Here is a 243,793-nt window from a genome sequence, read left to right on the forward strand (position 1 = left end):
CTCCTTGCTGTTCCCAAGAGCCGTACACAAAGCCCCATGGGGCTGCTAGCTCTGTGCTCAAGGGGGAGGTGAGTGTGTGCCAAATGCTGAAATCTCGTCCCTATTATGGAGAAGGACTTTGCCCGGTGCTGAGGGAGGTTAGAGTGCAAAACACCTTCCAGTGCAGGCAAAATTGGCAGTTTCAGCCAATCAAAGCTGTTCCTCTCAGCTCATTTCATACTTCAGATCTCCTGCACAAAGACTGGAAAAAAGCTAAACCCCCTGAATTCTAGCATGTGTCCACTTGTGCACATGGGATTTCCAGGTGTGAGTCTTGAGCTGTTTTAAACACGGGCTGCTCACACTGCAAGGGTGCTGTGGTCAGGTACGCAAACCCAAAGGAGAGATGAGGACAAAGCCATGGACTGAGCTGTGTCCAGCAAAAGGGGCACAGCAGGCTCTGTTGGGGATGGGGCTTGCAGCAGGCTCAGGAAACAACAGGATGTTTTAATCTTTCCTTGCAAAATTTTGCACAAGAAATGGTGTTATGTTTGGCTGTATAGAGGGGTCCTGTCTTGAAGTGCTGTTTTTCTTCTTGCCTGAGGGGGAAGGCATGATATCAACCAGATTTGTTGAACACTAGCGGTTTTCTGTGTTGTTTGGATTGTAAACACTATGGGTCATCAGCCCTCTGCTTTTGCTGTGCCTTCACCCTGGTCCTGCACAAGCAGCCCCTTTCCCTGTTTGGCTGTGGATGCTGCCAGGACACAGCTAATAGATTTCTTAACTGACCTGGAGCTGCAATGACACCTCTGGCCCCAGAGTTGCTACTGCACTCCCAAGAATGCTGAAGCAGCTCCCGCTGCCACCCTCTTTCTGGGCTGCTCCATTCCAGTTCCTACCCTCCGTGCTTGTGGCAAGGCATGTTCCCAGTGCATCTCCCTCACAGGTGGCCAGTCCTCCTTCTTATGGCAGCATTACACAAACCCCCTGCTCACAAGGACACAAACTTCTTCCCAAGCACTGGGGCAGATAAAAACCACATGTGTTTTGGACTGTTTTTCCCCAGCTGTTTTCAGCTTGCCTGTTCCCTCCAGCTGAATGGGTTTTTGTTTATATGCTGCCCAGGTTTCCCATTTCCACCAGCCCCGGCACTGTCCCCTGCTGATGTCCCCAGTGTCACTACAGCTGGTCCCTGAGTGGCTGTACCACATCCCCATACCTTGGCCTCATGCCCATGGTGCTTGCCAGAAGTTAGGTGCAATCCAGCAGAGTGAGAGCCTCTTGGGAGGCGATAGGGTGCAGGACAAAATTCCAAAGGGAAACAGTCAGCCCCTCTGCCACCAGCATACAAGGAGAAGCCCAGCCTCTCTTGCTCATCTTGGTTCTTCTGCACTGCACAGCATCCCACTGTCTGGGACTGATCACTTAGCCTAGCTTATTAACAGGAAATAATGTTTAGTTTTCTCTCCCCTAGGGTTTCAAAAAATGTTTTCTAAACATTGTTGTATACCATAAGGTCTTTCCTCACTGCCAGTCGCTCCTCCGGGGCTTGGATGGGAGTCGAGAATTCACTGGCAGGCAGCACGGCAGGCAGCCACTTCTCTCCCTGCCTCTCGTCCACTGGCCCCTATTAGGAAAGAGGTGGCATGTATTTTCACATACCCATATGGCAGCTCTCTTGGAACTCTCATAAAGAGTAGGGCAGGAAGTGCATCCATAGGTACACTGGGTACCATGGGAGTGCACCCCTGAGCAGGATGTGTAGTCTTCATAGCTGGGACACTGCATCTCCAGTGTGTCCTCTCTTTTGCATAGAACCTTGCTGAAACTGTGGCATGCCCAGATTCTGCTCCCTGTCAGTTTGCTTGTCTGCAGAGCGTCCTTGTTAACCTGTGATAAAGAAGGTACCATTGCAACCCACTTCCCCCTGCTATTTTTTTTTGCAGAGGCCACCATTCCTTGTAGCTGCTGGCTGAGTTTCTTTGTAAGCATCCTATAGGCTGTTGATTCCTCCATATCCAGACAGCATGGAGGGCTATCACTAATGTGTGTCATTCATCAAAGCAAAATTACATGTGTCCCAAAAAAAGGACAGCATGCAGACAAATTACAGCATGCGACAAATTGCTTGCTTGCTGAGGGGAAAAAAATGAAGCGTGCTGTTTCCCTTTCCTCCCAGAGGTAGGTGTTTGATTCAGCGTATTAACACAGATAAGTGTATTTATAGCTGCGGGACAGGGGGCGGCCCAATGGCAGAGGACCCAGCAGGGTCGCACCATGCCAGGAGGTCCCAGCAGCATCCCCCACCCTGGGGCCCCTTTTGGTCTTTGGGACCACTAGAGCCCCTCTTGTGCAGTTAATTGTCTTTCATTAATCACAGTCTTCTCATCTACTTGTTTATGTTCTTCACTACTTCACAAATGTAATCTGACATCTGATTTACAGATTTCAGAAATTAACCTTCCTTCAGCATTTCTGTTTCAGTGTATCTTTATTTATTTACATTCCTGTCAAGTGCAGTTCGATAGAAACGATTTCTGCTTTTGGCAAGTAAGCAAGCCTATTGTTTTACATGTAAACATGCATTTTTGTCAGAGGGGTAAAACACAAATGGCTAATTGTGGGTCGAGCCACTCGGTTCTCGCATCAGTCCAGCAGTGCTTGGATTCAAGGACCCCCAGCCGGCTGCTCCTCGCGCTGTGCTGGGCCAGCCTTGTGCCAGGGCCGGGATGTCCCCGAGCATTGGTCCTCTGCCCGGGGACAGGTGAGACAGGTGGGATGGAGATGCTGCTGGTGTCCCCAGCTGTGCAGCCCCTCTGCAGCCCCAGTCCCTGCCAGGAGAAAGGAGCTAATGGCAGACATTCCCATTTGTGCGCTGCCCCACCTGGGCCACAAGGAAAGGGCTGGCCTCTGCTGCTGTCATTTGGTTTGCCACAAAGACCCGTGCTCCTTGATCAAGCAGATAGCAGCTGTCTCCAGAGAAAGGGATTTTGTGTTTCTGAAGTAACAGTTAACCTGGCAATGACATTATTTTCTTATTTGTGGAGAAAGGTGTGTGCATTATTACTGCAATGAAGCTCCTTGGCTCACTCCACATTCAAGGGCTATTGTCTTTGACAAAGCATCATGCAAAGAGCAAGAGCGGCTTCTCCTGCAGCGGCTGTGGCAGGCCTTGCAAGGGAAATGAAAACAAGCCACGAACATCCCTGTATCAGAATGAAGAAAAAGAAAACAAAGGGGGAAAGAAGTGAGGGCACACCGTGTCGAGGATTAAAGGTAATTTTGGAGTGGCCCCATCTGATTGCCTCTACCTCCCCTGGGGATCACGAGGCTGATGTGCAGCACAGTGATGTGGAGTCCATGTCAGTGCTATGGTGGCAGGGGCTGCAGGCAATCGCCAACCTGCCAGTAGGTCCTGCTGGTACCCGGGACAGATAATAGGGAACACATTTTTCCAGAAATAATATTGAAGGGTAAATGCAATAAAGTGTAGCGTAGGTTTACCAAAGGCGGTTGGTGTCAGGCTAATCTAATTTCCTTATTTAGCAAATGGTTTCTCTAAAGAACTGGAATTCATTCCATTCTGTACTACGCCCTGTGGGAAATTATTAGTGAAATGGGAGACGATGGAAGTCGGCACGGGAGCAGCAGGGTGGTAAGGACAGGGAGTAGAGACCACAGTGTTATGTGTGCCACCGATGCACTGCTGCAGGGGCAGCTGCTGGCCAAGTTTCTCAGGAGCTGCTTGTGAGACCAGACCACTTCTTCGTTTAACTATTTACCTTTGCATAAGGGGCCCTAGGGTTTAATGCTAGGCAGGACAGAGTAGGATGTGGTAGCTGGTCGCAACCTTGTGTGACAGCATCTGCCCTGCCTGGCACTGAAGGGCCAGCAAAGCAAACACACTGGTCCTGAGCAGCACCACTTGCTTTGATGTCAAGGTGGTGGAGCCTCGTGTGACTTCCTGAGGAAATTGCAGAGGGCTCTCTGCCACAAAGTAGCCCAGCCTCAGGGCAACCTTGTTGCCCTCTCTCACCCTTGGCTGCTCTCACCATTGGACCACGTTACAGCCTCAAGTAAGGCACAACCTGCAATAATCAACCCAGAATAACCTGGGCACCAGCTTCCTGACCTCACACCCTTCCTGAGAGCACCTCTTGCCTAGTCCTGCACGTGTGGCAGCCGGAGCCCAGCAGCCCTGTCTGCAACCTGTGCACATGCTGCATCCCTGCATGCCAGCAGGGCAGTGGCATCTGAAGGTGCTGCTGGCTGAGCCTGTGTGTCCTCCAAGGCTGGGATGCCATCTTGCTGTCCCATGGGCATAGACCCAGCCTGTGACCTCCCCTGACATCAGCTGTATGGCCACGCAGGAACAGACGGGTTTCTATTCTTGTTTGGTAGAGACTATGGCACATGCCCATCCTGTAAACAAAGCCAGCACTCTAGAAGCCACCGGATGTGAAGGATGTAATTTTGTTTCTTAATAGCCTCACTGAGGCTATTTTGGCCCACACAGTGGGATGACAGCAGGGCTGTACTCTCTACCCTGGCCAGCGGGCACCTTGCTCCCGGGGCACTGATGTCCAGAACTGTTCAGCATGGGGGGATTGCTGCCTGCTCAGTTACAGTTATCTCACCTGGAAGATCTCCAGCTGTGCATTATGGTCCTCAGGTAGCCTCACAAAGGGCAACCAGAGAGACTGCAAAGCACTGAAAAATATTTTGCCCTCCAGTAAAAGAGGCATCGTGGTTCTTGGATGTGCTTGCAGGGTCCTGGGTGCATCCAGCATTCCAAGTTTAGGGGCTGGTGATGCTTTGAGGAGGCAAGCATGGGAAGTTCAGAGGGCTTGGTCTTCACATGGGCCATCATTTTCATCTTGTGCCTACAGAGCACTCATTCAGTCAGCTCAGAACCATCACCCTGGCACATACAGCTGCCCATGTGCACACAGGCTCGTTCGAAACCCGAAGCCCTTCTCTGAATCAAATTGCCATCCTCCCACTCGCACGGATACGTTAGCACCAACTGTGTAACATCAGTTCGCATCCCTGTATAGCATATGAATAAGCCTTTCAAATTGTATATTCTGCCCTGCAGCATTTATCTCATATTTTGATCGTGATTTTTTCAGCTAAGATGCTCACTCCTCTCTATTCAGCCAGCTCAGTGCTTTGTGCACTTCTAATTTAGGGTTCATTTGTGACTTTCCAGCTCTGTGTTCATTTGGTAACAGTTTGTTCACTTGCTAATATGTTCTCAAACCATACGTTATAATGGATTTTTCCAATGGTTAAAGATAGCGACAAAAGGTTTTTTTCCCAACCCATAGCGTGTCGATTTAACAGTTTGTATTTCTGAAGGAGATCTTAATCACTGTTTTAATTCTCTTTTTGAAGAAAAAAAAGAACCTGCTATTTATCTTTAGAAGCAAAGACAAGGTTTGGGGTAATTGTGAGCGTTGGGTATAATAAGGCACTTTGATTAATTAAAACAAAACATCATGATGACCAGAAAAATTTGCCTTGATGGGATACTCCAAAATTAGCAGAGAATTGATGCCTGACACAGAGCAGCAGGTTGAAGCACACTGGTTAAAAATACTGCATTCTTTTCTGTAAATCACCTGCCACTGCCTTCAGGAAGTTTCTCATGGCCCGGGTTCACAGCATACCTTTAAGATGAAGAAATCACATCCCTGAGGCCCAGAAGGGAAAAGGGTGAGGAGGAGAGCTCTGCTGGTCACAGGGACATCGCAGAACTCCAGCAAGCGCTCAGCCCCTTCTGGCAGCGGGCAGATCCTCCCGGATTGCAACAAATGGCAAACCTCTCATCAGCTCTGAGTGAGAAAAATACCACATCCTTTCATGTTGCAGTAGGAGTAGTCATTAAAAGAAGCATATGGTTTTGAGCTGGTGTACAGCCTCATAGAGCTACCAGTGCTGTCTTTCTCCTTGGCCAGAGCGTACCCCACAGGCTGAGCTGCCTGATCGAAGAGCATCAAAACTCAGCAAAAAACATGTTTTTTAAAAAGCTCTGCTTCCATTGTGCACTTACAATAGCAGCGCTACCTTTTTATTTTCTCATAAGGAAAACTCAGACCGCCCTGCAATTAGCAGCGAAACCATGAATACTTTCTTCGTTAACCACAAATGGTTCTTTTCGCGAGGAGCGGGCTCACATATGTTCTAAATATGTTCAGTTTCATTAGGCGGAGACGCGCTGCAGATCTGCTGTTTTATTCAGGAAGGAAAACAAGCGCTGCATATGTGCAGCAGAAGTTTGCGGGAATGGGAAGGACTCGAGGCGCTCATGGAGCGCTGGCAACACTGGGACTTGCTGGGGATCCATGATGGCCCAGCTCATGTTTCCTCACCAGTGGTTACGGGTGCATGGGGTGCGGTGTCCCCAGAAAGCACTGGGGTATTGGGCTCAGCAGTGTGGGCAGCGAGGTGCCAACGCACAGCACTGTGCCACATGGGGCCCACAGAGGGGCTGCAGGAAATCTGTTATTCCTCCCTGATGGGCACAGAGGGGTTTGGTTTCCATGCCCAATTTGTTTGAACAGTTGCAAAGCAGCAAATAAATAAACTAGCAGTGGTTGATATGTATTGCAATGTATGCAATGAGACTATTCCTTTTCCTCCCCAAACACACAACCTGATATCAGTAGTGCCTTTAGCCGTGACTGGCCCGCTCCATGATCCCTGCACTGCACAGCAGTGTGATCCTCACCTCACCCATGGAGCCCAGCACCCGCAGCGCGGCTCAGGAAGCATGGAGTTAAATAAGTTTGTGTCTCTTTCCATCCGAACAATTGGAATCAGCAGTTTGCATTATTTTAAAAATGAATGCCTGGAATCAGCAATTTTCTGTTTCTTTTTTTTTTTTTTTCTTTCTTTCTTTTTTTTTTTTTTTTTTTTTTTTTTTAAGATCTTGAGGGTTTTTTTGTTTTGTTTTGTTTTGTTTTTTTTATTTAAAGTGGAAAACTACATTAAGTGCAAGGCACTCAACAAAGAAGCAGTCATAAAGCCTAAGTATTCTTAGAGTTATAAAATATGTCCGTTGTGGCAATTCTACTGCCAACAATGAAGTTTTAAGCATTAATATGCCTTCATTGCAGTTTTAATGCCTTAATATTGACTCTATAGCTCTTTTGGGTAATTTTGCTTTCTCTGGTACTTGAAAGGTGATGATGTCAGCGTTCTTCGCACTGATTCATATGCAGGTTGATGAAGCTGAGTTATTTATTGAGTTCCATTATATTTTCTATAAACATTAGTTCTCAATAAACAGAGACATTTAGCCGAGGGTTTATTTATTAAATAGGTACTGTACAGATGGTTTTGCCACACATGATGTGCTGCAGAGGATATTACTCAGGAATAATCAGCTGTGTTATAGCTTGGCTAAATTAATAAGATGATAATGATGAAATTGATGCTTTTGAGCTAGGCTTGGTAAATGGTTTTTGCATAAACAAACTGATAAATTTGAGAAGCAATTACTTGCTTGTCAAAGATAAAAACACAACAGGGCCCATTTATAGTTAGGTCCTATTTATTTTTAAAGATTGTACCAGATTTTATGTTTAATACGCTGCAATTAAAAAATAATACTTAAATGAAGAATAATAAAAAACTAACTTTCTGAGCTCTCCTTCAAATTTGAAGATGCAGCATTGCTTGATTAGACATCAAGTAAACTTTTTTCAAGGCTTTCACTACATCCAGAAAAAATGTAATTGTTTTATGAGAGATTCTGCCCGGAGTTGTGCGAGGCGGGCTCTGGCAGCGCTTCCTGTGGCAGTACTTGCTCTGAAATTAAGCTGGCTTTGGTGGGAAGAAGCGCAGTCTCCAGTCCCCTGTCTGATGTGGGTTTCACTGCAGTGATGGCACAGAGGAACAGAGGTGGATGCTCCCCACGCATGCCGACTTCGTGCTGCTCTGCAGTACAGTCACCTACACACCTGTATGTGTGCGGATATAAGTATATTGGCACACAAGGAAGGCCATCTTTTGACATGTCTCCTCCCAAGCCTAAGTGTGTTGTATAGTTTTATACTCCAGCCAGAGTATTTTGTTGATGTTTACTTAGAATAGGTTTAATCAAAAAGGCCTTGGCAGCACTGGAGAAACCCCCAGGAGCAGCTGACATCAGCCATGTCCTCAGGATAAGTGTGGCACCCCACGGGACATGGTCAGGGCTTTCCACTCTGGGGTTTGGGGACACAGGTCAGGGAGCACAGGAGCATGCATTTGGCTTCGTGATGTCCCTGCAAGGTGAGTGCTGTCACCCTTGATAGAGGACAGGAGAAGGTGAGCCAAAAAAGGATGCCAGCTGACCCAAGGCTCTGCGGCAGAGCCCAGTCCCAAGTGCCACCACCAATGATTTATTTAATATTACTCTGTAATAATGCCCTGTGAGCATTGGCTCTGGTGACTTGAATTCTTTCTGGCTCTGGAAATCAGGGTGATGGGCCCTAGGACCCATCCTTTTCACCACTGCTGTCTTCTACATCCTTGCAGGGATGTCCAAAGCGGACTAGAGCTGAAAAGAGTCATTGTGTGGCCAAAAGTAGGCAGCCACCTGCTACCTTACTCATATGTGCTCCCCAGCCCACAGAAAGGCTTACGGTTTCAGCTTCTGCTGAAGTGCCCACCTCCATGAGGGGCTGATGCCAGAAGCCTGGCCTGGAATCAGTGCAGCCATGACAGGAGGCTCTGCCCTTAGTAGCACATCCCTCATGGGTCCCAACAGGGGCTGCTGCAATTTGACATCCCTACTGCTTAACTGTGACCTTTGCAGCAAAGAATTTGCTCAGCACAGAGCTGGGAAGTCGCTGCTGTGCTGCAGTGCTGTACCTGCTGACCCCTGGTGTGGGCAGTGTGATGTTCAGAGCTGCTGTCACTGTATTCCTCCGGCTATTGCCACGCTTCTTGTACTGGGAAGGAAAGAAAGTGAGGGAAGGGAAACAAATTGCTCCAGAGCTTTCAAGATATGGTTACTTTTTAACTGTTCCTGAGAACTCCAGGTTAAAAATTGTGATTCTGAAGACTTAAGATGTTGAAACAAAATAGTTGATTTTAAATAGAATGTGGTTTCTGCCAGCCAGGATTTCTTTCTCATGAACAGTTTTACAGTACTGAATGATAATATTAATTAGCAAAACCTGAGGATTCTCTGAAAATATTGTCGAAGGATTTACTTGCTATAGGCAGGGGTAGAGCCGAACTTTGCTTTTGGTAGAGGAGTCGGCTCAGAGCTGCTGTTATGAAAGAAAAATAATCAGAATGAACCCAAATGTGGAGCGGTCGCTGTGCAAACCCCCTGCTCTCGGGGTGCTTTGCTTCAGCCCAGCCAGTCTTAAAGCTTCTTTAAAATCCAAGGCATCGCAGTGCTTTAAGGCAGAATTGTTCATTATTAATGAGGTCGTGCTAAAAATCCTATGGACGCACTGATGACGCTCAATGAGCCAATCCCAAATAACGCCACAGTAATGAATTCCAGAGGAATAAATAATGATTGAGCCATTAGCATAATGGGCAGCCGCAGCCCGGTACAGCCACTGCCACCTCTCTGATGGTGCCGTCCCTGCAGCCCCAGCAGTGCCCATTGTGCCGCTCTCCATGTGAGCACAATGCTGGGGTGGGTGTCTGTGCCCCTCTTGCTCTGCTATGCAATCAGAGTTTTTCTTCCATGGCTTGCACAGGAAAATTAATTAGAAATTGATATTGCCAGAAGTTCAGTTTAGCACGCGTTTGAGACGGAGGCTATTGCTGTGAACATATTTGCACTCTTCGTCATGGAACAATTATTTGCCCATTTAGAAAGTGTGAAATTTGTTTCTGTTTTAAGAGACACTCCTGAGTGTAAAAGCATCAGAGTGCTGTGGATTGCAGCACACTGAAAAACCTCCTAGGGGAGCACCTGGCTTGTGTCCCCACACACCGGCACATGCCAGTTGGGGGGGGTGGGGAGTTCTGTAAAACAGTGCTATCCATGTAATTCTTTATAATACTAAAGACACATATGAATATATTCATAATGCTATCAGGTGGTAAAGCATTGTAACAGGTTACGCAAAGAGGTGGTGGATGCCCCATTCTTGGAGACATTCAAGGTCAGGCTGAATGGGGCTCTGAGCACCCTGATGTAGTGTAGGTGTCCCTGTTCATTGCAGGGGAGTTGGACTAAAGACATTTAAAGGTCCCTTCCAACTTGAACGGCTCTGTGACGCTACGATTCCTGCACAGGAAATCAAGCAGTCGGGTAGAAGGGCTAAGGGCCGAAAGCAGGGCGGCTCTGCCAGCGTCCCCATCCCCATGGCAGCCCAGCAGACCGGCGTCAGGTGCTCCTGCCCTTCTCCTGTCTGCCGCTCGCAAACTCAGCCAGGGAATGTCATTAGAAGCAGCCATGCCATCTGCCTCCTCCTCCCCTCCCCTTTAAATAAGGAAACACCTTGTCAAACACATCCCTCTGAATATCCCTCCTGCGCACTCCGTGGGATCATGCACCATCTGGGCCCTGCACAGCACAGCGTGGCCCACCACAGTGCCCCGAAGCCCGTGTGGGACAGGCAGGGACGGGGCCTCGTGTCCCAGAGGGTAACTGCAATGTGTGGCAAGGCCTCAGACAAGGGAGGGCAAGGCAGCCAACATTGTGGTGTTGGGAATGGCAGAGCTAAGCAAAGGCAGTGAGTTAACAAGAGGAACAATCCTGGCAGCTCCGTGTTGTTGAACCCAGAGAATTATCCGCGCAGGACCTCAAACGCAGGCATTTGTTAACATGCAAATGGACTGAGTCAGCAATTAGTCAATGCTCAGCATAATTGAATAGAATATAGTAATTAAGTTGCCTTTTAATTATTCCCATTTTGTTTAAGGTAAATATTTACCACTACCATGTTGGGTTTTTTTCATTGTCTCCCGCACGGAAAGACGATACCTGCACAGAGGGCCTGCCACAAAGTTTCCCAAAACCTTGAACTCTGCACGTTGCCCCTGTGCAGTACAGTGACCGCTACCAAAACCTCCCCCCTGTGCTGGGGGGGCACTCCAAAACCATGACCGCCCCCTCCAGGGCCCGGCCACACAAGGTGGCATCAGGCTGTAGCCTGGCACTCACCCAGTATCTGCAGACCTGATCACCAGGTGCACGCTCTGCACAAGTGTGAGTGTGCACAAGTGTGCACGAGAGCACACACGTACGGCTGCCTACAGACCGTTGCAGACAAGTCTTTGTTCTGGGTGATTGCTGTGCAGACAACACACTCACCCGGCTGTGCCGAGACACTGCGCAAAGCGATGTGCTGATAAGTGAGATATCGCTGAGCGGAGCCTTAGGAGACAGGGGAACATTATTTTAAATTATCTCAAACATAAAAACAAAGTGGAGATTTGGCAACCTTGCAGCAAAAACCTCAAAACCAGTTATTCCTTTTAAATAAAAACAAAAATGAGAAACAGTAACTATTAGAAATCCCACCTGGTGCTTTCTCTGTGTTAATGATGCTTCTTAAATTGCATGTGGGTAAATGGTAATTTTGTCTCACACCATTAAAAACTAATGGAACCCTTGATGATAAGAAATGCCATAGCTAGCTTGTTGGAAAACGTTTAATTAATAAAGTAATAAAATTATTGTAAACTAGTGCAGTTTCACAGAGGATTCAATGGGATATAAAACAGATAAAACATCCCTGAGAGTTGGTACAAGAAATAAATGTTACTCTATAAAAAGCAGCGCTATAAAGTTAAGCTGCCCTGTGTTGTACAGAGATAAGATGAGATATTGAAATAATAAGGCAATTTGGATTATTCTTCCAGGGCAAGTGCTGGGATAACGCCATGAGTGGAGGAGCAGGTATATTCTTCCTGGACCAGAAGGGAAGTGCACGTTTCATCTGAGCTAGCACAGAGCTGGAGGAAGCTGCTTCACTGCTGCAACACTGTGAGCCGGTGTGAATGTATTGTTCTTCTTATTATTACCGCTGTTATTAATATTTGCCATTCAGCCAAGGCCAAGGCACACACAACTTGAGTTCTCCTCACCTCAGGAGCAGCCGGGCACTAGCAGCAAAGCCCTGCAGAAGGCTGCGGGACAGCGTGGCTGCAGGGAAGGGGACTGCAGCCCTCCTTTCTCCCATATGTCACAAGCATGTCATGAGATGATGACAAAATAATAACAAGTTGGTGGCTGCTTGAAACTTTTTTTTTTTTTAGCAGCTGTGTTTTTAGAATATTCTAATTAACCATCCGCTTGCCTTAATCACTTTAAGATTTCTGAAATAGCTGAGAGCTTGCTGCACCTTCTCTCGACAGCAGTCTTCCCCATGTGGGGACCATGGCTTTGTTTTTTGGAAGGGAGGACAGAATCAACAGGGCCAGGCTGGGATCATGCAGTCAGGTTTGTCATTGGCAAGAATTGCCGACACCATCGTGCAGTGATTTTAACTTGCAGCCACTGTAGTACCAGCAAGAAATGAGGTGACGCTGCCTTTCATCTGCACAATGACTGACTCACTTCGCCTGGACTCAGTTTTGCGAAATTTAAATGCAGTAAGTGCAGTATTTGTCGGATGAATAAAAGGGTGAGCAGTGAGTAAAGGGAAAAATATTTGTCAGCCTGCCAGGGAGAAGGAAGATTAAAAGCTGCCCGTGAATGAGGCATGTGGATGGCACAGCCATCTCACCACTCAGTGCAGTTGCCTGAATCAGGTAAAAGCGGAGGGCATTCTCTGCAGAACGCCCTCCTGTCTGTCAGCGTTAGTTGTTTTCTTAAACGACATGTTTTCTTCTGGCAGATGGGAACAAGCCTTGAAGAATCTTTTTTTTTGGAGGCAGACAAATTGGCTGCCTGGAAATGCTTGTGTGTTTAGGAACCTGGTGGCTCTTGGCGTGGGTTGGTGGTGCCCAGCTCACCTCACCCTGTGGCCTCTGCAGGCCATGCCTGGCCCCAGCCCGCCACGTGCTCTGAGTGTCGCCCATGTTGCCTTGTGCCCGCAGTACAAAACTTCTGTTCTGTTTCTTCGGCCAGGGGATTTTACCAAAATTGGGCTTTGGGCTTGGCGAGCTGGCAGCAGAAGGCAGCAGCTGGAAAGGTTTTTGAACATGGCAGCCGTGCCTGAAATTTGGCAGCAAGGGAATGAAACAGTCAGCTGAGTCCAAATACATTACCTGGAAGCCCCCAGCAGTACACATGGCACAGTGATGGTGGGCTCCAGCACAGGCATTGCTATCCGCTCTGTTGGGCTGGTGGCACTTGTGGCAGCTCCTCACCAGGCTGACTTCTCCCTCTTGGCAGTGCACATTACCTCCTTCCCTTGCCACAGAGTGGGAGCACACTGACAAATCTCTTCTTTGGGTAACCTTCAGCATACTCGGAGGTCTTGGTCGTAACAAGGGGAACCCAGCATTACACACAAATGGGCTCATGTCTACACACAAACGTACATGTGCCTTCAGACACCTGCAGTTTTCCTTCTCGCTCTCTATAAATATATACACACATATGTACATCCACAGATACACAGGCATGTGTGCGTATATGTGTGTGCAAAGAGGGGAGGGGAAAGACACTCAGAAAATGAAAGACAAATGTTCAACAATAATATTCCCAAGCCCTGAAATCCCTAATCATGAGTTTGATGCAATATTTGCCCTAATGGGAAATGATAACTGGCAATAGTCCAAAGCAAACCTCTTAGAAAGGAGCAATAAAAAAGGAAAATGCTAGCTTGGCAGTTAAAGAAAGAGGAGCCGAAGCGAGAACTGCTGTCGGAGATAATAAAGAATTAACCACAAACCCCTTTTCTATTAAGCACAAAAAAGGATATTAAAATAACATGCTCCCGCCCTGAATATCTAAGGGGTTGTGTCATACTTTGCTCTGCAGCTTCCCTGGGACTGGCAGAGCTGGGGGCTGCAGCCCGCCCCCGCCTCCCTGCACCCACTCCTGCCAGGGCAGCTGCTTCACACTCACACACACTTGCTTCTTGCCTTCAGGCTGCGGGCACAACCCTGATCTTTATCATGAGAGGGAATGGGGGCATGGCCTGAGGGGGTGTGAGAGGGGCAGTGAGCTGCAGGGAGCCATGCTGCTCCTCAAACCAGCAAATGTAAAGTTCCCACTGCCCTCGCAATTCCCTTGCAGTGCCCTCACAGCACCCTTGCTGCTCTAGCGAGCTCCTGCAGAGTCTGGGGATAACTTCAGGGACAAAACTACATCGTGTGCAGGATGTCTGTGGGAAACCATTGATAAATTTGGCCATGAAAGTAGATTTTGTGAATTATGTATAGCTAATGGATGTCATCTGTTTAACTAACATCTTTCTGTGTGTGTAGAGCACACCAACACAGCAATAACAGCTGTTTCTTTTTGCTCTAAGGGGCTGCCCACTGTTTGGTCCTGCTACCTCCCATTACACCTATTGCTTAATGAGACAACTGTGTGATGAGCTGCTACCAGTACCTTCAAAGCACTTCCTCATGGATTTAATCAGTCCCTATGATGACAACAAGGTAAATTCCGCATTACCTGGTGAAACACTGTCCTTTCCTTTTTTACCTGGCTTTCTTTTGTGGCTTCCACAAAGACCTTCAAGACTGGGCTGTATCATACTAGGGCTCCTTTTACCTTTCAGTTTCCTCATGGCCCTGCATGTTGCAGAGTACTCTGTACAATGCAGCACTGCTACGCTATCCATACAGTCTGCAGATACAAGGACATCTGTTAAGGAGTCTTAATGCTCTCTTTACCAGTTTTGGTGGCAAACATCAGTACATTTACCTTCAGGTGTTTTTTTTTTAATGTTTGTGTATATTTCATTTTAAGGATGGCATGCAAATTAAGACAGAAAGTGACACTCTCTGGCACTTTTATGTGGCAGGGAGTTTCCTGACCTGGTCTGCAGCCATGGGGGCATCTTGTAATGCTAACAAACCACAGCGCTACAGCCTGCTGGGTTTGGGCAAAGCCAGCAGAAGCTGCAGGAGTTGTGGCTGTCTCCCAGTGCCTGTGCACTTGGGGAATGCCCCAAGCCCAGCTTGAGTCAAGCCAAAAAGATGGAGACACCGTAAGGAATCACAAAGAATTTTGGTAAATGTTACATGACTTACATCTGCCAGTAACAGCTTATTTAAAAACACAGTGTGTGTATCGCTTTGATTTATCTACTTAGAGTGTAAAGATTTGGAAGGAAAAAGCAAGTCACCTGTAGGAGACATTTTTTAAATCAAAACTTCTTGCTCTTCAAGACTTCTAAAAGTCTTTGTGAAGGAAATAGTCACCAACTCTACTCGTAAACTACTGAGAGGATCTACTTACTTCCAGAGGAAAAAATCAAAGCTTCTTCCTGAACTACATCAGTATAGAAAAGCAGAGCTAAACTTTTAATTGCTTTTATCCAAGTTCCTAAATTTATAAACACTTAACCTGAATTCTACCACCTATTACGTAGTTTAAAAATGGAGCATTTGTATGCCTGGGTGCCAGTCTACATTAATTTCTCATCTGAACTTAAAAAATCAAATCAATAAAGGTGTGGGTGGGGATCTTTAAAAAAATAACTACTGTGAGCCAAGAGCTTTAGTACAAGATGTATCTGCCCAAAGTACAGGCAGGCTGGCGTTCAGATCAAGCACCTAAAGCTGGGGTGTCATAAGGCAGAAAAATACCGCCGGGAGCTGTTCTTAGCACAGAGCAGCGGCACATCCAGTGAAACTCCTCTCCAGTTAGATTCATTGCCAAATTACAAATTCCTATTTGATTTATCAATCACAATTTTGTATTGTTAATTCATATGTTCATTAGACAAATCTGTCCCTCCAAGGTAATCACTTAAGGTACTGCTGGCATGTGAACACGCACAAATGGATAATTCTTAATGACCTTCCAAGCTGACACATTTTTGGCACGGGTTTTCTGTATCCTAATTTCAAGCTGCTTTCTCTGTTGCTGTTGTAGGGCTCACTTCCCTCAGCAAGGAGGTCTTGTAATGAGAGGTCACTGCTAAGAGTGTTCCCATCAAATAGCAGCAGAACAAGGAGAAATTAACGCGATCTCCTTGGATAGAAGTGGAAACAGTCTTCTCTTTCAGCAGCCTTGCAGAGAGGAGAAAACATTTATATTGAGCAGCTTGACTAGTTCTGTGACTTCTTTTTCACTGTTGCTCCCGTAAATAATAGTGTGATAGGTATGGGCTGCTCAAGCTGTGCTGGCTGGAATGCGTGCTGCCCACCCACAAGGCCAGGCCAGCATCACTAATCCCGTATCATGGATTAACATGATACACAGCTCAACATACAACATGGAACAGCCATGTCACAAATGACAAATATCATGACACACGGGTCAAATAGAGTAGCTCAAACCCTTTGGTAGTGTAGGAGGCCCCATCACAGGCTATGGGCACCAAGTTCAGCACAGTAAGATGATGTCAACCACGGTTGCGGCTGCTCACCCAGCTGTGTGGAATGGCAAAAAAGAAGTCAAGACAAGACAAGTCTTGCAGGGCTGCTGGCCATCTCACAAAACTCTCCAGGGGCAGACCATGGGCTGGCCAGAGCTGGGAGGAGGAAATGGAGCAGAACAGGTACCTCCAACCACCCAGCCTTGGGTTTGGTAGGGTTGGGGGCTGGCTGAGCAAAGAGTAGGACACCAGAAAAGCACCCATCCCACATGAGTAGCAGCCCCTGGAGAAGAAGAGTTTGCATCCCTTCCTCAAAAGCACAGCTCCGGCTGAAAAACCCGAATGTATGGACGAAATGTAAATGCATTATGACAAGCTGTATGAGAAATCAAAACAAGGAACAAGGAGCGTATGTTTCTTTTAGAGAAATGTCCTTTATCTCGCAGGCAGAATGAAGTGTGTGGCATTCAAATGTTAAGATTTTTACACACTTTCATGAAATACTAAAGAGAAACCCAAAAAAAAAAAGGAGAAAAAAAAAAAAAAAAAGAAGAAGAAAATAACCCAAGTCCATGTCACTTCTCAGCTAGTTTGGTTATTGCTGCTCCTGAGTACTGTAACATATGCACTTTCCCTTTTGAAAATGTATCAAAGTTGTTATTTTGGGGGTGGGATAAACTCTTACCCATGCATATCTTATGTTTCAAAGCCAAGAATGCTTGAGAACCGGCTCTGGATCTGCACATCAGATGCATAAGTGATTAGTGACAAGTGACACAGAAACAGAGAATGTGCTGTGTTACAATGAATAATAAACACGCACAATTTATGCAGGCAGAGTGAGCGGGGAGATGGCATCCTGTGCCTTTTCCATATAAATAATGTGAATCTTGTCGAGCCAGGGTTGGGCACTGCCGGCTGAAGAATGAGGCTTGGGACGGGCGCAGAGGGGTGGTGGGTAGGTGGGGAGCTGGGTCTTCCAGTGGTTTTGTTATGGAGCAAGCTGACAGCAATTGCTCTTGTGTAAATGGGAGCAGAGACAGGGAAATACATTACTGTGGTCAAAAATTTTCACTCAGAACAGAACTACTGGATAATGAAAGAAGTTTCTCAAAAAACAGTGGTAACATTTTGCAGGTTTCTGGTGAGCTTCCCTGAAGCATCCATTGTAAAGGCACTGACAAGCAGAGGGATTGGTGGTGCCTCTCTGAAAAAGTCAACAGTGATGAATTTTTGCACGTGCAAACTCTGTTTCTGGACGAAGTTTCACAAGCACACATCTGGACACGTCCCTTCGTGGCACGCCAGCACCCTGGTGAGGCCGCAGTGCATCATCTCTGTGCAGGACAAGGCACGGAGCCAGGCTGTGCTGTCTTTGCTGCCCTCCGCCCGCCTTCTGCCCCTGGCTGCCCTATTGGGAAGGAGTTTGTTCTCCAGGGAAAGCGCAAAGCAACAATATTTCTTTCTTTTTTTTTTTTTTTTAATTAAAAAATTTCCCCGAAGCACCTGCTGCTTAACTCTGCACATTTTTTTTTTTTCCTGGCTATCCTGGCCTGCCAACTCCGAGCAAGCTTTTCTCTCTCATTTTTTACACTCTCTACACTTCCAGAAACGTATGCACTTGGATAAAAGTAGAACTGAGAGGGGAAAATGCATATTCTGTTAGAAAAAAAAAAAAAAAGAAAGAAAGAAAAGGAAAAAAAAAAAGTTAAAAAAAGTGTCTAAAAGATGGATGCGTAAAGAAATCATCCCCGCACTTCAACTCCGGGTCTGAGTTATATAAACTGAACTGTGGTAATTACCACGCTCCTCCAGATTAATAAACAATTACCATAGTAACTACACCATCGGATGAAACCTATGCTCATGAATTTTTAAAGCATAAATGGAAATACATGCCGGCCTAGAAAGTCTCCCATTTATTTAGCTCCTGGAGGATAAGGCAGCGGGTCCATTAAGGAGCCCGGGAAGCCGCCCAGGCAGCATGTATTATGTACAGGTCCCCTGCACTAAGGAGGAACCCACCAGCACGTCGCCCCAGCTGCCCGATGGGCTCTTCTTCTTTTTGGTAAACGTGAGATTTGGAGAAAGTCTTTAGGCTGATGGTGTGGGACCACACAGGGAAGGCGTCTCCATTCAATTCAATGCTGGCAGAGCGCGCCCACGGCCAGATCTCATGGAAAACAACCCCACGGCTTTCTCCGCCGTTCATATGAGCTCCTATCTTAACTCCACATTCAACAGTTCACCTCAAGGGCTTCAAGCTCATCCTGGAGCTCTGCTATGGCTGAGCCCAGCCTTGGTGTAACAGTTAAGAAGAGACATATCAAAACTCCAAATAACAATATTATGTATCAACTTGTTGATAATTCTGACAGGAAAGCTGGAAAGCTCCGCTAAGTTAAAAAATAATGATGTGCAGCATTTGCAGCAATATTCTAAAACATGAGGTGAGCCCTCTACGCTTTAAGTTTGCGCCACTTACTTCTGATAATGGTGATGAGCTGGAATAATACCCCCATTCACAAGAAAGTATTTCTTAAAACACTTTCAGAGTTAGGAAAGCCATTAAATCCTTGTGGATTGAAGGTAAAAAAATAAATTGTATGTATTTTAGACTTTGAATGATCTTCCTATAGCAATTTTAGGGGGGAAAAAAACCTAGGAAGAATTCTGCAATTTTAATCTCCTCAGTAGCTTCCCATTACTAAACAAGCAGAACGCCACGGTACAAATGTGGATGTTACATGTCATCTTGATCTGCTGCTTTTTTCTTTCATTAAAGCTTTAATGCAGCAATTATGGCTACGTTGCCCTATAAAAAAAGGAAAAGGCAGTTTACTTTAAAAAGTGAAATTGCATAGCCTACTATTTAATTATACACAAATGTAAATGGCCTATTTTTCCATAACTGGTTATTACAGCACTGTTTTACTTTCTGAGTTTTCACAATCTCTAAAACCTACAACGCTTCCTGCTATATAATTGTTTTGCTACATTATTGTTTTCATCTTATTTTTTCTTTTAATGCGAGTGCAGCGGGATAAATCTTGGTTTTAAGCCAGCCAGTACTTCATCTACTTAAGCTTTTATAGATGAAGATTGCTGTAATTATCAGAATACCCGCTTATTTCTGAAGTATTATCTTGGCAACCTGCTGGCATTTACAACCAATTAACAAGCTTTGCCCATTAGTTGCATAAGGGGTATCACAGAGTAAAGCCATTGTGTGCTAATTTTCTATTTTAGATAATCAGTTTGGCCATCCAAAATGGAAAGGGGAAGAAAAGAAAGGTTTGACACGCAGTGGCAGACATGTAAAAATGACTACATGCCTTCCCGAGACAAAGGTATCCAGCGCCTGCATGATTGCTTCACTGTCGTCACCACTGGGTTTTAAGTATTTATTCCCTTTGTCTCCTTTGGAAGATAAAATATAAAGTACAGCTTCAGCAAAGTAATCACGTCCTCTTTTTTATTTTTTTAAACAGACTGGCTTCTCCCCCTGTCCTCTCGGTCTTGTAATTTCACCAGATTGTGCAAGTGTTAAACACGACGTCCAAAAAAAAAAGGAAAGGGAGAGGGAGAGGGAGCGGAGTGAGTCTGGCTGGCGGCAGGCTGGGGTTGGGGTAGAGCCCCACGGCTCACCCTGCCCTGTGCCCTGGTGCTTCCAGCCAGGCTGCCGGCAGCAAGCAGGATGCAGCCCAGTGGTTTTGGGTTTGCAGCGGGGGGGGGGGGGGGTGTTTAAAATGGTCTGTGTGTTTGTTGGTTTGTTGGTTTGTTTTGTGTGTATTATGTTTATTTGTTGCCTCTGTTATGGGGGTGTGCTGGGGAAGCAGAGAAGAGCTACAGAAATAGCCAAAAAAGTTGTCCCATATTTCATTGTTGCCTTCTTTGGACAGGCGCCTCACCACTGCAGCTCTGGCATCCCCCAGCACTATTGGCAGCACTAACTCAGACCTAGACACCCGGCCCTGGCTGGGAAATGGGGTTCCCTCCTCTACCCCATGCCAGACGTGTCCCATCGCAGCCAGACCCTGCCCAGAGCGTGACATTGCGCTGCTCAGCCAGCAAGGTAAGTAATGAAGTGCAGCAATTGCTGGAGGCAGCAGGGCTCACCCATTTAATTGTACATAAACGAGATGCTAGCTGCAGCCCGTGCTTTGCAGTGAGGGTAGAAAATAATCAGTGTAAAGATGAGCGCAGCCCTTCAAGCGCGGTTTGATCACATTTACTCCATTGAACAGAACGGGTGGATGGCTCCTGTTGTAAAATGGTTTTATAAAACGTAGCGGACTGTACAATGACGTGTTTTATGTGCCTCCTGTGGTTTAGTTTCGTATTTTGCTTTAGCATAAGTTAAACAAAATAAAGACTATGATCACGCTAAGAGAGTGCAGCCAGTGAAGTGAAGACAGAAAGTCATAAAGAATGATCAGCTGTGCAATTAGTAAAGACTGAAAATATATGCTGAAGTCTATGAAGTTGTAAATGAATAAGAAAAATGTTGTGCTTGGCAACTGGATGTGCATATTTGCCTCAATTATTTCAAATTATTTGCTACAGGCATTAGAAAACTTTAGCTTTCAGCGAGATATGATGATAAACTCCCTCTTAGAAAAGGGATCTGGCCAGAGAAGCCAGCCTGTCTCGCTTATTTGGGCTGCTCAGAAAGGGGAGGTCAGAAGGCAGACGAGCTACATGTCAGCAGCCCGTGCCCCACCACGCTGCTTCCAAGTCCCCTGGCTCCTGTCACACCTAGCTCACAGCTGTCCCATTGGGGCACCACTGGGATGTCCCCATCTGGCAGCAGCTGGGCTCCTGCCCGCAGCACACTGTTGACATTGCTCCTCTGCACGGTGGCAAAAAGATTATTATTGAAATGCAAAATAAAAAGTGGATTTCTCCCAGTACTTCACTCCTGAAGGGCCCTTGAGAGATGAAGCTTACCTTGAGCTAAAGGAAAACATTTTTTGTGAAGGGCTCTTGTATGATAGAAGTGCTGCAAGGGTGTAGCCGGGAGTTAAAACCCACAGCTGAAGGGAGAGGACCCCACACGTGCTCCTTGCCACCATCCAGGGCACATCCTTCTGCAGGGCTGGAGCAGGCATCACCGGGCACAATCAGGACTGTCCCAAAACAACTGGCTTGGGAAAGTCAGCATGCGTCTGTTCTGCTTTTTTGTCAGTGAGAAGTTTTAAGTTCCTGTCCCAAAGTGATTCTGAGATTACTTGAAGGTGCATTTGATTTCCTTTTCCAAATAGAGATGGTTACAACCATAGAACAGGTATCAGATTGTTGGGCTGCTTCCCCACATTTTCATGTTGCTAAGAGGAAAAAAAAAAAAATAAAGAGAAACCCATTTATAGGGGATTTACTTTTAGTCTCATGCAGATCACCAGAGTGAAGGAGCAGTCCTCACCCAGCATTAACCAACCAAGCCATTCCCATCCAGGAGCCCTGCATCCCAACAGCCTCGGCAAGAGCATGGCAGTGACAACTGAAAAATGGAAACAGAGAAACTCGCACCGTGGAAGAGACAGCACAGACACCCCATTATATGTTCTGCCTCTGCAAGGGAGGAATCATGCTCCTCCAGGTCTCTAATCCCCATCGCTAACAGTATTAAATATTTATGTACCACCGCAACTTTGCATGACACTTCACAGAGATAAAAGTGCTATCTCTGTGCCGAAGATCTTAGAGATGACGTCAGACAAATGAAGAAAGCGAGGTTTACAGAAAGGAGACACGATGAAGATTAAGAAACCAAACTAAAGCTGGTGACCCAGAAGCATTTTTAAATTGCAAGAGAGGGTGGGACACGGGCTGAGGAAATATTGGGGTTAATTTTGCTTTCCAAGCTTTTTAACTTTTGAAAGTATTTCCAGCCTTATCAGTGATGGTGAGAGATTTCCCAGGTTTCCAAGAAGAAACCAAGTTACAGATAGAACGGAGAGATCGTGCAGAGAGAGAGGCAGCAGCACTCACAGCATCGCCTGAGACAACAATGGACAGAATATATGGGGCAGAGATAGTGTAATCTAAGGCAAGTAGCAATATACATATATCTGCAGTCATGCACATGAACACATGCACGTATATCCATACATACACTCCTAGCAATTCAGTTAGATTAATTTGCTTTGGATATTCCATTATTTTACTGTAGTCCTTGTGTAGTACTTAAAGAATCAGGTTAAGCATTCTGCATTAGATGCACAAACAATGCTGCTTTACCTCCGCATGGGTGTTGTGAGACTTTAATTAATGTTTGTAAAGTGCTTTCAGATCCCCAGAAGAAAGGCGCTATAGAAGTGTGAAGTCTGATTATTTCATGGCATACAAAAGTAGAGGTGAAAAGAAATATTCTCCTCCTTACACATAAAACTACTGATCTCAACTCCTGCATTTAAAAAAGAAGATGTTAAGAAAGAAAAGAATTCTGACCATGAACCTACTTCAGGCTTCCCCTTTGCCTTTTTCATCTGATTTCTGGTTGAGTGAAATAATAAAGTATTGTATTGCTGTAAACTCTTTGTAAGTAGATTTGACTAAGACAACAGAGTTCAGTGCCAGCAGCTACTCTGATCATTCTTTTAAATGGAAATTTACCGTCTGCTGCATCACATGGAAAAAATATAGAACTATTTTTCACAGCTTGTTCACTGAACAGATTATTGGAGGGAAGAAAAAATAAAAAGGCTTCATTTTCTACAGATCCCAAATCTTGGTGTAGAAAGTCTTGGCAATTTCCTTTTGAGAGGAGACAGATTTCACTTTCGCATTGATTTAACAATGATAAGAGTTTCCAAAATGAGGGCCTGATTCTGAAAATCTAAATGGTTGGCCACGCTTGGTTCAATAGCTTATCTATGAGAGCAAAATTACTCACATGCATCAGTCTGTGCAGGATCTGGTCCTAATATAGAACCAGTTCTTGATGTCATAAAATCTTTTTTAACAGCATCTTGTGTTACATTTAATTTATTTCACATGGCCTCATAAAATAAGATAAAAGCTTGTAAGTCTAAAAGTCATATAAAGAAGATGGGGAAAAAAAAGTCCTACCATGTATTCATGTTTATTAAGCATTATCTTCATGCAACTTACAGGCTTTTAACTCCAGAATTTCCAAATGTTTCCCCTGATCCTAATTGCAGTCAGCAAGGGCTGTTAGTGCATGAAACAGATTGCAGCGGATGAGCTTTTTGAGTGAGCAAGGCTTTCCCCAGGCTCTCACAGACTGGTGATCACGCTGCCCTTGCTGCACAGGACAGGACTGTGTGGATGTGCCACCCAGTACACAAGGGTAGGTGGCAGTTCAGCATCTGGCTAACTCTCTCCATCCACTAAGCTGCATGCTACTTTGGCTTCTGCAATAACACGTAGGATGCGATATATCAGAAGGGCTGCTTTTTAATGTTTTGTTTTAGCATGCCAAAGGAAACCTAAATGAGTAAAGAACAAATATCTAGACTGCAAGAGGAGCAACACGTATGTTTTGTTTCTGACCTCCAGGTGTAGCACAGAAAGCCTGGGAATCAGCTGCTTGCATCACTGCTTGCATCTCCCGGTGGCCTGCAGACACAGAATGGCTCCAAGCTGGAAGGTCGTGAGCAGAGGAGCATCTTTGAAGGCAAAGATGGCTTCACCCCTCTTCGTCGAGGCCAGAATGCTCCTTCTCCCAGGCTGGTGCTGGGAGCAACAGCAGTAAAGCTAGGAAAGAGAAAAGACACAGATAAACGGTAGGCGCAGGCCAGCATGTGCCAAAGCATGCACCTGAGAGCAGTGTGATTAACTGCAGGATGGTGCTTTACAAAGCCCTGTGAAAACAACCAGGGTTAAGCTTTGCAATTTAGGAAACACCTATTTTTACCCACGAGGCAATGCCCGTCATCACTGCTGAGAGATTTTAAAATGGACCACAATGGCCAAGCCCAGTTTGATTTTAGCAACTTTCATGAGTTGATATAAAAGTGTAAAATGTCAAAGCGGGTGGCTTCTTGCTGCCAGTGTGGGCCCTTCAGTGGTAATCATCACTGTAAGGAAACAGAGAGGTCTCACCTCATTGCAACTGCTGCTAGTGCAGTGCCATCAGCAGGCACTCTGGTGGCAGGTGGCAGAGCCTGCACATTCCCTCTAGCTACACCATGGCCAATGCAGTGATCAGACTGCACCCCCAGCCTCAGCCCTGGAAAAGAAAAGTTACTTCTGGTGGAGTGAAAGGATTCCTGAGGACAACTTTCAGAAAAGGCAAACTTGAACCACAATCTGACACAACAGCCAATAAACAGCTTTGAGATAATCGCACGTACCTCTGTGGTAGGCAGTGGTCTAACCCAGGCAGAGATGCTTTTAGAACATGGCTTTTCTCACCAGCCCTTGATATTTTTCTTGTGATCGAGGCAACATCTACAGTGAGAAACCTACGCCACAGCTGTCAGGGCTTCTCTCCAGCAGATAATTAAATTCCAAGTCGATTGCCATTGTGACAAGTGAGCTCAAGTTTGGTGGTACCATTCCCGCCAGCGGAACACAGACGAGAGTCATCAGCTGCACAGTCATTAATGGCTGTGCAGGAAGCAGAGGTGCTGTGGCACTTGCTGGCACTTCCCAGGAGGTGGTCAGCCTCCCAGAGACTGACAATAGCAGGAGCACATCTCGAGGTGTGACTGCATTTGGATCCGCATGCTTACGTGGGAGGCCTGACAAAAGTGGAGTGAGTCAAGGAGTTTAGAGGACTTTCAAGATCTCTTCCACACCAGAGAAAGGCAGGCTTTAGCTTGGGTTGGTGCGTGGTATGCTTGCTAAATGCAAGAAGACAAAGTTATCCGAGTTCACTGCTTTGGATCGCACTCCTAAGTTGCTCTTTTAGATAAAGAGTTTATTTTTTTTTTCCCTCCCCACTTTATTACAATATGCGCATCTCATGTTTTTGCAGATACATCTATTCTCCATAGAAGAGAGCCTTAAAACTGAGTTTATCCATTAAAAATCAGACTGCACATTAGCTTAGATGTATTTAGCTTCCTAATAACTGTTGTTTCATAGCTGGCCCACATCATATGTAAATCCACTGTATATTTCTAGGCTCGTTATTGAACTTTACAATTTTAAATTCAGCTGGAGGAAGACTGTGATTTATTCTCACAAGAGAGAAATGCTGTTTTGCTACCAGCATCTCAGAGACTCCTGCAGTTCATAAAAGGTGACCAGGTCTCGTGTTGAAGAACCACATGAGCCACATCTGTCCCTTTGCCTTGCCTGTTGCTTGCAGGTTTACAGCCAGCCACGCTCTGAGGTGGTCATGGAGATGGCCTCGGCTGAGACATGTACTCACCCCAACCCTCTGTGCCAGATGAAGGACAGCAGGAAAAGGGCTACATGGCGTCTCCTGGAAGTCTCCATTCTCACCTTAAGACCAAGCACTGGCCAACACTCTGAATCATGAAGTACAAATATCAGGTACAGGAGAAATCCAGTAGAAGTATTTTCTGTTGCTCACATCGTGACACAAGAAGTGTGGCCTTTGGTTGTGCCTGCATTGTGGTTAGCCAGCAGGCATGCTTCAAGATACCTCCTGGCCATGCTGAAATGGAGCAAGGCTTTGAGGCAGCTAAGTGGGACCAAACCCAGCTCCCCTAGTTGGTGGGACGCAGCACTGGCAGTACGGGGTGGCAGTTGGGTGGATAGGTCTGAGGCTTGGTGGCACCTAAAAGCTGGGTGTAGGCACTTAAGGCTGTGCCTGAATAGGTTGGCCCCTTTGTAGATCTCACCCTAGTCTCCTAAAGGCTGAGTTTATTCATCACCCTATGTGCTTTGCTTGCAGCATTGGCTTCTCCGCTTGTCAACACGCCGTTTTCTGAATTCTCAGTGCAAAGGAAGCCTTTCATGGTTTGGCATCCTCTTATATGTTTATGCTTCTCAAGATATATTCTCTAGCCAAGTCTTTAAGTTCTTACATTAGTCCCCAAGCCCAGACATCAATCTGTTGCTGATCAGGTCTTTTCACATCATGCTGCTTTTATCTGGAATGCTGTTTTTGATGCTTCCAGGGAAGCTCTGCCTGATGTTTTTAAGAATGTGGTTAATATATATATATTTTTTTCTTTCTGTTTAAAACGACACTTGAGTACCGCTATTTCTTTTAACCTTCTGCTTTTACTGTAAGACTTCAGCAAGAAATTTGCCTTATAAATGCTATTATACTGGGGAGGTCCTGATTTGCATCTTTGTCCTTGGGTAATGTAGAAGCAGCACAGGGGTCCACAAGCAGACAGAGACTGATTTCCCCCCCCCTCCCCCCTCCCCTTTTATAGTCTACAATAAAAAGTTTCTTTAAAGGGGAAGAAAAGGGAGGCACATGCTTAATATTGTAGAAAAGCCTTCTTGTGCTTGATACATTGGATAAACGGTTCAAGAACACTTCAGCCTCCTCCAACTATTTCCCGCACTTCTGCCAAGGTTAGGGAAACCTTGGGTTAGCTGCTGTCTGAATGCTGCAGGCTGGTATCAGTCTGAACAAGTTCAGCTGACTGCTTAGAAGATTTTCTTTATTCTTCCTCCTGTTGTCTCTCCACTTTGGCAAATAGAAATCACCTTCGTCTTTGGGGGAGGCCTCGGCCTGAAAGCGCCCAACAAAGAGCGGCTGGCGGCGGGTCAAGGTCCTTCCATTGAGTCGCCCAGTCCCCATCAGGTTGTGTTGGTGATCAGCCAGCTGTCAGGGAAACAAGGCTTTCCAGATCAGCGTGGTCTGGGACCAGGTGGGTTGTAAAACCTGACGGCATATTTCAATAAATGACTGGAAGATTAAAATAAAATTAAAACCACATCATTTAAAAAAAAAAATAATAATAATCCAAGAAAAATCAAATTCCTCCCTCATAAGGGAGCTCCCACTTTTCCACACCAGCAAAGAAGGAAACAGTGGTGGAAAGTGAAAGTGTCAGGCAAGCATGACTAACTACAAGTGGTGGATGTAGTCCTGCCTTCCTTGCTCCCTTTGAACAGCCTCTGTACCATGAACTAGCCCATTAATTTTCCTGTAGGTGAGCATTTTGTCTCTAACGTACTGGGCGATTAACCAGAGTCAAAACTAGAATCTCCAATTTAAATTTAAACTTTTAAAATTAAATAACCTTAAAAAGAGAGGTTCTTCCTCATGCAGAAATGGTTTGAGTTAGATCATTATGTTACTGCTGTGAAGGTAGAATCAGCTTTGATTGAGTTATAACCATTTCTATCACCATGGAGCTGCCCCAGCATTTGTGCAGACAACAATACTCCAAGCTCGCTCTGTACATTTTATAGTGAGAGCCACCTGGGTAAAGCTGACCTACTGGTTCACTGAAAATAAGACAGAATACATCCAATTCCTCCTCTAATGGTCATCTACTTTATAATAAGGATTGCACTAATCATCACTTTCTCTAACAGGACCACAGCCTGGGCCTAATTGTAAGAGCTACGCTCATTTAAAGACAGGACATGGAGAACACAGGGATGGGGAAAAGCGCAAAAGCTTCAGCAGATGAGGAAGAGTGATTTCTTCTTCTGTGTTTTCCCTTGCTGAAACTGCTCAAGATGTATTACCATGGCTACCCACCTGGAAAGGCAACACTTTTCCAGTTACTTTATGGCAGCAGAAGGGACCCCAGGAAAGGTTTCCTTCAGGTAAAGAGATGCCAGTGACTACTTCCACCACAAGCCCTCCTCCTCCTTCCATGGTGCCCATGCCCTCTGTGCTGGCCCTGGCCCCTCCAAAATCTTCTGCAGGCCTGGGGCTGCCCCACGGAACCAGCCACATGTACTCTGCTCTGCTGCTCTGCACGGCACAGACCACAGCCAGGTGGGGAGCAAAGGGCAGATGTGGCATGGTTAGTCAGCCCAGCTTCGAGCTGGTATCCCACAGCGGTAACCACATTTCTAACCTAACGCATAGATGAGAGATGCCTGAGAGATGGGCTACATGTCATGATTTTCGAGCTTATTTTGTGATATCTCATGTGGGATATGGCCCTGCCCAAGGTCCCCTGCGCTGGACAATAGAGACAGAAGGGGACTGGTTGCCAGCAGCTGCAGACACCCTGCTGCCCCATCACAGGGCCACCCTCCTGCAAACAGCAGCACCGTTTCCTGACCATACTGCCTGATACCTTTGCATTCCTAAATCCTTAAATCCCCCCCCTGCATTTCCCAAAACACAATGCTTCAGAAAAAGAGCAAGCCTGAGCCAGGGCTGCATGGTGGCCTGGGCACTGGCTTCATCACGTTCCTACCCATTAGGCAAGCTGACATCATTAAAGTACATACTCATTTAAGGATTACTCTAACGTTGCTCATTTCTAGGTCAATTATTGACTTAAATCATGTTAAACTTTAACATAAATATGCTACAATATCACCTGTACATATATTACGATAATTATATGGTTACAAAATTCTTTTAAAACAGCAATTTCCCCTTTGGAAACTAGGGAAACTGGCTACTGCTGGAAAATAAAGGCTCACAGACTGCTTTGAAATCTACACAAAGAAAGATGAAGATTCCCATTACCTTCCCATCAGCTTCTCAGCAATCGGTTTGGATTATTAAACACATCTACAAATTAATTCCCCCTCAGTTAAAACCATTGCTTCCTAAAAACCTTCTCTCTAACCCTTTCGGAGAGAAAAGGTGGGGGGGGGAGGTAGCACGAGAAGTGAAAGGCACCGGATCACAAACAACTTCTAAAGATAGAAGCAACGTGAGATAATGAAAAAAATATCGTCGTTAAAAACAAAGCACTTCTAACTTTTTCACGTTGTAGCAAACTTTTCAATTAGGATTTCTTCCCGGTTATTGAAATACGCTTCAAGTAATGATTTTCTGTAATTTGTCTTTTTTTTCCTTTGGAAACATACCGTGCTATTGTCAGCTTTAAAAAAAAAAAAAAAGAAAAAAAAAAAAAAGAAGCAATTTTCTGACTTTTGAGATTGAGCAGGTCATGGAAAAATTACTACTGTGGGAACCTGTAATTAAATGGAAAATGCAGCTGCACTTATGAAAAACTAAAATTAAATTTATTCTATTAATACTTGATTCCAGGGTGACATTTGACTCTTCAGACACAGGTCCAACTGAAACGGCGCCTTACCTGCAGCTTGCAAAGGCAGACATGGTAGGAGATGCACCAACATATTGCTAATTATTTGCTGTCCAATTAAGTTGCATTCAGTATAGAGGGATAGTCATTTACGCACATAGCCCTGCTTCTTTATCTGGTACTCGCACTTCATCTTTGGGTGTTTTGTTGGTTTTTTGTTTTCCTAAAGGAGTCAATTAAAATAAATCCATGCAAAATCAGTAATCCTATTGTAAATTTAAATAGAAAGAAAGGAACTTTTGAGCAAAACTATATAGGATGGTGCATCAGCTAAAGCTCTCCTCCCGGCTTTCAGCAGTCGTGATATGGAGACAAGATTCGATACAATATCAGGACACAAAACCAGGCTTCAGTTAAAGAAAAATTACCAGTTTTCAACCGAATGCTCGCAGTGTACGAGATACAGACTGTAAATTATATTAATAAAAATCTCCAGTAAGGTATTTCTGTGACCCACGATACCTTATAAAACACCCAAAATAGGCAAGGTGAACAAAAGGCGTACCGAGAAATTTGGGGGCAGACGAATTGACTAAGGATCTATTAGACACAATCTGACATCCGATGGTAAAAAATACTTGCCCAGAAACCTTAAAATATAAAGTTAGAAATAATGCAAGAAGAGCAGATCTGTTTAAAATAACTGTATTAATTTTATTTAGTAATTGTAATTAAAAAACACAAGTGCTTTTTTTAAAAGTCATTTGGCATTTAGGAACCTCTCAAAATTTCTAGGGTAATAGCAGGGAATATTGAGCGACCTCTCCTTATTACATGATATTTTAGAAATTACTAAATATGAATTTTCTCTACTATATAATAATCTGTAAAACTAAATTCCCTTTAAACCTCCACTAATTTGATCGTTTTGGGCGGTTCTTTATTTGAATACACAGGGAGGAAATTTTCCATCTCCTGTTCAGCAATCACTTTCACACACCCAATTGCCTGTGCTATTATTAAAAGCACAACTAAACCCATATTGTTTATTTGACATTTATATTATACATCTACATGTTATACACTGTAACACATAGGTTGCAATCTTTTCTTCGTATGCAAATTCAGCTCCACTATTTTGATTACACTTCCATATGATCTCTAATACAGATATTCATAACTCCTGTGAGAAGGAAAGCAGCACATCGGAGATCTGCGAAGGAGCAATCACACACAGCCTGGGAAAGATTTGTTCATCTTTCAGAAGCGACTTGTGAGCAATAGCATGGTGGCAGAGCAAGCCACAAAACCTGCACTGCATGCACCGCCTGACTGAAGGCACTCAGAAGGGACCCGAGGAGACAGCAGTATACCCATTTGATTGCACGTGCACCACTTGCTTGCTCTCGGCTGCCTGTTTGGTCAGTGGTTTTTGCTTTCTTTTTTCTCTTTCCTTCATGCCGTGGAGCTGGATTCCTATTTTCCAGCCACGTATATTCCACGGAGAAAAGGAAAACTGATCCATGAAGTTCCTATTTGCATAAAGCACAGAAACATCTGTCACGAGCTCCTTGTCAGAGGAGCGAGCATCAGGAGCGAGATACTGCGGCTGGTCACCTGCCCTTAATAACATTCAGTTCTTTTTCTGTCAATAGGAGCTCAAAGTGAGAGTGTTTGAAGGGGCAGAGAAGAGAGAATTTGACCAGAGAAGACGTTACTGTTTGAAACGAGCAATCAGTTACGTGATGCCGTCTCACTGATTAATGTGCCCAAGCGAGCTCTGCCCCACGATCAGAAATGCCCTGTTCTGTTCAATCTCAGCTCTTTGCAGGCGCTGTGCTTACAAAGGTGTATGATTATTAAATCAGAGTCCTGCAGATGCCTGCAATGCACAGCAGCTTTCTGCTGCTGTTGTTCAACTTTTTGCAGTAAATGATCCATGGTGGCAAAGCTGACAACAGAAAGCAATCGGTCTGCAGTGCTCATTGGAGTTCTGATTTCAGCCTCGGGAATCCAAGAAAAATATCAAGGAAGACTTATCTGTATCTCAGATCAGGAACATTTTCAGTCTGTTTCTGTATGTATATACAATGCATGTCTACAATCATAAATATCAGGTGGAACAGCCAATTTGTTCGTACAGAATGTATAAATGGAACAGGAAGACGGGGAAGTAAAATAGCAACTCTTTTAAAAACAGAGTAACTGTGTTAGGTCAAGTTATTTCCAGAACCACTGCAAATACTTTGGGTAACATACAAGATTTCTATTTCTAAGTCCTGTTCCTTTCCATTCTGGACTAACCCTTAAATTAACGAGCTTTGTTGATACAATTGTGCAGCGGGCTCCAGGCTGGCCTCCCCTCAGCTCAAAGTCAGAAATCAGCCTAACCTACAGCGTGCCGCACTAACAAAGTGCTCCGCTCAGCTCGTGTGTTTTGTGGTATTTAACAGCCAAACGGAGAGGAAAATATTTCCTTTGCATTTACTGCCTACTCGTGTCAGAAGTGGTATGAAGGTGGTCGATAGCTCTCTGTTTTCTACCAACAGATAGCAGGCTTCACGCACTAGGGCAGAAGAGATTAATATCGCGTTACTAACATCTCGCTCACCATCGTCATTGTAAAAGAAAAAGGCTTCAAACACCCCTTACGCAGAGCAGACAATGCATGCATGCTTTCTTTCCTGTCTTTATCTCCCTCGTACCTTCACCCACTCTTTGATACCTCGATTTGCCTGTGTCTGGGTGCTGGAAATACCACTTGAGAGCGCGGCTCAGCAGGGTCACGCATTCAGGCAGGGCTGCGGGATATTGTGAAACAACAGTTGTGAGAATAATACCAAAAAGCAGCAGCAGGAGCGATCTTTGCTCTCATACGCAGATTTGTATTAAAAGTTTCCCTGGCAGTGGTTCATCGGCAGGCAGTAATCTGCTAGGTTACTTCTTTGTAATTTTTCTGTTTCATAAATAATACAGGAGTTTACTAACAGGAAGTTTGTGGGAAGCAACAGTAAACAGTCTAGCAATCCATCTGTTATTGTGGAATCGAGAAAGCTGAATCAGGTTCTTTGCAAGTGGACTATTTTAGTTCGTGCTGGAGAAGACGTGTGGGAAATGGGCATTCGAGTCGTTGAGGCGAACTCTTGCAGCCCTCCTTGCCGCGTGGAAAGGGACAGCTGCGTGCAATCACAGCAAGAGGCTCGAGTTCATTAGTGGCCGCAGGGCAGCTCAGAATCACCCCGAGCAAAGATGAGGCCGCCGGTCAGACACAAAGCACGCAGGCGGCGGCCACGGGGAGTTGTGCCGCTTAAGACACGCAGCTCAGAAAGAGCGACAATTACACAGAAACCCGTTAGCACCTGTGTCAGCACCAGCGGGAAACCGAGGGGCTGAAGGGGCCTGTCGAAGGCAATAAGGGGAAACAAGGCACCGCCGGACGTTGTTCCGACAGGTGTTCGTGCCTTGCGCGCCCGCCGCGCCGCGTGCGAGCAGAGGACGCTGGCAGCACAGCGGGACGGGACGGCCGGTCTGCAGCGCGGCTGCCACGTGCGAGCCGGAGCCCGAGCTCAGCATCGCACCCGCTGCCGAGGGGCAATCGCTTCTTCGAGCGGGCTCGCAAACCGCGCTCGTTCACAATACAACCGAGCGTAGCGTTTGGTTTAGAAGAGACAACGAATACGCGGAACCCCGAACTCTGCCGGAAAGATGCCGGAGGTGAACGACAGGCGGAGAAGTGACGCCTCGGGGCAGCTCACGCCGCACACCCGCAGCCCGGGCCCTGCGGCCGCGAGACGCCCGCTCGGCACCGCCGTCCGCACGCCGTCCCACGCGCGCGGCTGCAGCGGACAGGGCTGCCACCTCCCGGCGCCCATCGTGCACGGCGACCGGACCGCGGCGGGGCGCCTCGCTCCAGCGGGAAGCTCCGCGGCTCAGGACGGCGGCGGCTGCGAGACGCGGGGTGCGCCCGAGGGATGCGAGCAAGGCGGCCCGCCGCGGTTCACCGAGCTCCCCCTCCGCGGCTCCTCGCCGCTCTCCCGAAGGGGTTTGCTGCCCCCTGCCGGGCCCCGCGCGCGCTGCGGGCGGCCGTTTCGGCTCCTCAGAGGGCAGGAGAGGTCCGCGTCCCAGCGCTGCCCCCATGTGGGGCAGCCCGTGGCGAGCAGCGCGATTTGCCACGGGAAAACGTGAGCTGCATGAAGGTTGGGCCCATACAACACAGAGCAGCTCCTCAGAGCAGAGTCCGAGCGGTAAGTGGTGTTTGCGTGGCTCCAGCGTCACCTCAGCTATCTTTCTTTTGCAAGACACCATCGCACCGTTGCCTCTGTAGCAGCTACAGGCAAATCTGTTGTTCCCTGAAGTAGTAAAAGAAATCACCTGATAACTGTGTGGTGTAATTAAAGGTTGAGCATTATCTATGCCAGTTGCACCTGGACAGTGACAGAGATGCAGAACAAAGATTGCCATGATTTTCTTTCAAACCAGTAGAAAAGCCTGCAAATGGTTCCTCTGAACATGGACCTGTAATGTCTGTGACTGCAGGACCTGCCCTTCTCACCTAAACCCACTGCAAGTGAATCAGTGCTGCACAGTGCTCCTGCAATGTGCTGTATGGGCACACGGTGGGACTGGATCACTTACAGAGTGTAGAAGTGGAAAGGTCGGTGTGCATTCTAATAGCACTGCAGTATTACCACCTGTGACTGCCTCCAGCTATAGCCTGGCTTTTTAGCACAGGTTTTACCCTGTGAGCATTAACCCCCCATCAGGAAGCACAGGTGTATGTGCTTTATCACTCTACAGGCTAGAAAAGACCCCATTCTTTCACTTTCAGGTTTCTTCTGCTTCCACGTGGTTCAAGAGCTGTTCCTCTGTACCAGGTCTGCTGCATGAAGCATCTCACGGTAAGAAGCAGTGTGGTTTTATTACAATGTTTTGCTCATTTGGTGATAGGGTTTGGAGATGTCATGTTTGTTTCTGCGTCGCAGCATGGTTGATGCTGATGCTCAGCAGTGCAGCAGCACAGCCAGGCACTGAGGGCAGCAAGGAGCTGTGGCAGCCTGGCTGTTCATTTAGGCATGCATAGCCTTTCTGCAGGTCTTGCTCATTTGAATGTGGCATAATCCTTTGTGCTGTTTCCTCTATTCCTGTAATTGATGTAAGACAAGGCAGGCCCAGGTGTCCTATCCAGTGTTCTCTGTTGTGAGAGACTTTCATAATGAGGGGTGTTGATGGTATATTTACTGAGTATTCACTGATTTGCATGTTTCTGTTATCCACTTCTGCTCAAGGTGCAAGGACTCTACAAGCACTTATCAGGCAAGTGTTTGATGTTAGGGGCATTTGTGCAGCAAGGGAATGGTAAATGATTGCTAATGGTGTGCTGGGAGCGTGGTCTTGGCAATTGACTAGTCTGGGCTCAGAGCTTTGCTCTCTGGAAAGTGTGATAAATGAACTTCTTGTTTGCAAGGCTGAGTCACTACAGTGCTTTGTGAGTTTGTTATAACATTAGCAGGTCAAATGCAGGGCTCCACTGAGCTTCATTGCTACAATCTGGTTGAGCCTTTGAAACTCAGAACAAGTGTCTCGATGAGACTCTGAGTTGTGATTCCCCATTGCATGTGAGGTACAGCTGCTACTCTGCATGGCTTGCTATCATTGGAGGGATCTGAGCTGTTACAACACCTGTGATTGCAGTCTGGATTTCTCTTGCTCTAGACCAGCACTGCCTGACCTCTTGGCTCCAGTGCAAACCCTTTGACTCTGCTGATCATTAAATGGAGAGATTCTGAGCCCTCAGATCATACTGAGCACACAGAGTTGTAACCACACAGAGGCCTGTGCTGTAGTAGTTGGTAGAGAACTCAGACTCTGGCCCTTTTTGGAAGCCTGCCTTAACAACCTTTGGGGTCCTTCCTTAAGCCTCACCTTCAGGTAGCACTCCTTGCTGGATGAATCAATCTGTATTGTATTATGTCACTTCCGCGCCTGTTTCTTTTGTGTTTGGTGGTGTACTCAAGCTGAAAACCACTAGCACCATCATGTTAGACAATCAATTGAAAGTCATATAGACAGAGACTTTAGAAATTGATCTCTAGCAGGAACCTTTGCCCAGGTTTATTGAGTCATGATGCTAATTTATTTCCTCTGTGCCAGGGGAAATCCTGTCTCTATAGTTACCTTTTCTCATCACTCCAGTTTTGTGTCCAGCTCAGCTACCTAATTCTTAGTGTTTTCTGTTCATGGCAACCAAAGATACTTTATCCACGGAGAAATACAGGCTTTGAAGCTAGTGAGGCTAATTTAAAACACACATAAAATTCAGTGCAGGTAGACAACTCAGTGAGCTGGAAAACACAAGTGCTGCTCATTGCTAGGAGTCATGACACAGTGCAGCAGGTAGCACAGCAAAGCCTCCCCATAAATACCAGGAAAAACAGATGCTGAGAGGGTGTGAGCTGAAGTTTTAGGGATTGAACAGTTCCCTTTTATCTTGCTTAACTGAACTCTAACCAACACCGGGTAACGCTGTGGCTGTAGAAAATCACAGCTCGTGGAGAAACGGCAGAGACTACCATGGTCTGCCATGCAGAATGCGCGACGCCGCCAGAGGGCGGGCGAGGCAGCGGCTGTGGGCTGCCTGCGGGGCTTTAATGACACCCCAGGTGATCCGTGCGGGCACAGCGGGGAGGATTCAGTCTCAGAACAAACGTTTAAGGATATGCAGAGAAAAAATTAAACGGATGAAAACGAACCATTTAGGTGTGCTACAGTTATACGTGTGTGGAAAGATGCCCGTAATGATGCGATAAAGCTCTGCCTAGGCTTCTGTAGTGTGTCTCCTGCAGAATCCAGTAGGAAGGCTGAGCATGTATTCCCATCAGTTGCACGTAGCTGGCAACACAGGTCAGCACAGACAGAAACCGTGTCCCTGGAGGCATTTAAGGCTAGGCTGAGCAGACAGAGCAGGATGCGCTTTAAGGTGTCCTTCAACCCAGCCCTATTCCTGTCCTATTCCTGCCCCACACTCAGTACTCACACAAACAAAAACAGCATCATGGGTTTCATCCCATTCCCCTTTTATAGGTGATCAGACCAAAGGCATGTTTGTGGGAAACATGTGCATAAAATAAAACCACCCCATTAGCTGGCAGTACTTAAGCAGTAATTCTAGTAGCTGACCCTTGAATTATCTTGTCTCAAGTTGCTTTATGCACAGCGATGCACACACACAGTCATATGTGCACACAAATGGGCCACTACTGACCCCCCAGAACCACACCGTCTCTCTAGAAGTTGTCCTGGACCTCATGGTCCATCCATTGGCCATTCATCAGCACAGACACATCTATATCTGGGAGCCCAGACCTGCTTCTCAAGCCACTTTACCCCAGCTGGTCCATAAAAAAAACTCAGGTTCATTATTCACAAATTAAAAAAATACCTTCCCTTTAAGTATTTACATGGAATTTAAGTATTTCTTTCTTTAACATAAACAATGCACAGAACAGTTGTTCCTGATTCAACACTGAAACATTCTTCATTCCAGGACTTGGCAATAGTATATAAACCTCAAGTCAATTGCTGTAAGTGAACTCCACGTTTTTCTTACAGTACTTTTAATTAAGCTCTCAAAGGTTTTAATTTTAAAAGACTTTAAGAAAACAATAAGACTCTCTTGGCTTTTTTTCATATTATAGATGGGAAGAGCTGTTTGCGTGGCCCAGTGGGAATATCTAAATGAAAGCATTAGAAAATGCATTTCCAAGTTCTTTTTCTTCCCTGCTCAGTTTCCAAATGAATGTCCTTTATTGCTACTCAGCCAGCTGCAAAGCCTGTCAACAGTGTAATGCATTTTCAGCATGGAAAGTGTCACCTATACAGGTTTAAATGTTGTGTGTGTAAAATAATAAAGCCCATTGATAATTGGAAGCAAACTAATCATGAGAAACTAGGCAGAGAAGAATTTGACAGTACAGCAAGCCCCCCCAGTGATATCACTGACCAACTGTTCCCAAGGCTCAGCCATAGTGCTGGTGGTGTATCAGTACCACCCGCAATCTGTTTAGCCCTGCGATTGGGCAGACAATTAGAAAGTGGTTACAGCAGATTTTTTTTTAATGCACAATGTATCTTCCTTCCCATGGAGATCCTGAGTAAAGGAGGTTGCCCTTTACTCCCTCCAGAGCCTTCAGAACCCAGGTAGAAGGCAGGAAGGAAGAGCATCCTACCCAACACAAGCACGCTGTTCTTCAGTGGGGAACTGCTCCAGTCAGGACAGTCACAAACATCCATTACTTTCTTTAGATGGTATGTTACCAAGGAGGTCATCATAATCTAATACCCCTTAGAATGAATTGACTTCATAAGATATATATTCTGCAAAAGGCCAAGTCAGGCTTAAGTCCATAAAATGCAGCAGGTTTAGCGTTATCCCTTTTGATCATTTGGACCATAGGATTTTGTCTGACACCAAAGTAAGGAAAATTAAACACAGATGGTGTTGTTGCAAATATTTCCTGTACTGCTCTTCTAAAGCTGCACTGACACTCTTAAGGAGAGGTAAGAAGTATGTATGTAAGGAAAGCACCAGTACTCTGCAGCCTGTAAGTGAGAGGATTCAGAGCACTGAGGCCTTTGTCAGCAGCATGATAATAGTAAATGGCAAACATAACAGTCAGTGATAATACCTTCCTTTCTCTATTAAACGATACTTGTACTTTTCTTTCTCTTCCTTTTCCCACCACCAGGAGTCCCACAAACACTAGACATAGTAAGAACCAACAAAAGACACATGTACGTAGTTGGTTGTTTTCCTAATCAGAACTAATCAAAAGTCTTCCCTTGCAAGACATCATAGAGCTGTTTGATAGATTTTTCCTCTATCAATAGCAAGCTGGCCCTATGTAGTGGAAGATTAGAAAGTACGCTGTCAACTCCAATTTGTGCCTGCATGAAAAGATAACACTTTAGGAATCCATAAAACTAGTAGGAATGTTTATATGATTTAAAAACATTCCAGAAAGGACTGCAGCTCTTAAACAAAGCAGCATGTCTCAAAATGGTTGAAGCCCAAATACTGAAACCGTAGGCAGCCAGCAGAGCAAGCTGCTTCTGAACACTTTTAGAAGAAGGTGCTCTTATTGTCAATAATAGGAACAAATGAATCTCATAAGTGACTACTGAATGAAATACAGCCATGGGTTTGCAGCACCAGACCCCATAGAGACATGGTGCCAGTTATCAGAGAAACTGGGGGCTGTGACTTTAGTTTATAAGGTTGCAGTAGCCCTTTGTGGGCATTTCAGGCCTTCATGATAAGGATTTAGTGGAAAATCATGGCCCCAGCAAAATGAATAGCAAAAACTCCTGAGTGACACAAAGCAACCCTACCTCTTTCATTTTAAAGAGTGACAGTACTCATATAAATGTGTACAGACACACTACTGACTTGCTTGTGTAGTACAGCCAAAATATCATCTGGATGATAAGTTCTTCTCCTTTCCTGGCAAAGCCCTTTTTGAGGAGCACAGCAGCTCCCAATTGGCCCATGGCAGCTCACAGCCAGTTTATCTGCTTTCTGAGTGATGCCACAGCCTCATGGGTCCCAGCTGCTGGACATAGTTCCTCAAACGGGGGGCTGAAGATGAGGCTCTGCTTTGGCAAGCAGCTCTCACACAGTGCCCCTTTCCTCCTAATGAAGGCAGTAGGAAGGTTTCTTTCCTAATAGTAAACCCACTGGAGCCTGAAAGTTAGCCCAGATATTTTCTTCATCTCAGATACTTAGCTATTTTACAAGGAAAATGTGAAACTTGGTCCACTAGTGAAAGAACATCTACGTTCGCTTCTCCCCGTGTTATTAGATTCACAAATTAGGGCCTTTAAAAATGTAACGATCTATTTTCTGTCTCTGCACAAGTGTTTTCTTCAAGAGACAGTGTTCCCATGCAGTTGAGTTCAACAAATACGTGTGTTGTTTGAATATCCCTCAGGTGTGCATTTACCTCCAAAGAAAAAGAGGATGAAAATAAGAGGAAGAGAATTAGCTTACTCCATAAGGATTCTTTACAATGAATTCCCTTCATTCCCCTCTCTCTGAATCAAGGAGTCAATACGTTTGTGCTAAGGAATGCAAGACACAGCAGCTCCTTCTCTTTCTGTCCCTGTACACCCTATTAAGCTGCATTTATTCTCTTATTTTCCTTAAAGTGCAGAAGGGGATCAGGCAGGGCCTCAGTACTTCCCACTGATCACTTGTGGGTACTTTGAAGTAGATTCAGAGAAGTCAAAATTTTGCGACCCCAGTGGGATGGACACACAGGCCATGGACGTACACTGAGCTCTGAAAAGATGGTAGAGATCTTACACACTATGACTTTACCACTCAAAGCAAAATAGTGTTGTTTTCATGGGAATTCCATAATGTTCTGCCAGCCTGAAGTCTGCGTGGCAGACCTTATGTGGTTGTATGTAGATTTTTGCAGGTAGTGAATTCTGTCCTTCTAAGAAGCATCTTTTATTTAAAAAAATAATAATAATAAAATAAAAAATGGGGAAAGGATAACACTTCAATCATTCCATGACAACAGCCCCAGTAACTGCTGCATCCAAGTCACAAGTCTCAGGGTAAGCCAGGCATGCAAGATAAAGGAATCAGCAGTCTAACTAAAGAGAACCAAAAAAGGAGCCTTCCAAAGTCACTCACTACAAAGGATAAAAAAAGGAACTTGCATAGATAGCAAAGTTCTTCAGAGCTGTCATGATCTCTTCTGTCTGTAACTCTGCTTTGGAAATGTGAGCCAGCACCACAGCATGTGGGCAGATGACTCCGGGCATCTTTCTTATGATATATCCCTGCAGAAGTTCAATAGTTTCCTTGGTCATCATTGCACTGAAACAAGGCACAACAGTGAACACTGAGCCATCTTCCAGATAACAAGGCCCTGACTGTACTCAAATTGCTCTTGTGGCACAGCAATCCAGGAACCAAGGCTACCAGGAACCAGTAAGACAGACTTATTACTTGCTGAGCAGGTCTTGTCTGGTTTTTTAGATGGAGGATGTAAATCAGATTAAACATGTTCCTGTGCTTGTTTAAGACAGTTATGGAACAGTGCTAGAAATGCTGCTTGGAATAGGTATAAGAATCTCTATCGTGGATATATTTCACACCAGATTATCAATATGGATATATTTCACACCAGATTTTTTTTAGTGGAGACAGCAAAATAAGATGGGTCCATAGGCCTGCAGGTTGCATCAGATCTCCCCCACATCTGGGAATCTCCAGGTGTGGGGCAACACAAGTACATATCAAACTTGTACATCGTGTGCAGTGTGAGTGAAATCAGTCAGGCCTGTGTAGGAGCTAATACTGGCTGCCTCTCAACTACTTAATAGTTCAGTACAAATAAACTTTAAAAGTGCTGTTTTCATTTAACTGTGGAACATAAGTAAGATGTCAGCTAATGTTACTAAAGGACAAAAATGTTATTTCCATGACTACAAAAATCTCGAGCACTTAGAAGACATAAACCACGTGTCTAAAGGCATGAGTTCTCACCAGTAAACTCTTAAGAAGTAGCAAGTATCAGCACTTTCTGAAAAATAACTGGTCGGTAGATACTTCATTTCTAACAGCACCTCATTATATCCACTGGGCAGAGCTGAAGTTCTAGGACAGCGATGATGATCTAATAATATCTGAGGGATATGTTCAGATGCGGGTTAGAGGCTCTACACTTGATCTTCCATATTTGTTTTCTGAGTGACATAATAGGGACAACACTAGCACTTTCACAGCTATAACTGTATGTGTCGGAATAATTAACCTATCCCAACTTTGTTCCAATTCAGAGATGTTTAGGATGTTTGTTTCAGCTTTCCTTTTTGAACCCCCCTAAAGAGCAAAATATTTTTCCTTTATATCTTGCTGCCAAGATCCAAATATGTAGTTTCTGTGTTTCCCTAGTAACAGCTAGTGATGTCATAAATTCACTAGGTGGTGCAGGGAGACACTATGCTCTGTGTAGCTGTGATGGTCTGGAAGAGAACAGCCAGCCTGTTCTCTGCCTGGCTGCCTGCACCACTTAATTGCCTGCCCAGCTCTGTAGAGATTATCTGGATCTCTTTGGAAAGATCCACAGAAGACCATAGGATTATCTGTTCTTACTTTTTGCATCTTAATCTTGAGGCTTTGAGTGGGATCAGCATGAAGAGGTTTTCTAACCAAGGTTTGTTTCTGAAATTATACTCTGAACTCTTTGTTGGTCCTGCTCTGTGTCGGTACCTTTGGCAGAGCTTGGTGGTTGATTCTTGATCATCCTGAGCTATTCTGTGTCATTATATGAACACTTTAGGGGAATGGGAGAAAAGAACAAGAGCAGTGCCCTGATTTCTCACTTGGAGAATGATATCCAGAAACATGTGCATGCACTACTCCACTGGAAGTTTCACTAAAGCATCACCTGCAAACTTTGTGACCAATGCAAGAGAGAAAAAAAGCCTTCTTATCATCGAGCACTAGGAAACAAAAGGAACAAACACTGCATTAGGTGCACAAGAAGTTCTGTGTTTGTGTGCTCTAGACAGTCAGTTACTTCCTACTGCATCCAGGGAATGGAACTAGGGTTCCATTCCTGAGATCAAGCTCACAGCTCCACTATGAAGAAACATGTCAGCATGTTATTCTTCCAGATTAAGTATAAAAACAAGCCCCCCCACACCCTCAAAAAAAACAAAACAAAAACAAAAACAAAAAACAAAACAAACAAACAAACAAAACAAAAATAAAAAAACCCACAACAACAGCAAAACAAGAATAGAAAAGCCACAGAAGTGATCAGGTATCCGGTGTTCAACACCACACTGGATGAGGCCAAAGGCAGCTTGATCTAGTGGGTGGCAACCCTGCCTAGAGCAGGGGGATTGGAACTGGTGATCATCAAGATCCCTTCCAACTCAAGCCATTTTATGATGATATGATCATCCAAATTTAGAGGCTTTAAAAGAGAACTATTTTATATTTTGTTCCATGAACTTGTCAAATTCCACTTAAATAACTTTAAAAAAAAAAAAAAAAAAAAAAAAAAAAAAATTGCTCTCCATTGTTTTGTTCAGGGATTTCCTATATTTCACTTTGCTAATCACTGGTGAGCTGAGTTCACAACACAGACCCTCCCATCCTTACAGATGGACAGAAAGCTCCCTGTTGAACCTAGCTCAGCCACACTGCAGGAGTCGCAGAAAAGAGAGCTGCAGATGAGCAGCTTCTTATGAGAGCTTCTCTCTCTCCATCTCAACATTCAGATCCAACCTTGACACCATTATCTCATGAGTTCCTGCCACAGGGGACATTGCAGGGAAGTCTGGAGAACTATACCTAACAAAAAACCTCTTCTTGCCTCTCTTAAGTTCAGTCTAAAGCTACTTGAAGAAGCTACCTGTGGTGGTGCTTCTTTACCCATTACTTCTTCCTTTCAACCCACCAAATAATGAACTTCCTTGGGATTCCATTTGTACCAAAAATTAATCAAGTAAAATTACCTTGAGGAATAAAACCCATGCAATTTCCTTTAGATATATATGATTTTGGCCTAGAGCTGAAGTCTTACAATAAATAACAGAAAAACAACAAGCTAACAAACAACCAAAAAAAAAACAACAAAATCCCTAGACAAATAAGAGAAATTCAGAGCACAGCAATGAACTCTGTAGAAAAGATGCCTAGGAAGAATATTACTGCTAAAAAAGCAATCATTTTCTCCACTGGTGCAGAGTGCTTCATTAGGGAAAGAAAGAAAGCCCTAGGCAGAAATTGGTATCAAGCTTATTTTATTAATTTCTGTTATTAGATCATAAAATCCTTTAAGTCATTAAGAGGCCAAAGTGGGTGGCTGAGACCAATTACTCAGGACAGTGTACTATGGGACAGGAAACCTCTGCTGAATATTAGCAGGAAACCTGGGGAGCTGCCTAGCTTTGGCTCATTTGTGGATGTGGGAGTGTTATTGGTGTTGGTGTTTTCAGCAGTAAAGGCTAATAGACACCCCTAACAAGAGAGTAGATGAAGTTCAGAGAGCATTTTGTTCACTTCATTAATAGACATCAAAGTACCTGGACCTTAGAACCAAGAGTCAAACAAGTATGTAATGATTTCTTTTAATAGAAAAGAAAGTGTGAGTTGTCTCTGCTAATAGAATATTAAGAGCAATAAATCATAAATTGTATTGCCACTTTTGATCTGAAAATAGGTAATTGCATATTTTAACATTAAGCATCTTTACAAGAGGTTAATGAAGTCAGGTTGTGTTTTCAAGATGCTGTTAACCTTTAACAGGCTGACACTGGTGACATTGGAATGCAAGATTAAGAGGTCATGCAATGTCAGATAGCTGACCAAGGCATATCAGTTGTAGCATAAGAAGTGTAAGCAATACATAAAAAAAACCAACACGTGTATATTTTATGTTTCAAAGATTATATTGGCACGTATAATGGTTTAGAGGGAAGGCAAGCTGTTCTTTTCTGTGATCTGTTGTAAGTTATTTCTGCTCCCACCAAGCACATGAGGTTTTAACTATTAGATTGTTAAAAGTTCAGAGATAGACTCAGAATACTCACATAATTTTTGTATCAACTGAATCTCTGTAGCTTTTCTTGTGCAAACTATTAGATTTCCAGTAATAATTCTAACTTTGCCTTGTGGTTCTTTAGAAGGACAAACCTATCGAAAAAAAATTACTCAACTGTGCAGTCCTTATCCTTATATAACAAGCAGCAGCTTCATGATGAAGCTGAAAAAGGGGAGTTGATCTTTTTTATTAGCTACAGTATTTGAGGAACATAGGTGCAGAACATAAACATGTTCCCCAATGGCCACAATACCTGCCAATAGTACTTTTGTCTTGGTGATCACTTCTTTCTTATTCTGAATGAAAGTGAGTATAAGAGGTCACAGAAATTGTATGAGGGTAAGCTGGGCTTCAGATTAAAGTCAGAGGTGAGATGTTTAAATCTGCTGTTCAGGCCTGTTAACTCTGTATTTGACCACTGCACTCAAAAGACAACAAGCAGTCCAGAGTGTTAGACTAGTCATGCCTCTATTTGGTGTACCTGAGAAAAACTGCTTTTTCTAGACTAGGGTGTGTTTTAGGACAATATTGCTTACCCAAATCAGTCTATCCTATTTCTTTCCTTCCATTCTTTATCTGAAAACTAGGGATATGCCACCTAAAAGCACAAATGAAGGAAGGAGGTAGGTTACTTCATTGCTATTAACCCAGCTAATCCTGTAATACAGGAGATAATAAAAACATGATGACGAGCATGACAGGGAATGGATTTATAATTGCAGACTTTGCTACACGCTGCTAGATATAAAATTTAAATCATGAACTAGACACTAGGCTTCAGCTCTTGAATATGTTACAGCTATCAAAAGAGGAGGTCTCTACAGCAAGATATCATCCCTTCAAGGGTACTTTTGCTCCTACCTGTGCATTATGCAAGTCTTAATAGCTGTAACAAGCAACTATTGAAGTCTCTGGCACTGGAGAGCAATGGTTTTGTTTGTAACCATCACACTGCTATCAGGAGTAATTTGATGGGCAAGGCTGCTTTCCTGCAGCAAATCATCATCTGCCAGAGAACCAGTACTATGCACACTAGACAACGTTTGCTTTTCAAATGTGAACCTTCTGTCTTTCTCCAAAGTGATGGATATATATCCTAGAGTTGCATATTTTTCAGGCTTACTTTTTTATGCTCTGTGCTTCCTGCAGTTCTTGACACAGCCATCAAGCAGCAAATAATTTATGGACAGAAGGTCCTGTTGCCACCTAGCTTTTGATAAGCCTCACCCTCACAGTTATTGGGCATCATCTCCATTCATCTGAAGAATATTTGGGGTTCTTTGTGTCTTTCACCTACACAATACCACATTGGAGAGAGATGAATGAACTGTTCTGCTTCACTTCTGCTCATCTCAATTAGAGACAGCCTATTGCTGTTACTGTGCAAGGGCAGCTTCTGTGACAGCTTATATTCTCACTTCATACACAAAACCTGGCAGCTTTATTTCGCGTTTGTCACACCCTATAAAGATCTAAGGAGCACAGCAACCATCTAGATCAAGGTATCTAACAGTAAAATCTCAATTTCAGCACTGAGATTTAATTGTTCTAAAAGAATGAATTTAACAGCTGCAAATGAATTGCTGCCTCGTTTGAGCGCTCTGAGTAAAATGGGTTCCACTCAGGACTTTCCAGATATCTCCAAATCAGTGAGCACCACACCTGAACAAAACCAACCACAATCAAAACAAACCACAATTAAACCTACAAAAGAAATTTAATGTAGCCAGCCACTATTAGGGCCAAAATGTGGACAACATCTATAACCATGTAGAGAGTTGTTATAAGCAGTGTGTTCTTAAATATGCTAAAGGGAGAAGGATTTCTACTTCTGGTTTTGGTAAGCGCAGTGTGGCATTATTGATGGTATCTGTTCCATGTTTTGTGAAAATCACAAAGGCTTAGTTAGCACTAATATAAAGTTTCTCTATAGCAAAGTTACGCACTGAGTCACAGATCTCTTGCAAACAAATTATTCTGCACATAGAAATGTTGTGCTCACCATTACTCATTAGCACTATCGTAAATGGAGACCCTGTCTCAGTTTTGACGTTGCAGATATTTCTGGATGATGAGGCAGCTTGTTTTCTACTTGACCAATAGCACCACAGGAAGAGAAGAGCTAACAGCAGAGACAAGTAGTATATAGGCGTATACCATATGGAAACACATTATTAGTTCTGTCAGTATAATCTAAGACTTCTGCTGCTCTCATGGTGGCAACCCAGAGAATCCTTCTGCAAGACTTCCAGGTTCTGCACATGCCTTCCATCAGCGCTTATTCTTGGTTCTGTGAGCTATTAAAAACCATGGGGTTAAACAGTACCAAATTAATGAACTTTGACAGAGAGATGCATGGGTGAGAGAGCAGATCATATAAGAGAGGCTCCTTGCTCATGTGAGAGGTGATCTTTGTAATACAAGGCCCTGTGTGGTGATTTTAACCAAGATATTACTGCTTCACTTCACCAAGAAAAGCTATTTGGTCAAACTTGTAATTAGCTGGTTCAGTGCCTTAATACTGTTATTACAGACTTGCTGTACTTAACATCAATATCTCTCTCAGTACTCATTAAGAAAAATAATCACTTTAGCCTCTAGACAGATTTACCAATAGAGAAAATAAGAAGAGGTGAGTAATGGTCCAGAAGAAGCACCTGACAAACCTTAATAGTAGGATGTCACTTAAGGACACAGTAATACACTCCTGCTGCATGGGGCTTTAACCACTAGTTGACAGGTATACGATAATTGTAAGGCTCCTTGCAAGGAGGAGCCAGCTCTCAGCTTTCTCATTTCTTGGCTAATGTAGGATCTAAGGCTGGGGTTCTGGCCCTTCTCTCATGCCTGCTGCTGTGAGTTGGAATTTCCTCCGCTCATGTAGAAGTGTTCAAGAAGAACAAGAAACATGAGTCTAATATTCATTTTTCATGAAGTCACTCCTTTTTATGGTAGTAAAATGACCCCAGAATTCTACCTCATCAGCTACTTCACCTTCTTCAAATAGTGACACTGGCGTGATTACCATAATGAAATTTAAAAGACAATGGCAGCAGTAACAACTCTATTCTGAACTTGCCACTTGTGATTAAAGAAAACATCTTGTAGCTGTTGACAGCTACGAATATCATGTAGATTTAACACTTCTCCCACCAGGACACCTCAGAGGGCCGTATATGCAACAAAAAGTGTTCCACAGACACTTCTGATAGTGGTAGGCTGAGCAGGCTGCCAGAACAAGCACCTAATACTTGCAATGTAACAACAGAACTTTTCAGAGCCCACAACGCTATGCATCAGAAAGTGTATGTGCTGACAGGTGTGGTTTAGACTCTAAGGCTGTTTTGAAGCAGATGTGGTTTTGTAGAAGCAGTAGTGCTAATAAGGTCTACTTTTCCATTTTATCTTAAATATTGGTAGGACTTTGCTCATGGTGACCAAATATTATTGTGGTAAAGTTCTAGTACTGACTAAATGGGACAAATAGATCATATAGTCATTGTAGAACCTTGTATAGCAAGTTGTTTTGTTTCTAGTTTTCTGGTTGTACTCTATAAAGACTTTATTTCAAATAAGGAATAAAACTTCTGAGTAACAATATATTTATGACATGAAGAAAACAAACAAAAAAAGTAAAAGATTGCAAAGCAATGGCTATGATCAGCTTGCCAGGAATGTGGCACAAATATAGCCTTAACTGTAGCATACAGAAAACATAAGAAATACCACATATACACCAGACCCCTTACTAGAGACACCAGTGTTTTTAACAGCATTCAAAGCCTTATGGAGGAAGACTTCATCCTCACCTTCCATGTATGAAAGGAATGAAAAAGGAAAAAAAGCAGCAGATAAATTTGGTGTTCCCTTTACTTAAAGCCTAGCTTATTTGTAGCTTTTGGCTTTCAGCCTTTCTTGCTAAGCTGATTGAATTGCTAAGGAAACAATGCATGAGGGGAGGTTTCCAGCCATTTCTGTTGAGGAACTGAAGCTTCCCAGGAGGGTGATGATAAGCTGAAATGATGGGTATGATAGAAAGCATCAGATATGGATAGGAAGAACCAACCAGCTTTGGCTAAACGTATCCAAAATACACAAAGCTGAAAACAGAGAGAATCTCACTAGCAACCTGGAATGATGCCCAAAAAATGACTTGTCAGGGGCAAGCAGCCATGTTAGGACTTTTAATAAGCATTTCCCAACAGCTGCACTATAGACATTCCTCCTGGCTGTGTTATTCACTTGGCTGCCCATATGCCTGATGGTAATGGCTGTCTCTTGGCCTTGTTACTGGGCATCATCAGGCTCTGGCTTCATTCTTAGTGGTTACTTGGATTTATAAGGCAGCAGCCTTCCAACTACATGAAATACATAGCCCACAGGCATGTATTTTCAACATGTGCTGCATTTTGTCCTCCACATTGTTCCTATTAACCTGACACAAAATGAGGAGACTGGGACCTCTGTCCTCTAATCTGTTACTACTTCTCAAGGCAGTACAGAAAAGATCTCATTGTTGCAAGCCTGGCCTCGAAGTTTGGAAATAATAAGGACCAAACTTTGTTATGTGTCTAACTAGGCCTTTCTGCTGATTATTCTTGCCTTAACTTTTCCTTGTACATTATCTTACTTTTTTTTTCTTCCAAACAGATAAATGTTGCAGAGTAAAACCCATCTTGAACAAAACCTCATTCACACTTTATATTACATCACATCAAGCTCATGAGACTTAACAGAAGTTATAGCACAGGTATAAGATGTAGATGAACTGTTCCTGGTTTACACCCATTTAAGTGACAGTTAAATCAGGGGAGCTAAATTCGGGACATCAAGATAAAAGATCTGAGTGTTTTTAACTGTCTGGTTAGGTTAATTTTTATCATGAGTCTGGTCATTCATTGTTACTTTTGATTTGCAGTTCAGCTGGAAGATTAGCACTCTGCTGCATGCCAGCAATAAGCATGCGGTTGCTCAGAAACTCTCAGCTATTTCTGCTGTGGGTTGTGTAGAAAGCGTCATATTCCATCACGCAGTATTTACTGTGTTTTTAGTGGCAAGTTGGACAACAGTTATCTCAGAGAAAATAGTAGTCAGATATTCAGCCTTAGCTGGGAAGCATTACTTTGTGTTGGGCATTAGGTGGGACTTAACCAACACAACTTTCTTGTTATATGTTCCAAAACACTCTGTGCTCAGTTTGTGATTCTCTGCCCCCATTTATGCGGTCTGCCTGCAGAAGGAAGCAATATATTAATGGGAAAGCCAGGGAATACAGTCTGTTCTAAAAAGAAGAAAAAAGCTTTAGAAGAAAATAAGAATTGCTATCTTATCTCCTCCAGTCTTTCCCTCCCAAAGGCACACATGGTGTTTCTCCACGGTAAGCTGCAGTTTTATTCCTGATAAGCACTATGCAGGAGCTCAGCATTACTTACGAGAGCAAGTCTTGGCAAAAGGGGAGGGAAAGAGGGAAAGAGGCTTCCTATAACTGTTAGTTTTTTAGCAACTTCAGAAGTGGTTGAAACAAAAACCAGCCTGGTTGTGTAGTTGTAAAACTGGAAGGCAGTTGTACAAAAGTTTGCTTGCATCGGGAGCTCAGAATCTTCTCTTCAAGGGCTGAAATCTTGTGAGTGTGGTTCATAAGCAACTCTTTTTCCAGCGTCTTTTGGCGCTCTGTTCTTCCTATTCAATCTGGGATTAATGCCAGCCTGTTTCTGAAGCTGTTTCAAACCTGCAGACCATTTGTCAAACCATTAAACCAGAGCAGTGCAGAGAAGCAGGGTAAATTTAGCCTGTGCTGAGTTCCGTGACTGGGTTGCTCTGAGATATCCAAAGCACTTCATTTGAAAATAATTCAGGTGCTTCTGTACTCCACTACAACACAGACACATGCCCCAGGGTTCTCAAAGTCCTAAGGACCAAAACCTCTTTAAGAAGGGAGGCTCATGCTCCTCAAGAGATTCTTTAAGTGGGAATCATGGAAATCTTTTGCATTCCCTTTAGCCTAAAACTTTTGTGGATTAATCTTTCCTATTAGTTGCAAGCATTGCAGAATGGCATGTGAAAGTCTCAACACATCGTGTGTCAGGGCACTGCGAAGGCCAGGAGCAGCAAGGGCACCTCTGGGGTTGGCAGGACTGGGACTCACAGCCAGGATTCGTACCACACCTTAGCCAGAGAGAAGACATCTCCCTGGTGATGGGACAGGGATGGGATGAGGCCTGTCTGAGTTGTACCCCTGTGGGTCAGTCACAGCTCCAGATGGTCAGGCAGATCCTGGGGAATGGAAACAGGCTGAGGATGTCAGCCTGTAGATGGTGGCCAGGCAGGGCAGAGTTGTGGCAGAGCTGGAGTCTGACATCCAGAAGCATTGCTGGTGCAGAGATTGAAGCAGGGCTCTGGACCATGAATAGGGAGGGAGTGAGGCCCCAGAGGAGACTGGGCAGGTCTTTTAGTGCTCCCGTGTCCCTGCTACCATGGAAGGAGCTGTATGTTCTTGGAACTGTTATAGAGGCAGGACAGTACAGCTTCCCAACACTAGACTGTGGATCTATATTTGAAAGTTTTAAAACACAATGATAAAAGAATTACAGGAAACAAAGAGGCATTTTAGTTTGGGATTTAAATTTTTATTATTATTATTTCATTTGGCAGACACAGGGCATACTCAGTCTAGACCTAAATATAGCCTATCTGTCTGCTTAGGGACTGTTTATTCTTTCTGTCTCCTGACACCGGTACACACAAAATCTATTTAACATTCAGCAGATGCAGCCCTCATACAAAACTGTACAATTTGCTTCTGAGAAATCAGCAGTAATTTTAAGAAGGTATCAGTGTGGTGGGGGTGGAAGATCAGCCAGCAGCACCATCACAGAGTCATCCAATTCCCAGCGAGGAACTTCTCCCATGGACACCTGAAACTAGTACTGGGAGTTAAGAAATAAGAGGGTCAAACTTGATTGAAGCATCACGAGGGTATAACTGATCAGCAGTTTTCCACCTGAATGACCTTCCCAATAAGAAGTCAGACTGTGCTCCTCTTCAACATCACTTTTTCTGTCAGCAGATTCAGACCCACGGCTTTCTGCCCTGCTACCTATAAAGCTTCTGTAGTTTTGTTTCTGCCTCAAGGAAAATGGCCCTTTTTTGGGTCTCTGCAAGTACAATAACCACATGGAAAAATTAACAGCAGTGAAAGTTTCAATGCAAAAGTATTATTTTCCATACATTGAGACTGTCACTGGCTAAATTAAGAGCCTTAATCTCAGCTCACGTATTCATCAGAAGAATTCCATTATATATTAAATAGTATGGTTTATATATCCTCACTTAACAACTGTTAATCTGACAGAGGTCTGACAGATCCTACATACCAGAACTGCACTGTTTCACAAAGAAGATTTTGCCTATTTGATGGCAGAACTTGTTACTAAATGCAGTGATTTAAATATATAATGTACGTAGCACAAAGAAATGTTTTTCAAAATTAGTATTTAAAAATATCCATTATTTCTGCAGTATCAAGTTTTTTCTTCCTTAGAAAGGGGGATCCCCACAGGCTAGTGGGTCTTTTAGTTGTCTGGGTTCCTGTGAACTGGTGGGCCCTTCTATGGTTGGGGTTCCTGGCTTGCCCAAATGCCTCAGTGTGGAGGGTCCCAATGTGTCAGCTTTACCCCAGTTGTGGGGTCCCTGCCCACGGGACATGGAGGTTGTGCTGGAGATACTGACCCTGGTGTGCCTGCATTCACTGCTGTAGAATGAGCCCAACTATGTTATCATCTTTACTTGGCAAAGTGGGAGGGCACCCAGCTGATTCTGTAGCAGGGACTAGTGTGTGTCAGGAAGGAGCTGTAGGTGAGATGCAGGAACAGAGGGAAAACAAGAGAACATGCGAGGACATTGGGAATGAGGAGGGACAGGGTCTTGTGGCATTTATAGAATCTCTGGGTCCTTTGGTCCTCCCCAAAGCATCACAGCTTTAAAGAAGTGATGAGTGAGTGTCCAGAGGTTTCAAGGTCCTGCTATATATCCACAGTAATAGAAGAAGAGAAGAAAGAACAGTATGAACATAGATGCAGGAGAGAGTACTAGGGACAGTTTGTTTCTTTAATGGAAAATTGTTTTTTTTTTAATACTTGGTACCAAAGGAGGGACAGCATTCCAAATTGCAACAGAAAAATCTACCAGGTTCATCTGAAGGCAGGGGTCAGGTCTCATAATCAACATCTTTCTGAGCAGGGAGCTGTCATTGGCACTTGAGGCACCCCTGAGGTGAAATCGCACTCACTCAGCAAAAAAAATTGATCTCAGCAAGGCTTTTCAAGGTGAAAAGCCAGTCCAGTCCAATGATTCCCAGTTTTAAAGGTTGTATTGAGAAGCTGGGACCAATCTGATAAGAGCCTACCTGCTACCATGGGACATAGGGCTGTTCCAGACAGCCTTCCTTGTTTATCCACAGGAGTCAAGAGACAAATGGAAGATGTTAACTGCTGTTAAGCTGTATTCCTTTAGAAAAAGACAGACATATAAACCTGAACCCTTCAGAAGTAGCAAAATCTCAGGCAAGTGAGAATTATACAATCTGCTTATCAAACTTGTTTGCTAAAAATCCCAAGACTGTGGGGTAAGCCCCACTGCCACTGAAGACTGGAAACCTATCACTGCTTTTAGCTAAGCCAGAATTTGTTCTTCACAGAAGAAGAAAAAAAATGAGAATTAAATGCTTCATTTAATGGTTGAGAAGATAAAAAACCATTTAATCTCAAGTTTGAAAACACAAATGTGAAACTAATTCTCGTGAAGCATCTAGATCAATAACTTTCTCTGTATAATCCCGTGCTTCCTGCAGGGACGTGTTCCCAAATGAGAGCACAAACAGAATAGGCAAACCAGGTGAATAGATACAAAATCAGACAAAGAAATATGAATATATTCTGTGGAAAAAGCAGGAAAACTCTTAAACGCTTAACCCATCAATACACTTATTGAGAAAAGAACAATAGCTACTTACTGGAGCACTTCTTCAATGTCTGAAAACATCTCTAAAGTTGTATAGGTCTATTTCTTCAAAGAAAATCTTAAACTGGGAGAAAATCAACTATAATTGTGTTTACAAATGAACACTGACAACTGAAAAAATAAATCTAGTGCTACTGAGAAAACAATAGCGCTGCATAATAGCAGCTGCTCAAACCTGCTCTCAGCCAAATCCATGAGCCCTTCTTCAAGAGCTTTGCCTACCCAAACTGTTCCTCAGCTGGCTGTGTTTTGCCTGCCAAAAAATTAAATTCCCAGGTATTTTTAGTTCAGCTCCACTTTCTCACATCTGCACTTGAATCTGGAGACGGTTTGGGAACTGTATGTGAACTTCTTTCTTCTGATGAGTTTGAGTTTCTGAGTTTGGGTTTAACTGGTAACAATAGTCTGGTAGGTCTGCTGTTTAAATGCTCAGACATCACCATATCACATGCCTTCTCATCCTCTTCCTCTTCTATTTGCTACACATATCCATGGCAACTGCAACTCCTGCTTAAAAGAAAACAGAGACATTAGGAAATGCCTAGAATCTCATGCCATAGTTTGGCATTGAATCATAGGATGTAAATCCAGCACCCTTCAGCTGTCTATAGAGCAACAGCATCACATTCCATGATCTTCCCCAGAGACCCCAGGCCACAAGATCATCACAGTTATGCAAAGTACAAAGCAACAGTCAAGCACAGCACTTGGTTTGAAAAGGCTATTTCCAACCTGAAGGATCATCACAATGTAGAAAAGATGTGACAGTAGAAGGAAGACAGAGTAGGAAATGAATTAGTTCATTATACAGGACTGAGATAGGAAATACCAAACAGCTTGCATTTCATATGGGCAGAAAGGTGAGGTCTGGAAAAGAAAAAAAACAGTGTTGAATCAGTCTCTTCCAGCAAAGCACAAAGCTAAATGTGGAACAAAGACGTACTATTCACCCACAAACTCTAAACCTACAGAGAAAGCATATGCTTGTCAGCATTTTGACTTATAATAAAATTAGTCACATATAGCAAAACAAAGAAAAAAGCCTTAAAAAGAGGGCCCTAAAATAGATGAGAAAAATGAAGGTCATGGAAGTACTTATTAAACTGTGCTGATCTTGGATGACAGGTACAGAGAATAAAGAAGTCAGAGGGCATGTATATTGAGAGCCTGATACTCCCTGGTATTTGTGTATATTTACAGACCCAGCTATCATTTGGGTGACTTGGAAGTGAGATTAGAAGAGCAGATGGCAAGAAAGATTCTTTTAGGTTTGATTTTTGAATAGCCATCAAAACACTCCCTGTGCTTAGAGTTATTTTTCTCTTGAAGTATTGCTCCAGATAATCTGATAATGATTTGTTTGTGAATGGAGGTCAGGCTTCTTCCATCCCTTCAAGTAAACAAAGGAATGAGAAATTGTGGTTCTAGAAAGAAATACAAGGAGGGGTGTTCTGAGAACTCCTAGTGGAGCACACATCTTGTTTGCAAAGGTTTGGTCACTGTATCCAAGACAGTTTTTAGAAAAGCTATGCCTTTTGTTAAGCTAGTTGATACAATGGGGAGAAACAGAAGTTTCCTACCTTAATAGTACTTCATAGTCACTGTGGTCTAGTTGAGCCCCCCAAAATGCCTTTAATACATCAGATATTTGACTGTTTCTTTTCCAAGGATTCAAAGAGCACTGAACTTCTTGCCTTCTAGAAGACAGGAAAAATATTAATAAGATACTGAATTACCTTCTGTTCCTTTACTCTTTCGTCACTGACACACGCTGAGTTAGCTTCACATTGCATCAAATGCTGTACTGATACCACATCAGGTACTATAACTGATCTTGCTTGTTAGTTTCCTTCTACTCTGATTTCATAAAACCATCCACAGGAAGCTTTATTTTTAAGGTATGTTTTGCTTGATGGTGGCTCTAAAAATGTTATTGATGGGGAGTTAAAAACTATTGTACAAAGGAGTTAAAACTTCGTTGTGTTACACTACCACTGCATGTTGCTATTTAGAGGGAACAATAAAGAAAGCCACCAGCAAGGCATACTGAATTCTTGAGGGAAGAACTCTACTATACTGCCTGGTCAAGACATCAGCATTCACACCCAGTAGCATGCACAGTGCCAAAACAACCCTTGCATCGTACCTTCCCATCTCATTTCAGAATAGTGAACTAAACACTTTCTTGGAATGCATACAAAAGAGCATCCAGTGACTAATTTCAAATAATGTGGTAGTAGGTTAGGACTTGTGCTTACACAGACCCTCGAAGCAAAGCCAGTGGCATATGTGAAAGTTGCCTTGGATTTTGGCAAGACTATCATGTCTCACCAAACAAATTTGAAACCATCAGCCTGACTGGGGCTTCCAGTGAGAACATTTATGGCTCTTGCAGTAACATCCCTGGGTCTGGGATCCTTTTGTGTTTGCAAAGGCATGAGAAGAACTTAAGAAACTTCTGGAAGCACTTGCAATCTCAGTGGCAAATAAGAGACAGGAGGTAAATAGAGACAAATGAGCAAGCAGAAAGAAATTGTAGAGTGCCAACAGAAAAAGAGCAATGCTTTGGAGAGAGGGTCAGAGTAGCTTTCAATGAACTAGTTATGGAATCCAAAGGAGGTCAGTCACATGGAGCGATCAACCCCAGGCTACAGCTTGTAATACTCACTCTGTTTTTCTCAGAGCTAGACCAGACACCTTCATTACATCCTGCAAGTATTAGCAAAACTACTTGTTAAATCATCTTGAGGTTTATTTGAACTACAGCCCTCTTCCCTGCTCTCCCACTGCATCTTTAGCAGCCGAACTCACAATGAAATGGAAGGTCAAGCCCAGAAGGGGACTTCTTCTTGGGAGATAAATTTTTCTTTACGTCTGCAGTGGGATGAGCAGAACTGAAGAGCTGACCTGATACAGTATTAGTAATCAAACAGTGAATTGGTTTCACAGAAAACTATGCAGTGTTGTAATGAGAGGGAGAGAGGAAGAAGTATAAGTGCATATCTGTGTGTTTCTCAATCTGTTGTTGGGCTGTGGGGGTAAGGAGAAAAAAGCTCTTCTTTCTGGATGAGATAAAATAATACACTAAAATTATACTTCTTGATCTTAAAGCATACATAGAAAGTACTTAAAGAAATGGCATATCACACATCTGCCTAGGGACAGCTGATCACCTTGATCACCACATTTTTGAACAAACAGATCAAAGATCAAGGATGCATGGGAGCAGATTTCTTTAAGAAAGGCAAAGTGGATAGTTTACAATTTTCATTTCTGATAAAAAATAACTTGAGGAGACATAAGGGAGTCATTACTTAGTTGTACAGGGTGTTTACACTTAAATTCACTACCAGGAAATAAATGTGTTCAGTTGGTTACAAACTCAAAAATTCATATCGTGATAGAATGGCCTCAATCAGCTTGGCCCCGGTGGCAGCTCTCTGAGCTGCATTTCACACTTTGCAAGGGAATTCTGCCATGCCAGTGCACACTTGCCAACAGGGCACACTTATCCTACTGAGCAAAAAGTCTTACAGTGGTGAACTGTCTTGCTCTGACACCAGCAGCTCAGAACATACACAGCCAGATGCCAGTTTCCTTGCAGTTAGGCATGTAAATACTTGATGAGCTAAGCAAATTGCTCAAAAGGCACCTCTTCTCAGGCTGGTAAAAAGAAAACAACATCTCCTAAAGTAAATTTTAGGAGTATATACATCATTGGTTCATCTGTACGACTCAGTGATACACTTTCAAATCACAGCTCAGCTTTATCTCCAGCCACACAGCTCTTCATTATGAGCCCAATAGTAATCAGACAACAGCAATTGTGACAAGGCATCAAGTATTTTGCTAAGCTCTGAGGGAAACGCAGATCATAAGCCGCTTGTGTTAACCTTCCAATTGTGATTAAAGATCTTGGCATGTATTTTTTACTTACAGTTCTCTTCACAAAAAAGAGAAACATGAGGTAAGGGAGGCCAGACTTAGAAACTTTCTGCTCATGAAATGTGTTACTATATAAGGCAAAAAGTATGTGGGATCAGTTCTTTGCTAAGATTATATGTCTAGCCTTTATTAGCTTGAAAACAGCTGATAGAAGAGTCAAAGTGGTAGAGTAGGAATCCAAACACAAAACAGGATGCACAGGGCCTTCCAGCTGCAGGCTACAAGAGTGTAGAGATAGGAAGGAAAGAAAATAAGGAGCGCTTGAAATATAGAAGAGGTACTGAAGAGTTTTTTCACAACACCGTATCAGCACAGGCTACTAGTAATGAGCAGTTCCCCAGCTGCAGTGCTGTAACAGCTAAGCCATTGTTTCCAATGTTTTCGTTATCAAGTGGGGGGGCAGAACTCAGAAGAATTCAGTGAGACTCAGCCATTGTAATCACAAATGGAGAAGAGAATGACTTCCTCCTTCCAATCACCCCCCCCATTCTTTCCTATCTTTTTCTGTTTACATTTACATTTAATGAAGTTGTGCATTTGCTCATTTTTATAGGTGACATTAAGGAATAACTGTGAAATAACATATCCTTTTAGATGCATCAGGGGCATTTCCCATCGATTCTCTGCATTTCATAGACAACTGACACTCTTGGGGAAGTGTGCTTTTTGCAGTGATGTCCATGTTGCACATTAGCAACATTCACCATGGGAGTAGGACTAGGAAAAGAGTGAGCCCTGTATGATGTGCAGACCACATGATTTGTGGGAGGCAAAGAGCAAGAAAAGTCAATAATCCTCCAGGGTTCATAGAGTTTCTGCTCCTATTGAGTGCTAAGAGATGATTTTGCCTCTTCACATAAATTTGTGGCAGGGTCCCTCTTGGAATTCCTTCAAGTGCTATTGCTGCACAAACTCAAGTTAGTCTGGCTTTTTGACAACCATATTTGCCCATCAGGTATCCTCTGTGCTGTATCTTACTGTTGTGAAGGCATTGCAGGGCTGTAACCTAACTCGTAGCAGGCTTAAGAAAAGAAAAGGAGAGCTTTGTCTGAGTGATGGAAATTTTCCTCTGTCACACTAAGTTCTGAAGAAGCAAGAACACAGAGCACGTGTGAATGAGCATTCATATGTGAACAATTAATTGTATAAGATGAGGCTACAGGTTTCTCCTTTTGTTTACCAATTATAAGAGAACTCTTTAAATGCCTGGTGGAAATAAATGTTCTTTTAGAAAGAAGCTACTTCCCATCTATATTTACATCAGGAGTTGAGGAAGGTGAGCAGTGAGAACTCCTCTGGGAAGTTCTGCTCCAAATATGTATTCTGCATATGTATATGCATGCTCCAGCATGTACATGAGTCCATTTCAAACCAAACAGGGACGGTATTTAGCATTCTTAGTTCATTTCTTAGCACGCACGAAGTCAAATGTTGCACTGTTCTTTCGTTTGGCATTGTAGGAGGGCAGTAGTCACAAGAATACTACTTGTTAGGAATTTTTAAGGAGTGTTTTCCTAACAAATGTTATCTTTTCCAAGGATAATTTCAGTGATTTAGAATTCCCCTGATACCTTTTGCATGTAGTGAGCCCAGCACAGCAGCAATTTTGATCTCCTGACAGTTATGTAACCTTTCCCACCCTGACAAGCACTTGGGACACAGGCACACAGCACCACACATCCACTTTATCAAATGACAGCTTAATTCCCCATAGAAAGGTGTGGAAAAAAAAGTCTCAGAGAAGACAAAACATGCAGATAATTTCATTCTTCTGAGAATACTGGGCTGGCATACTTAAAGCTCCCTTATTTCACAACATACAATTAAAATAGACTTCTTGGAGGGGAGGAGGTTTCTTACCTGCCCACTTTCCTTCACCACTTCTGCTGAGCGGTGGTTAGACTTTCACTGGGAAATTTTACCAACAGTATTTGCAGATCGCTTTGAGATATTGCTATGAAAAGACATGGCCTGTGAAGAACCAGCCTTATGCTCAAATTCCAACAGTCTTAAAACTCAAAACTCACCTCTGTCCTGAGCAGGGAGTCAAATGCAACATGTCTCCTCTGCAAAGTGTCTATCGGTATCTTGCTTTTGCTCCAGAATGAAGAGCAGCCACAAAATCACTATGGAGCTCACTGAGCAAAGCTGTCTGCTTCCTGCTTAAAGAGACCAGCTGCAATGTGGCCATGAGGGAACACTGTGCTTTGCAAGAGCTGAGGAGAGGATTCTTACAGGCAGACAGGACACTTGTCCAGCCCAACCACAAACAAAAAGAATACCCAGCTGATGTTACATATGCTTATGCCTCCATAGAGGTCTAGAGCTCAGGATGAGTCAGTCTCTGCTTTTATAAAGTAAACCTGACTGAAAGAGCAGGCCTACAGGCTGATGACCCAACAACAACAGGGCAGTGTCTAATACCAAACATTATAGATCATTGTAAAACAGATTAATAACCAGGTACATCATCACAATATTCCAGTAGAAATTGTTATAAGGTAGAGACCCAAGCTTTAAGGGCTACATCACACATTAAGGTCATCAGAACATGCTGCAAGGCTTAGCCGGGTACTAAAATCTGCACTTACTTGATGGATACATAGCTGTCTGATGCACAAAGTACATTTCTTGGTCTCATTATAAGTAATTAGATCCAAAACCTGCTTTTTGTCAAATTTCTTGTAAAACATGTTTTCTTGCAGAATACAGATGTTATGAATAGGATTTTAATACAATGTTTCTTGGCACATAAGAGGCTGCACACAAAGCCTGTGTTTCGTGCTGAGCCTTGTGCACCTGGTTGCACAAGATCTACTCACCAGATAAGCCCCCTGAACCTTGTTGAACAGCTCTCCAAACAGAATCACCACAATACTCATGTTGTGAAGCTCTTGTGCAAAAGTTACTGCTTGGAAGAACTGCCCAGCTTTTAGGAAAGACAGTTCAGCAAAGCTCCTATGAAGGTATTGCAAAGCAGTCTTCTGCCATGGAGATAAATATGAGCCCATGAGATCTGGCAGCAATTTTGGAAGACATGAAGCATCCAAGTTCTTTTCTGGTTTGTCTGCAAAACTTGATACATGAGTTTTGCTAGTGACAATCTGCTTTATTTGGCATGCAAGACAAAAGGATTCAGTCACGGTCCAGTAAAGCTTTCAGGCAGGAATAGCCAGGAAATCAGTGCAATAAGGTTAAACATACACAGAGAGAAAACAATCATACAAACAAAAAGGAGGATTTGCCAACTGAAAATGAGCTTACACTCAAAATGCAACTTACTTTTATGAGGAATATCTTGGCAAAAAAAAAAACAAAAAGAAATTTAGAGACACTTTTGACTTCATTCAGATGATTTCTACTGAGCCCACCATTTTCTTTCTTTGTATGCTTGGGCTTCTGATGATGTGTTACTATGGAACGGTGATCTTTCTTGCTTACTTTGTGAACCGTCTTTGGAAGAAATCAAGTGCATCCCCAGTCGGATAGGGTACCACTGAAGGCTGAAAGAAATCCCTATGTGCCACCACGTGGGGACAGTGAAGACACCACAGACGTGAACAGCAAGACAAACTGCAAAGGTAGGGTCATCACAAGTTCCCCAAAAATGGCCCTCAGCAAGCTGGCACTCAGCTGCCCTAGGGGCCCTGAGCACTCACAGTGAGCTAGATGGGCTGGCAGACTGTTGGTCTCAATGGCATGAGAAAGAAGAGAGAATTTCAGTGCCTGCTGCAGACACAGATGTACACAGACTCCTACATTTAAACTGATTCCTCCCTTAGCACTGGAGCAGTGTTGGAGCCGTTGGCCACCTGTGTCCTTTGCTGATGGCCTGCAGCATTTTTCAGACTATTCTGGGAGAAGAAATGCAGATAACTTTTTGGAAACTACACAGTGATCAGATCACAGCTGGAACATCCTTCACCCAGCTAGCAGTGCTGTGGGCTTCAGCTGCTGCAGTTTTATTTCAGCTCCAGCAACATCATTCAGCAAAGCCATTACAGTATGAAACCTGGCACTCCCAGCCCTGGCACATCTACAGCAGCCAGTGCTCTGGATGCCAGGCGGGTGCTCAGGCCAGTGGCTGTTTCTGCTGGATAACAGGTTCACCTGTGCCAGAGGGGACACACTTAATACAGCTGTTGTGATCATAAACACATGCAAGTCTCCAGTTCCAGGGGGAAGTATATGCACATCTGGGTTAACTCCAAGCTGTTATCTACTTGATCTGTTTTCTCAAGACAGCAAGAGGAGAAAGTAGTAATAATATATTTTTTAACTATTTCATATTTATAATCTCAGTGGCCCAGAATCTTTGCTGGGATGGTTTTGAGACCTAAATCGTTCACCCATCAGACACGGGACAAACAACCACCTTCAAAAGCAGTGAGAGCCAGAGGTTGTGACAGCTGGCACTTTACTGAATAACCTTGGCCAACAGTCAAGCATGCTGGAGAGTAATTTGGTTACTCTCGAGTTCTTTTTATATGTACTTTCAACATCCTGCACTCTTTTTTATAGCTGTTCTTCAGTTAAAGCACAGAGTCTGCAGACAAGAGCAGTATTCTGTATACACTGAACATGCAGTGCTGTCACCATGAGGAAGGACTTACAAGAGAATACAACCCAGGCCAGCTGGTTTTAAAGGGATATACAAGGCTTAGGCACTCTTCCCAAACAACTCAGGATGTCTCAAACCCAGCTTTAGGCTTCCGAGGGCCAAGTCACTGCCTTCTCCATAGAACTCTTCCTCTCATGAATGATAGAGGCAGATTTTACAGAGTTTAAGTAGAAATGAATTTTGATTCTGACTGGCTGGTGAAACTGCCGTGCAAGTTACTACTTGGGTGGAAAGCAAGCACTACAAGTGGGGTGCTTTTTGTCTCTTCAGATCTTTTAGCATTTTAATAGTGGTTTCTGTAGGGAACAGGAAATCTCATAACTGCTGAAAATAAAAAACACTACAGCTCCTTTGTTGCACAGAACTCTGAGTCATCAGCTCTGCTCACTCTCAGCTGGCAGTTACCCTATTAAAATAAGCCTACTGAAACTAGCTGTGATCAGAAAGTCTTTGTTCTCTATCTTATTGACCCTGTCAGCATCTCTTCTACCTGATTCTTTCCAGGGAAGGCAGTCATCTCCCATGTCAAACCTAGTCAAATCCCATGTCCCACCGACGATGACAAAGGTAATATTTCCTACAACATCCAACTGTTAACTGATACTGTACATTAGACTCAGTTCCTTCTTTATTCAGATTTACATGGAAGCAGGACTGGTTTCATCTTGTAGTGATTGAGAAACTCCATTCAAACACACTCCTCTTTCTGAGGATCTGAGAATCTTTCAGAGTTCCCTGCTATTCTGCTCCTTTTTTGCCATAAAAAGCCACAGCTTTTCCCAAATGTTTGTGAACACGGAAGGAAAATACAAACTCTTTAAGATACCTTTGTATGCATCTGATCAAATGCAGTCTCTGGGTTCAGAGTGGTCATGCTGTTATTTCTACAGCACTTCAAAAGAATGAAATTTCTTTCCTGCCAGGTGTTCTTAGAAATGTGTGAAGCAACGTGAGTATTTTGCATGCCACATTCCCAACGACTCAAACCTTTTACTGTTCAAAAGCTAAAGTTTTCTGAATTGTGCAACTGCTTAAATGACTTTTATTAATACTTTGTCATAAGGATTCAGGACAACCTTCTTGAAGGCACATTGATCATTTTGAATCATCATACAAGACGAGCTCTGGAACAGCATTTACAAAGCCACCAAGTAAAAAAATCATCCTTTTGGATAATCATATTCACGAGGACATCAACTCTCAGCGCTTCAATCAGTTTCCACATGATCTCCTATGAGGCATAGTCTGCATGGAAACTGTTAGGACAGCATGAAGCAGTGTTTGAGAAATACCTCTGCTTGGAAACCACCTCCTTTGAAAGTTCTGGGCGAGCACTCGGAAAGGGGTAAGCTATTCCTTCTTTATTACTGAATTGTGAGCAACGCTTTTCTTGGTGACTTGAAAGCTGATCAGTGGTAGCTGTATCTTCTGTCTTATACAATACATTGCCAAAAGCAGTTCTCTCTCATGTCTTGTATCATCACTAATGAGTCAGCTACAGGTTGCAGGATCCCTATATTATAGTAGGAGTGCAGGAGAAGGGAAATAAAAGGCCTGAGTGTGGTAAATTCCCTTACCCTTTCTTTGTCCAGCTGCACCTCTCCTGTTTGTCAGCCCAGGCAAGCAAGGATTCATAGTACCCCATCATTCACAGGCACTGGCACTCTCACTGCTCTGGCTTTAGCAGCATCCACAGCAGCTTGAAGGCAGAAGTAGATTGAGATTCAGTGTCCTCCACTACTGTGCACAGATCAGTGTGACTTACTTTGAACCTGAAGTAGAATGAAGTAGCGCAGCTGTCCATCCCAGGACAGAGGTACGCAGCTCATCAACCTGCAGGGCTGCCTGCTCATGGCTGGGAGCAGGGAGAGTTGATGTGTGGGCTGAGGCAGCTGGTGCAGCCAGCCAAGCTACAGAGGGGCTGGAGTGCCTTTGCAGAGGGATGGAAAAACAGAGGTACAGATAAGTGCTCTGCAATCTCTATGGCAACTGCCAGGGAGCCACACCATTTTCACTGGGGAAAATGGAAAAAAGGGAGAGAGAAGGATAAAACCCAGAGCACAGCCAAGAAAACACTTAGCACTGAGAAACATACAGCAAAAGGGAAGAAAAAAAAAGGTGGGAGAGGAAGAACACAGCCCAACCATGCTGAAAGGGACAGCAAAGGGTTCAGGGTCAGTGTCCTAGGAGTAAGTCTTCACCTCTCAGCACAGCTGCTCCATCAGCCTCCTATCTATGTCTCACAGCTTGCAGCCTGCTGCAGCCAGGCACTGCTCTCTAACAGGACAGCAAAAGTACCCCATTATCTTCTAGGAGACGCCAAGAAAGGGGTGAGACTTAGAAAACCACACAAAGGTCTTGAAGTGCTGCAGTGCATACAGAATTTTGCGCTTGAAATATTCATTTTACTCAAGCCACAGATGAATATTAAACTGAAATAAAGATGCCAAGTAGGTGAGTAAATCATATTCACTGAAACCCATCTGAATTAATGTAAAATAAATACTGAAAAACCGCAAACCAAGGAGCAAGCGAAGCAAGCATCAGAAGACAATGAAAAGGCAGTTCTGATTCTAATTAGGTACATTAGTTCAGCTTCCTCACATCCAAAAAGCTTCGAATCTGTTCAGTCTGGAAGTCAAGGTGAAAAAACAATATTAAAAAACATCACTCTCTGCTCCCCACATGGTCACAGTGCAAGAATTTATGGGTGCTCGATTTGCCTGAGTTTCTCAGTTATAGTGGCAAAGCAGTTGCACCATTGAACTCCATGATTCAGAAGAAAACACAAGTGCAGAAGCCTTGCCGAGCAGAGGAATTAACAGCACAGCCTCTTCTAAGCCAGAAGGGCGTTTAGCACAGAAAATCTCTCTGCCACTCATGCAAACAGACAAAAGGCTGCCAGCTGAGCAGCGGGTCACAGACTTACTCAAGGCTGAATGAGGTCCAGCTCTGACCTGCTTGTCAGCATTTGTTAGTGGGTGTAAGGACTCTTAGGAAGAGCAGTTTGCACGTAGCGGCAGCAAAACCTAGGGTGAAGCTTCCTAGGCTGAGGCGTAGCATCTATGTCATCCCAACCTCCCTCCAAGGTGAGAGCAAGGAAAATTTTCATCAGAGATGATGGAAAGGAGGCAGGTCAATCTGGCACAGACATGGGATCTACTGCCCCACTTCAGTGACAGAGGAGATGGAGAGGCTGAAGCAGTCACCTCCCTCAGTGTGCCCAAGGGCTGGTTCAGGTTCTCTGCAACAAGCTGCAGCCTCTTTGGTGACTGCCTTTCTGCCCTTTGATAAGTAAAGTCCTGGTCAAGGTCTCCTCAGCAGCTGCTGAGAGGAGCAGGGAGTCTGGTGAGCACTGAGGGACTGGGCCTGGTTACAGGACCTGCAGTGACAGCACCACAAAACCACATCTGCAAGGAGGTGACTTTGCACGATGCTCCTACGCTCATATAGCCAAAAACTGCATCCTAGTGAGTTAAAATGCAGGAAATCAAAATATATTAAAAAAAAAAAAAAATCAACAAAGAACTTAACATTAACTTGCATCTGAATTTAAGGCAAATTTGTTAAGCTGCATCAAATGCTGTTGGGGATACTTGCATTTCTAACTACATCATCCTTAATTACACTGATCTTAATTAAGTTATATATCTAGGACATTCTATACCTTGTAATGTTGCGTAAAAGAAGAACAGGCTGAGCCTTTCACCTCTTCGTACCTTGATGTAAGGAATTCAAATTAAGAGCAGCTGAAGGAATACCAAAACATTCAAGGACATGAAAGCATATTCTGCATAGTTTTAATTGTTGGATCTTCTACATTACACCTCCCTTTCAGGTTAGAAAATTAAATCTAGGTTATTTACATTCAAAATAAGGCAACCGTGACATAAATGGGATGATCACAGATCAGTGAGAAAGATTCACCTCTTTTTTTTTTTTTAATTGGGATAACTTAAAATGAAAACCTGAAAATCTAACATGCTTATAAATGTAATGAGAGCTAGCAGAGCAGAGCTGGGAAAAAACATTGCCATGTGCACAGGACTTAAATATTAGAACAAAAGTTACTGGGCTGCCCTAGCACCGTGGGGCTGCTTCATTAACAGAAGAGCATCCTGGATTAGGGATTCATACTCAAAGCAAATCAGGAGTGTCTGTTTTTCCTGACTCTGCACGCCAGCAATATACACAGCATGTAGTGATCTCTCCTACTGTTTTCTCACGCAAATTAAAAGGCAGTGCTGGACAAAGACAAGAGTCTGGCTGTGCTGGTTCCTTTAGGTTCTTCCTTTTGTCCTTTTTATAGCATCAGAGAAAGTCAGAGGCTAAGTAAAGAAAGATAAAGTGAAAAAAGCAAAAGGCTAAAATAGAGAGACAAAATTATTTGGGAGGAGAAAAGAGGAAACGAGGTCTCTGGGTTCAAAAAGGCAAGTGTAATTTTATGAGCAATACTCAGGCCTGGCAACAGACTACTCTTCCACTGATTGATTGCTTGACCTTCAAAAAGACATACTGTCTCTTTTGTTGCTGTTACTTATCTGTAGGTAATGTCTTACCTTACCTACCAGCATCTTTTGATCCTTTCACAGAAATACGAGCATTAGTATATTTCCTTCCTGCTCTCAAATTCATAACAGTGTCACGTAGGTTGTAAGTAAGAGATTGACTTCTGCCTCTATCACATCAAATGCTGTTTTATTTAAACTACAAGTGCAGTTTATGAAGATGAACATGGTGATTTCTCATACTGGCTTGTGAACGGGTCCTTTACATCATGAGCCTTTACCAGAGCAATCAAAAAATGAGAGCTCTTAGGTGTTCAAGACATTTGAAGAGGCCTTCTGCAGGAATTACAGTGCTTTTCAGTATATGATGGTGTATTGTCAGTTTGCTAAGCAGAGGCAGAATTTTCACTTTTCTTGTGTTTATGTGAATGTAAACCACTGCATTTGTGAGTATTTGCAAGAGGCTTCACTTTTGCTAATGATGTTGTAAGCTACAGTGGGAGTCAGTATAGGCTGTATGGATTTTAACTACAAGCTTATTTAATCTGATTCAGCAGAGATGTAGACAAACAGTGGTTAACAATACTTTCAAGTTAAGCACATTAGCACTCCCACAGCACCAAACTTCAGGAAAATAAGCTCAGATACATTAGTCATTAGCTGTTCTTTTCCATGTCCTTAGAATAGCTTCTTTCCTGACATGGAGCAAACAAGATTTTGCATTAAAAGAATAAATATACTTCATATCTGATTGAAAACATTTTCAATCTTGTTAAAATCCTGTTTGATTAACACTAGGGGAATGTAAATCACTTTTGGGATTACATTTTCATCTTCTCTCTTTTCTTTGGGATGTCCTTCCCAAATGAATTAAGAAGGAACAAATCTGCATGCATGAGAGACAGGCATGTGTGTTTTTAGCAAGTCTTCAGAACCATCCGCCTAGCCAAATGGAAGCTTGTATTTAGAAGGGGTGTCAAGAACCGGGCCAGTCTGCCTAACTTCAGTTCCAGCATAAGAATGCATAGACTTCATAGGGTTCCCATCTCCTTCCTCCCCCCTCTCATCTACCACCATTTTAAGCCAGTTTAGGAGCTGACAAAAACACAGGTAAAAACTGCCTTCATATTTTTAACAGAATATGTCCTTGAAATGAGGCAGATGCGAGTTTAGCTCTTTAAACTCTTTTCCTGGGTAGCCAGTTAAGTATTGGAGATCCAAAAGAAGCACTGCATTTCTATCACTGTTGTACTTTGGGTCAGTAGTGGCCTGATATTTGTGTTTTGATGAGAAGTCCTATTCTGGAGCAAACGTATCCTAGTCGTCCTAACTTATCTGCTTGGTTCACATTACAGAGCAGTTTCTGAGTGGGCAAACTGTCTTATCTCTGTTGAAACTAAAACAGAAGTTAAGCCCCAAGACTGCAATTATTATACGCAGCTATCCTGTGCATCAGAGTGGACTAGGATAAACCTCACCCGAATTGCCTGAGGTGTAGTTGTCAGACCATCCAATCCTGCTATAAGCTTTGATGTTTTCCCTTGGCACTGTCAAGAGCTGCATGAAAGAATTTCTCAAGCAGTCTCTTCTCCTGAGCGCTGGGCTTCTTTGGTGGTGCAGGCTGCACGTGCTTAAAGTGTCTGATTAACAGGCAGAAGTATAGCCCACATTTCATGCCTGATATACTCACAGATTGCCTCCAAAACTTATAATTGCAAAGTAAATATGGATGTGGTTACTACTGGCAATGCCAGCAATTTTCTTCTGAGGTGGTAAAATTACAGATGTAAATGGGAGCTTTTTAATTTGGATATTACCAGAAAGCCCACTTTCAACAGTAAAAAGAATTCCTGACTAAAAATATCATTTTACACTAATGCTGCTTCCCCAGCAGCCACACACTTCACGATAAGCCAAACAGTCCCTCACAAAATGCATGTAAGTGCTTGGGAACCAGAGTGCCACACATTTTAACAGTGAATATATCCACTGGGGTGGCAAGGACATGAAGCACTGGTTGCTAAATAGTATGCTGGCATGAAAATACACCTGTTGGTAGGTAATTACCACAGAGAGGAAGAAGTGGATGATATTGTTCATAGCAGTTAGCAAGCAAAAGTTCAAATATCCTGAATAGGAGCAGCATCTACAATTAGATTTTTATGCATGTATTACAGCCAAAGAAATAATACAAGCAATAATCACAGGAGTTAAAAAGAGCTCTGTGAAAATGACTGTTACCGGTAACTATCTTTATTAAATGGAATTACTGCCTACCATTAACAGGATCCATTATTAATAAGTGTACTGTCAACAAATGTACAGTCAGCAGATGTGGTTAGGATGGTATTTTACAGGTTGCGTGATTAGAAAGATTAACGCAGCTGAAAGAGATAATCAAAGAAAAATGAAATCTCACTTGTATTGTAGGCACACAGAAAAGCTCCAAAGGGAGCAGTCTCCAGAAAGAGATCCTTCCCCAGTGGCAATCAGCCCTTCAATGGGGTCTAGCAGAGGTGCAGTCAGGTCCCACCTCTCCCATTCACACAGCTAGACTGCCTTCACCTGTGCTCCCAGGGCTGACTCGTGCTCACCTCAGGTGCTCAATCAGTGGTTCAGGCCGTGACTCAACAGTTCCCATACATTATCATCAGACTTGAATGTGAGCTGATGTTTAAAAGACTCTTCCAAATCCTCCAGATAATTTGCAGTGATGTATACAATATGCCTTTTCTTCCCTCCCCCAGACTTCAGGAACTAGCAGCTAAACATAACCAAACCTTTACTAGTTACACCAATGAATAAAGTCTTTCAATGCATCAGAATGTTTCCCCAAAGGAGCAGCAGGTTGTTTGCTTTCAATTACTTGTGAACTATCTGAACTTGAGTCACTGCACCCAAAAATGTGAAGACAGGTGTAGGCCTCATATTTTGACTCTTTGTTAATGTAAAGGAAAAGGAACCTGGCCTGGAAGATAAGAATAGAAAAAAAACACTTGTCAAAATGATTGTGAGGCCCCACTTAAACAGTCTGTATTTGTACTGAGATTCAAGATCAAGAGAGCTTTTACCCTTCTGCTCTACTTCTTCTTAAGTTAGAAGCAACACAACATTTATACTACTTAAAAAAATATGATTAAAAAAGGAACTAAGTAGAGGGTCACCAAAAAGATATAGAATCAAATGAAAATATTTTGGTGGAAAAAAAACCCCAACAAATGACACTGGAGACATACAGATATACCTCAAAGATTATTTTCTTTTAATTGTATTTGCTAAATACAGGCTCAGTTTGTTATTTGTTGTTGTTTTTCCAGCTTAGTGACTTCATAATAATTTTGAAGGCAAAATGTAAGTTGTAATTGCCTTGCAAACAACAGAGTGAAACTTAGCAACAAGTACATCTTTAAATAAATAAATCATAGCATTCCTGTGCTATTTTGTTTTAGAATTGCCTATTCAGGATGCAACAATACCAGAAAACCTCATGCAATAATAAGACTTCACAAAACTTTATTTTAAGAACTACCTGTCAGGGAGTTTTCTTTGTACAGGACTCTTCAATTCTAAAACAAACGATGATTTGCTATCATTATGGACGAAAAAACAAAACAACTTGTACCCTATTGCTCTTCCCCAGTCTTGCCAATTGAATGTTCTTGACGGAAAAAAAAGGCATCAGCTTTCACACTTCATCAGTCACTGTCAGTTAATATAGAAGTACCACTTTCACAGTCCCAGCACAACACTTCATGTAAGAGCTACCCATAACATGCTCTCTAGGGTGATATTATTAGTTTATATAAGCTCCAAAAAGACTGCCTCCTCAGTTGCTGTACATTACAGAACACACCCACTCAGGCCCAATAGCACGCCTTATAAACAAAGGAAGCTGAATATATGAAATAAGAACATAAGAAGAAATATAAAAAAGAAAATCATGTTAAACAAACTCCTTCAACATAAAAAAAAATAACCAAAAACCTGAAAAATACAGGCTATAAGAAACCCTATGGAGAGACTATGAGAGAATCTATGTATCCCATTATCTTAACAACCAACCCACATGAAGAACAACATGTTCCAGGAAGTCTGTTTCTTCAGTATAACATTATCTTCTTCTATAGTTACTTATTTCATAGTTCTTTTTTTTTCCAGTGAAAACAAAACGGCAGTATTTATATGTGTCATGGACTGAACAGTGATTGAGCACCTGATTATTGCAGTGCTTTCCATCCAACTTTTGCTTTGTGGTTTGTTTTAATTATTATATCTTTTAGATTTAATTTAAATGGGGTCTTAGGAAGGAAAACTAATTGGATTTTTGTCTGGTCCTTAATTAGTGTATTTTATATTGAATATGATGAATACTTTTATAATCTTGGTAGGTGTTCTGTGTTTTTACACATGGAGACATGAAATATATATACAGTACATAATTGCTATAGGAATCAGAGAGAGGCAAACTTTTCTACTGGTTCTTATCTCCGTTAAGTTGGTAAACGTCATCTTGTTTAGCTTTCTCTGCTTAGTGAAAACTCGCCAACCCTGTTACTCTTCCTATGCTTTCTCTCACAGTTGGTGCTCAGCCCTCCATGCTGCTCGTTCCGAGCCCTTCACTCTCACAGGAGCCATGCAGTACCTCCGCGTTGCCGCTAGAGGGCGCTGTTGGCTGTACGACGACGTGAGTCGCGGCTGTAAAGGGACGGTTGCGGTCCCGGGGCTGGAGCTGCTCGCCTCGCTCCCCTCTGCTGCGAAACATCGCGACCTCAGCTGCCGCGGCGTGTTTCGGACGGAGGTTCTCGCAGCGCAGAGCGGCGATCGCTCTCCCTCGCCCTTGCTGGTACCGTTACGCGAGGTGCTTCCCCAGCGGGCAGCGCTGCCTGCCGTACCGCATTCTGTTGTGCCCGGGGCCGCCTGTTTCGACTCCCACTGCGGCAACCGCTGCGCGCTGCCCTCGTGCCGGCACAGCGTGAGCCCCCCTGCGCGACTGCTGCGCTTGTGCGCCCATCCCGCTGCACGCACGTGTTCGTTCCTTACAGCTACAGGCAGGAACGGCGCGGCCCGGCGCCGCACGCGTCCCGCAGCCCTACCTGCCCCGCACCGCCCCGACGCCCTCCAGGCGGCCTGCGGGCGCATCCCCTTCTTGCTTTTATTGGTCGCCAGGGCGCCCGCGGGCGGCTTCGGCGGTGCTGAGTGGCGCGGCACCCCGTCCGTCAGCGCCGCCCATCGCAGCACGCCCGAGCTCCTGTCACAACAGAGTGGGGCTGCGGCTGCACTTCCTGCGCTCCCGGCTCCGCGCCGCCGAGCCGAGCATCCCCCCGGCCGCCCCGGGCATGGCCGCTCCACGGAGAACCGGCTTCCACCCCAACGCCGCACGCTGAGAGGAGCGCCGAGGGACGCGGGTCCGCCCTCCTCTCCCGCAGCGCCCCGCAGAAGTTGCCGCCGTTCGGCGGGGCGATGGCAGAAGCTGCGGGCGGCAGGGAGCGGCCGGCCGGCCGGGCCCCTCCCGACGCCGCCGTCCGCGCCGAGGAGGAACAGCTCGAGGCGGCGGGCAGGAGGAGGGAGCGCCGCAGCGGCGTTTCGGCCGTCGGTACCGGAGAGCGCTTCCCCGGAGGCAGCCTGGGGCAGGCGGCTGCGCCCGAGCCCGACGCCTCTCTCTTGGAGGCGGCCAAGGCCACCCCTCGCCGGAGCAGCATCATCAAGGTAAGGAAGGGCGGCCGCGGGTCGGGACGGTGTCGCTCCGGGCGGGTCCCGGCGTCCTCCGCCGCCCCGGGAGCTGGGAAGTTGATGCGCGGCGGCGGGGCTGTGGCGCGGCACGCTGCTGAAGGAGCCCGAGGCGGAACGGGTCGCTCCCGAGCGGTGAAATATGCAGTGTCACAAGTTAACAGCGGGTTGCACGCCCGCGTGTGTTATTAGCGGGTCGAGCGGTGGGCTTTTACAGCCTTTGTCTCCTTTACAATCCGATGAGGAGAGTGGCCTTCGGACCGTGCTTACTGGTGCTTCTTCTGCCGTTTAATTTTTAGCAATACGTGGTTTGCAATTAGGTGGAATCTCCTTGCTGGTACATAGGCGGGTCGCTGGCTTCTACGCAGGTGGTGATTGGAGCCTCCTGGGCGAAGTTAATTCATCATTTGCTCATGTGTGGTTCTCTTGTAGCGATTTGCACTGTAAGATATCGGTGGGAGAACTGGGAAATGAGTATTCATTTGTATATATGTGCGAAAGCACTGGGCAGAGCTCTAGCTCTGTGTCAGAAGTGGAGAATGCATACTTAACTCTGAGTTCATCCTTTCCGAGTAGGAATAGATAAACAAAAGGATTGCTTGTGCATTATAAAGCTTCAGTGTTCAAAGGATACCAAGACAGCAAACCGTGAAAGAACCTCGAGGATCCTTTAGAAGTTCCACCTTCAGATGCTAACTCCTTAGGTCTAGCCATGTGTGACTTCTAGTCTTCTAAGGGCATCCTGTGTGCACGATGTTGAATGCTTCCAATCTGAAGTTACATCAACCCATAAATGCTTTACTAAATCACGACCAAATTCTGAAAGTGTTGTGGTTTGGAAATCCGGAACTGTGTGATGGGTTTGAAAACTGGAAATGCACAATCTTGGGCACAAAGGAAAAAGAACACATGTTTTTTGCAGAGTTTATCAGCCATACAAATGTCACAAACGCAAGATATGCTATAATGTTAGAGTGGCATTTTCAGTACAGGTTGACATTTAGCAGTATTATTGAGCGAAGTGATATGTTTTCCAGATGGAGTAAATTTCTTGAGATACATCCTGGGGTGGCGTTAATTGACAGAGCTATTTCTGACAGATCAGAAAGCATTAATGCTGTGCAAGCAACTGGTAACACAGCATCTGAAATGTTGGATAGAATCTGTTTCCTCTGCTTAGGAACTCTGCATCCAAACTGGAACAGCTGGAAGTCTCAGTAACCAGGATGGGCTCAGAAGGGACCAAAAACTACAGAGAGTGTTTTGTACAGCCAGGTGAAATAATGGCCAAAGGGGCTGAGTGTCAGATCTTGGCTGGTATGTTACAGCGAGGAGCTCTGCTATATGGGAAGCTTTTGGACAGAGGATGCCGTACTTAAACCTGATCAGGACCATCACTGTAGGGGTCTGGATTGGTAGAAATACCAAGAACTAAACAAAGCCTTAACTGATCTTGAATAATTTATCTTAACATTAATTGTTTGGGTGATTGATTAAATTAAATGGCATGGTAGTGTTTGAAAGCAGATATCTGAACTTGCAGGCTACTCATCTCTAAGGTATTATTGTGTTGAGGCTCCATTTGGGAGTGCTGCTTTTCCCAGCAAGGTTGTCTCAGTGGTATATACAGTCTGTACCCAGAGTATATTCCACCGCTTAGACTGATCTTATCATCAGGAAAACATGGGCTTCAGAAAGCAGTGAGAGCAAGCCTTCGTTCTGCAGGACTGGACTCTTGTGCTCTACTCTCCTGTTTCTGAAGGTATACTTAAAGCATGAGTGTCACACACAGTTTAAATCCTGTAGGGTTAGATGGTCAAAATACACTTTATCTTTTTTTTCCCCAACGGTCTTTCTGAGCCTCACAAGTTTGGTGTTTAGCATTGGAGAGCCCAGTTCCAGTGCAAGCTGCAGTTGCTCGCATTGGAGGGTTTTGGTGTCCATGGGATATTTAAGCAGAAAGGGCAGAACAGCAACTTGCTTTAACAACTTCTTGCAGCAAATTGCATTTGGCATATATTAGTAAAATATAAACCGTTATAGATCATCTTTGGTGCATTCAAGTGCTCTATATTTGGCCTCAGTAACAGAGAAGTCGTAGAGAAAGAACAAAATGTAGTTGGAATGTTTTATTCCCATTTTACTTGGCTTATGTTCACAGCTTTGCAGCTTGAGGTAAACTTGAAGCAGCAGCATTCATGAGAAACAACTGTAGCTGCTCTTGTGCTTTAAAAAATGTCCCTATTATGTGTGCATTAGTTGTCTTTTTCTTTTCTTCCCCTTATTAATGCAAGAAGGGAGTAAGTAGTGCTACCACAGAACTGGAGCAGGAAAGGATGTTTGCCGTGAGCAGCTTGAAAGAGGCAATAATGGTTAGGAGATGGAATGAGAGGAAGGGCAGGATAGAGCAAGCCCCATTCTCCAGAAGGCCTAAACATGGACTGCAAACCTGCGATGGTTCATTTTTCAAGTGTTTCCATATTGCTTTTTTTTTTTTTCCTTTGGTCTTTGTGAGCCTATTGTTTGCAAATAAAATGTTAATTGCAGCCACTTTCAGGGCAGAAAACAAGAAGCCAAAGCATAGGAGGATACCTGCTTTACATGTGAAATTTTCAGGACTGTAATGATTCTGCAGTAACTATTGCTTTGCTTTTTGCTGTGTAAGATGACATTTTGATACCTGCTGCTTAATAATCTAAAGCTATGGCTATCTAGGATTTACTATGGCTGATTAATTGACTGACAGGCTAGTTGTGCTTTTAATGCAGTTGCTTTCCTCAGCATGTTCATAGGTACTTTGGAGAAAGTGAAAAATAGGTAGCCAACACTGTAAAGAAGAGAGTAGAGCTTGAAAAGTTACAGAGAAGAGCAAGAATGATGTGCCTAACCAGGGAAAGACTGTTACGAAGTGAGAAGTTCCTTAGGTCAGTTGGGAAAAAGGCAATTACAGGTTGGTATTTTAGATGTAAGTGTATCTCCAAACAGTGTGCAGAGAGAAGCAGGGAACTATTATTCTTATTTTCTTTTTAACTCACAGGAGAAGCATTATGGGAAACCCAGTAATAGTTAAATAGCAATAAGTTTAAAATATTGCCTGATGCAGCGTGTAATTAAATCACGCTCATAACAGCCACAGAAAGCTGTGTCAGTCACACATGTAAATGGGTTCACGCAGGTTCAAGATGACAAATTGATGGAGGAGAGCTTCACAAAGCACCAGGAGCATCTGGCTTACAAAGTCCCTGAACTACCAGCTGTTGAGCAAGGGAAGCTGCAGTGGAGGATTGATCACTTTGTACATTCTTATGTGCCCCCACATGCATGCTGTCCTGTAGCTGGGATACCAGCCTGGACTGACCTTTATCTAACCCAGTATTCCTTTGGTAAGAAAAACGGAAATATTGAGAGACACAGCTGATTGTTTTCTGTTACTGCCAGTCTAGTGATTAGAAATAAAGAGTACTTTCTGTTAATAACTCATAACTTCTTTTTTATCAGCTTTAGAAAGAGAAAGCATCTTGGAGAGGTGTTCTGGAATGCAAAGGCATAGCTTCTTATGCACTTCTAGCTTTTAAGAGATCTATGCTTTGTCAGATAAGTTCTTATACATATTTTTGGTAGTGAATGCTTAAGGTCTCTTAGACTTGTTATGGAGTCTTTTGATATCTACCTTGTACCCAAGTCAGCCTGTGATGAATAGGTGAAGGTTTCTTTACTTGGCGTTTCGTGGAGTCACTTGCGTTTTCACTTACTTTGTTTCCAATGGTCAGATTTCCCACCTGGTACCATAATTGTGATTTCCAGACATTGTTACACACAAGTTCTCTAGATTAACTTCTGCTCAAAGAGAGCTTGGGGCCTGACTAGAAGTATCTTAGAAAGCAATGAGAGCCTTTATGTTTACTTGAATAGGAGCGAGGTAAGACTTGAGTTAGGAGTTTAGAAGTAAACAAAAACCATCCAAGGTAAACTTCTCTATCAAGCTGAGCTCTAACTACAGAGCAGCTTTCTTGTCAGTCAGTTCAATAAAGCATATGACATTAACACATGGGCTCATTAAATATGGGAAGTAATGGCACAACGCTTGTGGTGTCTTTCCATGTAGTGTCCTAATAGTCAACATTATTTGAATGCCTTCCACAGAAGGTTTCTAAAGGTGACCTTTTCTCGAGCTGGTTGGGCATTACCTTTCTGTAGACGAGGTTGGTGTTATTTCAAAAAGGAATCAACCTGTTTACTGTGTACTCAAAGACAGAAGTACTTAATAAACTGTTCAGAAATAATGTTCTGTTGGAGTGATGGGCCTGCTGGGTAGGGAAGCCGCAGAGGAATGCTTTGTGCTGTTTGGCGAATATGCTTGGCAGCAGTTAATAAAACTAAGTGTTCATATCTGTGTTGAGATGTGGATCCTTATAATAATATTTTATTCATTTTGTAGCTCCACTGAGATCAACTGCGTCTGCAACAGATATGTTTTGTTTCAGTTAATGGTATATTTTTTTCTGTTCTTCCCTGCAGCAAATGTAAAAAATTGAAGCAATTACTGTAGAGCCAGTAAGGCATCCTCTGTGGCAAAGAAACATTTAGCTGGTCCTGCTCATAAACCTAATTAGCATATTTTTTTATTTCCAGGATGCACCTGGTAGGTATAATTTTTGGTAACGTCTTCATAATTTTATTAGGGAATGCGGAATGATGATTAATACAAATATTTAGGCACTTACATTCTAGCTTGTTTATTTTTCTTCTAGTCAGTACAACTTGGAGGTTCTGACATGCATTGCAGTTTAGAAATCAGGTAGGCTTGGTTAAGAAGTTACCTTCTGTGAAAGGTTAACTACATTTACTAGATGCTGGGAAGTTCTGAAGACTTGTCTTTATGCTTGTTGATGTGTTTGCAGTTAAAGCACTGTTCTTTTATCTTTATGTATCATAAACCTTTTTGGGTTTGAAGCCTACTTACGTGGACTGCTGTTTGTGGGGGATTTTTATTTCAGAAGTTTGCAGTTTTCATGGTTATTGAGTCCCTTCCTAAAATAGGTTTAAATTACTGACGTGACTGTGATGACTTCTGTTTATTATGTTGCAAGTCGTGACCATTAAGGCTGTGTACATGCTCTAACTTCAGTGATTATCTGGAGGTAAACTGAGACACAGTATTCCTGTTCCAGAACCATTTAACGTGGTTAATAATTTGGGGCATTACATGTCAGATAATATTGTGACATGCATGTCTAACAGTGGATCAAAGTCTTAGAAGCTCCAGCAAAGCTCAAAAAATGGGAGTAAGTGTCATACAAATGAGTGCTGGGGGGGGAGGCTGTCAGGGAGAGAGCAAGGCTGATTAAAAATCGTGGAGCCTGCCCAGTTAGTTGGCAGAGGAGGCAGCAGTCAAGGGACCAGTCTGAGAGTATGGAGGGAAGGCAGTGAGCCAGGCTTAGAAACGAACAGACTGAGAGCACGGTCGGAGCCAGGGGACACTGCCATTCTTAGCTTTACTGGGGAGTCATGCAGGGCAGAAAAACTCTGCTTTCCTGCCTGTGCTGTGAATTGCTGTGGTGAAGCTGGGGGTACGTGTAGGTATCTAAGAGAAGGGCTGGATGGATTCTGTAGCATGTTGAGGTTGTGGATGTGCCTGCATGAGGTCACAAGGCAGCTGTGAAGGGGCCAGCTGGTACCCTTGTCACAAGCCCCTGCCCTGCTAATGCCAGCTCTGTGGCTGCTGCTGATGCTTAGCATCCTTCTTTCCTGCAAGGCTCACCAGCTGCCCTCGGGTGGCTCCAAGCCATTTGAATGTCTCCTGCTATGCTTTCTGAGCCCTGTAATACCTGAGGAGGTTTTGCCATTGTAAATAACACAGAGGTGTTTCAATTTGTTTTTTTTTTTTTTGGTGTCAGGGTAATTTTTTTGAGAATATAGGAAGTTGTTCTTGGATCCAGTAGGCAGTTTTAGCCTGCTATTGCATGTGAATGAAAGTGTAAGCAACACTGTTTTTTACTGAAGTTTACTCTTTATATGCTTGCAAATAGACTATAGGCAGCTCATTGTAAATGTTAGAAAACGTTAGGGTGCTAGCATTGTATTTCTTTACAAGCTGTACCTTCATTTGGAAGAGCCACACAACTTGCTTTTCTTTGTTCTTGCGTTTTAATTTTATAACTGTTTTCATAAATACCTGGTTAGAAGTTGTGTTTTGCTGAGCTAAAGTGACTGCTGAAGTCAAAGCTATCGGGGAAAGCACTATGAGCAAATTACTCTAAGATCTCTCCTCTTTCTTCCAAATGAGATTATGTAGGAGCTTCATTGAGTTAATTTAACAAATGTTATGGTTTAATAAAAGAAGTGTCCTCTGTTGGAATATGACACACCTCCAGGGTACCTGATATAAATACTTCAATGAAAACATTTGTGAGCACTGGCTTAAAAAAATAGCAATTGGAATTGATTGAACTAATGAAAAAGACTTGGTAAATGCAGAGCTTCCTGCTGCAGACAGAGCTCTGTCCCACAGAGTGCCTGGGAGCTGCACAGCTTTCAGCAGCAGTTTTGCTGGGGTCAGCTTTGCTGTGTGTGTAACCCCTGAGCCTTGGTGCTCTGCTCAGTGCGGGTTTGTGCTGGGAGATGTGGCTGCAGCCCAAAAGAAGTGCAGCTTTCTAATGTTCTGTGAAATTGGTTGTGCTTTGATTTGAAAATGCAAGTCATGCTGTGTATATATATAGCTTGGGATTTTTTTCAGTGTGATGATCTGTTATGGCACTTGCACCCTAAAGCGATGCAGATTTTGGGTATGGGCAGCTTCTGCAGTCTATGAAACCAGGCAGTTTTCCCGCTGCTATTAATGGAAGGTGGGTTGGGCTAATCTGCAATACAAATATCCAATCACTATACTAAGTTATTTTGTTTAGAAATTTTATTATTCAGGTTCTTAAAAACTTTGAAATGTAGTTAATTTTGTCTGTTGATCCTGCTTTTCAGCTGTATTAAGTTCTTATGGCAGAAGTGTATTGGTTTAAACCTGGGAAACTGATAAGGGATGGGTTTTAGGGGATCGTTTCTAGATAACAGTTGTTCCTAGTAGAAACAAAAGAATAACTTGTTATTAGAGCAGAGAAAAACAACACAGAAATGACTTAAACAATGCACTTGGAGGTTACTTGCTTGGCAGTGCTCTTGTGTGTGCTGACTGCCTATTACAATTTTCTTTATGCTCCATGTTTCTTTTTCCCCCTCTACACCTTTGAAAACAAGTTGTTCATTTCAAGGGACTGATCCAAATTCCTCTGAGATGAAATTAGAGCTCGTTCATCGGCTGCCAAATGTTTTCCCAGTGTCCCGGTCATCAAGTAGGAGTGTGCCTTTCAGCAATGCTTCTTGATTTTGAAGACTTAGTTTTTGGACTGGTTAAAAAGAAAAAGTTGCCTTTCTGTAGAAGCTGATTTTCAGCAGTAAAAGAGCAATGTAAGTAAAAATTTGGGCTTGGGAGAGTGAAAGTGATGTAGTGAAGCAGCATGTTTTGCATGTGCTCATCAGCCTGGCTTGGAGGATCTGTGCTGGGAGCAGGTGGAAGGCTTGGAAGAATAGGAAAAAAGGCTGATCCAATGAGATGTGGTTAATAACTTTATCTGCTTTGGTCAGTCAAAAGGCAACAAGTGTCTTTCACCATAACTGTGTCTCGTATGCTGTGAACTGCTGATTAATGAGTACTTCTGATGGAATCCTGTGGCTGCAGGACTTTGACTAGAAAGATCTGTCCCTTTTCCTGAAGACTTTCCTTTTCCGAGGGTAAACGCCTGGACTCAGATTTGGATGTGATCTGGTGCTGGATGGATGGTCTCATTTACCAAAAAGAGATGAGACCAAGGGAGGAATGAAGAGGATCACATTAAGTTGTAAGATGGCAAAGGAATGCCAAAGAGAGGAGGTGCCAGAAAGCTGCAGGGCTGTGGGCAGTGCCCAGGACATCTGCAGAAGAGTGATTTTTTTGCTGCTGTTTTTCAGATAATTGGGACTAGCAGTCTGTGAAGTAAACCCCCCCAGTCTTAAGAGTATGCTCTGATCCCATAGTAGCTTTACTTCTAAGTAGGAAAGGGCATTATATTTTGTGACTTAAGAAAACTGCCTTGCTGCTGGTGTCTGCCTTGTATGTATCAGTTCTCTGCTAAAAGGGAATTGTGAACTTCCTTCAGACCAGCTTTTAAATTCTCCAAAGATGCTTGGCTCTCATCGCGAATAAATGAAGCTCCATCCCACTGCGAGTGCTTTTGGCATCCTTTTAGAAATTTGAGGATTTGTAAGGAACAGTGTGGGCACAGTGTTCCATTCACTGGGAGAGGAGAGATGAGCTTTCTCACGTAAAAGGTGGCAGCGTTTCCTTTCTTGCTTGAATAGTCGTGAGGCACAAGACATGACCCAACCAAGATATACCTCAGCTATACCACATAAGTGGTATAATCCAGAACTCTTTATTGCATTTGAAATGCCATTTACTTTGTTTACCTCTCTGTACACCCACTCGGGGATTGCAGAATGTCTCTGACTTGTGTTGTGGCATTTTGCAGCCAGGAGCACATATTGTACAGTTCTCCAAATACCATTTAACAGAAACAGTGATGTGTTTACAGGACTAGATAACCTGTATATTTAAAAGAACATGGTTTCACTTGCTCAGTTTATTATCTTCCCATCCGTTTGTGGAATAATTGATTAAGATATAGCATTGCTCACTGGAAATGAAGGTGCAGACTGTTCACAGGGGTACAAGAGCAGAGTGCAGCCAGTATACCATTAAATGGCTTGGGAAGTGGAGCAGAGTGGAGACACGCAGGCCAAGTTCTGTGGTCCATAACAGTTCCCCAGGTAAACTTAAATGTCAGCAACATCAGAAGTACTTGATGTACTGGATCTTAGAAAAACAGTTCTGGGGTGGAGTCTTGGTAGTACCAAACTGCTCACCTGCTACTCTTTTTGACAAAAAAAATGTGTCCTTTAGTGAATTTTGCTTATTATGCACTCAGTATAATACTAAAACATACCCCCCTCCCAAAAGCTACCTGCCTCTAAGGTGTTACCACCTCTATGTATGCTTTCTGAATTTTTTTTATCCCATACTTTTAAAAGTGAGGCAAGATAATAGGAACAAAGCTATATAATAACTAGAGTCACTCAAGTTCTACCTGTAGAATAAAAGAAATAGAGCAAAAATGGCTTGAGAGAGAAAATCAGGAAAGATACCATTGTAGACAAGTCAGACATGGACCTTGTCTTACTCATGGAGTTGGTGGACAGGCTGAACGTCTCTTCTCAGCCCTGCTAGGGATGCCTACTGGGTAAGTATCGCACAGTGGCTATGGAGAGTGCTTCTCTAGGAAACTTTGCAACCCCTATAGAGTTGGTTTTATAAATTAGCTCTGTTATGACTAGGCTGAATTATTCTTTTCTCTTGGCATATGCTTTGAATTGAACCCTTCATGCTTAGCAGACAGTTAATTATCACTGACAATTCAAAACCTGTAATCTCTTCCTAATGAACTGCACTATTTATTGAGCTAGCACTGTGAGATCTGCTTGGGCATAGCCATAATTCCTTCGCTGACCAAGCATTGAGAATTCTGACTTGACACTGCTAGACCAGTAAAGAAGGGGTTGTGAATAAGCTGTTACAATAGCAATAAGTGAGTTGGGAATGGCACTACTTGTGAAATCGTAATAATGATGGATTGTGTTTAATATGACCAGACCAAATTGGGCATCCCTCAGAGTGCTGTTCTTTAATGCAACACAATCTATCTATGTATCACATATGCTTGGCACACCTATTGAAATTTACAGAGTGTTACTTTGACTTTTTAGGCTAAATTCTGCAGTATTGCACAGTTGTAGTAGTGGGAAATGGTTATCTTGTTTCCTTTAGTGAACCTAGGAGCAAAACTTCATAATTTATTGCAAAATACACATTATTTTTGAAGAAGAAAGACTATTTTTATTGAGTGTTGGAGCAGAGGCGTATGTATAAGAAGGCAAAGCATGGTTTTCACTGCCAAATAACTTGGCAACATTGCAAGTTCTTTTTAGGAGTTATCTCTTATTCTTTTTGGCCTGCTGTAATTACAAGTTACCATGGTTTATTTAAAAAGGATCTTTAAAAGGGGCTTTGTGTATAGACCAACATCGATTTTAAACAAGCTTATCAAGAGTTAGCTAAAATTAAAGGTGGTATACTAGGTTATCTGTATAATTATTTGTAATGGTTCTTCTCTGAAATAAGTTTGTGTATGGATATTTTCAAGGTCCCTTTTCCTGTAAGATGGAAAGGTTCCTCTGAAATGAGTGCCAGAAGAATCAGGGGATGCAAAGGAACAAGTGTCGCCTTCACAGTGCTGTGGGTTTGCTTGAAACCTGCTTTGCTTGCTTTCAGCCTGAGCTGGAAGTTTCTGCAGAAAGCTGAAGTGTTCGTTGCCTGAACAGGAAGAGTTGCAGGCTATGTTGTGCTGCTGTAGCAAACTCTAGAACAGAGCACTCTCTTGTGCCATCAGAACTGGCTGTGTGGAGGGGCTGTATGTCTTAGACTTCAGGTACTCTTCTCTAGAGTTGTTGCATCATAGCAGAACTTGATCTATATTGTATTTAGGTTACAGAAGAAGTTTTCAGCAGACCTCTTGGCACCAGGAACAGATGCTGATCTTCATGAGTGACAAATATGGCAGTAGTAAAGGAATTACATTTTTTAGAATAGGAAAAATGAATGCCTCTTATGGCAAATGTAGTGAAGCAAGAAACACTAATTTGCTGTTAAGACAGTGGAAATTATTCTAAGTTTCCTGGCAACATTAAATTAATTGATTAGTACTACTGAACATGAGTCTATGCTTTTTAGCATTTGTTTGTTTTTATTTTCTGTATTCTAGTGGTTGTTGGGAACTTAGTTTATTTTCCATTTACCGGTTGAAATCTGAATGTTTTGCCTGCATTTGGTCATAACATTATGTAACCCTTTAGGCTTATTGTGATCCTATGCAGTAATCAGTGAGTGAATGTAAATGTGAGGATGAATGTTATGAAAGAGAAAAATATTTTACAAGAGTGTAAATGCTCTCAGTGTTTCTGTGACTTGATCTCATCAGTTATTCTGACTTAGGAATGCTGGCTGCTCGTTAATTTGTACAGCAGATCTTACTGTTCCTAAGTTATATCAGACTTGATTATTTCCTCCCTTTTCCAAGTTCATGAAAATGTTGGATTTTAAGGTTTTGACACTGTATGTTGGCTGCTGTGTGGAAGATCTCACTACACTGAGGAAAGTATTCGTGGTATTTTCCACACTGCTGTATTGGTAGTGGCAGCTCTACAGCCACTGTAATACTAAATCTCATTTAGAAAAAGACTAGAGAATCTAACTTCAACAGCATTTAAAAGTGCAGACCACAGGGATTTAATAAGCATCCTTCTGGAAGGACCTGATGTGGCTGGGCACGTTTCAGAGCTTTTAAATGATGTTCTAGTTATGTCAGATGAACCCCTAACCACTGAGAAATGCAGTTTTTTCCTCACTTTCAGGGGTAATTTGGTGATCAATAGCAGTAAAATAATCCATGAGATGCACCCTGGAGGATTGCTGTTCATCTTTAGTGGTTGTTTAACTTTTAAGATAAGCTTCATGATGCTTTCAGTGACAATAATGATTAATGCTCCCATTGCTGTTGACACTTTTGTACTGTTGGTTTTTTTTCCTGTTAGAGTTTGTATCCTATGTGATAAGTTTACTGCTGTCTCTCCCAGCAGGTCACTTCTAACCATGCAAAGCTGCCTAATTAAATGACTCATGATGATGATGATGATGGATTCATATTTGATTTTACAGATCAGTCCGTGTGTCTTCTTCCCTGAAGACTCCACTGTACTTTGTTCTGCAAAGTGCGATGAGAAACTGAGTTGCCAGTATTTGTCTGGGAGCATTCGAAGAGTTGCAGAACTAATGTTCCCATCTCCTACTCTTTAATGTATGCTATGTGCAGTGCAATAGAGGGCTTGTAAGGGAGGGACTGTGTAGCTAGAAATAAAGACTTGTAAAGAGATATTAACTGCAGGAACCTTTCCTGCAGTCAGGTGTGGGTGTTCTGCTGATGATGCTTACGTTAAAGTAATGCCTGCTTGGAGCTAAGGGTGAGGAGGTTTTAAATGTTGTATTGCCAAAGCACTGAAGATGCAAGATGGTAGTGTAATTTTCTGGGGAAAACAAACTGGTGAAGGTGATGGAGCAGAATGTGCAGTTCTGAGGCAGATGAAGGCTTGCTTGATATTCAAGTATCTTTTAATATAGGTTACAGAGGTTGTAATAAACCTTCAAAATCCTGCCATTGAATTGGGGTATAGAAATGGGGAAACATGCCAGGAGTAAAGATTTTTTTGATTAGTGTGTCTCCTGCATTATCATATTCCATAAGAAGAGCAAGTTGTGTGAAGGAATTTCATTGTGTTTAGCCACTCTTCTTTCTGTGAAGCTTGTTGTTGAAGTCAGAACAGATGATGCTGGCACTGTTGGATGCATCTGCCAGCTTGGTTAAATAGACTGGATGTGTCCCACAGGAGAGTAGTGGGAGAATGACTAAATAATTCTAACCTCTGCTGGAGTTGGCAGTCATTTATAAGTAGGGGCTTCATGTCATTGTCACATCCAAATGCTGCTGCTCTTGTCTGTTTTTATCTTGCCATTTAAAACTTCCCGTTTTATTGCGAAGAAAGTGACCATCAGTTAATGACAAAGGTCATAAATTACATTGCCAAATAAAAAACAGTACATCTGTGATCTTTTATCCACGCAGTAATGTTTTTTTACCTGCTATGTTGGAGTGGAATCTGTGCTATGTTTAAACTATTATGAGTGTGATGGCTGGCTTAAGTTGCCATGGTGTTGACCAACCTGTGGATTTAACCCAGATATGGCTTTTTTCTTTTGTTTGTTATCTGTCATATCCTTGTTTCCTTGTTACTGTGGTAATTCTGTACTATCCTGGTGTAGCTCAAAGCTAGTTGTCTAATGAGTTATTTAAGTGCTTTCTGGGTTCTGCCTGACACCACCTTGTGTCATAGCTGCAGGATCAGGGCTTGTCATGGAATCGTAGAGTCACAAGGTTGGAAAGAACCTTACAAGATCATCTAGTCTAACCATCCTCCCATTACTGTACCTACAACAAACCACTAAACTATATGTAGCATCTCCTCATCCGGTCAAAATGTATGGGAGTGAGTTGCTTTGTGATGCAGAGACTTGTGGTACTGGCTTCCTTGCTTTGTCACTATTGAGCGAGTAAGGTGACAATATTGTGCTGTTAACAGACTTGCTAAGTACTAATGTGATTTTGCAGGGTTTTTTTTAATCACACGTTTTTAAGTCTGTGCAGTATTTGATGAAGTACAGAGCTATGGTTAGTTTCCACAATAGACTCTACCAATTGTCCAAATACTTAACAATGTGGAGTCACCATTTCTGCATGAAACATAACTTAGTAGTTTCTGTTTACCTTCTTGGTGTTGGATAAAGTTGTATTATTTTCATTGCCATAGTGATATAGTGGTGAGTTTTTAGTCCATGTAGCAATTTCCAAGGTAAATACACCATGCTTTGTCTTCTGGGGGAAGCGGAATACAAGTCATTAGGCAAAGATAAAACTGTTTGTATGTAGTTAACTTTGATGACGACACAGGAAGATGAACAGAGACTTTAATGATGATGTCTATGAGGACACTGTGCAGTGCAGTAAGAATTGCTTTCCTTGGTGTAATCTGCTTTCCAGAAAGCAACATTGATTAAAAAATAAGTCTAAAGAAAGAAATGAGAATTCATAGAAAAGGACAGCTTTTCATTCTTTCCTTGAATGAGAAAGCCGTGCTTGAGATAAAGGAGCATCCCTCTCCAGAAGGATATGATTTCTAAAGGACTGTATTAACAAACAAATGAAATTATTGGTTTTCTGTCTCCAGATGGCTTTGAAGATGTCAGCCTTGTCTCTCTTGTCTACTAATAGGGGATGTGAAAGAGCTCGCCGTGCTTCTTGTACTGAGCTTCTTGCATGCAGCCTCAGCCTGCATGTCTCCTGCTGGCCACAGCCAGCTGGTCTGCATGGCTGAGCAGAATCGTTGGTCCCCTGGGAACAGTGCATATACTGAAATTAATGTCAACATCTTTGTCATAAATATGACAAACATTAAGTGTGAGTTGATTTTTCCAGTTACTTTAATAGCAACAGTTTAGTTTTAAACTTAGTATATATGTCCCATTATTTTTCTGCAAATGGTCTGTGCTTTTTGCGCATAGGAATGGCTATTATGTACATGTTACTTTCTCAACTAAGTGAAGAGCTGAGAAGCTGTGGATGCTGATCCTACTATGCGTTCAGTTTCTTACGTTTGGTTGGGCTGTGTCCTAAAACTATCATGTGGAAAACCATCCTAGGAAAGGATGGAATGGAAGGGAAAGGTGTTTTATAGCTACGTTGATTATCAGTTCCTGAAATCAAGACCTCTTACTCCAGTGTAAGGAATCAGAATTGGCCATCATTTATTCCTTTCCTCCTATGTAGAGTTGTATCAAAAGTAAATTGTCTTCCCACGTTCCCTTTGGAATTTGCCAGCATTGCTAATATTAGATTTATTTGGGGACAAAAAGTCTCCAAATCCTGTTATATTTTATAGTTCCTGTAAGTTGTGACTACAAAGAAAAGTTGAGGAAAAATTGACTGTATAGAAAAAAAGAAAATACTGGATGTGCTTAGTGAGCCTGAGGAGAATTTCAAACATAAGTTGTTCGTATGTAAATAGATGATGAAAATAACTGAAAGGTAGGTGTTATGCTAACCTATTTTCTACAAAACAATGGCAGGACTAGCACCGATTGTACTGTGTAAGGAGTTACTTGGATGTTTGACAAGCAACTGAAAAATCTCAACCTGCAGTTTTATGGGGGAAATAAACTTTCACAAGTTTATGTTGGATACAAATGGAAAGGGATGTCACAACGATCACATCTGCAGCCAAAAAATTATTATTCCTTCGAGGCTCCAGTTACCAAAATTCAGCAAGTTATTACTCTACTAACAAGTCTTTGTAGTTATATTGTATTTATGTAATTCTATGTGTCTTTGTAAGGTTACACTCATGGGAACGGAAATCTGTCTGTAACAGAGCTATTCGTGATGCTTTTGCCTAATGCTTGGATATATGTATATAGAGAAGGTGAATTACTTTCCCATCCTGTGAAATCCATGTGACTGGTGAGAAGGCCAGGATTTCTCCTTCCGTCAGGGAAACGTGTTTAATGTCACTCACCAAACAGATGTTATTCTGGATGTCTTAATGCTACATGTTATGTTTTGGCTATCTGGACTGGAACCAGTTCATTGACGGCTTTGACTATCTGCATCGGTAACCTGTTTTATTCCTCAAGGATTCTTCAGTCTGAGAGAGTTTGGTCACCTCCAAACAGTACTTTAAGTCTATTGTCTCATCCAAATAACATCTAATTGCAAAATTACCTGCATGGAAAGTTGCAAGGATATGTGAAAAGCCCTAAGATGGGGAGCGTGCTGTCTGGCTGTTCTGCCTGAAGCTGCTGGGACACAGCAGAGAGGTCTGTAGAGTCACGTGTGTGCTGTTCATACTAGGACAGCATGCTGAGATTCAAGCTTGCACTCATTTGCAACACCTGTTTTGTCTTCTGTTAAATCAAAACTCATCTCTGGAGGTTACAGCTGAATGCAGTAGTTAGAATGGATAATTTGGCAGTTTATCCTCATTTAATTTTTTCCTGCAACTCACTATTGTGGGTATTTTTTGCATGAAAAGCTCTTTCTTCCATGGCTAAAATACGGAGAAATAACAGTTAAAACACCTTCCAAGTGCCCTTCAAGTCTTTTCCAGTAATGACACACAAGTAATAAAAATGAAAGTGGATTTCGTTGCTTATTGCCTTCAAAGAAATGTCAGTGAGAACATTAGGAACAGACAAAGCAGAGAACTAAAACACCACCCTAGACTTTAGTTTGCATAACAGCTTTAAGTGGGGTGCTTCATAAGTTAAGTAATTTCCTGTTTCCTAGTTTTTTGACATAGACCTTCATGTAGTTTAAGTCCAAGAGGATATTCTCAAAGTCTGTCTGTAATTCATTATAAGCAAAGAAGGATGGGGAGGCCAGGGGTGCTTAGTGCAAGTGTGGGCTGCCTGAATAGGGCACTCAGTTGTGTTCATTCCTCAAAGTTCCTTGTTCCACAGAATGACTTAGGTGATTTTCATCTCTAATTTTCAGATGTTTGTCATTTCTTATCTTCTTTGTAATAATTTTTCACTGCTTATAGTGACCATTCCAACTGCCTTGGTTTTCTCCTCACTGCAGAGTTGTAGTGTTGGCCCTCTCTGCTCTTTGTGCTCTTGTCTTTTTGTTTACTGTCCCTCCAGAAGATGTTATGATACTTATATCATAACGTGACCCTAGCCTTGAAATAGTTGAATTAGTAAATAATTTTATTGCATCTCTTAGGCAATGTATTACTACAGAAAGTTTTGTGACAGTAATCTGGTTCCACACTTAAGGAAGGTAACATTTTTCCCTTTTTTCCTGTTGGCTACAGGATTTTGGATGCAAAATGTACTTTCTGCTTTTAAGGAGATTTAATATAAAGCAGTACTTTTTCATAAGGCAGTATTATAAATTTTCGTTGTAAAACAATATACTGCTTTCCTGTGTAGTGCATCCATTAATTTAATGGAATGTGATGATTTAGAGCAAACTCTCTTGCTTGGGTTAGTTTACTGATAATCCTTTTTCTATCACTTAGAAACCATTTGGTTAAATTAAGTTCAGATGCAATCAGTAGTTCTTACACTTGCAATTTGGATAAAATGTATTTTAGCTAACTAATTCATATTAAAATATTAAGAAAAATCTGATTAAAACATGGAAGATGGTTTTATTTTGCAGTTTGCCTTGTAAATACCGTTGAGCAGCCATTGCTGCTTTTTCTTTAGTTTCTGTGTTGACAGGGATTGATCAGGCCAGCTCTCCTTGTGCTGGATTGAACTTTGCTCTAAATGCTGCCCCACTGATTCTTCTGGAACATCAGAGCTGATGGATGAATTATTTCTTCTTTGTATCTTTATTTTTTCTTTTTCCTTTTTTCTTTGTATGTGAGATTAGGAAGTAGTCTATAAACAAAAACCCTTCAGGCTTTTCATGGGTGTTGTCAGTATTAAAATACTTATTTAGCAAAATCTTGCCCTCTGGACTGTTAACCCAAGGAAGATTTTAAAATGATTAGATAGGCCTTATAGAGTGCTTTAACATTGTGTTTATGTATTTTGATCGAGGTTAATTAGAGATTAGGTTTAAATGATTTGATTTTTTGGCACCACTGATGGATAACTGTTTGTGTGCTGAAGCAGCCTCTGGATAAATAGCTACAGATAAAGCTGCAGAATCCTCTGTTAGCGATGAGCTTCTGGTTGACTTTTAATCTTGTCGTCATTTTCTAAGTAATCGCACTAGGAGTTAAAAAAATAATAAAAATACTATGGAATAATATAAGGTAGCAAAAATAGAAGCTTTATTTTATAGATGCGAAGCTTGAAATTTTGTGTAGACTGCTGGAGCTAACTTTGTGCTGGGGAAGGTATGGTAGTATAGCAGTGCCAAACAAGGATGTGATTTAACTTGGTTGCTGCAGCCAACAAGGCTTCTGCAGTTTGTGATCTACATTCCTGTGCCCCTTTTTGGTCAAAGCATGTTTAAATTTGAGAAACACTGGGGTAAAAAAAGAGGACTGAGAAGATGGGAAGTACTTGGGGTCTGTGGGAGGATGTGAGGACCTGATGTAGGGTGCTAGGGGGATGTCAGAGGGTCAGGGTAGCCAAGCTGGAGTAACTCTAGTGTTGGAGTGGAGGAGACGGGATTGCATCTGTAGGAGGACAGGCTTTATTTCAGTTGCTCGTGGAGAAAAAAAAATGAGTCTTGGTGGTGAATGAATCCACAAGGCACACTTGGTTACATGGGCAAAGCAACTTGTGGCTGATGCTGTCTGTATCATGAAAGAAGCAAGCATCAGCTATATGGCTGCTGTTGACTGGACTGTGATAGGAATGCATTAAAATTTAGTCCGGTGGATTGTTCCTTTGTGTTCTTTTAGGAGCAGTGTGTTCTGCTGAGCTTTGTGCATGGCTTCTACAGTGGTTCCCACTGTGCCATATGTTGAATTGAGACCAACTTCAGGTATTCCCATGGCCCAGTTTTGGTTGCCTGGCTTTTCTGAGGCAGTGTAGTTTTTGGCAGCCAGGTCTGAGTAGACCTCAACAAGAAGACCTCACTGCATTGGCAGATGTTCATAGGCCATACTTTAGTGGGAGTGTCTAGCCTTGGAAAGAAAACTGAGCCTGGGATATTAAATTATGTTGCTAATATGTACTTTCTATGGAAAGTCAACTTAGAAGGTAAATTTGAGCTAGGTGAGCCTTCTTGGGAGGCAACTGTATTATTAAAAAAGGAGGTACAAATCTTCCAAATGATACTCCTCTGTTGATAGAGTCTGGTACCATCTGGACTTTGCCACAGATGTGCATCAGGGATATGCAAAAAAGAAAACATAGTCATTGACAGTGAGGAGCTAACCTATAAATGCAGAAATAACTTGTATTTTTATTACTACTCAAGCAATTCATGTAATGAAGCTTTGTGTATTCTAGTACAGTGGCACAACATGGACTAGAGTGCTTTTAGAAATGAGAAGCTTTTTGCTTGGATTATTCATTATAATCATGGAAATGGACTTTTAAAGCATCACTTTCGTACGTGCTGGTCCATTCTTTGCCCTTGCTTTAAAACAGATGACCTCCCACTGAATTTGTGATGTAAGTCACAACCAAATACGATTAACTGTGCCAGATATTGTCTATATTTGCTGCAAACTTGTGGATTGGACTGTGAAAATGTTAATGAAGACAGCTTTTTAAATTATGGGGAGATGTGACATTGTGATACCTTGTCCACTCAGACACTTATCAACAGGGTGCTACATCGTAATTGTCTTTCGCTGTGCCTTCAGTGTATTGTTTACTTCTTTGGATATATGGACTGTGAAAGTAACTTTGGCCCAGCTTCTGAGGTGTAATTTAGGTCTCTTGGCCTTCCACTGAAGGAAGAGATGAGTGGAAGACATGTAGCGTAGTGTGGCATGGGATCTCTGTATATGGTAGCCCTCAACTTTTTATGAGACTTTGCAAAAGACAAGGAACATGTGAGAAAATAGAGACTTGCATCCATCTTAGCTATTTTTCATTTTATGTAATTTTTATTTTTAATATTACAGGAGTTAGATATGACACTTAGTAAGGATATTATAGCATATGAAAAGTTACTTTGCTTTTTTTTGCGTGGGGAAAACACAGTTTCTTACTTTCTGGTTTAGCACCTGCTCTGGAGGCTGCAGAGAGCTTCTAAACTCAACTTATTATTGTATCTGAAAAAAATTAGGATCAGTTGTAGTTAAGAAATACAACTTCTGTAGTTCTGTGATCCTGATTTTTGTGAAGTGACACATCTTCTGGGAATGAAAAGCACGTGGGAATATGAATTAAAGCAAAATCTGCCTGAGGACTGAATTACTTGTCTCATCTCCATACCAATTGCCATTATATATCTCTGCCCAATGTTCAAGTGAGATGAAAAGGGTGAAGTGCTGCAAGAAGAGCTGCTTTGCAGCTCATTAGACAATGGAGTACTGGACAAAAAAAAAAAAAAGCATATTTTTTCCTCACCCTTAAACTGGGTGTTTCATCACGTAAGGAAGCTGCATCTCAGTGTGTTCTTCTGCTGATACCTGACCTGTAAAATCGTTGAGGTCATTGACTCCCAGAGATGGCAAAGCCTGAACTGTAAACCACCTTAACAGATGCGCTGCTGGAAAGGATGTTTTAAGTACTTTGAGAAAATGACTGTCACTGACATTAATGATTAAAGTATAGTAATGGGATAATTGCTGACTGTAGTTAAGCAGCAGCTGCCAGCACACAGGGCCTGTAGATTTTTCCATTTGTGGGCATAGTACAAACAAAAAAAATATGTAGTGCTAGCAGGGAAAATCTTCTTTAGTAGTTCACAAGGACAGCTCAAGGTTTTATGTATGTTATAAAGCTAAAGGAGGCTGACCATGAAAGACTTAATTATGGAACACTAGTTAATCCTAACTGTTCCTTTGGCAGGATTCCAGCCTTTCAGAGGGGAGGAAATCATCCCTGTCTCCTGACAGGTGGGGAGAGCAATGCACTGCACTGTACCCCATCAGGAAGATCAGTGGCTTTACTTTCTGTTATTCTTCTGCTCGTTCTGTAATGCTCTGGAAGTTAGTGGGACTGAAGATCTGCTCAGGTAGAACAGTGTCTGAATCTGAGAAAAGTGTTGGTCTTTGCTCATGCAGTTTCTGTGCCTCTATTCACCTCATCTTTTTGGCACGACTCTCCTGTTCAGGGAATGAGCCTCTGGCTCTCCTTATGCTGGGGATGTTTTTGCATACACAATTTCTGGCACAGTACCCAAGTAATCTGGGATATAAGACCTGAAGGAGCGACCACAGTATTGATAATATATTCCACACTTGGCTTTTCCTGCTCTGTGCATGTTTTCAATTAATTCTGCAGCAGTGTTTCAATGGGCTCAAGTAGATATTACTCATTTTTAACAAAATAATTATGAAGAGTTTTACAGTTTTTGCAGCTATTAGGGGTTTAGTTTTACAATTCATTAGTTAATATTTATTTGCCATTTTGATTATGTTTCCGGAGCAAAGCGACAATAAAAATTAGAGCTGACACAGTAAGTTCTGCCCCATGACAATGTGAAATTCTATTCTCCTACTCAGCTTGAGTGAGTAATGATTTATTTCCTTTGTTATTGCAGGGGGATGTGTAGTAAGGATGGGTCAGTAAGTTTTCTTGCCTTTTGCTAAATGTTTCTTTACTGTTGGTTATGTTTCTTTACTAATGAGGACTTCTTATATTATAATGGTGTGAATTACAGAAGCCACGGCCCACTTGTTGAATGTTGTGAAATGCTTATTGGAAATGAGTCCAGCCATGGGAAATCTGAGCAGTGCTTCATTCTGAATGTAATGGTGTCTCTATCTGCTGGTAGATTAAGGGAAGAGTCTGGTGGCTTAGCATACCAGAACTTTTGCAGAGATCCTGCCACAGTGGGTGCGCACCTATTGCTGTAGGCAAGCACTTAAGACTTGAAAATGTCAGACTAGATGGTGAGGGGCACCCTTGGCTACAGAGGACTGGCTACAATGCTCTCTGGCCTCGTGGGAAATGTGCTGAGTTAAGCATGACATGTGCAGAGCACTATTTTGCAGTGTCTCCTGTTGGGTTCTTTTACTGGGTTTGATGTACTTTTGTCTGCCCTCTTTCCTCTTCCTCGATAGGGGGTGAAGATCCTTGGCTTATGTCAGTTGGCTAGAGCTGGGGCTGGTAAGAAGCTTGCCATGACAGCCACCGGAGAGCTCTTAAAGGTGGTTTCATTTCTTTTGGGGACATGGAAGATAGCTTTCATCACACTTTTACAACAGAGCTCATCTTTTCCAGAGAAGTTTCTTCATTAGTTCAGTAGCATTTGGAGATACCGAAGATTAAATAAAATTTAGTATATTAAAAAAAAGTGTTCTGTTCTGTTGGAGTAACGTAACAACATGAACTGTAATGAGGAGACAGAAAGATTTTGTTGTAATAAAATCTCCAATTGTGATTAGGAGCTCATAGCAAACTCTTCGACAAAGCTGTCAACAATCTGCTACTGTTGCTGAATGAAAGCTTGATGTAGACTGAACAGAGAAGGAAAAATGGTGGGGAGATTGCTTCTCATTTGTCATTGGATCCATCCAGCCAAAGAACTTTATCATTTTATTTCAGATCTGGAAGCAGTGTAGCTGCAACAGATTTCATGCATGGGCCCTTGCTGTCATTAGGTTTTCAAGCAATATTTCCTCTTACATGTGTGTGTGCAGACTGTTTTGTTGAACAGCATGGCATGAGTCTTTGAATCAAAATTTATAGTACGAATTAAATACATTTTGGGAAGCTGACACTTGAAATGGAAATAGCGGAGGAAAATGAACATATTGAACCACCCACTTATTGCTTACTCATTCTGTTTCTTGACACACTCAGCTTCTGCTGGGCTTGCTGCAGCACAAAGATTAGGAGAGCTGATTCTTTGCTTCCTTGTCCCTTGTGCTGCTGCTCGTTTTAGGCAAGACTGTTTTCATCTATCTGGTCTTGGATGTTTGCAAGAGAAGTCTCTGCTTGGGGTCTACTAGTCTTGGGCAGCTTTATAACATGACTAAGCAGAGCACTTTTCAGTACTTTTTGTTCAAAAAGAAACAAAATCCAGTAAGAAGACTTAGCTGCTCTGCAGTCAGAAGCGTTCTGCAAGTGATTGCTTCCCCCTGTCTACTTCATTGGGAAGAGGCACATTTCAAGAACAGCAGCATAATGTACTGTTTACAATTAAAATAAAGCTTCAGGAATACTTAAGGAATACATGCATCTCCACTTAAGAGTACCTTAGATGCAAAAACAACTTACAGGAAGACAAGTGTATTTCCATGTGTACAATTGTCTCTTTTGAAGTGAGGTCAGGAAAGTGCTTAAGTGTTAACAAAGCATCTTAATTTTCTCCTAGCTCTACTCTTTGAACTCCTGAATTTATTTTAATACTTGTGGATTTTTTTTCTTCATTAGAAACAAGCACCTGATGGGGAAAACGTTGACTCAAAGAGTTGAAAGCTGGTGAGTGTATAAGCACAAAAATGAAGGGAAAAATAAAAAGCCCTTGCTGATGAGTAAAATTAGCAGTGGATGGCTTCACTGTCTTGGCCTTCAGAGCGCATGACTTCTGAACCTGCATTTCAAAGAGCTGTAAACGTTTCCTCAACACTCTATATTTAGTCAGCCTTCACTTATCGGCAGTCTAATCTACTGAAAAAGTCTTGATTATGATCTCAAGAAAGTCAGCATCCGTTTGTTTTGTCTTTCAGTTTGCTCACCATGTGTGCAGGTCAGGCTTCAGATTCTTGCTTTCATGAGCAGCAGGTTTGCTTTGAGATTATAGAGCTTCTACATGCTGGAAAAAGAGAAAAGGAATGAGGCATCTAAACCCAACTGCAAAGAGTTGTTTGCGGCTCCCCTCAATCCTGTTGTATCTGAAAAATAGCCTGCAATGAAGTTTTAGAGGTGAGCAGGTAGTAGTTGTCTCACACGCTGCTCGTTGCCTATTTTATTGGCATTAAACTGGAAAAACCTTCGGTCTGAAGGATGCATAGAAAACATGCTGCTGAGTACAGTAAGTCAGTGTTTGCTCCCATGGCTTTGTCGGCAGTGAGCGTTGGTTTACTGTGTGAAATGAATATAGGCCCTCCAAGCCACTATCACAGAAAAACTGAATGGCTCTGATGGCGGCGTATGAAGGTCAAGATGACACAGCTTAATTCTTGGTTCACAGTGGAAAATTTCACCCTAGAAGCAGAGCTGTCTTTCTCTTAAGACTAGAGCTATTTCTTTTTAATGATTTGGGAGCAAAAGCAAGACTTAGACATGACCTCCTTGCTACTTAGCCACACCTTAGGGGGACTGTATTCTCACAAGTATGTCTTGTTTAGGTAAAATGGGTTATTGTCATACAGAATTCTTAGAATCATGTTTAAAAATAACAGAATGAGCTTTCGTTTTCCCTTATTCCCTAAATCAAAATCAGTAGTACGAGTAAAAGTTATAAAGAAAGACTTTCACGCGTTGATAGTGATGGTGCTTTGATGTTGTGCGCATAATTATGTTCTGTTTTTCAGCCCAGGCACCTTGTATTATTCACCATTGTTTAAAATAATTAAGTCTCACTTATTGCCAGTAACAGAAATCTGAGGCAGTTTTGCCAGAGTGATGCTGAACAGCTTTTTTTTTTTTTTTTTTTTTTTTTTTTTTTTTGGCAGGTTTACCCATTTGAATTTAATGTAGTTATTTCTTAAATTATTAAGAAGCCTGAGATATGCCAAGTTCTGTTTTTAAAACAATGTTCATTAATAGGCTTGCTTGCTCTTTGACTTAATGCAACTAATTAAATTGTTATTAGATTGCTAATCTGGAAGACAAAACTATCCTGGAGCGCAGAAGTGCTCGAGCAGATCTTAGACAAGCCATGCATGCAGAGTTAAGGATACCTTGGGGACCTCAGTGCTTTGAAGGATGTGACTGTTGTGCTGTCATGTTTTGAAATGAAGCAACACCAGCAAAGCCAAAATAACTGAGAGCTTTAGCCCTTGCTTAAGGCCAGTAGGGATAGGATAATTGAATGTGGGTATTTCCTGGTTTGGGACTTTTTCTCTAGATCTTCAGTGGTCACCAGGGTCTGAATTTGAGCAGCCGAGTGTGGGATTAGGTTGACTGTGAGCATTTATTTATACAGGGAAGCAATTATATCTCTTTCTGCCCTCATTGCATAGAGCTCTGAGGAAATCATGTGCCACTGCCTCCTCTGCTTGAGACGGTAGGATTTTGTCGAGCTACTAATGTCAGAGTCAGGCTGTCTTGCTGAAACTGTGCCAGGGTGCTAGGAAGTGGCTGCTGAGACTGTGCTTCCCTGTAAATCCTGCTCCCCTGCTTTTTTTAGGGGCACAAGGGAGCACCAAGTCCACCTATTCTCAGGCTTCTTCACAGCTCTGGCCACCACAAGGAGCTCTGATGGCACAAAGGCTACTGGGGTGCTGTAGTGCTGCCTTGGCTGGGTATCTCTTATCTCCTCCTGCATTTTCTTTCTGCATAAGCAATAGTAATAAATAATGTCCTACTCTGTTCCTTTGAAGAACAAAAACCCAAAGAGTACAAATGATTGTACTTTTCCCACATCTTGGAAGTGATCCTTTGGCAATGACCAGCTAATTAAGAGACTGACATGGTGGCAGCAACAATCTGTTTTGTCATGTCTAAAGATGAAATTTCCAGTGACAGCAAGCTACGAGTTCCTGCACGTATCTTGATTGGAAGTATGCTCCTCTTGAAGAGTTGAATGGCACTGAAGTGAGCAAAACCATCCCAAAATGGAAATGAGGAAAACTTGCTTTTCTTGTATGTGAAGGAGAGGTGACTAACTGCTTTGGTGCAGAAGTCAGACTGACTGTTACCTATATAAATTTGTTCTGAAATGTACCACAACCATGGTATAATTTAAGTAGAAATTGATTACAGTGGGTTAAGCACTAATGTGGAATAAAGCTTAGTTTTTGGTGACATTTATTTGCCTGAATTGTGTTGTATGCATAGGGCAGGAAAGATGTTTTGACAGTCCTTCCTGGTTACCTAAGATGCGGAGAAAAGCCATTAAGAAACCTATTTACGTTTGGTAATCTTTGCTGTCTTTACAAATTTCTTATCCTTTAAAATAGCCGGTATAGGAGAAAAAAATAGGTGAATAGCCATGAGTTGAAGGGGGTTTATTTCCTTGTTCAGGGTGCAGAAAAATGGTGAAACATCTGAGTTATTCTCTCAGATTCTTGTGGGTTTTCTTGCAATCATGTTCTCTCATTTCAATACGTTTATCTTCCTGTAAGCTGTGTGAAAAATCCATATAGAGCAAAGGAAACTGATGGGTACTCCTCAAGGGAGTAGTTATGGCTGTGATCAAACTGTTTTCAGATGTACGTTGTAAGCAAACTGCGAATTTAAGATTTCCACCTGCTTAATTGTTTTTTGATGGCAGTATTGGCAGAAAGCTTGTGATGACAGCAGTGAGAGATTTCCCCATAGAGGAAGGAGTTTGCAAGCAGATAAAGCTTTGTCTCCTATCAGTGCTGCATCAGTGTCCTCTAGTTTTCCAAGCCCTCCAGCCCCAACTTTGGAAATTCTCAGGCTGATAGGATGAAGCAAGTCATGGGAGAGTTTAGTAGGAAAGTGAGGCTGTTTTTACCCTCGAACTGTGGAGTTCAGCTCTTCCTACTTGACTTACCATTTTGTTTCCAGTGAGAGGTACCTCCATGTCTCCATAAGGATTTAACTGTGTTGGCTGGGGATCTACAGTGTTACATGGGCAGCCTTGAGACAAATTTTGTTTCCTGCTTTCCATTCATGAAAAGAAATAATAGAAGAGAGGCAGCTTTGCTTCCTCGTGGCTGCCCAGAGTCGTGGACAGGCCACTGGAGCTCCATTCAAATGTGCTTGCTTCTCCATTGGTGCCAGCTCTGCCAGGTTTCTGGGCACTGTAAGAGTCTCAGGGCAGAGCAGCACACCTGCTGTGCTTTGATTTCTGGATTCTTCTCTGTTGAGGAGGCTGAAGTGCAGGTATTTTGTTTGCAGCCTGGCAGAGAGCGTGTGTGCATTAAAAGATGATGGTTTAGGACTGACTCCAAACCTGAGTGCAGTGAATATCCTTACTACATCTTGTGGCTCTATTTAAGGTATTTGAGGTAAGAATGTGGCCAAATCCAGTCAAAAATCCTTAAAAAGCATTTCCAGCCCTGTTGTGTCCCCTTTCTTTTCCAGTTTGTCTTTTTTACTTGCGAGCAAAAATGTACCAAAGGGTGAGCGATGAGCAGCTCTTCTCTCAGCCTGTTGCTGTATTCTTTAAAACCTTTGGTTGGAAAGATATTGACTAAAAAGTTGGTATTTGTGGAAGTAGCTTAGAGGCACCAGAGCATAGGAAGCTGGGTAGTTCTGTGATCCCAGCTTCGTGCGTGCTTCTGCTGCTGTGACTGCGTACCTAGGGCTACTCGCTGGCTGAAGCACAGAGATGAACTTTTGGATGGGGACTGGCTACCTGGGCACTGCAAGGTGCAGATTTGGCATTGACATGTCTGTTGATCAGAGTTGGGTGGTCACAGTCAGGCTGTTTACTGAAAGTAGCTTTTCAAGAAACTCTTGAGATAAAATCTCTTCTTTAGAAGGAAGCCCTGCAGCTCCCATGAACAAAGTAATCCCTACACCTTATTGGGTGCTGTTCCCAATTTCTCTGATTGAACTGTGAATGAGAAAGAAAGCTTTTTGCTCATATTTAATAGGATAGAGTTTATAAACGTTTTTATTTCATTAAAGGCTACTGAGAGAAACAGTGCAGCATCGTTACCTTTGTATTCTGTGATGTCATCCTATATGTGCAGAAGAAAACATTCAAGGCTCTCTTCTACAAATTACTGCAGAGGCAGTCAGCAGGAGCTGGGCTGGTTTTGGTGACAAGGAAGGTGAATGTGAAACTGAGAATCCCTTTGTGGTTTCTTTGTTTGCCTCTCAAAATTGGAGGGACTGTGTGAATACTACATGCTTCCTAATGACTTCTGCTGTTGTTTTACCATCCCTCCTGGAGGGTTTAAAATATTTAACTTGCTTAAAGGCTTTGGTCTGAAATCCCCTAGGTGGGAAAGCACTGTCTGTTGGCAAGTTCCAGTGTACAACTGGTTGTACCAGTGGGCAAACAGTGCACTGGATCTGGACAGAACACTGAAATTGAGAATTCTGTAGACCAAAATAAGTTTGTTAGTTGTTTTTCGTTACTGGTTGCTGAGAACATAACTAGTAAGCACTGGATCCAAAGGCAGTGGGGTTTAATGAATTGACATAGTTAGTTTGGGCTGGATTTTGATTGTATTCCTTCTTACAGTGCACCATTCCTTAAACTTATAAGGTGTGGTTCACTTTTCCTCAAAGTTTGATAAAAAGGCTTTTATATTATTTCCGTTACAGCTGAGGTAAAATTAGACACTCAAATAGGTATCTTAACCACTCATTAATGTAAGGTATAAGAAGCTATAATTTAAACAATGTTAATCCTCAGAAAAGGGATTATTTTCTTTGCGTTTACTCATTTGAACTTGGAAGCTTTTAAAATGAAGGATTAGAAGCGATGTTCCAGAAAAGTTGAAATTAAAGTTAACATTGCTACATAGGGCTTGCTTTTTCCTGGTCGGGATTACCAGGTGCTCAAATTAATTCCATTTATTGCCTAAGCTTTGTGTGACCCCTCTTTAGAGGCGAGGGGTTAATCCACTAAAAAATTGCTCTGTGATGTATGCTATGAAGTCTTGCAGAACAGGTTTGAGTTATTAATTATATTCCATCACTCCCGTTGCATTCTTTATAGGAAAGCACTATTTGAGATGTAGTGGAACCTTCTGATGCTGTGCCCCAATATCATATCGTGGTATCAAGGTGTTTTTCTGTTTACCTAGAGCTGTGCTGGGAGCGTTCACTGGCGGTGCTGAAAGCCAGAGCTGTTTTGTGTCTTCCCTAACAGCTCATTACATTAGCTCTGGCCCCTTTTCCTCCCTTGTGAGTTGGAAGAATGTGCTGGATGTTTCTCACCTTACAGTTACCATTTAATTTGTCTGCTTTGCAAGAGCTTGGAGGGAAGAGCTGCTGCTTCATCCACCCCGTGAGCTGCTGGGGGAACACAGTGTTGGTCTTTTATCTCCTATCAACATGCAGCTCTCACTGTATTAGAGGAACATTAGCAAAGGGGTGAAGCCTAGCTCCCTGAAAGAAGTGAGCAAACAGCAGATTAAAAATCCTGTAGGTAGTTATAGTAGGGTTTACTCTGTGTGTGTGTGTGTGTGTACACTCTCATACTCTCCATTATGCTCACATACAATGTTACTTACTAGGACTCATGATCTATTCAGCATGCAAGAAGGACTCTTTCTACCTCATCATCAACAGTTTAGTACAGTTTTAGTTACTTCTTTTTTTTGTCATTGTTGTGTGTGATCCCCCCCAGGCCTTTTTTTCTTGTCCCCACTAAGTGATGGTTTTGAGGTCACTAGATTTGGTGTATAGAGGAAAGCTCTTATTGTGACGCATTCATTATTTAATGCGATAAGAAGCAAGAAATACATGAACTGTCTACCTATAGTTTTCTAAGTTAGCAGGAATGTAGTATTTGCTGCAAATACGTGATGCTTTGTTAGTGCAAAAACTTATTTTCTGAGTGTTTGGCTGTGACAAGCTGAGGTATGTCAAAGTTTGACTTTGTCTTGTGTTTCCTCAAAGCGTTTTGTGTTCTCCAAATAGCATTTCTGCTTAGTGTTGCAAAAGCTGTGCTGACCTTGACTAGAAAGTTCAAGGAAAGGGGTGGGGGGAGAGTGACTGCAGAATGGAGACTCTCGGGCCTGGCAGGTATATTGAACAGAATCCAGGGATATTATGAGATCATGAATTTGTCAGGTGTGCAATGGTAGTGAGGGTTCAAAGAGAGCTAATTTTATTCTGGGTGTTATCAGAGATGCGTACATAACATTCAGGTGCTGCCCTATGTTTGTTATTGATGAAACACCGACAGAAAACGGCATTCAGGTTTGATGCAGCTTGGTTTAAGAAATAAAGTGTTTTAAGATTGAAGGTGTTTGAAAAAAGATGTTCTTGAGGTCTCAATCCTAATCCTTGAGAATAATGGGGAAAATGCTGGGTTTGTTCAGTTGCTTCTGTCTTGTTTGTTTGCTTCTGTCATACAGTGACCTGCATGCTGGAAAGCTGCTGTTGAGCCAAGAGTTGTATTTTTTTTTTCCCAGCAATGGATGCTTATGGGAGATGAAACCACCTCCTCTGCCCAGAGCAGCTCTGGGAGAAGCCTTGGGAGGGCTCTCACTGAATGACTAAATGTTTGAGGCACTGATCCTTTCTTGCTGTGAAGCACTTGAGAGGCCCAGTTTGGTGCCTGTCTTCACTTCCTGCAGCTGTTCACTGTGCAGCGTGTCCTCTGGAAGGCAGAATTGAAACGCTTCACTGTGTAAAGTCACACATTAGTGTGAACGCATCAGAACTTTTCTTAGTGATCACAAAAGATACGTACACTGCAAATGTAAGTACCGAAGTGGAACAAAATACACTAACACACTTGTGCAGCCAGTGATCTTGACAACCATGTACAGTTACTTTTTTAACCCCTCCCACTGTCCTCAGAGTTATAGATCCCACATGGCCCAGCTCAGGGAAGCATTTTGATATTGGTACTAAGGATATTGTTATTCAAGTCAGACCTTTTCACATTTGCCTAGTGTTAAACCCCATGAGAATAAGACCTAATCCCCTACTTGAACTTTAGCCTGTTCTTTTTCTATTCATGATATGGATGCTTTCTAAATTTAAGTCTGATTGAGTGACTGGGATAGGGGTGAGAACTTCTGTAGAACCTCTCTGAGATAGATATATCTATATTTTTTTCTGTGAAGAGGGAGAAGCAACTGTTAACAAGAAGAGTATTTGCCATTTCCTAATTTAAGCTTTGCTTATGATGAAATGAAGTACCTTGTGGTATAAAACAGGCAGAGGTCCCTGCATTAAGCAAAAACACCTGCAGATAAATGTGCTTTGTCTCTGGCCTGGAAATTCCCTCTGAAATGCCCAAGCATGGGAGGGAGGCACTGGGTCTGGCTGAGCTGCCCCATGCCTGCACTGTGCCCTGGCTGCTCTTGTGCTCCCTGGGCTTCTTTTGAGTGCTACTGCAAGGCAGGATCCTGCATCTGCTTTTCTTCCAACCGCAAGCCCTGTCAGTGTTTAGTCACTAACTGTTCTGACTGGATTTCTGAGTTCAGTAGGATTCTGCTGTGAATTGAGTGGAGACTGATGTGTTCCTGTTGTGGCTTAAGCTTTAACAGTGTTGGTTTTGTTGTGTTTTGTTTTTTTGTTTTTTTGTTTAATGCCATCTATTGGTAAATGGGAAGGATGCTCTGTTGCACCAATTGGCTCTCAGCTAATAGCTTGTTAATTAGGTGCGTTAACCATTGGTCTTCTTGCAAATGCTCTCTGGTCTTTTTTAACTCTCCTGTTGTTTGAAATGAAAATAGAAGCATTTGTGATGAGTTTACCCTCCATATGTACTGTTTATGCAGTGTAGCTGCAGACTGTTTTTTTGTTTTAAAGAAATAATGTGCCTCAAAATTTCCTATTGTGTTTTGTACTCAGTGAAGTGAAACAAAATCATGTAGCTGCACCACTAATTACCGTGTCTAGAAGGGGAGGAGTAGGAAAAGAGAGGAAGAGGTAAGATGTGTTTGAGAAGTAGGCAAATACAGCCAGGCTATCCAAGGGTTTTCTTTGTTGATGTACACAATTGAAGTGGCACACGAAGCTCTTGGTGAGCGGAGAGAGCTCGGTGTCTCATCCATAGACATTCTGCTGTCTGAAATTAGGAGATGCTCAACAGGATGCAGAAGGGGGATAACTGGTTGTGGTACAGAGTCAGTGTGATAGGGGAGCTTTGGAGAAGAGTCTCAGTAGCAAGGGAAAAAGGCAAATATTCTGCCGAGTAGGAAGGAGTGTGAGGAAGGAACGATGGTCTACTGGGAGAGGCTTAATGGACTGAGTTCTTTTGGGGGGGAGAAGAAAGGCACTACTAAAAGAAAAAGAGCAAAAAAGAAAAGGAAATAAAAAAGAACTCAGTGATTGGTAAATTGGTACCTCATGTTCCTTTTAAGTCTTTTGAGATGGAAATTGGGAGGCAAATTGACTTTTTATGATGTATGAATGAATGCAGGTAACACTTTCTAAACAATTTTCTTTTGAGAGGAGAAATGTGAGATGCACTTGATTTATCATCTTCAGATAAGACAATTGCAAGTGAAGGCCTTGATAACTGTCTTGCTAGTATAATCAGAAAACTGTGTGTTCCTCACCCAGGAATAAATTAGGCTTTTGTTCACTTAAGAAACTAATAAGACTACTAAGCCTGTGACAAGTGAGCAATTAATGTCAATTGTAATTAATGTTTGGTTGTGCTAGAAGCTGTATTTAATAATTAATAGTAATGCCAATGTATACACATAAAAGTTAATGGATGTAGAAGGATTTACAGGCTCAGGAGAAACTTGGTTGCTTCCTGGTAAATATCATGTTACTGCTGTTTTAGTCAGTGATATGTTTGTAAGTAGGCTGCCTTGTTTACTTATTAAAACAAACAAACAAAAAAAAACCAACAATGTAACTTTGAGGAATTGCCACGAACAAAAGTGGATGGGATAAATAGAGCTGAAAGAGCCTGAATTATTTTTTTTTGTATCATCTCTCCTGATATTCAGAAATGAATTTAATTGATGAATTCTCATCTTTGTCATCTCAATGAAAATAAGCATTAAAAGGATCTATAAGAGGGAGCTGTCTAAAGTCAAACACTCCCAGGCATTTTGTTGATCTGTAGTGGGGAATAAATCCAAACACTCTCATCTCTGCTTTCTCAGCCCATACAATTACACATTGTAATTTCTTCTACTTATTATTCAAAGTGATGTAAAAAGTGTTGGCTATGTTGTCATGTAGCTTAAACGGCAGCTTTAGTGCCTTTACATCCTTTATATTATTCCTTGATCATGCTACACAAAATGAATACAATTATGCATGTTTTGAATTGATTTTTCCAAAGCTGTCATTTAATAGTCAACACTGAATTGCTGTCCAGGGGACCCAGAGTTGATTTTAAATGAAAGTTCCTAGTAAACATAACTCTGCAAAAAAAGGAGGTGAGGACCAAATTTGGTTTGCCTGTTTCTCTAGCTGTTAAATACACACTTTGTATCCTAGATAAAAGCAGTGTTTCCGTACATGTCTATTTAGAATAGCTTGGAGGGACAGAGGTCTTATTACAGAGAGATACACCACCCTTTTAGTATTTAGGTTTAAGAACGTAATAATTATATAACAGTCTAAGACTTGAGAACAGCGTTGTGTTTGAGATCATACAGGAAGCTGAAATAGATGCAGAGGCTGCACAGTTGATTAGACTTGTAATTATTTTTCTGAGCTTTGTCAGATAGTGCAGCCATCCTCCTTTACCTCCTTCCTGGAAGCTGCACTGTAGCAGTGCTGACAGGCAGTTGATTTCTTTTTATTTTAGACTTGTCTAATGCAGTCTTCTCATCTAATATGCTTCCTCAGGAACCGCTTCCCAGGGAGAAGTGTTTAGGCTTAGCATGCACTAGTGCATGGGAAGCACAGTGCATGTTTTTTGAGCTCTTCCAAGAAGCTTAGGTGACGTGGGTAAGTTAGTTGCTTCTTGTTTTCCCGTTCTTCGCTTAGTCCTCATTTATTTAGTTGGGATGGTACATTTTACAGAGCTAGTCTTATGTTGGTCATCTGAGTATTTTCTTGCTTTCCTTATTACCTTTTTAAACTACTACTACTCTCATTAGGCTTTCCTGTTATTTTGGCATCAGAAAGCATCTGCTTTGTGTAAATACCTGGTACTTTAACTTGTTGATCAAAGTAGAGAGGTGGAGGAGGGGAAAAAAATTAGATTGGGATGATCTGCAAAGTATTTTTATCTTTATTTTTTAATGAAATGAAAGAAAACTTCTATTGTGTTTCTGAAACATCAAAATAGTTTATTCGGATGTTTTTGAAGGTAGCTGTGTTGACATCTGCAAAACGTGTTGGTTCCCTTAAAGGGGAAGCATGCAGGGCCATGAGTTGCTTTCCCCTTTGCACCAGGTGAGGGCACCACACAAGGATTTCATTGCTGGTTGAGGGCTGTGGACCAGCTTATGATGCTGCTGCAGGTCATGTGCATGTGCCATAACTTGCTTCTGGCAGCATCTGGTAACTCATCCTGTCAACACATAGCTTGTGGAGAGTGTATTCCAGTGCTGGCAGACAGTCATTTCTAGCCTAATTCTTTAGGTAGCCATGCCCTATTAACATGAAGTTAGGAGCATCTACCTGTGAAATGGGAGACCAAAATTTCCTCCACCCTTCAGTTGGTTCAGAGCATGAAACCAAGACCTCAGGGATTACTTATGTGGGGGCCTGCAGTGATGTGAACAGAATAGTGTGGCTCCTTTGTGGCCTGGGGAGGTGGCTGGGTCATCAGGTAAAAGGGAACAGTGGTTTGCAGATATAATGTTATTTTTGGGTTGAGCAACTGATCATTCTCAGAGCTTGAAAATTTAATCTGGAAGTGTCAGTATAGCTCATTCTGGAACTGATGGAATAAACTGTTGAGTGTGTTGTTCACAATGTTTTGCAGAACCTGAAACAGAAATATCCCTACAGTTAGAAAACACCTTCTCTTTTATTGTAGCCAGAGTAATTGGCAGAATTCACCTGAAAGTACCTATTGTTTTCATTAGCCTGAAGAACCAATTCTGGCAAAGTGAATTGTTGAAAACAAAAGCTGAAGCATTTTAAGTTCGTTTGTGATCTCTTAGGTAAATGCTAGCTGTCTTTTTCACCACTAGGTATTCCGTAAATGAATTCAGAGATTACCTGAACCTACATGTAGTAAGACCTTCTCTTAGCATGAAGTGTTGTGATAGTTGGAAACATTTTGTTTCCATTGCATTTCCTTGTTAATAGTAAACATGTTGCAGTACTTACTGAAGGCTATGACAGTAATGAACTGATTATCATTCACAAAGTAGGTGCAAGTGAGCAATTAGAAATGTGAACTGGGAATGACATTTATAGTGCTAGCTGTTAAATATAAAAGTTCACTTCTTTAATAAATATTAATATGACACAGGCTTAGCATTTAATAAGTGGAATTGCTCAAGCTTCCTTACATCTAGATAGCCTTGAGTAGTAATTCTGTCTGATGCTATTTAAAAGAGGAACCCCAGAAACGGGGATATGAAAGTGATTTAAGATATGAGAAGTATGAGAGTAGAGTAGGAATCTAATTGGGGTTCAGAGTGCATGAAGTAGAGTTAAATTTTTCTCTACGCTTACATAAATGAATTCAAAGCCCATAAAGAACAAAAAGGGAATGCAACCTCAATTCTAAATTTGTCAGATAACTTCAAGACATTGTTGCTGCAACGTTGAAAATGCCCACATGCAAAGCAAAGGCTTTGTTTTACTGGACCACAAAATGTATTAACTGTGGGTCAAGTTTGACTCAGAGGAGACTTTCTGATTCTTTGACTGCTTTCAAGTCATTTTCTAGCCTATTGCTTTTGTTTTATGCTGGATGCGTAGTCAAAACTGCTGGTTATGTGTTGCTGTTAACACTACAAGATAGGCTGTGTTATAAGTGATACTATTTTGCTGTCTGCTGGAGATGCGTCAGATGGTTGGTAGCAATAATGGGCTGCTGAAAGAGGACCTGAGAGTATCTTAGCAATGAGAAGATGAGTTACTTTTGTGTCTTTAATCATTCTTGTGTGCAAAATGATCCCAGTACGTGAGCTGGCATAAATGTCTTGGGCCAAGAGAGACGATAGGAACAAGAAACATAAAAGACAGAAGTAACAGTGTTTATCTATATTATCATGTTTTCAGTATTCAAAGTGTTCCAGAAACATCGGTCTTCGTAAGCTTTGGGGAACAGATCTGAGTAATTCCCTCCTCTTTTTAGAGGAAGGGAGTGTTTTGATTGCTGTTCTTGTCCTATCTGATCGTTCCCTTGTTCTGAGCAGCAAAACAAAGCAACTTCAAAAATAGTTTTTTGTTGGTTTTTTTTTTTTTTTTTTCTGCTGGAAAGAATGGATGTCTGGAGAAGCTGCACTCGTCTTCTAAAATCTTTTGGCAGTTTCTAAACTCCATTTTACGTGGTATTTATCCTGGCCATATTGTGCTGCAGGTGCCTTTCTGCTCTTGATTGCAGCAGAGGCTGCTGTCATTTCCCCTGTCTCTGGAAATTCTCAGAGACCACAATACCCATCACAGAGTGTTTCTTGAACACATTAATGAGGACTGGTGGTGTTCATGGTATGCCTCATCAGATCTTCAGTCCGTGACTGGGAGAGCTTTGGTCTTGCAGTGGTATTTACTGTTGTTGTTAGGGTAGGGTTTTTGGGTTTTTTTTGTTCTGCTTGTTCTTTTTTCCCACAGAAGACACATTGTGAGTGTATTTCAGAGTGAAACCCAAGTGTTCTTGGACTTATCTGTGGAGTTAAAATAGCTTTTCCTTTGGTGCCGTAGCTTCCCACCCCAATGAGATGTCAGAATTCCAGCAGGATCAGAGGTGTTTCAGAGGGGGTTCTCATAGTAGTGTTAAGAAGTGCAGGCCTTCATCTGGGCTGAAATCTATTTGCAGTTGGAATCTCTGTAACTTTTAATAAAGTCAACAATTCATCTTAGTCTCCTTGTTAGATGAATCTAAGGATGTGTTGAACTGTGTTTCCTGTAAAAAGAATATGTCAGAAGAGAAGAATGCTTCCAGAGTTGTTCATTCTTCATCCTTTCCTTTTCTTGCTTTCTCTCGCCACATTATTTTATGGTATTCTCCAGGTCGTATGTTTGTTGTCACAGCAATGATAGTAATCTTTGTAAAATAACAAAATGATTTAATTTCTTGACAGCAGGAAGAGAAAATAGATCAGGTTGTTGATATGCAATATCATAAGCAGATCTTCTTGGCAGGAAACTTTTACAGATGAGAGGTCTCCTAACAAAAACCAGACTTCTTTTTATGTGGAGTTTTTAACCCAGTTTTAGATGAGTGAAGTTTGAGACCATTTAGAACTGTTGTTCACTTGTCTATTGGAAAGCCGTGCCTCCATTTGAAGGTACTCAGTACTAAATTTTCTTGAACAAACAAACTCCCTTAACTCCCTTCCTCCCCCCCCCCCACAAATTGAATTTCCTGCAATGTTCCTTGGTAACTATCTTAGTTTCACATTTTAATTGTAGCCCAGAGGCCTCAACACCACTTAAAACTACGTTCCTATATATAGTAGAGAACTGTCTCTAGTCTCAGGAGCTTGCAATCAAAGAGAACAGACAAGGCAGGTGTTTGAAGTAAGATGTATCAGCAGTATGGGAGGAAGGCAGATGTGTTTGCTGTGTGCAGCTCTGCAGTCCGAATTAAGCTGTATTCTCACGGTGAAGAGAGAGATTCTTTAGAGATATTTTTTGAGCAGGTAATGCAGTCCCTGGAGCTCTGCACGCAGATAACTGGTGGGATGGGGGAGGCTGTAGAGAGCTGGCCAGGCTTCAGACTGAACAGGGCTGTTCCAGTCAGTCCATTGTGCCTCAGTTCTGCCAGGCATCCTGGCTAGGGAGGCAGAAGCACACTCCGTACTGTCTTGTAATGTAACTTACTATACTGCTCCTGTGAGCAGTTTGTTCACTGTAGGGGGCAGACAAATGTGCCCTTACCAGAAAGCAAGTAGCTCAGGACTTTAGCCCCACTTGTCCAGTTTTCCTCCTGCTGAGCCATATCTCAGATGAAGTTGGTTCTTAAACTTCTTTAGTGTTACTGTTTGCTTGGTTTTTATTTTTGAAGGTCTCAAGTAAAATAACTTAATCTTGTGAGTGCACAGGTGAAGTGACAGCTGCATATGGCTGCATGTGAAGGATCCTTCCAGCTATCCCTGGATTCTTCTAGCAGGCTGGGTATACCTGAAAGGGGGGGGTATTCTACACATACAGCCTCTTTTTAGCTTTTAAGTTTATAAGCTTTTGTGACTTCTGAAGTACAACAGCTGGGAATATTGGTTTTTCATCAAAACCCTGCAGAATGTTCTGGCAAGATAAGAAATGTAGCAATAGGAACTTCACTATGAGATCACGAGTAAGGACGAACCATTTATATTGCCATTGACAGCAGCTACTGAGTTGAGTCCTGAATGCTGTCCTTACTTGGTGTACTGCTGAATAAAAACAATGTGTCTGTTCTAAACAAATGTCAACGCTTCCCAGTGCTGAGCCGGAGGAGCACAGCACAGATGAGATGGTTTATGTTTTGTTACAATGTCTAATCATGCTTTCTTTTGGTTTGTTTGTTTGTTTTCATTTAAGGGAGGAAATGTTTTAGATCTGGCTGAGCAGTATCTTGAGGGAAAACAGGGAGTCTTTTTGCATGTTCCCTTCAGCTGCAGAATGCAGTTGGCTGGTGGTCTATTTGTGCCATTGAGAGCGTCAGAGATATCAACTACTTGTTGTTTTTTGTGTGTATGGTAGTTATGTTCTGCCACCTCTCATACTCTTCTTCCCATGAAGATAAATGTAAAACTAGTAGAGATAAAGTATAAATGTAAGCTTCAGGTTAACAAAATAACAAGGCGAACCAATTAAAATAAGCACTTAATTTTCTTCCAATTATGTCTAGATAAAACTTGAGTCTGTTCAAGCAATAGGGGAGACTACAGCATTCTGACCTTAATCACTCACTTCACAAGTAAGGGCCTTGTTCTTAGGACTGATTCACCAAATGCTAGGTTTTCAACTCTAGGTAGGTGTTAATAGAAAAGAGCATTCACATTTGGCCATCCATTTGTGATCCCAGCATTAGTTCTTTTATTTTCTTCTTTTGGTTGCAAATGTAGCTCCTTCAAAATAAAATCCAATTAAAATAATGCTGGTGTACTAGTCAAATAAAACACCATACTCGGTCAGTGAGCAGTTTAAATTGTAGTGGGTGGATTAATTCAATTCTTTAAACTGTGCAGTCAAGAAAACAGTTGTTTCTATTTCGTGTTATAAATACGATGCTTTATGTGCCAGAGGGTTTGCATCATTGCAAATTCTAGCATACCCCATTTTAAAACAGTACACAATGATAAAGTGCAGCTACCTTAAAAATTAAGAACCAAAAAGTACATTAATATAAATAAAATAAAGTTGCGTGTGGATAAAGCTGTAAAAATGGAAGTGCCAGATGATAACAGATGTTCTCTTTCTTTTGCTGTATTTATAGGATATAGGCAAGAAAATGGGCTTGAACATTGATTCACACAGCCATGAAACAAAACTAACCCTCCAAAAACAAAAACCAACCCAACGAAGAAACACAAAAGCCCATCACTATGACCCAAAAAATCCTTCTTGTGAAAGACTTTCTGGATATTACTGCTGCTTGTAGGAGAAGAGGATGGCAGCTGCAAATACATATATGATGGTCCGTATTTGGAACATGGAATGAAAAAATTAGTGTTGAAATCTTATACATTTTGAAAAACAGATTTGTGGAAAAGTGGTGTGAATCATGCCTGCAATTTGTCTGATTTAAACTTCTGTTAATGTAACTGAGAATCAAGAAGGCAGGGATCAAAAGGCCTGCTATTGTAGAGCTGAAAAATGGTGGTGTTGAAATAAAAGGAGTTTACCCACTGCTGACTTAGCAGTGAAAGGCTTATTGACTTTTCAGAGACATCAAATAAGTGTTCGCTTGCTTTTTAATTTATTGCCAGGCTGATAATCTGCAGGGCCTCCTTCTCAAAGCATGCAGCCCATCAGAGCAGTCCCAGAGCTGAGCAGTACCAGGCTCAGGCAGCTGCCCCATCATATCTGATGTGAAGCTGGTTGGTCAGAAACACCAATGAACTTGGGCTGAAAACCCAGGCTGCTCCACAAAGGGCACTTAACTCTGAGACAGCACCCAGCTTGTCACTGAAATGCCAGACTTGGAAAGGGGTTGGCATCTGTCCTTGGTCATGTGTATGAACAGAGAGCAAGCTCAGAATGGCAGGCTTTAGCAACTGCACATATGTGCTAGAGAAAGCCAAGGGATGAAGAACTCAGACCTTAGCTGACATGTGAGCACTGAAAGTACGAACCCAGCTCTGCTGTGAATGAAGGAAAACATTTTCTTCTGCACTTTTCAATACCAGTAGGTTACCGATATTTCTGTTTAATTTGTTGGTCAAAATATCCCCAATGATGAGAGAAGAGAGTTACGGGAAGATCCAGATTCCTATGTGCGGTTAAAAGATGGGGGAATTGTTACTGCTGCCCCGTTCCATTTGCTTCATGGATCTGCCACAAGGTATACTTGTAGCAGAATTTTTCAAGGTTTGTAATGTGAAATAATTTAGACAGGCAGTTTACCATGAAGACTCACTTCTGTAAATAATTCTAGGAACCAGACTGCCAAAATGAAACCTAACTATTGTTTCAATCCAAACAAAGTGTGTATTGTGGAAGTCAGCTGTCTCAAAGGAGGAAATGGAGCTGACATCCACCCTAGTAAAAGTGTCAGGAGGCTTTATGCTTTGTGCAAATACACAGTGCCCTTCACTCTGCTTGGAACTGCTTTGCTCTAGTACACAGTGCCCTTCACTCTGCTTGGAACTGCTTTGCTCTAGCTGTGGATCCAGGTAAATATTGCTGTCAGGATTACACTTAGGCCACATTTACACATTTTTCAGCTTGAGGGCTGCATTTTTATAATTAGAAACTAGGAAATACAGATAGATTGAAGTCATCGCATCTTAGAGCCATGCTTAGATTTGCTCCTCCTACATTCAGTTTTTAGTTAGTGACATGATTTCTCTCCTATTTGGGCTAAGAGTGAAATAGACTAAGAATATTTTCAGTAATACTTTTGTTACAGAGAATGCAGTACATTTTGTGTGCCGTGCTTAAAAGCCAGTAAATATCCATGGCTTCCCTTTGACACAGCAGAATGCAGCGGGGCTGTTTGCCCTGAATTATAGCACAGACTGCAGGACTTGATAAGAAAGCACTGTGTGGGAGCAAGATAAAATTACATCCTTGGGATTATGCTAAAAATACATTTGTGAAAACTGTGTTTTCATGGCACGGTTTGATCTAACCTGTCCTTGAAGTCATCACACCTCTTTTTGCCTCATACTGTTTTATCTTGCTCCGCAGATGGTGTATGGGGAAAATAAAGCACAGTGATAATGGTCAGTGTCTTGTGTGTTTGTAGCTGTGCGAGCAGCAGTTGCACACTGTGTTTATAACCTCAGGCACTGCATGATTTTTATATTTATCCCTGCTTGTCAAACCAGGCTTCCCGCTGTGTACAAGGGCCTTTTAGGACTTCTGTCTTAGGAGCAACAGAGAAAATGGTGCCTGTTTTTAGGAATACCCTGCTGGAGCATTGCCTCTGTATCAGTGTCTTAGAAATGACAGTTGGCTCAAAGTTAGGTTGTTATGAAAGCCAACAGGCACACAGTGAAGCACTTGAAAGTAAACATAGCTTTTGTACCTCATTTAAATGAAGAACTTGGAGTAGTTGCTGCTTGGAGCTTATTGTGATTTGTCTTGGTCACAAATCAAGGGATTAGGATGGCTTACTCTTTCAGTGCATTACGCTCAGGCTATGAAGTCCTATGTATCTTAAGTCCTCAGGGTCTTTGTTAGTTTATTTATTAATATGTACTTGTAACCTAGAATGCAACCCCTGTCTACTCTGGAAGAGGAAGGAGAAATCCAGGTGTGTCTCTAGCTTTTTATCATTGACTTGTTGTGTATATCCAGATTGTATTGCTTTTCCTGGCTAGAAATGAATCGCCTCATTTTTTAAAAACTCATGTTTGAATTCAAGTCAGCCTGGAACACAATAGTTTTTAGTAAAAAGAAGGGTTCAGTCCCCTCAGTCTTGTATGTTGTTGCTGTTAGAAACTGGCCTACCTGAGAGTAGGAAAACAAAACCAAAACTGGAAGTTTGTGCCGAATGAGTTTGCTGTAAAGATTGTTTCCGGCTGACTGTATTGTTGATGCTTTGTGTCTTTTGGGCTTCATGTACCAACATTGAGCTGAAGAATTAGAGACATTTAACGTTTTGCTGCAGAACTTCTTCTGTTAGATATGTTTTAAAAGAATGTATCTTATTTCCTAGTAAGCGTAACAAATGGTTTGCCATCTCTGCAAGGAAAGCTCTGCTGCTGTTCAATTGCTATTGCGATGCTATTGGGAAGGAAAAGAATTTGATTGTTCATCCCTTTCCCAATTTGTTTTTGAGTGACTCCCTTTTTCTGTTTCTCCTGCTTCCACCTCTACCAGTAACCATGAAGCAGTCACTCTTCCATTAAATGAAAATTAAAGATTGATTAAAGGCAACAACTATACCAAGGTTTCCTAAAGAGCCATAATAAAGTTGAAATGGTCTTTTGCTCAATGTCCTGTACCCACTGAAGTTATTCCTTTAAGTAAGAAAATGGGTATGAATTTGGAGGAGTCTGTATGGGTCAAGGCTGTGATGCCGGATTCCCAGTGCTGTGCTGCTTGTGAGAACTGTATTCAGCAAGTTGCAAAACATTGTCCCAGGGTGAATAGAATATGTATTAAGTGAAGATGGAAACAGGCCTTTCAGACTTCACTTCTTAATCATTGAGCTGTGGTATTTTGTTTTCCCTTATGCGCTGTCTTGCCTGCTGTGGCAAGGGTTGGAGCAGGGGCTGGTGGAAATCAGGAGCAAATGGGCTGGAACTGCTGAAGCTAGTGAGTACTTGTTGGGCTTGTGACTCTCTAGAGCACTGTAAACTTGAATAAAGAAACGCTCATAGCAGCACACTGTTCTGCCCTTCTTAAAAGGAGGCTGAGGATCCTCCTTCCTTTCCTTAAAGGCTGAGGGGGCTGTTTGCTTCTGACCCCATGGAGTTTAGGGTCTTTGGGGGAGGGAGGAGAAGAAGCTGTTGTGGTGCATCTGAGCTTACATCCAGACCTTCCTACCCATCACATTGAGCCACCCTATTTAGGATGGAAATCATCCAGGCTTTTGGTTACCTTTGGAGTGGCCTGGGCTGGCAGCTGAGAGGGCAGCAGTGGCAGCGGGAAGAGCTGAGCCAGAGCAGGGAACAGCAGATAAGGAGACATGGTCAGCCTTCCCAGAAGGACAGCATTCCAGATGCATTTCAGATGCATTTCAGAGCACTTCATACTGCTATTGGAGAATGTGGAGGAGGAGTAGAAGTTAAGAAAAGGTTGAAAACCCCTTTTTATACAAAGTTATTTTACCTGGTACTTTATCAGCATCCAGTTCCCATTCATGCTTTAATTAGGCGTGTATCTAGGAGAGAAGTGGATAAGCCACTTCACATAAGCATGCTCCTGCTACTCACTGTCTGGCTGAATCTTGTTCTCTTGCTGAAGGGCTGAGGGTGGCACGTGCCATGATGCAGTCAGGTTTCATTTCACTGGAATGAAAGATCAGCCTGACTCAGCTTTTTTTGTTTCTAACGATGTGTTTGCTCTCTCCACCTCCTTCAGGGCATCTGGTTTGTGCTCTGAGCAATGTGGTGGCTCATACTCAGATTTCTTTACTGTGCTACTTAATTTAGCATTTAACATGTTTTTGTGTATCTATGTTGAACACTAACTTGTTAGACAGGCAGGCTAGATCGTGCTTGTGGTTGTAGCTGCTGGCACTCTTCACTTCCTTGTAGAATATGTCATTCAAATGCTACAGTAACTGTAGAAAAGAGGTCTGAACTGCAATTCCTGATAGATTTCCTCATTCTCACATCTTATGTTTTTTGAGATTCCAGTTTTGACAGACGTTTATTACAAACTACAGTTACTCATACCAGATAATTGATGTTACAGTGTGGCTGCTTTTATGGCTCTGCCCTGATCGCCTCCACTCAGCTCCTGGTGGAGCAGCTCTGCACATCAGAAGTAGTTCCTGGCTCTTCGTGCTGGAGGAAATACCCTGGGAGCATTTGTGTGTGTGATGTACTGGAGAAACTGCTTGCTTGTTTCAGGATTCAGGTTAATTTGTGAGGTTGGTGTATAGGACAGCTTGTCTCTACTTTGTCCAGCTTCATTTTCTTGCATCTTTGGTTGTCTCGAAAATAAATAGTTTGAAAGTAGACTAGAATGATCCTATTCGATTTTACTTGTTTGTAATACCTGTTTGTCTTCTGTTCTAAAACCTCCATTGCACCATAATATGCAACTGTCTGCAGAATAATTATGACATAAAGGCAAAAACAAAAGCCTTGAAGCACACAATAAGCGTAATCAATCCATGGCGAGGATTTTCTTTTTTCTTTATTCTGGATTTATTCTCTTTCCTCTTTTACTTTCTCATTATGGTTTGAAGAAGGTGGTAAGATGGGAAGGATTTAATTTTGCCAAAGCTCTACTTAATAGTTTTTTTCTGAGGAGCTGCCAAGGAAGCTGTTAATAGTGTGGCCAGCACTTGTATACATTACACAAATTCAGTACCAACCATTTCTGTTACTGTATGAACTCATGGGTTTTGGAAGTCTCTTTTCCTGACATTCTTGACTTGATTTTACAGACTGTGTTTATCTTGTATTTAATTTATTAATGCCCTGAGGGCTTGGAATATTCCTTTGTTTCAATTCTCCCATATATCTTCTGAGCAGTGCATCTCTGACACAGGTTAGTCCAGATTTCTTTATGGAAGCAATCAAAAAAACCATATTTCCTCTTAAGAGCTGTTTTAGTCTACAGCTTACACATTGTATGTAGCAAGTAGGCATTTCACCTGTATGCAGTAGTGATGTAGGTCAGGCTTTTTCTTCTGCATGTCTTCAACATCCCTCTGGATATTTTTTTCTTGGGAAATCTACTTCATTTGTTCCACTGCAATAGCACCGAGAGGTGCTTTAATAAAACCAACAGCAAAAACTTATTAAAAGACATTCATAAATCTGTAGGTCTCCAGAGTAAATTTAGTGGCTTGAATAAATTCAAACTGAAATTAAAATCACAGCATTGCCATTAAGTTTATTAAGAAAATATGTTGTGGAGGTGAGCAAAAAATGAATATACGGAGTGTAGCCAAGATCTGAGAAACTGCTGTTATTAAAACATAAGTGCTTTGCATTCTGCACCTCCCCCTCACCCCCCGCCCCCCAAAAACAAGACAAGAAAATGGTAGAGGCTTTCATAAGTGCTTCACAGATGGATTTTTACAAGAAGATATGCAGCTACTGTGGTGAGGATTGACTCTGTGCAAGTAGGAAAGAAACTAATGCAGGCTGCATCGAATGGTGCATGTATCTGGGAGCATGTAGGGGTACAATGGAGGCAGCTGGCTGCTGACAGCACCCTGCTTTAACTGAAGTCTCTCGTGTGTGGTGCTGGGCTGAAAAGGGTTGCTCCTTTTCCTTACTCAAGCTGTGAGTGTTTTGAGGGAGCAGATCTTTAGCTGCTCATTTCTCTAGAATTGGGCATATTGAAAGCATGCATGGGTCCGTCTGGTATTTCTGCCTGTGTTAAAAGGCGCGAAGAACAGTGAATGAGATGATGTTCTTAGGGGTGCTGCAGACAGGCTGTGTAGATGTCTGCATGCTCCAAAGGCAGGGAGCAGACTTGTGCCTTTTTCTTTGTGGGCTGAGTGAGCACAGCTGTGTCAGGGACAGGAACCAGTAGTGCAGGCTGGTGCATCAGAAGTGAGACAGCTTTCAGGATGCAGCATGCTGACAGAACCTGCAAATGCATTTAAAGATGAAGAAATAGCAAAATGTGGCAGCTTGAGACAAAAAAAAAGCATGAATAAGAATTAGTGAAATCAGATCACATGTAAGCGACTTACTGGGTAGAAGTAAACCAAAGTAGATGTTCAATTGAGGCAGTATGCTCAGCAATAAACAATGGCAAAGGAAACATAGGTGAAAGTTAAATGAGTCTGTCTGAAGGTTGTAGACCTGCTTTGTAAAGCTGTGGTGCCTGCATGTAAAATACTGTTTTATTTCCATGCTTTTTCAGCATCAGAATGATATAAACAAACTGGAAGGAGTTGAGATAAGAGAGCCATAAATAATTAAAACGCTGGAGGGGAGTGCTGAAGAAAAAGGCAAGTACTGATTGAGTTTGGCAAAGTGTGGGCTAGGGAAAGACATAAATCTTACTCTGTAGAGAGTAATAGCACAGAAGGGAGGACAGCGTTGCAATTGGATCTATGTGAGCGGATTCTTCTGGTGTGTGGGTCTGATGGAGCTGTGTGGGCCTGCATCTGCAGCAGCAGGCTTAAACAGCATGCTGCAGGGGCAGGGCTTCCTCAAAACTAAAGGCTAACATGTTATTAAGCTCAAGGGAAGGACAGCTGCTGGACTGGAGAGAGAGAAGGGAAATAAGTCCAGTGCTGGAAAAAAACCTGCTAGAGGAAGTGTGATGAAATACCAAATATTGGGAGGAATTTTGGTTGAGGATGGGATAGTTATGGACCACAGTAGTATAGGAAACGTTGCTCTTTTGTTGTTGTTAAACCATCTGGAAAGTGGATAGAGCTAGGTGGAATGTACAGCATTGTGATTTCATTATGGAAACAAGCTGTGCTCATGTAGTGTGATGGGCTTTTCCTTAGAAAAGAGATTAAGGGAAGAAGCAGACTTGGTAAAATAACGCTGTGACTTAAATCTGCTTTTTAAAATGCTTATTCTGCGTTGAGTCTTGATTGAGATAAATAGTGTGATCATGATGCTGCAAGTCTGTGTTGCTGTTGCTGCAACAGGTCCACGTGGCTTTCTGTTTTGCATAGTTAGTCACTGGTAGGGTTTTTACTCACTTCCTAATTAAAGAAAGAAGATTCCAGCTCTGGAGCTAACAAGCTTTTCTACCAACTCCAGAGCTATGTGTAGGCTCTGTGCAATGTCTGAGGAATCCAGTAGTTTCTACCTGCATCACTCTGGAGTCCCTGCAGATGCTTTTCTGGGCTGCAGCAGTGTGATAGCAGAGCTGATCCACTTCTAGACTTGTTGTGCTCCCACAACAAAGGCACCTGTACCTTCATTGCTTCAGTGTGAGAAAGAGAAAGCAAGATTTGTGCTCATCAGATAGCATGCAGTAGAACAGCACAGGTTCAATTGATACTGCCCTGTTATTTATTATTTGATCACAAAGAGAATCAAAATCAGTGGGATAATGTTTGGTTTTCTAATACTGCAGGGGTGTAATGCTACCTCACCTGGAGACTTCTGTGATCCCTATTCAGCTCCTTAGAAGGATGTGCTAGCCTCAGAACCGGCTTGGCACCTACAGCCATGACTGAACCAGTGAGTAGCTTGTAAGATGAAAAACATGCACTCGTAGGCTGCTTGATAGGAGCTGTTTTTTTGTCCTACCAGAGGCACTGACTCTAGACTGAAAAATCAGGTCAAAGCCTGCCCATTTCTAGAGCAAACTGCACCTGTTTGCTGCAGGCCCTGCTCTATTGGCATTAATAAAGAACGCAGTGAAACAGAAGGAAAATAAGGAACGTTTTGGAAAAACAGAAGCACTGTATGTATCTAAACACCCACATGGAGCACTTAGCTACAGAGCCTGAGGTTCAGAACAGATCTGCCATCAGATACATGTGGAATTAAGACTTAGTATTGTGTGTTTACCAGTTGAACTATAAGTAATGCAATCTACTGCTACCTGATCTTCCCTGAGTACTTGATTATGAGAGAGGATAGAAGTGAGTTATTGACCTTGATCGATCCTCTTCCCTTTTGCTGGGGCTGTGGAAGATATGCTGGTTATTCTATTGTTGTGAGAACTTGGACTACACAAACTGAGGCAGTATTACTACTGAAAATATGTCCTAGGCTAACAACTTTGTGAGGATTCATCTGGGCTCAGTGTGAATAGCATCTTTAAAACCGATGTTCCCTCTATATCCACCTTCCTGGAATGTCTTCTTGGTGGTTATCTGAACCTGAAATGCTACCTTGTCAGATCATGAATGGGTCCATGTTGTTTAGAAGACTGTTAATATGGGGACACTTATACCTGTTGAAGATCCAGAGTGTGTTTGGTGGGAAATTCCCATCTCGTAACACATAGATTCCTTCTATGTGTTTGTGATGAGTACAGGCGAGTGACAGGATGAAAGCAAAGAGAAGGACAACTTGGGACAGAGCACCTCAAGAACAAGCATGGCTTTTATTGTTGCCACATAGCAATCCTTAATAGTGACAGCTTTCAGGTTAGGTTGGGTCAGGTGTTCATGGCTCTTTAACCAGCGTAACCCTTGACTGTAACATCATGTGGATTCACCGCTCCACAGAGTTTAGTGGAGTGTTACGTGTTCTCTATTGAATAGAGGAGTACTCAGTTGGGTTTTCTGAAGGAAGTTACTTTTTCTGACCTCCAAAGCTAACACTTTTCACTTTAATTATAATTGTGTACATAGAGATTCGGTGACTTGCAGGTCAGCATTTCATTTATGTTGATGAATGGTAACATCATTCATGGTCTGGGTGGAATAGTATATGCTGCTAGTTACAAGTAGATTTTGTTTTTTTCTTAACTTCTAAAAGAAGTAGCAAATCCCTGCTATACAGGAGGTACTCCTTCTGTTTGTTTGTATTTTTTCTTCACATTCCTCAAAAATGGAGCAGTTACATGACCTCGGGATGTTCTTTCACTCTGAAAGACTCTGCAGAGCCTTCCAAACGTGTCTTGCTATTTGGCACAATCCAACTTGTTTAGTGGGTGTAAAAAGTTCAAGCTGATGGAACTGCTGAAAATAAGCTCAAGATCTTGAATGCTTTTGTTTACTACAGCTTCCCCTGTTAGGATCAGCTTTGCTCAGTTTAGTTTACTGCTTATTGCCAAGGAATTGGAGAGCATGAAATGTGTATTTAGAGAGTATGTGTTCCAGAAAGGATAGGTATTTAAATCAGCTTTGCGTGTTATATGATCAGTGTGCTTTTTATTTAAATACTTTCTCCTCTGGAAGCAAAATAGCAAGGGAAGATAATATTGGCAGAGTCCAGAAGTAAACAGGGATTGTATTGCAGTATACCAAATCTGGATTGGCTGCCTAAACAAATATTGGCAGTGAAAAAAAGCCTGTGCCTTTTGGAACAGATTGTGTTCTGTCCTTTTTTTTTGGATGTGCAAGGTGACGGAAGGGGGAGGGGAGGAGGGGGAAGACATGGCTGATGTGTGCTGCTTTACAGTTGCTTTTACTGATGCTGGGTAGTGCAGGAAAATGCTTTGGTGTAAAAGTTTAGGTATTTTGCCTAAAGCAAGTCGAACTGAAAGCATTGCATATGCGTAGAAGCAAAGTTGTTCATGTACTGGTTCAATAAAGTAAGCATGAACATAGTTTTTAAAACAACTGGAGTGTTTTAAAACCGTGTACTGAATTAATCTGTTGGGCTGATCAAAATCTGTTCATGTGGGGCTATGAAATCCCAAAAAGTCTGAAGAAAAGTCTCTAGTAGGAGCAAGTTCATATGGAATTTGCTAGATCCAAGTACGGGTGTGCCATTCACTGTGGCTGAATGCCACTAAAAGCTCTGGAGCTGCAGGAGGGAAGCAGAACAACTCCAGGGCTTGCTTGATGTTAGCTCTCCCTTAGTTAAGGCTAATAGCTTTAAAAATCAGAGCAAATCTCTTGCCTGTAGTGATAGGTTGGGAAAGATAGTTGATTAGCGCTTACCATTATACTTTATTAAAGGGTATTTGTTCGTGTTTTGAATTTGAATAGTTGCACTGCAGTTCATTGTTGATGCTGTGGTTCTTACAATGTAGGTTTGTACTAATTAGTGGTATCAAGACAGACAGCTCATTGGCCTGAAGGCAGGGAGAGTTACCTCATTTGTTTGTTGCTGTTTTGGAATCGTCAAGCAGAAGTGATTGTATCTGAACTTCATGATTTATTTTTCTCCCCCTCTTTGTGAACAAATAATGTTTTTTCTAGTTCTTGTAGGAACTTACAGGGGTGTACACGTGGTTGCATTAAAAGAGAGGTTACCAGAGTGCTTTATATGGGCAGATCTTCTGTTACAGATGCATGGTGGTTGTTTGGGTTTTTTGTTAGTGTCATGTTCAAAATATTATCATTCTGCTGGGAAATGAGTAGTGATGCATTATTAAAACTTTTACCTTCTAGGTGAACACTGTTAGTTAACTGCAAACCACTGTTTTTGTTGCTCATCACTGCAAAATGTCATCAAGATGTTCATTAGCATTGATGAGCCTTTTAAAAAAGATTTGACTGAAACTTCAGTCTCTGTGATGGTAAGATGCCTATGAGATATAAAAATTACTGATTCAAAATGAAATATGATTGTTCAGGAGCACAGGAAACGGTGCTCTTTCTATTGCAGTGAACATACAAGCTGAGAAAATACACAGTGTGGAGGAAACCACCATGAAATGAAACAACAAAGAACAGAAATGGCGCGCCATGGGAAGGTGTTCACAGAAAGAACACGTCTTAAATCAGGCATCCAGAAACAGCAGCTTTTGGAAACATTGACTGATTTGTGTGAGGAAAAATAAGGCCCGTGTATGTGAGAGATGGAAGGCTGGAAAATAAACAGGGAGGGACCTTGCAAACGTTACTTTTTACTTTACTGTAATACTTTACTGTATTAAGGATGTGTCTGTGGATCATTACCAGCAGTGCTCCTGGCAAAGGCCACGGTAAAGCAGTTAGAACTTGAGAAAGATGAAGGCAAAATGCTGAAGCTGTTGGTTGAAGATTGGAATTTAGACTTGTGGAGGAGACAGAACGAAGAACATGGTATTATTGAGAAAAATGCCTTTAAAAAAAAATGTGATTTCAAGATCCACAGGAACTCAAAATGTTTCAGATTTCAGTGTGAGGGTGGGAATTCTGCACTGTCTAATTAAGCAGAGAAAATCCAGCTGAGAGGTAAAGCTGGGTCTGAATTGCATTTGGTCTTGATAAGACGCTAGCCAGCTTTTCACTCTCAAAAACTAACGTTCGGTGGGTGTAAGGAAACAGGTTTTTCCTCTAACAGTATAACTTACTAAAAGGATTTGACAGTTTCCATTGCAATGTTCTCTGGCACATTTCAAAGTGTTACAGCATGCCAATACAAGTAATTAACAACACAGGTTTTTAAATCAGGTTGCAACCTTCACATTTCAGTCATTCACTACAGTTTGTTTACTGCAAAATAAAAACTGGTTCTTTTACTTCATAATGCCCTTGACACTATGGTAGGAAATCTTAGATGCAGTACGTTTATCACATACCTCACAAATAGTATGTAAAGATGCATTTTGCTGGTGGCACAGTTCTCTCACGTGGCAGCTGTGAAAACAGAAAACATGCTGTCCAGAAGATGGTGGGAGTGGAGAAGAGCGGCAGGTCCCAGCTGGAGCCTTGCTACAGAAGCTGTGTGGGACTGAAGCAGCATCCACATTGCCTTCTCTGCTGATGCCTCTGTGCCTGCTGCAGGTCAAAAAGCAAAAGAAAGGACAGGTTTCCATTTTCTGACAGTTCAATTGAAAATAAAGCCATTTATTTCCAAACAGGACAACCCAGCAAAGGTGGTACGATATGTTCTTGAGGGCTTTTGCTGGAAGGTGGGAGTGCTTTCTTTTAGCTCTCCCAAACTTGTTCTAAAAGGGCATGCGCTATGCTTTTCAGAAGGTTAAAGAATAACTGGAACCGTCGTGCACTGAATGAATTTCCTTACATATTACAGAGGTACTTTGCTGCTGCCTGTACTGCAAACAGCTTATTCAGGAAGCATTAGATGCTTAGAACTGTCATACTATTAGCATTTTTACTTGTAATAAATACCCAGTTTCACAAGCCAACCACTGAAAAGCATTTTTCTACACGTGTTCATATAATTTTAAACACCTGAACAACTGCATCAAGAAGTCATTGTGGAAAATCACAGAAGCTAAGCTGGTGCTGTTGTTGCAGGGTGAATCTGCAATGGGTTAACTCCTCCTGCAGTCACCGTGCCTACAGCCCAGGAAGGCTATGGGATATCCTGCACAGCACTGTTACTCAGCCTGGACCAGTAACAAGCCCACATATGAATCACTGCATGTCTGGCTGGCTGAACTGCCTTCCCTGGATTTGGTGGGATTAGCAAGTCGTCTTCCCCTTAATGCCCCATTCTTTTCAGCATGCCCTCACTGGGGGGGAGGATGGACTAAAAAGGGCAATTAGGTTTCATTAATGGCTTGATTAAAAAGCAAACTGATATATACAGTTGCAAGGCTGACATGATGACAGAATGTACTCTACTGAATTTATTTGACAAATATAGTTTGAAGCATTTAGCTTCCCAAGTAGTTATTTATGGCATCCTGCATAGTGCTATAATAAAGGCAAAGCTCACTCTTTGTTCTTTTGCTTAATTGAAGCGACCAGACTGTGAGAGGTTATCAAGGCTGTGGGTGCAGAGAAATGTCTACTGGCACTGTCTGTATAAATCCTGCAGCAGAAAGCTCTGGAGAGCAAGGTCTATAGAGAAATATTCCAGGGTGATCTTTTCCTATTTCTGTCCTAAACCACATCATCTTCCCTCGCCCCCTTCTGACAGTTGCCTTATCTCCCTCCAAGGAGAGGGCTCCGACTGCATCTCATCAGCTGTTCACAGCCTTTCTGAGAGACATAAAACAGAGCCCTGGATACCATGATAACCAACCCAAAGTGGCAGCATATATTCATCACTGCACTATATGAACTTTCCTGTCTTGCATCTCCTGCTGTGGCACCACTGTCCCCTGTAGACTTGCTTTCTAAGTGCCTCTAAACTAACTAACAAAGCACTAACAAAGGGTAAATGCAGCAAAGATTACTGACATTACTCTCATCAACACGAGGTTTTGATTCTTGCTGAGGTTCTCCAAGCATGTAAAAGTAAGTACTTGGCTATTCCTGCTCAAGAGCTTTCTTTACCCTGTAAGCATTTATTATGAGAAACAAAGGGAAAAGATGCTTACCTGAATTGTGGTTTTCTGAACAGTGAATTAAATTACTCTCACAGGGAAGTGATAGGGAAAGATTCTGGTAATTGATTGAGGTAAATAAGATTGAGGTAAACACGTGAGTCCTGAACACACTGCTGTATCCGTGTTGGCAATGATTGAGTGGTACGGTAGATGCCACAAGCATAGACTCATCCTGTGCTGTTTCTGTCTTAAAACATGAAAAAAAAAAAAAAGAGGAAAGGAAAAGGGGGGGGGGGGGGGGGGGGGGGGAGGAATGAAAGAAAAAGATGCTGTCATTGTGCCATAAGTAATTTATGCATCTTTTCTTGGGTTTTCATATTCTGTGTTAAAATCTTGTATTCATATTGACGGTGTTTAAAGATGCATTTGAAATGGAGCCAATGCATGTTTTGTTATTTTCTGATTCATGGTCCTTGCTTGTTTGACTCTTCTGAATTCTCCTATTAAGTTTGATTTATGGAGGAAGCTTCAGTTAAATACCTGATGTAGTTCCTGTATAGTTTAGGTTAGAGGAATACAAATATTACTTGGAGTTACTTTGAAAGACTTGTAAGATGCCTTCTTCAAGACTAATATGTTACAAATAGAACACATCCACTGAAAAAAGAGCAATAGTTTCTTCTAGCCATTTATTCTTGGTTTCTTTGCTTTAACCCTGCTGGTTTTACTTCTAGACTCCCTGAATAACTACTTATCAAGTTAATGCGTAATATTTCACTTCAGTGGCATTCTTTAAGAGTGTGAATTCTTGTTTATAGTGTATTTCATTCTGACAGATAGATTTAGATATATTTGTCTGAAAGCATTGGCGTATGTAGGTGAAAGAGCTTTAGCTGTTGATTGTTTTTTGGTCCAATGAGTATTAGGTGCTCTGTTTCTATTTGCTCACTGTTAATAAAAACACATGCTCTGGTCTATCAAAGCACAGGGCGTTTACAGGGTGTATTAGTATGAGACAGGTCCTCTGGCAATTGGATTTTTCCTCATCCTTACTTAGCCATATTTTGGCAGGCTGTGTTGAAAGGTCTGTGCAAAGTTCTCCCCATCCATGAGGCCTTTACTTTTTCCCTTTCCTCCAGTGAGGATTGCCCTGTCCCTGCTGGTATGCTAACCGCTAATGACAAGCTCTGAAGCTGACAGGCAGCGTGTTTCCCAGACTGCAATGCCAGCTGCTTTGGAGTTGGGAGGAGGTCCAACTGCTATGGGCAGCCTGTTTTGCAATGGCAGCAGTAGCATCTGGTTGTTTCAAAGTCTGTACGTGGCAGAAGTTTTTCCCTGTTTATCAGTTCTGTTTTAGATGGTTAGGGGTATGAAGGTCAACTCCAATTCTCATTCTCTCTTGCTTTTCAGCTGCTGCTTGAACGTGTCAGGTTATCTGAAGATAATTGTGAGTAAAGCTGAGTTATGCATATTTCAGTTTATGATTCTGAGTACCATAGAACCATGGGTTGTGTATTCAAACATACAGCTCTCTGCAGTTGGACTGGCTCTCTGGTTCTTCTCATGTACCTATAGAGCCTATAGGGCTTGTACCTGGAGCAACAGCATCTGAAGTAAGAGGATGGCAGGGTGACATGTAGCGCTGTTCTGTTGGTGACAGTTATGATGAGAGGTTAATAAATAACTGAAAAAGGACTCAAAAATTAGCCAAAAAAAGAGGGACCATTTTCATTAAGGTTGTTCACACTTTCTGAGTCTTTTTGAGAATGATACAGGTTGGACTTGTTACTTGTTTGATAAGATATTTTGTTTAGTAAGATACTGCAGAATACTATGTAAGTGATCTTCCTAATTGAGAAAGTTGGGAGGGGAGGGTTACACATAACCATTTTGTCTCATTATCACTTACTGGTAGAATTTGGCTTGATTTTTCCCATTGTCAATATATTGACTGGTTAGTTATCATCCAGCTAGGCCTTAATCCTACTACTTTTATTAAGAAATACAGTCTTCCTTTCTTTGAAGCATTTTACAGCAGTGGACATGCGCTCTGTTTTGCAAAGAGGGGAAGCTGAGCAGAATAAAGAGAACTAACTTGTCTGAGGCCATACTGGAAGTAGAGGCAGAAGTGAAGTTTCTTGACAACCTGCAGCTCAGTGTTCTGGCTGTTTGGCCCCGTGACCTCTCACAAAGGAGGCTTGCCAAGATGATGGAGGCAGCCTGGGAAATCAGAACTGCAAATGTCATAATTAAAACAGTTTGCCGCTTTTCCCAAGCCCCTGAAGAGAGAATCCCATCTGGTATGCAGTGTGGTGTGAGATGGAGGAGAGCCCTTGCTCAAGAAACAGCTCTTTTCCTGTCAGCAAAATTTCTGTAATAGATTTTGCTTACTATGGAAACACTTGAATTTCAGGGAGCCACCAAATAACTTATAGCAAGAGCACTGTGTGTGCCTTTTGCAAAAGACTACTATTCCGGCATCTGGAAGCAATCCATCTACTGGGTTCTTTATTTCTAGAGTAAAAAATCATTGAGTAGAGTTACCAGGTGGCAGGTGATGCCAAGTTGTGCTTTGTCACCTTGCGGTGACTCATGCAATGCATGTCAGTATCCTGCAGTAGTGAAGAGCATGGAAAGACATGCTGCACATCACTGCTTTGTCTTGTGTGCTGAACTGAATGCATGGTGACATTGGGTAGTCCAGAAGCTTGTCTAAAAATAGGCCCAAAATTTCTATGGGGGGAGGAATGGTGGAGAGGAGCAGCAATATACACATTTAATAACTGCAGAATGATAATGAGGAAAGCAGAGGTAACAGGTGTCTGTATGGAGATTTCTGAATTCCGAGTGGTTGAGTTTTTAGGACTTGTGTACCCCTGAAATTGTCACCTCCTCTGGCTTTCATATTTTTCCAAGAGATGACATCATTTTGTAATGCATCTTGCTGCCAAGTGAAACAGTTCAGACTAATGAAATGATTGCATAATGCCATAGAGAATGTGCTGTAAAATACTTGGAAGACGTGCCAGTAATGAGCAGTGTATTGTGACTAACTCTTGGAGCAAGTGCACTGGTCATTTAAGGAAAAGGAAAAAAACCAAACAAGAAAAAACAAACACAAATAAACAAAAATAGCCATGCAAAATACCCCACAAACAAACAGAAAATCCCAGCACTGTAGAACTTGCTTTTGAATTATTAAAGAATAAACACAGTCATCCAGACTCCAAACAGCTGTAAGTTTAAAGGGGCTTAGATAGGTTTGAAACACGGACCCATTGGAAGCACAAGGAACTGGAAAAGTGGTGTTTGTAGCTCCATCAAGAAGAGAGTATACAAGATGAGGCTTAAATGTATTTCTTAAAAACAAATGTCCTTGCCATGGGGTTGGTTTTATGGGCAGAGGGAGGTTCTATCTTCCTCATTTTCAACTCACCCTCAGACAAAGTACTGAACTTGTTTAAGGGTTTGCTTTTTACAAGGACCTGGGTATTTCTGCAAGATGTACCTGTATGTCAGCTAGTGTGTGTAGCACCAAGTGCTTTTGGAGCAAAGAAATGGGCAGAACTTCTTAGTAAGTGATGTCTGGAGAAGAGTGGGCTTTGCAGTGCTGTGTGCTTGGACTGACTTTGTGAACAGAAACAAATAGTGCCTCAGACCTCATTTGTCACAGCAGGATGTATCCTATAGCAGAGGCGTGACAAAGCCTAAAGGAGAGGTCGCAGTGTTTAAATGGACCAGACAAGCAGATCATTGTCAGTGGGCTTCATCTGCTCTGTCCGGTTGGTGGCTGCATTTGCAACTGTAATTGCAAGCAGCTTTTGGATCCCTGTGCTGGAGGGACAAAACTGCTGTCTGTTCCTCAGCAATGAGGAAGAGGAGCACAGGGCAAGGGGATGGCTGGGAGGCAGAAGAGTGAGGGAAGCTTTATGCTTTTGAAAACAACATGAAAAATCCACCTCTCAATGACTTACGCTACCTTTGCATGTGTATGTTGTGTGTGGCTGCCCACTTACTTGGAGTGATATTTAATGTTGGTACGAGAATTTACAGCTACCGCTGGATTCAAAGTATTCTCAGATTGCTTCAAAAGTTGCCTTTATCCCTCAGGGGCAAAGGTGTACGTGTTTGTTTGGTTCCTTCCTTTTCAAGCTGTTCTTGCTCCTTGCCAGGAGTCTGCCTGATGAGATAAACAGATAGTAGGTGAAATTTATGGATGGTTTACTGAGCATCAGAAGAGACTAACTAGTGATTAGATCGTTAGTAATTATGCTGGCTTTGCTGAAATAATGCACTTCCAAGTAAATGCTTTGAGCAGGCATAAATTATTGGACTGAATCTTGTGATTCAGGATTAGAAGAAGTTAATATTCTGGGAAAAGATGGAACAGCTGTGCTAGTATGGAAATTGCTACATTTTATGTGGTCCGCTTCATCTTATAACATAAGGCAATAAATGCAGTTATCATACGTTCTTAAACGAAAATGACCGTAGCAGATGTTGTGAGTTAGCTCTAGGAAAGCTATATGACTGAGAGATGTGTGAGAGCAAAAGGGTTGAGCTGTATGGGATGTGATCCATCTCAACAGCGATGATGGGTTTCTTCATCCTGTTCTGATGTGATTAGTGCAAAGAAGTACTCTGTAACCAATGGAACATATAGCATGACTGTAAATTACATGTGTGGGGAAATACAGCTGGGGTAATGCTGCGTAGCTCCATTGATTTTTACTGGGGATGTGCAAATTATCTGTGCTCAAATACTTGGCCAGCAATCGTACACACAAAATAGAATTGCATAATGGTGTCTGTTCTGTGAAGTAAATACATGTTCTGTGCTAATCTTGGTCTCAAAAGATGCTACCAGATCACGGAAAATAATGCAGCTATTAGGTGAAATACTCCAGCTACTGGGTTGAAAATCTATTTTGTTTGAAATTATGTTACCGAGCAAAGTAATTTTCTTTTTAAATACATGAACAATAAAATGGGGTCCTCATTGTGAGCACACTGAGAACTGACTTTGTGTCTGGGGAAAAAAGAAAATCCCAACTGCAATGAAAAGTAGTGGAAGTTAGCATAACTGCCTCAAAACGTAGCTATTATCATGACATCAGAGAAAAGGTTTAGGAAAAGCTCTGTCCATACAGGAGAAGTCCCTTGTGGGAGAAATACTCAACTTTTGCCAACATAGTATGCAGCAGTTTTCAAACAACTGGGGAGAAGGCTGTGGGCTGTCCTTGGCTCAGAGTGGGAGAGAGGAAGTCTGGAGAAGATCAGACAGCAATAAACAGTCCTGGTTTTTAAAGGACAGATTCTGCCAGGCAGATTTGATCAAAACCTTAGGTCAAGTTACAAAAGTAGGGGATGAATTGCGTGCTCTCAGATAAAACTGCATTGTGATGAAGGGGTAACTGGCAGTCTCCTTGGGGGTGGCTTATATTTGGGTAGGAATGGGGCCGAGTGGCAGCTCAGGGGTGGGAGTGGGGAAGAAGGATGTGCAGGATTGGGAAAAGCACTTAGCAGTGACCAGGCAGGCTCAGGGACTCCAACTGAAGAGCCTGTGTCCTCTGCTAGGTTGGCCTGAGGGCAGTTTTGTTCAGTGCCACATGCTGGTTAAAGTTGTTACTCTATGAAAAAGAAGGTTAATTGCAGAGGTGGTTAAATGCAGCTCTGAAGCTTATTTGCTCATGCTGCTTGGCAAGCCAAAGGAGTAATGTAAATTAGAGAAAGTTTCTAGAGAGCTTAACCAGAAACTCAAGAAATAAAATCAGGTTCAAAATGGAAAAATACGAGTTGGCATATTGGTTGGGAAATAGTTCAAAACACAGATGTTCCATGGCAGGGGAAGACAGTCGGAAAGCAGTAGTTTGGGAAGGACCTGCAGTTGGTAATAGGAAGGAAATTAGCTGCAATTTGGTGTGTGACAGGTAAGACAAGCCAACATAAATGGCAGATTACATACAGGACTCTGAATGATTTTGCTACAGTCCACTTTGTTTTCCAAAACTTAGCAAGGAACTATGATTTTGAAATCAGGTTGGTCAACCTGATGGAGCTGTGTATATCCTCGTGCATTGCAGGGGAGCTGGACTAGATGGCATTTAGAAGGCCCTTCCAACTCAAAGGATTCTATGGTTCTATGATAACTGGGAGTTATCAAGTGAGACCTGACAAGTTTGGAAAGGAAATCTATTCTTGTGTTGCATGCTGTTTTAAGGTTAGAATAAAAGCACAAAGCAGTTAAAAACGTCAGAAGCTTCTGCTTGGAAGAGTATTGTTATTTTAGAGCTGTAGCTATTCTAATTAGCAGACTTGTCCTTCATAGAGAAGAATGTATCCAGAGGGTATGGCTGCAATCCAGCTGTAATTGTGAATGTTTCTTATATTCAGCAGTCACAACTGTTGCTATTGAGAAGTGGAGAATGCATTCACTGCTCAGGAAAGGAATATTTTAGTGATCCTAGTCTCTAATGAGCACCTGTCCACGCAATCAGTTTTACTACCAGCAACGAGCAGCCCACAGATAGGCTTTTCAAAGCAATGTGCACTTGAACCATTAGTCAGAAGCCAGCACCGACCAGGTAAATTCTCTGCGACAGTGGTACCTCCAACCCCAGTCAAGTCTATTTAGCAGGTCGTGTCATTATAAAACAACAAATATCTGTACTTCATTCATAATTTTGCTAGTTGCTGCGGGGAATTCACTATATAATGCATTTCTTTCCCAGAGCACATGTGATTGTTTTATGTTAGTAGTCATGAAGGCTTCTGCTTAGCAACCCAAAGCCAAATATTTACACACAGAAACATGCCTTGGGAGGTGGGGATTAAGATCAGGCAAATAGGGGTACACTGGATGTAATGGTGTGGAGTTGTCTGTTGCTGAGCATGCTCATTTGGCAGTAAAGTAAGGTAAATAAAGTGTGTTTTTGTTTCTTTTTTGTTGTTTCCTCACACAAAATAATCTGCCTTCTGCCCTTGGTCTACTTGTGCAAACACAGAGGTTTGACCTAAGCTGGGTAATCTCTGTGTGCTTTTTCAGGGTGTCACTTAGAACCGTTTCATGATGTTCCAACGGGTTTTACGAGTGTGCATGTAATTGGACGGCGTTTTTAGAGGAACATTATGCAAACATTCAAGATATAAATTACCTCCAGGCCAGGTTTTTAGAAATGACAATTAGTAGAAGTATTTCTTCTTTCAGTAAATGTGACTTAAGGAGACGGGACAGGAGAAGTCAGTATGACCTCAAGCAAACTGAAAACATCAAACCAGCAGCTCTGCAGTACTGCTGGGAGGAGGTTGCTGTGATCCAAGGGAGGTTTTCAAGTGCTTTTACTCTCTGTTGCTGGGAAGAAAACTGTTCTAAACTATTGATGGAGGGATGTTTTGCTGGTCAATGTCCTGATGTTGAAAATACAACTTCCCTCATGGTAGTGAAATTACAGACATGTAGTTGTGAAACTGGACCACAACCACAGCGCATGCATTCCTGCAGAGTATTACCAACTTGATTTTGCTTGTAGAAAAAAAAAAAAGTTTGTGAAAATCTTAGTACAGAGCATTTTATGCATTAGATGCAGAGCTTACAGCTCTGGCATGTGGCTGGCTGCTAACACGGCCTTCACCTTGGCACAGCCACAGGGCCCAAGTGCCACTGGGTCTAGGTGATTAGAGGAAGGGTAAAAACACAGGCAAAGCTTTTCAGGTTGGTACTTGTGGTCGTGTTTAGTTCTGCAGGACTCTTGAGTAAAGAACTTGATGACAGACCAGATCAGTACTTCACAAAAAATGTTTATAATAATGAGAAGCCTGACAGTTTCCATAAGCGCAGGAATAATCCTACCCAAGGTAAATGAATGATTCAAATTAAACTCCTGCTAGAGTAAAGCACACAGGAGCTTCTCAAAATATACAGGAAATTCTTCCAGTTATTCAGGCTTATACATCTAATAAAATAAATAGGACATCTTCCACATCTCATTTATCCTAAAACCTCAGTCTGTGTTTTCCTACTATCATGTATTACAAGAGATTGTCTTTCGAGGCCAATGTTTTACATCTGTTCTCTGGGGCTGATGGTCTAAATGACGTGAAATACGAAAAGAGTAATTCCATCTATTGACTCTGCAGCATTTTATCAAACTCACTGGAACTGAATTGACCATCTGTGCCTTTTTGTCAGGGTCAGTAATAGCTTTTTCTAACCATTTATTTCTTAGAGGGCTCTGTTTTCCCTGCCAGGTGTGTGACATTAATACACCTGCTAATGTACATTTTGAATAACATTATCCGGTAGTTGGTATACTTTCTTTAAAGGCTGGTTTACATTTCTTTGTTACTTCTGTCTTTGCACAGAAGCTTAAAAACTGATTTTTTGAATGAGTAAGTCTCTCTTTTCTCTGCTGAGATGGCTGATTCACAGTGCGCCTTGCACTTTGTGAGGCTGTTTTCAAGCTGGTAAACCAGAAATGTCACTTAAAGGTTCTATTACAGGCTAGAGACACCTCTAACGGGAGCACCGTGTCCCATACTTACCTCTGGAAATAGGGATCAGCTCCATTTTGTTATGCTAGAGAAGGCAGCTTTGGGTGGTGTGCGTTAATTTACCCTCCCTACATTCGGCAGTCAGAAAGGCAGCAGTTGTTCTTGCTTTCCTACAGCTCTCTGCCCATATAGCTCCATCCTGGCTGAGCGATGGAATCAAATGTTAAGCCCTGGATGTACCCACGCATATTCACTGTCATCTTTGAAAACTCTGCTTGATTTAATCTCTTTGAATTCCTTCCTCCTTTCCCAATTTTGGGGTGGTTCTGGATCTCCTTGAGGAGCAGGTGCTTGTGAAGGACTGACTTCAGGATATACAGTTTCTGGTTATGTTCCCCCTCCCCAGCTCTGGCCAGATCTGGCTGCTGCTTTGCTCATTAGGGAGAGGATGCAAACAGCAGCAGATGCCTGCTGGTGGTAATTAAATAAAAGAAACAAGTCCTTTAAATGCTGCAGTGAGAGGTAGTTCCTGGGCAGGTTGAAGAGGGATTGTTTCTGTTTCAAAAGGCTGATATTAAGCTTCCTATTGCCTGTTTGTTGTGGTTTTTTTCCTGTTTCGCTTGTTGAGGAAATATGTCTTTTTCTTGCTCATCTGTTTCATTTTGTCTCTTTCTGACTTCAATATGTTCCTCCTTCTCATCTTCCTCTATTAGGTGTTAGTTGAGTACTGCTCATCTGCACCCCTGTGCAGTGATACTCAGACTTGGAAATGGAAATTTCTTTCTGGCTTTTGTTCCCTAGAAATAGAAACGTGGCCTTAGCAGCCTGGGACAGCAGGGAGGAAAAGCTGTTGTTTAAGAAGCAGCAAAGGATGAGCTGCTGTGTACTGTCTGTTGAGCCAGGCTTAGAGGGAGCAATAGGCTTGGGTGTGCCTCCTTCCTCAACTGTGGCAATGTCATCTCTGCAGATGAAGGGGCTGAGACCACGAGCCTGGGAGGGAGAACAACATGGTGGCATCTTGCTTCTAAGGGTAGTGCTGAATTAAGGGCATCATCTGCTTTTATCCAAACTGGTACCTAGCCTGCTGAGCAGCCTTCAACCCTACTGTATTTGTGTATCTGGAAGCTGTGAATAGTTTGCCTTTAAGATACTTGTGTTTAATGGCAAGCTATGAGTTAGTGCTCCTTTGTGTATTAATGCTCACAGTTCTTGGAAAACTGTGAATACGGTGCAAACTTCTTTTAGGAGTGTGTGTGCAAATTGCATTCCAGCCTGCTGGCTTTTAGTTTTGTTATTCTTTTGCAATGTTCTCAGCTTTCAAGTGGATTTTATCAGCAGCCACATGTGATTGCAGTGTTTCATTAGAGATATGTCAAGATGTCCCAAAGAGCCTTGCTGTATGATGCTGATTTAGACTTCTCCTCTTGTTCTCCTGTGTTACAGGTGGGTCATCTATGAGACCAGTCTACCATCATTGTTTCCCTGTACAAAGTGCTTGGCCTCTTGGGGTGTAAGCGCTCTACTGTCTTCTGTGTTGTTACTGAGGAGCTCACCTGAGACCTCAGTGTTGATAGAGACAGGAGGTTGGTCTGTCCTGTTCTGGTGACTGCAGCTTGGCTGCGTGAGAGTGCAGTGCTTTAGAGAAGAACAGGGGAGTCCTAGGTGAAAAGAGACTGTTTCAGCCCTACTCTTATTGGTTGCAATGCCAGGAAGGCTGTAGAGTTAAATGAAGAGCAACTGTTTTGGGTTGGCTAGCAGGAAATACAGACACTAAATAAGAAGTTTAAAGGTGGGATAATGCTGTTACACGAGCAGTGATAAACAGAAATTAAGAACTCTGCACAATAATTGCGATCTGCTTGTCCATTTGAGTTAGTTCCATGGGTTCCTGTCTCCTCACAGTGTGCTGGACTTCCTAGCACAAACTTGTATGTTCTATATTTTCATGCAGGTTCTGTGCTTGCAGAGGCCAGTCAGGATACGGGGAGTCTTCTCTCCCTTCTGTGCTTCCAGCCCAGTAGAGGAGTTCCTTCAGATGCAGACCTTGTCTGTGGGAATGTTTTAATCCTTACTTTGATGAGATGATATTGCAGTATCCCTCACAATAGTTAATTGGCTGCCCTTTTCTTGCTGTGGGGGATTATGAAGTCCCTTGGACGTGGCTGGATGAGATAAGAAATGCCAGGACAGTTAAATGGAGTCCATTCAGGGTTTAGCCAAGCAGAAGAGTCCTTCTTAGCAAATGAAGCAGAATAACAATAACTCTTTCTGTGCTATAGGGTGACAAACTCTGAGAGCAGATTGTTTTGTGCTTTGAATGCAGTGGCCTCTATAAACACCTATCTTGCTAATGCCATTTTGGGCAGTTATGTAAATGGGCTGAATGCAAACAGCTTGCTTTGTGCTATTATCTGAGGGGGGAAAAGAAGGACAGGGCAAATGGGTATGCTATGAGGTGCAGCTTTAATAAAATCAGATCTTTCAAAGAGGTTAATTTAAATGTTGTGCTAGATAATTGGTCTGTGTAATGTATTTTCTGTAAAGCTCTGTAAATATCTTCAGTAAAATTGAGTATCACTTTACAGTGAAGGTAATAAACTGGTCCAGTGAATTCTTTCTTATTAATGCTCGGTTTGCAGTACTCTATCCTCATGTTATTCTCAGTCTTTACAATAAGCCTCCAAGTGCTGGCTGTCAAGAACAAGTCGGATCTTGCCCCATATTGTCTTAGGGGAACATTTTAACACATCCATGGTGGTATCTGTGACCGTCACCTCTGATGATGTGGTTTGAAAGCAGATGACAGTTGCAGATAAAACACATGACTTAATGTATGATTCATGTGGGAATGGTAGAGGAACCTTTTGAGAACGTACTTCCTCTTCAGAGAGAAGCAACGGCATGTACAGTTCAGTATGTTACTTAATGAACTAAGAGTTAGTCTTCAGGTCAGGCCTGACATTAACAAAAAGGGCTCAGAATAATTGTGATCAGATGGCTTAAAAGGTCGTATGTAAATTGAGTTCTGTGGTCACAGATGACTTCCTAATGGATTACAAGGTTTATTGTTGAAAGCATTGGTTATGATCAGTTTATACTTAACGAGAGGCTCTAAGACAGATTAGGTGAAATTAAAGCAGAAATCTGGGTTGAATGTCTTTTAGGGCTAATGGTGCTTAATTTCTTCTTGGCCACCGAGAAGCCTTCAGTTTGGGGATTAAATCCCAGGCAAAATAATCACATTCCATCTCGGGGCATCTGAAATTGGATGAAGTACTGGAAAAGAACCTGTCAAGAGCAATTCAGCACTAGCAGTAAAATGGACTGAACATCCTTGGTAAACATGGCCTTTTCAAACAGTCCATCTCAACAGAGTACACTGGCATATCATAATTTTGCTCCTAGCATATGAAAATACTGCAGTGCCTCAGACTGCTCCCAATAGAGGCTGATAGGGCTGAGCTATCATTTTCACCATGTATTTTTTACCTTCTAGGTGCCTTGGAACTGAGATACTGTAGTCAGTTATATGGCTGACAGGAGCACAGGGACTTGTTTATATGGAAAATTAGACCTTTTTTGGTGCTGGAAACCCATCTTGATTGTTGTTTGGCACGAACTTCTTTGACACTAATAGAATTAAGTGAAAGTAAGTGTTTGGGCAGACTAATGCAATATTAGTATACTAAAAGATGCACCAGGAAATCCTGGCAGTAGGGCTGCGGAACCTGGGTATGTTCATAAACATGTCAAATGTTTGTTAATCCTGCTGAAACTGGGTGTTTAGTCCGTGACTGCTGAAGGTCTTGTACAATTGATGTGTTCTGTCTATTTTATTCAGCTGTGTTATTCTCTGCAGCATTTAGGACTGTATTAAAATGACTTCCCAATGGGGTTGCATTACTACTAGGTGGCGATGAGGTGTGGGAAGATATGTACTCTGGAGGATGTTTGGGTAATGTCATTTTAGGAGTGAATTTCTTATCACACACTTTCAGGAACAAAAAAGCTAATTCACGTTGGTTTGAAAGCCGTTTTCATTTGTAATGGTAAGTTGTGATGAATAGCACATGACACTATGACTCATTTTTATAAATTACATCCATATGGTTGGCTTATTTTGAAGAGTAGTTGAAAAACAATATAGGCCAAAGCAGGAGTCTCTACCGCTCCTTTTTTCCTTCTTAATCTACAGAGGAAATGACTTGTTTGCAGAGTGCCTTAAGTTATTGTTTGTTTAGAATTAAATATACAGAAAGTTACATGTTGTTTATACACTGTAACTTTGTGTTTTGTGACTGGCGCTGAGTGGCTGAGCCATTGGGAGAAGGCTGTTTCTGTAGAGGCTGATCACAGCTGGTGAACCTGCAGTGAGAAACCTGTTCAACTAGGGACAATAATTATAGGGTAGTCAGTGAACGTTCATGTCTTCCCATATGAAGTACTGGTAGGTTTGGCAAGTGGATATTCACTGACAGAGTTCAGGGTAATAGAGCATAATAAATGAGAAGGTTAATTAAGCAGACATATAATGAAACAGTAAAAAGTATATGTATGTATTGGAAAAAAAAACCAAAACACCAACAAATCACTTAAATAAGCGCTTCAAAGTCAATGAACGTCTAGTTTTGAAACAGTAAATCACTGCCATCATACAACTGAGATGCAGAATTCTTTGGGACCTGAGGACAAAGATGGTTGGTGGTCCTTGGGTGAAGGATTTGAGAAGAAAAATAGCTTTTTGCCTAAGTGTGTGTTCTTGAGAGTAAGTTCCCATCTGTGACAAAATCCTGCCCTCCTCACCTGGTCCCATGTTTATTTAAAGGAGATGAAAATTTAAAGGCTTTATGTTTTCAGTAACACAGGAACAAGAAAATTCAGCATTTGGTCATCAAAGGCTGGAAAGCTTGATTCATGAAGATCTGAGCAGTTTTGCCGAGCAAAAAATTGTTTGGCAAAAAAGACGTTTTCAGGTTCTTTGAAATGCGTTACTCAGTAGCAGATACTGCAGATATCTAGTCCTGAGCATGGGCTAGTACATACGGACACATGCAGGCTTCTGCCCAGGAGATATGCTAGGAGACAACCCTCCATTCTGGATGTAGGCAGCAGTCTGGACTGAAGCTATCAGCCTTTCAGGAGAAGGATGTAGGGCTGAGATGTGGAACCATCTAGCACATTTCTCTTGCAACGTGATATACAGTAGGAATTTAGAAGTAGGGTTTTTCATTTGTTTTTATTTAGAATTGAAAAGTGCAGCAAATAGGAAAAATACAGTTGCTCCAGAGCTTCTTATAGGCAGAAAGTTTTCCTACTCTGACCTTCTTCATTAATAGGCTTCATTTATCACATGAGTGGGAGGGCAGCATGCAGGTCACCTTGTACAATCCTTCAGACATTCATCTTTATGTAGATACTGTGAGCCATATAAAATGCTTCTGTATTACAGGTGCCATAATAATTGCTCATCATCTGCATGCAGTATGAAACTTGAGTTGCCTTTCGGAGGTGACAAGCCATGAGGGAGAAAACAAAGCATCGTAGCAAAGGAAGGTTGAGGAGCCAGCAAGCACAGCTTGTGGATTGGGCGGCATTCTTGTTGGCTCTGTGTGCATTTGACTTGTTTTAGGGCTGGTACCACAGCACAGTGTGGAGCACATAAGACAGATTTTAGATTATAGTACAGCACATCTCCTGCCATAGGAGTCTCCTGAGGAAAAGGAAGGGCTACAGAAATAGAAGTAGCAATAATGGAACTGTTATAAAGATTGATAAGCAGACTTCATGTTGTCTTATGTCTCTTCTTCTACATTCTTTAGCTTGTCCATCTGTTTCCTTGTAACAAAAGGGCAAAATCTGTGTTCAGTGAGAGCAGGCTGTGGGGAAATTAAATCTGAATTTATTGTGTCCGAAGCAGCTGAAATAGGGCCAATAAGGTGCAGGATAACCCCAGTAAAGCCTACAGCTTAATATGATGACAGTTGTGGAAAGCAGCTAAACTTTAATTACAGACTAAAAAAAAACCAAGCCTTTTCTGATTATTATTTTAAGTAACGTTAGATAAATACAGTTCTGTTTGTGACTTGCTTGATATCAAGATCTGTTTGTTGGAAGCTTTCACAAATGAGGCAAAGCGTGGAAACTTTGAATATTTTATGCGTATAATGAGGTTGGTGTGTTTTATATGGAGAAAATACTGACTGCTGCTGCAATGACAATTTATATTCCTGTGATGCAGCCGTCTGAATGAACATTCCCAGTTATCCTTGCAAGAGGAAGCAGAGGCTTAGCTGCCAGACCATCTTCTTTGTGTTACTCTTCCATTTAACTTAAGTGTAATACCACATGCAATGTTCTAGATGCACTATAGATCTAACAAGCACTTTGAAGTCTAATAACTTTCCCTGTTGAGCTTATGTTTATCAGTTGGTAACAGGTTTGTTATCTGAAGGTGAAAGTAAAACCAGTGCCCCTCCGTACACAGTCACAAGCCCTTTTTCTTCTGCTTTCCACGAGGAAAGCCTAGAGCTTGTGTGTATCTGTATCAGTTACATGAGCAGAGTGTAGTCTCTAGCTTGGATGGGCTGATGACTGGATGATTTGGGATGCTATGAAGCCTCAAAGAGGGTGTGTGGTAGTGCTCCATGGCACTGCTGTATGGATTCAATACACAGCTTTATCTCCTCTGCTCTGTCTTTCCCAATATTAGTTTTCTGTGGTTACTCAAATGAAGTACTGTGGGTATAGTTCCTGATGAAGGGCAGTTCCTGCAGGCCTGAGTTTTCTGTGGCACTTCCTGGAGGTCAGGGCATCACTAGGTGGCTCCTTCTTTGTCAGGGAGCTGTGCAGCCAAGTGGTCAGTTTTTATCATGGTAACTCTTGTTGTTCCTCATACTTCTTGCTGTTATTTTCATTTTAAGTTGAACTGCAGTGCTGTTTCCTTAGAGCCTGGGTCTGCCGGAGGGAGTTGATACTGGCAGGACAGAGTTAATTGATGTCCTGGGATGTTTTGTCCTTGGTTGCAGCAAAATGTCTTAAGTGAAAATCTTTCTGAATTAAGACTTGCACTGGGAGTTGCATTTTGTGGGGATAGCATACTATTCATGGGATTACTTTCTGAGGCTTTCTCTGTGGGTTTGCACCTGCTCTGGGGAGGAACGAACAAGTGCTGCTCTTATAACCTGGCTCTTAGGGTCAAGGAGAGGAGTGTTTCTGTCAGCCAAGGCAGGGGGGTATTGAGAAGAATGAGTCTTGCTCTTCCTCAGTCTGTTCCCTCCCTAAAAGCAGGAAGGTCCGGGGGTGTTTGGGCCCCTGCTGTGCCTTCTCCTGCAGCCAGACTGGGGATCTGGCCAGTGTTACCAGCAGTGTGGGTGTGAGATTGATACTTGACAGGAGGGTGCACTTAGGAGCCAAGGTCTGCCTGGTGCTGGTCGTGAGATGATGCAGCCTGGCTATCTGCCATGTTACGTTTGCTGTGATTTTCGAGATTGCTTTTGTCCCTCTAAAATAGAATTACCCAGAAAGAATTTACTTGAGGAAGATGGACCCAAACTGTTTGTGCAGAAATGACTCACTAACTGTTTAAAAGCCTCATGCCTGTGCTATCTCTTGATGCAGTATTAAAGGGGAGAGAAAAGATGGTCTCTAATTTTGTGTTTTTAGCTGAGGAGAAACAGAGAGCTGACATACTGGTGAGCTGCGATGAGAAACCGTGTGTGGTACAACATCTCTATACAAAGCTGTCGTTTAAGAATCAGTTCGTCTGGGAACCAAATGTAGCGGGAACGTACAGGACATAAAGTTGTGTGCTGGAGATTTCCATCAGGACGGGGACTGAGACAAACTTCCCTTGAAATGAAGCATTGCTTTCTCTTCTGGAAGTGTTGTCTGTTGAAGGTGCTGCTTCCAGCAAAAGGCAATTGCTTTTCTCTCAGTTCACTGTTTTCCTTTAATGTTAGTCTATCTCCTTTCTGGTTTTTTTTTTTCTCTCTAGCTGTGCAATGGGTTGCACAGATGGTCTAGCATAAGGAAGAAGGAGAATAAGGATGATGCTCTCTGATGGATTTATTTGTGTACAAGTCCCAGTGGATCCAAGTATTAAATAGCTTCAGGGTTTGTTTTTTTTTTTTTTTAAGTGGTTATATGTGCACAGAAGGTTGAGTACTCATTGCTAAAACTGGACATATTTTGGTTAGTAAACTTGATTTTAGTCTTAAAGTGGATATTGTGTTTTTTTATCACAAGCATGTAAATGGCTGAACTTGATTTTCTGGGAAGTGTAATGTACTGGGGTGTGTGTGTGTGTGTGTGTGTGTTAATAAATGCTGGCTGAATAGAGTATAATATTAAAAAGAACTTTTGAATCTGTTGTTGAGAATAGGAGATAATGATTGCCCTGTTCTTCAGTTCTTAAATACAGCAGTGGTTGAACAGGAGATGTTAAGAGCTATTGGTTGTTAAACCTGCCTGTCTTGTGAGCAAGCTATGAAAGGCAGTGAACCAGAATTGCGGCTGTCAGTACCTGCTGGAAAGCTGTTCTCTGCCAATTCTCCATTATAGGCTTTGGCTGTCTGCTAAGCATCAAGAAGAATGGACTGGTCAGAAAAAGGTTAAGGAGCTCACCTCACACTATTAACAGAGGTTATTACACATTGATTTTTTCATTTCTTGGTCTCCATTGAAGGCAATTGCTCACCTGTTGCATGGACAGAGTGAGTCTGCTTCATCTTCATTTAAAGTTACATTTAAAATGCTGTTGCTGTTAGGCGCTTGCTAATAAAAAGGTGTTCTGACAAGAAGGATTAGCTGAAAGCAGCATGTTCTCAGGTTCCTAACTCATATAAGGGGCTGGTCAGTGTTCTTGGCATTTTTATTGTCAATTAATTGTCTCAGGATCTGAACTGTAGAAATGTCAGTTTTGCTCTGTTGACGAGGTAACACACAGTACTGGAGGTACCAGAAACACCAGCAGTCTTTGGAAGGATCCCAGCATTCATTAACATTTGCAAATTGCTTGTCTTTTATACACCAGGATTATTAACTCTATTGTCATTAGTATTACTGTAGAGAGACTTTGTTTCTGCTGGGTGGGGGGGGTGGGGAAAGCAGGCTTAATGAGTGAAGCTTTCCGAGCACAGGTAACTGACAAAATGGTTTAGTTTGTTTTCTAAGCTTAAGGATTATTTCCATTCAAGGAGAACTTTTTCTTGAATGTGTCCTTTCATTGTAGTCCATTGTGGTGCTTCTTTTCAGTGTAAGATATAGTTACAATTTAATTGCAAACTGATGCTTAATAAAGAAAGCTCACATAGTTGAAAGTGTGTGTCACTAGTTTGAAGAAAACATTGCATGCTTGTCTTTCTGATCATCTTTGTGAGCTGAAGCATGAAAACAGCCTGATTTATTCGTGTCTAAATATAGCAGATTGCTTTAGAATTTGAAATACCAATATTCTCCTGAGGTATCTGGTTGTTGTCAAGTTGTTGTGTACACGTATGTACATGTAGACAAGTAGATTTCTCTACAGTGTCTACAGTATTCTCTCATCTTTATACCTAAAGATACACACATACACAGAGGAAGCTGGAAACAGTGGTAGAGATGTGCAGAAAGCAGTCTGGTTTGGGGGGGAGTGAAGGGGAAGGATGAAAAAATCTTCCTGGAAAATGAATGGAACAGGTAGTGTGCTGTGGGCAGGAAGCCAGGGAGGTGCTTCGTACCCAGAAGGGGAAGCTTTACATGTTTGGTGACTCCCAGACAGAACTGATTTGATCCCACCAGTTTACAAATGGATCAGGATCTTTGGGTATCAAGGCAAAGAAGAAATTGTTAATTCATACAGGAAATGGGGAGTGACCAACATGCAAGGTGGGAACTGAAGGTGGAAGGCGCAAGGTGTGAGTGCGTGGCCCATCTCTGGAAAAGAATTGAGTGTTCAATGGCTGTAGTGGTGACTTTTGTGTACCGCTTAACAGAGAAGGAGTGGAAAGTCCTGCCGGCTGTTGATGAAAGGAGGAGAGCTGTAACCGTAGAACCAGCCTTTCCTTGCAAACATATGTGGAAAATGTATATTCTACTCAAGCTTTAACTGTAAGAAATGCTAATCAAAACCATTATATGTGGAAAAGTATTTGTCGGTGAACCTCCTTTAATGTGTGTATTTACACTACATGGTCAGCAGTGCATGATTTTCATCTCAGCAGTGTATGATTTTCAAAAGAAATCTACTTAAAAAATCCTTTTGGACCAGTAAGAACTTCTTTTCAAGTTCAGAAGGGTTGGTTATTCTAATATAGCCTATGATTCAGGATGGTCATATTGTTTAGCTAAGGGTGTAAAACATGCTCAAACCTTGGTCAGCAAGTAGCTTTTTGCATTACCAAATAGGAAACTTGCTTGGGGGACTGAAATGAGAAATTGAAGTGAATGTCTTGTGATACGAAGTATGCTTGTTCCTCCGCAGGCTTTCTTTTAATGTTGTTGATAAGATATTATTGATCCATGCCCAGAGAGAGGAAGTGGAAAGAACAGAAATCAGGCAGAATGGAGCTCATGAAACTTAGGGGCTGGGCTGGTGTTCAGGGTTGGGGGCTGCAGGAGAAGATTTTGGGGAAAAAAACAAACAAGTCTGAAAAGCTGGAGAGCTGCTGCTTTATTATGGACTTACAGCAGAAGACAAATATTTCTGAAATGGATACGTGCAACTCGGCCAAAAGCAAATTGATATCATTTGGTGTAGGGACGCAATGTCCATGGCATAGTTTGTGCAGGGAAGAGATACTCGTGTTCCTTGGGTTACTGATGTGCTATGGATACTGGCTTTTGACTGGACTGTCATGCATTTTTGCATTGTTACCAGCTGTATTAGTGACTTGCTAGCTTGTCTTTTGAGCCTAGCAGGTTACTGGAAGGGCCTTGTTCATCAGACATCTCTGACTTGGGGGCTGTACAGCCAGGTAATAGAAGGTTCAAGTGGAAGAGTTTGTGTTCATTTTTCACTGAGTGACTGCCAGCATCCTGACACAGGGTTGTGTCAGGAGAAGAGGCAGAAGGGAACAAGATGGGGTATCAACTGCAGTCACATGTATTTGTCTTTTCTGTAGACAGTGGTAGTGAACACGGCTGTCAAGCTGCAGTATATGTGGCCTTCCTGTTTTATTGAGAGATGTCAAGCAGAGCTGCAGTGCAGAAAACTGTGAAATGATTAAAATTCTCACATGGTTGTGAAATATGCGTATCATCTTTATCCTTACTTGAGCTTCACGACTGTTAATCACAGAAGGCTGCATCGTGATTAAGCCCACAGCATCAGTTGTGAATAGCTCTCCTGCTTGAAATAGGAGGAAAGGAAATGAAAGGATAGCTGGCTGAAAAATATGGCTGACAGAGAGTGATGAGGCGACAAGTGAAGAGTCAAACTCTTAGTTAATCGAAGCAGGGACAAAATTAGATTGTAGTCCTGGAAAAAGTCAAGTAGATTGTTAGCATGGCTGAGTGCCAGGCTGTTTCTTTTTGCTTCGAAAAGCATGGTGAAATTGGAAACATGAGTGAAATATTAAAAACCTGTGAATAAAATCTCATTGTGTTAGCCCCTGTGTAGCTGCTATTTCCCATCTGGAATCAAAATGAATGGGTGCATAGTTATTAATATGTAATGAGATCTTAATGAAACAATAACATTGCAAGCAAGGGAGCAGGGGAATTTAGAGGAGGAAATCATTCATGTCACAGTTGTGTTTGGCATGCTGGCAGGTTAATGGTAAAAGGGCAGGCATGGCCCTGGAGACTTGTGCCAGTGTATTTAAAAGGTGGAGACAGCAGGGTGTTTCGACCATGAAAGCAGGTACCTTTCTGACTTAACTCTGTATCAGTTGTCTTGTTCCACTTCTCTGCCTCTTATAATGTTTTCTCATTCTACCATAAACTGCTTGGGGTAGGGATCATGCCTTCTTTTTGTGTCATTTTTAAAGTGCTGCTACTTGCTGCGAACATTTTGTTGACTGCTAGAGGAATGACAGCAGAAATAACAGTGCCATATGCAAAATAGTTCAAGTCTTTGCAAACACGTATCTTTTCCCTATTTCCATGAGAGCTTGAAATCCCTGGTTTAAAACAAAAACAAAACCAAAAAGCCACAAAATGCACCCATCCAGTCAACCTAGCAACACCAAAACAACAACAAAAGCTATCAAACTGGAGAGCTTATGCTAGACACAGGGTCATTCCAGATGGGATGCTACTGGTCATCCAGTGCCTGGGCTTTAGTGTGAGTTGGGTCTGATCCATTCCTTTGCACTTGTGCTTTATCATGTGGTCAGAACAACCTCATTAGAGCTCGTGTCCTTCCTGTGCAAGGGAAGTGCCCGAAACTCTCCATCCTCCATGGAATGCTGCTGTGTTGGTGTTTACCTGGTGTTCAGCATATGCTTTAGGTTGTCATATACTATTCATTTGAAGTAGCTCCACGACTGTCAGTTTGGCTTAGTTACCAAGAAATCTGGAGCTCACTCTTGCTGTAGCAATGTGCTCCCTGTGCTTCACTGCACAAATAATATTATAGTGTGGGGTTTTTTTACTGGTAGTTGGGAGGATGATTAATTATTTTTTTTAATACATCTTACTAAGATTTTCTCCCCAAGGCTTTGTCACAGAGGAACTATACCATGATAGACTACAACTTGCTGTGACTGGTCTTAAATGATAGCAGTTCACAGCAGTGACAGAAGTGTATCAGAACAATCAAGAGGCCATTGAAACAAGTAATCAAATAAGAAAACTTAAAAATTAGTTGATGTAGATATAAACTGTCAGCACAGGCAGCTGCAGGTCACTGTGTATGTATAACTACAAAAAATAAGTCAGGCTACACTGGGCTTTCAAGTTGGGGTGCAAATGTGAAGGAGAGTAGCTGTAGGATAGAGACCCTAAAGGGACATGACATGCTGTTGGCTGTCAAGTTTGAAAATGCCCAAAGATGGTTTTGTCACAAAACAGAAAGGTTTGAGGTAGCCAGCCCTCTACCCCGCTAAGCAGCCTTGCAAGATGAATTACAAGCAGTGCTTTTGAGGAAAACATCCAGGAGTTCTTTGCAGCCTCCTAACAAGCACGTTTCTTTGCTGCCAAGATAAATCCCGGTGTTCCTTGGCGCTCAGATGTGCCCAAGTGAATGTGTCATTTGAGAAAGGCATGAATAATCAAAGAAAAGAAAGGTAAATCACCTTGCTAATATAAATGGGACAAGATGCTTCTTAATTTGCCAGTCTTGTTCAGATGATTTTGTTATGCACGCTTTTCTAGTGTTGTTTAATCATCAGTGCTGCAAATCATGGGATGACTTGAGTTGGAAGGGGGCCCCAAGGATCAAGTTCCAACCCCCTGCTGTGGGCATGGCCACCACCTTCCAGATCTGGTACTTGACCAAGTTGCCCAAGGCTGTCACTGATGAAGCTAGATGTGAGTTGTACTAAAATCTGAGCTTTGAGTAAGTTGTGAATTGTACTAAAACTCGTTTCCTAAGCAACTTTTGATGTTCCAAGTAGTCAACTAATATATGCTCAGGAGAATACATTAACCTTTCTGTTTTCTCACAGCACATTGTTACATTACTTAGCGATGCACTCAGCTCTTCCAGTATTGTCAGCGTGTCTTCATCATATTCCCCATCTGCAGTGTTGTGTTTCTATTGCAGACCTGGATGATGTGTATGTGAGTGAAGTCATGGGAGGCTAACCACAGAGCTGCAGGTAGACAAGCTCAAGATCTACACCAAAATAGAAGGGATGAACAAAGCAGGTACAAGCGCTCACTAAAAATATTCTCTCGACAAAGGATTTCAGCTGCCCTTCTCTATCCACTCATGCAGTCTTTCAAGTCTTCATGTTATTTTAGTGCCGTTCCCATTTCGAAGATTACAAGGCTGTTAATTCTTGCACAGGTGAAGCTATAGTGGATTTCAGGTATGTCAGAAGTTTTTGTGGAAAAGATTAAGTGCTGTGTCATAAAAATAATCAAGCAACATGGATATGAAAGAGAAGCTGATTCTTCAGAGTGATGCATCTTATACTCAAGCCAGCATATGAGAGAGACTGAAGAATCAGCTTACTATAATACATACTCAGCAGCAGAGGAAACATAAATGTGTAACTGTGCAAATAAGGACTGTCTCTTGTAAGCAGTGCAGCGTGAGTGCAGAAGTGCTTGTTAGGCACAGAAATTGAATTTCCAAGGATTTCAGAGCAGGAAAGTCTTCTGAAAGCAAATGCTGATGTTTTTTCTGCAGTATAGCAGGAAGCAATTGTCCTTATTAGTTATCAGAAGGCCTCTAGGAATTTAGATTTAGTAGATTTCTGTGCTTTTTAGGACCAAGAGTGGGTACGCCAAGGGAGGAAGTGATGGTCTTCGAGTCCTTTTTGAATGGGCAGATCTGTCCTACATGCTCTGGGTTTTAAAAAGTCATTTGAAAGACTGAATCGTTTGTGACTTAGCTTGTGATTGTTGCGGTGTTGGTATTTTTTATGCTCTCCCCCTGGTCAGTGCTCGTTCAGGCTGTTAATGACTCTTTGCTCAGCTCTGGTTACTTGCATGGAGTTGCAAGGGTGGGCTCTTCTTAGGGGCAGAGTTGCTGACACACCTTACCTGGGGGTTAAAGAAGTCACAGGATTTATAACTTACAGAAGCCCAGCAGCTATGAAGAGAATCTCTACCACAGTGATCTGTCACTGTCGTTATCTTCCCATTTGCATAGAGCTGTATGAGAAGGCTATTAATCATACTGCCTAGGGCCTGGGAGCATGTGGAAATGCATAGAGAATTACCATAGCTTCAAAACAATCAACACGGCAGGTCTTGGCAGTTGCTTCTGCTTCAGGTCTGAAGTAATGACAAATTCATCAAAGTTCCTGTATTTTTTAATGCCCCTTTCTTCCTTCTAGGCTGGTTTCGCAGCTGCCATCTTTCCCTTCCCTTGGGAAGAAGACAGTTTCATAAGGATTTGGGGGCACTGAGGGTGAAATGACAGCTGGCTTAGGCAGGAGGGACTGCAGGATGTTTAGCAGCTGCTGGCACTGAGGTGGTGTTAGCAAGAAAAGGGCAGAGGCCCCTTCCCTCCTGTATTGGTAAGGAAGAACTGTTGTGGGGTGAGAGCTGGGGGTGAAGCAGTGTGTAACTGCTGTTCCCAGGGCTGTAAGTCTATAGCACAGTTCTGGAAGTGATTTTTTGTGGTCTTCAGGTTTGGAATAGAGTTTGGATTAGGAAGAAGAGCTGTGTTAAACTTGATTAGTGAAGTTAGCAGTGATTGGCAATCTTGGCGTTTATTACATTAGTATTATTCTCGGTATTAGAGCTTGTTAAAAGAGGATGAACAAACAGAAAAGCAACTAGGCTGTAGAACTGTGGGGTGAGCTGGCTTTTGCACGTGTATGAGGGTTGTTTGTTTTGTTACAGGTAATAATTGCTTGTTTGGGTTTAATGCTAGAATTTTCTTTGTACGATTCTGGGTGCAAGTTTTAAATTCATGTCTGAGTCTAATGTTGTGTGCTGGGGCGGGTGAGGAGGTGGCTGGCAGCTGGGAATGTTACATATAAGCATGAATGGCTTGCATTAATTTTCTTACTCCAGACAACATTAGGAGTTATGGTTAGGATGATGAAGGCTGGTGGAGTATAAAAGGAATTCACAGTTTAATATACTTAAAAATCTTCCGAGGGTCGAACTGATATTATGAATGCTGTTGATGCAAAGACAAAAGCCATCAATATAATGTTGCACAAGTGTTTTCAAAGCTTCTGCTTATTTATCTTCACCCATTTGCTCTGGGTCATTCTACACACGGCTTGGTATCCTTGAAGCTCTATGCTTCATATAAACTGTTGCTGTAGATTACTTTAACCATGAACACAGTTTTAATTCCTGGCAACTGAGAATTCATTGGAAGCTGTCTCATAAAAACAGATTTATTACTTATCATACTGCACTGTTGTTTTAAAGAGAGTAAACACCAACTAAATGACATGATTAACAGTTTAACTGAGTAAAGTAAGAAGGCTGATGCTTTTTCTAGTTCCCGGCCTTGTTGCTGCCTGCTATCGTACTTTGTAAGGCTTTTTAGTTACTATTGTAAAGATCAAATAATACTATTGTTTCTGCAGTACCTGTTTTAATTTTGCTCTTTTGAAAGCTTTGGAGCGCTCTTGTATTTGTGGAAGTGAAATACTGTGGACTGCTTTTAGGCCAGTACAGAAAGTACATCTTGGGGCTCAGTATGGCAGATTTTCACAGCATTACCGCACAATTTCTGGTGCTTTGTTTATGTAGTCATGATATTTGTGTGTACCTAATCCTGAATGTCTAGGAAAGCTTTCAAGTGTTTGAAAAACTCCTCATCAATGTGCTGAGCTGGGAGCTCCAGCCTTTTCTCATTTCAGAAAAGCCTGTGCTCCGGTGTTTGAGATCTGCTGGAAAATGTACTCTTCCGTGGGTAGCTCAATCAGCTGTTGCTAAACCTGCAGATAGAGGGAAAAATGTAACTGGACAAAGCTGTAGCGAGATATACCCAGTTATGTGCTGTCTGTTGGGTGTGACAACATACATCTCATCTTAAGGTTGCAAGAAGGACAGCTTTATTTTTCTCACACAACATAATTTTATAAGATTGAAGACCCTGGTTTACTTTATTATGAAAACATTCAGTAAGGTCTTTCAGCATTTCTGTCTCACAGTATGATGGATAACACAGCACGGGAAAGAAGAGGTTTTGTCTCTGTAGACTACTTGCATCTCAATTTATAATGCGAGAGTGTCTATGGGCTGAATCTAAACACTATTAGAGATGATGGCATTTTTTCTCTGGCTGAAAACGCAGGAAAAACATCTCAGATTGTTGCCTCCACAAAGCACATGAAGCCTTAGGAAGCCTTAGGCTTTCGAGTTGCTTGGAGCTTCCTTGTAGAAAGCTTGTGTGTCCATGGGTTAGCTCTGAAGGCTGCTGGGCAGGAGTATTTTGTATTCCTAGTTTGGTCTATAGAGCAGCAACAAAGGAGGGAAGGGGTGCGTATGTGTTAGTAGCATAAAGTGGATCATAGCTGAAGTGAGGTAAGTTAAATAACTTTGCCTCTTCCATTGAATAAGTTGGATTTATTCTCTTGAATGCGAATCTTCCTTCCTGATATTTTGATATCACTTGGGCTTTGTTTCGTGAGAAGTGAAGGACCAAAGCTGGTGTTCTTTGGGCTCAGATACAAAGCAGAAAATATTGTTTGTATCAGGATTCTGGATTTTGCTGTTTAATAATTTGCCAGGCAGAGGGAGTGCTGAGACCCCCCCTGGTTCTCTGGCATGTACTGAAACGCTGGTGGCAATGCTACAACTACTCTTAATGCAGCAGCTCTTGTGGGTCAGCCTGAGCTGGGGGGGGGGGAGATTGTAATGAGTGTGAGCTTTCTCAAAGAGTCTAGGTTGTCTGCTGAAATTGATGTGAAAGATCTGACATCAACTATCTGTTGGAATTTGACAGGGAACAGCAATTAACATTCTTCTAATAAATGCAGCAGGCAAACTGAGCATGTAAACCATTCGAAGGAATGAAGTTCCTTTACAGCACTGCAAGTAGTAGTAGTCTGCAATTGCATTTTAAAATGTCCTACAATTGGTGTTGATGCTTAAGTAAATTGTGATTGGTTAGGTATGAATGAAGTAGGTTAAATGTAAACTGTAGTCGCTTTCTTAACTAAATCGAGAGATGGCTTTAAAGAAAAAAGCAGCTTTTTATGAAAAAGAAGAGAGTAGTGGAAACTGATTTGGAAGTTGAGTTGGTGGGTATCCAACATTTTGCTGTGGTGGAGTTGTGGACGCTGCTGTGTTGCAGACAAGTCACCAAGTTTCACTGAAGTTCTGTAGCTTATCAAAAGCAAAATGAAGAAGAGGAGGTGATCGATACTTTGACTGCCCAGGTGTAGAATGTTTATTGACTGAATGCATGTGAAGTCTCTGAGATAGAAACCTTATGGAAGTGACTGTTGTTAGAGCTGTCATTATTAATAAGGCTGACTAAAGCTGCCCTATTTGATTTCTGCTCTCTTATCCAAAGAGAAAGTTTGAACTGGGAAGAGTGAAGAGAACTGCAATTTATATTCTCAGAAGTGCAGTAATGGTGACTTAAAAGAAATGCTGTCAAGTTCTAGGCAGGCAGCACTGCCTGCCTACACAGCCTGTTTGGGAAATGTATGGCCATTAAATTCAGCCATTGCTCCAGAGACCATTTTGCTGAGGTAATAACTTCCACAGAGCATCCATCATAGTTAGAATTACTAGAAAAACAGTCTTGCTGTCTCAGAGTTGTTATGGAAATTAGGCAAAGGAAAAAGTTCTGCTGCTGAAGATTGCAAGCCTTTCTTGGATCTCATCCTGCAGCACTCAGGCACAGCTCCCTCCTAAAACAGAACAGAATAGTGATCCCATCAGAATCAATGGCAGATTTCCCACTGACATATTAGAAGAAGCATGATTTCACCCTAAGGCTATTGGAACAGCTCTTGGGGTGTTGTGCAGAGAAAAGTAGAAAGGAGGAAGCAGTACTTGTAAACATGGAGTGCTCTGCATGGAAGATAGGAATTCGTACCTTCTCTCTGTGCAGAAAGTCAGTATTACCAACAAATGGAACTGTAGTGGAGGGTTATCTGTTGGAATTTCCCTCTTATCCTGTAGGACCTACCTTTGCCCAGATAGAAGTGACAGGACTGGATGACTACATACAGATACTGTAAAACATGCAACAAGTTCTAGTCCCTCTCAGTTTACAGACCTGTAGCTGCCCTCCAGTGGAGAGGCAGATGTGCCTGGGGTAAACTTTCTACAGTGCACTTACTTTGGTAGTCCACCATGCCTGTAAAGGGATGCTGAATTCGTACAGCCTTTGCGTGCTGAGCATGCACCTAATGTGGGTTGCTGGGCATGTTGTGGCTCAGACTTCCAGTACTAAGGCTGAATAAAGGAAGGCAAACTGTATTAGCAGTGTGAGACAGAATCATAAATCATGCTGTAGCAATTCTCGAGTTTTTTGTTTACCTTCAATTATACAAGTAGGAAACAAAGTAATCCTTTCAATTTAGCATGTATATTACTCAATGAAGGCTTTGCACTGTTAGTGTGCCATCAAGTAGCTGAAGTGTAAAAGAATGGTTCTTGTGCCACTCTGAATATTTGACTTAAATAGGAGCACAGTCTTGTGAAAGATGAGCAATAGCCTAACATTAATGTGTTAAGCAGTAACCTATCTTCTGAAGTGTTTTCCTTTAAAAGCAGCAGTTAACAAAACATGCCTACAGAGGGTCTGGTTCGGTGTTTTTTAATGGTATTGGACAACACCTGGGCCTGGTGCAGCATGGTTAGGTGGATACTGCCTGAGGAATGCCACTGGTAGCCTCCCACCTTGCACACTGCCACGAGGCTGTTGCCTGGGGAAGGCTGGAATGGTGCAAGTTCCCTCAGAGGGACTGAGGGAATCCAAGGAGCTCATTTAAGGACTTGTGGTATCTCCTGCACAAATGTACAGCTTCTTGTTTTGAGCATGAAGTCAGTAGTCAGCTGCTGTCAACAGGCTGTGTAATGGAGAGCTGCCTGCTGAGTAGTTTCTGAACACTTTGTCAGCCAGCTGCAGCTTTTCTAGCCTAACACCTCATCACAGCCTTGAATTTATCCCATTATAGTCAGTAGATTTGTTTTGCCTGATGGAAGTTGAAAAGGAAAAACAAACTACAGTTGTTCCACCCCACAAACATCTGTTGTGAATCCCAATATGATGGATTCTGTTGAATTTCATTAATGTTTACTGGACTAAATCCTCAGCTGTTGTTTCCGCTTTAAAGGTGGCTGTCTAAATCCAAGACCTTTATGGTAGCTTTGGTTCCCTCTGAATGTGCTTTAATATACTTCAAGGTTTGTTGGTATTAGCTGAAGCAAGTTTATTACCCTGCAAGAGCTATTACAAAGCTACTGCATTGTGCAGGCCAACCAGCTAGATAGCATTGCAGTGTTCTCCCTTTTCCTTTGGCTTAATTTATTTCAAGTGTAGCTCCTCTCTGGAAGCTGTCCCTGTAGTAATGAGGCTGTGGCACACCAGGGCTGTGTCTTCCCTGCCAGCTGGACTCAAACACTGTGCAAATGGGTCACCTGCAACCTCTGTAGAAGTCTCAATCAGACCAGTTTTGTATCCCACCCGCCTGCCCCCAACCAAATTTCCAGCTGTTTTGGCCATTGCAACAGCAGCAGGAATTTTACCCTTGCTAGCCTGTGCCAACAGTACATCAGAAGGCAGCCCTTGGCTCTGGTGAACGTTTGTGTGTTGCAGAGGCTGATGTGTTTGGAGAAGAGGCACTTGGCCTGCCTTGGCTCTTTGGCCCCATGCTGCAAGTAGGAGCACATGCAGATGTGAATAAGCTGAACGCTGCTTTAAGATGGTCTTGAAAAAATTATACAGAATGCAGCAATTGGCACATTTTCTTTCTTTGCTCTAAGTCATTGTCCCTGCAGTCAGTTTCATTCTCCTGCTTCGGGAGCTGAAAGCAGTGTCAAAAGCTCTGTGAATATTCTTCAAGTAACAGCATGCGGTGTTGCTGTGTCCCCATTTTTAGGATTTGATGACCCTGGGAATTACTTGTCAGTTTGCACTACTGGCTTCTTTAGCTCGTGTCCCATAACTGACAGGAGATAGGGCAGCTGTCAGGGCTGGAGGTGACCTTCATTTATTTACATTTTACACAGCACTAACCAGATCTTCTGGCAGTTTACCTGCCAGGATAGAGCTGCAGTTTATGAGGATCCCTTTAGGTTACTGAGCAGCTGGGACCACGAAGGCCCAATGGATTGCATTAAAAAGGATTGCAGGATAAAACTGGGTAATCCTGAAATCTAAGGTCTGGTTTTGCTTGCTGAAAGAAAGGGGCAGTTTTTGGTGTTTTGTCATGCAAAGTTATTCTGAGTCACACTCTTAAAGCTTATTCTTGTTTGCCCTACAGGGCTCAACTCTAGTCATGTGCATGTCATTGTGGTGAGTTCTCACCTAGAAGCTGATGAGGACCCACATCAGTGCCTTTTTTCCCAATGTCAGTGCCCATTGTGCAGCTCTCAGTAAAAAACAAGAAACATCTGTTGCATGGGAATATGAGTAGAGCAAGAAGACTGAAGTCTTTGCTGAAGTATTGCACTCTAGAGTTCTAGACCGCTTCCCTCCTCCTGAAGATGATTGTTGAAGGGAGGAAGGTTTATGTCATGCAAATGTTTTTTGTAATTTTGCCTCTTGGTATGTTTTTCCTCTTTTTCTTTTATCTTTTTGTTCCATCAAAAATAGCAGTGAACCCAAGAGAAGTGAAGTTAGTGGTGCTTGAGGAGGCTGGAGCATTGCCTTAAGGAGGTGACTGGGATGGAGGTGCTCAGCTCCCTGTGGTCATGCTGCAGCGTGGCTATGAGCAGAGCCCATTGCTTGTGTCAGTAGGAGGACGTTCTGATTTAAAAGTAGCAGAAGGATTTGGCTTATGGGAAACAGAGTTCATTAAAAAAAAAACTGCTTTAAAATCTCCCAGAAACTGCTGTGGAGTTTTGCTCTTTCAGTCACTGAGCACAATGTTGTAGAGCTCTGCTGGGTGGCTTAGAATTTCTTCAAACACTTTCTAGGAGGGCTGTATCAGGCACTGTTAAATTCTTCAGGACTTCTCTGTTGTGGGAGGGCACAGGTTTTGATCCAGTCTTTATTAAAAAGAAAGTCTGTAAAGTCACAACTGGTTACTTGGAACCACTCATGCATTTCCTTAGAAATAAAAGGATCCAAAGAGTGTGCAGCTGAAATGGAAAGCTGCGTGAGGACACACCAACTTATTTTCCTGACCATACTTGGGTAAGAGGAAAAGGATGTGTGAATCTTTAAATTGGAAGCAATATAAAAAGGGCCAAAACTTGAAATCAAGCAGGCATGTAATTAAATTTCCCCCTGCTCCGTAATTTTCCATTGTAATTCTTTTTACTTTTTGTCATATCTACTTGCATCTCAACAAATTGAGAATATCTCAGTTTGAACAAAACAAAAGCCTATTCATGCTTCTACAATTCATGCGGTTTAATTGGTTTACAAAATACAAATGTTCTTTGAAAGGAGCTGATTTGTTTTCAGGAGGCTGGTAGCTGTCTGTCATGTATGGCCCTTCTGGTCACAAAAGAAAAGGAGCAGAACTAGGCATAAATGGTTTTGTTTCAACTTGCTTTGTTTCTGATTATTATATGGACTCAGCCCTTTCTGTTGCTCAGAGAAAACAATAGGGGAATATTCTTGGGGTTGCAGCTAATTGCACAGGAGAAAATAATTTTCCACATGCTAAGTCCAAGTGGGGAACTGGAAATGCTCTTGAAACTCTCCACTTTCCTCTTCTAGGTAATACCTGCATGGCCTTATGGGCTGAAAAATTAATTAGGTTCTTGGAATATCTGCTTGGATGGTATTACAGAGATATTTATCAATGCAAGACTGAGTTTTAATGAAGATATGCTGTTTTTTAATACTTGTGATATTAAAGAGAGGTTGATTAGCTGGAAAAGGTAGCACATTCTTACATTTCCATTACGTTTAAATGGAATTACAAGCAAGAATGAGTTGAAGTTTATTTCTGGTATTGTTTGTGGAGTAGTTGGTTGGGTAATGATTTCTTAGTGTGAAACAAGTTTCTGTAATAAAGGCTGGGTTGGGCTGGCAACCCCAACATGTATTTGGAGGAACATGTTGTGCTGTGACTGAGGGGTTCTTGAGGTGTCTGAACACACAGGTAAGGTCCATGCTAAGGGACAGCCTGAGCAGCAACGAGGACTTAGCAGGATTTTGCTTTAAGTCAATATGGCTAATAGGAAATGAACCAAATTAAAAAAATAATAATAATTTAAAAAAAAAAAAAAAGACAAAAACCAAACAAATAAGTAACCAGATGACTTTGTCTACATCTAGGTTTCTGTTTTTGGAAAATCATGGTCTTATGTGCATCTCAATACCAAAATGTTCCTTGTGGAAGGGAGCTTTCATTGTTGCAGAGGTGTTCTGTCCTGGCCAGCCCTAGGCATGCTGCCAGGCAATAATGGGACTGAGCACTGGTGTCTGTCCCCAGGCATGTTATCTGGGCACCTGGCTTCTTCTGGAAGCTGGGACAGTTTCCCTTTGCTGCGTGTGCCCTGTTTATCTGGCAGCGATCTGCACAATATCTTTTCTGCAGCTGCAGGTTTGGGAGGAACAGCCCTCAGTGTCTTTCCAAAACAGCTCTTCCTGGGCCAGAAGAGGAAAATGTGCTTTCTCTGGGTCTCTGCTCCTGCCTAACAGTCACTTTTTGGGGTACCTCTTCTTCATACCTATCTCAGCAAGTTGCACAGCTTGCATGCAGAGCCCCAATGCCTAGGAGGCTGCTGAGATTGTATCCCTTGCTCCTCTTCCTCCAAAGGAGGGGCATTCTGGCAATAGCTGTGTGACTGTGGTGAGGTGTGCGGCACAGGCTGCGTAGCATTGAGTGCAACTTGGCTGTATACAAAATGAGCTCACATAGAAAAATTCCTGAACTCATTGAAAGGATCCAGGGGTTTATTTGTTGGAGTATACATCTGCAGGAAGAGTGGGGTTTTATTGTACATACTTTTGTTTAAATTTGTTACCTGTTCTTCATTGTGTCACGTGGGAACCATTGGCTAAGGAACGCTCATGTTGCTTTGGGGAGCAGCTGAGCACGTGGTAATATGCAGAGCACTGCAGTAAGGCTGCCTGCCACTGGGGCATGGTCAGCAGCATCAGCTCCTTGTGTATGTGGGACCTTATCATCATGAGGCACTACCCAGCACTAACAGCAAGGGAGGTGTGGGGAGGTTCTGGTCAAGTCTATCTAGCTGCCAATATAGTTTACAATTAAGAATGCACGAAGGGGCATTGCTAGTGAAGTAAATCAAATCCTGGTTGGCAACAAGTTGCAAATGATGGAGAGACCAGAGAATGGTTAGTCTATGGAGCTGTAAATTAGAGGTGGGTCTCTGAAGGATGTAGAGATGATAAAAATGGAAAATCTTGGTTATTGGCAGCAATAATCAGAATTCATGCTGTGTTTCCTCAAAGGGAACACAATCACACGACAAGAGAAAGCTTTATGTGCAGCTTAGTGAGGTAGAAATAGGAGAAAAAAAGGGAAAATGGCCCTGGCTGTTGTTGTTCATCTGCATGAGTTCTGAGGCTACTTAAGAAAATTAATACTTACACTGAATACAGGTTAAGCAGTCAAGCAATGAATAACTGAAGTGTTTATTTTACCCCAAACATCCCTACTTAGTTTATATACTTGGCTATCAGGAAAAGAGATGACCAGCTTGTTGAAATTTTCTTCTTTCTAAGCAAAAGTCCTGGTTTATGCTTTACTAAGATGAACTTGATCAGGCAGCAGATCTAGCAACCTGCTGAGTAGGCAGCCATTTACCGTCTTGTGCTTCTGTTTTACGAGAGGTTCATTAGGTGAATCCCTTCTGAGATATTTATCTTTTAGACAGTTTCACAGGAGAAGCAAATCAGTTAGATTTTTTTTCTTGATTTTATTTACTGTGTAAAGAGGCTTACTTCACCTTTGCTCTTGCTATACAAAACAGAAATCAGTCTGGAGTACTTAACCGACATAGAGTATAAGAGTGTTTTAGTGTGGTGGAAATAGAGTTTCTCTGTAGAGAGTTACTAATGCTAGGAAGACTTATCTCATTTGCTCGTTGGTATGGGTGTGATAAATCCTGTGTACGTCAGTTGGGAAACTAAGAGAAAGCAGGTTTATATATGACCCAGTGATGCTAAGCAGGCTTTGCATTACGCAGCTGCTGAGAATCTCTGAACACCTTTGTGTCCATTTGCCCTTCAAGTTCTCACATCTGAATGAGGTTTGACCACTGCCAATGAGCTATGCTTAAGGATACCTGCACTACTCAGTCTCAGACCTACTGAGAGTAAGCTTTCAGAATCCTCCAAAAGCTCTTTTCTGGTGTAGGGAGATTTGCAGGAGTTTGAGACATTCTTGCTCCTTAAGATATTCCTCCACCTGTTAGATACAGTCTTCTGATGTTACACAGTTGCTATGGAAATAAATGACATCATAGTCCAGGGAGCATGGTGTAATCGGGTTATCTAGATTTATCCGTGATAGAGGCTGCTGCCCCTAGAAGGGGAGAAATGAACAAAAACAACGGCAGCAATCTAAGGAAAGAAATTATTTTACTAAATACGAGACACAATATGATACAATATAACTACAACTACTATATCAAACAAGGCAGAGAAAAAAGAAAGAGAGAAAAAGAGTCCCGGAGAACCGGGGGCCTACTGCAATCTCTAGGCGACAGGCTGGAACGTTGCTGATAGAGCGAGACGGCAGGGATGGAGCGCTCCAAAGCGAAAGACAGGGCGAAAAGAGAGACGTTCCAGCCTGGGAGCGAGATTATATGTGTGTCCTCCTCCTCTGGTGATTCATCTCTGGCCGCGTTGTCCCCTGGGATATGTAGTTTCCTCCAAGGGCTGAGTACTCGGGATGCTGCCATTCCACAGATCTGGAGCATGAACCTTCCACACTTCCGCATACCCTCTGTTACACTTCCACATACCCTCTGTTACACTTCCACATACCCTCTATTACACTTCCACATACCCTCTGTTACACTTCCACATACCCTTTGTTACACTTCCACATACCCTCTGTTACACTTCCACATACCCTCTATTACACTTCCACATACCCTCTGTTACACTTCCACATACCCTTTGTTACACTTCCACATACCCTCTGTTACACTTCCACATACCCTCTGTTACACTTCCACATACCCTCTGTTACACTTTCTTATACCACCAAAACAGTTCATACCGCACATGATGTCATGATGTAGAATATTGACAGCACAAAACCATGACACATGGCTTCATATGAGAAATCAATAAACTGGAGCAAATGAATTGTCAGACAGCTGTTTTTCCTCCCTGTCTTACTAACTAACATAGGGGCAGAAAAAAGAAGAGGTGGTTGGATAATGAGAAGGTGATAAATACACTTTTTTTTCCCTCCAAGGAAGTACGTGCTTTCTGAATCAAATATCTGCCTGTTCTTTGAGACTATCAGTAATCCTTATAAGACATAAAGGGAATTCAAGTCAGGGAGTTGGTGCTTCCCCACTAATTGCATCATATCTTGTGTTCTGCTTATTTCCAGTTTATTTTCTGTTATGGGGAATTGTTAGCCTGTAGAATGCCTTAAAAGGAGCTGGAATATATGTAGACAGCTTGCTCTGCAAGATAATTGAGACTCCTGGAAGTGCACCATTGTCTTTGTCTCTCGGCCCTTTCTCGTTATCCTCCCCTAATTAGGGCCCTCTGTCAGTGTCTCTATGCCTGCCTGCAGGAAGCAGAATGTCCTGCTGCCCCCTCATCTACGGACTTTATGGCCCCAGCTGAGCTCAGGGCTCCTTAGGGAGGGAGCTGGCACCTGGCAGCCTGACCAGGGCTCAACCCCGTCACTATGGGGGATTCTTGTGCAGGAGGTATCTCTTCCTAGGAATGAAGGAGCCTTCCCTATGCTGGGGTAGTTAGAAAGATGGATTGCAGGAAACCTCTGAGAGAAGGTAGAATGGCTGGTGCATTTTCAGCTAGGTTTTGTAAGTGCTGTAGTCCTCAGAAGAAATGTGCCCAAATCAAGGTCCTAAGGTGTCCCAAATAGTTGTTTTTGACATGGTTCATAAATGAAGCAAATTAAATTGCAAGTGTTTTAACTACCAGGAAAAATAAAGCCTCTAGAGTAAATCTCAAATGCCACAGTTAAAATTAAACTTGAAAGTGTTTAAAGCCTAGATAGGTCATACCCTATTTTGTGCATCATGCACAATGAAAACAATTGTCAACATAAGTAAAGCAGCCAGTATTTCGCAGCTGATAGCATTTTTAATTGCAATGGCACTGATACGCTGCTCAACATGTGGTAGACAGTCTTGAAGGGATTAGCCAGTTCACTGCTTCAGCAGGATGGCTGAGCAGGAAGGTTGTGCTGCTTAGTGGATTTGCTGTCACTTCTTGAGGAATTAGCCAGTTCTTGTGGCAAGCCCATTTGAGTCTTTAGGTTATTTCTGAATGAATCACCCATGCACGGGCAGCATGTTAAGGAGCTTACTCCATGTTGTACGCATAACTTAGTGCAGTAGTGGGATCTTTTCCAATACTTGCTTAAATAATAAAGTAAACCTTCCCGAAACACGTACAGGTTGGGAGTCTAGCATTGACAAGATGTGGTGTTACAATGTAGTTGCGACTGTAGAACTGTTGTGATTTATGGTTGAATAGAGGAGGTCAGCACGGATTCCTCCATGGTTAATCACTTTGTAAACATTAGAGTTAGCATTCACCAGCTGTACAAATGCAAAGGAAGCATAGCAATATCACCCAAGTATGGCCACTGTTGCAGTGTGAGCTAGCAGCAGATAGCAGCTGTTACATATACTTTGTTTTTTCAAGAAGGGTATCTAAAAAAACCTGTGAGGCTTCACTTGTAAAGCCGTGTGTTTGTGCAAGACACAAGGACAAGAGGGTTCAATGAAAAACATGGCTCTTGCAGTGCCCTTTAAGAGACTGTAGACTCACCAGCTGGTGCAGTTGGTCTCATGGACAGCTTTACTTCCTCACTGTGCATGCCTGGAAGGACCAGCTCTGCGGCATGATGGCAGCTGCTCACCAGCCCTGCAATTGGGAATAATCATAGAATGCTTTGGGTTGGAAGGGATCTTGAAGATCACTTTGTTCCAACCCCCTGCTATGGGCAGGGACACCTGTGTCAAGACCAGGTTGCTCACAGCTTCATCCAGCCTGGCCTTGAATGTCTCCAGGGACTTATCATCCTCAACTCATTCCAGTGTCTCGCCACCCTCACAGTACAGAATCTCATCCTTGTACCTAGTCTAAATCTACCCTCTTCCAGTTTAAGGCTATTTCCCATAATCTACTGTATGCCCTTATAAGAAGTCCCTCCCCAGCTTTCCTTATAAACATGCAGGGAAGTAGCTTCTACTGTTCTTCCAGTGAAATAGAGATACAGCTATTTAATGTAGTGGGAAGAAAACAGTATTGGGAGAAATTTACTGATACAAAACACTGAAATGCAATAGGAACACTGTTGCAAGGAAAAGGTCTTACGGTTCCTCTGCTATTCTTTCCCGACTCTTCTTGAGCATCATGCATGAGAGCGGGAACTTGATTTCTTGAGTGTATTGCTATTAAAATTACTGTGACTTTTAAACATTATTGTGTGAGATCACCCAAGTGTTGCAAGCAGCCTGCTGGGACATGATGCTTTGAATCATAGGCAGGGGTCAAGTCCTGTCTGCTTTGCACAAATAGCTGGATCAAAGTCAACAAAACTTGACCAAGGGAAATGCCGTTTGGGTCACTGGGGAGGTAGCTTTTAGTAGCAGACATTCACTGTAGAAACCATCCTGTTGTCTACAAATGTTCTTAGTAATGAAGATGAAGAGAACAGATCTCGAGGAACAGAATATCTCCCAAAGTGTATGTTTTCTCATGAAATATCTATTATTTATGATGGTTCTCTTGTCAAGTATCTAGGTAAGCCAGATGAGGAGCACTAGCACAAATACAATCAGTGAATTCAGGGAGACTGCCTAAGTAAATAAAATAGGCACAGTTTGGCTCATTAAATACAGACTGCTTTTTATCTTGACTCTAGCATGCCAGGGAAATTGTGTGTTCCTCCAAGAAGGAGGAAGGGAAATAATAGATGAGGGTGAAAAGTGAGAAGTATCAGAAGGCACAGATGTAAGTAATGATAGCAGTAGCTGTGGGCTGCTTGCCGCTGTGGAAACAGCAGGAACAAATTAATTGTGCACCCCTTGCTATTTTGGAGTGCAGGAGAGAGGCTGGAAGTTTTCTAGGTCAAGGAAGGAGTCTTGCTGCTTACTTAATGCAAAAGATGGGTCTGAAATATGATGTTATTTACTATATCTGCTTCTGAGTCTCTGTAAAACTAACAGAAGGGCGTCTGTTGTTTCTTAGAGCTGCCTTTAAAATTTTTTTAGACTACAAATGACCATTAAAGGTGTCGGGCAATCCCATCTGTGAGCTTACATAGCAGCAGGTAGTGCAGCCACACCATGGAGCCGTGCCATCAGCTCCAAACAGTGCCTGGAGGAGAACGTTCCCTAAGGGGCAGCCATCAAGGCTGAGCCCTGGCACAGCTTGGTGAGGCACTCATCTCAGGGCAGATATTGGCAGATCCTTCCTTATGTTTCCTTGTTTCGGTCTGAGGGAGTGTGGGAAAGGAGGCTCGTTCCTTGTGGTGGGTGCCTAGTGGCCATGGGCAGCTCAGCTGTGCTGGGTCCCAGTCTGTGTCCCAAACACACCCTGCCAAAGTGCAGTAATTGCAGTGGCTTACAGTCTTTTCTCAGGTTACCTGATAATGTGTGCAAACTACTCTGTAGGATGCATATGCAGACACATACGTGCACTCCTAGAGATGAAAGGTACCTTGCGCTTTCTGATGTGACAGCAAGAGGAAGTGATGCGTGGAAATGATGTTAATTAAATGCCATGTTTTGGAAAAATGAGATGCTAGGTCATTGAGTTAAAGTACTGGTGCTGTGTGAAGCAGAGTACAACAGTCTTGCAATTATTTCTAGAAACATTATCTCTATAATTTGTTTATGTTCTGGCAGTTTCTGGAAGCCCCGGTCAGGATGCAAACTGCATTATGCTAAGTGAGTTTATGGAGTACTTCAAAGCAGTTCCTGGTTTAACGAGCGCTGGGTTGATCTCTCTTCTGTATCCATATGTGGGAAGCTGCAACTGCCTGTGCGTATTTGCACAGGAGTGTCTGTGCTTACAGAGTTAGGTGCCTGCACAAAAAGGTTGTGTCAGTGTACAAGTGACTGTATCTGTGAGGTATGATACAGGTTACATGTTGAAAGCTATTCTGCATGTCCTGTATTTATGTAAACACAGGATGGAGCTGGGATGAGTCGCAGGCCTTGTAGGCTCAGGAGGGAACAGGCTTAGTGCCACTCAGCAGAGCTGGTTAATGTGTAGAGGTAGAAGTGTCTGACTGGGCAGGCTGGGTTGCAGTCACTGACAATTTTTTCTAGGAATACTGGAGTTAAGGGCAGCTGAAGAAATAACTTAAATGCCAGCTAGTACAAGGGTTAACAAAAATTTGCTTTAAAAACATAAAGGTGAAATGAAACTGTGCATGTGGTATGTTTGTCAGTTGCTTACCGTGATTGCAGTCAATGACTTGGAAGAGGCTGGGATGTCTGGGGTTGTTTCTTTTAAGTGATGGAGCTGTGTGGCTGCTGCCTGGGCTGGGGTGTGTGGCAGGGCAGCTGGCCTTGCATGGTGCGACGGTGCAAGGCAGCGTCTGCTTAGGGGTTTGAAATCCTCTTGTGGTGAGAGGCTTCTGTCCTGAGATCTTGAGAAGTGAGCTGCAGTGCTCTATGAAATGATATTGCTAATTTTTAACAGATCTTGGAAAACTGGGCAGATTCCAGAGGCCTGTGGGACTAAGGTTGTTCCAGTGCTTAATTAGGGTCTACAAGCATAACCTTGGTCTTAAGAGGTCAGATTTGATGTCAGTGGCAGGCTGGAAGACAGTTTGTTCTTGGGACCACCCAGTATTAATTTAATGCTCTAAGGTATTAAAAGCTAATAATACAATTTGTAGTATGATTTAACCACTGGTACATTTGCCAACTTATTTTTTTTGTGTGTGTTCTTATGGTTACACGCCTTCACAATAAAAAAAGGCAACAGCAGTTATATGGTAAACTTGAATTTCTGTAAATAGTTGGAACTGGTAATATATGTCCTTCTGATTAAAAGCGAACGCAATAAACTTTGCATTGACCTCCTTAATGGATTTAAAACCTGATATTTTGAAGTGAATTTGACACATACTTATGAGCAATGAGACCCAATTCTGCCTTCCCCTGTCTATGATCAGCCCAGTGTGAGATTTTGTTGGTGGAGTTTGCATACGGAAGTGCGAGTGAGTAATGAGAATGTCAGGTTACAGAATAATGCAAATCACCTTTGTCTTAGTGCAGGCAAAATTAAGGTGATGTATAAAGCAGCAAAGAGCTTTGTTTACATAAATAAGGTAAGAAATATTGTAATCATAATACATTAACATTCATCAAGTAGCTCTTATCTTTAGCTTGAACTACTTCAAAAATTCTAAGCACAGATACAGGCTGAGCAGAGAATGGATTGCAAGAAATGATCATTTGAATTTTAAACTAAAAAGGGGGTTGGCTTACATTAAACATCATGAATAAATTCTTTACTCAGAGGGTGTTGAGGCACTGGCACAGGCTGCCTAGAGTCACTGCGGCTGCCCATCCCTGGCAGTGTTCAAGGCCAGTTGAGATGGGGCACTGGGCAGCCTTGTCTAGTGGGAGGTGTCCCTGCCTGTGACAGGGGCTGGAACTTGGTGAGCTTTAAGGTCCCTTCAAACCCAAACCGTTCTGTGATTCTATGGAAATAATAAAATACGTGCTCCAAGCAGTTCAGCAGGTGAAGCCAGAAGTACAAACCAAAGTGCAAAGAGAGAGATGCCGAGGTGAAAAGGAATCATGTGTAACATTGTGCAAGCTGTTCTGCATGTAAGGCTCCCTTGCTAATGCACAGGTGATTGAATTTTACACCTCCTCAGAGCAGCAGCAGTTGGATTGCACAGCCATTCTTCTGTTTCCTCTCTCATGAGGTGATTTCAGCTTGCTGGTTACAGAGCAAAATGGTCACAGTTGTCTTGTTATTTCTGTATATCTATGGGAGTAACTCTGAAGAGTGCATGTCAGCATCTGCTCCAGAACAATTGCATATGCCAGTTGGCAAGGCAGTGGGAATAGGTGGGCTGCTTTCCCTTCCTGCTGCTTGCTTTTATGGCTGTGCAACCCTCTGGTGGCAGTGGGGTTTCAGTGCCATAGAACCAGTTTGTAGAAGGAGGCTGCACATGCTGGTGGGAGTGCTGTGGGAGGTGGCAGCTCCGGCTGGCCTTTCAGGCTGGGAGCTGATCCGTGGTACTGGCAGCCTTCTTCAAGCAGGTGGGAGATGGAATCCAGAAACTACTAGTGGTCAAGAAGTGGTTAATAAAGCAGACAGTGTATTAGCAACTGATAGAAGACTTGACTCATTATTTCAAAGCTAATTGCTAGTCTTACCATACAAGGCCCACTGAAAACTGGTCTGCTAACATCTAAGAGAAATTAGAGAAGTAAACAAAGCTTCTTCCTAGTAAGGTATGAAGGCTTTTTTGCTGTTACCTCAGGAAGTTGCACGTTATGTGGACTGACTCTGAGACAAAAGGTGGAGGTCAACTGCGTTATTTGATGTCTTTAAACAAATAACATTGACTTTGGGGGGGGGGGGAAGAGGAATAGCTTGATTTGCAAGAAAGATAGTTTTTCCTAGTGTTTAGTACTAGTGAGATGGGCTTGTGGCGGATTCTTTCTCCAAAAAGGAGAAAACCCTTTGTCTTTGGAGAAGTTTTTAAGCAGTGAGTCAGTCTGTGGCTGTTACAGGCCATTGCACCTCAGGGATGTCAGACAGAAGGGCCCAGTGTGGTGTAATGGGAACAGCCCCAGAGAAAGTGCTAATTTCTTAAGCAAGTACTGACTTTTGCCAGGTGAAGGCTCTTCGTCTCAGAAGAGAGTGTGTAGGAAGATGTATAGCATCATAAACAAAATTGTTTGGAAACAGCTGCTTATTTTTGCTGGTATTAAACTAAGATACAGCTTAGCTTCACCGGTCTTCTGGTCCTTGGCCATCATGATTGTGCAGAGTTGTATGCACCTGAGGAACTTGGTACATCTTCTGTTTTTCTTTGGTATTGATTTTTCTCTCTGGTTTAGAGAGGCTTGTACTTTATTTGTGTGAGCCTACACAGACAAGAAAAATGAAAGTTAACCCTCGTCTTAAGCGTGTTGCCCTCAGGAGAAAGGAAGCATCCATTTCTTGGGAGGCATTCCACTCACTTGAGCAAGGGGATCTTCTGACTAGTGACTTAAAAGCAGACCAGGTGATGCACAGATACTGGAGGCTGAAGTGGATGCATCAGAACAAAACATGGTCTCTATTTTGCCTTAATGCCTTAGTAGCTGGATTAGTCCAAATGTTTTTATTCCTACAGGCGACATAAACAAAAGACCTCAGTCATAGGGGATCATTGAAGGAAGGAAGCAGAAAGCATGACACCAGGGAACTTGGGTGATGATTTGTTTTTAATACAGACTTTTTCCTTTTTGGCTGCATACTTTTATTACAGGGGAATATTTTTTCACCCTGTTTCAGAGCTGTATTAGTTTTTTAACAAAAGGCATAAAAGGACTGATGATGAACAGATAAAACCATACTGAGCTGTGCTTCCTGGAATGTGGTGCCTCTGACAGGGCTTTGTTGGGGTGGTTGAAGAGCTGGTTTCACTTGAGTGCTATTTTGACAGAATGCATTGTTTTTAGAGACCCTGGGAATTATGCCTCTAAAAAGCATTCAGTGGTTATGTTTATGAGGCTTCATTCAGTGCTAGTGTGGCTGTTGTCTGCGGGCCTTTTCAGGCTGGATGTGAAAGCAGGGCAGTAATCCTCAAGCTGAAGCTCGTTTGTTGTGTAGGAGAATCTCTCTTAGCTAGCACATCCACCGCTGTGTCAGGAGGGCTGAGCAGTGGTGCTGGGAGCAGGCTTTCATGCATACCTCTGGGCAGAGCTGATGAACAGGGCCAGCGCCTGGTCAGGATAAAGAGGAAAGAGATTATTCTTGTGTTGAGTTTAGAGCAGACTTTGCTCTTCATGGCTAGTGTTTTCCAAAGAGATTATTTGTGTCCCCACTGTCTCTTCTACTGGCTTTTGTGATAAGGGATAGGTGAGAAGAGTGATGTAATATTTCTACGTAACACTTTATGATTACTTAAACCATGTGTGATTGTACAGCATTACACAAGTACTGTGTAATGCTGCACATCCACTCTGTGTAAGACTGTAGTTCCTTCCTCCTGCTCTTTGCATGCTGAACCCAGGGTCACAGCTCAGCCCTCTGCAGAACTACTTATGCATTACTTAATACTGATTCCTAAAAGATAACAGTAAAATTGTTCAACGTTAGGGATGGACTACCACAGAATCTATTGGGAAATATTTGTGATGTTTTGTGAAAGTAGATATGAATATAAAATAACTGTAGGTGAATAACCTAGGAAATTCCTATAGACGTTCTGCTGCTTCTGCAGACAAAAGTGTCCCCTGATTACTCCTCCATGGACTTCAGTGATGTTTCTGATTCTTGTGTGCAAGTCTTCATTATTAAGAATAATGTAAGTTTTAAGACTGAAAAAGATGAGCACTAAACTTAGAAAGATGAGCTTTCACCTGCATCGCTGTAGTTATTTTTCACAGCTGTCCTTGCTGACACAGGCAAAAACAAACAAGTTGTTTTATTTCCAGCATAACTCTCTTATTTATCTCAACTGACATAAGCAAGTGCTGTGCAATGTGGCTTGTAGATGTACTATGTGTCTCCAGCCAGCATTGGTGCCCCTACCCAGAGCTGTTGTCCTCATGCAGACAAAATAGAAGCACTCCTTATCTCAGCTGCGCTGTCTGCTCCTGTGATGCTCCATGGCTGTGGCTGGCTGTCCACAGACTCTGCAGGGAGAGAAAGTGCTGTGGGATGGGGAGCACCAGGGACACTGTTTAAATAAAGCACCCCAAGTGGCCCGTTGGACAACTTAATCGGTTTATTTGGTCTGTCTTTTGAAAAAGCATAAGGCTGTGCATAAATACATTGTTAGGAGATGCCTTAAAGCTAAAACCAGGCACAATATTTTATAGTGATTCATAGGAATTCTGACTGAATTCAGGTTAGTAACTTGCTTTCCTAAGGACCTTGCTTGGCAAGTTGTTTGTACGCAGCGGCTGTTTCAGTGCCATGCTCAGAGTTACCGTAGTTTCTAGTTGAATATGTAACCCTAGATCTTCACAGCTGTTTGTTGTGTCCTTCTGTCTAATACAAATGAAATGATTCATCTTTATCTATTTCAGCAGTGCTTTCTCTATCTTAGCTAATGAGATTTCCTGGCAGATAATGCTTGAATCAGTTGCAGTGTTTACAAACTGCGGATCTGGGTTGGATACCTGAGAAGGTGATGTGAGGAAAAGGAAAAAACAAACATACTGAAAGATAGGTGAGAAAGCGTGGTGTTTTTGTGTACCACAGGAATAAATGCATCTGTAAAAGTGTTGGCACTGCACCACAAAGCATCCTACAGGCGAGGGTGTTTGTAGCTGGAACTCTCCATCTTTGCAGCTATGCATTGTGGAATTGACATTAATCACATAATTACACTGTTTTCCAGTGAGAATCTCGCTTTTACTTAGGGCTTTGTTGATTTCTATTCTTTCATTGTGTGCTCTGGCTCTAATGATTGTAGAAGCAATTATCTGATGGTACTTGTCAAATTTCTGATGACTTTGGGTACATTACTTTCTCATTGGCTCAGCAAATTTATCTGTAGGAGCATTTAATCATGTTTCTCAAGGATGTGATGTAGTTTGCTCTTGGAGGGAATGCCTTCAAATTACTGTCACCTGAGAGCTGAATGTGTCCACCTGGACTGGCATGGGATGCTGACCTGTGCACAAAATCTCCTGGGTTTATCAGGGTTGAGGTGAGAGGCTGTAGTCTGATTTGCTTTGCAGGAAGGGCTTAAATTACGTAAGGAGATGGTGACGCCTTGTGCCTTGCATGCAAGAGACTTTAATTAAAAGCAGAATCTATTAACATAAGGATGCCAGGAGAAAACAAAGTTATTTTTAAAGCTCACTTTCATTCAGAAACTATTTTTGCAATGCTAATGGTGGCATATTTGCTTTGTGCTTCTGTATCTTAAGCAAAATTTGCAAATGTTTAAATGCTATCCTATTTTGACACTTGGCAGCTCCAGCTCAAATTCTGCTGACATACTTTTACAGCTTGTTACTACAGGCATCAAAGCTCCAGCCTTGATAAATCCTTAGTATCGTGAATGCGCAGACTCATCTTTACAGGCACTTAGTGTATGAATGATCTCCTCAGAGCCCAGCTAAGTGGTTAAGTGTCACTGATATAACATACCCACGGTCTGCAGTTGAAGTTTGCACACAGAACTGTCGGACTGTGCCCTATGGTGTTACTTCTGGGAGCAATTAAAAGGCCTTAGGTTGAATTTCAGTTTGGGAGAAGACTCATAAAGACGTAATAATTATTTCAAGAGGTTTCTTTGCCTCGCTGAGTGTGGTAACCGCAGTGAACCAGAACAACCTTAGTGAGGGTTGATTTGTTTGCCCATGCCCTGCAGTGAGCTGGTTTTCCTGGGTTATGACTTTGTAAGTTGCTGTTTGGCTGTTTTAGTGTCTTAACTGAAAAATCTTTCCCTGGAAAACAAGGAAGTTTAGGTTTATGTGGGGATCTGACCAAAGAGATGTTCTCTCACCTCACTCTGGAGTCTCTCTCGGGAGGGCTGTTTCAGGACAGTAAGCAGCACACTGAATTAAGAGATACTGAGTGCACAAGTACTTCACTGGATTAGGCCTTAATAAGGACTGATGTAGGAACGGTGGTACCTTGCTTCTTATCTACAGATGCAGCTTTCTGAGTCTTCATTTGCATTGCTGAGGTTTCCATCTGAATGGCAAGAAAACTATGAGAGAGTTGAACATCCTATCATCCTCTGAACACTGGCACAGAACTATGACTTTAAGTTTAACCTTTACCTTGCTGCTCAGCTATCTCTTGGTTCTTGCTGGGCTTCATCAGACAGTTTGATAACAGCAGTACAAAAAGATCAGCATGTGTAGCTGATGAAGGGTGGTGTGTGGATGAGGGGAATCCAAGTGCCTTCTTGAAGGCTGATCAGCAGTGAAAAGCCAGCTAATCAGTGTATTACCCCACAAAGCAGTGGGTTGTCCCTACAGGTGCTGAAAATGTTCTGTGTTCTGACCTGTGGAGTCTTCCTAGCTTGTGGGATGAGTATATAAATTTGCATTCACTTTGTGGAAACCTGGATGAGTCAAGCCTTGTAACTGCGGGCCAGGAGATGTGGGAAAGGCAGAGGAGTGCTGAGTGGAATAGATAGAGGAACAAAAAGAATTCAGTGCTTGCTGGCATTTCCTGATGTAAGATCTAAGGAAAAGGGTGGTACAAACAGTGCGGTGGGGAGCTGAGGGGAGATAATAGGAAATATCCCAACCCTTTGTTGAGATGAGTGCTCAGTAGAAAACAAGAGATTTCTTATCTTCTTACCTAGTTCTGAAATGTAATTGTGGAAAATTCACATCACCACTGGGGAAGTAAATCAGAAGGAAATTGCTGCGGATCTATAGGATGCCTAACACTTAGACATCCATTAAAAATACTGCTTTCCAGTACACTGAAATGGGTGGTTGTGTGGTCTTGCACGCCTTCCAGCTGTAAGAAGGGGCAAGTACTTCTTTTACAAGCAGATGGAAACCATTGACAGAGAGCCACCCCTTAGTATTTCCCAGGTGGGATTCCTGCAAGGGTCAGGGAGCAGCAAGATGTTCTGGTAGCTTCTTATCTGGAGAGATTTGCATGCTGAAAAAAGAAGCTACTGCTTCTTAGCGTGCGCCAGTGCCTGCTGCCTGTCTGAATACTTGTGAGCTCATTTGTTGTGATGGAAGAATAATTAAAAATGTTTGTAATGCGCATAGTAGAAATACAGAGGAACATTTATGAGGTGACAGTTTGAAATATGTAGCCATGCATGGGAGTTTACTGAGGTCCTGGAGCCAAGCTCTGTTTATAATAAACAGCAAAGTGAAAGGCTCAGGGAAAGATGAATGTGGAGTGTTTAGCATCAGGATGCTTTGTCAGTGATTAATGGAACTTGGCTAGTTTTGCTGCTTGGCACTTATACCTCTCTGCAGTGCCCGTTATGATGTAGTCTCCTTGCAGTCCTATTGTCTGTAGTTATTTGGACCCACAACATAAACCATGATAGAACAAACAATTCTGGTGTCCCACTCTGTGGTCAGATTATTAATAAAATGCATATTCATTGTGACAATGAGCAGGCATTTCCAAGCCTGTTCATGACTTTAAAAGGCATCTTTTTGGAGGTACAGCATCCTTTTGGACAGTTACTTAAGCTATTTTGGATAAAATGAGTTCTGGAGTTAACCTTCATCCTCTTGAAAGGTATAACTTATTTTAATTTTGAAGCTTGCCAGCATTTTTAGCACAGCATCCAATCTTCACGATTGTGAGGGAAACTACAGTTGCTTTGCTCCTGTTGAGTGTCCCCCCTGCCCTCCAAGGAAGCATTTGTTTCTTGCTTGGACAAGTAAGCCACCAGGGCCTCGTGGTGGCTGGCAGCATGTGTGGAGAGGGGCGGTGTTGGTGGCTGGCAAGGATTGGGATGGAGCCACTGACAGCCTGATTGGAGCTGCTGGCAGTGGTGACTTCCTCTAGCAGCAATTCAGAATGGGAATTCCCCAGTAATTAGGAAAGGGAGAGGGAGGGGGGCATGCTTCTGCGTCCCCACCCGATTGCAGAGGCTTCCTGGTGCTGCTTTGTTTTCATTTAGTCTTTGCCAGTTGCGGCTGTTAAATACAGAGGAAGCCCAATTTCACCATTGTTTCTCTTGACAAAATTGTCCAGGTTACACAAGAACTGCTCCTCTCTCAACATTTCTGATCTCGACTTTAAAATAAATAAATAAATAAATAAATAAATGAAGCAGTGGCAGGATGTGGAGGACCAGGCAGATTTGGCACTGCCACATGTAACAGAAGCAGCGATTGTTTTGCATGTGTGGATGTGCAGAAGCAGCTGTGTTTGTGCTAGGAGCTAATGCTTCTCCTTGCCTATGCTCTCCAGCAAGTACTCTGCCAGCTGAGAGTGGAAGAGAAGACACCAGGAGGTACAGGGCTTGCTGAGAGCAGTGATGGGCACCATACCTGCAAGCACACAGCTGTGGGTCTGTCCTGTCCCATGCTATGGGTAGATGCCCAGCACTGTGGTCCTGTAGGAGAGGTTCAGCTTTCATGCTTGTGCTCTGTTGGTCATGTTTGACCTAAAGCTGCATTTTGCATTCTCCTTATTCAACGTGTATAATGACAGAGTTTAAACGGCATATCAGATAATTAGTTCTGAATGCATAATTTAATACCATTTCTATGAGTCTGGGGAAGTACCTTGACCTTGCTTAATTTAATAGGTGAAAACAGTGTATTAAACTCAGGGTGATGAAATGCACCCCTTTGTATCTGTTTCGGTTCAGACTGATTGAATGCTCCTCAGAGCTCTCCCTGCTGCTATCTGCCAGTTTGCACCACAGTAGGTGCAGTGAGTTTTGCTACAGAAGTGCTTCTGCACAGTAGGAATAGTAGATCAAAGCCCTGGTTAGGGCTCCTGGTTCCAGTTACTGCCCACAGAGGCCTGAATGGCAGTCATGGCACAGATGCTTCAGGATGTGTACATGACAGAACCCAGCAGGGAATGGCTTGCTGGCAGCAGGTGTAGCCATTAGTCCTGGTGGTTGCAGTGCAATGTGATTGCACATGTCTTCTGTCTGAGGAGACATGCAGCTGTTACACAATGTATATATGGGTTTTCAACCCAGATTGCTTTGCTTTGACTCCTAAAGGTCTGAATACAACAGGTCCCCTTGACTGGACTACCACTGTAGAGGCAGCCAAGTTTCATTTGCTTCTGTTTGACTGAACAGCTGTCCCGACCTCAGCAAGAAGAGGATCGTATTCCATACAGCCTTGCTTTTCAGTGGGATAAATACAATATTTAGGCACTTGCAGGCTGTACAAATCCTGTCGCTTTTCCCGGCAAGTGAAAAACATGCTGGTTTTTTGAATCAGGGCCAGAGTAGCTGATACAGCATTTGTTGTACTTGTGAATGAGCTCTGTCTGACTTCATCAGCAATAATGCGGTACCAGTTACTGCTCTAAACTGCAGTTTTCTTGATAGGTGTTTTAATGAGCTCAAAAAGGGTAAAATTTACTCTTAATTTCAGCATTCTCTTGGTAAACACAGCTCCTAAATATGCAGGAACCAAGACTTCTAGAGCAGGGTTTGGTTTGGGATGTAGGCTGTGTTAATGAGTATAGGAATTACAGCAGACTCATGAGTTGAACTAAAATGCCAGGTAGACAAAAGGGCGAAAGTCTTTATTTCTAAAGCTTCTTTAAAAAGTTATAGAGTGCAGATGTCATAGGGATTTGTGATTAACAGAGTGATCATAATACTGGAACAGACTTGGCAGCTGCTGTTCTGTAATAAAGCCATCACTTCTCCATGCATGTAGGAGAGATCTTCTGGGCATGGGCTTTGGTTCATAGGAAGACCCCCCTTCTATTATCTTTAACATGTGTTTTTTTTTCCTTCCTAAATAAGATAAATTAAATGAAGCATTACATTCTGTTTATTTTGGGGTCTTTTGTTCCATGCTCAGTCTTTCTCTACCCTCTACATTGGAGCTACAACCAAAGGAGTCTTCTTTTGTGTGGAAGACTAACCTTGGTTCATCCTCCTTTGACTTGAGCCCCTGACTGTCAGCTCAGTCCTCTGTGACTGCTGTGGTTCTCCTTCACAGTGATTTCAGATCTGTATGCGGGTTCTATTAACCTGTTGTTCCAGATTTAAAAAATAATAATAATAAAAAAAACATGTTATGTTGCATTACTCAGAAAGCAACTTCATCATGTGTTACACAAGTTAGTCTTCTGCAGGCCCCACGTGAGTCCTGACGTCCCAGTCCATTGGCAGCGTGCATGAGCTTGTTCTGCAGTGCTTCCTCTGTCACCTACCTCCTCCCTGTTGCTGTCTCTGCAGTGCTGTCATCTGCTGGTGCCAGACCTGGCCTTTGCCTCCTCTGCCATTAGGAAGAGGACTTGTGTATTTCAGAGCTCTGCTGCAAGCTGTTCTGTCTGTGCTGGAATACTTTAACCATCACATTCCACATTTGCTGCTGTATCAGGGACAGCAGTGAGGGCGAGAAGGGTCAGCTGTTCTCCCACTGTTTGGATCCCTCTGCATGGGCTGCAAGGGGCCCTTGAGTGTGGCTGAAATGAGGTCTGAAACCTGTCTTACAGAACAGCACCATGCCTCTGCATATGAGCTCAGACCTACAGAAAATGAGGAGCTGCAGGTTGCTTTGGATGAGATTTGGTCCTTTAATGCGTTTGTTGGTATCTTTGATTTCCATGTGTATCACGTGCATTTGGGTGAAAATTAAGGTTGCTGATAGTGAAGGGAGGTAGACCAACATGAAGGAGAGCAGATGTTATTGTAATTTTGCACCCTTTCTTTTCCTCCACTCAGGATGATGAGGGGATGGGAAGATGTGCAGCCTTTATTCTGATGAAGACTACCAGGAACATTGTAGGCAGCTGCTAGAAGTAGAGGTTATGCAATTGAGATGAATTCAGTGCTTTCATTTGACTAAACACTTTCCTGTAGCAGTTTCTAAGAACAGGGTAGGCAGAATTAATAATGTATATCTGTTTCATGTTGGCTGAGCAAGAGTACATCTTAACAGTTCTGCCACTATAGTTGTGAAACATCAAAGATACCACAGTGTGGGAATAAGAGGCCATCCCTACTTTGGTAGGTTACTCTCACCATGGTTAGAGGTGGCTCAGTCAAGGTTTCTCCAACTTCTGACAGCTTTATAGGCTTTCAAAGGTAACACTGTCATTATTTAATCTACATTTTTATGCTGTTCTTGTAGTGGTGGGATTTGCAGTGAACGGGAGTCTTGTTATGGCTGTAGAAGTAAAGGCTCAGGGGCACTTGATCAACAAAAACAACTTTGGAATGGAAGTGGATGATGAGATTTCACTTGTTCAGGGCAGTCCATCAGAGATAATATCAGTGCCACCACTTCTGCCACTCAGTGATGTTGAAGAGATGTGTCCTGGAATTGCTGAATTTCTCAGTGCAATTTCCTGCTATTTCAAGGTCAGAGTTTCACCTCAGTCCTGATGGAAGTTTCTGTGATTATCAGGCATGAGGTGTGTGAATCATCTTTAAACACTGAAGATCTGATCTTAGCATTCTGTCACTCTCTCTGCTTTTGCTGTGGTTGCGGAGGGTGACTGGAGCAGAACAAGTTCTGTAAGCTCAGATAATTGCTGTGTTTCCCCTTATTCACCTTGTTGATAGAGTAAAGAAGTCTCTTGTTTAGGCTAGAAGAAAGAATGACATACCTGTCAATGCAGAATTGCTCAGTGGTAGCTATTTAATGGCACATTTTTCTTTGCCAAGTGATGTTATAGGGTACATCCCTATACATCCTTTTAAATCTGTTGACATGGGCTTTTGGTTTCTTTCAGCAGTAGCCATCCAGCTTCTGCTAGGGTTACAGATCTACTGCAGCTTAAGCCAGGACTATATTTGCAGGATGCATTTGGGAGAATTATACTTGTTCATGTCAGTGGGGGAGGTGCTATGTGCTGTATTGGTTTGTAGGCAGATACACAGCTTTAGTGAGTGCTTAAACATGGTTTAGAAGACCTTCACTGTGTGGAAGAGCGAGGCAACTTGAGGGCATCCTCCTGAGTGCAGAGAGCTGCTTTAGGCTGTAAGATCTTCCTGGGGGTGTGCGGTGGAGTGAGGGAAGTGGCAGCAGCAAACCCGTGCTTGCCTTACATGAAGTTCTTTTAGCCAAACATATTGAAATCAAACATACCAAAACTCTTACATCCCACTGTAAGATACTAATAGGGAGGGTTTTGCACAAAAAAACCAGAAATGTTTGCTCAATGATGAGCATACACCGTGAGATAAGTTAGAAGAAAAGCAAGTGGATCAAGAGGGATCAGGCCTGTGTGTCCCTACACATCCAAATCCGTGGCACTGTGTCATTTGGGGGAGCATGACTGCTGCTGGCTTTGGATGTAAAGCAAATTACCCTTTCATTTTGAGGGGGCTCTGAGCAAAATGCAATTTTTAGAGTCACTCAGATGCTGAGTGGATTTTATGTCGGCTCTTGAAGGTTTGGTATAGATATTTTTTGTGGAGCTTCAAAATACTTCAATACTACAAAGTCTCTCTGGGTTTTGCTGCATTTGAGCATATTCATACTCTGCTTTCAACCTGACAGATGGAGACAGTTCTCTTGGCTTCTGCTGTGTAGCAACCATTTTGGTATCAGAGAGGCTTAGGGGCTGCTCTGCTGTGAGGGATGACTCCCAGTTTTTCAAAATGATGACAGGAAAAATTTAGGAATGCTGAAACAAGCAAAAAAAATATTGGCAGCCTTTCCTTTGTATATGTTGAAAATCGGATGATAAATGAAGTTTGGAAGTAATTCTTTACTTCATTAATCACTATGAATCTCCTCAGAGAAGGCTCATAATGCAGAAGGTGGGGTTTGTGACTGAGTGTAATCATTTCTTACTTGGGGATGTACCGGTCTCATGGTGGACAAACTTTGAGCTGTCCTGTGGTCTTATATACATGAGTGGGATCTGAAGTCACATGTCAACTTTAAATGATGCATTTTTTTAAAAGCAAGGGTGTTTTCTTTTTAAAGGAGCTCCAGTAAATCACTTGGAAAGGAGGTTTCAAAAGTGAGAACATGGGAATCGGGCTCTATGAATAACTTACCTGACTTCCTAAGGCTCTGCGTATTTTCAGTTCTGGCTGTGGGTTTTAGTTTTAGTAAGGACATATGTGGTCTCAGTTGTGTGGCTCTTGCTTTCTGAATGTAAAAATCTTATTTCAGCTGTTTTTGCTGCTTTGTGTAAAATAAAACAAAGCAGTACTGTATATCTATATAAAATTGAACTTCTTCCCAGAGTTGTAATATTCTATGCAATGGAGTACTTAGCAAGTCAATAGTTCTTTCTCAAGCAGCTAAGTGACATATTTGTGGTCTGTACTGCAGTATTTCATGTTAACTGAAACATTTTTTGTTCCTTCCTATTTCTAAATGGATGTGGTTAAGAGATTAATCTTCTGCCAGAAGTTCATGTGAATGAGCATGTCAGAATGGAACCCTTTTCTTCCCTGTTTTGTCAGAAGGCCACTTCATTCCTCCCCTGTTGCTGCTGCGGGTTGTAGCTGCCCACTGGTCATGCCCCAATACCTGCCAGCAGGCTGGTCACTGCCTGTGCCCTGGGAGCTGCCTGGTACACATACCCTGAGCTGCAGTGCCCTTGTGGTGTTCTTTGCACTCCCAACCATGTGCTTGCCTGCCCTCTGGGCAGCTTGTCCTTACAACCATTTCCCTATGTTTGGTAGTAAACGTTGTCTTGTTTTATAAGAACTCCTCTCATGCATGTGTCAGCCTCCCAGGATGCTCCTATAGATCCAGCCTAGGAAAAAAAAAAAAAAAAGGCTGTGCAAAATGAGTGACATTTAGCTAATCAACACCTCTGTGCAAGCTTTTACACAGAGCACGTTTCCTTGAAAATGATCTCTTTGCAAGTGATAAAATTCTTGGGAAGAAATCCCAGTGAGGGAGAGCAGCAGCTGCCTACCCAGGTGGGAGTGCCGGAGGCCAGGATGCTTCCTGAGCAAAATGCAGGAGGACCAGCCCAAGGCTGTTCTCAGCCTTGTGTCAGGACAACCAGTGCTCTCACAAGGCTGTGGTGACCCTTTCCATGAAAAGACAATGGGGCAGGCAGTCAACCTGTGCGTGGCATACTTGGCTGCAATGCAGTGTGAGCGCTGCCACTGTGCTCGTTCATTTTCTTCATGATGCTGGCCCTGGCTTCTGCAGTGAAAGCAGACTTCAGATTTGGTAGGTGTTTGCCCTGTCGCAGATGATCAGGAAATGGCTGCATAGCTGGCTGAGATATTCATTCAGTGCCTCTTCCTTTAAATGCTTCTAGGTGAGAAAATACATTCTTATAAGGTTAAAAAGAAAAAAAAAAATAGTAAATTAATCTGTCAGGAATTGGTTGTTAGAAGAAAAGCGTGGCTTTTATTTTGCTCACAGCAAAGCAAGTAATTCTTCAGCATTTTGACTGTAATGGCTTTTTGATGCTGCTGAAGTGTCATCTATTAAAGCTCAGAGGTAAGGAATTTCTGAGATATTTGGGTACATGAAGAACTGCCCTCCCCTAAGCTTTCAATTAGAAGACTTGAAGAAATACTTTAAACAGATATATTTTTTTCCCCCACCTAAAAGTATTTTCATTATATGTTGATCTAATGGAATGAGCAGAGCCAGCTTAGAGACAGCATTTTCTCAGTCGGTTTTTAATTGCAAAGTCTTCAAAGCATATATATATATATATAAATGAAAAGGAGCTTCTTATTTCAAAGAGGACGCAAAAACTTGGGACAACTCAAATGATGTAAAGCCACCTAGAATTCCTTTTTCTGGTGACGTTTTACTTAACTCTGCATTTTAGGGAAAAACTGTCTGTTGCCTGCAGATGAACAGTCTGCTTCCATTCCCATTATATTCAGTGCGGAGGTGTGAATATATATAATTAGAGACTTGAGGACAGGCTGTGAAACAGAAAATGAGAGGAAGTCTTCTCCATTTCCAAGGCGATCTCAGTGTCACATGCTAATTAAAGAAACCTTCCCATACTCTGGGTGCTCTCCGGCCTGTGGGTGCAATGCAGCAGCTCCAGATAAACATAGGGTAGAGACAGCTTGGGGGGAAATCTCTGCTTCTGGCTCTCATAGGAATTGAGTGCTCGAAGATGCGTGATTCAGGAGTTGTTGTGGCTGGTTTCTGTAAATTTGAAGTATATTGAGGATAACAAGTATCATAATAATAATAATACCATAGCTCTTTGCCGAAGGGGCAGCTGAAGGTGAAGCAGCAGAAAATGACTGTTAGGCAAAGGATGGCATAGAGCAGCCTGTTGCTATTGGGTGAACCCAAATCAACTGTCACACCTGTACAGTTCCCCAGAAGTTACCTTTCTGTTTTTAATAGAAAAGAAAGAGATAATCACTGACAAACTGTATTTGTCTTCATTTCAAGCTGCTAACCAGAAGCAATGTGCTTAATAGACTTAATTAATGTGAATTGCCGCTTGACAGCTGAGAAAGGCTCAACTGTTGTCTTTTTAATCGTTCACAAGGGCTCCTGCTGTGAGCTGATGCTTTCTTTTACTGCGTGATCTTGAAATATAACCATCATACCAGGGAAGACAGTCAGGCTGAAAGACAAAAGTTTCACTACAGGAAGCAGTTGAGAATTATGATCTGTAAAGAAGTTAAAGTACATGTAAAAAATGATGTAAATATATTGAGGTGCTGCACAGGCATATAGTAGGCAGCAGAGATGCTGTAGGTAGTAGATAGAAGATTCTTTATCTTGCTCTTGTGATTGCTCGTGCAAGAACAGAAATCTCAGACTGTGCTGTAGGGAGACAAGGTGCTTGGGGGGACTCTGTAGCAAATGTTTTCAATGCATTAGAGCTGCCATGGTATCAGTTATTCTGCTTGGAAAAACAAACAATGTTTTTGAAGAAAATCATTTATATAGGTTGATCCAAAAGTAGTCCTTCCTATTTATCTGCATGGTAACTGTAACAGATACATTGGATAGAGCAAACTCCCAGCTACAACACACTTTTGCATTTTTTTCTAGTGATTAACAAGAAAATTGCATGTTGCAGTCATAAAAATCTGCACCAGTGGGGATGATTCACTGTTTCTTAGCTGCTACGATGGCACTGTACTGAAACGCACCACTCACCACCTCAGTGTCCTCACATCCACCATTAGGTCTGCGTAAACGCTCAGCAAGCATCCGTGAGTGTCAGTGGGTGCTATTTTTTCCATGCTGACATGACAGATGACTATCCCTAGAGCTGGGGTAGGTCATGGCTGTCCTTGGGGGAAAGATTGCACAGCGGTGTCATCTTGGCAGTATCTCTGCCTGCTGTTCTCTCATCTTGGCTGACTCTTCTGGCTTCTGAGTTGCATTGCTGACCAAGTTTAATGCGGGGTTGCCCAGCTGTGTTGTTCTTTGTTCTGACTTTGGCTCTCCCCTTTTCCATGCCCAGACACCCCAGTGCCTCCTGACTGGGACCAATATTCAGCTTACTCCAATAAGTGAAAAAAGGCAGAAATTAATACAGAGGAGAAATTGTTCCACCTGAGCAGACAAATAGAAGGAAGCTGTCTTGTTGACTGCATTGCTTTAATTTCTTTTTGTGAGATACCTGGAGTGCAGGGCTCTTTATCTAACCCACCATCAGAGCCGGTGGGGGCCCAGCATGGTCTCTGCTAGTTCAAGCTGAAGGATTTACTGGCTTTTGCCAGCTACCTTGCCCTTGGCAAATCTCTCTGCAAGCAGACCTGGGGCAAGGCGTCTCGGTGCATGCAGCTGGATGCAGCCCCAGGAAGCACAGAGCAGCTGTTACCCAAGTGCTGCACAGTGGCAGGGCTGGGCTTTTGCTTTGCTTGCTAGCCCTAAAAAGCCCTGTGTACTTTACAGCAGATGAGTGGGAGCCATGCCCACATCTCCCAAAGGCACAATCCTGCGGGCTGGCATCAGTGCCTGGTGAAGCTCTGGCTTGCATGCGGGCTGTATTTAATCATGTGTGAAGGGAAACCAGATGTCCTCATCTTCCTTGCTCCCTTGGAACAGGGAGTCCAAGCTGCCTTGGTCTTGCAGGAGCATTGGTGCTGGGTGAGAGCTGCTTGTTCTCCTGTGATGCTGGTGGTGGGCACACAGGGCTTGCTGAAGGGGTCAGGTCATAGTCTATAAACTATGTGCTGCATGATGCAGTTGAAGTGGCAGCATGGAAAACTTACAGGTTAGTCGTCATAGCCCCAATTCGATGCCAAATCTCTCTGTTTGTTTCTTATAAACTAATATAAAAACGAGCACGTAGCAGATGGTTTAAAAGAAGATCTAGTACAGATGTTAACTGTAGCACAGACACCATGCCCTGTGTCAGGAAGGCTGCTCTGATGGGTGACGTTATCTGTGCTCCTCAAGCAAGGCTGCCCCTGCTGTGATGCGACAGCTGTGGGTGAGGCCAAGTGCTTCGCTCCCACAGTCACAGTGCTGGGAGTGGGGAGGGGCTCGTGGGAACACGGAGGAGACACTGCCCTTTGTGAGGTCCTCCTGGGTTTGTTGCTCTTTCCACAGAAACCTCGAGCCTTTTGTTTAGAGAACATCAGTGGGAAGCTGAAAAGCACTTGAAGCTGCTTCCCACCCGCTTTCCTTTTAGGGTCCTAGTGAGAATTACAAATGAATGAAGCCCAGTAAGATTAATTGATTTAATGCCCATCTGAAGTCTGTATACAATTAAATACACTTTTTCACAAGTTCGTTCCCTCCTTGACTTAAAAGTGATTTTTGCCTGGTGTGGGAAATGGCTTAAACACTTCCCTATCCACCAAATGAATATAGTGAAATGGACAAGAAAATCACTGCTATTACTAGGCTTTGTTTCAAACTGTGTAATTTACTGCTACTGCTCTCTGTAATTTGTGTTTAGCTGAAGAGTTATTCTGAATGAGTAACCTAACTGATGAGCCAGTGTGTATTCTGAGTGCCTGAAGTTTTATCACAAATGGGAATAATGCAGTATTAATAGTAAGGCCTTTAGGCCAGCTCTTACCTCTTCTTCATTCATGCTGTACAAACACGGTGCTGTGCAACTCCAGTTGTAAAACCTGGATGCTGCCATTATCTATGGTAATAATAGCAATAACAACAAAAAGAGAAGTTTTCAATTGTTTTTCTCTTCTCTTTCCTTCAGCTCCTATAGCTGCAAGTTCCCTAGCTTACATCCCAGTGTGTTCTGTCAGATGTGCCTTATTTCTGGCGTGCCGCTCTTGTCACTCTGTGGTTAACATCACCTTTCTGGGACAGGGCTATGAATTTGGTTTGAGCTGGCAGCTGTGGAGGACAAGAAAGAAAACCTGTGTGTGAAATGGGGGCCCACAGTGGGTTGAAGATTTCATTTTAAATGCTAATTGTCCTATGTTTTTTTGTTGCATTCATACTTATTTTCAATTAAATAAAAACAAATGATAATTGAACATCATGCTTTTCCCAGGGAGTCACATTTAAGTGCAGTTGCACGGAGCACTGGAAGCTAGTGACCCGAGTGGAGCAAGATCTCTCAGATTTGTGCTAAAATGCATCTGGCTGCCACTGGCAGCACACAGCTATAGCGATGTAAGCTTGGTGTCTTCATTGCTCATGTGTGATAACCATTTTGTTGTGTTTGGTCATATTGATGGATTTGACAGTGAATCTTCCTGATGATGCATATAATTGTGCACTCATGGTAAGGACTTTGGTGGTTTTGTTGTCTTTGGCACTAAGACCATGACAATCAGGTTAGCACACTTGGGTAGGGATTTGCCCCAGACATGAAATTCCTGCCCTGCTTTCCCTTTCCCCACACAGTGGCCATGAGTTGGTATTCTGAAGTGAATGTAAGGTTTAGCTATTAACTTCTGTTGCTGTAGTTTTTGTAGGAGCCAAAGGCTCACTGAAAGCTCCTTCCCTGTAAATCATCCCCTGCAGTTTGTTGAGACACATAAAGAAGGAATTAACATTTGACTGCTCTACATCAGTGTGACTTAAATAACAGGAAGAGGATGTTCACATGCTGTCAGTGCTGAGATGTGGGGATTTTTTTCTGGTAGATGGGTTTTACCTATTGCCATATATAAACAACCAAAATGACATGCACTGGGAAGGTTATAAGGAAGTAGTGCAGCTGCTTCTTGTGCTCATCTACTTGCCCCCCCTCCCCTTGCTGGACAACCTGTTGGACAACAGCAGTCCAACTGTGGCCCATGGAGGGATCACAGGTCAGTTGTGGTTCCTAGCAATTGCAGCTGCGGTTACATTTATGTTGGTTTATCCAGTACTGGCACGCAGCTTGAATAAATCTTCATGTAGAAGCTGAATGGCACCATCCTGCACTTGCACCCCATGCTGCTGTGCCCATCTCTTCATTGTTTCTAGTATTTTTTGTAGAAGAAATGGCTTGTCTACAAGGTAGACATGTGAGAAACATTATATGCTTTCAACTAAGGCATAAATTGTACTGCTGATCAATTTTCTGTCCTCATTAAGTCTCTCAGCAGTGAGTTCGGGGGGAAAAAATAGAGATAGGGAGAGCTTGGAAATGAAGTCTGTTTCCAATGAAAAAAAGATAAAGAACAAAAAAATATGGAAAAAGGCTGGAACTCAGTGGCTTGAGAAGTGGAGGTCGGACTCAATTATCATAATGTTCTGCAGCTGCACCAACATGTATTATTTTCTTACTCTCGTATGTTTAATATATGGGAGTAGCCAGTGTTTTCCTTTTGTTTGCTTTAAATATTTTGTGTGTAATGCAGCATATTTATGTGATTCCTAGTTGTTAGACCGGAGAAGAGATTCATATAGCAAAACAAAACCAACAACCGCCAATGTTTGCACACACCACAAATGTAATGACAGATACAGGCTAATAATAGAATACTTATTCCTAGAGTAAAGGGAGGGGACGAAAGAAGCAACTGAGCTCACACTTTGAAGCTAGAAATTACATTTCAAGACAAAAATAAATGATAGTAGCTACTGAATAATTAGTTCTATGGACTTCTAGACCAAATCTGTGTAAGATGTGCAATGTAAATCATTCTCTCATATTCCTAAATACATCCATGATGTTTTCTTTGCTTTGTGTCCATGGAGTTTATGGACATGTACACAAGACCACTGACCTTGTTAAGGCATACTTAGCCAGCAAGCCCCTGGCATCTCCTGCATTCTGGAGCTTCAGAAACTATTTTTTTTTCCTCATGTAGAATGCTGTAATGCAGGGCTCCACTAGGCTGCATGATTTTGGGGTCTTGAAGGAAGATTAAGCTGCATCCTCTGTGTTTGGGGTGAGGCTTCTTTCTTAGATTTGAGCTGCCATGGTGAGGCAGGCAGGAATAGGGTTAATGCACAGCAGTATATTGCCTGAATGTGTTTCCATTTACCTGACAGATGAAGCTACGCTGGTGAAGTTTAATGAACAAATGAATGAATCATGCATTATCTTGGGATGTAGTCCTTGTGCGAAAGGAAAGTACATAAATCTTCAAACTGCATAAAAGGAAGACGGTGAGGGAAAGCGCTCAGATAATTCTGTTTCTCCATACTGATGCACTGCTTGCTGTTGTGGTTTTTCCTAGTAATATTTAATGTAAAGGTGCAACCTTTTATTGAAGAAATTGTTCCATCAGCTATTTTTTTTATTCCTGCGGGCATTTCAGAGGGTGTGAAGATGGCAATAAAGAACAATCCGCTGTTCCTCCATTTGACTTTCTGTATCCTGATAAACAGTACATCTTCATTTCATTCTTCCTTGTTGGGAGATGTTCACAGAGGAAGAGAGGGGAAAGGATAACAATTTGGGTGATGTTGTTCAGGGAGGTAAGGGGTTAGGCAACACATCCCTTCAGCTCTTCCTCTGGCAGAGGTCTGCACTTCTAAGAGAGGGCAGCTCATGCTGCTTCTGCTTAAGAGCCAGCTCCATGCTGCCTGCTGTTCTCTGGGGATTAGCAGTTGGTTATGCGAGGTGCTCGCATGCTGCTTCTCAATCAGAAGGTGTGCACGGTGTGTGAAGAAGCTGATAGCAGGCTGAATATATTTAATTTTCAGTACACTTCATTGTAAGCATGCACAGTAACTGTTAATGATTTATATAAGCTGCTTTTTAATTAAAATAAGTGTTTCAATATTTACTGGAGCGCAGAAGCTCAGTCATTTCAAAAGTGGCTGAAATCCCAGGTAACTGAAGCAATTTGATGTGTGATTGTGATGTGACTCTCTGTGCTCCATGTTTCTGCAGTGGGTTTTACCCATGGTAGTGAAGCCAAGAGAGAGCTGCTGGCATACACCATGTGCTTTGTGTCCTCCCTGAAGGAAGATGCTGACTTCCTCCCTGCTATTTCAGGAGGTCGTTAGTGATGATGAGATTAGAGGTTTACATCTTTAGGTCCAAGTCATTATTTCTAATCTAATCAATGCATTTGAAAATGTTTCCTCTAGTAACATTGTAATGACTTTACATGATTTATCATGCTTATCGAAAACATGGTTTTAAACATTTTTGTATTTAGAAGCTTCTGGGGGAGAGCGTACATTACTATATCATTGCTGCACCAATTTCCTGCCACTCTGTCTCCCCAGTAAATCAGAGCAACCCAGGCAGTGCTGTTAGGGTGATGTACAGCCTGCCCTTGGAGCCAGGCCCTCACAAACAGAACTGAATCCTGTGAGAGGTCCCTTCATTGCTTGTGCTGGGTTGGTTTGTCACCACCTCTTTCATAACTCAGCTGCGTGCTTTGCCTTGATATGAGATAGTCTATTAGCAGGCTCATGATAAAGGAGGAAATAACCATCTGTAATGTGGAGTTTGACTGCAGAAAATGGCTTTTATGTTGCACGGGGAATGAGATAAATAGCACCCTGCAGTGGGAATGGAATTACTAAGGCAATGCTGGAGCGGTGGTGTCAAGAAGGCTGTGTGCTTACTCACAGGCTTTTGAATACAGCAAATCTGAGTCCTTGATGTTGTTTGTGGGACTGTTCCTGGAAGGTATTATTTAATACAAAATACCTGTATTTTTAAACTAACCGCAGCCCACCTTTGGGTCTAGGCAGGTGAGGGAGGAGCAGGAGGCATTAGCTGTGTTGGGTCCCTCAAGGCCCAGTTTGAATGCACAGCTGCTGCCGCTTTGTGTGCTGCTTCCACAGCTCAGCTGAAGTGAGAAGTTCAGTCACAGCCCTCAGCCATGCTCCTTTAGGACATGGTTTGTATGGATAAACTGTGGAGGCTTACTTAGATGGAAGATCTGCTGAGAGCCCCAAATGAGAATGAAACCATTGTGAAGAGCACAGCACCTCTGAAAAACGTAGGCACTTCTGAACGTCCTCCTTTACTGTCAATGCCCTTGGGGGATTTGGCTAGTGTCTCAGAAGCAATGAGGAGATGCAGTGCTGGAGGTGGCCATACTGGACAGTGTCTTGCAGCTGGCTTAGGGGGATGCCCCACTTGCACTTTGGAGTGTTGATGCTCTTTGCTGCTCTTGAGGTGGGAAGGACCTATCTGTATGGTGTTGCTTGGGAGATAAATGGCCAAGTCGTCCTCCCCCTGCCTCCACCACTCACTGCTCCTCAGGCAACAGTCCAAATACAACATGTAGAAACTTAAGGGGGTTTTGCCTGCAGCATGGCAGCAGCATTGTGACTGGGGAGACAGCAGTGGAACTGGCAAGTGGCAGTAGGCAGATGGTAGGTCTCACGCTGAAAGAGAGGATGTGTAAACGACCCAAGATAGGTTTTAACAGTCTTGTTCAGAGTCAGAAGTATGTTGCTGTGCAAGCTCTCAGTCTAAACATCCCTGCAAAATTTCAAGTCTGAAGTCTACTTGCATTTTATTAACTAGTTCTGGCAGCTGAAGTGGGTGCTGTGAAGCAGAGCATACAGTCCAGGCACAAGGTGACCTGGCTGTGGCAGCCCTTGGTACATAGCAAGGCTGTTCCTGCTGTCCCAAAGCACCTGGTCTCACCACCATTTCAGTGCAGGACTGTTCCCAGTGAGATTGTCGTGGTACATCAATAGCTTGTCCACTTCTGCATGGATCTAATGACGTATCCTTTGTGTTTATAATTTCTTTACCTCCTTCCTGTGCCAATCTTTTTAATTTTTTGTTTGACTTAATTTGTACAACTCGTGGCCTGACTTTTATTGCCTGCTGTGTCTAAGTGCTCCCCGTTCACAGTAAGGGTACGTAGCAATACACAATGTTTTATTGTCACTCTCATTTAGTTTGTAGACAGAAAATAAAGTTAAGCCATGGAAAGGGCATCATTTGGAATGATGGAACCATAGGATGAGATGTCTCCACAGATGGCCATACATAAGGCTTGCTTGTTGCTTACTATGGCAGGCTTGGCCAAACCACATGAAATTCACACTAAAGCTGGTGACTAGCTCAGGGCAAATGAACCCCTGTAGGGATGATCCCAGATGATGTTTTCAGTAACTCACAGAGGGAAATGTCACACATGCTTAGTAGCAGCCATCTCTTTTGGATTTTCTGGATTAGTAGCAGACTGTCATGGACTAGCTCCCCTTGGGAGCCTAGTGCAGTGGTGATAGGAGGAAAAGAGCACGGAGGCAATGACAAGGAGAGGAAGGCATGAAGCTGTTGGCACATGAGCTCTGAGTTCAGGAGCCTGAGGGACCCCCATGTTGCTGCTCTTTCAGGATCCTTGCAAGACGTAGTGAGAAATACTGCAGTTAGAGACACTGGGAGAGCCAGCTGAGCACATCAAAACAGAGTTGTTCAAGGCTTCAGTTTTGCTATGTAACAGTCTTTTGCCTCAAGTGTGAAAAAGATGCTTGGAGCATCCTAAGGCATGCATCAGACACACACACAGTAGTAATATTCTGCATCTAGAAACGATTCTCTTTTACATCTCTCTCCTATTTGACTAATGGAGTTTAGCTGGGTAGTCCTTGATCCTGCAAGCACAAAGGTGGCAGCAAACAAATGTTTAGGAAGAAAATAGAACCCTAGGACATGGTTCAGTGGTGATCAGTCCCTGATGCTGGCTGACCAGTGGACTGCTTAAAACTTGTGCTCTTTTATTTATGTTTGTAATGAAATAAATCTGTTCAGCAGCATCTGTGCATCACCACTGATGTTTTAATTTGCAGTTAAAAGATTTTAATTAAAAACTGACATCATTTGGTGTGAGAAATGAGTGGATTGAAATTATACGTGCAGTCTGAACTCATGTCAATTTATGTATCAGTTTCAAGAACAGCTCTGTCAATAGCAGCATGCGCTGGAAGGGACCCATAGTTGCTCCTTTTGTCTAATACTGCTGTTATTCTATAGATGTAATTACAAAAGTTTTGTGTTGCTTTTCCCAGCTTCTCTCTGCTGGAGTTCTTCTCTTGTTCTGTCACTCTTTCTCTCCTTCTGGATGCTTCCTCATCATCTGTGGTTGCTCTCTGGGTTTCACAGAGATGTTCATGTGTAAAGAGAACGTTTGCTTTTGGAATGGCCCAGGATGTACCCCAGGTTGGCTGTTTATTTTAAATAATGCTACAGAATGCAGGGAAGGAGGTAATAAGGTCTCTCCATCTTAGGTGTGTGCTGGTGCATGGCCTGTATTGGTACAGCTGCATGTGTGTGCTCCTGCATGTCTTCTAGTACCTATGTGGTCCCTTCTGAGGACTTAGGTCTGAAAGTAGCTTTGTTCCCTATTCTGTGTTATTCATAAATGGAGTATAAACATGTCCAGGATGTGTACTTAAAATATATTTATTTAGCCAAGCATTGTCTGTCTCTTTGGTTAAGAAACAGCTCACAGGCTTACAAAGGGAAACAACTGAAAAGATTTTTCCAGGCTTTCTGGTTCTGTTCTCATAAACGCAGGCATCACACAGACTGAGGCATTTTCTGCTTCTGAAAATTCTAGTTGGATTATGGTAGCGTGTCATTTCACGAAGCTGTGTTTATGGACTACATGCGTGAGAGTGAGTTTTGCTTCAGTATTGCACATGCTCTGCACAAAACCAGGGAATAAATCTGTGTCATCAATGAAGTGTGTGGAAAGGAAACGGCAGGGAGAACATGGCACTCCTGTACATCTTTTCTGTGATTACATAAACAAGGACATTAAAAACAAACAAACAACACAGAAGCCAATTACTTTGGAAATGTTATGCATGAACCCAGCATTTGGTATTACATAAAAGGAACCATTTTTTTTTTTTCCCATTATTTTGCTTACTTGTTATGAAAATCATGATCAAATATGTGTTTTAGATTAAGTGATTAAGCCCTTTTCTTCTACCTTCCCCCCAACTCTTCCTTGTGGTAAAAAATGAGCAACATTTTCTTCAGCTAGGTGCTGTGTTTTGAAGATATCTCAAGCAGTCAAGCTCAGGAATGGTGTGCAGCTTCTCTTCTGGATTTGCAGAGAAAAGCCTGATTTTACAAAGGCAACCATTTGGCTTATTTTTACTGCATGCTGATGTAGCTCTACCATGAAGATGCCATTCATGGAATGTGGGTTTGTTACTGTACTAGGGAAAGACAGTGGCAGATGACCAGTTCTAAATTACCCATAAAAGGGTGATGGTAACAATCCAGTCAATGAAAAGAAAGATGTGCTTACCTGTCCCAAGGATCAGGGCTTGTTATAAACATCCAAAAGGAGGGATTTCCACCCAGAGATCTTTCCCTTGTGGCAGCCAGCCCTTAAATGAGGTCTAGGGAGGGCATGGAACATAGTCCAACATTTATTTCACCTGTGCTCCCAGTGCTGGCTGTGTTCCTTCACCAGGTGCTCAGTCATTGGGTCAGGCTGTGACTTAGCAATTCCCATACTCTGTGAACAGGGCTGGTTTTGTGGCTCATTGTAACAGCATCAATGGCATACACTGCTGTTTTACCCACAGTTACTGCCATGTGACATCTGTACTTGTATTTTTTAGAAATGAAATGAAAGAAGGATGTGTTTCATACCCAGGCTTGTATGTTCACCTATTTAGAGTTCAGAGTTTGATTTCAACCCTGTGTTTCCACGCAGGCAGGTGGCAAGAAAACGCTCCAAGTTCAGCACTAAAGTTCTCAGCGTATAACCGAAAGAAAGCTATGAACCCAGGGATGTGACAGCCCAGCTCAGCCAGCCCTTGAGAAATGCTCTGCCCTTCAGTTATTGCAGGCCTGGCTTCTTCCCTTCTGCCACTTAAGAGAGATCCATATTGACCTCAACATCAAAAAGTATGTTTAGGCCACTCTCAAGTGTATCTTTTAAAATTGAATACAGTGATTGGTTTCTGGGCAGTGTGATTTGTAGTTCCGTTCCCCTTTCTATGTTGTGTTTGAGTTTCTTCTGGATGATGTGATTACTGATGGATAAAATGAGATTTTGTCAGGGCAGAGGACGGAACTCAATGACTGAGTTTGTGCTGTGCCAGCCCTTTAACACAGAGGTAACATGACTGAAATCATTGTGCTGGCTGTCCGTGCGTGACTCAGGGCAGTTCACTGTTGTTTGTGTCTTAGGATGCTGACACGTTGAAATGTCAAATGGCTGCTGATGAAGCATTCATTTTTCATGAGTGTGATGATGCCATTTCAATTTGCTGAGATGCAACAGCGTGCTTTGATCAATAGTCAATACTTAGCATATGCAGAGTAGCCGACATACCTCAATATCCCCAGTAGCTGAAAAGCTCCATGATACATAATTCAGTTGGCTTTAGAAAATGAGCTAAAATGCATTTATTTATTTATTTTTTACAAAGTATGTAGTTAAAAACTGTTTTCCTCTTCACTGCATGCAGAATGTTGATGATGTTTCTTCTCTTGATGAATAATGGTCATGATCCCAGTTGAAAATACTATCAGGGAAAGAACAACAAACTTGCAAGTCATCTTATTTGCATAGAATTTAAAAGATGAAAACCTATTCTAAAAGCTTAAGTATTGAAATCAGCAGGGACAAAAGCCATTGCAGTTAATGAGTTATTTCTGTCTGATAATTCTAATGAGGTTTGTTTAATCTAGTTGTGAATGACTTAGTTGTTATTACAGTATTTTGTTTTCTTCTGAGTGCAAACATATCTTGAAAGAACGGGTCCAGAAAATAAGTTGTAAATCAGAGCAGGATCTTCACAAGCCTCATGCACCATTCTGTGGTCTAGACTCGCTTTCATTAATGGGCAGGTAAGGCTGTGTGAAGTAAGGCATTGCATTCTGGTTCACACTGCAGTGTTAGGACATTCGTGTTTCATGCTGATTCCCCTGGTAAAATGCAAGGCTGAAGCATACACGTACCATTCAACACAAAGACACACCGTGCAAATTCTGATTTCTGTATTTTTGCTGTTATAAGCGTGATGGAAGGTGCTAGAAGCTGCACCAAAAAGCAGTGTATGCCATATGCAATAAGTAGAGCTGTTGTGCAACTAGATAAGATAGTTCACATAAGAGTTGCCATGTTCTGCTTCTGAGAGATGAGTCTTAATTAAGACAGATAAATTCTCTTGGGTACAACAGAGCATTTCTCTGGATACAGCTGTGATTATACTGTACTTCTTTTAAACGTATTACTGAAGTCTTTGCTATTATAATCAAACAGATATAAAATATGTCTGTGTAAAGCTTTGCTTTAGGATTAAGACTGGAAATTTCATGAAGAGCTGGCAGGCAAAGCAAGTAATTCCTATAATTTTCATTTTTCAATTATTGTCCTTTTTTTGATCTTGCACTAAGAGACAGACACATTAACGTATTTACAGTAATATCATTTCCCTTTGACTACCAGCTGGAAGACGTACAGTATCATCTGTGAAAACGGATCTTTCAAGTTGGCTTCTCAAAATACATTGTGTTTGGTACACGTTGTCTGTCATGGAGCAGCGTGTCAGTGTTGGTTTCTCACACACCCACATGAAGGAACAAAAAATAAGGAGAAGGAGAAAACAGGAAGTTGATATTTTAGAACAACAACAACAAAAAGATTTAAAATCGATCTTTTTCTTGCATTTGCTTATATAAAAAGAAATAGCCGGGTTCTAAATGGATATAGTCTAAATGTTTCCCCTAACTGGGGATGTTGACTCTGAAAGTCTTGAAAAGCCAGGACGCTGCTGTTCAAAAAGGATTTGAGGAGGTACTGCATGAACAAACAGGCACCTCTTTCACACTGAAGAGGATGTTAACACGTGAACTGGATAACTATGGGGACTAAATGTCTGTATGACTAAAGCTCTACATGAGCAACTGCTAAACGACACAGTTTCTGCAAATCAAAAGCTGTTTTAAAGGACCCATTGAGCCAGCATTGCCTTCTGTGCTCACTTGTGTCCAGGGTAAAATGGTCTATGGTGGTTAACAGCAATTGCCTTTGAAGGTTTTGTTTGTGCCCCCTTTAAGTAGCTTCCATCCTTGTCCTAACTGTGTACTAATGTAGAAAATGCAGTTGTCTGCTTGGCACGTATGACTTTTGCTATATTCTCTGCAGTGTAATCTAAGTCACGCATTTTGTCCCAGCTTTCAAGGCATAGTGCACTCATGCCATACTCCTGCTACTATTTGTGAAGTCGAACACTGCTGGTACGTAATGGATGTCATTTTGGTCCTATTCAGATTGGTTAGGGGAGTGTTCTTGCTGGTGCTAATGGCAGCTGAGCAGGAGGTTAAGGGATGCTTGTGGCTTTGCTTGGAGGAGGTGAGCTGTGGTGGCAGGAAAGGACTCTTTGCTCAGGAAGAATGGTGACTGCTGTGGAAGGGGCCCATCCTCACCCTCAATCAGGTGCATATGAAGTTAGACTCTAAGTGAAGAAAAAAATATTCTCTTATTTAGAATAATGGAGCAAACTGAAGATAGGTGGGATTCAGTTCCTATCCCAGTATCTTCATTAAAGCTCCCAACACCTCTGCATTTTTTGTTCCCCATCAGATGCACCCTGCAGCAGGTATCCTCCAGTTCAAATTAAATCTCTAGCTTCAGCATTATTGAGTTATTTAGTGTGTTAAGCACAGTAGTGCAGCTGTTCTGTTACTGTGCTGCTTGGCGAAAAGCATTAAAGCATTTATACGTGAAACCAGGAGCAAGATCCCTGTTCTTTCTGGTGGCAGTGGTGAGCTGGTGGACTGGGACAAGGGGGACAGGCATGTGTGCCCTCACAGCACATCAGAGACCTGGAAGGGACAGTATTATATTGGAGATACCCACCTCTATGCTCCAGAAACGTTTTTGAATCCTATGAGCGTGACAAGTCCAAATCCAGAAGTATTTTCCAGGCAGTCTCCCAGGGGTCACTGGGCACAACTTGAAGGTAGTGGTACCAATTTTCTGGTAGAGATTCCAGCTGAATATTTTCTAAGTATGCCATGTGTACATAACTTCTGGGGGGGGGGGGGGGGGGGTTCATTTAGGTGTTTCTTTCTCCTCATGAAGTACTGAGCACAGTGCTATACAGCAGTTAGATTAGAATTGTACCATGGTTAGATAGTTGTTGGGTTTTTTTTAATACCCTTATGGCCATTAATTTATAATATTTAAATGTTAAGCTGTATGGAAACAATGATGCCAGGTAGGTGCTGAATTTCAACCATATGATGCATGTGCTGCGTGAAACCCAACAGACTGTAATATTCAGGTGTGCAGCTAATTCACTTATGAGAAAAAGGAATGATAATTGCCAAAGTACATGACTAGAGTGAAATTACATTACTGCATTACTACAGTCCTGTATTTATTTAAGCAAAGCAAACAAAAATCTGAGCTCCTGGAAGTAGGGACGTTCTGCCTTTGAAGGTACATTGTTTTGAAGAATGGGATAAAAAAGAAGTTAACATCTCACTAGAGGAAATCAATAATTCTTTAAATAAACTGGATGTTTGTGGTGCTGCTGGTTGCTTAACAAAGCACTCCTAACCTGTATCTTTTACTCCTGATTTTGATGAGTAATGCAAACATTCAGAGTCTACGTTGCTAGGAATTTGCTGTATGCCTACTTATTAGATTCATGTACTGTGATTTAATGAGGCTACCACAGCTGTCCCTTGAGTACTTGTTTCCTTTGTAGTACAGGGGAAATCTTTGCTTCTAAGGCAGACATTTAACTTGTTATGCTGACACTAAGTAAATCACTGCAATCCCTGTTTTATTTATATATTGGTTTTAGCCAGGCCAACTCCCTCTTTCCCTACCAGAGTGCAGCAGCAGGGCTCATGGCTTGGCACAGGCTGCTCTTTACACGGGGATTACATCCATAGGCATAACTTAAGCCTAGTGTTTAGCTTTGTAACCTGGGGATGCTGAAGGTGAGTACAGTGCCTATAGCGCGATGTACATAGATGCTAAGGAAAGAAACAACCCTACAAGTGGAAGTAAAGTACTTAGTGTGCTGCCATTTGTACCCGACTGTACCCTCCTGCACCTCAAGGACACTTTCCTAAGTTCATTACAGTTTCCTTGGAGGAACTAATGCCTTCCTCAGGTGTACTCAGGTTGCTTTTGTCTCTTACAGAAAGCCAGGATGTTCAGGCTACACCCTTGAGGCAAAATTTCACCCCAACTACCTTACAGATCGATTAAGCAATATTTATCCACATAGTTCATATTCATCTTTGCCGTCTGTCTCAACCAATTGAATAATTCAATTATGAGTGACAATTAGAAAAACAGTCCCATTAAAAGAATTTATCTACCTTATTCTATTGATTTTTTTTAATTATTATTATGGTTTGGATCTTTGTTGTTGTATGTAGGGGTTGGGGTTGATGTGAACCAGCATAAATGTGATTAATGAAAAAATAATATAAGTTGATTATAAGGGGCTTAAAATAATATGATTAGAGTATGGAGATTTGGGTTGCTTATTGGATTACACATGTTATTCCTGGAGGATTGTTATAAGATTCAGAATGAAATTAAGTTGGCCGTCCTGTTTTGGGTCCCTGGTGCCAAGTACTCTACAACACCATGATACCAGACCAGAGGGCATAGTAACATTCAACAATTTTCTCTGGAAAAATATAAGATAGAATTTTTGAGCTAATATCTAGTTAATCAGGCCAAAATACACTGTGGAAATCTGGTCTACTCTCCACTGTATAACACTTAAATGAAATCACATTTGATCTCATGAGACGTGGTTTTGGAGGGAGTGATGATGAATGTGTTTCTGCTGGTGGAGACTCTGCTGTATTCACTGGGAGGTTATGACCATGGCCAGCTATCCAATTTTTTTTCCTCTTTTTCTTTTTTTGAAGTTGTCTTTTTTTACTTTGCATATGTCAACTTTGAGCTGGTGAATGTATCATACGACAGTACTGATCTTTATATAATCATCCGTGTTCTGTAACAATGTCAGTCTACATTCTGAATTTCTACAACGTCAAGAAGGAAACTTAATTTGAAGGCCTTCTTAAAGTAGATTGACTCACTATTTAATTCAGCTACTGATTGAAACTGTTAAATCCTGAATGAAAGTGCCCAAATATGGGCACCAAATATGTCCCACTTCATAACCCACGACATTTCCTATTTTCTGTTTGTAACATAACGCTTTCTTGTAGCTAATTTTATTTCCTGCTCAAAAGACAAAGTTTTTAAGTAGCATCTCCTTCTTTCTGGCTTGTCTGGTGTTGGTATTGTTTTCCATGGACAGAGTGAAGATCTGAGAGTGTTTAGGTGATTTCGCTACACCCTATTGGTCGCTATTCTGTGTCACATTTTAAGGGCTTCCCATGGATATAATGGAGATCTCTCTCTTTTTATCTTATTGTCTGAAGACTTCTTTATTTTTTAATCTTAAAAATTCAACTATGTCAAATTCTCAGTGAAACCCTCCTTAATTTTAGTTTAGGTTTGTGGTTTTCTTTCTCTATACAAGGGATACAGGGAATGTTAGCACGTAGCACAAGCATACGGAGCAGTTGCTGAATACTTTATTACCTGGTGACAGTGGGAAGGTGCTGAGGTGCTGTAGTCTCCATGTTTTCGGAAGATAGTGTGGTGACATCCTTTGTGCTTGCTGTGGAGCCAACCAATCTCTCACTAGCAAATGAGATGAATGTTAATGCTGTGCTGAGATGTGTCAGTGCTGCAGTGCTCATTCTCCTACTCCCCAGAGCCAGGGCAGCCCTTATGCCAGGGTAAAGCCTGTGCTATGTTTGCCAATGGAATTTCCAAGTCTTCCTGGTTTGTATATGCACAGTGCTGTCAGGAATGTGCTAAGGCATTGATGTTTCCCAGCTTTATAGCCCAGGTCTTCATGGTTGTTTTTGTTTTTTTTTCCTTCTTGTTTATTATGCCAAAAGAATAACTTGCTTAGATTGTACAGGTACACTAATGAATGGGATTTATCTTCCTTGCAATGTGATCCCATGAATCTGTCACCAGAATGAAGCTCACTCATCTTTAAGTATTGCCCCTTGCTCAGTTTTACACATACACTTCAGAGTGGGGCTCTGTCTTCAGTGTGTGTTGTTGAACAGCATTGCAGCAGCAGCAGCCAGGAGCAGGGTTTCCCATCCCAACCTTCTGTGAAGGCTCTTTAGCTGTAGCCCTCTCTGCCATGCTCCATGCTTTGATCAATATGAAGCAGTCACCTCTGTAAACCTTTAAACCAATTCACAAGTTTAATGTAAGCATAAATGGGAAAAGCTCATATTGTCTGAACTCCACCAGTTATTCTTAGCACTGACTTGTCTCCAGACTGGATTTAAGGCACAACTCTGATCAATTAGATCTAAGTCACTTGGGACCTCCCAGCCTGAGAGAGACTTGTGCTTTGCCACCTAGTATTTACTGAAGGCCCTTGGTTTTTAACTCCTCTGTGGTTTGAAGTAGCACAGATCTCATGTTTCTCAGTACATTCTACTTGTCTGCAGATGAGAGGCTAATAGGAGCTGTGCTTTGCTTTGCAGGGAGTGAGAAGCTCTGTAAGACAGGTCTGAGACTGCTACTGTAGGGTTAGTTGCTTTAAGCAAACACCCCATTTAATTTTTGCCACCAAGTGCATTGAAAAGAGAATCTGTAGAATACTGAGGGTTTGTACTACAGAGATCTCCTTGGAACACTGCAGCTGAGAACTCATTTTCCCAGGGCTTGCCATTACTGCTTGTGCTTGAAGACAAACAGCCTCTCTGTCTTTCTCAGGTTTATATTTCTTTAGAGCATGAAGATAAATTCAGTCCATGTCCAGGATGCTCTTAGAGGCTCACAAGCATTACAGTTTGCAAGAAAGCAAAATGTATGGAAATAACAGGACAGTTGAGAGACATGGTGTTTGGAGACATAAAGTCCAGTTGGCTATGTGAGTCCCTTCCAAACTAAAGCTATGTGGTTAAATACAACTCGGAACAGATTTGGCACTGGGGGGATTCATAAAGGTTTATGTTCCAGAGGGAGAATGAAGATCTATGAGAAATTTACATCAGGTAGGGTCTTCCACAGCATTATTCAGAGGTGCTGTGTGTGTGCATTGAACTGTTGTGCAGGAATTTATTTCTGGATAGAAAGGAGTTACATACTTCAGTATGGGATGCCTTTGTGGAAACTAGCTGAATGATGAGGTGTAAAGAGAGAACCTGAGGACCAACCATGGCAGAAGGAGCTGGGAAGTGGTAGGATCATTACAGGCATTGAATGCTTTCTTGACTTTATGCTGCATGGCCTTAATCATTAAAATAACAATAATAAAAAAGTTGGAATAGTAATTACAGTGTCACACCGTGCCAGAAAAGAAACCTTTCTTCTGTTAGGTGGACTTTGTTTTTGGAAAGTGCTCCCAGATGGTGTCTTCACGTTCTGCCACTTTTTTCCTATACTCTCCTCTAAGGATTAATTGAATGGATGTGGCAATGCTAGCGATTTAAACAACACAAATCTACACAACAAAACATTCTTTGAATAGCAAATCGTGTCGGTTCCAATGTTTTTCTCAGATCTCTTCCAGCCATTCTTTTCTCTCTGGCACCGGGTCATTTCTCTCCAGCCTACACTCCTGTATTTGAAAAGGCCTTTTTAGTAGTGGAGAGAAGAGGAAAGCAGATAAGCTATTATAATTATATCCTCCATTGCATTTCTCCAGAGGGGACCATCCAGCATCTCAGCAAAGTTTGAGCTACTTTCTTTACTGCGTTTTCCTGCCCTCAGAGCACCCATTCTGCAGGGTGACATTTCTTCCCTTTTTGATGAGAAGCTCACGGTAAAGTTATTATCACCAGTCTTGGTGACAGTCCTTCCTTAACCTTTCCCAGCAGCTGGGTGATCCTGGGGAGCTCAAAGGAGCCTGCTGAAAATGTTGTTATTGTATTGTTTATTCCATTAGGTGTATATCTCAGTTTTTAAGAGTGGGTGTGTTAAACTTTAGATACAGTTCTTATTCCACATATGCTCAGATCCCTGAATTAGCAGGAATTTTGCTGTGATAAGACTTCTGCAGCGTTATCATCTGCTCTGTTAATCTGTTGAGCTATGTGTTTTGAGCTATTGGAGTCCAGAATAGGGCCACAAAAGTGATCAGAGGGCTGGTGCACCTCCACTATGAGGACAGGCTGAGAGCTGGGGAATCTTCAGCCGGAAGAAAAGGCTTTGAGAGGACCTTACAGCAGACTTCCAGCACCTGAAAGGAGCCCATGGGAAAGCCAGGGAGGGACTTTTTATAAGGGCAGGCAGCAACAGGATGAGCGGAAATGGTTTTAACTGGAAGAGGGTAGATTTAGACTAGTTATTAGGAAGAAATTCTGTGCTGTGAGGGTGATGAGACACTGGAATAGGCTGCCAGTGAGATTGTGGATGCCTCCTCCCTGGAAACATGCAAGGCCAGGCTGGATGGAGCTGTGAGCAACCTGGTCTACAGGGAGGTATCCCTGCCATTAGCAGGGGTTTGGAACCAGATGAATCTCAAAGGCCTTTTACAGCCCAAACCATTCTATGATTCCCAAGTGCAAGGCAGAATCCCTATGGCTGCCTCAAGATGTTGTCTGGTTGTTGAGTGCCTGTGCATTCCTGGCTATTTTGTGCTATCAGTTGCCAGCATGGATGAAATATTTAAGTATATAACCTTTTCTTTGCTGTTCTATGAATGTTTCAGTGGATGTCTGATACTTGCATCCTACAGGCCTTGCTAGGGGAGATTACAGGGAGTTCAGCACATTGGTTCGTTCTGACAGCAGAGGCTGTAATGAGAACAGATGAAATCCGTGAAATGGACTTTTCCTGGGTGCTCTGTGCTGATGGCCAGAATATGGCTGAGATTCACAAAAATAAACAAATAAATCTTTGAGTCCAAATAATAGATATGTTTCTGTAAAGAGCATTGCTACCTGTAGTAATAGCCTGCCAGTGCTGTGGGTTCATGCTTTGAGTTGCCTCGTGGGTGAGGTCCAGTTGCTGCCCTAACACCAACACTGACTTAGTGTTCTCTTTGCTCTGCTTTACTTGATTGAAGAAAAATTACACTATCACAGGTCAACCAGCTACAAGTTATTTGCAGTGGTGTTAGTGACTCGCTGAATTCTTTAACATAAGGATACATTTTTCCTGCTGCAGTTTTTGTACGCCTTTAAAATCTGGAGGGTTGGGATTCTCTCTGTGTATGACAAATACCTGGAAGCATCTTAAAAGATCAAAATGAGTATCCTTACTCAGTGGGATTCTTTTGATTTCCGTGTAGAGCTGGTTGATTTCTCCTGGAATAAAAATAAGATCAGGTAATCAGCTGGCCAATTAAGTGGATCATCTGGTGCTTCCAGAACAGATAGTTTTTAGGATGCACCATTTATCACAATGTATTTGTGAGGACAGGCTAAGCTGTCTGTTATTGATTTCTTAGTGCTAAGTTCACTTAAACGGCAAAGCTCAGAATTAAGCTTTTCTTTTGTTGTGGTGATATTCACTGGTGAAAATGTGAATTGCTTTTTGGGGAAATGGCTCTTAACTGCACTTAACGAGTTTAGCTCTCAACATCAATACTGAATTTAACAGCCTTTCACAGAAGCCCCGCAGCTCTTTAAAGGCTTTTGGTGTCTTCAGTTAGAGAAGCTTTTCTCCTTTCTTGTGCTCCTTAGAATCTTGGAATGCTGTTGATGTGTAAGAGGTCCTTCAGGTAATTTGATTTCAGATAAATTACGCTTTAAGTCCGTGTGCCGGGTTGCGATTTTACAGCCGTTATTAGTGTCCTGTTTCCTAACTTCAGACTCAACGATTTCTGTCCTGTACTTTTGCTAAAGGCAGTGGGATGAGGTGGAAAGTGTTTATACGTATATTTTTCTTTTTAAATCTCGCATATTTATTTCTGTTAGTTCTTTGATTTAAACAGCAGAAGGCTGAGTGGTCAGAGGTTAGGCTGGATAGGGTGGAGTTTTCCCACAACTGCTGATGGCTTACTGATCCCACTGTTTATGTATCCAGTCCCTGTGACGAGGATGATGTGTGCAGCAGAAGAGCTTCTACTATTTTAGGATTGGGGCTCTGCATCCCTCCTTCAGCAGTCTTTAGGAACGGTCATTTGCAATTTCAGGATGTAAGGCAGGCCGGCACTCAGATAATTCAGACTGGGGACAAGAGGCTGGAGAGATGCTCCACAGGAAAGGATGTGGGGTTGCTGGCTGATGGCAGGTGAATCAGAGTCCAGCAGTGTGCCCGGAGCCAAAAGGGCCAACTGAACCCTTGAGGGGCACCAGGCCCAGCACTGCCACCATGCAGAGGGAGGGTGCCACAGAGAAAGAACTATTAGAGAGCGTGCAAAAGGGGTCATAAAGGTGGGGAAGGGTGAAGCCGAAAGCAGGTTTGTTCAGCTGAATATGTTTATGAAGGTTTTATTTATTTGTTTTAAACCACAGGATGCCAGCTATTCTTAAACAATATGTAGCTTGTGCTTGCTATTTCACTAAGCTGTGTTAAATGAGTGTCATCTTTGAAGTGTATTTCATTTTCAAAATGCACCAGGAAAGAAAAAAGATGCATAGGACTGTGAAGCTAATGCCTGGACCTCTTTTTCTGGATGCAGTGCAAACCAATAAATGCTATTGAATTTAATTGCTTCTGGGTTTATTGGCAACTATTCTCAGCATATTTCGGGGGAAGGCACTCTATGGATTGAAGTTAAGCTTGCAGGTGTTATGGAGGCAAACAAGGAGTAACAAGCATCAAATGGAAAAGGAAATAATGCATTCCAACATGATCCAATGTTTCTCCTAATCTTATTCAGGATACCCTGTTTGTGTGTGGTTTTCTAAGAGCTGGCCTTTCTCTGAGCAGTAGGACAAGGAGGAACGGTTTTCAACTAATGGAGGAAAGGTTTAGAATAGATGTTGGGGGAAGTTCTTCACAGAAAGGGTGGTGAAGTGCTGGCACAAGCTGCCCAGAGAGGGTGTGGGTGCCCCATCACTAGAGATGTTCGAGACCAGATTGGATGGGGTCCTGGGCAACATGGTCTAGTATTTGATCTAGTGGTTGGCAGCACTGCCTGTGGCAGAGGGTTAGAACCTGGTGATCCTTGTGGTCCCTTCCAACCCAAGCCGTTCCACGTACCATCAAATCCTCTGTTGCTAACCAATACTGGGTACCTCAGAGGAAAAAATGCATGCTTTAGTCCTTCCTAAAATTCTCAATTGAGTGATAGTTTAACTGTGGGGTTACCTAAACCTAAATAAATTAGAGGTGGTGGTGGTGGGGGAAGCCCTCTTCTAGAATGTGAGGGGTAATGGACTGCATTTGTTTATGTTCATCAGCATGTACTGCTTGAATATTTTCATGGCTGTAGATGTGTATTTAGACATGTTGCATTAATGCAACCACAGAATGTTTTAGCAGAAGACCAATTTAAAAAGTAGCTGACCCAAGGCACTCAGCTCATTGACTTTTTACTTTCTCCCCTAATACCTATTCTTATAATAAGTTCTTCAATAAATGGCTAACGTGATTCTTCCTGTCAACAGAAGTCCCTTTAGCAGTTCAATGAGAAATCTTTAACCTAAGAAGTTTAGTGGTTTTGAGTTTATTCCCAGCAGATCCCGTGACTTTAAGTCCATTTGTATGTGTCCGGTGTTTTGGGAATATATTAGATGTTTTTGAATGGAGTGAGCGGATGACAACAGCAATTTTGTAGTACTGTTTCTGCTGACTAATGTGCTGGAACTGTCTATACAAAAATGCCAATTACAAGTGAAGGCATTCTCACCAAGACTTGTGGTCTGGATGGCAAAGCTATGCGAGATCCTGCTTGAGTACAGACAGTGAGGAGCAGCAAGAAGATAGCAATGGGAGAGGATGCACAGCATGACTAGTACTAGGGTGTTTAATTCAGGATTTGCAGGGCAGCATGAATTGAGGAAGGCTGAATGATACAGCAGATGTGTGGGAGCTGCAGGAAACCAGCTGATGGTGCAGTCCAAGGTGTAAAGGTTTGAGGAACTTACTGATTCTGTTATCTCAGACTGGGTCCCCAGGGCTGTTGGGAAGCTGGTGTGTGATGTGCTCCTCAGAACTGAGCCTGAGTGCAGTGGGGTGGAAGGCTGTGTGCCAGAACCCAGCAAGATTTCCTCACCTGAGATCCAGGCAGGCAGCAGAAGTCCCTTCAGTGGCAGAAGGCAGAGAGCTGGAGTAGTATCTCTGGGAAATGGAAGGGAAAGCAGTTGTGAGAAGTTTATGACTATATGAATTACAGCCTTGAACAGTGTTTTAAAAATGATGTTTTGTAGTTGGTGGATTGTTTGAATACTAGCGGATTAGATGGAATTCATGCAGAGAAAAAGAATGATTCGCAGTTTGTAATTATTGTGAAATGTTTTGAATTGATAATATGTGGGCAAAGACTTCAATTTAGTTGCTGAGCTAAAATTGCAAAAAGCTTTGCAGGCAGCTGGGTTTACATCCAGCAGTTAAGTAGGTAGTTGATATTGTAATGACAGTCACGTGTGCCTAAGTGTCTTCTCAAAAGGAGCTAGAAAATATGTCCTAAAGAAAAGGTTTGGGATTTCTTGCTTGGTTGTCCTTCATTTTCCCATGATATTTTGCAGTCTTGGTATTCAGGAAGTTCCAAAATAATTGCTTTCTAAAACACTCATGGAAATGAGTGAGTGTGAGGAAGGTTGTGGCTGAGCAGTGGGGTTAATGGGGTTGTCACACAATCATCCATGAAAGCCACATTGCTGGCTGTGCAGAGGTGGTCTTCTCTGCCTGGTGAGAGCATCCCTTGGCAAATGATACTAAAACATACAAATAAGAAAGCCCAGATTGTCCTGAGTGTGTATCTCAAGGGGCTGACTCAAGTTTGTTTGGATTTGTTGTCATTTTACATGAGGTATCTAAGATGACAGAAAAGAGGCAGAGGCATTTCAGGAACTCTCATGCTGAGCGCCAAGCGTTCAAGTGTGCCCCACAGGCCTGGCGGTCTGTCACAGACTCTCCTCCCAGCCTTGCTCTGTTGACTTCTTCCCCTTCTCCTCCTATGCACTCTGAGACTCTTTTCTAATGCCTTTTTATCCCAAAGTTTCCCTTCTACATCTTTTAAATCCTGTTTGTAAATGAAGTTCCACCCAACTTTTAAGCAAATCTTAATCAGGTGCTGGAGCTTTGCACGAAGCCCTCTCCCTATATCTCCTTTGAAGACATGACACAACTGAATGCTGTCTCCTCATACCTCTAGCAAGCTGCTGAGGTCTGGTGAAGAGTTTAATAGCTGCAAACATCACTCATGGATAGTTAGTGTCTGAAATGTGGCCATCAGTCAAGTCACTCTATGATTGTTTTATAGCTCAGCAGGGAACTGAATGGTGGGAAGGGATAATATGTTGTGTTTCGAGGTTCAGGAGAACATGAATTATCTTTACATAAACATATCTTCTCTATTATTTATATACTTGTGGAATAGCCAAAGAAAACTTAATCATTCTTTTTTTTTCTCTCTCTTTAAACACAATTATTCACAGGATCCTTCAAACCAGAAATGTGGAAGAAAGAAAACAGTGTCCTTCAGCAGCATGCCATCAGAGAAGAAAATAAGCAGCGCTAGTGACTGTATCAGCTTTATGCAGGCTGGCTGTGAACTGAAGAAAGTTCGTCCAAATTCCCGGATTTATAACCGTTTTTTTACTTTGGATCCTGACCTGCAGGCTCTTCGTTGGGAGCCTTCCAAAAAGGACCTTGAGAAAGCCAAGCTCGATATTTCTGCTATAAAAGAAATCAGACTAGGGAAGAACACAGAAACATTCAGGAATAATGGACTTGCAGACCAGATTTCTGAGGACTGTGCACTGTCGGTAATTCATGGTGAGAACTACGAGTCCCTCGACCTGGTTGCCAATTCAGCTGACGTGGCCAATATTTGGGTATCAGGATTAAGGTACTTGGTTTCTCGTAGCAAACAACCCCTGGATTTGATGGAAAGCAGCCATAATACCCCACGGTTTGCCTGGCTGAAAACTGTCTTTGAAGCAGCAGACGTCGACGGTAACGGCATAATGTTAGAAGATACATCTGTGGAACTAATAAAGAAGCTTAACCCCACCTTAAAGGAATCAAAAATTAGATTAAAATTCAAGGAAATCCAGAAGAGCAAAGAGAAACTGACAACACGAGTAACAGAAGAGGAATTTTGTGAAGCATTCTGCGAACTTTGCACAAGACCTGAAGTTTATTTCTTACTTGTGCAGATATCTAAAAACAAAGAGTATCTAGATGCCAATGACCTCATGCTGTTTTTAGAGGCTGAGCAAGGAGTGACCCACATAACAGAAGAAATGTGTCTAGATATTATACGCAGATATGAACTTTCTCAAGAAGGACGTTTGAAAGGTTTTCTTGCAATTGATGGATTTACTCAATACTTGCTGTCCCCAGAATGTGATATTTTTGATCCCGAGCACAAAAAGATTGTCCAAGACATGACACAGCCCTTGTCACATTACTACATCAATGCATCCCACAATACATATCTAATTGAAGACCAACTCAGAGGGCCGGCTGATATCAATGGTTACATCAGAGCTTTAAAAATGAGTTGCCGGAGTATTGAACTAGATGTCTGTGATGGCCCAGATAATGAGCCCATTATTTGTAACCGTAACAACATGACATCGCCACTTTCATTTCAAAATGTTATTGAGGTGATAAACAAATTGGCTTTCTTTGCATCAGAATACCCCCTTATTCTCTGCTTAGGGAACCACTGCTCCGTGCAACAGCAGAAGGTTGTAGTACAACACATGAAAAGGATCTTTGGAAACCAACTCTACACGGAGACACCTTTAACTTCAGAAGCCTACCTCCCATCACCTGAGAAACTGAAAAGGAAGATCATCGTAAAGGGCAAGAAGCTACCCTGCGACCAGGATATACTAGAAGGGGAAGTCACAGATGAAGATGAAGAGGCTGAAATATCCCGGAGACTTTCAGAAGACTTCTCAAGGGAACCAAAGCTGATCTGGCTCTGCAAGGAGTTGTCTGACTTGGTGTCCCTATGCAAATCTGTCCAATACAAAGACTTTGAGACATCCATGAAAGCTCAAAATTATTGGGAAATCTGCTCCTTTAGTGAAGCAGAAGCCAGTCGAATTGCAAACGAATTCCCTGAAGATTTTGTCAACTACAACAAAAAGTTTCTTTCCAGGGTGTACCCGAGTGCTATGAGGATAGACTCCAGTAACTTGAATCCTCAAGATTTTTGGAATTGTGGTTGTCAGATAGTGGCAATGAACTATCAGACTCCAGGGCCCATGATGGACCTGCATACTGGCTGGTTTCTACAGAATGGTGGATGCGGGTATGTTCTCAGGCCTTCAGTAATGCGTGAGGAAGTGTCTTATTTCAGTGCAAATACAAAGGGCATTGTGCCGGGGGTTTCTCCCCAAGTTCTACATGTTAAAATAATCAGTGGACAGAACTTTCCAAAGCCCAAAGGTGCGTGTGCAAAGGGGGATGTTATAGATCCTTACGTTTGTATAGAAATTCATGGGATTCCTGCGGATTGCACAGAACAAAGAACTAAAACTGTTCAGCAAAACAGTGATAATCCAATTTTTGATGAGAGCTTTGAGTTCCAGATCAATCTACCAGAGTTGGCCATGATCCGTTTTGTTGTTTTGGATGATGACTACATTGGGGATGAGTTCATAGGTCAGTATACCATCCCACTGGAGTGCCTGCAGCCTGGATACCGGCACATACCGCTGCGGTCTTTCGTTGGTGATATCATGGAGCACGTTACGCTGTTTGTTCATATTGCAATAACCAATCGGAGTGGAGGTGGAAAGGCCCAAAAGCGCAGCCTCTCAGTGAGGATAGGAAAGAAAGCGAGGGAGTACACCATGCTGAGGAACACGGGGCTCAAAACTATCGACGACATCTTTAAGTTGGCTGTGCATCCACTACGAGAGGCCACCGACATGAGAGAGAACATGCAGGTATGGCTGTTGTCTGCATTGGTGTATACTGAACGTGGCAGCAGAGGTCCTGATGAGAGCCCTGCCAGTAGGGAAAGCTTGCTGAAACTGGAGAAGTGTCAGGCCCACAGCCATCTCAGCTTTTAAATGGGCTTCATAAAGGCTGACAGTTACAGGTGTTACCTAACAAGCAGATATGTGGCTAGGCAAAAAAAAAAAATGTTTAAAAATCAATATATCCTCTCTGAACACACACTTTACTGACTATGTTTATCTGGAAAAGGAAACCGGAAGGTACTTTTACATCCTCAAATCATAAAAACTTCATTTCTTTGCATTTCTTGCTGGAAAATGTCAGCAAGCTTTTATTTTGCTAACTCAGTGAGGGCTATGCTATTTTATTTTCTTTTGGTCTGAGTGTGAGAAACAGTCAGTAGATGTGTCATTATTGTCTACACCACAGAAACCCATCATGCTAAGAACAGCTCGTTGCCCTGAGCGCCTGTTGCCACTGTTCAGCCAAGGGCTGCGAATGTTTAATGTACACAGCTGACGGCTGCTTGGGTTATAATTTCTGCCTTGCTAAATAGCTGTATTGCCTTGCCTGGCTGAGTGCCTGCCCAGACAATGGTGATGCACCATGGCTCAGATGCTCTCCTGGCGCCTTGTCTGCTTGCCTGAGCTGCTCTAAGAGCAGCCAGAGCTCACTGTGCATAAGTGCCTGGGTTATACTGTTGTGGGCAGCAAGAGGTGATGCCACAGCAAGGCCAGGCCAACTTGGTGCTGTCTTCTGCTGTGCTGGGCAGGTTTGGTAAGTGTGAGCTCAGCTCAGAGGTCCATGCACTGCCTAGAAACAAAACTGAGGAGCAATTAAACAAAGAGTTTCCTTTAATGAAAAGCTGAAATCAGCCACAACTGACTATCTCCTTGGTAAAGGCACATAAACAATTCATTTTTCTGTCTTGAAAACAGGAGAAAAATGCATATCGCTTTGTTGACCCCACTCTTCTGGATGGAGTCTAAAGCAAATTAAATGTTGGCAGCTAGAAAAGTTTACAAAATGACATAAGTTTTAAATTACTCCCAGAGGAATAGTCTAAGCATATTTTTAAGAATGGGAAACTCTTCCCAGCCTTCCCTTTCCTGCAAGCCTTGAAAGTAACTAGTTTGAGCTGCTGACTCCACCTTCTGTCTAGGTCAGGATTATGTACATGCACTATAATGAAAGAAAATGTTCTTTGACTTAACTCAGAAATAGCATTAATCTGCCTGCCAAACAAAATTTCAGTACCAGATCTTGTTCTTGGGAACGCTCTGTGAAGTTGTAGTCATTAGATTCAACTCCATGCTAATGTATTTGATTAATGAGGGACTTCTCTGTTAATTAGTTGGTCATTTGACTTTTTTCACGAGGACATTGTGGGGTGAGTTATGAGTTGTTATATTATTCTGTCACTTAGATTTTTTTGGTGTCGTGGTCACAGATTGTATGACTTGAGAAGCTAAATTATTGAGGGTGAGTCAGCCATACATCCACTGACTTGATAAATAAATAAGTTCTCATATGCTAGTTGGGTTTGACCTGCATATCCAGTATTGATTTTCTTACATGTGACCTATGAAGGAGAAAGAGTGTTTGTGTTTCTTTATGATGTGGTAATGCAGGGCTGAAAACAAAGTATGTTTTTCCTGCCTGCCTTTCCCATGGGAAATATGAGGTCTGTCGAATTTGTTCTTGCTGGAGGATGATAGTGACAGGAGAGTGAGGCGATTACAGCATCAAAAGCAATCGGACTCCAAAGAGTTGAGAAAAGAAATAGTATTTTAGGCTGGTGGCTTGATAAACTTGTGACCAAAACTTGTCCCCACGGGGGCTAGATTTGCAATGCAGAGTAGCTGCAAAACTACCCACTGGGATAGCCCTGGCAATGTTGTGTTGTTGACATCTTGAGTATGAAAGCAAAACTCTTAAAATTCTCCAAATGGTAACGTGACCCTTCCAAGCTTGAAGGTGTGCTTGTGCCTGTATGTGGACACCTGGTGGAGAGGGAAGCCCCGAAGCAATGACTGTATGCTGGCAGGTGGGGAACTGATGGCTAGTGCGGATTTATGCAAAACTATTTCTTTTTCTTCCTCCAGAATGCCATGGTGTCCGTTAAAGAGCTGTGTGGGCTGCCACCCATCGCAAGCCTGAAGCAGTGCATCCTGACCCTGTCCTCAAGGCTTGTAAGCAGTGAGAATGCACCCTCTGTTACCCTCTGTATGAAAGATGGATTTCCTTACCTAGAGCCTCTGGGGACCATGCCCGATGTGCAGAAAAAGGTTCTGGCTGCGTATGACCTGGTAGGTGCTTCCCAATGCTACCTGTGTCTTTAGTGGCAGGCTTCTAGCTGGCTTTCTTCTGCCTGGAAGTTTCTGTTAAATGAATGGAGCTCTTCAGGCAGTTTAAACTATGCAAAATGGTCCTTCTATCATCCAAATCACAACACTGGGCTTTTTGTTGTTGTTCCTTTTTTCTTTTAAACATGGCTGTGACTAGCACATGTTGGCACTTAAGGAGCGACTTTGTTTATAAAAACAGCAGCAGTTCAGCATGTACCAGTGGCTATTTGTCATTGCCCTTGAGAAGGGGCAAGATTTGTGTTTCCTTTTGCTTCTTTCCCCTCAGCAGAGAGCAAGGCCATCAAAACAGGGTGACAAAGCTGAGCTGTCCTCTCCCTGTGCCTTTCTGCAGCACTGTACGTAGTGCCTGTGTCCCTGCTAAAACCAAATAAGTGTCTTTGTTTGAGAAGATGCAAAAGAAATGTTTTAAAATGCCTACTCTTTCACACGGGGAAGGAGAAGGTGGTGTGGTACAGAAGTGCTTGCAAAATGTCAAGAGACAAGCTACAATAATTTGATGTAAATGCTGCTGCTCAGCCTCATGTTCTGAGCACGTATATCACAACTGTTTGTGGACAAGGAACGGCTGTGTGTGACTTGTAGCAGGAGTAGTTGCTCTTATATCATACCTCTCACATTATTAGACAGCCTTGTATCTTCCCATCCTTAGTAGCCGATCCGTATCAAATGGTAGAAAACTGCATAGTTTTGTGAAATGTGACTTAAATATCACGCTGTGGCAATTAGACTACATCACAATGCATTTACAGTGCACAGCAATTATTTCCACTGCTTATGTACGTAAGGAGTAAAACAGCAAGTAACTTGGGAGGCATCAGATTGCTTCCAGAGACCCTGAAGTGTTATAAAATTGATTGCGTCTTTGACCAGCTATTCACTGTGCCAAATGCCCTCCTTCTTTCTGTCTCAAATTTTGCTGTTTTAACACACTTTTAAGGAGAAAGTCAGGTTGCAGGGAAAGGGGAGAGACTAAATGTGATTAAAAGATATGCTATAAATAGTCCAAAAAAACCCCAGCAACTTTGGGTTCCTTCCAAAGTGGTTTCTATTATTTGAAGGTAATGCGTTTGTGGTAATAAACTACCAGCTGTATCAATATTAGAATGAGAACTTGGATGTCCAGTCACCTGCTGTATTTAGGATGGAGTCATTACACAGTGTGATGCTTGGCTGAAAGAGCAAATACCACAAAATAAGGATTTCTTTCTATATTTGGAGGCCTGCTTATGGAGTTTCACAAAATGAATGTGTCACCTCTTATCTTTATAGTTATCTACTGGAGGGTACACACGAGACATATCAAGGTCTCCATGTGCTTTAGAAATAGTTTTCTTCTGTTTTAAGTAGGTGAAAGCCCTCTTTCAGATGCAGATAAAAAAACTCTTTAATAACTATTTTTAAATCATGTTTACTTTCACATTTGTCTCTGATGGAGAAAAAAAAAAATCTACTATTGAGATACTGTTGAGGGCTTTAAAATCAGAGTGAAGAGAGAGGATTCTTCCATGTTAGCTGATTTTGAGCTGCAGTTCTGGTTAATGAGAACATGGTTTAAAGTACTTTCATTCATGTTGTCTGGCTAGCTGGATGTCTTACGTTGCTGAGCTTATTTGCTTCTGAAAAAGCAAAAGCTAGATTTTATGAACATGTTTGCTTTACTTTGGTTATTTTGTTCTTGAAGCAGTGTCAGCAGCTGAAGGTGGAAATCTATTTTGTCTTTTCTGTATTTAGAACATGAAGTCTCTGATAATTGAAAACACAGTGAGTGTGTGGTGGAGGGTTTTGTAGATTTAGCACTGAGAAAGGATTCTTGCTGTGGTGTTTGTAGTGACTTGTTATAACCGAGAGCGTCCTTCTCTTTAGCAAGGAACTGGTAATTATTAAGCTTTTCCTGGTCAATTTGTGTGACAGGTTGAGCCAGTTAGCCAGCTTGTGATTCAGCAGGCTCAGCAAGCATCAGATAGAGCGTGTCGGGGGTGTTAGGGAAGATACAGAAGGAGTAAGGAGGAAGTTAACAGGAAGGGGTGATTTTTCTCTGTGCTTTTGTTCTCCAGGGAGAAACACTTCTTAGCAGTGTGAATGTGCACAAGGAGATGTTGATGGAAAGCAAAATAAAGCCTTTTAGGTACGATTAAGAAAACTCACAAACCAAACAGATAGACTGAAGTTTCAAGTTGTTGATGAGCAAAGCTCCATGGAACTGAATCGACTGGAAAGATTACTTGCTGCATGTCTTAAATTCCCCAGAAATGTCTGTTGGACTCAAAGTGGGTTTTGAGTGAGTAGGCCTGAGAGCAATTTCAAGTGCGTACCATGAAACTACTGGTGTTGGCCTCTCTTGTATGAAGGGATGTACTTCTCTTAGTTCCTGTTATGGCAGAAGGGAGAAAAGTTTGACCCTAAGCTTTGTGGTGGAAAGCTGTCAAACGTGGTGGAAAGCTGTCAATTGTGGTTCTGCCTTGTGCGCCAAGGTCCAGAGCACAGGTAGCCTGGGTGTTGGGCAGCCGTTCCTCAGATAGTGTCACATATTTCACAGTCTTTAAAAAGCCTGCTCTGAAAGTGATCTCTGCTAAAAAACAATCCTATTGTGCTTTATTTATTCCCTATACCAGAAATTGTCAACGATCACATCTTCTTTTTTATTTCCCCCCAGAGGAAAAATAAACCCTGCCAGTGTGTTTAATGGGGAATGGGCAGTGCTGACAGCCAGGGCAAATGGAAGTACAAATACTTTGAGACCTTCCACAGCCCTCCTGGAAACAAATAACTGTTTATTCCTTTGTATTTAGCCTTTGTCAGAGCAGGCAGATAGACAAAGACCAGTTTGTTTGTGTTTTCCTGGGTAATTAGTTCTACCATTGTGTTCAGCTTTGAGACAGGCTCTGTTAGAATAAACTTTAATGTGCTTTGTCAAGGATCCCGAGTGATTTTTCTTACAGTTGCATTGGAGCAATATTATGGAACTCTACTACTGTTGGGTCTTGTGGAGGAAGGGTCTTGATAGCTTCAGTGGTAGGGGAGTTTGTGCAGAGTACAGAGAATGGGACCACTTGAAAATAAGGTAGAACATGGGCAATGCAGAGAAGACATTCTTGAAGTACACTACCAGAAACACAGCTGAGAACAGGTTTATTTCAGCTTACATTCAGTTTTGGTTACTATTATACATAGTGTAGCATATGATGTCAGGGAAAGGTTCTGTCCCAGAGGGCGGTGAGCATGGAACGGGCTGCCCAGGGCAGTGGGCACAGCCCTGAGCTGCTGGAGATCAAGGAGCACTTGGACAGTGCTCTCAGAAGGAGGTTTTGACATTTGGATGGTGCTGTGCATTTCCATAGGTTGGACTCAATGGTCCTCATAGGTTCCTTCCAATTCAAGAGGTTGTGTGAACAGAGGATAGCAGGGCATGCCATTTGCAGAGCCATTCCTCTGACCTTGCCTGTCCCTCTACCTGTGGGCTCCCCATCATGGGTAGTTGGGCACTACAAGGAGCTCACTCAGGGGAGGCAGCGTGTGCGCTGCACCTTGCAGTCTGCCAAACTGGTGCTGGTGTTCAGCGGTCACAAGTAAGGGGGAGAGGGAGGGAGAAAAACAAAGCAAGAAAAGGAGATACTCCATGTGAGGAATGGGGATGGGACCCAGCTGGGCGTGACAGATGGTTGAATTATTCATTGCAAACAGTTATCCTGTGAAGTTAGATTATTATTATTATTATTATTTGGTGAATTTGTTGTTTGTTTTTTTTTTTTTTTTGTAAACAGTTTGTGGTTTCTCTGCACAGTAGATTTGTTTGCTGATGCAAGCATGTATGAACTCAGGATCGCTCTTGCAGTTTGCTTTACAGTTATTGGTTCAGCCTTATTTTTCCTCTGAGATGAAATGATTAAATCATTTGGAAATCAGAAATAACACGCACTTGGTAGTTCATTTTCTTTACCCAATCATCTGGCTCTTGTGCAAGTCTTATTTCTTCAGGGAAAAATAAAAGAAGCTCCCCAAGTGTTTTTGTACTCTGTTTTTGAATGACAGTTGCACAAAGGATGTATAGGTGATGTTTTTGTTATATATACACCCGTGTTCACTCGAACTTTTTGCTCTGTACTCAGAACTCTTTCTGGGAACTGATTGTGATTGTTTTGTAACAGATAGGTGAGGAAGGGTGGCGTGTCTGTTGGTATGGTTGAGAGAAGGCAAGTTGGAGTTAACTTCTCAGCTAACATGGAGATGGATTGGGGATTTTGGAGAAGAAATGCACTGCTGGGAAATAAGACGATGTATTTAATGGCAGTGGGCTTTCTGACACGAGTACTGCTCCGTGCATGCTGGCAAAAGTCTGCAGGGGTGTGTATCTCTGTACATTCTTCTTTCAGATTCAGTCTTTTGGGTTTCCTTGTCTTGATGTGGGCATGACAGCTATTTATTCCCAGGGAGAAAATCCTTTTTTTTTTTCCAATTGATGTAAATGCAAAATGACCAAATGGATTTTGATGAGCTTTTCCACTGAAATTTGTATTTCAGCTGGGACGGTGTCATCCCCAAAGGGGCATTTTTCACAATTCTATGAACAGCTGAGAACAAGGGATATTGCAGAGCATAATATTCACTGCCAAGAAAGTGTCATAAGGCACTGACGTCAAACACAGACCGGTACATGGACATTGAATTCATAGCCATCTTAAAGAACTTTCTACCCAAAATTGGACATAGGCTGGGAAAGCAATTATCCTTTTTCTTTCTCCTTTTCTTGTAATTCTGTCTCTTTTCCCACTAGCCTCTCATTTTCTCTCTCTGATAACCACATCCATTCTTCCTAAATTAGGACCTGAAAGTGGTCCCATCAGAACTTTTCTTATAGGCTGAAATTCCTGTTGGTGCTTTTAGCTGGTCATTTAGCACAAGCATGTTGAAAGCTGACTCCCTCCCCTGTTTCTTGGTTGTTTCTATTGTTTTATATAGACCTGGTCTTCATGTACCGGGGCTGTCATGGTTTAGCCTGGTTTCCATGACAAGAGGGCAAAGAGACCCTTGGATCTGTGCCTCAGGAAGGGGCGGGTAGGAGAAAAAGGGAGAGGGTAGAGAGATGAGCCTAGATGAGAAAGAACAGTGGCAATGAGCAATAGGAAAATAAGCTTATGTGAGATAATACGATATAATACAAAATGATTGAAATTGAAGCTAATAAATAAAATGCAAAAAGACAGAGTTCCCAAAACCAAAGTCCTTACTCTCATGCTGTAGGTGAGGTGGGCAGGGAGCACAGAGGGCAGTCTCGTGACTCACAGTTGGTTTTGTCACTCCCTCCAAATGGAAAAATGAATTCTCAAATGAAGGCTCAAATACAGAAACCTGGCTTGGAGTGCACTGTGACACAGGCAAGGCACAGTAGGTGACCAGCATTTCTTCCCACGTTTTGGTACCGTGTGGACATCTTCTTTACAACACTTGCTGGTACATCATTAATTGTCTGGCAATTTCAAGTCTCAAATGTCTCCAAGAAATGCTTGATGCTAGGGGGAATCCTCTTGTAATTTTCATGAGCTCAGTTTGTGCTTCAGATGTTTTTCCAGCTGGCTGTGTTTCTGCAGTGTTTTGTGCAGCAATAGAGGCGTGATATGGCACTTCTTACCCAGGAAGAATTCTTCCTTGTCTGAGGCAGGTGCAAGAGAATGGGAGAGAGGGGAGAGCTCTCTTTTTTAATTCGGTGTTTTGTCAGTTTCTGTTCGAACTTCAGAATATTTATGAGTAGATTCTTTGAACTGTCCCTTCTCTATCATTAATCTTCCCAGCAGAAGCAGTGCTTTAATTTGCCACCGGGAGTTTTTCCTGTCTTTATTATTTTTTTTGGTGAGACTCTGCTCTGTTAATTTCCTCTCCCCTTTTCAATTTCTAGAGCAGTCTGTAATAAAAGGATGGAATTGGTTTGTAGCACAGGAGTTCGCTAGAATAAAAAGAAATAAACACATTTTTTGGTTCATTTTTTTTGCTGATGTTGCAACACCAAACACCAAACATCAGTACAAACATGAAGTTCTTGTGGGTTTAAAAAAATAAATGAATTTAGTGTAAACATACTTTATATTTCACTTTTAATTCATTTACCTTTGTGATAACACTTAACAGATATGGCGAAGTTATGCCACGTGCATCTTCTGTCACTCTGAACAACAACTTCTGCCCTTCTCATTATGAGAGCATTTCTTGCACTGCAGCCTCTACAGCAGGGTCAGCACCTCCAGGACGTGCACAGTGTTGGCGTCCCTTTTCCCCTAGAAATGAGGCAGGGCCCGTGGTGGAGAATCTGAACCCCCTTTGTTCCACCCTTGTGTCCCCCTCATAGTCTCCTGTCTGTTGGGATGCAGAGCCTGGTTCTGTATGTGAGCAGGAAAGTGGCATGAAGGGGCACGGCAAGCCAGCAGGCAGAACAAACAGCGAGTCATGGCTTATAGCTTGCTCCCTGGGTTTCAGCATCATGTGCAGAGTGAGTTCTGTCCTGATGCCTTTATGGAGTAACTTTAGTAAGATGCTGCTCTGTGCTCTTCCTTCTTCCCTTCTGCATCTGTTTAGAAAGTTACAGGATGTTTTTCTCATTCACTCTGTTCCCTGTTCTGTATTTACTTGAAACACATCACTCTCAAGATGAATCTTTCTAACATGGGAAACAAGAGCTGTCCCGGCTCTGAGAGGACCCAGATTTCAGCATCCATCCTTTGAAGGTTGCTTGTTAGCATGTATTTATTTGTGGGGTCAGTCCCTTAAAGCTCATTGTCAAAGCAGTGAACCACGAGTTTCCAAAGGGGCGAGAACATCTCTTCCTTTTGGAAGGCAGCAGTTGAACTGAGTTCCCACTTGGGAGCTGCCATTAAAAAGCAGCTTGGTGGACTCCAGGCAGGTGACTAGGTCTTGAAAAGTGCTTCAAGAGCACAGCTCAGCAGGGATTTTAGCAGCGCAGAGGTGTGTGGAAACTCAGACTGCAGAAAGTGCTCATTTTCACATCTGAGACATATTGCTGGACGTCATAATGTTGTTGGCAAAACTGGGCGTTGGTAATTTTAGACTGTTGTGTGATTTATGGGGTTACCTTCCCAGCAGAAAATCCCACAGCTCCATGTTGTGTTTCAAGCTTCTGGTTCTTGTCTTGGCACTGCTAGCAGGGATAGCTGACATCCACAAGCAGGGCTTTGGGTTTGGTGCCAGCTGGAAAAGCAGGGGAGCGTTCAGACTAGGAGTTTCTGGAGTCATTTAAGAACCAATGCCAAAAAAACCGAGGGGAAAAAAAGGAAAGCATTTCTAGATGCCACAACACAGGGCTGTGTTCAGGAGCAGCTGACAGGAGCAGAGCCATGGGGCTGACAGTTAAGCCCACGCAGAGGTGCTTGTAGCCATCATGCTGTGGCCAGGAAACCTGCTGCCTGCTCTCCTGGGTCCAGCACAGAGGAGTGCATGGAGCCCTGGCTCTCTAGTTGCACCTTTCACCTGCTTATACTCATGGTAGGCTGCGTACTGAGGTATGATTAGCAGTAATTCCAGTAAACAGTTACCAGGGACAGCATTTTAGGTGATCCTTAGAGCAGTAACTTTGTAAATGTTACTCAAAGAGCTTCCCTGCCTGTAAATGAAAACGTACCAGAGAGGAAAAAAAGTGAAATGGATTTTCACATTACTGTTCGATTATTTTTTGAGGATTGTATAAGTTTTGTTCCCAGCATTGGCTCCTAAACCTTCGAAGAGCATCTATTGTAACAGACATAAAAGAAAAAAGCAAAAAAGAAAACACCCACAGAACCAAAGCCCATTGCTGTCATTTTATTCCTGGATAGCAGTCACTTGCCTGTTGTACTCTTATCTATATGAATCCGTCTCTGATTCTTTGAAGCAAATGTTCTCACTTCTCCTTCACACTAACCTGTCACTGTGATCTTTTACTGCAGAGCCGGGAAGCATATTTTTGGCCTGAACTGCTGAAACTGCAGAGATAGTTCTGCTGGGAGCAGTTTCTGCACTTCGGTGTAGAAGTACTGATTCCACCTGATGTTATCACACCTGGTAAAGGCACTGTAGACCCTCCAAAATCATGTCTTGTAATTGGGCTGAGTTGTATTACTTCTTCCTAATGCTGTTTCCTAGAGAGACATCTGAGGGCAAATGCTGGGTGGTGAACTAAAGGCATAGTCTGAGCCTGGTCACTGAGACAAGGGCCCTGAGTTAGTTCTCAGCATATGTCACAGGACAAAAGCAGCTTATTTTGTCACAAGCACCACTGTGCAAGAGGACAGGAACAGGTTAATTTCTGCTGCATGATCTAATTGTTCTTTCTGAGATGAGAGCAGTGAGACTTTGATGTCAGCATCAAAGGAGAGGAGTGCTGCTCTACCTGCTCTGCAGTAAAGGAAGACTGACATCCTCTTGCCACTTCTCTTTTAAAAACCAACGTAATGCTCGCACGTTTGGTAATCCAAAGACAGCTGCACCACAGGCTCCTGGGAATGGGTCCAGTAGTTGGAGGAAGACATGGTCAAACTCACATTACCAGATTTAGTGTAAACACTCGTGATTCTCAAGCTTGCTTTCTGTGTTGCAGCTGTGACTCTCTTAAACCAGGTTTTACACTTCATACATCTGTACATGTGAGTCAGACTCATTGGCTGAGGTGCACTGACCTCGCTGGGCAGCTCCCTGATGCTGCTGAGGGGGAACTGTAGGTGCCAAAGACCCACACTGGGGCTGTGGGCAAGCTCTGGGACAATGGGGAGCAGACAGCAGTGCCTGGCTGCAGGCAGCAGGTCCGCATGGCCATAAAATGCACGTTGGGTCTCTGGCTGGCTCCTTAGTGACTCTCTTTATTGTTCAGACTGACTGCAGCATTTGTAGTTGGCAACTGAATATCTCCTTCTGCACAAACTGACTACGTGTTGCGGCACAGAGAAGCCAGAGGCTGGGTAGAAATTGTCATTTCTTTACAGATGACAAGTGAAAATACCACAGAGAAAAAAGCCAACATGATGCATGAACAACAAAGTAATACGCAGTGAAAGGCGAAGGGTACAATCTAAAGCAATTTAACGCTCAGGCATATCTACTGGGTATCTTCTGTTGAAAAATAATTTTGCACTCTTATAGATGTGTCGGGCCTCTTTTTTTTCTGCTTGTGAATTTGGTAATGGATTTTGTTTTTCTCGTGTTCTTATTTATGTTGAAGTAAAGGTGTAGGCATTTTTATTACATGGAGGTATTGGAGCAGGTCCAGAGAAGGGCAACGAGGCTCGTTAAGAGCTTGGAGAATCAGCCCTATGAGGAGAGACTAAGGAAGCTGGGGCTGTTTAGTCTGAGGAAGAGGAGGCTGAGGGGAGACCTTATTGCCGTCTTCCAGTACCTGAAAGGTTCTTACAGTGAGAGTGGGGCAGGTCTCTTCTCACTACTGACTTGTGACAGGACGAGGGGAAATGGCCTCAAGTTGCGCCAGGGCAAGTTTAGGTTGGATATTAGGAAGAACTTCTTTACAGAAAGGGTGGTTAGGTACTGGAATGGGCTCCCCAAGGAGGTGGTTGAATCGCCATTCCTGGATGTGTTTAAGAGCCGTTTGGATGTGGTACTCAGGGATATGATTTAGCAGAGGTTTGTTGCTGTGGTGTTGTTTCGTGGATGTTTTTTAAGAGATAGGCTACTGGTTAGGCTGCGGTTGGACTTGATCTTCAAGGTCTTTTCCAACCTGAGTAATTCTATGATTCTATGATTAAAGTAAGCCTTCCTTGATAGCTTTATTTAGCAATGGAGATGGCATAAGCTGCACAATTTGGATCTGAATTTATCCAGGTTTTGGAAGTTTGTGTGTGATGAGTAGAAATGTCTTCTCCCTTGTATCTAATTAAAACAGTAAGACATGCTCATTTGTGGAGATTGGCTTAGTACTTTCGCACTGTCTTCCACCAAAATCATTGCAACTAACTGGTTGTGTTTTCATACTTAGTGCATTTGTCAGTAGGGATGATTCTTACGGTTGTAGCACTTTGGCAGAGCTTTCAGGTGATGGTTTCTTGTATTTTCAGAAATTAAGCAGTACTCTGCTTTGTTTCTAATTGGCACTGCTTTCGTTCTGCCTGGGTTTCGTGATGGAAGTCCCAGGAGAGTGAGATTATTCTCAGGCATAATTTGCTATACAGCATGCTCTTTCCTTCTGTAACAGACATATGTGCTAGCTTTTGCAAGCAATTTCATGGAATAAGCATTGAAGCAATTTGTTTGCTTGCCTGAGCTTCTGAAGGGCTTTGGAAGGATTGTTAACATCACAGGAGAAGAGTAGTGTTAAGAGGCAAGGCTCAGGAAACGTGTCACGTAATGGGCATTTCATCTCTGTTTCTCTTAATGGCCTGCTCTAGGAAGCTGCATAGATGAGGATGTCTCTTGAAACCTGTCAGTAGTCCTGTTGAAACTACTATCTGTCTGGCTTCTTGCCATCCCTTGTGAACACAGAGGTGCTGAAAGCTGTACAATTTCAATCTGAATTTCTTCAAAGAGAACCTCAAGAACTGAACCGTTGGAACCACTGTGATGTGTAAAGTTACACACAGGCTTAAATACCTCTTGAAATCAGCACTATTCATGACTTGGTAATGTGTTTGATAACAGCTTATACCGAGGACTGTATTTACTTCTTCATCCATCTCAAGGAAATTACTAATTAGAAAGGTATTCTGGTTTCACAAAGAATGAGTTTTGTTTGTCTGTTAACTCTGCTTTCTCCTGAAATCACTTCATATTATTTACAGTATGTCTCACTGATGTAAAACAGCTGTTCTTTCATTTCTGGAACAAAACATCTCCTGAGCAACTGTCACTTAGCTTAATATAGATCTAGGGGACCTGATACGAAGCAGTGATCCAATCTTTATGGGGACCTGATACGAAGCGGTGATCCAATCTTTATGGTTTTGCTTGCAGGACAGAGCTCTTCCTGTGTTTTCCCTTTGTGGCTTTTTATGGATGAGATGTTGCAGGAGTCCCCAGTAATGCTGTTGTTTTTCATTTGTTTTCTGACAGATGATTCAAGAGAGCAGGGTTCTTATCGAGACGGCCGACAGCACTCACGACAAGATCGTTCAGTGTCAGAAAGCAGGTAATCCTTCTCTAATGTGCAGTTCTGGATGGGAGATGGGAAGCAACATGACAGGAGTTTCTTGCAGTTTGCAACTGCGCATCATCTTTCACCTGATACTTCAGTGAGCATCCTGATCTTCCTTAGCAGGCTCTGTCCTCCTGGGGGCTCATCCTTCAGCAGCACTGGTGGTGTAGGATCGGGGAAGAATGCTCAACTTTCATCTCAAAAGCTATTTTTCCATTTGGTCTGCAGACCTGAAATGTCTGACAGCATTTAAATTAGTCAAATGAACCAGAAAGAAATCCAATTAAAAAGAGAATGGGAAGATGTGCTACCTTTGTTTACTGAGCTCTGTTCGCTGTCACATTTGTTCCCTTAAACATACTATAGACAAGAGGTCTGGAAACCCAAAGGGCTGAGTTCTCTTGCCTCCCGTTACTTAGTTCTGCCATTTAGATTTGTTTTAGATCTTGGAAACTTGCACCAATATAATTCTGTTGTGTTCAACAAATCCACGTGGCCATGCATAACGTACATCATGCATTACGTGGGCACAAACCAGCATAAGTGGGCTTAAAGCAGATCATCTTGTATTGCTGTTATATTACACTGGATGTCTCTACCTGAGCTGGGACTGTTTACATGTATCAGTATAAGAGGAGGAGGAGGAGGTGGGTTCCAGAGTGGCCACCCATATATACTGTTTGCTACAAAGTCATGCTCCTTTTCCAGGATGGTAGGAATTAACAAAATATCTGTGATTCACAGCTCAGCTTACTCACGCAAACCCCTTCATCTCTTATTCAGGACAGTAACCCAGACTCCTAACTGGGACATGTTTCCTGTAGTTTACAATGATAACACAAATATAAGCTCTGCTACAGAGATAAGAGTCCACATTTGGCAGTGTTAAGATCTTAATCCTCTACGACTAAATCCATCAGCTTTCATGTATCAGAAACCATGCTGAATAAATTCATGCAGTGAATTTACGGGTTTACACTGAGGAAATAAAATCTGCTTTTGGTCAGTTTAGTTGTATAGCTGCTCCTTTTGTAACCTGCAACGAGCCTCTAAGATCAGTAATGCAAAAACGCTGGCTACTGTATTTAATTCGTGGTCTCAGGCATAGTCATCTAGGGCCACAGCAGTTCTAAGTATTGTTTTTTCCAATAGTCATTTTTGGATCTGGCAAGTGAAACTATCTACACCCATTTGCTTCTATTGAATGTAAATAATGAATGAAACTTGTTCTTTGTAGTAAATGCTTTAATTTGTGTCTTTTTAATTGAAGGAAACTTGAAAACTGTTTCAGTAATAGCATTTATCTGATTTTTAGGTGTTACAAGAGCAGGGTGGAAACCCAGTCTTTGTTTGTTGAAATTCAGGGCTCTGGAGCAGTGGCCAGAGCTGTGGTAGCAAATGTAGGAGAGGTAGTACATCTTCCTGAATTTGAAGGGCTTCATCTTGGTTGTGCCTTGGCTTCTGCTGTTAAGAAATGTTAGAGGTAAAATAGCCTTCGACATTGTCCTTCACCAACCTCAACTCAATCCTACTCCCTTTGCAATTGCATTCCCAGTCTGGTTTGGCCCGGGCTCCCTTTGCCATAGGACCCCACATGACTTCTCAGGCTACTGATTTGTGGTTCAATTTATTTGTTTTTCATGTGTAGTTTTGATGCTTCTATACTGATGTTCCTTCACACAGCCCAACAGGTATCAGTAGCTGCCTCTATGTGGGGCAGCACTGTCTCCAGTCGACAGGTAAGGAAGTAAGCTTTGGGTGAAAACTAAAGTACACTGCATAAAGGCTGGGCTGTCCAAGTGGAACTGAGCACTGTAGACCTTCCTGCTTCTTCAGGGGACAAATCAAGTCATCTGACTATTTCCTTTCTTTTAATCGAGCGATGTGATTTGTAACTCTGTTGGCATGAGGCAGCTTACACGGGAATCTTGCTTTTGAAGTACAATGAACTAGACTGTTTTCCAAAGGAAGTGTTACGGAAGCTTTGTTACCTTACTGAAACACATGTGAGTGAGTGATGTTGTGGAGAACAAACAGTAGATAAACCGTGCACTGTGTGACACTGAACTCCTTCAGTGTTTCTCAAGCTGTTGCTCATCTGCCTCCAGATTTGGTGTGGGACAAGAGAAAGGCTATTGCCAGGTTTCCAGAAGAGCTTTAGGCAGGTTGGTGCTGATTACAAGCCTGCATCAGGGCATCAGGGGCTGACTCCTTCAGCAACCTTGCTGAAACAGCTGCTCTGTTCAGGTGCTCTCTGTCAGGTGTCAGTGGAGGGGTTTCTTTGACAAAGCTCAAACTTGTGAGTGATGTTTGCCTTAAAACACTAGGGGAGGAAGAGCTGTGAAACCGGAGACTGAACACTCTTTCTTCAGCCAGATTGCCCTTCAGATGTTTTGGAGTGATTTAAAGCCAATTAGGCCTTTGTAAAGTAAAAATTAATGGAACACAAGCAGCTCTTTCTCCATTTTCTCTTCATTCTTAGCAGTGCCAGATAAATGTTTGCAAACACTGTGCAAATCTCATAGAATTGGTGAGCTAATTGGACTCGTGAAGGTTTTTAATCTGCTCCTGGATTTCTCCAATTCTAGTATCCAGCAACGAGATGTCACAATTGAAAGGGCTATGGTTGGAAGTCTCCATTCAACAGGCTGCAGGAACAGCAATCCTACCATTAGCGGTGTGCATTCATGAAGTTGTCATAGTGGTTTTTGTGCTCTCCAAGAATGGTGATGGCAAAGAAGGGGGGACACAGAAACAGGATGTAGGAAGTGCCAGCTGTGAGGGGAAAAATGCAGTCATACAGAGGGTGATGTGATGATCTGTTGTTTTTTTTAGGGATGGAATTTCATGAAGAGCTTCATAACCTCGGGACAAAGGAAGGTTTGAAAGGAAGAAAATTAAGCAAAGCCATTGAAAGCTTTGCATGGAATATCACAGTGCTGAAGGTAAGCACAGAAAACACCTCCTTGTGCCTCCTATTAACCAAAGATTTCTTTGGGCTCTTTAGCTTGTCTTTTGGTACCATCTTACAGACACTGGAGACGTGTTTTGTTTTAAAGGGTTGTATAAATTACTTTCCATTATTATGAATTATTGTATGTATTTCATCACAACTGTGGTTTGGAAGTTGTGGAGGGGGATTCATGTAAGCTTGCACGAAGGAGGAAAGACAGCTCATTAGTTTGTGTGCTCGCAGACCCGGTTTCATTTCCCTGTTCTGCCTTCACACACCCCAAATGTGACCTGACACTGGGTTTTACATGCTTCATTTCTAATATGAGGACAGGAGTGCCTCTTGGGAAAGGTGGGGAACAGGGTAGGCTGTTATGAAAAAACACACAACAAATAGTGTAGATCCTGCAGAGGTCAGGGATGTGTTTCAAAAGTGGAGCACTAACTGAGTAGCTAAAGGATCCTCCGTCCTCTATCCTGGCTGCACAGTGACATGCTGTGCATTGAGCACTTAGCTTTCCAGGCTTTAGCAACAGGTACAGCACTGGCAGCCATAAATTGCTGTGGCAGCTGGACATCTGGGCCTGGGTGAAATTGCCCCAGGACAGCCTAAGATGGAAAGAGGAGAGGATCTGGTATAGCTCCATCAAATGGCAAGGAGAGGACCCCAGCCAAGCATTCAGGTTGTTAGCATTCGGCTCACACCTCAGCCTCATTTCCCACCTTGCTCTGATAGATCACACTTTGCTCACTCGTGTCTCCTTGCTCCCTCACTGCTGCTCACTCCTTCCAGCTCCTGTTGGGCAGGTTGCCCTGTCTCTAGCCCTCTGGTGCCTTTCCTTTCACAGGGCAGAGGGAATTTTTATGAGGTTACTAATCAAATAGACATCGAAACACGACGTGCAACAGCAGTAGCAAGAGCAGCAGGAGGTGGCAGGCCTCAGCTTCTTTGAGATGTAAAGAGCACTCATAAAAATGAATTGGGAACAGAGATGCTGAGGGGCAAAAATGGGTGGGAGAGCATGGTGGTGTGAAGGAAGGGTTAGAAGATTTGAGGGATGCTTGTGGTTAATGCGTACCGTGATTCACTGTGAGAGAGGGAGGCAAAAGGGCAACGGAGTCAGCATAGGTACAGATAATTGAACCTCTGATGAAGAGAAAAGGCAGCCAGTTCAAACATGATGGAAGGGACTGACCTTTCCACACAGTATAATTAAGGTGAGTAGCTGCAGAGAGCAAAAAAATGCACTAGGCAACTGTGTATGTCATTCTGAATGCCTTTAGCTGTGTTAGGTAAAATAGATGCCTCACGTTCAGTCACTGTACACACAGCCAGGGCTGCTCTAAACTTCTGCGGTTTTAGATGTTTGTCAATGTAGAAGTTCAGACCTCTGAGGTGATCTGTGATTAATGAAGATACGAGTGGGGTATCAGGGAAACATTTCCCATGAAAAATATGTGCTGCCTAACACATGCTGTCATGTATCAAAGAACATTTAGTCAAGGTCAAAGAACAAATTGTGCATAGTTTCTAAGCCACATCCCCTTGGGTTTATTTACTTACATATTAAAGTACCAGCGGTGTTGGTTGCAGCAACTATTGATAGAAGAGCACACAAAGCAGCTTTTCATTCTGACTGAAGTTCAGTTCAGCCGTGCCATGAGGCAAAGATGAATATGTTCGTACCTCAGGTGTTTGATGCAAAGCAGTTGGCAATTGCTCCTTTTCATTAACTTCCTTTGTTCTCTTAAAAAAAAATACGGTATTTCACTAACCCTGCCCCTAACAAACCTATTGCTGGTTACAGCTGCATCTTGTGCTTACACTCCATGGTGTGCTGGTGAGAGCTTTCTGTCACTACAAATGCATTTCACTAGCTGTTGGCATAGAGGTAAGAAAAGAAAAACAGCCTGCAGTATCTAGGAAATGCATCAGATGAATCATCACTGGGTGAGATGAGAGAAAGGCAAAACATCTCCGGGAGGAAGCTTCTTCACGTGCTCCGGGTTGTTAGAGGCAGTTACGTTGTGTGGCAGTAGTCAGCTTTTCCTGCAAGTTTGTGCCATGAGCAATAATAGCTGTTGTGCTTGCATGCTTGCCAGATGACTAATAGTCTTCCTAGGTTCGGGAAGAAAAGGCACATTTAATTAATGTATTATTTATACATATTCATTGCAATAGGTGAGCTTTGATTTCAAAGAGGGGATGCAGTAAAAAACAAATGCTCCAGGCCAAATCTTGAAGTAGTAACAGTGTGTAAAATTCTCGTGTTCCAGAATACCCAGGTGTATTTGTTAGGAGATATATAATGAGAGCAAACCACAACAACACTGTTTTTTTCCTTAGTTTATACAAACAGCATTACGGATCAGTGACACCCATCATCAAAAGGACGAGCTATTTACCAGAACATAAAGATTTTGGTAAGAACAGGGGCATTACAACTCTATGGCAAGATAGCAAGTCAATTCCTGATCTTTATTATTAAAATGTTATGTCTTTCTATTTGGACCCGTGTTGTGTAAAGTAGCGTTACACATGCAGTTGTTAACATTGAGAAGCACGGTGTAATTACAGTAGGTGGAATAATCATTTTCTCATAGCATAATTAGTCATTATGATCTCAAATGTAATCTCGCTTTCATTTTTATTTCTTTCTGTTTCTGTACCTTTGTTTTTACCTTTGTACTTAAGCACCACTAAGGTGCAAAGGCAGCAAGAAATGTTCTGTTCATCACCACATGTGAGCCATGGTATTACCTAAAGGCCCTGCCAAACTGCTCTGTTTGGGTTTGCCACAGATTCACAGTTGATTTTCATGAGGTATTTAGTCGGTGTTAGAGTAGCTAACCACACATATCACTTAGTGAAGGGTTTCCTGTGGGTATTTCTCCCCAGGTGCTGGCTTTTGGGTCAACACATGTAGGTATGTGCAGGCAGCATTTGTGTAGAGCTGGCGATGCTGGACGCTGCCTCTCCTGGGGCCCTCTTTGTCTTCTGCCTCTGCTGTGGGATTTGCTCCCAAGTGTTCTGTGACTGAGGCACTCAGCATCTGTTTCATGTGCAAAACGTCGCTTTAATGACTGCTTTGTGAGTTTTTAAGGGGGAGGAATGCTGTATCCTTCAAAACTGCTCTCCTTGCTGAGCTGAATGTGCCATAGGCTGTCAGGAGATATTTGCTCAGGCATGGAAACTGGGATCCACGGGAGTGCCCAAAACATAGCAAGTAAGCCCACAAGATTTGTGTGCGTTGTGTGGTTCAGATTTAGAGCACTCACATGGATGTGTTATACACACAAATGTATTTTCCTGGGCGCTTGTGATCAGCATGTACACAGCCTGGCAATAATGCCACCCAATACCTGCCTTTCTGTTGATGATAACTATCTGGTTAGTCCATTTATCTGCATGCGGACTTACTTATAGGCAAGGCATGATAAGACAAAGTGGCCTTTACTGTTTTGGTCTGCTTCAGAAGGAAAAAAACAAATGTTTGAGTTTGGTCTCTGCTCTGAAATGTGTTCGTGTTTTTTAAATACTTTGCTGCCCGTGATAAAGTTTTGCTTCTGGTACTGTAATTGTGTTCTTATTAGTGTGTCTTATTAGGAGTCCCAAGTGTTTTTGTGTGCTGTTCTTCATAGCACCTGACTACAAGACATCAAGTGGTTAAATTTTCAGGGATCGTTTCATCATCTGTCCATCAGTTCATCTGCTAATAATCTTGCATTTAAATTACTGCTGATTAGATGTATAAAGAGAAAGGTTGCTGTGTGCAGAAGGCATGCAATTATTAAATAGCTAATGCAAGTCACACTGAGGGAGAAGTCCTCGAATTTATGATGTAGTCATCATCTATGTTGGCTCAGGTGTAGTGGTGTTATGCAGTGAAACTGCACAAATTCCACTTCCAGACCACCATTCCACTAATGCTTCTTTGTCACAGTTATTTGTTACGATGAAATAATCAGCCCTTGGGAACTGGAGACCTGCAGCATCCAGACCTCTCATTTGGGTGGCTGAACCCCAAGTGGGCACCTCAAGGCTTCTTGGAGAGGTCAAAGATGGATTTCTGAAATAGGTACATGCACACAGATGAATTCTCATCTGGCTTCACCTCAACTGAGCTGATTTTCACATCTGTAACAAGGTATCTATTTTCTACAGGACGACAAGCAACATGTGACTGTGATGCTTTGGAAGAACAAAGTCCTTTCACATAGTTATTACATCACAGTATGGCACTGCTTTTAGTGTGAGTTGTACAGTATTCTAAAACAGTGTAGTAAATAACGAGTGCTTGTTTTCACACAGGTCTTTTTTCCTGTAGTTAGGTAGGAGCTACCGCTTTGCTGCTTGGCATGCTACAAAAGACCCCAGAGCAGCATGGCATTTTCAAGAGGAGAAGTGTAATTAAGCATGACTGTAGCAACGTATTCTACCTCATGTCATGATACTGTTGCCAAAAGATTTGTGTGAGAGTTTATGCTCTGTTGGTCTTAAGCTGGAACACGGTGAACTCACAAGTACCTGCAAAGCTACTGCATTCCATGCACCATGTATTTTTTTTTTTTACCCTGTAAGTCAGTCAGGCCTTTGCCTCTTCCCAAAGCATCCCTAAATCTGCTGTCCATACTCTTCCCAGCGCTTCTCTGAGAACACGAGTGCTTTGGTACTCAGTCTGCAAAGATGTCAGAATAGATGCAATGCACGCTGTAGTGGCTTAGCAACAAATTCTAGTGATTTGCTGTCACCTTGTGACTGTGTTAGTCCGGCAGGAGTGGTCTGTGCGGTATGGAGTGTGCACACCTCCCTTCAAATGCAGGGCTGGGTATACTATTCCATGTTTACTCATCTCCAGATCTCCCTAGATAAGTACGTGTTGAAAGTGCTTACCCTGAAGACTCATTTTCCAGAGAGGTTAAATGCTTTTGTCTGCTCCTCATACGTTTTGCATTCCCACCATTGCCGCAGTTCAGAGTGTTCTTTCAGCTTTGGAACCTCCCTGGGCAGCATGACCTAGCTGTTCCTCAAGTGCTGCTGCATTACCAGGTCTGACTTGGCTGCAGTTCTTCCAAAGGATCAGCCTGCTGTGGAATGACAGATAAGAAGGAATGCCAAGCTTGTCTAATTATTCATGTAGTTGCTAGATCAGGTTTGACTCTTACACATAAAATTATGGATAAAAAGTGGAAAAAAATAACATGAAAAGATTGACTGAGCAGGTGTTAAAGAGAAGGTGAAGAAGTCCAGCAAGGTGTACATCCACTTATTCTTGTTAATACCAGCCTGCTTAACTTGATTCATTTTATTTAGCAGTGAAGGGAAAGGTCAGGAAGGACAAAGTTGTTTGGGTCGCTGTTTGCTGAGCATATGAGGAGCTTTGAAGAACAAAATGGGAGAGTGTTTCATTTCTGGGGCCCTTCATGTGGCCTGAAGATGGTGGCAATTATGGTGCAGGCTCTGGGTTTCAGGAGGCAGAGCTTCCCTCGACCCTTGGGGCACACCTGTGCATACCAGGAGGTGTTTTGCAATTTTTTTGGGATGGGGATTTAGTGTCTTTTCAATGATTCTGAATTACAAGATAGAGAGGTAACTCTGTGTGAATTCCACACAAAGCTCTTTTAATCAGTGTATTTTGTAGACCAACAGACCCAGAGCATGTAATTACTAGGTAGATGGATTCTTCTTGTGTTCAGCAGGATGCTGTTCTCTGCTGATTAGGTTGGTAAATGCTGCCTTGAGCTCTCCCTTGTTCCGCTCACAGCAACCACCTTTTGCATTTCTTGTCCAAACCTGAAAGCAGGAACACACCTGCCAGGCACCAAGACAGCAGGATCTTGGTGGACTTTGTCAGTTGTATCTGGTGGTGCAAACTTCTCAGGTTACTTTAACAGCATGCATCAGGATAAAAGGATTGTAATCCCAGTCTCTAAGCAGTACTGGTTAATCAGCTCGAATATCCTGTTCTTCCTGGCTGTCAGCCACGCTGCAGGAGCACTGCTCTGGGGAGGATGTAGTTAGCAGTCTCAGACAAGTAATTCATGGTCTCTCTGAGTACCCAACTGCTCCATGTGAGCTTTGGAAGCTCTAAAGGTGTTATTGACCAGGTCTGTTTTCTTGGTCAAGTTAAATTTCAAGACACAAATCAGACTTAGAGCCAGTTAAATATTCACGTGTTTAAAATATATGTGAAGGCCACCCAGGTGATCTTAAATCTGCAGGTACCAAATGGTGGCAAGGGAAGAGACTGAGAGAGGAAGGGAGAGCAACAACTGCCAGGGTTCACAACTCTGGATTCTTCATGATACCTTGAATTTCTAAAGAGATGTGCCAGGATACCAAGCCCAATATGGCTTTCAAATTGGCACAGTTTGTCAAAAAAAAGAGAGAGACTTCATCCCATACTAGTCAGTTATCTCCTAGGGTTGTACCCACTACTGGCAGCAGTGCTTTGTTGGCTGGCAAGAAGCAATGACCCAGATGTTTAGATCAGTCAGAGTAAGAAGCTGTCAAGCATATATGCAGAACAGCAGTAACACTGAGGCAAGAGCGGGACAGGGAAGTGAAAGATGGTACAAAATGCCTCCGGTGATGTTTTGTTTTTGCCTGCTTTTCTTGTGTTTGACTAAGATAAGCCAGAGAGAAGTGGCAAGCAGTCTTACAAGATATCTTTTATTTACAGTGACGTGACAAATTGCCAGAAGCTGTGGATATGAAGCTGGACAAGGTGCATTCTGTTGCCATGATGGTGGTGGCAGGAGGCAGGGCTGGGACCTGTGGGGTCACTGTGCCTGGTGCCTCTCGTGCCATGGGCACCTCAGTGGTACGAGTGGGAACCTTCCAAGCAAGGGGTCAGCATGCTGAGAACTCAATTGCTATTATGTTTATAAACACATACATAAAATATGTTTATTAAATAGCATTTAATTGCTCACCACCACACTGTCTGTTAGGCCTATGTGTCAGATTCCCCTGTCCCTGACCCTAGATGTGTCCCGGCTTGGAAGCTGTCTCATTGCACTCTGGTTCACATGAGCTTGTTGCTGCAGACTCACAGTGACACCCCATGGGGTGGCTGCACATGGGAGCTGGCACTGCTCTGCCCTGTGCTGCAGCTGCTGCAGGCTTTGTTCTCTGCAAACCTGTCACTGTTCTTAGTACCCAGGTGTGAAGACTGGCTTCTGTCACGTTTGTGGGTCATCTTGTCCAAAGACAAGATGACATTAGTATTCAATAATGGTCAGGTGGCAGTGTGTGAAGTAGAAAGAGAACTTGTGCTGTGAGTACTGATTGCCGCTGGTTATCAACAAGGTTATCACTTATGACGAGGTTATGTGAAAAATCAACAGATACAATTACAGGTTCCTTGAGGAAATTAATCTTTTGAGGAAAAAGAGCTGCTGCTGCACATACGTGTGCCTGAACAGAACTGAGCATGAAAACGGGTTGTAATAAGGAAAAAGCAAACAACAAAAAACAAGTAGTGACTGAATGGAACAGCATTTATAGAGGGTTCCTCTCTGAAAGAGGCTTGAGTCAATGTAGGTCATTGCCATCTGCCGTCCTTTAAAGGAGGTAATGAAGGGAGGAACTCACATGGAGCAGGAACTTAAGCAACTTCTTCCTCCATTGCCTCCCCTGCACTGGTGCTGTTTCCATTGGAGACATCAAATATATGGGATATCAAAGGCTGCTGCGCCCAGTGGTGGAGTTAATTAACACAGTGTGGAAGACATGGAGGTGGAGGTGTCTGACGTGGAATGTGTGCTGATCTGACAACATGACCTCATTCTGAATTAAACGGGCTGCGGTGAAAGTAAGTTTCAGCAGAAATTTGCCCATTTCATCCTTTGATCTGTCACTAGCTGAACTGACAAACAATGAAAAGAAATGAGTGGCTGCCTCTGATGTGTTGAAGGCTGCAGTGTCTTATGGTACCTTGCCTGGATGATGGTTCACAACAGTGAAGAAGTTGGTGGCCTCCTCCTTTGCTCTCCTATGTACTGTTGATTTTGTTTCGGGCTGGTCAGTTAAGCAGTGGATATTTTTCCTGTGCTGAGACACATCAAATGGAGCTTTTCTTTTTGGATGTAATTGGTAAGATTCAGCTGTAATTCATTGTGAGCGCTGAGTACTGCTTAGGAATCTTCAGTTCTCTCTTTACACAACTTAAAAGATTTCTGATGCCTCTTAAATAATATATGAGAGGTTCAGTTGCATGGTTGTTTGTTATTGAAAGGACGTGTTACATTTTTAAATAACTTTGTTTCTATTTTAATCTTTTAATTCTATTTCAGTGTAAATGTTTTCAATGTTTAGGAAGTTCACGTTGCAATTGAGGATTTGCTGCTGCTGTGCTGATCTTGTCCCTCCCGGGTGACACACGTTGCTGTTTTTCATCTGTGCAGAGATGAGACTGACGGTGCCCGGCAGGATGTTTTGCCTTTCTTTTTACTTTCTTTTTACTGTTTTTTACTTTCTTTTTACTGTCTACAAAACCATGCTTCCTTCAGGGGGAATAAGTGTCTAAATGAAGCTGATTCTAGACTGTCTCAGGAGGTGATGAAAGCTGCCATTTGCTCCACTGAAACTTCCTCTTCTTTTGCTGAGAGGTAGTTGGTTTTCTCTGGCTGTCAGTGGCCTCAGCCACATCTGGAAACGTACTTTATAACTGTTTTACTGAAGATAGGGGATAGCATACCTCTTTATGAATAACAAAAGTCCTCCCTTCTTCCCTCCTGGGCATACACAGAAATCCTCTCTGTGCTTGCTGGAACATGTATGATCCCACTGCTAACGAGGACCTTTGTGACTTTGTTCTGCATGTACATGAGTAGAGGAGCCAAGAGAGCTGAGTTCTGAATCCAGTGGGCAGTGACTTGCTTGTGTGACCTTCTCCATTTCATTGTACCAGTCCATCTTCAATTTTCTTCCTCCTTTCACTGAAATAAGAAAACATTCATCCACATTGCTAATATATTCCCAAATCTGTGGTTAGTGATGTGGTGGCATGTAACTCAGTGGTGTTATTGATTCATTTTATGTCTAACCACTGGTTTTTGAGTAAAGACTTGCATGTTGACATACACTTTTATTGGGAATAAGGATCTGCAGGGTGGACTTAAGCAATTAGTTAAAAGCCATGATCTGTGTGAAACAGAAGTCATGGGTATTCTGCAAGATCAGGCTTTGTGGTTGTTCACTACAGTGACCTTGGTAGATCCTGTAAGCCCCAACCATGGCAAGTGATCACAAGAATCTGTGCAGGTGCTGTACAGCAGTTGCTGTACAAGTCAGAGACTGAAGTGCTTGCAGGTGGAAGTGAGCTTTACTCTAGGAACAGTAGATTGGGAAACAGTGATCTGGTATTCTTGTAGTTGTTGTATCCCTGACAGATGCACTTTTCTTCTTTTCCTTTTTTCTGGGTCATAGGATGGCTTAGGTTGGAGGGGACCTTACTGATAGTTTAGTTCCAGCCCCTTGCTATGGGCAGGTTGCCACCCACTAGATATGGCTGGATGGGGCCTCATCCAACTTGGCCTTGAATGCCTCCAGGAATGGCATATCCAGAGCTTCTCTTGGTATCCTGTGCCAATGCCACACCACCCTCTAGGTTTTTTTATATATTATTTTTTTCTTTTAAAGAAGTAAATGAATAAAAAATAAGCATAATTTAAAAAAAAATCTGCCTAACATCTAACCTAATACGGTCATTTGAAATAAAGTGCAGGATAATGAGCCCTACTGGATCCGAAGTTGATTACATCTCCTATGGATCACTTCCCAGGTCCAGGTCATTTCCCACATCAGAGGATCCTATGGGATGCATTTGGTGAGAAAAACTGAGACAAAAGCAGAGACTCTGTTGCTGTGGCAGCTTCTGTTTATTTTTAGATCACAAAAAGATGGCATTACTTATGTCTAGCTGTGTATGTGTGAGAGCAGACTAAAGAGATGCATCAGTCAGCATTAAAGGAGTAAATTAAAAAGCCCAGTGCCCAGGGTCCTCCATGTTATGGGTCAGAAACAGGTCCCATTGTTGGCAAGAGAAGCATTACAGATGCACTTTGAATTGACAGAACTAGCAGTGACAGCCATGACATGTACATTCTCACCTGGTATCACCTGGACTCCTGTGCCTTAGTGCCTGTAGTCTGGTCATGCTGGTGTACCAAGCAGCAGAGAGTAGGAGAGCCAGATGAAGGTGATGGAAAAAGCACCTGAAACAGACACGTGTTTGTGCAGTCTCCTTTGGGATGGATCTCTGTGCCAGACACCTGGTCTTAATTTTGACTTTAACTTCCTCAGGCCATCTTTGTGAGTAACATGTGGTGGTCTCCAAAGATCATTTGCAAAGGTGGTTGCCCTCAGCACACCCTGGATGTTCCTACTGTCTTCATTTCTTACAGAGATCTTACAGTCTTGTCTGGCGACCACTGATAAATGAAGTGTAGGACTCAACTGAGGTCCATAATTTAATCACATGCTTTGCTTTGCTGAACAAAACTCAGATGAGCTGTGTAAACAATGTGTACTTCTGATCATGAGTTTGTGTCTTCCAGCCCTGGTTTATGTTTACCAGCAGTGATGAAGGTGGTGGGAGTTGCACAGCTCAGCTAAAGGGGCCCAGTTTAGCAGTGAGAGATAAATGAACCGAGTCTGGAGGCACCTGGCAGCATCTGTGTAAGAACAGCTTACTTCGGGTTGACTTGGTGGTCTGAGATTGGAGAGCATAAATTTCCCCTTTGCAACTTCTCTAGCTCCCACCCAAGTAAATTTGGGGTCATTAATGTTCTCTGTAATGAGTTTAAATGTTGAGTTTAATTTTGCTGAAAGCCTCTCGTTTTTCAGTGGCATGGCATTGTAGTGGGTTGGAAATTGCTTGATTTCCTCACTGATATTTTGGGGGAATGAGTATGTAAATTAATACTATCGTCCTCATCATGCAGCATTGTTTTTTGTGCTTGGCTCACTTGATTTGCTTTTTGCCTCCATTTCCATTTTTCATGGAAAGTTCTCACATCTTGTGTGTGACATCTCCTGATTTTTCTCCCTCCTTCACTTCATTTCAGTAGCTCTTTGCCTCCTGGGTCAGTGTGTTTTTTACAAAAGTAACCTTATGCACTCTTGTTTGTACTTGGTTTCACATCTGCGCTGGAGGGAACGAGCTGGGATTCTCCCAAGGCAAACAAGCCATGCTGCACACAGATCCCACAGATGCTGGCAGATAGCAGCCTTCTGAACTCTGCCTGGTGGGATGTGAGCAGGGGAAATGGCTCAGTTCTGCGTTTACTGAGGTCACTGGCAGACTGCCCTTTGACTTCAGAAGACTAACATCTGAGCTGGCAGGGATCAGGTGGATCGGTGCATTTCCCCTGGTGCCTTTACAAAACCCGTTTCCTCCTAGCCATAGGTTCTCCTCCACCCCCTCTTACCTTTCGTATGATCTGGCATTAGTTGTTTTAGCTTAAGGCTTTATGCTTCAGTGTAAAATTCTTTGTCATCTGTGCTGCTTGTGGGCAGGTTACAGACAGGCTGCCCGGAGCACCTCAGGTGAATAAGAGAGATGGTTTCATTTCCCCTGTGTAGAAACAGGGAGCTCTGGCTGTTTCTGTTATTCCCACACCCCGGTCAGTGAGTGATGTTTACCAGACACCACAGCAGTGGGACTGCAAACCATACAGTTCCTAAGAAATCAGTGCTTGTGGCAGTCAGGGACCATGAGAATGTAAAGAGCTGTTTGAAGGAGTTGGTGCCATATAAGTATGCTCCATTACCTGTCCAGGGACTGCACTCTGAATCTCATTTCACCTTAATGAGATTGTTTCAGTTAGCAGGAAGCACAGCTGCAGGTATTTTTCTAGCTGTTTGCCCTAGGCAGTGGTTTTGGCAGTGATCTAAGGTGAGCAGGCACTATTTCTGCTGCATCTCCTCTTAAAACATCCTTTCCAAAACCCCAAAAAGCAAATACAAAACAATGCAAGTGCCAAAACAGCACAGGTACCCGTTGTTCAGTCCACATGTGAGAAGGCCAGTAAAGCCTTGGCAGTTCCTGATGAACTTAATGGATGTTTGGTGTCAACATTTGTGATGAAAGACATTATTCCAGCATTAACTGTGGTTTGCAGCCAGTGTGACAATACAGAGAGAGTGCCAGCTATTTCCAGCCAAGTGTTTTGGTCAGGGCTTGCCTTGCACAGGTGTTCTGTGAAATGCATAATGTATGTTTTCCTGCATCTGATCCTTTTACTTAGAAAAAATGAAATGCAAGAAAAATCTGCCCTTGTGGCCTCATTTGTTCCTCTCCTTTTCTTTTTGCTGACTCTGTCTGGACTTTACTAGAGTTACTGGCTGGTGATGGTGCTTGTGGAAAGCTTGCTTTTGTGACAGAAGGAGGACCAACACAAGTCTAGACGTATGCTTAGACTTCCATCTCAAGACCATGTATCTAAAATAATGCCCCGATTTCTTTAATGATATGAGGTTTTCCTGGTACTGATTGTGCATTTCAGGGCTTCCAGCCAGCCCTTCAGTTCCAAAGTTATCACCAGAAAAAAAGCAGACTCCAAACAGTGGGAGGGGTTGACAGCCAGGGTCCATACATTTGTGCTTGTGAGTGGAAGCTGTCTGCAAGAAGCAGTGCCTAGGAGACACTCAGACAGTTGAACTGCTCAGCATATTGCGAACTTCAAATTAATGCCATCATTTCTGTAAGCAAGTTCCTGCTGCAGTGCTGATACGTACAGTCAGTGCTCACATTCATTGGTTTTGACAGCCTCATATAAGGTAATTTAATTGAAATGCCCAGATGAGAGAGAACTGAGAGGCTTTATTTTTATTTTTAACAAAAATAAATGCCCACCATTTTTATACATGAAGAAATGTTTGCATGAAGGAATAGGCTAGTAGCTGTACGGTGCCATTGATTTGCAAGAGGCCATAGATTTCAGTGGAGAGCTCTGTTCAAAGAGCAGTAGGGAACATTACAGCTTTGAATGCTTTTCCTGCTTAGTTGTTCAAGGAAATGCTTGATGTTCGTTCCTTCTCAGGTTTTAGTCTAGGGCCAGCAGTCTTTGGGTGGGCACTTGACTGTGGCAAGCCAGCCACATAGGACCTTCTCTTTAATTGCATTAAGCAGAACAAATAAGAGAATTACAAATACAGACAGTCTTTCCCAAGTTGCTGTGGCTGCATAAGATAGTGATATCCTCATTCTGGGGAGGCCAGCAGCCAAAAGTAGAAGTTTTTCCAAGTATTTGCTTTTTTGCAGATTACATTCTTTGTTTTGTTGTTGTTGTTGTTTTTTTTTTTTTTTTTTTGTGGTTTTTGCTTGTGTCACGATAAAGTTTTGCCTATTTGTGCCTCCCAGGCTGCTCTCAAAGTCTGTGTTTGGCTGTGTTGCACAATTTGGAAATGTACAAGTTGTGGATAGGCAGTTTCGTAGTTACAGAGCCTTGCCCAGTGCGGTGCCAAAGGAGCTGCCTCTTGGTATCAAACACTGCCATGTAGATTTTATTTGCACCTTTCCAACAGCTGGAGAAAAAGAATGCCCCAGGAGATTTTTGAAGTAGTACCATAGCTGGCATTCCCTCTGCCCAGCTGCTCACATCACTGCCTCGTGCTGCATTGACTGCAGTGGTCTGTTACCAGCCTACTAGAAAACTAGCCAGGCTGATGCTTAACAGCTTTACAGACTATTTTGTAGATTGTTTGTTTGATCATTACTTCCAGTCCAGACCTTTGGAGTGAGACCAAAGTGGCAAATAGAATCAGTCAAAACGTTTTGGGGCTTCTATGGGACAGCCCAAAAATGATCTGCTGGTAGATCAGTCTAGTTTGGGAGCTCAAATGTAAGTAGTTCAATCAGTCAGAACTGTATTTCAGGTAACTTGAATCTCTTGTACGCTTGCACCACGTGCATGATTTTAGCATCAGGCTCCACCCCCGGGTCAGAGTACCAGCTTGCAGCTGCATAGCCATCGGATGTTTTAAGAGGGTTGCCCAACCCTTGACCATGGTCGGCATTCTGTGCTTGCTTGGATACGTGACTTGAAGAGAACTGGGCTGATAGATGAGCACGCTGTGTGCTCAGGTCAGGCTGGGGCATAAGGACTCTTTGGAAGGCATAGTCCTGATTCCTGCCCACTTTCCTTTAAACTGCTGGGAACTGCTTGTTTTGGACAAGTCACTGTTGCTCACGTGAATTTTACCAACCACCTGGAGCAATGCTGGTGGTGTTCTTTCACTTGTATAGTTGCAAAAGAAGAGGCTGCTTTGTGAAATGGTGTTTTCAGTCATCTGTGAGCTCCTCTCACGGGAGTTGTCCTAGAGTTGGTGCTGCTAGCAGGAGGTCGCAGGCTGGGACGTATCAGCCTCAGGGCTGTGTATTTTGGCAAGGCAGTGAGCGGTTTTGAGGCTGCCGGTGTGGTTTCCCTTCCAAGACTCATGTGAATATCAAGTGTGAAGAAGAAGGAAGAGATGTGTCACTGCTGTGGCTGTTCTTTGTCTCACCCCAATGTCTGCATCTGCCTTCTGCCTCAGGCAGTTTCTTCCTGCTGGCCTCCCAGGAGGCAGTGTGATTGTGTGGTCGCTGGTTGGGATGGCTGTTGCCTGTGTCCGTAAGCAAAAGAATCTGAATGACCCTCAGTGCAGGAGACTGTTCTGTCAGCTCTTATTCCTCCTCCTGTCTTTCTGGATCAGAAACCTGGCTGTATCATAATCAAATTCATATCTGCTGTTCCCACATTTGACTTTGAAGAAGGCTTGGAAAAATATCTGCTTGACATAGCAGAATAATCATTTCATTAATGATTTCCTCCTCAGGATTACAGTTCCGAAGCAGTGTGTGATCGTTTGATTGTGTGCCTCATTAATATTAAACACTATGAAGTTCCCACTATGACGCTTTGAGAATGCACACCTCGCAGTAAATGCAGCCTTCACACAGAGTGCATCAATATCCCAACTGCACTCCAGCATTTGTGCTTTCCAAGTCCTTCGGTTTATTATCAGTGCCATTATTTTGCAGTTGTTCTATTTTGCTGTGTCTGGCTTCTTCAGCCAAGTACTCCGGGGTGGGGTTGTTGCTTTATGATTAAATAATAAAGAGCTTGTTTCTTTGAGAAAAAGCTAAAAAAAAATACAGTAATATCACAACTGTGATGTAGCATGGACAGCAGGGGAGGAATAGAGACCTCTGTTATTTATTGTTTGTGTACTCAGCCCCTGTGGAATGAAAAGGAACGCTCCCATAATATGCTGTCAGGGAGTGTGTCTGCCTGGAGATAAGCACTGTCTGCTTTTACAAGAAGCAGATTACAAAATGGCTTTCACAGACAATGTTACACCCCCCTGAAAACACAACCAAGTGTTTTCTGCTTGGCTGATGGCAGAGCAAGGTGCCTATGTCTGACTGGGCTGGACCATGACCCCCAGGGTCTTCCTGCAGCCCAAGTGCTGGTGTGAGCAGCTGCAGCCTGGGGAGGTTCGTGTCCTGCCTTTTTGACCATCTGAGCCCCAGTAATGGCAGGAGCCCAGAGCTACTGGGTATAATAAACTGTGGTCTTGACTCATAAAAATGTAGGAGTTTGATTTGCTAAGAATTTTAAATAATAATAATATCTACATAAATTCAGCTGTGGCCATTGTGCCAATGCCTACGTAGAGCTACTCACACACATCTTAAAGCTTCTCACAGGTCGTCACTGGAACTGAGCAGTACTTAAAGCTGTGCTGGATGATCCCTGTTTCCTCAGTGCTATTAGCCTGTCAAGGTAAAAGCTCATAATCTCACACTTTCTTGACAAGCTGCATTATTTTTACAGTAATGTTAATTTATGCTGAGACTCCATGGCTTGTTGTAGTTAAGTGTATGAAACCTTACACTTAATGTTCCCTAAGTCTAAATTAAAATGGGCCTCTTGATTGTTTCTTCAAGTGCAACCCTTGATTAATCTCTTTTGGCTTAGTTTAGTGTCCTGCCAAATGTTGAATTTAACCTTTCTCACAAACATTCATATTCAAGAAGGCTGATGATATCAACAGCAGAAGGAATATAGATGGATAGATGCTGAAATGTGCTGTCATGACCTCCATCTGGAAGAGGGATGCTTTGCTTGTAAGAGCAAGGAGGATTGTTTTGTGCACAGAGGTTATCACAATGAGTGGTTTATGAAGATAGTTTCAATGCAGTCGTACTTTTCAAGTTTACTCTATCTTCTATCCAGTATTTAGTTTGTTAAGGTGTTGACACAATTTTGCTGACGTTTTCCTTAAGTGGATTATGTTCCCAGCCAGTTTTACAAAGCAAACAGATGGCTTTTCAAACAGAGAATGCCCGCAGATTTCTTTTTTCAGTATCTCAAGAATTACCACAGCTCTGTCAGAGGGGGTTGGTTTGCGACTGATCATTCAACATCATTTCTTTTCCGTCAGCTTGCTCAAGTGAAACGGCTCTTTAACAGTAAAAAGCACAAGGAAACGAAGACGTAAATCAGTTGGTCTGCACATGAATGGAATCGCATTGTTTTGATGAGTCCATTTCTGTCTTTAGATCGCTGCGAAATATGTCTTCAAAACCTTGATGTTATGCTCAGGAGTTTTTTTTCTTCTTGGAACCAGAAGATGTGTCATGTGTTACCTCAAATGTAACCTGTAATCTGAACTGCTTGGTAACTTAAATGTGAAATCAGAATATGCAAAAGGGAGAGCTGATGGCTCAGTTCTATTACACTGGCTGCGAAGTCCCCTGGCTTCTGGGGACTTCAGATATGAGTCTTTCCAGGGTGGATTGAGGCCATCATCCTCCAAACAGGGGTGTACAAAATCCCAAGTAGTTTGCTTGGAAATCTTTTCTCAGCTACTCAGGCAAAGAGAATGGTGAATGCTTCTGGGTGCTGGGCCTCCACTGTCATCATCAACTGTGTTATTTTATCTCTCTATTGCCCTGTTTCTTCCCATTTTGGGGTGTTGTTGCGCTCTGTACTGTAGGGATGTCTGTTTTGAATTGCTTTTTGTGCTGAAGAGTTTATTCTGTGAATACATAGCGCCAGATTTTTTGCTCAGAGAAGTTAAGGCTGCAGAGTGTCACCACACTGATTTGTCACCTCACTGGTGCAACCTTCAGTGTCTGCAGTCCTGTATGCATGACAAAACAAAAGAACCAGTAGCAAGTCCCACTGCAAGTGGGTTTGTTTTGTGCTAAAACCAAGCTATTCAAGAAATGCGTTTGTGTAGTGGGGAGTCTACTACCATCTTTCATAACATTAGTGCCATTACTAATGCTGCTGTTGGAGCTCTCTGGCTATGCTGCAATGTGCAGCATAGGACTGGTTTGCTTCCCCTTCCATTTGCAGACAGGGAGAGTGAGGCATGCTGAGCACCAGAGGCAAATATATGGGGCTCAACCTTTATCCTAAGAGCAAGAATGCATTTATGTGAAGTTTGTGCTGCATAAATTTTGTTCTGTTTTTTGAAGCCATATCTGCTCACTGGGTTCCAAGCTGTTTTTCTGTTTACCCATAACCGTCATGCTACCAAGTTAGAAATCTCTTCAAAAGTGCTCCGTACCAAATAGCACAGAGCTGCTTTCTCCATCCCAGTGCTTTTTGTTCTTCTAGCGTTAACTTGGATTCCTAGAATCTGGGGAAGGATCTGCATTGTTCAGCAGGGACAAATTAATGTCACCAGGAGATGAGGCAATCACCTCCTCAGAAGCAGGATGCTGTCTCTGGCTGACGTTGTTTCCCATGTGGTGTTTATCAGTGCTGGGAGACTTGCAAGCAACCATTGTGTCGTCCTTGTGAACACTGTTAACAGAGGTTCAGGTGGTGCAAGCCCAGTGCCAGGCACTGGTAAAAAGGGAAATGTGGTCATCAGTGTGGGATAAGCTCTTCCTCTCATTATTGAGGAAGGGAGAGCTGAAACGCTCCCACTGCTGGAAGTTGTCATGCTGAGCTTCCTCCAACACATCTGGTTTGTTTTGCAAACTGAAGGAGATTCAGTGGTTAGTTGCCCTTCTAGTTTTTCCCAGCTCTCTTGCATCTGTTGCCTCCTGTGAGAGCTCACTGAGCAGCTCTGGTTGCAGGAGGTCAAGTTAGGTGGCAGAGAGGTGAATGTGACATTTCAGTCAGTGTGGGCGTTCCTTTTGAATATGCTCACAAACAGCTGCACAGAGTTGGTGTACTTTAAGCTGTACTTTGGGTGATGGTAGGAGAAGAGCAGCTCAGGTTCTTAGTGATATTGAATTTTAATTGCCAGATGCATCTCCTAGTTTTTATTTATTTGTATTCTCCAGCACCAGAATCTTTTTACACCATGGCGCTTGAGATACCAGTATTACATAAATATTCATTGTGGCATTTCTGAACACAAATTCTTTAATTTTTAACACAAATTTCATGTATTGTGTTTTTCTTGGTAGTTACAAATTGTCTTGGCAGCCTATAGCCACCTCACCTTTGCATGCTTTGAGAAGACACAAACACAGGCTTTTACTCACGTGGTCCTTTGCTCCCAACTGCCTGATCAGAGGTCTCATGAGTAGTTTGAAAGGATTCACTGTGGTATTACAGAATGTCACGCTTCTCGTAACCACAGGTTGACATGCCTCTGCTAAGGGCTGGAGAGCAAATCCAGGTACAAGGAGGGATGGGTAATTTGGATCTCACAGCTTGTAAGGGACCCAGGCTGTGGTCACATAGTTGTTGCCATTTGGGATCTGGTGCAATGTGTGTTCCTGTGAGGATGGCACAGTGGCATGAGGAGCGGGTACTGCATGGCATTGCTACCACATCCCTGGCAGATCCTTGCTATTGACTGTGGAAGAAATGGTCCATTTCTCTGTAGAGATGAGCTCTTGGGAGCAATGAACTCTGTAAGTCAGTCAGTCCAAGTTACTTCCCAAGGGGCATCCTAAGAGGGGGAAGTTTAGCTTCCATTGCATTCATGCTCACTGTGTCAGCTGCTGCCTTCCTGGGTGAGCTGAGCTGCAGAAGGGACTTCAGTCCCTTCCACTGGGGCTGGTGTTCAGGAAGGCAGGAGGGGTTTGTGACAGCACCTGGTACACAATCCACAGTACCGAACCAGCGACAGAGTGTTGTTCCTGCTTTTGGTTCTGAGCAATGTGTGTGATCCCTGATTCTCTCTGTGATCCCTGATTCTCTCTGTCTGTGCATCCTTAGGGCCAAGGAGACCTCCTGAAGAATGCCAAAAATGAAGCTCTGGAAAACATGAAACAGATCCAGCTGGCGTGCTTATCCTGCGGACTGAGCAAAACTGGAAGTGGGCACGCAGATGCAAAGTCAAAACGGTGCCTAGAAGCGATACAGGAGAAGGATACAGGAGATGAAAACGGGAGGCTGTGACAGAAGGCAGAGCCGTTGTGTTCGTCACAGATTTCAATAGCCCTAAACTATTTTTTTAAAGCTTTTAAAAATTCACACAGGAATGCCCTGTACAGGGTGTTAATAGTATTAAAATCCTCACAATGTCAGTATTTTAATGCAGTTAATTTATCTACGTTGAACTCCAGTAGTAAGATTTCTAATGAAACCAAGCTGTCTGTATGCAAGTGCGCGTGCGCATATGCAGATCCTGTAGAGGCCCTTTCATGCATTACATTAGTCATTTACTAATTTATTCCTTTGTCATCTTTGAATAGGCCTGTTCCTTCTGAAGATCAAAACAAATAGAGAGTACTTGTATCAGCTTCTGTGCTTTATTTTACTCTCCAGCTTCTGTCATTTAACTTATAGGTTCTATTGTTGTTATACCGTTTAAACAGACAAAATATGTCAACAAATGTCATTAACTACTGTTTTTGTGAGGGTTAAAACAATGGTTTGCTGCAGATCCTGAATGTGATTTTTAATGAACAGTTTAAATAGAGAAGATATTGAATGGTCAGAATTGCTAAGTAGATTATGATCAGATTTCAGATGTACATTTCACTGTATGCTCTTTGGGATACATCCAGGTAACGCATACTAACATAAGAACTAGCTGATTTATTTCATTCTAGTACATCATTGCTACCTTGTAGATCTGCAGGACATCTACAGTCTTTTCTGATAGGCTTAGGTATTTAACTTATATAGTGATGAACATAGCTAGTCAGCCCTGTAGTTGTAAGGAGAGCTGTGAATATTCTTCGGTGATGCTCTGAAGGTGAGCTTCAGGTCCTTCTGAAACACACCGTGGTGCCAGTATTGGAAGGAAGGCTATAAAAATTCCATACTGTGAGCTTTATTGAAAAAGTGTGAGAGGTCAGACTTTGCTTGCCTTCTGTTTAGGGTTCTTATTGAAGTTAGTTGGATAAAATGGGCAGAATCTGGCCTTACGTTGCGCTGGTTAAGAATCACGTTGTGCTGGACATTTGAAACAAGGCTGCAGGACTGCTATGGATGTAGTACAGATAAATGGCTTGGCCAAAAAAGTGGGCGCAGCATTTATGTGCAGCAGTTACAAATGTCCTAGCATGTGTCAAGTGTTTAGGGTAGTGCTGAGAGTTGGACGTCTTTTTGTGTTGCTGTAGAAAGAAAACAGAAAATGTCACAAAGCAATGCATTCTCGTCCCTCCCAGTGTCATATATTCATATATGCTCATGGCGTTCATTTCAATTGTTTAAGTACTGTGCTTGAGTGTAGTTATTTGTGTTACCTAAACAGGATTAAGTGTTTTATGGTTATGAAAAAAGACTATATTTATTTAAAGCGTTGCTTTTATTTTGAAAAGCTACTTTTTAAATTAATTTGATTAACAAATATGCTAATTTTCTGAACTTAACAAAAAGTAATTGCTTCAAGTTTGACCATTGGAGAATCTGATATAGCTACTGTGTTAAGTTATTTTTGATTCCTTAATAACACTATTATGTCCATGTTGCACATTTCTGAGAGAGTAAAGCTATGAAACAAATTTGAGCCATGTTTTTGATGTGATTTAAGACAAGGTGACCAGTGAGACTTGAAGTGGGTGAGTTGCTTGTGAGAGGAGATCCTGCTCCAGCAGGAACCGCATTATTGCAAAGGTTTGTAACTCAGATGCTATCAATACCATTTCAGTAAAACTTGCCATACTTACTCAGATGCAGTCCTAAATCCTCTGTTTCTCTCTCTATTTGACTATGAGTATATTTAGCTTTCAATGAGATTTGGAGAGGAGTGCCTCGTGTTTCATGTGAGACCCAAATCCCAGATCATGGTGCATGGTCACATTTTATCTCCTTGATCACTTTCTTTATTTCATCATGGGCTGTGTTTATATGAAAAACAGCACTTGACCTTCAGCATTAGTTAGGGAGGATGGAAATAATTAACCTAATGTCACCAGTTGTGAAGGAGGCGGTCTTTGTAATTTCTCTCAGAAGGTCAGTGTTGCTACAGAATAGGAGAAATGGGCATGCCTCCTGTGATGAAGTTGCAAAGTGGTACCACCCATTCTATGCATATTTGCTGAAGCAAAAGATGCTGGCTACATAGAAATCCCCCAGCATGCAGGACACGTACCTGTCGTGCTATGTTTAACATTCATATCACGTCCTGCGCCAAGCTCATTCTGTGTGACATTCTGTGCTTAAACACAGTGATAAAACTCTGGACAGTCCTATGCTGCTGAGGCCAGATTGATTCTGGTATTGGCAGCTGCAGCCATGCTCCCTCCAACAAGGAGAGAGGGGCCAGCGGCACAGTTTCACCTTACCTTCA

At 42.5% G+C, this 243,793-nt stretch overlaps 1 protein-coding gene across 1 annotated transcript; it reads left to right on the forward strand.

The window, feature by feature from the left end:
- The first annotated feature begins 71,454 nt into the window (after window positions 1-71,454).
- On the forward strand, window positions 71,455-243,184 carry PLCL1 (phospholipase C like 1 (inactive)). The gene is made up of 6 exons (XM_072342157.1): window positions 71,455-71,904; window positions 203,166-205,637; window positions 207,756-207,959; window positions 219,054-219,129; window positions 221,971-222,080; window positions 241,270-243,184. The coding sequence occupies exons 1-6, from the start codon at window positions 71,659-71,661 to the stop codon at window positions 241,450-241,452; spliced, it is 3,291 nt and encodes a 1,096-aa protein (XP_072198258.1). The 5' UTR covers window positions 71,455-71,658; the 3' UTR covers window positions 241,453-243,184.
- Window positions 243,185-243,793: the final 609 nt, after the last annotated feature.

The sequence above is a fragment of the Excalfactoria chinensis genome, chromosome 7, assembly GCF_039878825.1.
Source record: "Excalfactoria chinensis isolate bCotChi1 chromosome 7, bCotChi1.hap2, whole genome shotgun sequence".
NCBI classification, from domain to species: domain Eukaryota; kingdom Metazoa; phylum Chordata; class Aves; order Galliformes; family Phasianidae; genus Excalfactoria; species Excalfactoria chinensis.

What these genes read in the sequence shown, in the direction of transcription:
- PLCL1 (XM_072342157.1), top strand. Translation starts at nt 71,659, where the DNA reads ATGGCAGAAGCTGCGGGCGGCAGGGAGCGGCCGGCCGGCCGGGCCCCT. An exon ending in GCCGGAGCAGCATCATCAAG is followed by an intron (nt 71,905 to 203,165) that starts GTAAGGAAGGGC and finishes AATTATTCACAG; the next exon opens with GATCCTTCAAACCAGAAATG. An exon ending in ACATGAGAGAGAACATGCAG is followed by an intron (nt 205,638 to 207,755) that starts GTATGGCTGTTG and finishes TTCTTCCTCCAG; the next exon opens with AATGCCATGGTGTCCGTTAA.